The sequence below is a fragment of the Anarhichas minor genome, unplaced genomic scaffold, assembly GCF_050575085.1.
Source record: "Anarhichas minor isolate MPS153535 unplaced genomic scaffold, ASM5057508v1 ptg000090l, whole genome shotgun sequence".
Taxonomy (NCBI): Eukaryota; Metazoa; Chordata; class Actinopteri; order Perciformes; family Anarhichadidae; genus Anarhichas; species Anarhichas minor.
The window spans coordinates 2,884,533-3,154,093 of NW_027466536.1; the positions used below are offsets into that span (position 1 = coordinate 2,884,533).

At 42.8% G+C, this 269,561-nt stretch overlaps 18 protein-coding genes across 28 annotated transcripts; 8 read left to right on the top strand and 10 right to left on the bottom strand.

Moving 5' to 3' along the window:
* The first annotated feature begins 379 nt into the window (after positions 1-379).
* LOC142938744 (putative polypeptide N-acetylgalactosaminyltransferase 8) lies at positions 380-4,318 on the top strand. Its single transcript, XM_076082124.1, has 10 exons — positions 380-657; positions 1,258-1,424; positions 1,634-1,817; positions 1,997-2,194; positions 2,520-2,634; positions 2,756-2,941; positions 3,289-3,426; positions 3,615-3,710; positions 3,799-3,966; positions 4,184-4,318. Exons 1-10 carry the CDS (start codon positions 380-382, stop codon positions 4,316-4,318), a joined length of 1,665 nt encoding a protein of 554 aa, XP_075938239.1.
* A 1,595-nt stretch (positions 4,319-5,913) lies between these two features.
* Positions 5,914-21,502, top strand: LOC142938745 (putative polypeptide N-acetylgalactosaminyltransferase 8). Its single transcript, XM_076082125.1, has 11 exons — positions 5,914-6,628; positions 7,165-7,640; positions 7,832-7,998; positions 16,727-16,913; positions 17,267-17,464; positions 17,640-17,754; positions 18,310-18,495; positions 18,654-18,791; positions 18,976-19,068; positions 19,190-19,360; positions 21,482-21,502. Exons 1-11 carry the CDS (start codon positions 6,335-6,337, stop codon positions 21,500-21,502), a joined length of 2,046 nt encoding a protein of 681 aa, XP_075938240.1. The 5' UTR covers positions 5,914-6,334.
* Positions 21,503-21,844: 342 nt separating this feature from the next.
* ribc2 (RIB43A domain with coiled-coils 2) lies at positions 21,845-24,209 on the top strand. The gene is made up of 7 exons (XM_076082080.1): positions 21,845-21,961; positions 22,082-22,163; positions 22,674-22,979; positions 23,075-23,193; positions 23,551-23,769; positions 23,866-24,032; positions 24,140-24,209. The coding sequence occupies exons 1-7, from the start codon at positions 21,845-21,847 to the stop codon at positions 24,207-24,209; spliced, it is 1,080 nt and encodes a 359-aa protein (XP_075938195.1).
* Positions 24,210-24,280: 71 nt separating this feature from the next.
* On the bottom strand, positions 24,281-30,351 carry ada2a (adenosine deaminase 2a). Of its 3 annotated transcripts, none has more exons than XM_076082076.1 (10): positions 30,207-30,351; positions 29,278-29,604; positions 28,911-29,130; positions 27,759-27,972; positions 27,553-27,680; positions 27,342-27,432; positions 27,106-27,214; positions 25,778-25,935; positions 25,436-25,638; positions 24,281-25,341 (listed from the first exon to the last, which is right to left on the bottom strand). In XM_076082076.1, exons 2-10 carry the CDS (start codon positions 29,579-29,581, stop codon positions 25,251-25,253), a joined length of 1,518 nt encoding a protein of 505 aa, XP_075938191.1. In that variant the 5' UTR covers positions 29,582-29,604; positions 30,207-30,351; the 3' UTR covers positions 24,281-25,250. The 3 variants fall into 3 exon arrangements, with proteins under 3 accessions (XP_075938191.1, XP_075938192.1, XP_075938190.1); XM_076082077.1 differs by having other exon boundaries at positions 30,007-30,326; XM_076082075.1 differs by having other exon boundaries at positions 30,002-30,326.
* A 1,084-nt stretch (positions 30,352-31,435) lies between these two features.
* cecr2 (CECR2 histone acetyl-lysine reader) lies at positions 31,436-65,506 on the bottom strand. Its single transcript, XM_076082074.1, has 19 exons — positions 65,244-65,506; positions 50,219-50,313; positions 47,471-47,654; positions 46,634-46,761; positions 46,340-46,423; positions 45,636-45,703; positions 45,338-45,498; positions 42,125-42,214; positions 41,724-41,877; positions 40,647-40,776; positions 40,514-40,551; positions 40,331-40,422; positions 40,051-40,177; positions 38,962-39,341; positions 38,699-38,848; positions 37,734-38,538; positions 35,125-37,180; positions 34,310-34,377; positions 31,436-34,043 (listed from the first exon to the last, which is right to left on the bottom strand). The coding sequence occupies exons 1-18, from the start codon at positions 65,361-65,363 to the stop codon at positions 34,335-34,337; spliced, it is 4,905 nt and encodes a 1,634-aa protein (XP_075938189.1). The 5' UTR covers positions 65,364-65,506; the 3' UTR covers positions 31,436-34,043; positions 34,310-34,334.
* A 1,675-nt stretch (positions 65,507-67,181) lies between these two features.
* On the bottom strand, positions 67,182-79,028 carry atp6v1e1a (ATPase H+ transporting V1 subunit E1a). Of its 4 annotated transcripts, none has more exons than XR_012949691.1 (11): positions 78,869-79,028; positions 78,372-78,437; positions 77,969-78,078; positions 77,079-77,145; positions 76,807-76,896; positions 76,659-76,727; positions 76,425-76,519; positions 76,183-76,270; positions 75,438-75,554; positions 72,262-74,552; positions 67,182-68,518 (listed from the first exon to the last, which is right to left on the bottom strand). XR_012949691.1 is itself a non-coding variant. In XM_076082079.1 (9 exons), the coding sequence occupies exons 1-9, from the start codon at positions 78,899-78,901 to the stop codon at positions 75,492-75,494; spliced, it is 681 nt and encodes a 226-aa protein (XP_075938194.1). In that variant the 5' UTR covers positions 78,902-79,028; the 3' UTR covers positions 74,994-75,491. The 4 variants fall into 4 exon arrangements, 1 of the variants encoding a protein (XP_075938194.1); XR_012949692.1 differs by having other exon boundaries at positions 71,953-74,552; XR_012949690.1 differs by having other exon boundaries at positions 71,388-74,552.
* slc25a18 (solute carrier family 25 member 18) lies at positions 68,164-74,993 on the top strand. The gene is made up of 10 exons (XM_076082078.1): positions 68,164-68,281; positions 69,389-69,754; positions 70,001-70,126; positions 71,164-71,219; positions 71,436-71,526; positions 71,945-72,060; positions 72,289-72,475; positions 73,049-73,212; positions 73,372-73,447; positions 73,550-74,993. The coding sequence occupies exons 2-10, from the start codon at positions 69,735-69,737 to the stop codon at positions 73,689-73,691; spliced, it is 978 nt and encodes a 325-aa protein (XP_075938193.1). The 5' UTR covers positions 68,164-68,281; positions 69,389-69,734; the 3' UTR covers positions 73,692-74,993.
* A 620-nt stretch (positions 79,029-79,648) lies between the features above and the next one.
* On the top strand, positions 79,649-93,371 carry bcl2l13 (BCL2 like 13). Its single transcript, XM_076082159.1, has 7 exons — positions 79,649-79,794; positions 80,751-80,955; positions 82,624-82,710; positions 83,371-83,527; positions 84,696-84,768; positions 84,900-85,028; positions 91,128-93,371. The coding sequence occupies exons 2-7, from the start codon at positions 80,811-80,813 to the stop codon at positions 92,145-92,147; spliced, it is 1,611 nt and encodes a 536-aa protein (XP_075938274.1). The 5' UTR covers positions 79,649-79,794; positions 80,751-80,810; the 3' UTR covers positions 92,148-93,371.
* A 118-nt stretch (positions 93,372-93,489) lies between these two features.
* bida (BH3 interacting domain death agonist) lies at positions 93,490-96,309 on the bottom strand. Its single transcript, XM_076082160.1, has 4 exons — positions 96,152-96,309; positions 95,523-95,793; positions 94,858-94,991; positions 93,490-94,010 (listed from the first exon to the last, which is right to left on the bottom strand). Exons 2-4 carry the CDS (start codon positions 95,773-95,775, stop codon positions 93,813-93,815), a joined length of 585 nt encoding a protein of 194 aa, XP_075938275.1. The 5' UTR covers positions 95,776-95,793; positions 96,152-96,309; the 3' UTR covers positions 93,490-93,812.
* Positions 96,310-96,492: 183 nt separating this feature from the next.
* wee2 (WEE2 oocyte meiosis inhibiting kinase) lies at positions 96,493-100,618 on the bottom strand. The gene is made up of 11 exons (XM_076082157.1): positions 100,334-100,618; positions 100,020-100,228; positions 99,600-99,657; positions 99,092-99,261; positions 98,860-98,981; positions 98,594-98,740; positions 98,392-98,496; positions 98,229-98,314; positions 97,695-97,865; positions 97,450-97,598; positions 96,493-97,319 (listed from the first exon to the last, which is right to left on the bottom strand). The coding sequence occupies exons 1-11, from the start codon at positions 100,616-100,618 to the stop codon at positions 97,157-97,159; spliced, it is 1,665 nt and encodes a 554-aa protein (XP_075938272.1). The 3' UTR covers positions 96,493-97,156.
* Positions 100,619-101,562: 944 nt separating this feature from the next.
* On the top strand, positions 101,563-107,837 carry dennd11 (DENN domain containing 11). Its single transcript, XM_076082252.1, has 9 exons — positions 101,563-102,120; positions 102,627-102,726; positions 102,871-103,029; positions 103,853-104,006; positions 104,095-104,233; positions 104,361-104,492; positions 104,606-104,756; positions 104,951-105,019; positions 105,178-107,837. Exons 1-9 carry the CDS (start codon positions 101,742-101,744, stop codon positions 105,371-105,373), a joined length of 1,479 nt encoding a protein of 492 aa, XP_075938367.1. The 5' UTR covers positions 101,563-101,741; the 3' UTR covers positions 105,374-107,837.
* A 1,491-nt stretch (positions 107,838-109,328) lies between these two features.
* agk (acylglycerol kinase) lies at positions 109,329-113,203 on the bottom strand. The gene is made up of 14 exons (XM_076082246.1): positions 112,941-113,203; positions 112,804-112,843; positions 112,627-112,706; positions 112,458-112,533; positions 112,234-112,359; positions 112,044-112,138; positions 111,811-111,880; positions 111,435-111,514; positions 111,293-111,350; positions 110,574-110,721; positions 110,379-110,476; positions 110,177-110,247; positions 109,983-110,067; positions 109,329-109,822 (listed from the first exon to the last, which is right to left on the bottom strand). The coding sequence occupies exons 1-14, from the start codon at positions 113,048-113,050 to the stop codon at positions 109,688-109,690; spliced, it is 1,272 nt and encodes a 423-aa protein (XP_075938361.1). The 5' UTR covers positions 113,051-113,203; the 3' UTR covers positions 109,329-109,687.
* A 345-nt stretch (positions 113,204-113,548) lies between these two features.
* On the top strand, positions 113,549-128,524 carry nup205 (nucleoporin 205). The gene is made up of 42 exons (XM_076082107.1): positions 113,549-113,661; positions 114,514-114,656; positions 114,800-114,971; positions 115,179-115,323; positions 115,455-115,614; positions 115,795-116,023; positions 116,186-116,350; positions 116,476-116,651; positions 116,778-116,894; positions 117,064-117,201; positions 117,345-117,495; positions 117,855-118,060; positions 118,148-118,330; positions 118,615-118,665; positions 119,076-119,285; positions 119,395-119,632; positions 119,732-119,921; positions 120,144-120,264; positions 120,523-120,604; positions 120,728-120,892; positions 121,003-121,127; positions 121,251-121,365; positions 121,631-121,780; positions 121,994-122,068; positions 122,252-122,409; positions 122,508-122,588; positions 122,830-123,021; positions 123,251-123,452; positions 123,549-123,647; positions 123,761-123,909; positions 124,395-124,586; positions 124,702-124,823; positions 125,238-125,370; positions 125,507-125,633; positions 125,768-125,841; positions 125,958-126,086; positions 126,405-126,531; positions 126,817-126,989; positions 127,178-127,307; positions 127,487-127,615; positions 127,773-127,849; positions 128,001-128,524. Exons 1-42 carry the CDS (start codon positions 113,634-113,636, stop codon positions 128,151-128,153), a joined length of 5,982 nt encoding a protein of 1,993 aa, XP_075938222.1. The 5' UTR covers positions 113,549-113,633; the 3' UTR covers positions 128,154-128,524.
* Positions 128,525-128,927: 403 nt separating this feature from the next.
* fgd4a (FYVE, RhoGEF and PH domain containing 4a) lies at positions 128,928-140,547 on the bottom strand. The gene is made up of 16 exons (XM_076082108.1): positions 140,416-140,547; positions 139,603-139,810; positions 136,957-137,368; positions 134,429-134,518; positions 134,134-134,279; positions 133,776-133,932; positions 133,451-133,589; positions 133,303-133,361; positions 133,052-133,198; positions 132,517-132,689; positions 132,140-132,170; positions 131,945-132,025; positions 131,733-131,858; positions 131,386-131,523; positions 131,155-131,295; positions 128,928-131,043 (listed from the first exon to the last, which is right to left on the bottom strand). Exons 2-16 carry the CDS (start codon positions 139,719-139,721, stop codon positions 130,774-130,776), a joined length of 2,229 nt encoding a protein of 742 aa, XP_075938223.1. The 5' UTR covers positions 139,722-139,810; positions 140,416-140,547; the 3' UTR covers positions 128,928-130,773.
* Positions 140,548-189,702: 49,155 nt separating this feature from the next.
* bicd1a (bicaudal D homolog 1a) lies at positions 189,703-218,085 on the bottom strand. 6 transcript variants are annotated; one of them, XM_076082181.1, is made up of 9 exons: positions 217,753-218,085; positions 199,804-200,016; positions 196,703-196,855; positions 195,376-195,864; positions 193,295-193,687; positions 192,416-193,168; positions 192,127-192,278; positions 191,765-191,975; positions 189,703-189,750 (listed from the first exon to the last, which is right to left on the bottom strand). In XM_076082181.1, the coding sequence occupies exons 1-9, from the start codon at positions 217,966-217,968 to the stop codon at positions 189,703-189,705; spliced, it is 2,628 nt and encodes an 875-aa protein (XP_075938296.1). In that variant the 5' UTR covers positions 217,969-218,085. The 6 variants fall into 6 exon arrangements, with proteins under 6 accessions (XP_075938296.1, XP_075938295.1, XP_075938297.1 ...); XM_076082180.1 differs by having other exon boundaries at positions 192,416-193,171; XM_076082179.1 differs by lacking the exon at positions 189,703-189,750 and adding an exon at positions 191,393-191,540 and having other exon boundaries at positions 191,616-191,975.
* Positions 218,086-220,373: 2,288 nt separating this feature from the next.
* LOC142938790 (homeobox protein aristaless-like 4) lies at positions 220,374-222,154 on the bottom strand. The gene is made up of 5 exons (XM_076082191.1): positions 221,935-222,154; positions 221,771-221,827; positions 221,547-221,695; positions 220,805-220,918; positions 220,374-220,544 (listed from the first exon to the last, which is right to left on the bottom strand). Exons 1-5 carry the CDS (start codon positions 222,152-222,154, stop codon positions 220,374-220,376), a joined length of 711 nt encoding a protein of 236 aa, XP_075938306.1.
* A 4,462-nt stretch (positions 222,155-226,616) lies between these two features.
* slc23a4 (solute carrier family 23 member 4) lies at positions 226,617-233,543 on the top strand. The gene is made up of 12 exons (XM_076082238.1): positions 226,617-226,664; positions 227,413-227,553; positions 228,047-228,204; positions 229,436-229,595; positions 231,198-231,379; positions 231,582-231,702; positions 231,795-231,951; positions 232,079-232,332; positions 232,469-232,633; positions 232,738-232,846; positions 232,945-233,040; positions 233,275-233,543. Exons 1-12 carry the CDS (start codon positions 226,617-226,619, stop codon positions 233,541-233,543), a joined length of 1,860 nt encoding a protein of 619 aa, XP_075938353.1.
* A 697-nt stretch (positions 233,544-234,240) lies between these two features.
* LOC142938731 (protein FAM180A-like) lies at positions 234,241-239,027 on the bottom strand. The gene is made up of 3 exons (XM_076082109.1): positions 238,940-239,027; positions 234,664-234,761; positions 234,241-234,570 (listed from the first exon to the last, which is right to left on the bottom strand). The coding sequence occupies exons 1-3, from the start codon at positions 239,016-239,018 to the stop codon at positions 234,241-234,243; spliced, it is 507 nt and encodes a 168-aa protein (XP_075938224.1). The 5' UTR covers positions 239,019-239,027.
* Between the last annotated feature and the right edge of the window lie 30,534 nt (positions 239,028-269,561).

Genomic DNA, 269,561 nt, shown 5'->3' on the forward strand with positions numbered 1-269,561 from the left:
GTTTCTAGAGTACTGAAAAAATCTCCTTGGAAAGTTAAAGTCCTGCATTCAAAATATTTAACATCAATGGAAGGTGTCCATTGGACACCTTCCAGCCAATCAGAATGGTGGGAATTGTCATTGTTATAAACTACTATGGCGGGTTTGGACTGAATGCAAGAAATGTATTGTGCACAAATATAACCAAGTGTACACAAATATCACTGAAATCACATGTTGTTCCTTCAGCCTGAGTTGTAAGATGTTTTGTACGGAAATATTAGAAGAGTTTGCAGCAGCATTGATACGCTTTCCATGTCTTCCGGCTAAGTTGTCAAACACATTTATACTTCTACTGTCGTGCCGTTTTACTGACCCTGTTCATCATTTTTGTCTTTTTATGAACACAATCCAAATTCAAAACAAAGCAAAGCTGATAGAAGTATCTGGTCTGAAGAACTCCACCAATGAAGTATTACTAAATGTGGATCAAGTAAAAGAGAAGATTGTGATGCCAAAGTTATATCCAAACTCCATCCTGTTCGCCCAGTGGGGCGACGACCTGTCAGAAGAGGAACAGAAGGAGGCTGAGGGGTTGTTTCAGATTTATGGATACAATGCCTTCCTGAGTAACCAGTTGCCAATAGACAGGAAGCTTTCAGATACAAGAGACAAAAGGTAACTTTTGTTCATACTGGTTCTGACTATTTTGAAAGGGGGTTTGATTATTTTGTGTCCTGACCGTTGCAATAACTTGCTATGCACAGTAATCTGATGTTTTCTCCGTCTTATGGGTGTTACTATGAACCGACTACCAGTGTTTTATATGCAGCTAATCTCATAAATCATATATTAGAATTTAGTTGGAGTAAATAACTGTGCCAAAGCAATATGTAGCCGGAAATACATGCACTCAACATGAGAAGTTAACTGTGACATAATGGCACCCTTTATCCAGCATATGACAGATCCGCCAACCCTACTGCACAGAGTAGGACAAATTAGGATCTAACCTCTAGTTCTTTATGAGCTTACTAGTGATTTCAGTCTCTTCATCCTCTCTTTTCTCTTCTGATGTCAAGCCAGATCAAACAATTACTCCTGATATCCTACATTCTATCATGCAGCATGGAGAACATCGACGCAACACAAGCTACATGACATATTGTCACACACTTGTCAATCTGTTTCTCCACAGTACACTACTGCTTGAGAACCGATTGACGGAGACATTAACCACAGTTTTCTACACGTGTCTCTACATCGCACTCCATTTAGGTGTCTGATGAAGAATTATCCCAGGGACCTGCCATCCATCGGCGTGGTACTGATCTACATAAACGAGGCTCTTTCGGTCATTAAAAGGGCCGTACGAAGCATCATCACCCACACTCCCAAGCACCTGCTGAGGGAAATCGTTCTAGTGGATGACTATAGTACTTACAGTAAGTGTAACTGCGCACTTGGAATAAAGCATGTCGATGTTTATCTCAAATGTCTCAGCACTCTGAACAGCAGTCATGTCAGTCTCATAACCCCTGCTAAGGAAATTAGGGTAAATTGCATGATAGCGTTTTCTGTATGTAATTTGTAAAGCTGTTGTAGTAATCTGTGCTTGTGTCTTTATAGATTTGACTGTTGACTATATTTTCAGATGACCTTGGAAAACCACTACAAGACTACATTGATCAGATTCACAAAGAGAGGCCAGGACTCATAAAGAAAGTGTGGCATCAGCAACAAATGGGGTTGTCCCAGTCCCGGATCTCAGGCTGGGAGCATGCCACAGCAGATGTTGTGGCCGTTTTGGATGCCCATATTGAAACCACAGAGGGATGGTATGTACACGTTTCAAATAAAGGGGAACTGTCGAGGGAAATAACAGTAAATGTACTGCTGTGAAGTTAAATTCCTTCACTAACTTCCTGTCAAAATCCTACATAAATACTGTTGAGATTTAGTTATTTCACCTCCTCCCCTTGAAGTTATAACTGTTTAATTTTGGTGTCCTTACCAGGGCAGAGCCTCTGCTGGACAGGATCAAAGCGGACAGGACAGTGGTGGTGTCCCCTGTGTTTGATAAGGTGTATTTTGATGATCTACACGTAGAAAGATATTACCCGTCCTCTCATGGCTTTGACTGGGCTTTGTGGTGTATGTACGAGTCCTTTAGGCCAGAGTGGCTGAAGACGGGGGATGAATCTCAGCCTGGGAAGTACGTGGAACACACAAACTTAGTCAGATAACTGTGAGTGGGGTGATTAGATAAGACCCTAACCTGTTTTTTAGAGTTTTGGAGAGTTCTTCCTTGCCATTGGCTGGTTACTTTGACTGCTAAATGCTAAAATGTGATTTTGAATACTTGTACAAAAAAGTATCCAGCTTTTTTTGATCTCATGAAGTACTTGTATTCATAAATTCAGGGTAGGTCTAGTGGAGAATCAAATTATGTTCTTCATTAGCTTATATGAATTACCAGCGTTCACATTCATTTCACAGTAAAATGAACCTATATGGCCCTGTTTGTCTATCCTGGACAGGAGTCCCTCTGTTATGGGAATCTTTGCAGCAGACAGACTCTTCCTTGGAGAAATCGGTGGGCTTGATGGCGGAATGACAGTTTACGGAGGAGAAAATGTTGAACTTGGGATTCGTGTGAGTAGCCCAAATTGTTTTTAGTAATAAGAATTAAACATGGCAACGAATTTAAATCATTTAAGGTTGAAGATTTGGTAAATTCACTAATGACTGTCTGATCTGTGTCTGCACTGCTCAGGTGTGGCTGTGTGGAGGCAGCGTAGAGGTTGTGCCTTGCTCGAGGATAGCTCACATTGAGAGGACACATAAACCGTATGCACGTGATCTCAACCCTTCCATGAGGAGAAATGCACTGAGGGTCGCAGATATCTGGTTGGATGAGTACAAGCGGAACGTGCTCATTGCCTGGAACCTTCCTTTTAAGGTCGGCACAGTGATTATGTTTGTAGAGATTATTATCTGTAAGGTATAGTATCACTCATTATGTTTAAAACTCCTTATATTTTGACTACATTTCACCGAGAGATGACAAAATACACAAAAGAAGGTAGCTCACTGCTGCAGAGGTAAAACGTGTTTTTTCACAGAAGACATTTCCATTTAGTACTTCAGTTTCAGGGTCCTGGTATTCTGCATGCTGCCTCACTCTCGTGGATGACTGGGACACTTAAATTGAACAGATTCGTGAGATTTAATTGTTTTGAAGAATATAGATTTTTACTGAAATTTAGCGTTGTTCATGTGCCTTTTGATATTGCTTATGATACACAGAATCATGGAATCGATACCGGCGACGTGTCCGAGAGGAGGAAGCTCAGAGAAAAGCTGAAATGTAAACCTTTCAAGTGGTACCTGGACAATGTCTATCCAAGTCTGGAGACATGGGATAACCTCTTGGGGTATGGCGTGGTAAGACACATTTTCAGTCACTCGTTTGCCGATGTATCATGTCTTAGTTTAGTGCGAGTACTATATCACTAAGCCTGAAATACTTAGACTAATATGTAGCCATGCTGAATGTTGTGATTGGGCATTACATTTTACACAGAGGTCAAAGCAAATAAATAACTCCCTTAACATGACACTGATCTGTACAGCTGCAGAACGCCCTTCTTAGGAGCCACTGTGTGGACCAGGGAGTCGTTCCAGGAAACATCCCCATCTTGTATGGATGCCACTCCCAGCAGACACAGGTTATCTAAGAAGACAGACAGGAAAAACTGGTACTGAGATGTTAATAACAAATCCTAATATTAAATCACTACCCATTCTTTCCGCCAGCATTGCTTCTATAACGCAGATGGTGAAATCATCATTGGGGGGATTAAATCTCACAAATATAACAGTAACCGCTGCCTGGTTGATCCAGGCTCTGGCAGCACTCCCACCCTGCAGGACTGTCAGCTGGCTAGACTAAAGCAACTACACATGCACTGGGACTTCAAACAAGTAAGAACTCAGCTGATACCAGTATGGTGGCATTCTGTTCTGACTTCTGGACTGTGACTTTTTGAACAATCCAGCACAGTCTTATCAGATAATACCAGTAGGAGGTGTCAAAGCCTTAAATGTCCAAACCTAAACTAAGGTGCTTGAAAATATCATTGTGTTAGATGCATTTATGCTACCATCTCATAAATGATCTCTCTTGATCAAACTTTTGCAGGGCCAATCGATCCGAAACAACGCAACAAAGAGATGTCTTGAGATCGCCCAGGGAGAAAGCTCTTATTATGAGGTCATCATTCAACAGTGCAGTGGACAGAGCTGGACGATTGAGCATCTCATCACAAGTTTTTAGTTTTTTTAACTGAATTTGCTATTAACAAAGGATAATGACAAACGGGATCTTATTTACATTTTTAAATGACTATTAGACATTTTAAAACAAATCTCCCTCATTTTTCTAACATGACTTAAAAAGGGCCACTTTTGCTAGCATTTGAAAATGAGCAAGCGAACTTAATATTATGTGCAATTATCCAAAAACCTTCTTTAAGAACCTTAATGCCACATCCACCATTTGGGGTGTCAATGAATTATTCAGCAACTTAACTCAGTTATATGATGCACACATTTCTGTTTGACAGACTATTAAAGCAAGAAAAACTGTGTTTCGTTGCACTACCTATCTACCATCTCTGTGCTTTTTGGGCTATCCAAGCCCCCGTACCGTAACACCTTGAATAGACAAGCACTACATTTCACGCGTCGGCTGGCTTGACCGAAGTTTCGCAGATGACGGCTCACTTGACTGAGTTTGTTTACCCTGTGTCTCTGTGTTTCTGCGTGTCAAACAACACTGATTATCTCATCTCAATCACCTCTGTATGTTAGCACTAATAACAAGTTTCTGTGGTGATGGTAAATTCTGTGACTCCTCTGTTAGACAGCTGCATTGCACGGAATCTAAGCTGACGCTCACCTGTATACACCTGCTTCTCAGACAATAAACGTAACCCCTATCACTGAGGGAGTTAGGACCCCCTTATGAACACGTGTGTAATTTGTATGTAGTATCAAACATGTGAGCAGGTTCGAAAACAGGTACTGACTGCTGTCACCCAGAAGTGTGTGGTCACATTTAATCTGAGTGCCTATGGGATGGTGTCTTCGAGTTCCTGTCACTTTACGACCGTTGTGGCCAAATGTGATGGTTTGTTTGATTCCATAGTTAGGCTATATATGTTTGCAACCAGAACAACATTAAACGCAAACTGTAATAATGCAAAAACTGTTAAAGATATCAAAAAGCTGACTAATATTGTAATAGTTCTGTCACGATCAGGCTTTGCCCTGTGTGTTCTGTGTCTTTGTTTCTTTCTGTAGCTCCTCACTCACCTAATCAGTTTATTCAGTGCACCTGCCAGTCACACTCACCTCATCAGCTTATTAGTCTCACCTGTCCACTCTGTCTAGTTCACTATTTAAACCCTTGTCTTTCACTTACTCACTGCCAGATCATTGTGTTTGTTTCCTACCTACCCGCCCGTTTTGCTCATCCTGTTCCCGGTTTCCCAGTCTGTCTGCCCTGCCTTGTCCTGCCGGATTTTTCCCCTCGTCTTTTGTCTTGTCCTTGGATTACCTGTTTTTGTTTGTGAGCTATTAAAGACCTTTTTTTCCCCCTACTCTGACTGTCTGCGCTTGAGTCCTCATCATGCCCCGTGACAAGTTCAAAGTCTTGTAACCCGATTAAAGTTCAAATGTAGTCTAGCTGAAAGTATTCAGAAGTATTTTAAAGTGGAGTAGGTTTCAGATGAGAGAAGATTATCTTCATCGAGTTACATTGTTTTTAAAAAAAATGGAAAAAGCTTAATATTTTATATAAATGGTAGAAAACAAAGGGGAAAAAGACATTGCGCTAACGTCCTTAAAAAGGGGGGGGGGGGCAAAAGGTAAACCTTTATGTCCATTTATAAACAGCTTGCTGGGAACCTTGTCTTCGTGTTTTGTGGTCTTCCACTCCCTAATTTAAAGTCGCATCTCTAATAGAAGTTTGTTGAACGAAATGTGGACTCCCTGTAATTGTGTTAATGCTGATCCAGCAGAAGTTTTTTTGGAATCTGCATACAGCTACAGAAACCATTCAGATATCAAATTATTCAGCTCTTAAATACATGACCGCATGTTACATTATGGAGGTTTCGATTTGAGGAAGCAGGTGACTTCACGACGTCAGCCCTAGGAACACCTGCCCCTCCTGCAAACAGACAGCGGAGGGAGGACGGTTCTCACCCCGCGCCTTAAAAAGAAAGAAGGTATCTCTGTCGGACGTTTTTTATTCTCTTGCAGGGAGATCAGTCGGTGTGTGTTCAGCATGAGGGCATCAGGGTTAAAGCGGGTAGTCCTCACTTTGGGGGGGATCGGGCTCGTCTTCTTCGTGGGCATGTTTCTAAACGGGGGATATGAGCCTACTGTCAAAGAGCTGGACTCACCGCATATTGTCAGATTTTTTTCAAACATGGAGAGAAACATGAGCAATATCTGTGAGTTGAAGCAATGCTTTATCTTTCTTCCAGTATACATGTTACTTTTATTTCGTCTTTATCGGGATGAATGTCAACTTTTCACTTCAAATGAAGATGGTGAAATGGAAAGGAAATTTGGTTCAGTGTGATTTGATCAGAGATATTGTTAGAAAGGTAAGTGGAAGGATTCAAATGTCAGTTTACTTTATACAACGAAAGGTATTTTATGCTTAGCCTTTTGCATATAGTTAGCATGTTAGTTAGCATGTTAGCAGACAGAAGTATGACACATTTAATTTTTTTCCGCCAGCAAAAATAAATTAAATCTTTTTTTTTTTTTCGGGGATGGATTTTATTTTTTTTATTTTTTTAGTTACCTTTTTCTTTTCTTTTTGGCTTGCGGAAATGGGCTTCCATATAGGTTAAATTGCCTCTATGTGACTTTTCTTTTCTTGCAGTTTGCTGTCTATTAATGAGGTCAAATTTAAGTGCACAATTTATGAGTTAATAAATGGAACACTCCATTCTCTCCATTCTCTTGTCTATGTTATATTGATTGTGTTTTATGTATTTTTCCTGAAGTCTTTATTTAGTTTCTTTTGTGTGCTGATGTATGCTAATCCCAATATAAGCAGATATAATACACAGACAGAACTAATGGCTCCTACACTAATTCTTAACTCCCGTCTGGATGTCAATAAAATGTTATTTTTGTGTAGAATCAATCAAGAGAACACGAAAAACTATAGTCTACTATTTTCTACAAAAGGTGGTCATGCCTCTAGCTGATTTTGCTGTGTCCCTGTCATCCTTTTGTCAAGTCAATGCACTCCAAGCTTTTGAGGAAAAGCAGAAAAGCATGCAGAAAATGCTTGAAGAGAACAGAGGCAGAAAAGCTGCAGAGGTCGAACAGCTATCAGTCAAAAAGCAGCCACAGCAACCCGAAGCAAAGATTCAAGACCAACAGAAGGACCCCAAAGAGAAAAAGTCCAATAAACTGTTCCCAGACTCTGTCCTGTTCCAGACGTGGGGGGGAAATCTGTCTGAGGACGACCAAAGAGAGGCGCAGCTTTTGTATGAGAAGTACGGATACAACGTTTTCCTCAGTGATCGCCTTCCTCTAGATCGAGCTCTCCCAGACACCAGGGATAAAAGGTAGGCTACAACTTATCATTGTCATTTCCTATGATGCCAAACCTGCCATTCCACTTCGTACACAAACGTTCTAGATGAATTGTATTTTGCTGGCCATCCTTCACCTTCCAGTTGACATGGTTTGTCTTTAGACACCGCTCACTGATGGGCAGATGGTGGTATTTGTGAGAAATCCTTCTGTTTGTGAATAGGTGTCTTACAAAGAGTTACCCAAAGGACCTGCCAAGCCTTGGAGTGGTGTTGATCTACCTGAATGAGGCCCTGTCAGTCATCAAAAGAGCTCTGCGCAGTATCATCGACCGCACCTCTAAAAACCTGCTGAAGGAAATAATATTGGTGGATGACAACAGCTCCAATGGTTGGTTGGCTACAAATGATTCAGATTGTGCAAACACGTTTGTTAAAGAAAAGATCATCTAAAGTACAGGCTACAATAATCACTACAAAGGAAGGTTGCGAAAAACATGTTTCATTGTGCAGAGGCAACTGCTGCTCATATTGCCATATAGCCATGAAGTTTTTAATCAAATATTTCTGGACGCTGTTCTAATCTGTGGTGTGTATGCAAGGTGTTACTTTGTGGTTGTAATTTACATTTTTTCAGCAGTCTTGTAAATCCCACAGAATGCGGTTTGTCAAATTAATTTTCAGCTTTAAAGCAGTATAGTTTTTTTTTCACTTTGGGATATTCGCTTATTTGCTCTCTTGCCAAGATTTTGATGAGAAGATTGATAGCACTGTTGCATCTGTATGGTAGAATATGAAACTACATTCAGCATGAAGACAAAGCTTAAAAAATATCTGCCCTCTAGCACGTCTAAAGTTCATCAATTAAAGCTGGAGTGCAGAACTTTTGTGTCCCCTCTCCGGCATTAACAGTAATTACCATAGTAAAGACCATAGCAACGGAACAAAAGCTATCTGCATTGGATGCTTAAAATGAATGGCATTTACAGGAAGGATTAAAGTAAAAATAGAATTAGAGAGAGAGAGAGCGCTCCTGTTGGCTTAATCATCATTGTGTGAATTAGTTTGACAAGGGCCTGAATGTAATGGACGTTCAGTTACATGAAAATGTCCAGCACTTCAGCTTCAACATGTTATACCTTTTTTGTTCAAGCAGTACAAAAACAAATTGTTGTTCATGTGCTGGATACGGTAACAACAATAATTCGGGATGTTAATTGTTAAAGCTCCAGCACATAAGCCCCGGTAAAACCACAAATTAATAAATGCGCGCGATAACCACACTGTAATGAATTGCTGTAAATTTACGGTGGATTTAAAACGGTATCTTACAGTATTTCATAATAACTGTAACATACAGTTAAATGTTCATCCCTCGCAAGTAAATTAACAGTCAATCCCGTCAATTAACAATAACAGCAGACTACTGTAATTTATCAGCATAATACAGTATTTTCTGTGAAGTGGTGGATATATGCTGCTCTATACAAGTTCAGTGAATCACGATCCATCTACATCGTACTATCTATTGTAGGTTAATGTGTCTGTAATGACGATAGAATATTTTTTATTATTTAAACTGTTCATTGCCTAAAAGTCATTTTTGAGTGACAAGATGACCGACTGCTCCTGAACGTGACTTTGGACACAACAGCTTCAGTTCATCATTCTGAGCAACAGCCATGTGGAAATCAACCGAGGAACCGAGGTAACATTAAGCTTATCATCCGATCAAAGTCTCCAGTATTGTTTTGTCTTCATGAATATTGAACTGCTAACATCTCAGATAATGTTTCACTTGGTCTGTTTCGTTACATCAGGTTGCTTATATTAGTGGAGCTAGCTCTGTAACTTTAGCTAGCTCGAGCTCAACTAGCCTAAAGTTATTCACCAATTACAGTGTTAAGATGTAACCTAACGTGTTTACTTGTGCTATTATTGAACCGACTGAAGGACCGCAAACAGGACTATTATCAAAATGGAGAGATTGCTGACGTGTGTTCAAGACGATAAACAATTGAGTTAACACTAACAGTAACGTTACATGTGTGTTATTCCAGGACCAACATTAGAACCAGATCAAATTCATTTTAGTGTTTAACTTTAGTCCATTGTGGTCCATTGTCTTAGCTTAATTTCTTCACCTAACGCAATCAGCTCATCACATAGACATGTCTGTTGATTTGACCTGTATGGTATTGTTGTATTAGCTTCGCACTGATATGTTCACATATGTGAGGCACATGCAAACCCACAGTTGCACACCCAAAGCTTATTTTAAGTGAGTTTATCTTGGATGTCATAGAACTTTCCAGAAGTTCAGAACATTGAGTTTCTAAAGTTTTTATTTTGTTTGTTTTACAGTCACTCGTCATCAGAGATTGAGGATACCAGCCAGACACTGCAGTCAAGTCCTCTTTCAAGGTGTTCTCTCTCTTTATTGTTTTCATTCATGTGTGAGTTCATGCAGTTCAAATTAACTATAAATGTGTATAAGACTTGTTAACAAGCTAGACTGTGATGCAGTTCTATTACACTGTTCTTGCTACTATTTTAATTTAGCGTTTCACTCTCAATGCCATTTTAACTCAGTCTGAGGGAGTGACACCAAGATCGAAAAGTGGCATGTACCTATCCCTGGAGTCGTATGCTACTGTTGTTCAGCATTATGTACCTATCCCATGAGTGTTATGCTACTGTTGTTCAGTGGTAGGTACCTATCCATTACATTAGTCATTTAGCAGATGCTTTTATCCAAAGTAACTTACAATAAGTGTATTCAACATAGGTATTCAAGAGAACTACTAGTCACCAGAAGTCATAAGTGCATCTCCTTTTTTTAAACAAGCATCTCAGAGCATAAACCAGAGCAAAAGTACAGTGTAGAAACAAACCAATAAGAATACAATAAGTGCTAAGTGGAAGGCTCAGGGTAGTACCTCTTGAAGAGGTGAGTTTTCAGCCTGCGCCGAAAGATGGGCAGCGACTCTGCTGTGGATCCCTGGAGTGGTATGCTGTTGTTCAGCAGTAGGTACCTATCCCTGGAGTGGTATGCCGTTGTTCAGCAGTAGGTCCCTATCCCTGGAGTGGTATGCCGTTGTTCAGCAGTAGGTACCTATCCCTGGAGTCGTATGCCATTGTTCAGCAGTAGGTACCTATCCCTGGAGTGGTATGCCGTTGTTCAGCAGTAGGTACCTATCCCTGGAGTGGTATGCCGTTGTTCAGCAGTAGGTACCTATCCCTGGAGTGGTATGCCGTTGTTCAGCAGTAGGTACCTATCCCTGGAGTGGTATGCCACTGTTCAGCAGTAAGGCAAATGTATTTGTATAGCACATTTCAACAACAAGGTAATTCAAAGTGCTTCACATAAAACCATTAAAAGCATCAAAACATAAGGCAAAAGAAAAGGAGATTTAAAAACAATTAAGAACATACATTGAAACAATAAAAACAGTCATTAAAACTGTAACAGGAATGCACGGAGGACAGAAATTAGTGGCAGCGCAGCAATCACAGGCAGAGTCAGTATTGCAGGTTTTTAAGGGTTTTTAATCCACCAAACCTCAACCAACACAAAACAGAAAACGTAGCTCCTTCCAGAGCTCGATCAGTTAACTCTATAACTAAACTAAACCAGCCGGGCCGCTAGCCGACTTACCGGCTCAATCTTGTTCTCCTCTCGTCGTCGCCCTCTGCTCCGTTTCTCCTGGCCTTTTGTTCACCACCCTGATGAGGAGATCCGGAGCGTCTCTTCCCACACCTGATCTCAATGCTCTCATCAAGGAGAGGGTGGAGCCTTCTGGCAGGAATGTAGCAGCCAGCCACTACCCTGCCCCTCAGGCCCTTACACATCCCCCCCCCCCCCCCTTCATTTCTGGCCTTGAAGGGGCGACCATTGTCCATAGGGCTTCTCTTCGGGACAGAGCATCTGCATTCCCATGCTTGGCTCCCGATCTGTGAACGATAGAGAAGTTAAACTCTTGCAAAGAGATGAACCATCTCCCTACCTTTGCATTGGTGTCTTTTTTATTGGCCATCCAGACCAGGGGAGCATGGTCGGTCACCAGAGTGAAGTGGCGTCCCCAGAGGTAATAACGAAGTCGCTCTAGTGCCCATTTGATGGCGAGAGCTTCCTTTTCAACAGTGGCATATCCTTGTTCCCTTGTGTTGAGCTTCCGACTGATGTAGATTATGGGATGCTCCTCACCTTGAACTTCCTGGGAGAGTACTGCCCCTATGCCCACCATTGATGCATCCGTCTGAACGATCATCTCACGGCTGAAATCTGGGGTCACCAATACTGGCTGTGCACTGAGGGCCCCCTTCAGGCCCTGAAAGGCCTGTTCCGCTTCTTCTGTCCACTTAACCCTGAGTGGCTGTGAGGCTCTGGTCAAGTCTGTGAGGGGAGTCGCTACAGCAGAGAAGTTTGGGATGAAGCGAGCATAGTATGAGGTCAATCCTAAAAATGTCTTTACCTGGGCCTTGGTGGATGGGCGTGGCCAGCCCTGGATCGCCTGGACCTTGCAGTCTTGTGGCCTCACATTGCCCCTCCCGATAGTGTAGCCCAGATATTCGGCTTCTTCCAGCCCAAGCTTGCACTTTTTAGGGTTTGCTGTCAAGCCGGCCTTGCGGAGAGCTTCCAGGACTGCGGCCAGCCTTACCAGATGGCTGTCCCAGGAGTCACTGTGAATCACCACATCATCTATGTATGCAGCTGCATACTCCCGATGCGGCTTCAGGACCCTGTCCATCAGTCTCTGGAACGTGGCTGTGGCTCCATGCAGACCGAAGGGCAGCACAGTGTAATGATACAGGCCTGATGGAGTGGCGAAGGCCGTCTTTTCTCTTGAGGTTTCCGCCAGGGGTACCTGCCAATATCCCTTTGTCAGGTCCAGGGTGCTGATAAAACGGGCTTCCCCGAGGCAGTCGATCAGCTCATCTACCCTGGGCATAGGATAAGCATCAAACTTTGAAATTTCATTTAATTTCCTAAAGTCATTACAGAACCGGTTGGTGGTGCCTGGTTTAGGGACCAGGACAACCGGGCTGGTCCACTCACTGTAGGATTCTTCTATCACCCCTAGAGCCAACATTTTCTGGACCTCTTGCTCAATGACTGCCCTTTTTGCTTCGGGTATCCTGTAGGGGCGCAATTTGACCTTCTGACCTGGTTCTGTGTTAATGTGATGTTCCACCAAGGAGGTCCGCCCAGGTTGTGCCGAGAACACATCCAAATTCTGCTGAACCAGCTCCCTGGTTTGTTGTAGCTGTGCTTGTGATAAGCCAGGACCATATGCTACTTCAGTAACTTCACTGTCTGGAGAAGAAGGGAACACATCAGGGGACACACCACACAGGAGCGTATCTCGGCTGTACCACCTTTTTAGCAGGTTAACATGGTAGATTTGGGAGGTTTTGCATCACCCAGGCTGACATACCTTGTAGTTGACTGGGCCTACCTTCTGTCACCTCGTAGGGTCCTTGCCAGGAGGCCAAGAACTTATGATTAGTGGTGGGGATTAGGACCAGCACTTTATCCCCTGGTTGGAACTCCCGAGGTTGGGCCCCCCTGTTATACACTCTCCTTTGTGCTTCTTGGGCTTGAGCCATGTGGTCCCTTACCATTGGCCACACGTCCTTCATGTGAGCCTGCATCTTCTCCACATGTTCCACAAGGCTCCGATGGGGACTTGGTTGTTCCTCCCAGGCTTCTTTTGCTATGTCGAGGAGACCTCTGGGCTGTCTCCCATACAGCAGCTCAAAGGGGGAGAAGCCAGTGGACGCTTGAGGAACCTCCCTGATTGAGAACAAGACAGGGCAGAAGCTGGTCCCAGTTACGACCATCTTTATCAACCACCTTCTTTAACATTGACTTCAACGTCTTGTTAAAACGTTCAACTAACCCATCAGTTTGTGGATGGTAGACAGAGGTGCGAAGCTGTTTTACCTTGAAGAGCCGGCAGAGGTCTTTCATTACCTTGGACATGAAGGGGGTGCCCTGGTCCGTCAGCATCTCCTTGGGGATTCCAACTCTGCTGAACAAGTGGATTAGCTCCCGCGCAATTGTTTTTGTTGTCATGTTCCTCAGGGGAATGGCCTCAGGGTATAATATATATATTATTATATTATACAGAATATTATTATATGATATATATATATATATATTATTATATTATACTGAATTGCTTGTGAGGGTGACAAAAATAAGATGTCCTGACGTGTTTGTCAAAGTGTTATTTGCTGCTTTTTTTGCATGTTGGAATAAATGTTAAATATTTAACTAACAAATTTCCCCCTGGGGATGAATAAAGTATACATCTATCTATCTAACTATCAAAGTAGTAATGCGTGTTTGATACCTTAATTCTTTTGCATTAAATCATACTGGGATGTTTGCTGAAATTGATTGGATGTGACACAGCCCTACCTAGAACATTTTCCACCAGCCGCCACTGGTGGTATGTATATACAGTTGCACTCAAAGTTATTCAACCCCAATTGCAAATTAGGTTTATTGGCAAAATTTACAAGTTACAGTTTTCAACAACTCAAACGACAATTTAAATAGCTCAGCATAGTTTGCAAGTTCAAAGTTAAAGTTACACTGGCTACACTACCTGGACGTGGCAGAAAGAGGAAGCTTTCAACGGCTGCCACCAGCTTTCTGAGGTGGCAGGTGGCCAAAAACCCTTGCGTGACTGCAAAAGACCTGCAGCAAGACTTGGTGGCAGCAGGCACTGAGGTTTCAGTTTCTACAGTAATGCCCAAACCAAATGCTGAAGGTCTCCATGCCCGAACTCCAAGAAGTAAACCACTACTGACCCAAAAGCACAAGAAAAGTCGGCACCAATATGCTTAAAACCATATCAATAAGCTACAGAATTTTTGGGATTCTGTTCTGTGGAGCGATGAAACAAAACTGGAACTTTTCGGGCCTATGTTTGGAGGAGGAAGAATGAAGCCTACGCTGAGAAGAACACCCTGCCTACAGTGAAGCATGGCGGTGGCTCTTCTGGCACTGGAAACCTGCAGCGTCTGGAGGGCAAGATGGATTCAATCAAGTATCAGGAAATCCTAAGAGAAAACGTCATGCCGACTGTGTGGAAGTTGAAGCTTGGGCGTCATTGGACCTTCCATCAAGAAATGATCCCAAGCATACCTCAAAGTCCACCAAGGCTTGGTTTCAGAAAAAGTCCTGGAAGATTCTAGAGTGGCTGTCACAGTTGCCTGATTTGAACCCCATAGAAAATCTCTGGTGGGATTTGAAGAAGGCAGTTGCAGCACGCAAACCCAAGAATATTAGAGAGCTGGAGGCCATTGCCTGTAAGGAATGTGCTAAGATTCCTCAGGAACGCTGTCAGAAGCTGGTGTCTGGGTATGCATCACATTTGGTCATAACAGCAAAAGGGTGCTCTACTAAGTACTAAAGATGCTTGTCATTCGTTGTGTTGAGCTATTATTATAAATTGTCCTTGTTTGAGTTGTTTATTGAAAACAGCTGAAAGTTTGTAAATTTAGCAAATAAACCTAATTTGCAATGGGGGTTGAATAATTTTGAGTGCAACTGTATTACATACATACATTGGCCATAATATCAGTTTCAGAGCACATCAGCAGATACTAAATCACTTTATTGTCATTTAAAAAGCCTTTCATACTGTATATCCGAACAAGAAAATGGACGAGATAAAATAGATACATTCCTTTATTTAAGATGCTGTGTTGCGCTACTTTGTCAATAAAGTCAAAAAAATACATTTACAGCATCACTGTTTGTGAATCAAATCAATTTACATTAAATATGAATGTGCATCAAGAGACGGCACTGGTGTGCCTGTCTGACAGTAGACTACTACTTTCAAGCGGAACCTGCCGTCAGCAAACAGTGTGCCGTTGGAAAAGTACTGGCATACCACTCTAGAGATAGGTACCTACCGCTGAACAACAGTAGCATACCATCGGCCACTTTGTGATCTCGGCGCTACTGGTCTGAGGTTACCCTCATGAGTTCAGTTAAGCCGGTCATTAAAGATTTTATTATTTTATTTGTTTTCTTCTAAACATGCAGTACATTGTGAGTTTTGTGATGTAATACAAATGTCCCTTTATTATTTGTCTTGAGAACATGTATTAAACTGCAACAATTATGTATTGAATGTCTGTTGTTATTCCTCTATTTGTTGGGATTTAAATGCAAAAGTATTGGGTTGTATTACCCTTTGAAAATAAATGGTAACATTCTGGCATATACCGTAAAATCACCGTAAAACCCAGTTATCCTAGCATCACATAAGGTAATCCAGTATACGGTAAGATACCGTAAAAGTAAATTAAGGTAGCTTCACCATAAAAAATCTGTAAATTACTGGCGTCCCTGCTGCCAGTAATTTACTGTTATTCTACAGTGAAATTGTTTATAGTGCAAAGAGTAAAAGCGGCGAACTAGATATAATGTGTTTATTAGTAAGCTTTAGAGTTTCTGCTACAGGTGGACTTTGTAACCTTTGGACAGAGCAAAGCTAGCTCTTTCTCCTTGTTTCCAGTCTTTATGCTAAGCTAAGCTAATTAGGTGCTGGCGGTAGCCCTATATTAAACAGACGGACATAATTGTGGTACAGATTTTCTTATCTAGCTCTTGGCAGGAAAGCAAATAAAAACATATTTCCAAAAGTGTTGAACTATTCCTTTATGAGCACATAAACCCCAATATGATGTAACGCATTTAGTCAATTCAAGGCTGTGGATGTGTGGCACTGGATTGCAATATATTGAATGTTGTTTCTCTTTTTTTGTGTCCATCCTAACTTGCTTACAGACAATGAGTGAAATCAAATATCAGAAACAACTCTCAGTATAATGAAACCATTACAACATCACTAACTACAGCTTAAAATCAGACAGTCACAACATAAACTCAACGTTAAAAATGTTATTTAAATAGCCTACTGTAGTTTGTGAGCATGTGAGGCAGGTCTATGATCAGAACTGTGGCTCCCTCTCAAAATCTTCTCAAATCGGCTTTGCATTCTGGGTAATCAGTGTGCACACTGTTATCTCTGCCATGTCTGAACTTGCTAGGAACTACATAACATATAGCCCACATTTTCCTCTCAATTCAGACGACTTGAAGGGGGACCTTGACGTGTACGTGAAGATGATCGAGCAGCAGAACCCGAGTCTCCGTATTACAAGAGTGAAGCACAGTGAGCAGCGAGGCCTTGCATATGCCAGGGTTTCTGGATGGAAGGTTGCTACTGCTGACGTGGTGGCCATCCTGGACGCGCACATTGAAGTCCATGAGCTGTGGTAAGAATGTGGCAAAAAAAGAAATCCTATTATACTATGATTTATGTGTAGAATTTCTAGTAAAAGACTTGAAACATGATACATTAGTTGCATCTGCGCTAAACAACCTTCATTTTTGCAATTCACTTAAAAAGTGAAATTCTCAAGCTTTTCCCCAGTACTGACATCACAATGTTAATTATAGCTAGACATTCATTTGAAAAGGTTACACAGGGAAGTGTCCATACCGCCAGAGGGTACAAACTGACTCTGGTGAGAGGAAGTATTGAACCAGCAGTCTAACTGGTTGCTGAGTAAATGTCAGAAGGGTACAGTGATGTGAGAACCGCTTCTCTTCCATTCCCCTCATGCAGGGCTGAACCCCTGCTGACACAGATCAAAGGTGACCGAACGGTGGTGACGTCCCCAGTGTTCGACAAAGTCCACTTTGATGACCTCAGGGTTGCTGAATACTTTCCAGCAGCACACGCCTTCGACTGGGCTTTATGGTGCATGTACGAGGGGTTTTCGGACGACTATTACAAACTCGGAGACGGCTCGTTGCCTGGAAAGTAAGTTAAAGTGAAATCAGTCAGTCTTGTTCCAATTTGTGTCAAACAAATATAACACCATGGTCTCATTAATCGTTTCTTGGATGAGACGATCTTGATTATCTAAAAGCTTGACTTTTAATGGTAATACTGATGTAAATTATACAGTTGCGACCGTTGTCTTCTTTCACCTCAGAAGTCCATCTGTCATGGGGATCCTGGTAGCTGACAGGAAGTATTTAGGAGAAATTGGAGTCCTCGATGAAGGCATGAAAGTGTACGGTGGAGAAAATGTTGAGCTGGGAATTCGTGTGAGTAAGCATCACCTATCTAACACGCACATCTAACAAATCTTACACCTTATGACGCAGTCCCAGGCCAACTTGCAGCAAGAAAGAGTGCAGATCCTGGCTTCAGTACAATTACCCCTCTCACTCTGTGAAATGACTAGGGGTGTCATTTACAACCGTCTTGTTCGCACAAAACGGGCCTGAAAAACCACGGGAAACCACTGTTCTCCCACCACTCGATGGGAGAACACCTGTAGAGCACACATGCATACACACGTTATGGAAACGGGGGCAATTGGCGACGCAGTTGGTGAGGTGGTGAATTGAAGCCAGATTGTAAAAATGAAAAGTGAGAGGAATCCTTAAATGTGCAATGATTTAATTTCGCTTCTTGCTGACAGCCTGGATGAGAAGATACCACTTTCATGTGTGTGTGGTAAGAATGCCGCTACAGCTAGCATCCACTTTGCTTTGCTTGCTTGCCCACATTTTGTAAACATTTAAGTAGTTCCTTATTTGCATTGACACAATTGATGATTCAGTTTTATTGTATGAGCTCTTTCTTTGCTCATGCAGGTGTGGACATGTGGAGGCAGTATTGAAGTAGTTCCATGCTCCAAGATCGCTCACATCGAGAGGGCCCACAAGCCCTACATGCCTGACCTGAGCCGAGCCATGAGGAGAAACGCCCTGAGGGTAGCAGAAATCTGGATGGATGAATACAAACACAACGTCAACTTGGCGTGGAACGTGCCATTCGAGGTAGAACAAAAACAATGATGCCGTTTCTTGGCATGCTGCATGCTTCTCCACACAGGGTGCAGGATGAACATCCAAGAGTCCATACATGATTAGTTATGAGCGCATTTGAATTTCTTCAGTTACAATATCACAAACATGTCACTCCATATTCTCTGCAGAATCACGGAATTGACATCGGGGACATCTCGGAGAGGAAAAAACTCAGGGAAACGTTAAAATGCAAACCTTTCAAATGGTACCTGGAAAATGTGTATCCAAAATTGGATCCCTTGGACAACCTAGTTGCTTATGGAGGAGTAAGTTAAGTTTTATCTCATGCTTTGTTTGTGTAGTAGAGGCAGTACAGCGGTGTGCAGTGGGTGTGTCACAGCCACATGCAGTGCCACATTAATGTATTTTCTAATGATTCACTACCATGTGCAATAGTGGTCGATACATTTTCTCTGTGTTTGACAAAATGATGAACTTCCCCTTTTATAGCTGAAGAATCTTGATGCTGATATGTGCTTAGACCAAGGCCCAGTACCAGGTCAGACACCCATCGCCTTCGGCTGCCACTACTATGCACCTCAAGTAAGTGAAGCAGCTTAAAAGGGTTGTCTCTCAAAAAATACAAGTGGCAGTATTGTCTGTTTGTTGTCTTATTTAAACGCCCAATCTGCTTGCTGCTTAACTTTTTAAAAATATTTTTCAGGTCACCTATTATCGCTCAAACGGTGAGCTTTATATCGGTGGCATCAAGTCCCATAGGTACAATGACAACCGGTGTTTAACTGAGATTGGGAAAAAAGATGCAGAGCCTGGCCTTTACAACTGCAAAGAGGCCGTGCAGAAAGGAATGGGGATTTACTGGGACTTCACTCAGGTACAAGTTCAACTATTATCAAAACACAAAGCAAAGTATATGAAAGTCAAGGAAGAGGAAGTTTTATCTCAGTAAAATAGTTGGTGAAAGTCAGTGTGTTTGAAATTAGAGAGTGGATGAGTTCAGGCTGACTCATAGCTCAAAGTATTGACTGTGGTTGTCTGAATGTTTTAAGATGACATACTGTGCTTCCCCATTCTTAAATCTTGACACCTGTCTTTTCTAGGGCAAAGAAATGAGGAGCAGAGAGACAAAAAGATGTCTGGAGATTAAAAGCGGCAAACTTCTAATACAGGAATGCTCTGGCCAAAGATGGGAAATCCAACACATAATCAAGCCCTTTTAAAAGTGTGAGTGTGTGTGTGTGTGTGTGTGTGGGTGTGTGTGCGGCCAACAAGAATTGCACTTCGCTGCTCATAGGTCAGTGGATAATATCACCTGTATGTGTTAAATGTAAAAGAAAGTCAGTGATATTAGACGGTGAAGGCTTCTCTATTTGAGATATTTTGTAAATCTTATATGAAATTATATTTCCCTAAAAACTGAACTTTGATAATTTGCTCAACTTCTTATGAATGGATGTTAAGTCTGCAAGTCATTTTTTGGTTGACCATACTAAACTGAATTGGTGGAAAAATTCTTATTGGATCAGTAGACTGTTACAATGCCATTAGTTTTGAAAGTACAAGAGAAAAATAGATTTAGTTCTATTCCTTTCATGTTTCCATATCAACATTTATGACCGGTTAAATGAATGAGTCTGTCTGTTGTTCCTACTGTGCTGATCGGATGAAATGCAATGTCTCCCATCGGTCTATATTACAGGTATTGTGTGGAAAACAGCAGTACTGGGATCACATTGACTAATATCATCTTACCTCAGGCTGCTTATAAAGGACATACACGCCTTTACGCAACTGAGAAATGCAAGTTAATCCTTTTTTCCTCCCTTTAATCTTTCCACTCAAGGACACCATATTATGTTCTATTCAAGCATAAAGGCTAGTGGTAATGTTTTGTACGTATTAAAACATAGGGCAACGCAAAAGAGAAGAGTTTAAGCTTTGTTTGTTTTGCTGTTTAAATAAAGTTGTGTCTGCCTGCTTCCCTCCATGGCAGAAGTGAATAAATGCTATTAGTTAGATGCATCATTGCTATGATAAAATGTAACTTTACGGTTTTAGTTCTATTGCCCAGTTATTACAAATGCTACATCTGGAAGCATTTTTATGCAATATGTTTGGTGCTATTGGGCGAATCTCAGGTTTGAAAATGTATTTATCCTCTCTGCAGAGAAAGTCAAACACAAATCATAGGTCAAGGAAATGTAAATGGCATAAAGGTCAATGAAGGTATAACAGTGGATTAAGAAAATAATGAAAGTGCTGAGTAAACAGCAGTACAGAGGTGTAACAAGTGCAGAGTTCAAAAGCTTAACCAAGCCTCCTTCTACAAAGACGGCTTTGTGGATGACTGAGTCCCCAACAGGTTTAAATCTACTGTACACTGTTTTTTTTTCATTATTAAAGGTTTGTCTTGTTACTTATGTAATCCTGAAAAGATATGCATAAAGTAACTATCTGTGTAAACTATGTATTATTTCATTTAATTGAGTGTAAAAAATGATATTGATGTGTTCTAAGACTATAATTACCCACAGCCTTCATTTCTTCTGGGGAGCCTTGTCCCCTCTAGTGTCTAGAAGAAGGATAGCTATATTTGGGACTTAGTTTGTGGATTTACATGGGGGTTGGTAGTGTTTTTATTTACAGCACACCTCAGTGGAGGCCAACAAAGGGAACAAGTATTGATCATTGTCCTTTTTTTATTATTTGGAAATAAACATGATTCATAAAACTGGTTGTTTGAATTATTTTTCAAAAAAGAGAAGCTCTAGCCTGTCGTGTCTAAAAGCTGCATAAGTGGCCAACATGATGATAAAGCTCAGTTGTGTGTTTGTGTTCATTGGAAGTTTGGAGAAGAGGTACTTGCAATGATCATCCTAGAAAGGTTTACCATCAACAACAACAATTTCATCACTTTTTGCTGTATTTTGCTGTATAGAATATTTTGGTTATCATAATTATGAATAAACATGGTTGTGTTTTGTTCTACTTCCAGATGAGGTATCTGAAAAACTAAACATACATTGATGCACAACAGAAATGCCAATGTTTGAGGTAACAATGCTTTGGTAACCAAATTTAAGAGATGTCAAAAATGTAACAATCAAAAATGTTTCGGAATTCATGTGATGGCCAGTGTATATAATCATTTGATCTGATTATGCCTCTGTTCAAGCTGAAGGTGGAACCAAAGTATATGCACGTGTTTTTCAGTTACACCGGAAAAAGACGAAGTCCCACGAACGCTCACGAAAATCTGGTTTCTTAGCAACCCGTGTGTATAAACAAAGTATCTAAGTGTGTCTTGCAGTGGGTCCATTTAAAGTTTAACACCGTAACATACTCTATTGCAGCCGACATGTTTCACGATGATTTACTCTCAGACCGCGTCGCTCAGATGAATCTGCAGCGGTGTCGCAACAGAGAGACTGAAAGACGGGAACGGATTTTTAATGACAAAGTGAGGACGCTCGGGGTAAGCTACCGCTAGGTGTGTGTGTCTGTGCCGATAGGATGCTCACCACATGAATAATGCTATTGTATGATATGCTTTGTTCTTATCAGGCATTTGTAATTGTGCTGTCACGATCAATAGGTTGACAAGGAAGCCTTAAACATGCAGATGAAAGAAAGAGAGAAACAAGAAGAGGCAGCAAGAGAGGAACAAAACGCTCATGGTGAGTTTGTTAAACGTTAGTTCCTAATTAATGTTGACTGACTTCAATGGTTTAGTCAGTATCATTTGTTCTGGTAGGGCGATGGACTACAGGTAAATAACTTTTGTCAGTATCACTGATAAAACACAGTGTCTGTTCATGAGCATCCACACACACACATGATTGCCACTGTGTTGTGTATTATGATACTTTTGGACATCAATTAGTCACCATTTCTAATAAAGTGCATTGTGATGTGTGTTGGGACGTTTGGACAAAGTTTCCCTGATGTCGAATTGTTAATGTTAAGATGTCGGACATATAATCTGGACAGATAATTGTTTGGTTCCTTCTAATGCAAATTCAAAATGCACTACAGGAATGCACTACCTTCTTTTTCCCATTTTGTTTTGCTTGTCACATTTTCTTCCTTGAGGAGCAAACAGGCTACAGCTGCATTTCCTTGTGCAACCCGTTGTTTTATAATGACAATAAATGATCCTGGAATCCTTGAATGTGTACTCCATACAGATGCTGATATCCTCCATAATAGCAAAGTAGCCTGCCTCCTCCATAACAGAGAAGTAAAGGAGAGGCGTGCGATGGAAAAGGCCATTGTCGACTACCAACGTCGGGACCAGCGGGAGTTTGACCCGAAAGCCCCAGACCGCTGTGGGAAAACAGACCCAGGTGACGCACAGATGACGCTCCCCGGCCTGGTGGGCGAGGATCCCGACAGTGAGAGCCGGCGGCGGAGGCAGAAGGAGCAGCTCAGAGAGTGGCTCATTCAGCAGCAAAGTGAGCGAGCAGCAGAGAGGCATCAACGAGAGCTGGAGGGTAGGTTTGCCTGATCCCATCCAGGATGCAGACGCTCGGTTCACAGACACGCACGCAAAACATAACCTCACCTCGTCACCTCCACTGTTCTACAGAGCAGCGCTATGACCAAAGCAGAGAAGACATGGACAACACAGCTCTGCAGCTTCAGAGCCTTGAGGTGGAGAGGAGAAAAGCAGCAGCTCTGGCCACTAAAGAGTACAATCTGGCCAAGGTAAGTCCCCTGGTAATCGCTCAGACTGTCGGATGGAGGTGGTTAAACTTGCTATCTAACACTGACATTGATATTACTTCTGATAACAAATGCCTAAAGCAACATGGGAGGCTTAGAAACACACTCTGAAATGCATATATTTTAATTGCATTGACCTTGAATGGCATACAAGATCATTCAAAGGATAAGAAAACTATTTGGTATTCTTTGGTTGTATCAGTTTTGAAAGTGATGACACCATGCATGTTTTGTGGGTATATGGCGTGTGCTTTGGTCTTTTTAAAGTGTTGGAATTGGAGGTGCAGTAACAACACTTTCTATCACTCTCTCCTTTTTGTTGGCTCTGGATGGGCAAAGATCGAAGAGAAGCGTTTCCAGCGAGGGGATCGTAATGACGAGGGCAATCAAACAGGTACCGGGAACCATCTGCGAGGACAGCTGACGGGTGTAGGTGCCGAACCCACCCCGGGCATGGTGGGAGTGCCTGGTAGTTGTCCCAGCAGTGATAGGAGAGCACCTCAAGAGAGCCTGCAGCAGATCATCCAGTTCCAGAAATATCAGATAGAGGAGAAAAAGGTAAAAGGGGAAACAAATGACACTCAAAACACATGCTCTTTTTGATCATTCAAACTGTCCACTGGTCGTCTGTCTGGGTAATCTGTGCATCTGCAGAGGGCAGAGCTGGAGAAAAAGCAAGACGAGGAGCAACACGATCGTGTCCGTTTGGACTCGGCTCGGACAGCTCTGTTCATGGAGAGGCAGCAGGCAAAACTGAACAAGCAGCTGAGACGACAAGTGGACAGCACCAATGTCAAGCTGGCAGAGACACACAAACAACAGTCAGTGGCATTATTCACTCAGTTATACACACACACACACGGTGTATATTCCAGCACATAAAATAAATGGTGTCTCACTTCCGTTTCTGACCTGCTGTCATTTGAAGGAAACCGGACATTAAAAGAAGAAGCATTGACGACAGCTTCTTCTCCAAATTCAACACCTGCAGCAGATGATGGATGACTGGCTCATCACAGTACCGATAATGGTGGAACGTGAGAAGAACACGGAATAAACTACGCAAACCGTAAATCAACAGTTGTTTTTAATTATGTCAAAGTTCATTTCAGTGGTTGACAACATTTGAATATGTCTGGATGATGACAGTTGTTCATATATAAAATATAGCCTAAAACACACATGATACACTTTTTTTTTAGTTTCTTAGGGAGTTTTTTTTCATAGATTATATAAAATGTGCCTACATGAGCAAATGGTCATCTATGACCTTTTATATATCTACAACAACTAAAAATCTAATTACATTCATGGAAACAACTTTAAAACTAAGTAAAGATTATACTGTGTCTTTCAAAGCCCACAGGATACAACCACCATTGTAACAAGCTAAGTATTACACTCTTACAAAGCACAGGCAAACCACAAACACACTACCAAGAGAAACCAACCAATATTTAGCACCTCAACCACTGAGCAGTGCTGCCTGGCACTGTTACAAACATATGCAAACCTGAATCTTAAAGTGCAATTACATTTAAAAAAAAAAAAATGTAATAATACTAGACATAACAAGATGCCTTTGGGTTGAAGCTATTTCATATGTGTAGTTCAAGTAATCCCCCTAAATGTAGCTCAGGGCTGTTTCACACTGGCCAGTTGATTTACTGGATACAGCCGACCTCCACGTTGTGGCAGCGTGGAATAGTCCTTTTTCAAATGTAGAAGGAAAAGCACAGGTGTTACTAATAACATTAAGAATTGCTCTGTTCTATGACATTCGGTCATTATTTATTTCCTTATTTATCCCGGTGCTTTACCGACTGTGTTATGCCAAATTTTCTTTTGCAAGAAAGGACAATATCTGACCCCAAACGAGCTTTGTTGTCCCATATTTGTTGCTTCCTAAAATCTGCTTCCCTGTGGAGCACTGCTTTCCACATTACCATTCATAATTGACCTGTGCTACAAGCTTTCTCAAAGGCAGCATGAAGGCATTTGAAGATTGCTCGACAGACAAAAAAACAAACAGTTTCTTTCTAAAAAGCATTTTCGTAGACAAACTTATCCCATCTTCTTTGCCACAGAGCCAGGGCTTTCTCCTGTTGCTTCGAAGTCAAAGAACTATACCTGAAGGACAGACGATGGAGATGTCAGTGAGCGGTCTGCTGAGGCATGCGAGGCCCTCACGCACAATTCAATTGTAATTTGTAAATCACCTCACCTGATAGAGTTCATAGCCAGCTCTTTGAGGGAGCCCAAATGGGATCTAATCCCACCAAAGCCCACAAACGCTTCGTAGAAGTCATAAGAGAGTCCGGAGGCGCCGAACATGGCAGGGTCGTCGGAACTGATGACCACCGGGTGGTTTTCTGACATCAGTGCAGCTGCCGGGTGGTTTCGCATATCATTTACTAGCTTCAACACCTGAACGAGGAAAGGAAAGGAAATATTTGTTTAAAAGATGCACGATAAATTAAATGACAGCCTTGTTGGGTTGATATTATTTGATGTATTACACTAGTAAGTATTTTTGGTGTACAGTATGGTGTACAAGATGACAGACCTGGTTGGAGATGGGGCACACTTCCACAGCCACCCCTCTCTTTCTGGATAGGTCCTTGGCCACTGGGTGGCGAAGCAGAGCAAACCCATGGCCAATACGGGACGTGTTCAACAAAAGAGCATCCAACAAGTTCTGGTCCGCATCTGTGCCCTCCAGATCTATATTTAGTAGAGACAAATCAGAATGGATGCTAGTATTTTGGGATGTTTTATTAACACAAAATGTAATGGTTCTTTAAAGACTTGGTAATGATTTCATTTCTTTTGTTTGGTAACAATTTGGAATAGGTAATTGTACTTGCACTTTTGCTAAAGGTAGTGTTTATACATGTCTACCAATACATTTCTAAGATTTTGCGGTAAATTCTCATGACCATACATTCTCGGAAACATCGATATGACGTGTTTCAAAATTCACAGTAAATCTTAACTCAAATGAATGACAAGCTATGGCTGTCGTGCAATATAACCTGAAAAACCTGCTTTGTGTCCTCACATGACTTGCACACGGGGCTTGACATTTCATTTTTAGCTCCAAAGCAACTGTGGCTTGTGGTTTTCTTGAGTTACTCGCCACTCAGCACTTTCACCAGACAAAATGTAGTTGTTGGGAAATGATGTTTTATTTAAGTCAAGTTGAGCGCTGTGCTACAACTGACTCGAAGAACTAAATTTACAACCCTTTTAAATGTAAATGACCACCACATCCAAGACAACATCAAATGTATCACTACAGTCATCACATATTCAGCTCTGATTATATTGTGTGTGTGTGTGTGTGTGAAGCTCCTTTTGTTTGAAAACATGCAACTAATAAAGACAAAGACATAAAAAAGAGTAGCTTCTTCTTGCATAAGTGGTGTTGAGGATTAATTGAAAAGATAAAAAACTAAACTGAAAAAAAGTAGAACAAAAAAAAAGTTAAAAACTGTCGAACTGTCGAGCCTATTTACAGGTGTGTATACACATATATATATATATATATATATATATAGTAACATTAAGTGACGTAACTGCACTGCCCGAACATGAAGGTACTGTTTAACCCATATAGTTTTTTTTGCAGTCTATCCACTTTATTAAACCGGTAATTGTGAATAATTTATTTATGACTTTTCCAAGACTTTCTAGGTTTATGTATTTTTCAAAAACTGTCCCAGGCCTGGAAATTGCTACTTTCAAAATTGCTACTCCTACATGTTCACTCACATTGATCCGGATGAAGTTGATAATCCCTAGACCTCATGTACGGATTAACCTCCGAGCCACATGGTGCAGTATGCGATGTGTAATACCGTAGTTGTACAAACTGAATGTTTATGAGCTCACCGGTCTCTCCAGCATGGAAAAAGAAAGGAAGCGTCACCCCTCTCTCTACTGGCAGTGACAAGGCCTCTCTGAAGTACCACAGGGGTCTGCCTCTGTCCTCACGGCCCACCTGTACACGAAGACAAAAACAATAAAAATACGGAAGTCAGCGCTTTTACATTAGACATGCTTAAGTAATGCTTGCTTTCACAGATTCAAAACAGTTAAATGAAACTAGAAATCAAACTCATGCTCACCATGTCAAAACCAGCCATGATATCTGGGAAGTCTCTCCGCAGCTTCATGGCCTCCTCCACCACTCTGGCCATCACTGACGCATTCACTCCCCTGATGACAGCACAGCGTGTGATCAATGATTACATCAACATCCTCTTAGGTCTGCTGGGGAGCCAATGAGCAGTAAGCCATTTCAGACTAATAAGTAGCATCTATTGTGAGGGTAGTCACCTGTTGATTGTGAAGATGATCCTTGCTCCGAAGAAGTCTGGGTGGTCCGCTGTGAACTGTCTGGTGACCTCCTGGTAGGTCTTCAGAGTCCAGGCTGTGTCGTGGGTGCTGCCGTCCAACTCGTATATCTGAGTCACAAACAAGACACTCACTCACCACGATGCATGAGCAGACAGGGGAATGCACTGGGCATGACTTTGGTGTACCTCTGGGAGTAAAGCTCGCAGCTCCAGGTACATGATGTTGTCCATGTAGAACTCGGTGAGACCTTGGTAGTAATAGTCTCTGAACACAGGAGCGTATGTGACCAGGCCCCACACTGCAAGGAAGGCCTGTTCAAACCTATCCCATACCACGTCCTGACTGGGGTACACCATTTCTGGATCCTGATCCGTGAAGAGCGTCATGTTGCCCGTGATGCTGTAAATATATAAGACATTGGTTGTGATCAGATTATTTTGGTTTCACTTACCACAGTCGACGAGACTTATTTCTTTGTAGAAGGACCTTGAACTACCTGGAAAACACTTCTTTGTTGGAAAACAGTCGCATCTGCAGTGGTGACCTCTAGCTGCTTTCTTGGGTTTAACCAAAACACACAACCGATAAAGTAATTAAATTAAATTTCCCTTCATAATTAATAGCCACTCTGATTACTTCATATTTGGAGACTCCTGTTTTTGATATCCCATCCTAGCATCTTGATCTAAATAGAAAATATTTCTCATTAAGAGAGTAATTTAGTAATTAGTTTGGGACCTTTAAATACAAACTGTATCATGTTAAACTTAGCTGTAATTTAAAACTGCCATCCATACTAACAAGGACTGTCTGAACAGAGATTAATATAACAATAAAGTCTGCTTGGAGTCATGTGTTTATGGGCTTATTTCCTGTTAGACACTCTCTGTTTTCCATGAGGGTTTCAGGTAACTGGCAGTCACAGCAGAGTGTAATGATGATACATTCTGCTACAACAGAGGCGACAAAAAGTGAGAAAAGATACGCAGGCTTCAGTAGCCGTAAATGACTCCCTCAGAATGGAGTGAACAAACCCTGATATCTCTAACTACATACTTTTGTGTTGACACAATGGTGAATTAGAGGTATATCTGAAGTCATTGTCACACTCAGTGGAAAAGGGCACACTGGTACATTTCATGGGACAATAAGTTCAGAAGTTTACATGACAAACAGAAAAGAAAAGGAAAAAAAAATGTAGACTCGTAGAAGAAAAAGAGCCCAATCATCGGGGTGTCGTATAGAATAAAATATACTGTTTTCTGTGGCTCGTTTATAAATCTGTGGTATTTATTTGAACTAAATATATTCGAAGCTCGTCCAGAAAACCCCCCCACCTGTTGTCAAGATCCGTGGTGTTGCTCATCTTGGCCCTGAGGTTCTCCAGGAGGGTCCAGGGAGAGCAACGTGGTAGAGCTTTGGGCCATCGGGACGAGAAGATGAATCTGATGGACTGGTTGTCAGTGAAGCACATGTAGCAGTGGGGACGATAGGTCACGTTCTTCACGAGCCACTCCACGTCCACCATGGACAAGTCGTGGACATGGAGAGCTCCTCCTGAAACAGGGAATTACAAAACTATAAAGAACCCAGACTCTGATTCTGGGTTTACTGACAACTCCTAAATATTCCCTGTATGGAAAAATCCAACATTTGTGATGATGAATGCTATTATCATGCTTTGAGGCGTGCGACTGAACATACCTTTAGGCATCTTCTGCAGCAGGTTGAAGATGGGACTGGTCCTGATGAGGTCCCTGGCTTTGAAGAAGTGCATGGCGGGAGGAAAGTCTGCTCTCGCCATCTCCTCCTGCTTCATCTTAAACAGGAGAGCGTCCAGCCGCTGCTCGGCGTCAGTCAGCACCATCTGCCCGCCCGTCTGCATGGAGGCCTCCAGCTGTATGAGGGCCTCTCTCTGCCGGGGGTCCGGGACGGCCAGGACACCGGTCAAGTAGTACAAGAGCAGACAGGCCACGGCCGCGTGGGGGCGCTGTAGCAGCACTGCCATGGCTCGGAGAGTTTGTGGGGCTTCTGGGAGAAAACATAACAACTGGGTTAGTCAGGAAAAGCTTGTTTCGACAACCCCAAACAGTTGTTCTGTAGTAGCTGAGGTAAACATAAATAAATAAACCTTTAACCTCCAACATCAGCAGTAGAGTAAATACAAATGACCAGGTGTTTGTCCCTCAGCGGTCATTTCCACCATGTTTACACGCTAATAGTGAGATTACCGAGTGAAACATGAACGTCACATCTTCTAGTGTGATACTCGTGTACGCAACCAGAGGATAACATAAACAACAATAGTAGACTCGGTTAACTCACGCAGGTTACTGCGTTCATTTGAGACAGAGACATTTTGGCTTGTGTTGTTATTAATAGGTTGGACAGAGACAAGACACAAGACGACCGGCAACTGTTACATTACCTTACTTTAATCACTTAGTCGTGTACAGTCTCACTACTGTAAAACATTGCCATTTAACGGACAGCAAGTGCTTCAGTAGCTTAGCTGGTGCCTCGACAGCTGGCGACGATGTAAGTAAACAGTCCGGTAGAGAGTCACTTTAAAAACAGAGAACCACTGACGGTGTCAGCTGGAAACACGTGTATGCTTTGGTCGAACAGCTTACTTTATTATTTCAGTGTCACAAAAGTAGCAAATAAGCAGCGCTAAAGCTAAGTTGGGGTCTTTGTCCGTCTATTCAGTGATCCCCCTAGATGTGTTTTCCTGTGCGGGGTGCAAACCTGAAGTCCCGCCTCCACCCCGATATGATTGGCTGAAATTCAACCCGGATAATCATTTGATTGGTGGAATGTAGAGGCGTAGTGATAGTTGGACATACTAGTTTATGGCTTGTTTTTTGTTTTTCCGGGATACACTTTGCGTCACAAACGAGTTCATTAAATAATATAAACCGTAGAAATACTGAACTTTGGCAGTCATTTTGGACAAAAATGCAAACAAAATGCAAATGGTAAAAAACAATTTCTGTTGCATGACATACATTTATCAACAAACTAAAGACATTTCTCTTGTTTCTATTTGAGACATGCATACATAGTGAACAAAAAAAAGCTAGATAAAGCATGATCTGTAAGCTATTAAACAGACCAAATAGGCATAATTTCTCCATCCAGTCACAGTAAAGATACACACCTGTTACCCATTACTTATTGAAGTGACACTTAAGTATTTAACTCATAAAAGGAGCAGCTATTAAAATTGAGATCTTAATGGAATAAGAAGGATAAAGTCCTCCACTTTGTTCTGTATTTTTCAACAGATTGTCAGCCTTTTTACTCCATAATGTCTATTAACTTTCCGAATGTAGTTCTACAACCTGCTTACTAAGTATCTTAATTGCATGCCTCATTTTATTTTTTTTCCTGTGCTTGAACAAAATCATGTACTTGTTTGCTTTACAAGGAGCCTTTGAAGGAAGCGTGAGGAGCCATGCTGCTTCCTCTTGACGTCACAGCACATCTCCTGCAGATATGAGAAGAGTCAAACAAAGCGGCACACAATCTGTGTTCGTCAAGAGGATGAGCACTAATTGAAGGCGATGGCGTGAGGCGCTCCAATAGATTAATGCATTGTCTTGCATTGGCCCTCTTGTTTTGTCTGTTTGCATTTCATTACTTTTGGCCTTTCAGTTTCTTTAACGGATTATAGATACATGCCTCATTACTACGGCAATGCATTATTTTATGTATATTTTTTTCACAGCACTGTTAATTTAAGTACAGCTGCACAAGTCTAAAATTCCCTGATATACCGTGAGGGACGTGACTAGTAGTGAACAGTATATTTTTTCACTAATATGATTTTTTTTTTTATTGACAATGATTAAACTGACTCTTGTTCGAGAAAAGTGATTTATTTCTAAGAAATGTACAGTATAGAAAATACTCTGTTCCATTTCCAAAATAATCTACGTCAGTCAGATAAGAACTTGTAAACGCCACTGAAAATTAAAAAGGTACAGTTCTCTTTTTTCAATGCCACCATGCTACTGAGGTAAAAGAAAACTGCTGAAAACAAAAAAAGAAATATCAAGAAAAAATAGAAACATACACCACATTTATATTAAAACAAGTCCGAAAATGTACAAAAATGCGTAAAAGAGAAAATAAATATGATTCACATTTAATCACGTCTAAATGGTTTTCACTAGTGCAGAGAGATGACAGCAGAGTAAAATGAGAGATGAATGCACACTTCCGATCATCTGGTGCCGATTCTACAAACCAGAGAACCACACGCACGCACACACACAAACATATGTACAGCATAAGACAGCATCACAACCTCAGACCTTTAAAATCAACACTGTCCTTCATGCATTAGACAGCGCAAGTGAACGCACTACCTCCAAAGTGACCCTATTAGGCCCACTAAATATTGAGACAATTCCCTATTTGAACTACATAGTCTTTTGTGACACATTTAGAAAATTGTCTCACAGCTTGTAGCACTTTCCTATTCCATCTTCCTCCCTCAAATATTTACTTACAATGCCGTAGGTACCTACTACTAAGGAACATAGTAAACCCATAATGACGCCACACTCTATGCAGTCCATTACAGACCCTAGACTGGAATAACGCCTACTTTGTCTAGTTCCAACAACCTTTAGTCAGAAAGGCATGCACTCTGTACAACTTGAGACCAATTTACAGACACGAGATGCTGTATTGTCCATCACACTCCATTTAAAAACTGATAAAGAAAATGGCGTCCCATTTAAAAGATTCACAGATTGCTTCAATTACAGAACGCCTGTGAATGTCAGTCAGTCGACACAGCAACCTGTGACCTAGATGGTCCTGCATTGTCAGGCCATTTCATTCATTTCAGTTCAGTAGGACTACAAACTAATAGTGGTGCTAAAAATCATCAGCTGGTCACAGACCCACGGGAGTCTGGCAGAGCACAAAAAGAAGTTCAGGGACTCAGTAGATGCCAATGAGGTAGATTAATTTACTGTCATCGCTGAACTGCACAAGTGGGGTTCACAGATGCAACATGGACATAACGGTGACGGTGCAGGACCACACCTGCACGGACCACATCAGTTATGAGGAAAAAAAACAGGAATGTGGAATAACTCAAATTTGATCCATCTCACTTCAAATCCACTTTGATTAAAATGGGGAAGAAAAAATGACAGGTGGTGGTGAGGTGGATCTATTTGCCACAGTTTCAGTCCCATTTTCCTTCTGCTGCTCCTCCTTCAAATAATGCAGAAAAATACCCGTATAGAGAAACTGTACACCCTGAGGATCTGTTTAGTGTTGACATGGGGAAGAGGAAGCACTCAAAAGAAGACGCCATGCAAAGGGAAGAGCCGTGAATGAACAAAGAAAGTACACACGTTTAGGTGGAATGAAACAAAAGTCACAATTAAAAAAACAAAAAAAACAAGAGCGGGATTTCATGCGTTTGTTCTGTGTATGTGCATTTACCAGCTAGCAGAACATGTCATTTAAGAGATAAGGATATATTTTCATACATAGATGTGTTTGACTAAAAATAAGACTATCCAAGGCCACTCAATTCCAAGATGTCTTGACTAAAATCAACAGTGCAGAACAGAGAGTTATGTAATTTTGCGCTATCTTTGCCTGTCACTCTGTGCTAGTCAAAGACATTCTGGACAATGAAGGCAGCTTTGAAAGATGCATATACGGCGTGTTTAGAGAAACACCGTTAGAGTAGGGGTGGACATGGACAGCGGTTTCTGCTTAAGACAAATGATCAGTGTTTGTGTACTTTCACATGCAGCTAACCTGCTGTACACACTTTATTGTCTACACATTCACTCATACATTCACAAAGGTAATCAAGGCAATTGCAAGGGGCCTGTGAGTTGACTGGGTTAGGGTGACAGTCTCATAGTACCTTCCTTTTCTACACCTGAGTTTAAAGATAGGGTTGGAACAGAAAATATCAGTAAAAAAAAAAAACCAACAGTCCCTCTCGTCTCCATCACATCCCCTCCTCAGCTCCATCAACCACTACAGTCAAAGGACGAGATAGGCAGCAGGCTGTGTTCAGTGTCCTTTACTCCATTCATATCCCCCATTGCTCAAAGAGGAGAGGGCTGTCCAGTGTTCTGTGTTGGGCAGGTTTGGCCTGGTGATTCTTCTGCTGGGAGGACCCTGGCTCAAACAGTCACGACGGGAGGAAACCCCCTGTGGTGAAGTGACCTTGAGCAAGTCAGTGAATCCCTGCCAGTTCATGTGGAGGAAAGAATTGTTCTCCAGGGCTCAAAAACATTTCACATTATCATCATGTCGGTTATACCAGCTGCCTGGTTGGATCTTAAAGCTCAGCGGTGGGCGAAACGGAGCCAAAAGGTTCTTGTCCAGTGTAAGAAAATCATTAAGAAATGTATGTGGAGCAAACCATACCCACATACTCTTCCTTCTGGATCACTGCTTTCTCCATAGTGATATGAACATGCCTGAAAGGAGAAGAACAATTAGTAAAACGTGTAACATTTGAACACAACACGAACATAGCTCGACAGCATCATGACATCATCTCTGTGCTTTGGTCCCTTTGGAATCTTACGAACGCCTTTTGGCAGCATGTTTATGTTCTTAGGGATACACACCGTAGGCACTGTAAAGGACATTTAATGAAAAATAATAAAATAGGAAATTGCCAGAAGCTGCGAGACAAAGTTTTAACATACAGTGGAATGTGCCAAACGTCATTTTTACTCACTCTGATATGATTCTTGTCACACTCCTTATTTACTGCTAGGGCCTCCTGGAGCAGCCATCATCTGCTGCCTGTGACCACAACAAAAAAAACAATGTCAACATTGTTGCCGTTACTAAAAGGTTGCCACTCTTGGTTGTTTTAAAAGGTTGTTGCAGTAAAAGTTGTTTTACTGTAAATTACCAATTAACTAATAGACAAATCACATCAACAGTACATGGGGTTGAAGAGGAAACATGTGGAAAAAAGAAATAAAAATAAAACCAATCACATGATAACTGCAGGTCACAGCGTATTAAGCGGTGGCGATGAACGAGGCAGTGCAAAACTTTTAAACTTAAAGCCACCGTAAAAAGAGAATTTGCTCTCTACCTTGCCGAGTTAGTTATAAAACAGACAGAAACCTTCGGTGCTGAGAAATGAAGCCAAGCGGCCGCTTCAGGCAAAATATGAGTGCAGTGGATGTTTTGGACGAAGATTTGTGTAGGTAAGAATATTTTCTTTATTGATGTATTGGGAGTTGATTATGTTTATTAATCAGACACAGCGGAACTGCCGCCTGCGCGTCATGCATCCTGGTACATGGAGGCACAGGGTACAGTTACACCTTGAGGTGGATGGCCAGTCCACGCTTTTACTGAAACAGTGTCTCAGCTCTTTGTCGATCAGTTTTATTTGTCTTTTTAATATACACGGTCACATGTCCTGAGTTCAATAGCTCAATCGAAAAATATGCTTTCAGACATAGACCACAGATACAGAGAAATTAGCAATATAAAACTCCAAATGATAAACTAAGACTGAATGAATCATTTTACCCTGGGTGTAGGAAGTGTTCTGGTGGCAGGCCTCTCTGCTGAATCATCATGCCCTGGAAATTCCCCGCAGGCCGGGGGTGTCTGTACATGACCATGCGTGTCTGACCCGGCGAGTAAGGCAGCTGCTGGGGCCGCTGCAGAGCCTCCATCAGATGTGGGTGAGGTCTTTGGGCGGCATAGCGTCCTGGATCTGGGTATGGCTGGCCAGGGTAAGGAGCTCTGTTGCCATTTCCGCGAGTCTGAAACATCATGTGGGGTGGAGGAACGCCACCGTGCTGCATCCCAGGGTGCACGGCACAAGGGTCGAACATGAAGCCAGACACCATGTGTGCAGCGGAGGCAGGGTGGTGCTGTTGAGTTGGCTGGGTGCTACGGTGGCGGGCAGCAGCATTATGGCTGTCGAGGTCCAGGATTTCTTTGGGGCTCTCGGGTCGCTCTGAGCTCTCCTCGTGAGCCCGCTTCGCAGGGCTGCCGCCACTGCATCCGCTGGCCTGCTCCCTGCTTTCACCCTTCCTCTCTTCTGGGCCTCCAGGGTGTGGCGCTACTTCAGGCACAGGGCCAGGGGACATCAAACTGGAGCCCTCAGAGCCCAGGGGTGACACACTGCTCTCCTTCAGCTGACCGTTGCCTCTGGCACTAGCTACAGGTAGGTAGCCATTGGGTGGCAGCGGTTGGCGAGCCTGATAATGAGGCCGATGCCACTCCTCTGGAGGATAACTTCCTCTACTGTTGGCCTGGTTATGGATCTGAGGTTGTGTGAAGTAGTGCTGTTGCTGGTACTGATGAGTTGGGTACACGTTGGGGTGCGCCTGAGGGTGCTGTTGGCCTGGTGTGTGGTAGGAGTAGGCAGTCCCTCCCTGCTGGTGGTAGGTGGGGTGCTGAGCAGGGTTGTGGAGGGGGTTAATGGCCTGGTTGTGATAAGGGTGGTGAGCAGAGGGAGGCATGGGCCTGGTCATGTTAGTCTGGCTGTAGTGTGGATGTAGGTGGTTCCCCATGGCATATGGACCCATGGCTCCATTTACCTGGCCTTGGGAGTGAGGAGGCATGGCTGGATTGTGAGCAGGTGCCGGCCCACTGTGAGCCTGCATACTTGGGTTACTACCGACCACCTGGGTTTGATGGTGATTGGGGCTAAAGTCCTGGTGTTTATAAATACCATTTGGAGGGCCAGACTTCATCATGTGCTGTGGAGGAGCGGCATTGCCGTCTGTGTCCGGTCTACTTGTGGGCTCACTAGGTCTTTGATCTCCATGGTCTGCTGGGCTAGGCTGGGAAGGTAGTAGTGGGGTGGGATGACTGGGTGGCAACGAGGTAAGAGGAACTGGCTGAGGGGGTCCGGGCTGGGCTCCTTGTGTGGCACTCTGTGGCATCCCATGCATGGGGCTGCTCTGTGTAGGACGTGGAGAGTTGTTCTGGGGCACGTGGTGAGGGGATAGAAGAGCAATATGTTGCCGTGTGCTCTGGGTCATCGGCTGGGGAGAGCTCCGTGGGTGGCATTGGGGCGGTATACTCTGGGTTGCCTGAGGTTGCGGCTCTTTTTGGATGTTCTGCTGCTCACTTTGTTGATGTGCATCCTGCATGTGTGACAAGTTGCTCCCGGACATTTGCTGAGTGGAATCCTGAGATGCTGTAACATGCAGCGGCGTTATGTTCTGGTGAAGAAGTGCGGGGCTTTGAGCTTTTTGCTGTGGACTGTTATGCGTGTGCTGAGGGTGGTTGGGGTGGGTGCTGTCAGTGGAGCTGTTGTTACTTGGGTTGAGATGGGATGAAACAGTAGTGGCACTTATGTGTTGAATGGGACAGTGGCTGGCAGATTGTCTCTGGCCATCTACCTCCTGCTTGTGGCTCTTTGTTGAACTCTGCGACCCTGGTCCGGACGGATTCTCCTCTAATCTGGCCGAGTTAGAGGCGGGGGGGCTCTGCATTCTCTCTGCTGGCCCCGCGAGGTGTTCTGTGGGGCTACGAATGGACGGGTGCTCTCGGTTTGTTGAAACCGGGATTTGGGGTGATGAAGCTTCATCCGAAATGGCTGCCATCTTGTTCTCTGATGTTGAGTCTGTTAACAAACAGCAAAATTAAAGGAAAGTTAGCATTGAAAGAAGAATTGTGGGGAGGTTAGCATTGAACATTGATCAACTATTATTACAAGACCAGATTGTAAAGTCAATACCATTGCTGTGTATCGTGTCAAAGGATGTGAAAAAAAATTATCAAATATGTTATAATCATCTATCCAAACCAATCAAATGAAAAAAACAAAAGCAGATCATTAGGAATGCACCCATACTCTTTAAAGTGAGAATGTAAACACATTTTAAGCTTGTGAAGCCTAACTGACGACATGCCATCTCTTTTGTACCCTCACAGCAACCAGGAAGAGATTTCACTAAAATAATGAATATTCAATGTGCCACTTACAGTGAAAAATAATTAAAAAGAAATTGCAAAAATCACACCGAGCAAGGACGAGGATGGGGATGTGCTGATTAATAAATTGAGCCACTACAGTCCAGTAAGAACACTTGTGTAGAAAGGTCAGACTGTGCTCGGGCTCCTTCATGCAGAATATAGACGGCTGGTGAAATACTGAGAGAGAAGGTCAGGTCTACCTTTGGGCAGCGTGTCTGTCTGTTGAGAAGGCTGGCTGTCTGGCCCATTGTCTCTAGCAGGACGCAGCAGCTGAACCTCAGGGGCAGGGGGAGGCTGCTGAGAGGGGTGAGCTGGGATGCTGCCAATTCCTGATGGGGGCCCAGGCTGCTGAAAGTTGCCCATGTGCTGATGAGGGGTACCAGCAGGGGGTCCAGAAGAGGCTGACAGCTGCTGCAGGGCCAGCATCTCTGGGCTTTGCAGCATGGAAGCCAAGCGTGTCCTGCCAGAGGAGTCTGGGTGGGCAACAGGGGGGCGTGAGGACACGGGGCCCGGGGAACTGACCGCTGCAGACATTTGATACTGGGCATTGGGAGAAGGGTGGGGGTATCCAGCGGCTTCTGGCCAAGGTTTATGCCCCACTGGAGGGGGGACTCCGCCGTAACTAAAGTTGCGCTGGTTTACCATGTTGGGATCTTGCATTCCCATCCCATTGGGTCTCTCCTGGGGATTCATACCAGTCCACATGTTCGATAGGCCCATACCGGGAGGCCTCAAGCCTGGGTAGTTGTGCTGAGGTGGTCTTTCTGGCCCTAGGAATCTGTTGCCCAAGGGGTGCATGGTGTGTCCTTCTGGACGGTGGTGGGATGGATACATGCTGGCTTCAGGAGGAGGGCCAGGCTGGAGGCCCAACGGACGTGGGCCCAGAGACGGGCCATGAGTCGGACCCATGTAGGGGTGCTGCGGCTGGTGTGGAGGCTGCTGTTGGTTAGGATCTGGGCCCATTGGATACCTAGGACCCATGTGACATCCCTCAACCATGCGATGCTAGGAGAAAAAAGAAATAAAGATTTTGGTTGGTATAAGGGCGCATCAGTCGGTTTTACCAGCATCAAGTTGACCACTCACGCAGAATAAGGTGGTCCCTCAGTAAAAACTAACTTTTCGTTATAATTAAGTTTAGAAATGATTTATTGCGTCTGTATACCTGCATGTTAAAGTTGTGGGGCAAGTGGTTCAAACTGGGGTCTCCATGCCTGCTAATGTGAGCTGGGTAAGAGAAGCGGGGATCCATGGCCATTCTTTGGCCGTACATGTGTGGGCCGTGAGGGCCATGAGGGCCAGGTGGACGAAGAAGCTGGTAAGACAATAGAGAGATTCACTATTTCAGTTTTTCTGCTAAATTTCAGACAGAATTGGGGGGCATAGCTTTTTAGAAATGTAGAGGAAGCAAAGTTTCCCTGTGGATACCTGTTGCCCTGGGTGGTACATGCCCCTGATGTCTCCTCGATGAATGTGCTGCTGGCTTGGAGGCAGGCTGTGGGGGTGAGGGGGGCCATTGGCCCAGTGAAGGGGCAGAGGTGGACGTGTTTGTCTGTTGTCCTCCTCTGAGAGTGAGCTGCCCTTGCCCCCTTGGGAGTTTCTCTTACGCTGGACTTGCTCAGTGGCTTTGATCAGACTTTCAGGTCCCAAATGTTTACTGCTGCCCCGGCTGCGCTTTTTGTCCTTGCGGTCCTTGTCTTCGCTGTTGATGTGGAACTCCTCATCTGTGTCGCCGTCCTCCGATGGAAAGTGTTTTAATAAGGCCCGGCTAAAACACCGTTCCAGAGACTCCGCCATGATAGTGTACTCTGTGGAAAAGGCATAAACATTAGCTATGCTCATAGGATAAAACACATACAAGTTAATATAAACGCGGCCACACATATGGAAGCACATACCTGTAGCACATCCACTCATGCACACTCAAATAATAGCTTTGCATCTGTCACTCTCTCCCCATCACATGACCACACACACACTCCTATAAACACCTCATTCCTTCACACTCAAACACTACGGACCAATACGCATGCCATGTATCCATGGACACACACTTGCTCCTCTGTTCTCATCCCAGCGCTGGCCGACTGACCAGGTCAGAGGGCATAGGTTGACCCCTCCTCCTTCTGCTCCACCCTGGGCCCCCTTACCACGCTCCTCCCCCTGTCCCTGGGGAGAGTATTCAGTTGGATGGATGGCTCCAGACAGGGGGCTTACGGGCTGGAATGTTTCTCTGGCACTGCAGGGCTCAGATCCCCCTGAGCACTGGAGCACAGCTCAATCACTCCTCATTAATCACTGTCAAGGCTGCCCTGGCCCCGGCCCCAACACAGCACTAAGTCCGGCCCCCTTTCTTTTGCTCTCTCTCTCCCCCACCGTCACCCCAAAAATTCATATATGCACTTCTTTCTCACAACACACACCAACTGAATTTGATTTTGAAGCTGAGACCAATGTCTTAATGGAGGAAGCTGGACTGTAAAGCTGGTTTGCGTTTGTGCAAATGTGTTCATTTACCGCTGTCTTCTCCGTTGTACTCAATGCAGTTCTCAAACATGAGCTTCACGTCGGCAACAAACTCCTCCTTAGCAACGTACTCCCCATCATTGAGCTTCTTTTCAATGGTGGACAGGTCCATCGGTGTCTGAGGGGATTGGAAGAACAATTAAGTTCAAACGTTTAAAGCTCTTAAGTGATACGATATTCGTGGTTTGTTGGGATGTGAACCAAACACAAACAAACAATATCTCACTAACTTGCTGCTACATGCCAGCTATCAGTGCCTTGTGTTCAGTACCTGGATGAGCTCATTGTAATTGGGGGCGTAAGAATCATCCACAGGCTCCAAGAAAGGCCAAGCATCTTTATGGGCCTTCAAGACCTCAAGCACTACAGAGGAGAGATCAGATCAGACATTAGAACACATATCAATGCAGACTGAGATAAAGCAACAGCCTTGAGTGACTGCTCAGAAGCATACCTTTGTATAGAGTAGTGTAGTCGTCATCAATCTCATAGCTGAAATGTGGAACATACGACATGTTACAAATAGTCAACCGTGAGTCATTTGTGCAGAAAGTGAAATCTGGAGTCAAATGTAGAAAGCCTCTCACAATGCTTTATTCCTGCGTGTTCTGTGGACGGGAGAAGAAGGCTCCAAATTGAGGAGTTCGGGTGGCAGGTCTTTTCCTTGAGACAGTAACCAGGCCCTTTCCTCTCGCATCTTCCTCCTCTTTGCTCGCTCTGAGAGAGAAGGACGAACACAGGGGGGCAATTAGAGGCACAAACAATATAAAACACACCAGTCTCAGGAGGCGGCAGGCACATGTTAATTGCTTTTTTTTCCCCCTCTCTCTCAGGCTCTTGAGTTACAGTTTAAATTGCACTTGCTGTCCATTGAGGCTGTCAGGAGAGTCAATGAGAACCAGGCCTTGGCCATCAGAGACAGCCGCCGCTCAGATAAGTAGAAAGAAAGCCATTCGTTAGCAATCTTTTCTTCGGCCTCGGTTGATCAAAAGAGCGGAGCAGAGAGAGTGCAAATGTATCGCTGCTTTATCTTTTAACACGAGAGGCCTGCCGCCCCTGCCGTGTGAATAAAAGAGATTTGAGGGAGGATTCCACATAGGCGATCCACACAGAGAGCTGGCCGGTTCCTGCGGTTCATCTATAATACATTAATGAGGCTCCTCCACTGAAGCACAATCAGCAGTTCATTAACCCTTGACAGATGACATCAGAGGGGGGAGTGATCCTGTGATTAAAGGCCCTGAACATTCCCTCTCACAGTCTCTGTGTATGATACATAAATCACAAGGCTCAGAGTGCTGCTATACTGCAGATTTTTAAACCGTTATGAGCCAAATCACAGCAACGGAGATGTGACAGTCTGTGGGTGGGGCGCCCTTCACAATCCATTCTGCCCTTGATCCACGTAAGAGTGCGAAAGCCCCCTACCTGCTGCTTACAGGTGGCTGATGAAAGAATGTGAAACTATTGATGCTCCTTTGATATTTGACTTTTGGCAGAGATTCATTTTTTGTTTTTAACCCTTCTGCATATACGAGCAGCAGACTTATACGTGTGTGGGCTTGCTGCAGATCATCAGGGATATTATTTAGATCTGAAAATCAAGGTACTTTTTGCACAAACAGAAGTTTTACAGCTTTCCATTTGTGTTACATCCATCTTACCCTCCACAGCTTTGATCTTCTCCATCTTTTCTCTCTGTTGCTCCTCCTGCTGAAGCCTTTCCTCTTCCCGTCGTTGCTCGGCCAGCAGGACCTGCCTGTCCAGCTCTTCGTCTTTCCTCTTCTCCTCCTCCTCTGCTATGGCCTTCAGATTGTCCTGAACACATATAAGCCCATTAGTCAACTCTGAACTCATGGAAAGACGGCTTGTAGTGTTGAACATGTGGCAGCTGAAAGTTGGTTATCTGTAACTATATCAGTGTTAATCATGCAACACCAGGAATGATGTCCGAAGGACAAACTAGACAAGTGGCACACTCCAAACCAAAGATAGGGCTGAACAAAAGCCTCATTGAACTTGTCCATCAAAAAACATGTACACAGATACACAGACACACACACACCTCCTCCTCTTGGTTTAAGTGTTTTTCAGAGAACCGTTGTGATATGCGAACTGGGGCTGGGTCCAGTAGCTTCTGTTTCTGCTCCCGCTCCTGAAGGAAAAAAAAGAGAAGAAGATCAACTCTGCTCTTATAGCTGTTAGAGGCACAATCCATAATGCAAATGTAAACAAAAGGCTAATCCTGCACTGGAACGTCCTATCGCTCCAAAACTGATTCATTGTTTTTTAGTAGGCCAAGTAGCAACAGATGAAAACTAAAGTTATTGTTTTTTCTAATAGTAAGAATTACATTTTGAAAGTATGCTCGATTTTAATCATTCCAACTTTTAATTTTATTTCTGACTTACAGACGTGGATATGCCCGTATCATTTACAGTATATGGTTCATAAATTACTGATTGAGTCTTCAAGACAGATAGCCACACACAAGCCAGGCTCTGGGGAGTTGTGGAGGAGCAGTGAGTATAGAGAGGCCAGAGGTCACTGGCTCTGCTCTCCCCCAAGTCTCCCTCTCTCTTCTGCTGCCTGCAGTCCCCCTGACAGCCTATAGCTTAGTCTGCTTGACAAATACACTACGTAGTGATAGAACACCAGATGGCAAAATCCAGCTCATTTTGAGCACGGTATTTTCGATCCTTCACTATGCATCTTAAAAATACCGTCTATGATCCACATTTCAACCTGTGATCCAGATAGAGCACACAGGAGGGGAGGAACACCAGCCAGAGAGCTGTGAACAGATCTCCCGTCTTTATCAGGGACCGGTCTCTGCAGCTCATGCCAGAGTTCATCAGGGAAGATGGACTGTGAATACCCGTCTTGCCAGGGGCGGCCAACAGCACTGAGAGGTGTCACACTCAGGCTCCTGGTCGTCCATAAAACAATCATGAGAGGCCTCAAGAATGCATTAGCAGCTGTGTGAAACCTGTGTATGTGTGCGAGGTGAGGAGGCAAAAGAAAGGAGACATGGGTGGCAGAGAGGAGAAAGACCGATGTTCATGATGTGATCTATAGTGCCCTCTGAAACTCTTCTGTCCCCCACTCTATCTCTGCCTCGTCTCAGTGTGAAGCACCGACATATCCCAGGGCTCCACAATTCCTCCCTACATTACCGCCAGCACTAAGTCCCTCCTCCACCCAACACACAAGATCGAGTGCCTCTGGTGTCGACACTTAAGAGAGGTCGAGAGAATCCTGCGGCGCAGCAGAGCTGTCATTCAAGAGGCTCCATCCTGCCTCAAGGTGAGCTCCCGCCTGCTGTCAGTGCCCCATGAAATGGCTGGTGACAGCAGCCTGAGACATGTGGAGGAAAGGATTCAAGAGGGGACGGGGACACACACACACACACACACACACACACACACACACACACACACACACACACACACACACACACACACACACACACACACACACGTTTGGGATTTTGGACTATTGTTGAAACAAAACCGGCTATTTGAAGACATTACTTTGGGCTCTGGGAAATCACATCTTCATGTAAACTAGAGGATTAAGGAGGTTTGAAGGAATTATAAATATGTATTTGTAGTAACCACTCAATAACATCCACGAAAAAAAGATAACTATGGTTTATAGACCATTTCACAGTTGTAAACATTCCAAAAGTGTCCCAGTTTATTACCCGTTGTAGTTCATGTGAATGACAGAAGCTGACAGGAAGTAAACACGGACCCCAGCTGTTGCCTAGCAATGCCACTCCGTAGAAGATAAGTTAAAGATAAAGTAAGAATCAAGGGCAGCCTCTATACAGTACCGTGGTAGACTGTGGTGATGTGCATTTAATGAATATGCAGGATCTTTTGATGTGATCTCCTGCTGTGTTACATCAGTGGAATCTATTTTCACACAAGAAGAACATCGGGGGAATGCACTCCCCTTGAATTGAGACGGTTCTTTGAGCAAAGTCAAATTAAATCTGAGCATTTTTTCCACATTGTGATCAAGTCTGATAGAACCCATGTTCTCTGTTCTTTTTGACATGAAACCATCTCTTTAAGTCGAACGCGCTGTAGTGGAATTGCATGCTTTCAAAACATGTACAAGAGCAAATTAACACAAGACGTCTCCAAGATGCTCCTCCACTGACCAGCCCACACCAAGTACACCATGTAGTTGTACTAGCAGTGAAACCGCTTTCATTACAAAACCACCACAATGCTTCAATAATACTCCGCATTCAGAAAAGCTTTGGACAGAAAGGCCTTTTAAACGCCATATATTTCATGTGAGCATGAGTAGTAGAGCTGAGTGTTCAGTCGATGAAGGATAACACGACATTCATCTACTGACCGCTGGCCAAACCACCTTCTTTACACAAGCAGGTGGGATAAACACAGGGACCAACCTCAGCTTTGACTAGCTGTAGCATCCAATTACTGAAACTAATTCCATCGCAAACTATAGAAACAAGTTGGAAGGAAAACCTGAGTGTCTAGTGTTTGCTATGAACAGCGGGAAACAATATCTCTATGATCTCCCCCTGAGGTACTTAACACACCATTTGATGACAAATGAGCATGAACATAGCCCACAGGTATGGCCAAGCCCATTGAAGATTACTACAGAACTCCCCACAGTCAGGCCGAGGGCAAACTTCATTACAAAGCTCGTGTGCAGAATTAAGGGCAAGCACAGACCGGCTTTCCTTCATTACAGCTCTCCTGCAGCTGGCCCCGCTAAAGTGTCCCGGATCATGAAAGAAACTCCTTGAGGGGGACAGTGATCCTTCAGAACATGACAGGAACTGAACGGAGATCGGTAGAGATTGCTCAATCTTTCGAGCTCCATTAGTCCAGCTCCATCGGAACGGCCAATGTCAAAAAGTCATACGGATAGGGACTAAAGTTAACATTGATTTAAGTTGATAAATGACAAACGTATTTGTTTTTTCCACCTACCATGGCCCTTATACGCTGCATACTTCCAAGTATAAGATTAAGTTGAAATGAGAGTTGTTAAGATTAAGTACTGTAATACAGACAAAAAACAAAAACATCCCTCCAGTGATTGGTTAAATTAGCATTTTTAGATGTAAACACTGGCATATCTACCATGGTTGGAATTGCTGTTCATGAGCTGGTATTCATTAATATTGCTCGAGGCAGAGGCTGACAAACTGGACCCTAATGAAGACATTATGTAAGCACTGTAATTGGAGCTGATAACGAGTAACGAGGTCTCTTTGGTGTCTGACCTTGTGCTCAATCATGCTGCGGATCTCCGGCAGGAAGTTCTGGCTGATGACCCGGTGGAGGTGGCGGTCCTGTGGGGACGGTTTGTCCTGGATGCTCTCTACCAGACTGACCCACTGCTCCTCCGAATCACACACAAGCGACCAAGCGCCTCGCTTAAGGCCTGGTAGGAGCAGAGAAGAGAGACATTGACTTATTGATTCAAGGGGAAATGTATAGAGACATTAATATCAGTGAAACTGGTCGTGGAAAGTATAAAAAAAGAAAAGAAATGTGTTTATATTCATGAAATCCTTTTACCTGTGCTAGGGCGGAGATCTTCCAGCTCGTTTTCTGACTTCACTTCTGTCCCTTCACTTTCCAGCTCACTGAAGGTAAAAGAAAACATTCGAGAATAATACAAACAAAATATTCCAGAGGGATTAGAAGTATTACATCTTCAGCTAGTTGTAATCTAAAGCGACCGCCCGACACTTTGTGACTATTACGCTTTTTGGACTTTAGATTAGATTACTCTTATGCACAACTGGAGACAAAGTGTATATAGCAGGGAGTTCAGGAGTTAGATTCTCCTCGTACTTCCTTAGCCTTACAGCCAAATTCAAACTGCACAGTAGCTACGATGACGGTAAATATACTGCAACATATATGACCTCCATGATATTTTCCACGATGAGCATGTTTTCCCCACAGAGACAATTAAAATACAAGGGGTCTACACTTCTGGTGAGAATATGGTTGGTGTATAAGATTATGTGGCCAAGAAATACTCTTTATTATTATTTAATTACATTTCAGATACAGCAGTGGGCTGAGTCAACGACTCACTGAGGGCAAAGGGGATCATAACACAAGTCTTCAAAACTCTGATCATGTATCATTTTCCTGAGTCATGATTGTTCAAACCCTCTCTATCATCTGTGGGCACAGCTATGGCATCTGTTGTGACAGCTAAATGCAGATTTTCCTTTGACATAACTGCACATGTCAACGTTTATTCTCACCATAGCTGAGGTTCTTCCAGTTTTATCTTCTTTGGTGGTCTTCCCCTTTTCTTTTTCTCTGGTAATGTCAGCTCAGTGGTTTCACTGAAAAACAACATCAAGTAGAAAGGAAGTCTTTCAAGCAATAAGCAATATGAGACCTCTATAATTAACCCTTAACAGGCCTGTAAATGAGGGTCAACACTTACCACATGCACTAGTTAACCAGAGAGAAAACATGACCAGTGACATAACATCTGTCCTTGTTGTACTGGACGGAGGAAGACGATACAAAATGCCCGGTGCTATATTTACCTGATCTTCTCTGCTCTTCTCTCGACTGGCTCTTCTTTGTACATGCGAGTGCCGTAGAAGTACCAGTAGAGGGCTCCATTTCCATCCTGCCCCAGCGGCTCCACTCTCAGGCTGTCTGCATCCAGTCCCTGGTGGTGGTGGGGGGGGGGGGCACATCACATTTCTTAAATCATGTGTAGGACTGGGATTTTAAATCATCCGTCATTAGCAGGTGATGTCATTCAAGTCCTTTGAGCCTACATGGCTGTGAATCATATACAGACACGGAGCACTTTCAGTGTCTTTCCGAGTACATTCGGAAATTGAATCTGCTGATTTATTTGGAAAGAACTTCTGTCGTGAGAAAGCTGTAGAATATATTAGAGGGAAATTATAAACTGATGGAAGGAAAACGCTCAGGTTATTATTAGATGTACTAAAGTTAATTCCAGGATATATGTCGAGGTGCTATTTCCTTTGTTAGGTGTAATATAAAGCTTCATTACTTATAAATTCAGTTAGACCGCAAGCATTCTGTTGCAAGTTGAGGTGTAAATATAAATGAGAATCTTGCAGCTCTTCTTTCGCCCTGATGCATTATACTCACACACGGTATCCATTTAAACTCATTTTACTGCTAAAAGGTCAAAACTAATTAAAGTAGTCGCAGGTCTTTTTTAACGTACCGACCATAAAGTGTTAATGGGAGGCAATGCTTACAGGCTATGTAGGTCATATTTCAGTGGTTTACACATTAAGTGATGTAGCTTCACCCGTGTTTTCAATCCAGTACCCGAGTATAACGCATAAAACCCAATACGTCTAGATAGTTTGAGCGGATCCTCGTGGAAAGTTTACCTTGAGCAGGTCAAAGACGTCAGCAGCATCCAGGCGGTAGTCGCACAGCCGGTGCAGCAGTTCCACCTGAGTGCGAGGAGGGAGATTCTCAAAGGGACCCTCTCGCAGTGGGTTGGGCTTCCCCTCCTCCAGCTCCCACCGGTAGCTGATGATGTCGTCCAGGTAACTGCTAAATGCCTGGGGGCTAAAGGGCAGGGCGAAGGAACAGATGAGAGACCGAGAGTGACAGAGGCAGGCGCGATAGGTTTCTCAACTTTAAAACAGTATGAAAACCTTTTCAACACCAGGTCAAATCTCTTCAGATACAAACACTGACATGCCAGCAGAGCAAATTCATCACAACAAAAAACACTTTACACACACTGATTTACTATTACATTGTCACAAGAACGTTTTATTTTTCTTGGTGTGGTTGTCTCATTGTGTGTCAGCATCTACTCCGCTGTTTTGTCTTTACATAATCGGCACAATTCACCATTCTGGTTCAGTTCCCCCCACCTAAGATCTTCCATTGTATTGTTAGTGTGGAGAGGTGTGATGGAGTGGTGCCTTTGCTTTCTGTGAGGGTCTCAGGTTGGTGGTGCTGAGCAGGTAAAGCCAGACGAGGAGGGTTCGGTATGTCCCTTTTGTCCTACTTGTGTCTTGTGGTTAACTGTTGTTTCCCAAGTTTGTTTTGTAACTGATGATTAGTTCTATTAAGGTATGCTCATCCACTGTAAATACATTTGAAACATACATGTAAGGATGTAGAAAATAAAGCGGACTTTTTGATTATAATAATACTTAGGATTCTATTAGTTGTAACCCCTAAATGATGGATTCATTTATGTTAGATTCGTGACTTGTTACAAATGTTTATTGGATCATGAGGTGATAAGGAACTTTGGTTTGTATCAATTACAAAATTAAGATGCATATGACATTTATTATAACAAATAAGGTTTTTTTTGGTCCATTGAGATCTGTCAGTATGGATAAATGCAACCAATTCAATTGCAAATGCTGTGTGCACATTGTTCGGCCAACACGCCATGTCTCAAAATCAACTAGTGTCCTTTTAGAATGCACAGTTTAGGAAACAAACAAAGTTCAAACTGCCCTATTGGACAGGGGCTGCACTCATTTCCTTGAATGGGTGAGTGCGGTTGTATCTCTGCTATGAGTGGAAGCTGGTAAATAAATGTTGGTTCCGGTTCAGGTCCGATTAATCTGTACCTTTCAGTTCCAACCCAGCCGAACAGAACAGGGGCTCGGGGCAGGGGTGAGCATCTATGCAACGGCACAGAGGGCCAGAAAAATGGCTTATCTTGAAAGAGCAGTGTGCACTTTTCACACAGCTGCAGCCCCCCCACCCCCTCACTACCCCATCTCTCTCTCTCTCCCACTCTCTGTCCCTCGTTCTCCCCTACATGCCTCCCCTCCCTCCTCTCCCCCGCTCCGGCAGAGCGTTTAACACGTGCGGATGAAAAGGGCAGCTCTGTGAAAGGCTAGCGCTGAGCAGCCACCCCCGGGATGCCAGCGCCTGTCCACTCCAATAAAGCAGGTTGTCCTCCTGTTAGCGGTTGCCTGGGTGGAAGAACTGGATCATTCCTGCCTCTCTGCTTATATCGGTTCACTGAGACCACTATGAGTCTTTCTGATGATGGGCGAGGGTAGGAGGTGTGTTCGAAGGGGGGGAGCCCCATGAGAGATTAAAGCCATTTGTGGATTTGAATAAGAACTCACTTTCTCCCATCATTTGGTTACAGAGGAGAAAAAAAAGTTTCAGTGGCTGAGCTGTACACGTGTATTGCCGCAGTAGTAGAGCACTCTTTCACCACAGACCATAAGTCATCGCATGGTGAGTAAATTCTGACGCCTCAGCGAGTCATTGTGCCGGTGACTCAGACTTCCTGTGAAGGCTCTTGGGTGCTATGACTAATTTAAAGTGGATGGAAATACTGCTTTTATCCTGGCAGCTACATGTCAGAAAAAAAACCCTGTATTGATTATTATTTCCACTGTGCCTCTGATGTTTTATTTAAAAAAGAGATGCTTCCACTATTCTAGATCTGCTATGATTAAGACCTAGAGTGCAGGTGTACAACTGCTTTAAGCACATTACACATTAGGACGCAGGTGGTCTTGTACTATTCCCTCGCCCTTTATCCTACAGAAGTACTCAAAGCTAGCATAGCGTTCCTGGTACGATTAATCACTTTGCATTTTACATTGAAATTAAAATGTTCCTAATTTAGACTATTTTTCTTAAGCAAAGCTCTTATATGTGCTGCTTGTGCTTGGACATCATTTCAGACTTCAGCTTAATTTGTTTAATCAGAAAGATTTTGTAGAGAATTTCTTTATGTATTTCTTAAAGCAAGGTATATCAATAATATACTTTTCTGGTATGGCAACCCAAACAAGGTGTCATATTAATTTCATATTGGTATCTTATCACAACACTTTGAATGATTCACAGCCCTAATGGAGAGAACACTGGACACTCGGGCTGTGAACCAAAACGATGGTCAGATTGAATTGTGAACCATGCGTACCTCTTTACCGCCAGACTTCAGTGTCATTTGCTACGACTGTCAACCGTCAACGTTTTGTTATTATCTACACCAGTGATTCCAGTTCACTTCAACTTCTCCTTCGGCCCCGACTCAAATCCTCATCCAACTATTGTGTTAAGCTGCACTGACATTAGTTTCAACCGCTTTTGCCGATATACAAGATTCTTTGTTTTTTTCACTCTATACTTACGTGATGTCATTGCGCTGGTAGCAGCCCTGCAAAAGACAAGCAATGAGGTCCCCGAGGAAGTCCAAGTCCTGCTCTGACAGGGCCTTCTCCAACTCCTGGAGAAACACAACAAAAGAGACAGTACGGTCAATACACACGTGAAGAATACATACTACATATATAACATATTACTAATTGTTGCCACAGCTCAGCTGCAACATTATGAAACCAGAGGAGCTTCAAGCTTTCAATAAGGCAAAGGCATTATGAGCAAAACACAGGGGATTAATTACGTATCAAACGATCGGTGGTCATCACATGAGAAAAGGAAAGGCAATATCTGTACGTTGAGATAATGAATGAAGAATAAGACATGATATTCGTGAGCCCTCGGCATATGTTTTCGACAGAGTTGGTACCAGTGTAAGGTAAGCTGGCAGAGGCAGACAGCAGGAGGGGCGGTAGGAATTTGGTCGTTGTCTGATTCGGGCTTCTTGGTTTGCCAGTGGTTGTTTGGCTGAAGCAGAGGTTCAAGTTCAGCCATGACCCCTCTCTCCTGGCATTGTGTTTCCGCCATTGAGGTTTTATGAAGCGGCAGTAACCGGCAGAGCAAACTCTAAAAGGCCTGAAAGCGCCGAGGAGAGATGGGAGGCAGCAGGGGCCTAGAGCTGCAACACAGCCGTGCCCCCCCCCCCCTCCTCCTCCTCTCCTCTCCTTTGCTGACCAACCAAAACACAGCACCCCACACAGCTTCCCAGCATGCACTGCTCTCCCAAATGATACCCCAAAAAGCTCTGGAGTAGAACAGGAGGGGATAGAGAGAGAGAGACGGAGGGAACAGGAGGCTGAGAGGGCAGAAATGCAAATGCAGAGTGCTCCGTCAGCCAAGTGTCCATTTCACTTAAAGCCGCCTTATGCATGCTGCAAACAAGCCCCTTCAGGCTGGAGCCAAACAGAACATGCCTGCCTACAGCTGACCACTCCTTACAGCCCCTAGTCCTTGCTCTCACACTCGCAACAGATCCAAACTCTCTCTCTGTGTCACTCTTCCTCGATCCTCAGGTTCAAGGGATTAAAAAAAGAAAAAAGGGTCCAAAATCATCTCAAGAACAAGGAGGCACGTTGGACTCTTGTGCACTCACTCGTCTCTTCTCAGTCCGCCTCTCTCTAGAGGAACATGGCGGTCACCAAAGGTCAGCGTACACACCTCCCCGCCACGGAGAACGACGGACGCCAGGAGCCGACAAGTCAGGACGATGGCAAACAGAGGAGGAGGAGGAAGAGGAGGAGGGGCAGAAAGAAGTTGAAAAAGAGGATAAGATTAATGTTGCACTTGAGGTTAGAAGAGAGGGAGACTCAACAGCCCACTTTTGCATCTGACTGACGCTAAAGAAAGATACCAGGAGAGCAACTCTGATGACTGGAAATAAAAATCAGCTACGTTTCACTACTCAAAGGAAGAACGGTTCATTAGGTTTTATGAACGCATTCTAATGACCAAGTTAAAAGTCTACAAATCAACACGCTCACAGTGGCAAATGAGACAGATTCTGAAGAATATTAATAAAAAATAATTCAACAAGAAGCCATAAGCAGGAAGACTTGGCGAGTCAGAGCACGTGAGAGTAAGGCAAGAGCACACAAGATGGTATTAGAGGTCTAAAGGTAGCAGGACATCTCAAAAACAGTCCATGGTGACTGAGGTCCTGTCACATGATGTCACAGCAACTGGCTGAAAGATGTGTGCCTTCACACATTTACAGTAAAAGACTAGAAATGTAAAGAATATAGTAATGTAGTTTCATCTAGCCTACATCAAGGGAGGAGCTTTGACAACAGAGACGGATTAAAAGTTTAACGGTTGCTCAAGCAAGTGCGTGTGTCATGGCTTGTTCGTGCGTACGTACGCTACTCAGCAGCAGAACTATGCCATAGCCATGAACTATGATCTTTAAAAGGATAGAAAGCATAGAGTACGTATCCCTGTGTGTACAAGCACATGTGCATAGGATGCAGAGAGATCCTGTGTCACGCTCCCTTCCACTTCCTGGTCCCCCTGTCAGGCAGCCTCTGGGCCAGAGTGAGCCCATCCATCAGAGACAGACTGCACTTTGATCACACTTCGCAAAAGGCCGTGGGGGCCACGGCCAGGGGACGAGCCTGAGAGTTGAGTGCAGCGCGGCAGAGTGGAGGGCTTGCTACGGCCCCTGGATTAACAACACCCTGCTCCACCTTTGAAGTGCCACACTGCATCTCCGATGGCAGAGGGAAGGGGAATTAATATAGTGTGCGTGCCTTTCGTTCGGCCATCCGTCCAGCCGGCCAATCCCTGTGAGGCTCGGTGCTAACTGACACTCATCTCGATGACGGGCTGCGAGGGATGCGGTCCTGTGGGAACCCCCCCGTCCCCATCAGCACGTACACACGAATAGTAGCGATCAAACCAACACACTAGAAGGACACAACCTGCAACCTTTGGCAAACATGAGGTCAACAACAGACAGAAAATGCACTTTTACCGACATTCATTGTACACACACGTGTCGCAACAGAATAAACAGTACTTTGGCTGCTTTGTATTAATGATCAAAGGGACTCAAAGATAAGAGCGCTGGATACGTGATAAGCTTTAAAATAGTATAAATCCTAGAGCCAAACTGCCATATTTCTCACTAAACAAATCGGGCTTATTCGTATTCACACACAGGACGGAGAGTGGAGGGAGAGTCGAGGCTTGTCAAAAGGTGTGTCATCACCACAGCCCTTCTGTAGGCCTGGCTGGCAATCAGCAATCTGCCCTGAAGGTATTTGCTGCTCCTCTCACCCGACTCCCCTGCTGTTTCTCTCTCTCTCACTGGCTTAACCTCTTATTCCTCTCTTCCACACCATTTTCCTCCCCCTGTCTTGCTGCACTGTGCCTACAAGGGCCTCTGAGACATTCTATTATTCCCCTGACAACACCCTTTCTCCTCTCTCCACCCCACTCTTCTCCTCTCTCTCTGTACTCCTTATCTCTGGGCTCCCTCCACACATTGTCCCCCCCACTCAAGCCGGAGCCGGTGGCTGGCTGCACAGTAGCGGAAAACGGAGCAGATCTCCTGTTGTGATCTGCAATGATTCTAACAAAAAATATTTTTTGGCACAGTGGGGGGGGGGGGGGAAGCAGCCTCTGGACAGAAAATCTGTGTTTGAAAAAGTGTTCAAGGTGCAGTCTCACCTATCAATGCATTAAATAGAATCAGGCAAACAGTGTGAGAAGTAACACCTGTCACCCGCGATCTGTTCTCGTGGCTCTCACATAATGCCGACATGGGCAAGCCTCGATAGAAATGTCTATTTCACTCACCGCACTTGTGATGTGTAGCTGGCGGTCCTTAAGAGTTCTTCCCATTATGTAGGTTTGCATTATCTTTTTAATATTACAAGTGTGTATGCTGTGGGCTAATGTTTCAGTCATGGATAGATTTGGGCCCATGTAGACGACGACAAAGTGGAGTTGTGCCGAGTCCCCTCGCATCCAGTCCACAAAGAACATGCTGTTGATGCTGGTCAAAGTCAGGAAGGCTCAAGGTTAAGAATGGGTTGACGCATGTCAGTCAATTGTCACTTAGGACCTTCCTCCTAACCTAACACTTGGTTGGATGCCTGGCTTTGATGAGCATGCATCTCTTTTAGGGATGGTCAATGGTTTACCAGTGGAATGTGTAGCACATTACTGCAGACTGGAGTCTCTGCTTAAGGTCACAACCAGAGATTCCCCTGTGACTATCTCATAAGAATGGGTCCAATGCGCATTCAGAAATACTGCGTCACTCGCACATCTGCTGTATAAAAGGGGTTTAATGATGCCAAGCTAAAGATGAGCCTCCACGGGGAGGAGGAGGACACAGCTCCAGGTCTCTGCTTGATACGAGAACCGGGACGGTAAATGTTACGAGACATGTGACGTAAATCATCTGAGAAAGGAGAGGAGCAGACTTTTCAAAAGAAAGGAGACGTCAAGGCTACACCGAGTTCAAGGGACAACGCACCATCTGTATTTGCAGATAAAAGTGAAATGTGCTTTCCTCAGTGGACACCGATGGCTCCGTGATGTGTCCCATTCATATCGGTAGAAGGAGAGAAACTGAGATAAAAAGATGTACGAGTGTCTGGCCAATGCATGCAGCGAGAGACAGAGACAGAGAGACGGAGACAGAGAGAGAGAGAGTCATGGGGTTGTGATATGCAGTGGAGCGGCTATGTATCAGCAGCCCCAAGGTTGTGGCAGATCCACAGAGACCGTAATATCGGGGGTTGGCCTCTCTGGCTCTAGCCTCACAACAGATACTTTCCATGCCACTGCCGTTAACAGCTCCTCCGGGGTCTATATCACCAACAGTTGGAGGATGTGTGCACAGCCAGCGGGAGGGGGGAAGGGAGGCCTGTTTGTTGTGTAAAGGGCTCTCTCTCTTCCTCTCCTTCTTTCTTTATTTCTTCCTCCCCCACTCCCCTCCCACTTTCATCTCCCACATGGTTCCTCCAGGAGCCATCATCTGACAACACCCTCCAACCCCCCCCACACGAAACCACCTCCTGCCACATGACAAACATGCGCACACATCAGCCATAACACCGCAGGAAGACGCCCCCTCGCATCCTCAGGATGTACCGTTCATCTGATCATCAGAGGGGAGCGTCGAACATCTTTCAGCTGCTGCCAGACGCATCAAAACAAGAACTTGTTGGCTGCTTTTGCCTGGACAGTTATTCTTGATCTACAACATGTCTGTTCGAGCCACAGTGGAAGGTTGTGTACTCCACACCTGTCCTGACTAGCCTTATGACACATTCAAAACAACTAGAGCCTCCAGGCGAGGACACCATTTGTTTATGAAAATATGTGGAACAGGAAGAACCGTTGAAGAACAGTTGATCTCACTGAGCTGCACTACCAGGTGGGAACGGCCACCAACACTAAATATAGCTTATACACTACACTAAAGAAAAAATGAAACCCTTTTTTTCCCTGTAAGGTCAGTTTCAACTTCCAACTGAGTTTTATTGTAGTGTCTCAGGGCTAAAAGGGACAGGTGGCAGGGCTGTATGAAGGGGTAGTGGAGGAGAGGCTCTGTGTGTGTGTGTGTGTGTGTGTGTGTGTGTGTGTGTGTGTGTTGAGGCATGGACAGATCCCTCCTAAGACAAACCAAGACCCTTTGCCTACCCTGCTTGCTATGTGGGTGAAAATCATTAAGCCCAGGAGATGGGAGGCCTCCCATGCTTCCACTGTCAGCTCTGAGGAAACCACATCATCGACTTCCTTATATGAAAATGGAGCTTCCTGCTTCAGCTGACATCCCAGAGGTCCCATTCGCTGACTGCATAAACATGCACCCGCATACACGTGCACACGCCCACACAAACAGTTCGGTAAAATGTTTGCCTGCTGGCCCTGAAGAGAAAAAAAAAAAAAGAAGGTCCCTGACCAGAATGGTTATAGACGTCAGAGGGAGGAGTCTAGAAATGGAGAAAACAACATGGAGCAGATGGCTTGCAGCCACGGAGTCAAAGCAAAACGACACAAGGAGACAGCTTCTTGACAGGAGAGGAAGAGTAACCTTTACAGAAGGTGTTTGATTCAGACATGTATAGTAAGAACGGTGTATATCTTGTATCTCTTTTTCAAAAGTGTAAGAGAAACGGTTGAACACTTCTATTCAGTGTGCTGAATTTGTGTATCACAGGAAGTTAGGATAAGATTTACTTTATTGTCCCGCAGTGAATACATACATACACTTAGGCATGGACGTGCTTAAATTCAGTGTGAAACTATACTTCTTTAAAATAATTAAAAACAATAGTTTCAATAAAGAAAAAAACGGGAATAATCAACCAGATAATAAATAAGAAAATTGCAATATACCCTAAATAAAATCATGAAATATTACTTGTCACTATTTAATGATTTGTTGGAGGATAGAATGAACCTGTATGGCATTTTGAACCGTCCGCCTGAAGGCAACACGTGTGTTGTGTTCAGGGTCTTCTGCGCCTCCCTGAGCACAGGTAGTAGACCGCATAAAGGCAGTAGAGATCTTCATGGCTGGTTGAGTAAGACGCGGATGCTTGTATATCAAAAATCTAAATCATTAGTGTACTATGTACACCAGGAAGTCTACGCCTTTTCAAAAAGTGTAAGCTGTTTGAAAAGCCTACTGAATACTGTATTTGAGAACTAGTTGTCATCTTTGCATTGTGTTGAATACAACATTTAACATTTAACATGAGGGGACGGTGTTTGCTCTTTTAGGCTCTAGTTATTTGAGTTCAGCCTGCTGGTGTGTCAAGGTCCTGACATTCCCAAACAATGGTGCAATCGCTCCAGAAGCACTGAGGCCACGTTTAGACGCCATGAACCCTGTGTGGAAAAAAAACAGCCCACTAATTCATTAAAAGAAGACCCCTCCATTGACTGCATGGCTGATAAAATAAGTGTTGGCGCACATCAAGATTGTTTTTTTTAGTTTCCTGCTCATTCATTCCTTTGAATGACGCCCCTCAATGAAGGTGCCAATGCAGAGGGCTTCGTAAAACAGTTGAAACTTGCTCAACTTTTGCTGCAACGCAACATCATCCACAGTGAGACAGATGCCACGTTCCTGGATTGCATTTTATTGTGTCGCCACTAGTAACTGAACAACACGCCCGCAACAATGCAATCTGTTGTATTGTCAACGCCCATTCAGACCGAACATTTGTTATGCGTCACCGGTTAGTATTTTGACAACATGTGTAAAGATGTGGGGTTGAGAACATTCAACGTGTGCCAACGAGAGAGCCTTACTTAAGCCTGTGGCCTCCAGCAATCCTTGTAGTCAGCCAAGTGTGTGCCAGTCTGCCCCCCAATAAGGCCCCACAGACCCCCCCGCATCCCCTTGTGCCAGCTCTCAGACAACGCTCTGGTCAGTGTCGCTATAAAAAAAAATGTCAACTCAACCTTTTAGAATAATATTCACAATGCTCCCTCCCTCTTTATACATCCTACTGTTGAAGAGTGCGTTTCCTACAAGAACAAATAGCAACATGTTAAACCGCTCTCTTTATTACTTCCTCTAACTGTACTGTTGAAACAGACACACATCAACACAAAACGCTGTTTCTAAGCACGCCAAACACGTGAACCAGTGACTCCACCAAGTTTTCAGGGGCTCCCACTGGATGAGACCTGGTTTGGTGAAGTTCTCGTCACTTGGTTTCTCTCAGGCTTCTCGTCTCGGCTGCACAAGCAGCCGCTGAGGCACAAAGTGAGACAGCATCACTGGAGGGGCTGGAGACAGACAGAGGGAACCATGGGGAGCTTCAACAATGGAGCTGGCTGAAACAAACCCCGGTGTATGTGCCCCTCTGCCTCCCCCTCTGTGCACACACTCCCCATGTGAAACCATCTGATGCATGTACTGCTGCTCTCACTTGTCAATCACAATTGGGGGGGGGAGGGGCAGCAGCCCCTTTACAAAGCCACCCTCACAGCGCATGCAAGGGAGGGCATTACAAAAAAAAAAAAAAAAAAAAAAAAAAAAAAAAAAAGACATGCAAAGCGGTTCTTGATCTTTGAGGGGTACTCCCAGAGTGTGAAAAAAGTCTCGAGGCCTTTATGTGGAGCCTGATCTCGCAAGAGAGTGTCAGAGGTTGGAGTCTGCGAGGCTGTAACACGGGCTGAGCCAGCGGGTGGGACAGAAAGGGGAAGCGACGAGGGATGAGTTAACGCCGCTGATCCGAGATGAGAATGGATCCTTGTTGTTGCGTTAAAGTAGGTGAAGCAGCCTCAGGTTGAAGGTAAACATGTTATCGGTGATTTTACTGAACCCCGATGGTGGTGCAGATACCGCAACAAACTCCAGACAAATCTCAGAAGTCCATCCTCTGCCTGCTTTTGCTAATGATATCCTGCCGCACATCTTCAGCCCTTCTGCTGCCACCGTATTTAGGGTTTTGTAGTGAAATAACGGGGTATCGATAACTCTTTCGCCGTTCCTCGTCCATCGTGCTTTACCCCTTTCAAAGTGAACAAATATTTGAACGTCATTTGTGGCCAATTTTGACAGCCCTAGGCCAGACTGGCAAGTAACGTTAAGTTAACTGCTTTCTACAGTTATAATCCACAAAACAGGGAATCAGCAGAAGCGGGGCCATGACGGAGCAACACTTAAGCCTTGATCCTATTCCCTGTTAATCCATTTGCTTTCGAGACAACAGAAACAAGTATGTTGCTCACAGGCTGCCCGCTCTTGCTTATTTACCAGATCTAATAGGACTAAATCTTCTTTTACAATCACACCGGAGGCTTTGCAAAAATAGGACCCCCCTCCCCAGAAGGGCTGCAGCAGCAGCAGCAGCTAGCACCCAGTCAGAGTGGAGAGCCTCCACCCTCCAGGGGGATGGGAAAGAAAGACTCACCATCTGGGGTTTAGTCATGGTGATGCCAGGGGCCGGGGCCGGGGAGCGAGAGGGACGGGGTAGAGCGACAGCAAGCGGGTACGAGGCACTGAAACAAGTGATGGCAAAGAGAATGGGACGTGGTGAGAGGTAGACAGAGAGGCTAGTCCTTGAACGCTTACTGGGATCTTCAAGGCTCAGCACATCCAAGCAGGTGTCCAGTTAACCTGGCAGGTTGGACAGCTAATCGGGCCGAAGTTGGGCATAGCGCTGTGATGTCACCATCTCTATGAGCTAATAACGACTTTATAATTGCACAAACCCCAACAGATGCAACATAACTGGAGAGTGAGGGAGGCGCCAATCTGTACCTGAACACACTAATCAGGCAACGTAAGTGAAAACAGCTGTGTGGGACGACTACTGGTGTCTGAGGCCTTCAGGAGATAATGAGGAACTGAGGCGGTCCACACTGTTAACAGGCTGAACAATAAAATCCAGGTGTGGTTGGGATTAAAACAATCAAAACAAAAGAGAATAATAAACGGGTAGTTAAAAAAACAAACTCGAGCTGGCTATTAAAAACGGGTGCCATAGAGACCAATAGTTCGACAACGTTATTCTGTACGCTGCGTGAAAGACAGAAGCAAATGTTCTTCATGCGAGTTATAATCTGATCTCAAGGTCTTTGTAGCAGGTGTAGAAATGAGAGAATAGGAAAAGCACACACTGCACCACACTGACCTTTAATAGCTGAGCTCTTTGCCAACAAGTGCACAAAATAAATAGTGTTTCAAACTGATCAACCATAAAGATATAAATAATCCAAAATAACCACTCAGAAAGCAATCCTCTGAAACATTCACAAAATCACAGTTAGAATAAGTTCTTCATTAGTGGCCCCGCAGTAAAGTGTTTTTGAGCGTTAACGTTTTCACATTTGAAACCCTTGAATTCAGGAAAATATCAACCACAAGAAGAGCATCATAGGCAGGAGCACAGCAACATGGCGGCGCTCTTGCCACTAAAGATTTAACGTATTTTCTTCTTGTAGATGCTTACGTTAGTAAATCAGCTTATTACCTGATTGGCTTAGTTTCCACTTGAAGACCAAAGCCATGTTAGCAGCACTGTGAGGCTGTTCCTTGAGCTGAACGCTAACACCATGTTGATGTTTAGCACGTAAAATGTTTACCATAACTTCCGTCTTAGTTAGGCATGCTAACATTTGCTAATTAGCGGCAAACACAAAGTACAGCTGTGACATCACCACAGTCATTAGGATACATCCTCTGGGAACCATGAGTGTGTCTGTACAAATGTTTGTGCCTTGTCCATCACGTAGATGTATGTTACAGGATAAGTGGATGCCATCCATTAGTTGCTGAGATATTTCAGAGTGGATCAAAGTGGTGGGAGGACTGACATACAGTTCAACCAACAACGCCATCCATAGAGCCACGCCACAAATAGATCTAAAAAGATCTATGCGTTTTATGCCCATACTCAAAGGTTCTTCTCGAGACAGACATTTAAAAAAATGTCCCTTTAGTATTCAGGGAAAGTTTAAGTTAAAAAAAGTTTGTTTCGTTAAGTGTCTCTTCGTTTCTTGACCCACACAAGGATGGTAATGACTCTCGTTCGCTGAAAACATCTCGTTATGGAACAAGGAATGTTCTACCTCCAAAGATATCAAAACTGCTGCCTGGCTTTGTGTGCTGCGCTGCGGTGTCATTTCTCTTTTTCCTATTATATCATTCTTGTCAAATTTAAAGTATAAACCTAAAAATGCCACAGTCAGAAGCTTCTAAGAAATGCGCTTTTACACAAACAACTGCATTATGGCGAACTGCACAGAGCTTGGTAATTTGTACATGAAAAAAAAAAAAAAAGTCCACTTTGACGGCTCATAAATTGCCCATGTCTCTTAGCTAATCACCAATAATGGGTATCTCCTAAGAGGAGGTTTAAGTCAGAGTTCACCACATAGATTATGACGGGCGGCTGATGAAGATATACGGAAAACAAATGCACGACGATGTGCCAAACGGGCCACCAGCGAAGCGGGAAGATGACGGGGACAGAGGTCGTCGGCAAATGAAGGCCGTGTCTGGTGATGAAGGGCACATCATTCACAATCCAGCAACAGAGGCCGACCAGCGTCTGTGGGATTCTAGGCTTCATTTCAAAAGACACACAGCCAAGAAATCAAGCATTCGCCACAGAGACAAAAAGCCAGGGGGACAGGCATGTCGACCCTGGGTCTCCTTCCTGCAGATCACCCTCCCACTCCTCCACACTAATGTCCATTCACTTCGAAGCGCGCTTGCTCGATCTCGAGTACACTTTTTCCTCCACTGCCCCTCTTTCCTTCTTTTCCTCTCCATCTCACCCACTTGACTGTCTCGTCCACACACACACACACATCCACACACTGACACACTGCTTTCCCAGCTCGCTGCCTGCAGCCGGTGGAAAGTGGAAACCAGTGTCAGTGAAGTGTATCAGCCCAAGGAACAATGAGCAAGGGGCTGTTTTGTAAGGCTAGCAAAGGAGATTTGGGGGGGGGGGGGGGGGGGGGGCTCCATTATCACTGACCAGCACCTTAGAAAGAAAAGAGCTGCCCCAACAGTACCACAGACTCACTCACTGAGTTTGCCCCTGGTATAGGTTTCACAGAGCACAAAACATAGTGATCTCAAATGTGCCATCCATCACAGGATCTCTATTAAGAGAAAAAGAAACAGGTGGTTCAGTGACACTACAGCAGGTATTTAGTCAGCTGCCTCGGCCAGTTCTCAATACTTTTACTCAGGGTGCATTTATCCAACTTTTAAAGTCCCGAAATCTGGGCTTTGGGTTCCAGTCGATACCAAGTACCGATCTAATAGCAGTGTTTAATTATAAGGCTGTATGCCTCACTGTGTGGAAGTGACAGCTCATTTATTAAATCCTGATGTAAGGCAACATCAGGCTCGACTAAAACATTGCTTTCTTAATTTATAGATAGCAATACTGGATAGTTAGTTATTAAAATAACGGCATCCGACACCAGATCGGCCGATTGTCACAGATACCCAATCCAGCTGTGAAGAGTCAGTATTGGACCCATCTTTCTACTCATTACTCTTCAGCTCGCATCGAACAAAAAAAACTCAAACGCTTTTCGTGTTTAAATAGGCAACCGGACCTCAGACTAGTGAAAGTATGCACCCCCACTACCCTTAAAACTCATCTCCCCACAGGTGACACATCCAGAATAGGTCTCTAACCAGCCCTGCAGAGTTGGTTGAGGCCCTCAGCGGTCACAACATTGACCCCTGCCGTCTATAAACTATGGACATGGTGGCAATGACGGACAAAGGACAACAGCAGCCAATACGACGCTATGTCCACAAGAAAAGGACTGACGCTATGTCACAGTGTGTGGACACTAAAGCACAGGACAGAGTGAAATCACTCAACACCCGCCCACTCTGTCATGACCAATGACAGCCACTTCCTGCCCCTGTTTCCCAGCCCTGATTCTTGGGTAATTCAACCTGCATATACAGAGATTGTAACTGGAGCTGACTGACATTACCGTACCGTTTATAACACATGTGCAGCCGAAAGCACATGAAAGAGGAAGACTAAAGAGAAGAGACATCAAGTTGAAAGGCTTTGTCGGGTGTCAAATTAATATTGATCGAGTAATATGTATGCGTGGCTCATCAACTTTCTCAACCGTATAAATGTATGTGGAGACAAAGGCAACAACGGTTACAGTGCCCGAGCCAGCTTGTCTTGTTGCTGGTATGTGGCATTAAGCAAAACAAACATGTCTCACTCACAGTTTCCTCTTATTTCTATGATGTCCTCACTTTGGAACAAACCATTCCAGACTACTGTCCTACATTAACCGAGAGCCAGAAGATAATGTGGATAGTTTACGGGCTGGACTAGTGGGCCACGACTCCTTGAGCTTTTATCGTCATGTCGTCATATCTTTAGTGCAGTCCTCCTGGTATCTGCGGTGTGAAACACAGAAGGTCGGACTAAGGTGTTCTGCGTTGCCTAATTTTTATAACTTCCTGACATGAAAGCTGACCAAAAGCCCACTTTACGCACCAAATGGTATGGAGCCCATTAGGCATCAAAGCTGAGCTCCAAAGCACAGTCTGGCCTGAAAGACCATATAAAGGTCATGTTCTGATGCACAACAGCTCTAGGAACTGCATTGGGCACACTGTTTAAGAAACAAACAACACTTAACACTTAGGGGGTAAACATGTGCAGGTGTAGATGTTTCAAAAGCAAGAAACGACATCCCTAGAAATAAAAACTGAGGAAAGAAAGCAAGAAAAACATGATTTCTTGAGCCATTAGGCACACGTATCAAGACAGAGTTTCCTTAAAATATGCTTGAGTTTGTGACAATATGTTACCTGTACATACATCAATTCAAATATATTGATGTAGTGCTGGATCGGATGACGCACAACTTTTGCAATTGAATAACTTCATCAAAAGCTGCAAATAAATAGGCCTAGCTAGCAACCAAACCAACAGGATAATGAATGCTTTGAGTAAGCGTCACCACGTGACGGCTTCAAAGATGGTTTTATAGTTCTTTCCCACAGAACTGTGGGGCTTCTGCCCGGACTAACATCAATCAGAATGGATCCCACCGGTTACAAGTAGTATTACATCCAAATGTCGACTATGTTTCACACACATGTTCATTCAAACACAGCGACTTTTAAAGAAGTGAGACTCTGCCATTGACAGAAAGTGATGTGACGATATGATCCCATGTCACAGCAGAAGAACGCCAACATCCCCATGGTGACGTGGACTGGGTTCTGATACCTCAAATATGTGACAAGATGAGAACTCGCAATATGTTTTCCCACCAGAATGGTTTAAAGTGGAGGTTTCAGCACCGACACTACACTCCACTGACACAGTATTGCTTAAGTTTCATTGGAATACATGTATTTCCACTGGCTTTCAAATCAAAGCACCAAAAGCAGTAAGCTTGTATCACCATTGACCATCTATTATAATCATAAATGTAGATAATATTAGGCCTACTGAGCACCAAAGGAGTAATGACCTTGACCACTGATGGGATGTATCAGACGACTACATTAATCTCAATCTATCCTCTATATATAAACAGTTGATGGGGGTGTATCTGTATGCGACGTGCTCAGTGATGCAGTTAAAGACGACTCTGTGGGCAGCAGCACAACGACCCTGGGCCGGTTCAAACCATGTTTTGGTCTACACCTGCATTAAAGTTAAAATCAAGAAGCTTTCCTTGTAACTGGAAGAAAAAAAACACAAATACAATGCGGGGTTTTTCGCGTTAGTCCAGTTCCATCTCTAGAGGAGAAACGCAACAGCACAAGACCCTCAACTTTCACGTAAACTTGGCGCAATGCGATCCCCCATCTGGCTCGCACCTCGTTTAATAACAAAGCGATGCCTACGTGTGCTCCTCCGCCTGAAGGGGGGTGGGGATGAATGAGTGATGGGAGACTGTTGATGCGTGATGTTGACCGCACCAGTTCCTCTAAAGTGCAATCATTCCTCGATTAATTAAACGATCTACATTAACTGTGATGTGAAAAGGCACCTCGAATAAATGCATGCTGGAATTAGCTGTTCTGTGAAGTCCGAATACATTTTCAAAAGGAACACGGGGGTCGAGTCGAGTGGTAAAGTTGTATTATGTCGCCTAATCGTTGTAAGATACATGTAGTTTATTATCTAATGGTCAGAGATCTTACATCTGTCGCTTTTCTAACTCGATTGCTATCGGGAATACACGTTTGAACCTTCGCTTCTTGAAACAAAAACAGTACGTGACGAGCAAACAATGCCCGAGCAGCATCTGCGTCCCTGTGGCTCCTCGAGCCAGATGGCTCGCAAACTGCAAGACAATAAACTCGAACCTCGCGCTATGAACTTAACTTTTATGCCAATTGACAGATAAAAGAAGCGAAACAGACAGAGTCCTTTTAGTAAGACCACGAGCAGAGTTATCACGCGACTTTTCTGCTCTACGCGTCGCATATAATCTAAACACATGATGCCTAAATGTTCACGTGTTTTCCACTCGTTTTGTCACACAAGCATAATCTCATCGTCTTCTCTGGTTTGCTTTTTGTGTGAATGACTTGGAATAGGGTCGCTCTTCAACATAAACAACACGCGACTCTGGCCAAATGAAAACAAACGAGCGGGGCACATGGTTGCTACAAGAGCACCTTTATCTAAAGTTACTCTGGAGCAGCAGAGCACCCGCTCCTATATAATAAAAGCCACACATAACTTTATTTATTTAAACTGTATCATGCCTGCTAAATTCAGCGGACGTCTTTAGTGTCATTTTACAACTTTAAAGAGCAGAAATGAGCAATTAAAGCTAGCTTTTATCTGTGCTAACGCGCTAGCTCGTTACCCAACAGGATTGCCTTAGTGAACGAGAAGTTCAGAGGACACTAAGCTGGTTACCCGGGTAGCTAGTTACACTAAATTTGGTCCAAGAGACCAAGCAGACAAAAAAGCTGACACAAACAACTTTTCATTTCCGCAATGAAAGACACTCGTGTTACCGAAAGCTACCACAGTTGTATTTTACCTCTATTTCAAAGTCTGGCAGGTTGAACGCGGTCCTGAACAGCGAGCAGAAGTGCGCTATGGCGGGGACTTCCCACCAGGACTGGATCTCTTCCACAGAAACTCTACATCCATGGGACATCTTCGGACTTGAGATATTGTGTCACGTCTGTTGTTCACATTAGAGGGTAGTTTCCTCGGCGACTTACAATGTCTCCGTAACATTACAAACACGACAAAAGTTGCTGGTGTCGTCCTTGTCGGACATTTGCCATCGCGACCCGAGGAGCGCTACAATCTGTTTCAATCAGAGTCTCACTGGAGCCGAACAGATGGGGAGGGCGATACCACCGCACGGCGAGGAGGGGGGGGGGGCTTCTACTTTACCTATATGTTAAACTATATTTGGACACAAGTACTCTTTATAGTGTCGACCATGTTGATATTTTTCAACAATAACATGTCACTTTTAAACATGTTTGCACTTATATATCTCTGCTCGTCACAGTAGCAAAAGGCTAACGTCAACAGTAACCCATTGGTTTGGTATTGCGGCCGCCGTTTAAAGGGAATGCCTGTGAATGGTGAATGAATTAAAAAAAAATAAAAACATGAACCAGGTATGAGCCAGGTAACTTGTTTTAAGTTACATCAGTGTTGTTTCCGTGCGCGGAGATGAGGGTTTAGTTCAAATCGTTTGGCACATTCGTTATATTTTCGTTAATTTCCTATTGTCAACGTTTTGTTTTTTTACCTACCACCCCTTTGATTTGATTTATAACAGCAACAACTGTCTTCAATCAATCACAAAATGTGACTCGTTCAGCTGATCATTGTCGTGTACAGTAAACTGCCAGCTCTCCGTGTAGGCTAGATTTTGTAAACAACATCGCGGTGGAAGTTGTCCTCTACACTGCACGGGGGCTCCCTCCATCGCAATGTGTGAAAAGTGCACGCTATGAGACAGCAGTTGCACTCGGTGACAGTTAGAGCCAAAGTAATACATTAATTAAATAAATTAGGGCCAAAGTAAACACTCTGCCCTGCACGGCTGTGTTCAGAGTTAGATGCCCATGCACATATCTCTTATTATATCCCATTTTATTGATTTAAAAAAAAAGAAAGGGCATGTCACACATTCCCCAAGTTTTCTAGCTCAGGTGTTTGCCAAAGGAAAAAGAACGATGGTAAATATATGGTAAAATGGTTTGATTAAATAACTTTTCTTTAAAAAACACTTTACTCAAATAGCTTGTACTGATTCAAAGTATGTGTAAAATTGGAAGTATAATTAACGCATAATCATGCATTTAAATAAACCAAATTAAATCCAAAAAGTTATCAAACATTCTCATGCAAATATTGCATGTCCAAAACTTAAACCCCATTCAAGGCATTTAATTTAATGGCATTAAATTAAATGATCAGATTCATGAGATATCCAGTGTGCAACGTTTTGGCCTAAAGGTGGTGCAAGAGGAAAGCTCATGATTTCTCCAGCAGGGTGTATTGTCCTGGGAGCCTGTTCCATATTATTATATAGAATACATAGAATGACAAATCAAAACGACCTCGACATATATTGTACAGTTCTCTGAACTCCATTCTTCTGAAATATATTAATTTGGTGTTTTGATGATGATGGTGAAAGGGGCTGTGGAACAGGTTGTTCCGGGTTGAGACGAGGTGACAGGTGCTTCAGATGGATTTTGGTGCAATCTAACTCAGTACATCTGCTCATGTGTAGTACAATTTTGACATACCATACATGCTATTTTATACTTATACATACAAAATATAAGATCAGTATGATGCACTTTTATTGATTACGCTATCCAACAGTATAATAAGTCATTCAAATTTGCTCCACCTCGACCAGCTTCATTAAAATGCTGCTTATACTTGTGAATAGTAACAAATAAATAGCCTCATAAACAAAAATATAACAGACAGGTTCCACTCTGTATGATGAGTACTTTTATTATTTACATTTTCCTAAAAATACTTCTGTACTTTTATTACCGTAAAATTTGAAATGCAGAACGTTTCTTTTTACACTTTGGTATTGTTACTGTAACTTGAGTAAAGCATCTGAATTCTTCCTCCACCATTTCAGGACACCACAACTATCAGGTTTTATTTCCCCGGAGAGCTTTTCATTTCAAAAGTGCGCTTTGTGGTTTTGTAACACATATGATCAGCAACGAAATAGTATATGTGTATGCACATGGGACTGAGAAAGTTGGTCTGTCTATACATCTTATGCTTTTTACCATATATTAAATAAGGGGCCACATTTTGCCACATACGCTGAAATGAAATATTTAAAAAAAATCCCCTTTGATTCCTTCCACTATGGATACTTACAAGTCATCCCAGCTGATGAGGGAAATGATCACTGATAGTAATTGTTTTTCCATCAACAGGAATCAATACATCAATCAATGCTCATTATTAGGGTCAATGAGTGGTTGCTGTGGCAGTCACATGCTCTTCTTGTTGATGTCCTTACATAACTTTCTGTTCTTTAATAATTACCTAACTTTACATATTCCCCAATATAAATAATGAACTTGTCCCAGACAGTGATAATCATATTGGTATGTCCCTGTTACATTGGTCGTAATTATAAGTCTGTTAACATTCTTGGAATTCAATGTGCCTCGAGGTGTTATGTAATACCAGGACCGTTGAATAGAGAGCTCATTACTGATGGGCAGCCCTTTCTTGTTGCTGTTCATGTTGTATATAAACATAATGTTCTTAGAGAAAATACACATTGAGTTATAACTGTGGGTGTTTGCCCCGGCTGTTGCGTGCCTTGTGGCAGCAGCATGAGTTTATGTCGAGTTGTGTTAGTGCAGAGCTGTGTTGCTGGGGCTGTGTCACCACGAGAGGGAGGGACTTAGGCAGCAGGACAAAGCTGGTGTTTGTGCAACGGCCCCTGAGTGGCGGCTGGCTCTCTCAGAACGCTCTCGCTTGACTACCATTGCTGCACGCATTGTTGAAGTGAAAGGAAAGTGGACAGCTTGATCCTGTCTGTGGGATGCACCGACAGAGGTAAGACCCGACTATTCCCCGCTGCTATATCTCTGTGATGGTAGAAAATGAAGTTTTTCTGAAAGCTGTCACATTGGGACTAGTGCTGTGTGAACTGGGTGAACTGTGCGAGCGGGGTGTTCCAGTGCAGTTTTTTTGGAGGAAAAAAGGGGGTCCGGGAGCTGGAGGTTGGCTTGGGGTGAGGCACCGATTGTCTGTGTTTTGGCAGGGTCACTGCTGTGCGTGAATGGAGCTGAGCTGAAAGAAAGTTTCACAGAAAGAGACTCAGCAAAAAGGGCATGTGTAGAATGTGACCAGGATACAGCGATGGAAAAGACAGAGTATGAAGGGGACATATATAGAAGAAAAAGTTGAGGTGATGGGAAATTATACAAATCAAGATGAGAAGATGAACAAAGCAAAATGACTGATGATGAAATGTTTCCGTTACTCTCAGAGGAGGACAGGCGAGGATAGAGTGAATGTGGTAAAAATAGAGGCGGGATGGAGGTGGAGACATTAAGAGAGAGATTAATTAAGGAGTTGACGGAGAGTGGGAAGTCAGGAGGAGAAAAGGCAGAAAAGGAATGGAAGAAACAGAGAACATAGTAAAGGAAAGAAATGGCTGTGGAACCAAGGTAAGGTTTCAACTGCATCTGTATTATCTCCCCAGGGCAGCAAAATATTGTACTTCCAGAACAAACACATAAAATATGTCAAACTAGTTTTTCCACTTCTATTCAAATCTCCTTTTCAGTCCTTTGTTAAATGCTGCATTCCAAATGTGGTAAAAGAATACCGGCAAGCTCCACTCATTTTCAGTTCGGCCCACCTCGCTAGATCAAATACTCTGATCCCTTTTAGCTGGCAGATTAGAGAGACTCAAGACGTTCTGTCTCCGTGTGGTAGTCCTGGGGTATGCCGCTATTCACATTTATGAATGACTAAATCTGGACTTGATAGGCTCTATAGTTAATGTGAGGTGTGTCCATCCTCCATCACAGAGACACACTCCTACACAGGGCTTTGAGAAAGACAAGCGTCATAAAGACTAGAGAAACAGTGGTCTCACTTGTACTCTTTCGAATGACTTAATCCTTATTAATTGCATGTGTTTTGTGTTTCCAGGCAGTGGGAGATTTAAGATTGGGTTTTGGTGTGAGGTTCAACAAAGCAGAAAGGCTGGGCCAGAAGACACAGATCCAACAGATTCTGTTGTGGTTTTGTCCACAACAGAAAAAAGGGCGTCCAAGGGGGGACGAAGGCGGTCCGTTGCTGCCCCATTAAAAGAAGCAGTGAGCTGCTTTTGTGGCGTGGGCGGGCAGGTGAGGGTTAAGCTGCATTGACAACATTGGGTGGCGTGCCGAAGTGTGGGAGGAAAGAGGAAGAGGAAACGGAAGACGAAGAGGAGGGGTAGGTGGAGGAGGAGGAGTCGGAGTCGTGGTCTTGGGCCTGGAGTCCAAACACAAGCAGGATGGCAGAGAAGAAAGTTAGGTGAGTATCTTTGCCACGTTTGTTTAGCGTAATGAAGACGGATCAGAATGCATTCTTATAATGTGGAAGCAGCAGCTGGGTTGACATTGGGCTTTTACACTCTCTCTCTCTCTGTGTCTTGGTGTGCCCCCTTTTATTTCTATGTTTGTCCTTGAATTGATGTGTCATTTGCATGGCTTGTGTTGGTGACTGTGTTTCAATGGGTCTGTGCATGCACGTGGGCCCGTGTCTGTGTTGATCCCTCAGCAGCCTCCCCGCTAAGCTGATTAATGGGGGCGTGGCAGGCCTGGTTGGTGTGACATGTGTATTTCCTATTGACCTGGCCAAGACCCGCCTACAGAACCAGCAGGGCGTCCAAGTCTACAAAGGAATGTGAGTAGGGCTCCCCTGGCCCCGAGTTAACCCGATACATGTATGCAGTTGTTCTTAGCATCCCTATACAATACGTTTTCATAGTTTTTGTTGAAAAAAAGCCTCTTAAGTCATCTTTATGAGTTAGGGAAGGAAGACAAATCTTTTTTTTCTACATGCAAATCCAAGCCAAGTCTCTGAACTGTAAAACCGTTGCAAAATATCTGCTGGTGATGAATGATAGCTAAATGTGCTCAAACAGCACTCTCTAAATTTGAGCTTCAAACAAGTCAGAATTATTTAGACGATGCCGACATACTTTTCCGCTGAATCGGAATTTGAGGGTGGAGCAGCACAGCTCAACACACTCTTCCCATATTTGGCCCAGTGTTTTGGTGAGTTTGTACAAAACTCCCTCACGGGGTCATATGAGTGAAAGGGAAAGACTGTATACAGTGTGTGTTTTGATGGCCTGCCATGGTAGCTTAACCAAAACCAGACAAAAGTTCAAACGAATGCACTCGGACTATTTCACATTCAATTACTTAAGTTTGTGATTGTGTGTTAATCGGACACAAAATGAAGAGCTGCAGAGCAAAAGAGAGATTCTGTGTCCTTAAAAGACACACCTACCACAGATGTTTAACTGCACACATCTGGTGGGCATCAATATTGCTGGTTGATTGGGTGTGGTCATCCTGTGTTTACCACATTTTAGACTGAGGCTTTCCACTCTGAGTCAGACATGGAAAAATAGCTTGGATAATTTCCCTTCAAGGCCCAGTCACAAGGCTGGCTTTTGTTTTGTTTTTTGCTCTTTGCAAAGAAAAAGCAGAGAACTTCAACATTAACAGCACTGGTCTCTGTCCCGTGTGTTGCTGTGGCTGAATAGAGGGTCCTGGTGTATTTGGGTGAAGGCCAGACCGGTGATGATGCTTGTAAATGAAGCATATAATTGACTTGACCTTAATGTCTGTCAGTAGAGTTAATGGTGAAACATATGAACATTGCTATGGTGTGACAAAATGTAAATTGCCTTCTTTTTTTTGTCTTTAAAGGTTGGACTGCCTGGCAAAGACGGTGCGCTCAGAGGGCTATTTCGGATGCTACAGAGGTATTTCTTGCATTTCTAATCCCTGTGACAAACAACACTTCGACCGTGCCTTACTATAAACTTAATCTGGCCACCTACGCTCCTCCATCTTATTGTCTTAACAACCAGCGTCTACTGCCATTAGACGTGAGCCATAAGCTGCCGTGTAGGTCCGCTCTATTTGTGTACCTCAGTGGAAACTGTTGTGTGTCATCAGCCTCTGTTTGTCTCCTCCAGGTGCAGCAGTGAACCTCACTCTTGTTACACCAGAAAAAGCCATCAAGCTGGCTGCCAATGACGTCTTCAGACAGAAGCTCACTAAGGATGGGTAAATAAGATTCTTTCCCTTCAATGATGCATCATATAAGGAAGCCACGTAAACAGCATCTCAAGCAACGCAATAGGTCCGGCTGAAACGTACTCGTTGCATTACAGTCGATACTGGTCTCTTAATTAACAACAACAACAAATTCTTCATGAAACTCAATCAGTGACAAGTGTGTTTGTTGATCTTGTTTTCAGTGTTAAAGCGCTTAATTCTAAGGTCTTAGATGGATTAGTGTAATTTGCTAAAAATAAAATAAAATAAAAAAAGAATATGCTGTTGCATGGTTTGCTGAGTGCTTGAAGCAAAATCTGGAGAGCGTGTGTGTTTGCTCTTCAATATACGGACTAATTGCCTTTTACTGCAAAAGCGTGCTCTTGATCATGCTGTATATGTGTTATTGACACCGCTGTGTTTCCAGGCATTTACCCCTGTGGGGGGAGGTACTGGCAGGCTGTGGGGCCGGGACCTGTCAGGTGGTCGTCACCACTCCTATGGAGATGCTTAAGATCCAGCTGCAGGATGCAGGAAGGCTCAGTGAGTTGGTTCCTGGATTTAATGCTTTTTTTCAGTTTTTTTTCTTGTACAAATACCAAGAAGCAGTTTGTCAAAATTCACATCAGCGTAAAAGGATGCAATTCACTGGTCTTGGTGTAACTTAAGTCATATACGCACCATGCCTCCCAATAATTAAAACCTAATGTGAGTATTGTTATTGAGCTATTGATTGTTGCTAACCTGGGGCAGTCTGTGTTTGACTATCAGCTGCCCAGAGGCCTGTTCCAACTCCAGCTCCGGCTGCTGCCCCCGGTCCAGCTCAATCATTGGCGGCCCCCCAACCGGCGCGACCGAGCCCGGCACCTCGGCCCTCGGCCACCAGCATCACTGTGGAGCTGCTGAAGACTCGTGGACTGGCGGGCCTCTACAGAGGAGCAGGAGCTACCTTAGTGAGGTCATACACACAAAAAGATAAACACACACACACACACTTTCAATACATGATATTTTATATTTTACAATGAAATTAAAAAGACAGAGGCAAACCATAGCTTCATACTGTTCACACTCTGGTCTTTTTCCAGAATCTTTATATGTTTTGATCTATTCCAGACAGTTCTGGTCTCCAGTATAATTCCGTGTCTTCTTGATTTCAGTGGTGTCACTCAGTCCATGACATTATGCTTTTTATACTTTGCTCTCGTGTTGGAAACCTTTGAAAAATATCACATCCATGACCATGCACAGTTGCTTGCGTTCTCTGTCTCCCCTTTCATTCAAGTCTATCATCACTGCTTTAATGAGTTGATTTCACATTGCGTTTGTTGTACGTCCTGCTCTGATCAATAGATTCCTGCAGCTATGTCTGGCTGCCATACTGCCGTTGAATGGGGCCATGTCTCTCTCTCTCTCTCCCTTTGTTTACAGTCCATCCCCTTTCTTTATCTATGCCATAACAGCATCCCTCTCAGATTATTTCCTTTCTGCCTTTCCTTCAATCAAACATTTCCGTAATCCTTATTTTCAGGGATGTCCCCTTCTCAATGATCTACTTCCCGCTGTTTGCCAACCTAAACGCGCTGGGCCGGGAAAAAGTGGGTGATGTGCAGGCTCGGGCGCCATTCTGGCAGTCCTTTATGGCCGGCTGCGGCGCAGGCTCAGTGGCAGCTGTGGCTGTCACACCATTGGATGGTAAGTGGGAGGAAGATACAGACAAAGTGAGGAAGATCGTAGGGCAGGAGGTGGGGTGTGAATGGGGATCTCACTAAGATAGCAGGTGTATATACATATACAGTATGTATATTGATGTAATGTAATGACATTACACCTGTGTTTTAAATGCCTGTACAGTCATAAAGACTCGTCTGCAGACCTTGCAAAAAGGTGACGGGGAGGACACCTACAAAGGAATTGTTGACTGCACACGGTAAGAATTTAGCCTGTAAGAAAACATGTGTTGCCTTAATGTCTTTAAGTGTGGAGGGCCATGTAACATGTTCCCTCTCCTGTCTCTGTGTACTTTTTGCAGGCGCATCATGACACGGGAGGGCCCGTCGGCGTTCCTGAAGGGCGCGGCGTGTCGCGCTCTGGTCATCGCTCCTCTTTTCGGTATTGCGCAGGGTGTCTACTTTCTTGGGGTCGGGGAGACGGTGCTGGGCTTGCTGGGATAGCGGCGCTTGGCATTGGTGGCGGTGAACGCGTTTGTCCCCACTGCTTTAATTAAGTGAATGAATGAACACAACTGAGCGAACGCTGAATACAGAGAGAGGGAAATACGGCCGCAGTCTGCCTAACCAAAGGAAGAGGGATGGTCTGACATATGAAGAGGGTCTATTTACTAATATGTGGGCCAACGGATTCTTATCACTAATCAAGTTTCTCTAGGGTTTTTTCATGCTGCCAACAGGGTCCTGTGTATGTGTGTGACTAATCAGAGTATGTGTGTCCTAAATTGTCGGGGTGACCCCATGTGCTTGCTGCAATATGTCTGGGTCCGTTACCTTTCACCCGAGAAGGATTATTCTGTCTGATTAAGAGAGAGCTGCTGCATGTGGTTTGAGGCTGCTGACTAAAAAGGCCAATCTAACCATTTGTGTGGTCATGACGGAGAACTGTGCACCATCCTATGTAAGCTTCAATCTTTATCAAAAGCTAAGCTTGCATCACATTGAATGTCAGAGTCTAAACTGGCGTCAAATGCCTAATCAGATTGAAATGTTTGACGCGTTTCTCTGGAAACTTCGCTCACTCTCCTTCTGCTTACCCTGTTTAATGCGTTCCTCCCACTCCACCCGTGAGGTCCGAGTTGTAATCTTGGGATTCCTCCAGTGGATTGGGAGTTGCTGGGCGCCAGAAACTCTAAAGTCAGTTGTTAATCTGATGGTAATGTTTTAATCCCCGGCATTAACGTACAATACACCCTAACACACAGCTCACTTCCTGCCTAAAGGCCACCGGTTAGACCGCTGGGCCCCTGTCTCGTAGCCTTCACTTCCTCTGGTCCACACAGCTCGGCAGGGCTTTAATAAAACCTGAGAAGCACATATTACCGCTTAGTTACACATAAAAAATACATCGCTTCAAATGACGTGCGCACAAAAACTGAAAAAAAATATATGCAATTAATGCCTTGTAATTGCAGGTAGATTTCTAAATCATCAGAACTGCATGTCTTAAATGAATTTAGTGGAATTGGGAGTTTTGAAACATTGATTCGAGTCCCACTTAGCGAGGACAGTGATATTTGTTAGACTCATGGGGGGAGTAGGGCACCTCGTCTTGCCAACTGTTTGCCATCACTGAACTCCACTGGGTGGCACTAAAAGAGTTTTTTTTTTTTTACATTTTTAATGCAAGACGTATTTTGATGTGGCTGTCGTACCCAGACTACTACATCTTCCTCATTGTAGAGTCATAGCCGGAGTAAAATGTTTGTTTACAAGCTGTAAATAAAGATTTCTCATACGTGCTCATTTCTCGGTGTCACACACATTTATTTATTTTTTATTTATTTGGCTTTCGTATGTTAAGTGCTTCAGAACAGAAGGTAAACATTATTTCGCTGTCCGCATGCACACGTAGTAAAACTATTTAAAAAGAAGAAACGTTTGGCAAACATACCATATAATCCACAGCATTATAGGCTGTACTCTACAAAAATGTAGACCATGTGAAGGGAATATGTGTATATTTGGTGACCTAAATATGTAGCTTTGATTACAACAGATTTCCCAAAACAACTGAAGGAAGACATTTTTGCAATTTAAAGCAGTTAAAGCAGAGGTACAACAGAGGGCACTTACAAATAAATAAAAGTGCACTTGTTGCATTATTACGTCAATTAGTGCAAACAATAAAAAAGCTATATCAACACATCAGTAGCATCCCATCAAGTGATTGTACAGACTCGTGCTCACGATGATGAAGGTCTTTGGTCAGCTGTGTCCACACCGCTCTCTTCCAATCCGCTGCTAATCCGTGAACCTGCGGTTTGGATTGGCTCCGAACAAGTCCACTCGGATTTCAGGCATCATCTGTCAGGCGTAAAGTCAGGACACAAATAATTACACGCAAGACACTAAAAGACCTGGATAAATCATTGAACCTCCATGAATAACGTTGAGGACGCAGACGTTGAGTGCCAAAACTTAAAGATAAGTGAAAGCTTCTTGCTTGCAAAAAGTGAAGATGTTTGGCCTTGCTTTGTGCAGACGTGGGGTTTATTAAATAATATTAAAATACATAGAGGATGCCTATGTAGTGATAAGGCATCAGCAGCTGTGTGTAGGAAGCAGAAACCATGTCAGGACGCTTGCTCAAAACAAATCCCTCTCAAGGTTCATCTGCAACACGAGCAGGTCGCCCAAACACAAAGCGTGACTGAATACAGTTTAGTGATTTACAAAAGTAATTGTCTGTAATTGGTAAACAACCAGCTTTCCTGCTGCACCTGAATCTACAATCCAAGCAAAAAGAAGAATCAGTGTTCCCCCATTCTTAAAAATATTGCTCAATTAAGTAACACCCAATTAAAATTCAGTTCATTTGTGTGTAGCTCTGTGGGCTCTGCTGCCCTCCACAGGCAAACAGCAGAAACTACATTAACAGTGTTATAAAGGTGTGCTTTGGGTTTTAGATACATTATATATTATATTACTCTACCTGTTGTGCCATCAGCTCAAGCCTGTTCTCCAAAGTGTTGGAAACCTTGATCTTCCTGTTGTCATTGTACACTTCTATCCCTCCACAGCTGTTCAAACAAAGAGTTTACACCATTATGAGATAACCAAACTCATTTTAAGTGTTGTTTTCTCTTCCCGCTTTTTCATAAAAAAAAGTAATCTGACAATACATAGAACATCATAGACTGAGAGTTGGTCTTAAAATCCATTAAACCGTCTTACATCTCTGACGGAAGAAAGCGTTCCTGGTCGATTTTGACGACTATGTTGATCTTCACGGCCTCTTTGTAGATTGGGATGATCTTATTAACCGCAGCCTGTCAAGCAATAAAACAAAGACTTACAAACACAACACTAGCTGCTATCATACATGTAACAAAGGATGAAGCAGCTGTTTTTCTAATTACCTTGTTACAACAACTACAACATAAAGCCCCATATTTAACTCAACCTCACCTGAACCATCTCTACATCCTGCTGTCGGCAGCGAATGGTAACTTTCGGTTCCAGCAGCTGATAGAAACCCTAAAAAAAGTGAAAAGCACACTCAGAAAACGCAGCGAAGCAACACACCGATCAGCTGCGTTTGTGTATTTGACTCTACCTGAAGCACCAGGCCCTCCAGTAAGGTGGAGTAACTCGCAGCGTCCTTTGCAATCTCTGCAAGTCTCTGACGAGCCTCGCTCAACAAATCCTGAGGACAGGAAGACACAGCACAGAGGTTTCCCTGAGTTATTTAGATAACTTTAAAGACATAAACGTGTTGCTCATGAACTGGTATTCAGATCCTTTGGAATAAATAACATTTATATAACAGTATACAAGCAGTACTGTGTTAATATATATATGTGTAAAATATGAGCCTTGATCTCTCACCGTGATCATCTCGTCGCGGGACTTCAGCACCTTCAGCCTTGCTTGGTTCATCAGGTTGGACATCTGACTGTGAGAGCGGAAGGAAAAGTCAAACGAGCAAGCAAATGATCCGCAGACATGAAAACGGTCCGCATGATACCCAGTCCTCACAACACACCGATTTAAAGACGCCTTTGGCATTACAACGGGATTTTACGAGGCGAATCGTGGGACGTCCATGTCCAGGAAGGCGATGTGGTTACACATATTTATTTCCGTTCAACTGTAATGAGAACTAAACAAAAGCTCAGAGCAACAAAAGTGACGGAAAGAAAAAAACAAAACTTATCTGGTAAGAATTGATTCAATATGTTGACGCAGCTAGAATATTAGTTCAACTTGGTCTCTCGATCCATCTGAGGACCACTCAAGACTGCCAAAGTCTCACAAAATGCAAGGCTGTCGATACTCAAATTGAAGAATTTGGATGAAGTGTGTGAAAAACAATGACGGCAAAGCCATACAATAGCTAAAAAAGAAGCTGTTGTGGTGTAGCATTATCTCCAGGTCAGTGAGTACCCTCACACTAATGTAGTCTGTGATCCTTGTCCAGGTCCCTGAACATAAGATATGGGAATGCTACTTTGTCTTTATTCAGTAAAGCTTAAAAACACCAAAGGTGCCTCTGTTAAATAAGTATTTAAAGGTTTTTTTTTCATTCGATCAGTGTCAGAAACCTGATTACATCAACTGTGATTCAATAAAAAAAAAAAATCATGAGAAGGTCCAATGGGCAGGCCCTGTATAAGCACTGCTCACACTTTTAGGGTGTGTAAAAAAGGTATAAACGTTATCCTTCTCTACCAATAGCATTTTTTCCCTAAACTGGCAATAAGTGACCAACAACACACATTTTCTTATGTTGTTCAATCTGCTTGTCCTTCTTCTCATAGTGCTGCATGAACTTCACCCTCTGAGTCTGCACCAGACGACCTTTCTCGATGTTGAACTCTTCCTCCGCCTGAAAACAGACGGAACGACGAGGCCTGTTACTGGTGTAGCAGTGGACATCACAAGACTGACTGAGACAGACAAGACAGAGACAGACTGACAGACAGACAGACTGACAGAGACACACTGACTGAGAAAGACAGACAGACAGACTGACTGACAGACAGAGACAGAGACAGACTGAGACAGACAGAGACAGACAGACACACTGACTGAGAAAGACAGACAGACTGACAGAGACACACTGACTGAGACAGACAGAGACAGAGACAGACAGACAGAGACAGACTAAACTGCAATTACCTTCGCGTCAATTTCCTCCACTTTCTCACTGGCCTCTTGTTTGATGAAGCCCATCATGTGCTTGATCTGCCACAAGAGACAAAATATAGTTTGTTCAAATTCAGAACTCATACAACTTTAGCTTAAGAAAGACGTATTTCGTTCAACATTAACGTCACGCTGCCAGACTATGACTGGGAGCGTTAGCTATTTAATTTGTGTGATACTGTAACAGTTAACGTTAGCTAACACAATTATGTAGAATGGACCAACACCCAAACTAAACAACGCGAGTGTAGCAACAACCTCAAAAGTTAAAACGACAGTTTAGTGCATAATAATTGATTAAGCAGCTAACTTTAACACGCAACGGTTACTTAGTTCAGGTTTTAGCCCATTGGCTAGCGTTAACGTGTGTTGTGTTAATGTTAGCTAACTCAACCTAAAGTTATAACTTAAGTTAGGGATACATGTGGTTGAACATTATAGCTTCGAGTCTAACATTACTTTAGCGTTACCTGTTTCTGTACGTCAGCATCTGTAAGCGCCATGTCTGTCCTTAAATAACTTTGTTTATTATGAGACTGTAAAAAAAACGTCTTCCCGACCACTTGGACAGTCCAGTTACACAGAAACAGTTAGGACAACATGCGTCTCCTCTTCTTTTGCATTAAAGTCGAGCTAGCGATACAAGACGAAGACAACATCCGGTTATAACTTTCAAAATAAGACATGTCACCCTTGGAATACGGTATATATATTTTCCAATATTTAAATTTATTTAACTGTGAGCAGAATACCATACACATATTTATTCACAATACATCTCAATAATGCTTCATTGTGTTTACTTGGGCAGGCAAGTTTCTTGTGCGCACTTTTTCTGCCCGCTTTTTAAGTAATTGTTATAGTCCCATACGTCATATTTGATCGTATGTTACATCTTTGAGTATCATGATGTTAGTTATGTATATAAGTTTCAAATATCTCTCTCTGGAGAGTTAATTATAATAATCAGGTACGATTATAATTGTCATCTACGAGAAGTCACGTTCTGCCTTTCTGTAGCTAACGGTTACAGAGGTGCTCAACTGACATCCTTTCACGTGGGTTTCCCATGGATACACTGAAAGACACTTTGAAAGGCACTGGGAAGATTAATATTCGATCCAGCACAAAGTAAGTGTTACTTTATCGTTTAAAAAAGTTGTAACGCCGTCTGTTTATGAACGAGAGTGTTATTTTGAAAGTTGTAACAGGACGTTTGGTGATGTATTGTCGCCAGCTTGTCAAGCTTCCAAAGCACACACTGTCCTAGCGCTGCTGCTTGCTGCCTGCCAGTGGTGGTCTGCTCTCTTCTGCTGCTGCTGCTGCAGGGGATTGCGTCGCATATTTCCATTCTACCTGTCGTTTGTCAGCACCTGTTTGCCTTTGGTCAAGGACGGTAAGAAGTCGACTCCACTTTGGCTTAATTTAAGTTAAATGAAAGTTTAGCGTCTCCGAAATATCACCTTGAACGTGAACGTCAACGTTGAGCTAGCTAACACGTTATAGCTCGCATGTGTGAGAAGGTGTTCCGGCGAAAACGACTAAAAACGTACTTTTTCAGCGTAGCAGACATTTATGAAATGTGTCGGTTAATTCTAGTTAATTAACGTTAACTTATCTAACAAGGCAAAAGTCCGCTATTTAGGTAATTGCGTATGAGCTTATAACGTTATGTCTTTGTCTTTTGGAGCCATGCCGTCACTTTGGAAGAATTAACATAATAGTAGTGGTTTGTATTCCAGTTATTATAGTCGTTATAAAGTTATTATCTGAACGTAGAAACTTTGGTCTCGGAATGTCCATAGGGCAGCTAGAGGTTTTATTTTGATAGCTCAAGCCGGAAAGTGTTTCTTCTTTTAATTTGTCGAACTTTACTATAATTTGACTTTTGGTCCGCATGGTGTTGCCTCATCTCTGGAGGACGATGTGAGCTGAACTTCCATTTAATACTAGTTTAGTAAAGCCACGTACTGCCCTTTTAACCCCCTCTGTACACCACGTGTACGGTGAAGTACCCATGTGTCTTGGGTCTATCTACCTCTGGGTTCTCAGTCAGCAGTCATGCAGTCACTGAGAATCAATGATCCATTTGAACCCCATCCCCCCCTTTTCTGGATGAGAAAGTAACCATGTCTACTTTGCATAATGCCCATAAGACATTTTGCTACCATTCTTGTCCTGTGATGACACTGAGGGGCACATTAATTTAATCTTACTGTTGTCAGATAGGACATTTAAGTGTGATGTGATGTGAATTGTATTAATGGGTGTTTTGGCCAGATTTGACGGAACTACAGCTATCATGTTAAATCAACATATTAATTTTCCTCCTGTGGCTCTGATTTTCCTCAGGTGAGACGTCCGGCTGTGACTGTAAAAACCGCATATGCCTGAGAGTCTGACGTCTGTTCAATGGCTACCTCAGGCCCCGCCACCTCTTCTGCCTCCATCACCGCCACTGTGCCTGAGGGTTTCCATTATGAAACCAAGTACATTGTGCTCAACTACCTGGCAATGCTGCCCGTCGGCAGATCACAGGCGCTAACCATTCCTCAAGGTGAGAGGAAAGACTTTAGATTAGCGGGTAAATGTTCTTCTCACTCCTAATGTAGTTTAGGTGTAACCTGACGTGAGGTAGTGCTTCAATCTGAAGTTAAAGTGCAGCAATGACATATCTCCCCAAGAGAAGTACTGTCAAGGACACCCTGTTTAACCGCTCTCTACGGTCCCTTCATGTCGCCGGTGTGTGACACACATCTCAGGGCAAACCTCACACATCCATTAACGCAGTACACAAATAGAGTCGTGCGCACATAGACACAGGGCAGTGACAACAGATATTCAGGGTGTGCAGGCAGGTTGCCACCTATTTTCTATTTAGCCTTCGCTGACAGTGGCACAGAAACGCACCCGGAGACTGTTGTGCCCATGCAATCATGACAGTAAATATAGTACCCGCTGCTTGTAAACAAATAGATGTCACATGAAAGCTACATACAAGCCCAGCTACGATCCTTTCAATATGGTGTCCAGCATGGCTGAAGACTGGTCTTTCTTTACAGAGACTTTCTTTATGACTTCAGGCTCGCAGCATGCAGTTGTTCCAGCTTGTTCCCTGTGCACCGAGCATACTAACGCACACACAGCAGAATGCCTTTTGAACAGAGTTTGACCTATTTGACACGTATAGATATGTCCCATTTGTAATTCTTTAGTCAATCAATGTGCGCATAGAGACCATAAAGAAGCCATGGCCACAGTCTGTTAGTGGCGAAAGAAATCTGACTGATTACAGGCTGAGAAACACTTTGAAGGGAAAGACAAAACAATGCGTATGCATTATGAGCAAGAAAAAGCAGCAGTGAGCGATAGTAAAGAGACAGAGGGGGAGGTCCTTATATTTCCTGTCCCTTTTTATTGTTGTGTGCATGCTTGGAATGGGCGGGGAGGGGCAGATGACTGGCTGATCCCAGCTTTCCGCTTGGCCCGGTCCAATTTGTGACAGCCTGTCATGTGTAATCACTGCAGGATAACTCACACGCCAATGAACCAACGCAAAATAGTTGTCCGGTTAGCCGTCTGGCTGAATGCTGAAACAGCACCGAGCCCAGGAAAAACCAACAGTGGCCCTTTAGGGGGTTCATGTATGAGCTGCAGGGACACACACAGAATGGGAAAAGGGGGGGGTTGGCTGAGTTTCCTCTTCCTTCCTGTTTAAAAACAATAAATTAAATAAACGCCAGATTTCCCTTGCAAAAACATTAGTCGGAAAAATCAATGAGGAACGACACCTAAAGGCCCTTTGTGTTTCTTTTCTATTACCTGATGGTCCACATTCCATGATAGTGGATACAACCAACGTCTTTGAGCGGAGTGAGTGAACCGGAAGGAGTCGGATCAATGCTGGGGCTCCACATATTCTATAGTCATTCACCAGCAGCCTTTGTCTCAGTCCTGAGAGAGCTCCATTTTCAACTATTTCCTGTTTGAGTTCAGCAGCATCGTGCTGAGGAGGAGCCGATGAATGAGTTGAAAGAGAAAGGCCGTTGGTATTAGTAGAACCCGAGCCCGCAAACATGTTTCTCCCCTCCAGGACAGTTGGTGTTTATATACGTGCACAACAGTTTTCATTAATTGGTGGTTGTATCGTCTTTGTGAGGACTGTGTTTGTGTGGTAGAGCGAGAGAGAGACCGTTCATATGTCATGTGTTTATCTCTCTTTCAGGACATGCCCAAAATGAGAGCGAGAGGCGCACAATGATAAAAGAGCACGAAGAAGAGCTGAGACAACTGGACGATGAAATCACTGCATGTAAAGTGGACACACACACGCACACACACACACAAAACGAGTACTATTCAGGTCTCAAGTCTCTGATTTGAAGTTAACCATTAAGGAGTCAAATCTCCATAATGTATTGTAGAAAATAGATATAACAAAAATATGGTTCTGTGTAGACATTTTTAGTGCAGATGTATACATGAACTGGAATTATCATAACTCAAAGCACAGTATAGGTAAATTAAAGGAAACGCACAAACACCTTTAATGTTGTAAAACTCTGTCTTTTCTTTGTGCCATTCGTTGTTCATGCAAAGCGTTGGTCTCCTTTATGTAAAGGAGTCCACAGGTCAATGTACAACATGAAATGTATGCAGCGAAAGAGAACTTTGGTTTCTTTACATAACCACAGTTCTCTGAGTAGCATGACACGAGTGAGTGTCTAGTAAGGAAGAGGTGAGCTTCTTGAGTGGGGGATGGTTTGGTGTAAACCCAATTCATGAGGAGAGAATCCCCTCTCTCACTGACAGCCAACATGCTTTATTTTTCAATTGAGGTGTGCGAGACACTTATTCATGCTACTCGGATAACCGTAGTTCCATAAATAACCCATTTGCCAATGGGAATAATTCCTAATGAACTGCACTTCCTGTCTGAGATAACTCTCTCCTGTGCTCTGTGTGTTCACAGCCTTTTCCACAACAGGCTTTGACCGGCACACGTCGCTGGTGTTCAGTCCGGTCCTCCCAGAGTCCTCTATTGAAGACTGCCTTGCTGCAGTGGGAGACCGCGTGGCCGCGGAGCTCGACGCACATCTGGCAGCAGCTGTACACACACTCCTCGCAGGGTCAGTTTACAACTCTCTGACTTTCTCGATCGGTTTTGTATTTTTTGTGTGTGTGTGTGTGTGTGTGTGTGTGTGTGTGTGTGTGTGTGTGTGTGTGTGTGTGTGTGTGTGTGTGTGTGTGTGTGTGTGTGTGTGTGTGTGTGTGTGTGTGTGTGTGTGTGTGTGTGTGTGTGTGTGTGTGTGTGTGTGTGTGACAATCTCAGGAATGACCAAGTCAATGTTGATGCACTGCTGTTTAGGTCATTTTCTTTCTTGGTGAACTCTTGAACTGTACGGCATGAAAGTGGCTGAAAGGTTTGCATTCAGCTCTGATCGTATTAAGATTGAACACAATAACATGCATGAGTTTTTCCTCGAATGTATTGACTTAACACACATTCTTTCCCACACGCGTATACACACACATTCATTTTTAATTTTCTAAACCAGACTGCTTTGAAAATCCATCCATCACTGGGAAAGGTGTTGTCACACAGCGTTCACACAGACGGAGACTGCTCACAGATGATGAATATGCAACCACACTATTGTAGATTTTAATCTAAGTCATTTGAACATAAGGGAGGTTCACCTGAGCACAGCATCAGCACCAGCTGTTCCTGGAGTTGCTCTCTGGGCAACAGATAAGACTGTGGTTGCACTGGCCAACGTCCAACTGTGTTACTGAGCAAAAGACCATTCATGCTCAGGGGAAGTACTCCAGAGAATATAAAGCAGCTTTTTGGACGTGCTCCATGGATATTGAATCATATGCAAAAAAAACTGACTATAAAAAAGGGTTTAATTTTAAGCATAGATGACATCCGTTTTACAAGACAAACACATTTATATTCTATAGCACAATGCATAACACAAATCCATTACAGCTGTGTGTGTGAATTTGACCAAGGAGGAGTGTGTGGCTTCACTGGCACACACACGAGATCTGTTAGTGAACTTTGTGAATACCAACCCAACATAGATCTGACTTCAAGATCGCAGATTATAAGAGAAATCACAGAAATACAATATGCAATGAATGCAAGACCTTGGCAGGTGATAAAAAAGTTAATGTTGGATGCCGAGTATGAATAACTCTTGTATTCTCGACACATTTATCTAATTCTTAAACAGCGATATGTAGACCGTTTATGTTTAATACCAGTGATTATGTCTGTGTGTGTTTCAGGCCTCTGGACTACCAGAGATTCAGAGACACAACACAGGATCTCTCAATACACACACAGGGAGGCTGGAGCAAGGTGGGTTTTTATGAAACATGCAAACGGTGCAACATTTAATCTTCCATTTCATATATGGATTACCTCTGCCGTCCTTTCTTCTTCTCCCCTCACTCACCTCTCACCTTTGAACGTCTACTCGTCTCTCCCAGGTGCTCGTCCCTTTGGTGCTGCTGCAGGCTTTACAAAGCGAAGGCCAGTCTCTGACCACTCTGTTGCACCTGGGGGTGCGCTTCCTAGAGGAGGATGAAGTGGGCTACATCATCCAGCAAGGGGGATGGGTGAGTTTTTAAACAAAAGCTTTATATGCCCGCCCTTTTATTTGATATTTGGTCACCTGGAAGTCTAAATAGTTCTTGTAGTGCATATTTAGATGGAAAATGCTTGCACCATGCTTAAATATGAAGTAAATGAGATGTGCAGAACTCAGAATAGCCAGATGAGGGCATCAGTGAGTTACCTGCACAGATGTTTTATACCAAAGAGACCCTTTCGCTGGCCCTGTTTGGTCTTTTTGTTTTTACAAAATAATACTTACACAACCAGTTACCGCTGTCCTCCTATCAGCCAGAACGAATTAAACACTTCATACAATCTTCTTTGTGGTCATTTACAACTTGAACGTCCATCTTTTGACAACACTTAATCATGGGTTTAACATGTGATAGTATTTGTGTTTCATAAGATGTTGCTTGTTCTTCGGGAGAAATTAATTATTGGCGTTTTTGATGAAGATAATATGCTTATTTAAAGGTACAGACTTCCACATTCAGAGCACGTCTACATTTGAGGGTTTGACTCCACAAGGCTCTCAACGCGGTGACGACTTACAGCTAGCGGTGCTAACAGCCCGAGCAGTGCAAACAATGGCAACACTGCTGACTGAGCTAGCTGTGTAACCCTGAGGGGGAAGCAGAGGGGGGGGTCGTTGAGTGGCGGCCATTAGCTAGCCAGTAGGGCACAACACACCGGGACTCATGCACGGTCCAGGTATGTAAACAAAGCACAGAAGCTTCGATTACAACACACACAGAGGGAGCGCGACCATTACTCCACCACATCTTTACATAGCAGATATATTAATGCTTTGGATTTTTACTTTAGCATATTTAACCATCCCACAACATGAACTCTCATGTGAGTGGACCAGTAATCTCGGCAGTTTGCATTTAAGCTATGCAAGGTGCCACTGATACGTCGTCTCATTGTGAGCGTTTAGTTTTCCGACGTTGTAATAAGTGGAACACTGTGCCACAGATGGCTCCACGAACGAGGTCATGCTGATTTAAGGGTCACGTGACTTGACGCGTTAACCGCCGCTCCGGTCGCCACTACCTCATTGTCACGACGCTCGGCCCGGTTTCGTGCAAAGTAACGTGAATATAAAGCGCTGGCTCCAAACAAAGCGACATTCTTGCTCTGTGTTATGTCACAGGGGATGACCGGATGATAGTCTGGGCCAGGATCAGCAATGGAGGGATGGAGAGAGAGAAAGGAGGGGAGAGAAAGGGGGGAGAGATTGCATGAAGAGACTGGCGATAGTAGGGGAGGGAATACGAAGGAGGGGAGGGGCGAGAGAAAGAGGGTGGGCGTGGTGAGCCAGTGAGAGCGAAGTGAAATCTCCGTTGGTTTGACAGCTGCCTGCATGCACACTTCTCTCTCTGCATCCACTCCACGAGCGGTCCAATAGACAGCAGACACTAGGACCGTCTACTGTTTATTCAGGCCATCCAGAGTTTTCAAGACTTCTCGTTGAGGTAGGACGATTTACTCGTGATGTTGGAAGCAACGGCAGAGTGAGCTCATTGGTCTGGATGCATTTGCGTGCGCGAATGTTTACTCTGAGAAACTCTTAGCCGTCGAATAGATCTCTCCGCTCGAGCAATAGTTCTAGTTCGGGTCATTGTTGAGTGGTTGGGAGTAAACGTACTGTACAGGTTTTAATTTATTGTAGCACGATAATCTCATTCCATGAAATGTGAACTTGCAGAGCAAAAAAAATACAAAAATGCTAAATGCATGTTTTGTTCATCATATTTATCTCATTTATTTATTAATCCGTTCCCGCATTTTTTGTTGAAGCGACACGAAAAAAACAAATCCTAAATGCACAGATTAGTACCGGTTTGGTCACTTTCCAGTGAAGTTGCTAGATTTGAGTGCCTCTCGTGATGCCATTGTCGGTTACATCAGAATACAATACGGATTATTCTGACCTTAATGTGCTGTACACTTCATTTGACAGGAACAAAACCAGCAGCCCGAAGACGGTGCACAGCCAGGGGCAGGTGGGGGGAGGAGGGGAGATATGATTGGGGGGGGGGGGGGTGTAACGAGGGGGGAGACGAGCAAAAGAAAATGGCCTACATGGAGGAAGAGATTCTGAAATGAAAGAGACGTACTGGAAGCTCTAAACTGGAGGGTAGAGTTAGTTGGTTGTAGTTCAGTGCCTCTCTGGGTTGTGTGTGTGTGTGCTTGCGTGCGATGGTTTGTCTTTCCGGGTGAGGAATCAAGACGATTGTCCTTCAGTGAAAACTGCTGGACGAGAACTGAGTGTGCACAACAGCCATTTCATATTACTGTCCTTGTGCGTGTGATGTAATGGGACTCCTGGGGTTTAAAAGTGGCGCGCTGATAACTGCACCTGACCCATTAGCAAAGAGAAAAGGGATAATGGAGTCATATCATTTTACTGCAGTATGTTTGATGGTAAATTGATAGTCAAAGCAGCATATCTTAAAAGGCGAATAAAGCAACTTCTCAGTTCTACATTTGAAATCGCTGCTTCTGCTGCTGCTCCAGTGGTGAAGGTGCAGTGATGACATTTCGTGATGATGCTTCAAGGGTTCCAGCCTGGGCCGTGTCGCTTCACGCTGCACCCTGCGTAGTTTAACAGTTCTCCCCCGTGTTATGTAAGCGCCCTCTCTCCAGCTCCAGGGATGAAACATGTGCATCGCTGTGCCACTGCATTGGCGTGAGACTGGACCAGAGTAGACTGCCTGTGTAGGCTGAGGAAGCCCCCCCCCCAATAAAAAATAACTCGTAATCCTCTAAAAACATCATCACCGGGGGCTGGACTGGCCCACTTGTAGCTCGCTTAATAACTTGTACGGCAGCAGCACGCTGGCTGCCTGCCAAGGTTTAAACAGGGCAGCCATCCCTCCTCTCCAGCCTCCCGTCTGTCCATCAGCCTCCCTGCTGCCACAACACTGGTTATGATGACGGGACAAAAACCTATATTTACCCATGCAAATTTTGATGCTGCACATCTGACTGTAGCGGCAGGAGGCAGAGCGGGTCGTCCACTATGAACCTATTCAGTCAAAATGATTTGGTTTTGCATGTATCGCAACGTGAAAGAGCACCGGCCACAGTTTGCATAGCCATTCTGTGTGATGACTGACCAGAGTCCCACTGAGAGTTAAAGGTACAAACCGTGATGAGCAGTCCAGCCGTCGCTCTCAGTCAGCTGCTGTGTGACCTCCTGCAGTGCTCGTCCGTCAGGAACAGTGATGACATAATCCTCACAAAATGTCAAGAGCACGTACGAGTCTCTGGTTTGAATAATCATTCGAAAAAACCTGTGAAACCCTGTTTGTTTTTGTATTCTCGTGGATTTGACATTTTGTAAATATGGAAAGTGAGCCTTTTGTTACACCCAAGATCTAATGTTTGGATTTCCAAAGCAGCGGTATGTGGCAATGTAAGCACTTCACCGTCACAAGAATGTGGCAGCTGGTTTCGTCTCCCGATATACCAGCATGTTTAGAGATATTTCTTAGTTTTTTTTAAAGGTTCTTTCGGGCAGTGGCTACGTTACTCGGCCCTCCGATGTCGGGGATGCCTGTCTGATTCAGTTTGATATGAGAGCAGTGTAACGTAGGGAGGTACACCCTCGCCTTACCAGCAGGAATGTGAACTTGTTTTATAAAGTTTGCGTTTGCCTCGGGGTGAGGGTGGAGAACTATGGGACACGCCTCTCGACAGAACAACACTTAAAACATCCGTGTGTTTCTCAGCTCCAGCAGTGCTGGAGGATGACACGGAGCATTAAGAGCAAATATAAGGATAAAGTCAGGTGTGTAGTTTTATTATTTATCCTTTGTGAAGATATGGACAAAGATGAATAATTTTTGTAATTATTCGTACATTTTGTTTTTCATGAATCCTTCTATGTGAAGTTGTATTTTCATGAATCACTATGAATCTAACTTCACCTGCTTTGATAGCAAATTTGTCCAGAATAAATCGCATAGTTTCTATGACGACTAAGACCAAATTGCCTGGAAAGTTATGAAACAAATAGTTTATCGTTGGTGCTTGTGTTCTACGGTTTGGCACGCCCAGTTGGCACTCAGTGTAACCTCGTTTTTCGGTTTATTGTCGCTTTAAATTGTAGATGACTGAGGAGCAGCATGAACTTGAGACTAAATGCAGGCGAAGGATCGACAGTTATCGTTCCTGTCTGCCCTCGGCACCGTTCTGCTGTGAGGGCAAGGGTTGTGTGACACGCTCGCGCTCTCCCACATGCAAATCAGCTTACGGAGAGAGCGAATGTTGGATAACGATGGAAGGCTGTGAGATTTAATCTCTCAGCTACCGTTGCATCCACGGACTGCCCTTGTAAGGAAAACAACCTTCACAGCGTGACCATGTCAGCTAACAGTTGTATTTACACGGGTCAATAATCATTTCCATACTGTATGCTTCCTCAGAAACTATACGGTGTGGATCAGATGCAAATTGGAGGTCAATGAGACTCTGAAGAACATCATGACATATTATCATGTTTTCAAAAGAGATGTTGTTGCTGAGGGAGCTGATCTTTGCTGTCAGAACATTTCTGTCTGCTGCACTCGCAGAACAAACACCTCTGTGCTCACTGCCTGTTTGAATTCCGTCTGTTCAGGTGACACCTCTGTGACATGCACAGAAACAAGATGGAGAAGCCTGCTCATGACCTAGCCAACATTTCACTTCAACCCAGTCTGGCATGGTTTATCTGTAGACCCAGATTAACTGTTTACTATACACCCAGCCTACTTTCAGCATCTTCTTTTGTCTATTTTGGCTTTGCTAACGATAATCCCACCACTTTGGTTCAGACGGAAATGTCTCTGCTAGTGTTGGATGGCTTGCAATGAAGCTTTATACGGACGTTCATGGTCCCCAGAGGATGAAGCCGACAGACTTTGATGATCCCCTGACCTTTACTCTACGGCCACCTTGAGCTACACTATTGTCGTTTTGAGTGAAATATCGCAAACAAATATTGGATAGATTGCTGTGAATTTTGTACAGTAAGATGTGTACGTTCCCCTCTGGTTGAATCGTACTTTTTGGTAATAACTGTTCATCGAGTACCATCATCAGATCAATGATTTAATGTGTCTAATTCTTAGGGGTTTTGACCAAATACCCAAGCTGAACCAATGACATCAGCCATAGCTGTAACTTGCATTATGTGCTAATTAGCAAATGTTAGCATGCTAAAATGCTAAATATTATACTTGCTAAACACCAGCATGTTGACAATATCATTGTGATTATGTCAGCATTTAACCCAAAGTGCTGCTGGATGTATGTATTTTGACAGAGCAGGTGTGGTTGATCAGATGCATTATGGCCACATTCTATGTGGTGTGTAACAGTAGTTTCAGTGAGCCAGCATGCACGATGCCACAGCTGGCGTAATAGGAACAGGGCCATAATTAATGTAATTAATTGCACCTGTGTTTGCCCTGCAATGAGATGTCAAAGTGGCTGCTGTGAGAAAGGGCTTATTAGCCTCTTTATTCACGCGGTGTGTTCAACACACATGCCCTCAAGACAGTGAGCATGATGTCAGTATGTATCATGTTCCTCTGGGCTCATTGTGAACAATGGCCTATTTCTGAGCCATATACTGTGAGTTCTGCACCTCATCACTGCACACTCAGCAAAATGGAAAGATGTGGTCGTTCTCTCGTTTTTTGTTTTACTTGCAGTTTCGTGAAACGCTGACATGAAAAACTAGCTTTGGCAAAAAAAAAAAAGTTTGACCCTTTTCAATATTGTTGAGGTAAAATGTGTGTTTAGTTCCGCAGACTCTACCGTTGTATTTACTTCAACATATTTCACTTCAGCAAGCCGACCTCTGTGTCAGTCACTCACACCCACGTGATCATACGATAAGCGTGTTGCATAAGAGGAGAGGCTTGCAGATGGCTGTTGATTGATAGCTGTGTACCACTAGGTGGCGATACAAGGCTAACATCAGGTGTAAAGCAGTACAGCGTTGTGCTGCACCCAAAGAGCAAACTCATTATACAAAATAACAAATTTACACACTTTGCATATCCAGAATGTTGATGCCATTTGTCTCCGTCTGTCTACCACAGGGTGAACTCTTCAGCCTCGAGCCAGAGGAGGAGCGAGGTGTGACCATTGCTGAAGACAGCAACGACATCTACATCCTCTCCGGGGACCAGCATCCCGACCAGCTCAGCCCCCCCTCCTCGCTGCTCTGCACTGGGGACAACAGCAGTGAGCAGAGCTCCTGGCAGACGGAAAGCTTTCCCGTGTCTCTGGCCGGCCACGAGTCTTGGGCACAGGTCGGCGCGATGGACCGCGAAGACGTCAAGAGCCTGGACAGCAACGAGGGAGCGGCTCTGGCCGAGGAGCGCAGCGAGAACAACTCCTCGAACTCGGACATTGTCCACGTCGAGCGCGAAGACGCCGAGCTGCTCGAGGAAGGCGGCGACGTCGGAGCGATAGACGAGAGCATGATGAGCGTTTTGGGCACGGAGAGCGAGCTGGCCGAGCTGAGGGAAGAATTTAGGGAGCAGACTCCACCCGTTCCAGTGTCGGCTGAGGCGGACTCGACAGACCCGGCGTCCCTGCTTTCATTAGAGGACCCGGTTGTAATAGAGATTCCCGCGAGCTTGTCGGCGGAGCCTTCCCTCATCTCCTTAGAACCAGAGCGGCCTCCCCCTCCCTCTGAGCCCCAGCCTGCAGCACCGTTATCTGTTCCTGCGGTAGAACCGGAGCCTGAGCCAGAACCAGCTGCTGCAACAACCGCCCCAGTGCCTGCTGAGGTGGCACCCCAATCTCTAGCCAAGGAAACCCCAGCAGCACCAGCAGAGCATGACGCCACCTCGGAACCCGCTCCTGAACCAGAACAGGAGCCCGTCGCAGTGCCTCCCCAGCCAGAGGAGCCAGAGGCAGAGACCGTGGCAGAGGTCCTGCAGGCTGCACTCGTCCCAGAGGCCGTAGTGGCCCCTGTAGAACCCCCAGCCGAGGAGCCCCCAATGCAGCCTGAACCAGAATCAGATCTCTCAGCGATGCTTTACGGAGGCACTACACTGGTGGTCCTCGCTGCCGTAATGGCGTATGGTGTCATGAGCTACAGGAGGAAGTAGAAAATCTTTCTCAGGGTTGGAGAATGTAAATTACGCAATGTTACGGTAGAAATAAATGTATTAGTACACACATGGTGGGACTCTTCTTACTAAATGAGGCTGCTTTATCTGCTATCCTTTTTTGGAAGGTTTTAAATCTGTGAAAATGCCCCCCCATGAAACCAAAATCTCACCTCATCCACAACCTTACTGCTGATCCACTGCACCAGGTGCACACGCAGAAAGAGGACAATGCACTCCATTGTTCTCCTTACTTTTGGTGTTTTTCTTCTGTCTTAGTTCTTAAGACTCCAGCCCTTTATGTCTTTGGTTGGAAAGTTTGTGTACTTCACCCCTCTTCCTGTTGTTTTGCTTTCTCTTGTGTCTGTGGCTCACTGTCAGCACTGTTATGAGTCAGTGTTTTTACACTGACACTCCCTTTGCTACGGTGAACCTCAAAGTCGACATTTACTGTTGCTGTGAGACTTCTAGCTTCCTCGCTTCCTCTGCAGCAGAGTGGCATTTATTTATATATCTTCCCCCCCCCCCCTCTAACTGTGATGACTTATTCTGATCAACAAACCAAATGTATGATATGGACAAGAAACTAATCAGATTTTATTTGTCCGTTTGAACCTACTTCTGACACATGCATATTAGCTTAGATTTATGTTCCATCAACGCACTTCATCGAGATTTGTTTTTAGAAGTAAGTTTCAACCTCTTGTGTTGCTATGAAATACATTTTTGCATGAATATCACCTCTGCAGTTACTAGTGAGCCAGTCTTCAGTACAGTGCAGGAGCTCTTAAACAGAAAGTGAAGTGTTCTAGTGGAATGTCCCACGTTCTCCTCGTTAAATGTAGACCTTTAGTTGTCCCGCCCCTTTGAGAGCTCACATGATAGTTCGTCATCATCAGAACCGTTTATTAAAAGGGGACAAACTGCATTTTGTTCACTGCTGCCCCGCCACTTCTATGTTTTCTCTTAAAGAATTTGGGGATATTGTGGTAAGTTTTATCACTATGAAAATTCAAGAATGGCTGTTAGGACATTGTGTTTGATGAACCATTTCCATGTATGTCTGTCAGTGTATACACATGTAATACACAGACTTCCTGCTTTCAAAGGGAAACCATTAAAGTACGAAGTAGGGTGGATGGCAAAAGGTCCCAAACACACTTTGTACCTCGAGTTTCCTACAACACTGTTTGAGATGAGAATAATTAAAACAATGAGAACCTGTTCTGTGGTGGTTTGTTCAAATGTGTGTAAATTTAAATTTTGCATTGCCAAAGATCAACACACTACATGTTCAATAAAATACAATCTCAAACTATTTCAGGTAGAAATTCGACTCAGATCACAGGAAAATAGATTTAATCACATGACACTATATAATAGACGTACACGCCAAATTAAATCGAATACAAAATTGTCTTTCAAGTATAAAATGAAAAAATACATTTTTTAAGCAATAGTAAACAAATGAAGGAATGACAATATTCAAGTCTCAAAATCAACCTATTTCCCATTTTCCAAATATGACTCTAAACTCATAATTCTACGTCTGAAAAGTGTTTTTACTTCCGTTTAATCAACACGGTCGACCGGTCGTGACGACCAGATGCCAGTTTCACATTCCGCTGTCTTCCACCGCGTGTTTCTCAGTTATTTCCTCACAAGTCACCAGGCCCTCGCAAGGCTGAAGCGCTGCAGTACGGTGTCGAATAGGTTCCTGAGGAGCCGGGGGGCCCGCTCGCACACTCCCTTCACCAGGGTGAGCGTGAGGGCCACGATGACGCGCTCCTGGGGAAGATGCTCCAGGCCCACGCCCCGCCTCATTACTCTGTCCACCTCCCACCGAAGGTGATCTTTCCACTGCTGCGAAGCACAAATGAACAAAGGGATCAATTGGTACATGAAGTTTTTAATTCATTAATGTAAAAATTCAAATTTAATAACCTTAATCCGGCTAATCTCAGTATATACACATTGCTTTATTACAGAACTCTAATGTGTAGTTCCTTTGGCAAAAATGATATTGTCAATAAGCACTTTTCTTTTGGGTGGCATAAATAAATGATTGCATATCTTGCCCACCTAAGTAATGAGTATATCTGAGGTAAATGTGTTCTTGTAATACTAAACATTATGGAATACCTAACAATAAAACTAATACAATATAATGTAGAGCATAAAGTTCATCATTTAGGGTTTCCCATAGTGTTTTACAGTGGACATGGGTCCTCAAACAGAAACCACCAAACTAAGTACTTTTAACTGGTTATGAAAAAGTCTCAATGTATTTCTGATGACTCTATATGACCGACATAACCAAACGAGACCATCAGAGACAAGATGTCTGTTTCTTTGTAGATATTCTTAAAGCTTGCCATCATTACCACCGAGATCAGATTAAAATCAATCAACAATGACCCCACACTGCTGGACACCCAGGCCATATTGTTGGCCCCGCTGGAGGGAAGGGAGGCCCCGGAGAACCAGAACCAGGACTGCGCAGAGCAAACTGTTAGTTTTCCCGAGCACCAGGATCTCTTTAGAAAACCTCTTATTTTACTGCAGCACGGTATGACACCACCAAAACCAACACATAATCAAAGTCCCGGTAGTTGTGTTTCTAAATTTGACTCAGATTATCTATAGTCCTATCTATTACAAACAATGACCGTCACAACATCAACACCTCCCGAGCTCAGAGTAGACTCACCTCAGAGGGGGAGGCCGATATGTTCCTGCTGAGGTTCTGGGTAGCCTCAGCTACAACATTGTGTTCAAGCTGGTCGGCGATTTCTCGCAGCCCTTCTGCAATCTGCCGAAGATCTGCTGCCTCTGCACGGTTCCCTGCAGGAAAACAAGACGGTCCAAACATCAGTGCACAAATTACAAATTACAAGCAATGCACCTTCATTTAATTCATTTCAATATTCTGGACAACAATATCACACATTTGACCTCTTCAGCCCACATAACTTGATGATTTGGGGTTAAAAAAAAGTTGCATTCAGTGATCAAGTGAGAGATGTATGAATGTGGATCAGAGTTTGCCTCAACAGAGACAGCCATTACATGAAATGGTCGGCAGCTGTCACTTCCTGCTTTCCCTTAAAGACACAAGTTGTTTCATAACTCTGACTGTGATAAAGTGGAAAACTTCTCCATTACACGAGCTCACTGGTGTGTTAAACCACATGTTTCTGACTCATCCAGCAAAAAAGCTTACATTTTGATTTCAGCAATAAGACCCTTGTTTGTACAAGCCTCAAAGATAAACAGTTGATATACTGTCTGTGGTGTGCTAGTATGACATTGACTCTATAATGTCACCTGTATATGAGCAGAGTACAGTTTAAAGTTAGTAATCCAGGTACTCACTGGGCCACTGCAGTTCCACCGAAGGCTCAATATCACATAGAGCAGCTGTGATGCTGCTGCTGCTCAAGTGACCATCGGTTTCGAGGCCTCCATCGTCTGGTCTGGGGCCGTTGATGTCCCGGGTCAGATTAAAGTCCTTTCCCAGGGAGAGGAGCTCCTTCCTGTACTCTGAAGTTCCACAGTCAGCTTGGAGGAAGGACAGAATGACCAGGGCAAAGTTGTGCCCACTGGCGAGATCCCCCAGGTCATCCATTGATTATACCCCTCGGGTCTAAAAACCAGAATAGGAGGTTAACGCTAGCAATGTTCACCGACGTGATGAAACAAACTCACGCAAAGTCAGCTAACCCACTCACAAAGTTAGGTTTTATAAAAGAGGAACGCGATTAACGTTAGAGGACTAACATTAGTATGAACAAACAATCAGCATCAACTATAAACCACAACTGCTAAGATAATAAATAATTTGAAAGTCTGACGTCGGGTAAACTGACCAGAAGTCAAAGCTAATGCTAACTTAAATTATCAATGCTACATTAGCTAGCATTAGTTAAATGTCGATAATACAGTTGACGTTAAGCATAAGTAAAACCGGAGATTTGTTTGTTAGTGTGGATAAGTTCACTCACATTCGTTTCTTATGCCGGGCTGCTTCAGCTTTTTAAATTCCTACTAACAATAGTTGACTAGCTAGTGATGCGCCATCGAGCACCGTACTGTTGTGTGAGCTGCACGAGAACAAACAGCACATCTTCCAATTGTGTTGTATAATCAGAGTTTGGGGGGGGGGGGTGGACCCTTAATGCGTCATGGTGCCTTCAAGTACAGTCGGAAATCCACTACACACAAAACAAAACAGAAACGCCACAAGATCAGGGAAAAGAAGTAATAAGCTGGAACAGAAACATAAAATGAAAAGTCTTCCTTGAATTACCAAGGCATATGAAATAACGATTCCAGTGTTTTTTAGGACTCTTTATATTACCCAATGTCACTTATATGTAACCTGTTGGAAAACACCTTCAATACTGCAGGTACAATGGAATACAAAGATTAAGCTAATGACTGTGTTGTCAAAAACAGCATAATCGCGTGACATGCTCTCAAAACAAATATGCAGTATGATGGCTCATAGCTCCTTCCAAAGTCCACCCCTAGCCACAGTCACACAGTTGTCTGCAGCTCTAGATAAAAAGAGCCAGTGGAAAGTCTCTGTGTGGCTCTGTCCAACAGCCTTTATTTAATGTGCTTTTTGGATTACATAGTACAAGAGTTAAGAGTAGCAAAGATAACTCAAATAACAAAAAAAGGAAAGCCATCTGATAAAATGCTTAAAACTTTTTATTTACAGTTAAAAAAAAAAAAAAGAACATTGGTCTGCAGCAGTTACACCTCACCTCTGCCAGAAAATCACTTGTTTGAGTGAGTCAGATAAGCCCTTTAAAAACACACAAACCACAGCTCTACATCACTCTGAAGATTTATAGGAAGATTCAATCCAGTTATCAGTTCCCTCGAAATCTTTGCTGTATATTCGGTCCTCTCCTTGAGACACTCTTTACCGCAGCCTGGTCGCAGAAGGACTCGCATATCATCCGAGCAAAGGACAGGCGTGTGGGCATCATGACGTCCCATCAGACTCCATACCCCGAGCAGCCAAAGCTCATGGATCGCACAGTCCTCCCACCGACAAGCCTCTTTCCAGCTCTGGGTAGGGACCCCATCTTAGCAGGTTTCAGCCCGGGACAGAGGTGCTGCTTGGGTGACAAAGCTGCCTGACGAGCCTCCTGGAGCTCTCTGTGGAGAAAATGGAAATAATTTAATGCTTTTAACCGGCATCAGCATGCAAGTCTTCAGACTGAATGAATGATGAAGAAGACAGAACTGGCGATGCATGTTAAATTATCCCTCATGCTTTCCCTCTTACTTTTCAAGCATGGCCGTCCTGAACTTCTCTACATTGAGCTCTCTGCGAAGCTGAGCAGCCACCCTCCCAGTCCTATCCTCCCGCAAGACCGCGTGCTTGCAAAGCTCCCTGGCAGACGGACGCTTCGTCAGGTCTGGATCCAGCAACAACTGACTCAAAGAAAAAAGGCATTTTTGACAAGCTATACTAGTGACAAAGTGTTTTTTTCAAGGGTATCAGCTCAAAAACAACAGAAACAAGAGCACCTGAAGTAGGCCTCTGAAGGGAGGCGATAGCTCCTTCGGCAGTTTGGGGAGCTTCCCCTCTCTAAGGCTGTGCCACTCATTTCCATTTTGAGGCAGAGGAGGAGCACCGGCCGCCAGCAGAATTGTCAGGCCCAGAGCAAAGATGTCTGCCTTTGGCAGGTGGCTGTACTCCTAGAGCAGAGAGACAATGCAAATACAGCTGGACCTCTGAATTTGAGATTGTTTTCTTGAAAAGTGCAGTGTGTAGGATTTGGCTGCATCTAGCGGTGAGGTTGTAGATTACAACCGACTGAAGCTTCTCCTGTGTGCCAAGCGTGTAGAAGAACAACGGTGGTCGACGCACAAACGTGAGTGACCCTACCTATAGCAGATTCTCATTTTCAGTTAGTTATACAGAAACATTTTATTCCATTTCTGCCAACAGATCCCCTTAAAATGCTACACACTGGCCCTTTAACCTACAGTGAGGTGCAATTAACTCAGAAGCCAGGCCTACTTTTTCCTTCAACACTAATTGCTTTGCAACATCTTTACCTCATGCAGGACCTCTCTGGCCAAAAAGCGGCTGTCCCCTTCCTCAACCTGAGGACTGCTGCTCGATGTCACATGACCCAGATCCCCTGCAGAAAACAAGGCTCAGACTTGAGAGCAAACAACAATGTAAGGTAGAAATGTATCTAACATTAAAACACAGTACCAATTTTGTAAATGACTCCTGCTGAAGCGCTTCTGTCATCTTCCTCCTCACTCTCCCCTTCACCCGCTGCACTTGTGCTGGGACGCTGGCAAATGAATATATTACCTGCAAAAGGGATGAAACGAGTTTTTAGGCACAAGAGACTTCAGGTTTAGACGGGACATTACAAGAATTACATGGGGAACCGCCCAATGACACTTACTTGGCTTGATGTCCAGGTGTACGAGGCCTGAGCTGTGGATGTATTTTAGCCCCATAGACACTTGTAAGAGCAGATCTCTCAACTCGGCCTCTGAAAATAGCTCACCCTGCACCTCCTTCGTCACAATGACATCACTGAGGCTTCCACCTGGCACCCAGACATCGACAGTATCAAAACCACATAGTTCAATCTAGTTCACCTAAAAATATTTAGAATTTCATTTCATTCGACCTAAACTGTGCTTTTGGTGGTAAGGGGAAACCTACCATCACAGTATTCATTCTGAATAATCATGTGATCGTCTTCGGCCCATGCCGAATAATAGCGAACAACATGTGGGTGGTGCCCAAGAACAGCATGCGCATACACTTCCTTTAGGGCCAGCTGCCTGAGAGGACATGAAAAATGGTCAGATAAATGTGGATCAATTCAGGAACAACATTTTTTTTTATATGAACTGTTCCGTCTCTGGCACAGAGCGACATGCTGCTGACTCACTCATCGGCAGAACCTGCCAGCGGTTGGCGAGAGCGCTTTATGGCGTACAAGCAGCCATCCAGCCTCTTCACACACTTGTACACTGTTCCAAACTCTCCCACACCAATGCACTCCAGCTCCAGGAACTCACTCTCATAGCGCGACAGCATGAAGGCTTGGACAGCTCGCCTCTGCCAGATAAACAGACGGAGGGCCTTGTGGTAAAAATCAAATACATTTCAAAAAGAAGGAACACGCGTCACAATGATCAGTCTTGAGTGGGGTTTTCTTTGTGTCACCAAATATGGTAGCACTTCCTTCAGAAAAAGATTCTGACGGAACTTCTTCTTTTTTTTTTTTTTTTTTGGAGATTCCTTCGAGAAATCCCGGAAGTAGGATTGGCAGCATGTAATTTTGGACAAAACAAGAAGTGAGGAGGCAGGCGAAGATGACGAAGGCTGATGATGAAATCATATCGGAAGCATCTGATAGGGAGGGTTACATCCAGCACTGATAAAAATAGTTGTACCTTTGGTGGGAGAAAGGCTTCATCATCCTCCTCAGATGAGATTAGGCTGTGTTTCAACCTGAAAGATAAAAATAGAGCATTCAGACCTTTATATACTCTGAACAAAACTGCACTAGTAAGGGATAAAAGTCAGGCCTGTATGCAAGAGTGCTAAAACGCTTGAAGAATTCAAATTATTTTTTAAATTTCACCCTCCATCTAATCTACCAACCAATGACGACATTCAAATGTTTGCTGTAAGAAAAGAGCTCTTATTTTGACACCTACTCATTTCTGTTAAGCGAGATATTCTAAAATACACATTTGGGCAATTTTCCACACAATTATCATCCCATCCCCATCTGTGAGTAAAAATGTTGGGCACATATTGGCTCCTACAATGCCCTTACAGATCTACAGTAAAGCGTGGAGCCTAGTTACCTGCGTCCATAATCACCATCATTATCACTCCTACAACGGTTCTTCCACTGCTGCTCGCTGTTCCTGCGGACAGTGTCAGGGGTGAAAGGATTCACATTGACGGAAGGTGCCTGGATGAGGTTAGCAGCAGCTGAGGCGAAACGCAGGGTCCGCTGAGGGCGGCTTATCTTGGTGCTGGAGCAAGGCTGGGACGACTTCGATAGCAGGCTCTACAGGGGGGGGGGGGAAAGACAAACGCAATTCCTCCCACTGAAGATAAACTGGTTTGGACCACAGGGGCACACCAAGGACTATCAATCTGAATTACTTCCTACCTTGGGTGTGCTGGGAGAGTCACAGAGCCTCAGTTTACTCCAGGAGGCGTAAGGTATAGGGCTGGTGCACTGTAAAGGGGAACACAGGGTGTTGCTTCTACTGCGGTGGCGTTGCACCCTGGGCGTCCTGCACGCAGAGCCGGGACTGTGGATCATGGGACTTTGGCTCCTGGGACTGCAGATCCTAAAGGCGCAGTCATCGGAGCTGTTGTCACTGCTACTCCCCTCCTCTCCACAGCTAGTGAAGTCCAGCTGCTGGCTGATCTCGTCAGACAATGTCGCCATGCTTGGGGCCTGAGTTTTAGCAAAGGTTTCCCATAAAATGATTGATCCAACATTTGCCTGATTTTATAGAGCAAAAATACCACCTTTTCTATTTTAAATTTGGGATTTATGTTAATTAAAGTATCTTCAGCAAGATGAGAGAAAACAAATTGTAGTCAATCTCTAAAACAGTAGGCTTACATATATCCAGTATGATAAAAGGTCATTTTTACTTCCACAACATAAGTCCCATAAATGTATCAATAAGTCAAAATTACTAGTATTTTTTAATTCTTCCAACCAAATCATGTAATTTAGGGCAATTGAAAACCAGAATACCAGTCAAGCCATGATGTAATTTTCAAGCTCAACAGGTGCTTCACATAGTGGTCATTAACGCACACATCAGTATGTAATTTAAGTTTGAGTAATAATGTGTGTTCATCATGAATACTCACCAACAAGTCACGTCCCCTCACGACCACCATCACCACGCTTGAATTTCGCGCCTTGTATGTAAATTACTTCCTGTTTAAGTAAACTACGCCGCCAGGTTGACACAACCTAGCTCTCTGATTGGCTGAATTGTTCATAAACCACACACCTGACTATAAAATGGCTGTTAATTGCGTAGACAATTTAACACGGCGTTATCATAAAACTATATGGAAATCTAACTACACGAAGCATATGGATGCCTATGCATATGGATAATGTAATAACAACTTAAAATTCATATTCTAGATCAAACTAAACTAGATCAAATTAAAGTATTGTGAAGGATTATGTCATAGACTTGAATAAAGCAGGCACACTACGGCAGAATGTCCATAAGAATGTGAATTTGCAATGTATTATGGGCAAAAATATACAGCCCATAACCCAAATTAGGTCACTGTATGAAATAGTAATAAAGACACGTGGGCGGAAGTCAGTGACGTCATCAAAACAGTGAGACAGGCGGAGGAAAAACAGCCCATCAGTGGATGTGACACGCTTACAAATACATAGCAAACAACCCAGCGAGCAGCAGCAAATGATGATCCGGCTCCAGCATCTTGCGTAGTCTACTCGATTCAACTGGACGGACAAGTTTTTGTGATATTTTTCTCTCCCTTCCCGAGTCCTCAGAGGCAGCAGCACCATGGTGAAGCAGTCGGACCGAGCCCCGCTGCTGGACTGGGAGGAGATCCCACCGCCCGATCCCAACCAGGCGGCCCAGCAGCAGCAGCCGCAGCCGCCCAGGGAGGGGGTCGCACCGAAAAGTTCGCAGCCAGCCGGGCGGCACGCACCGACGGGCACCGCGGCTCGCACTGGGTGGAGCACCACCGCGGCCACCACCATCACACGCAGCCCGACGAGCGGTGGAAAAGCTGCGGTTGTCAGCGGGAACGGAAGCCCGTGGACAGAGCCTCTCGTTACAGATCGTCATGTTCCCTTCCCCGGCCTCTCGGCGAGGGATCAGTGGGAGGAAAAAGACCAGATCGTGGCTGTGTTTGTGGTTACCTTTGATACAAGATCAGGTAAGCAAATCAGACTGTAGCAAGAGATCTCTCATCTCCCATGTGTATTAGTGTCATCTGTGGACTAGATAACTAAAATTAGTATTATCTTGGAATGTCTGATGTTCTTTAGTGCAATATACTGAGTCATGGGGGTGAATGTTGCAATCACTCCAGGTGGGGTTGTCAAACATTTAAAATGTCAAGACCCTAATAAATAGCTTCAATTGATGTAGTTGGTACCCAAGCTGGTATTAAAGGACAACCATCCCATTAGAACAAGACCAGGATTTCAGTGCTTCAGCGTCATACATGGAAATGTTAAGTGGACATGGAGTAAAAGTAGCTGAGTCAGAGCTTTCTTACTGCCCCTTGACCTTTTGCTGCTACATGACTGAAATACAGAATTAGAGGAAGTTGCCGGGATGAAAGAAGCCAGAATGGAAAGTAAGTTGATGGTTTGTGTGTGTGTGTGTGTTTGTGTGTTTGTGTGTTTGTGTGTTTGTGTGTGTGTGTGTAAATTACAGGGAATATGGTGGAGTGGTGCCTGCCTCACGACATCAACCTAGATGGAGTTGAATTCAAGTCAATTGCCAGCGGTTCCCATCGGATCACCAGTGACTTTATGTATGTACTCCCAGTCTCCCCACTGCTCGCACCCCCCCCAATCATGAAGCACGAAACCCACTCCATAGAGGAACACGTGTGTGTGTGTGTGTGTGTGTGTGTCACTGTGTGTTCACTCCTGCTCTTTGTTTGGCCTGCGGATAGATATTTCCGTAAAGGCTGTTACTTTGGGCTGGCCTGCTTCGCAAACGTGCCTGTGGAGAGTGAGCTGGAGCGAGGAGCGAGGATGAAGTCAGTGGGAATTCTGTCTCCCTCCTACACTCTGCTGTACCGCTACATGCACTTTCTGGAGAACCAAGTCAGGTGAGACGCGCTGTGTGTCATGCTTCAGTCTTCTTTGGTTATTTCATCTTATATCGGCACCTTTTTGTGTTCTGTTTACCTCCTTTATTTCTCTCCTAAATGAGTTTAAGGGCCTCTCTTTATGCACCTATCCCCTGCCCTTGCTTCTTTGTTAAAATGTTAGTCATCTATTAAACATGAACCCAGAGTCTGGGTTACAGCTATCGTCGCAAGAGCCCATTTACATGCTGTTTTTGTATGAAGTCTAAGCACGGAGGTGGGAGACGCCTTGACAGCCCCCGTTCTCTTCAGCAACTCTGGTCTTCTGCTTCAGTTCTCTCACGAAAGCTCATCTCCTCATTGACTATGTATAAATATATATATGACACAGCAAACAGTTTCGGCTTCCAAATACAAATGGCTCAGGTTGCAACCAAATACAAGTGGACCTGAATTAATCTGAACGGAGTCTGGTAATCAAATTATTTTATTTATGGACCGCGTGTTACCTTAAATGATCCCACAATGCAATTTAGGAACAAGGGATGGTTCACTGACCAAGCACCATCTGTAATCTTGAACTACCCTAAATGGTGTCTTGATCCACACAGACCTCCATTTACGTTGTGTAACAAATATCAAACTACATTGCTTTAGTAATTGTCTTTAAACCTGCGTGAGCTGTGAGTGTTCATGGTCGAGCGACATCGGCAGATAATGAATACGCACTCAAGCTAGCTTAATCTGCTCAGTTATACATTTTACAAAAGGCTTGGATGACTCATACATGACATTCTTCCTCTTTCTCTCTCCTCTCCATCTTCTTCCGGTCATTGCCTTGTAGACTCCAGCTGAAGTGTCCGGGCCAGTACTCTCCGCTGGAGGCCTTCTACGAGGATAAGAAGGCCGTCCTTCCCCCGACAGCAAATGGTCTGGTCACCGCTTGCCCGACCTGGAGTGTTACCACCATCAACCGCTGTATGCACCCAGAAATGAAGGTGCGAAAGCAGCAGAGCACATTGTTGGTGATGGCAGGTTTGCACAACAACAACAACACGTATTTGTCTTTCTTTTTTCTCCCTGCAGATCACCCACCCAGCTGGCTGCATGTCCCAGTTCATCCAGTTTTTCGGGGAGCAGATAATGGTGCTGTGGAAGTTTGCACTGCTGAGGAAACGGATCCTCATCTTCTCCCCTCCACCCATAGGTGTGGTCTGCTACAGGGGTGAGAAGCTCTAATGCACATGTCAACACACACTTTATGCAAACAGGTCAGGGTGTAATATATGTTCAGTGTCATTTTCTATTTCCCTGGAGATCCTTCACTCCCTATGTTCTCGTTCTTCCCGCAGTGTATTGCTGTTGCTGCCTGGCCAATGTCTCTTTACCTGGAATCGGTGTCTCCGTGCCTGAATTACGGCCGTTCTTCTACGTCAACATAGCCGACATCACTGCCCTGGAAACAGAGCTGTCATACGTGGCCTGTGAGTGAAGCTTTCACTGCATGTAAATGGCTGATTGACCGCTATCTGTAATATATGGAAATTACTCCTTATGTATGAGCGTGTTTTTTTAATGATGGCATTCATTTATTTAGGCACCACAGAGAAGATTTTCGAGGGCAAGAAGGAGCTGTACGACGTCTACATCGATAACCAGAATGTGAAAACGCACAGAAGCCATTTGCAGCCGCTGCTTCGACTGAATGCTGCAGATAAGGAGAAGTACAGGAAGCTGAGTGAACAGAGGTACATTACACACTGTCAAATACTGTATATCTTAACTGATTTTCAAATGTGATACATGCATCAATGTTTGACAGTTGTATGTTCAAATTAGGCTGCAAAATGACCGTGGACACTCATAATGGATAAATACTAGCCAGTGAGGGGCAAAATTACTTTTCACATATAATGATAGATGATGGCTTTTTTATTTCCAGGCAGATGTTGCTCTACTCTCACGAGGTGGATGGAGACTGCACGTCAAATGAAGAGGATCTTTTCATTCTGTGAGTCCTTGACAAGTGTATTCACAGCTGCTTGTGTCCTTGAGTCCTAATCACAGGCAGTATGTTTTAAGGAGAGTCGTTCAATTATATTGGTTTTGTCATTTTAATGTGATGCGGAGGACCACTGCGTGACGCACTTGTCTTTAATCCCGTCCCAGGTTCTTCATGGAGCTCAATAACCGCATCTTCCAGACCCTGTCGGACGTAGCAGGGAGCACCGATCCCACCCTCACCGCTGAGCACGTGAGGGCCATGGGGCTGGATCCCCAGGGCGATCGATCCTTCCTGGTGGACCTGCTGGAGGTGTACGGGATTGACGTCACGCTGGTCATAGACAGCCTCTGCTGTACCTGAGCCCCCGTCAGCTTTGGGGAAAAACTCGGAACGCCACTGGATATTTGTGCCTTCAAGGCCCACTCACACCAAGACAACGTAGACACTGCCTCCACCCTGGGACCTCCATCTGTCGCCTGCTGTCCCCCTCCTGGGTGTCTGTTTCCCCTCTTTTGTGTGTCTCATCTGACCTGTGGAGACTGTTTCTAAACAGTGTGGTTGATGAGGACAGTTGGTGCACTGCTCCACGGGGGCTGATAAACACTTGCCTCGTAGACGATGCCACTTGGCAGCTGCGTGGTCTTAGAGCCATTCACATCTTCCGTCGCTCAGTGCTGTGTTTTTTTTTGTCAGAGATACTAGTTTGTTTGTGTGCTCTTGTTTTACTATGATTCCAGCTGAAGTGGCCAGGGCTGGAGGTCTTGATTGGGTCTGGTCATTGCTGCAGGATGATTTGGTCGTTCTTCACTGCACCCGTCACAATGAAGAAGTCAGTGAAAACATTCACAATCCCCGCAGCTTTGGGGTCCACATACGGTTTGTCTGAAGAAAAAAGATGAATGTTGTGTGGGTGCGGTTGAACTGCTGCAAATGAATTTGTGTGCTGCAAATAGATTTTATTGAAGATTCTAGGCGTCATAATGTGCAACAAATTCATCCTGATGTAATAACATATTTCGATGATTATATTTAGTTGATCGAATGCTTTTTGACTACTTTATTTACCTTTCAAAAAGGAAGCAATAGAAGCCTGTTAGTTGAAACCAGCCCTCTTCATGTATATGCGTTTTTCTAGTTTTTACTATTTCTTTCACAACGGAAAGTGAGCGGGGAGGATGTTTTGCAAAAGAGTGTGATATCCTCTTTTTATAATGGATAATAGAATTATCATAATTAATATGAAGCTGAGAATGAGGAGAGAAAAGCTGTCAAATACTTTGTCCATATTCCATGCACCTTCAGCACGAGGTCGACCTGACGATGCGTCTCTGTGTTTGATCACAGTCTCATGGAGGCGTTCTGAAAAATTCCTGTTTGTGTTACATGTTTTACCCTAAACTCAATGAATGTGACTCTATACCACTAACTCATCATGAATGCTGCATCATGTCCACCACTGGAATAGTTCCTGATGCACACAGTGATCATGCTTAACTGTACCTTTTTACGCTATGTTTATGACTAACCGTCTGAGCCAGCAAGTGCTGTGAAGTGTGAAGCGCTTTGTGTGTTGCACTGGCTGTCATTGTTCTTTTTTTGTACTCTAACCAGAGGCTAGTTCATCAACGGCAGCCAATATATGTTGTGATCGTGTTGAGCGAAGAGTCCTCGTTGGAGACGCTTGTGGTTTACTCGTTGATCAGCTTCAGAGAGATCCTCTTTGCGTGTCTGTGTCCCTGACAAAGATCTCTTTGTGTTTTTGGAGATCTGGTGTTGTTCCCAGTGAAGGATGGGCGGGAGCTTTAAGAGCCCCCCCCCCAGTCTGTTTTAGCTGAGGTTTTTTTTCTGTCTTTTCATCACAGTCCTCCTGATGAACTGCGTCTTTTGGATTGTCCTGGCAGATTGGTTTATTTAATCCATCACGTTGCCAATCAGAGTCATAATTTGTTCCATGTTGGAACACGCGGAGCTGATGTCTCCTATAAATTTGGAGTAGTGGTTCTCAGCCTTCTCGTGAACCCCCTGAAACAAGCTAAAACACCAAGTCCTTTTTTTTTTTTTTTTTTTTAATATGTACATGAATCTACAAATATCCATTTTTAATTCGTTATCACATTCCAAAAACGATCTTTCTGTGGCGGATCCTCATGTTGACAACTGTTGTCCTTTTGACTTGAACCCCAAAGAGGTTTTCTGGGTCGGTTACTAAATGGAAAAAGTGCACCAAGTGTTGTATTTGAAAGAGCTTTGTTGTTTAAACGGGGCCTTAAGGAAATGTGATTCTCTCAAACTTGCACGAAAGTGACCGACTCATTACTGTACGCACGTCAACAGTATCTGCTGACGGCACTTCTGAATGACCCCACCGGGTGCAGTTAAACCTGTTGACTCTGGACTGGTCTATTTACTTGTCAGCAGACGTAATACTCTTGCCGCTGACCGTGTTTGCTTTCAGGTGTCTGTTAAATGTGAAACGGAATGTACACAACACATACCGCTGTATAAAAGGCCTTCTTTGGTCACAGATGTGTACCAGCATTGGCTAAATGAGTCGTTTGTACAGCGTGTCACTCTACCGAATGTCAAAGACAGCAAAAGTATTGCACACATGCAGCAGCAACACATCCAAGTAGTGTAACTGTTTCCTCTTTGATTGTGATTGTATTCACAGAATAACAAAATATGTCTTCACCTTTACTAATGTGAAACACTGTAAGAGATGTCAATAATGTACACATGAACTCAATAGCATGAGCAATTGTTCATTTCACTGTACTGCCATTGTAAAACAATTAAACATTGATACAGTTTAGGTGTTACCTAATCCCCTGCTTCTTACTATGTTCCTCTGTTTCCTTCATAATCCTGCTCTACCTACACCTCTCCTCAGGATCACTGCTGTCATCGCTTTCCAAGACACAAAACCACTGTCAGGATGACCTGATCGTCTTGCAGCTAATATTGAGATCCTTTAATAGTAAAAATATCAATACGACAGTGTAAAATATTACAAATAAGTCATTTGCATTCAAAATACTTTACTACTTTCGTAAAAGTATGAGCAAATGTACTTGCATTATTAAAAGTGGAAGTACTTACCATGCAAAAATAACTTGTTAGAATATACTTTAGTATGAAATAGTTATTATTGGGGCTTTAACATGTAAGCAGCATTTTACTGTTGTAGTAGATGTGTTGGAGCCAATTTTAACTACTTTATTTACTGCTTCATTAAAAGGGCAACAAAGGGTACAAGTTCCTTTAAAATTGTACTTATTCAGTCACTGCCATTCCCCTACCAGGATGTTCAAGTAACAAAAACAAAACCAAGAGCCTCCCTTTGTGTTTACCTGAACAATCAAATAAGAGAAGGAGGTCTGGGATGCAGCCACTTGCTTAATCCTGCAGATTTGCTGTCTACACCATCTGTCAGATCACACCCAGCCTCTCCAAGGAGTCTGCCACACTCCTGGTCTAACATCTTTTGCAACACATTCGGAATGCTGCAGCATCCCTACATTCGTTCATCTAGCTATACCTCAAGCCTATCCATAATCTTATTTGTTCTTTGCGCTTTCTGTCCATCGCCTCTACTTTGCCCCCCCTCATCTCTATATACCCACCAAAATCATCAATAAACTACAATACATCCAGAATTCAGCTGCCCGTCTGCTCTCCCACTCCCGCACCAGAGACCACATCACCCCAGTCCTTCAAAACCTCCACTGGCTCCCCATACAGCAAAGAATCCAGTTCAAGATCCTCCTCATCACTTACAAAGCCCTCCACAACCTTGCCCCTTCATACCTTTTGGACCTCCTGTACCATCACACTCCCAACCGCAACCTCAGATCTGCCGACGCCACCCTCCTTACCCTCCCTACTCTGTCCAAGCATCGGACCTGGGGGGACAGGGCCTTCTCCGTTGCTGCCCCCTCCCTCTGGAACTCCCTGCCCCAACACCTCAGACATTCTTCGTCACTCGCCACTTTCAAAACTGCACTAAAAACTCACCTATTCAAATCTGCTTTTAACCTCTAAAGTCTAATGTATGTTTTCTTTCTTTTCATGTTTATTTTATTTAAAAAAAATGTCTTACTGTTGTGTCGTAGATTTTGTTCTTATTATAAATGCTTCTATTGTTTCTGTTTTTAACATGTAAAGTGTCTTTGAGTGCCTTTTAAAGAGCTATATAAATAAAATGTATTATTATTATTATTATTATATCTCCAGCCGACGCCTGCACTCTTTATTTAAACCAGGCATTCGCTAAATGCTTACATACTAATGTCAAACTCATAGGAAAAAAAACAACTTTGTGTTGAATTGGACAGAAATATTTTTTATTGACCAAGTTTAAATAGTAAACTGTTCAGTAAACATAAAGTCATTTTGTAAGACAACCATTACACGGGTTACTGGCTTAAAGAAACAAAGCCTTGGTCCTTTAATATACAACAGCATGTAATCCTCCTTATAATAGTTCAACTGAATGTTTACAGGTCGTAAAACAATCCATCAGTACGTCATGAGCATTTAAAACTGCTGGCAAAGCAGACATCCGTTTGACTTCAGAGTCTCACGGCATCTGGTTCTTTGCTTTCGTGTTTCTCTTCAAATCTGCTTTTGTCTCCGCTGTTCTTGTCTTCTTTCTGGTTCAATGTTTTTTTTCCATCACTGCATCTGTGAGAGGAGCTGCTCTCTGCGCTCTGCACTGATGAAAAAGCGGAGCTTCCGCGGCAACAGCCTCACCTCTACGGGCATGGCCTCGTACTCCTCGTTGTCGATGCTGTAGAAGCCAGCGGCACCCTGCGGGGTCAGGACATCAAGTTAAATGTCACGACAAAAACTAACAGACAAAGCTTTAGAAAGTAAACTAAATGATACTAAGCACAATCCTTAAATAGTTACGATTTTCTTTGACGTGACACAAAGAAATAGGATCGAGTCACTTAAACGGGGTTCTGACCTCTGGCAGCTGCAGCTGGCAAGCACTGGCTTCCAGTTTTGTGGAGTCTTTGGTGAATACAGCGGGGTCCTCTTCTTTTTTACTCCTATAATGAAGAATTGACATTGACATTCTTTTACTTGAATGTACCAACTCATTTATAATGTACATCGCCTCCGTTTGAAGTCGACTAAACAAAAACTGAATCTACTGACCCGACAGTGATGTACTCGCCCACTGTGAAGTTGTCCGGTTCCGCACAGATCATCAGGGAGTCATTTATGCGCTGCAAGTTCAAATAAACAGACACAAATGATATTTTTTCTAAGAGCAAAACGAGGCACAATAGTGGGATCTTATCATGATTTTAATAAGAACAGGTACAAGATTTAGAAAAGGAATTGATTTTGGACTGACCCTCTCCACTGGGTTTTTGTTGTGCGTTTGAATAAACAGCTCCAACGTCGACAGATGCTCCTCCTTCCACTGCTCTGGCTCTTCCACTTTTGGAGGCTCTGAGCAAAGACACACACAAACCACCCAAAAAAATACAACTCACAGTCTTTGACATGCTGTGATCGAAGTATCAACACAATGACACGCACACACTACCTTCGACAGGAGGGTACCAGTGGTTTTTGAGCCTGCGCATGATGCGGTACAGCAGGTTAGGTCTGGGGGGCTTCTGAGGGGACAGGTCAGGGGGCCGTAGGCTGGGAGCCAGGTAGGACACTGAGACCTCGCGGACCAGGGGCCACTCCTGAGGGATTTTACAACAGCGTAAGATTAAAATACATCTGCAGCCACAGAACTATAACAGTTATGGGTGACAAGGAAAACAGGGGAAGACATGAAATACAGCAATAACCTCAAGACATCTACTGTCTTTGATGAGATAATGATGTTAGATATTCAATATTTAAACTGTATTGAGTGTCTTATTCAAAAGTATAAGTATACTTTTGTCAGGATGGAAAACTTCTAAAGCACCATTTGGTTTATTTCAGGATACAGAGATTCCACTGATACCAGATAACAGCTTTTTAAGGTAGACTGACTCAATACAACAATTAGGTATTCCATGGTTGTAGGAAATAAGCGATAAACGCCACAGACGCTTCCTTTGAAAGAAAACAGTTGGCAAAGTCATAACTAGAGAGTTGCACAAAGGAAAAAACATCCTTCAAATATTTTTTTCACAACAGGGAGGAACCTCTATGACATTGATGGGAGCTGACATGGCTTTCAAATATCAGCGATCTTATACAAGGCCAACACTGGTTCAATACACTGTTCTTACCCAAACATGTTCAGAAAATATATTGCCTTACCCGTAGAGTACTCAGCCAATGTGCTGCATTTGTCTTCAGTGGTCCAAGGTACCAATATCTATGAGGAAATATGGTTAATTATTATTTTGTATGGGGAACTATGTCATGGTTATAATAAGAGTGACCAATTGTATATTCTTACTTGCTGATTGTTGCAGCCACATCTCTAAAAGCACCCCAACGTAGTCCCGTCAGAGCGAAGACTGGCTGATCTTTCTCCCCCTAAAAACACACGCACACACACACACACACATTTGAATTCCTGTCCAACCGCTGACACATAATATCTCACACTGCATAGAAAAAACAAAACAAAACAGTTTGTGACAATTTAACTTCATTATCCTGTTTGATTTTTTAAAAAGCCACATTATAAAGTGTGAAATCATATATTTCTCAAAATATTTGTTAATTTGACCTGAAAACAAATACTGACATCAGCAAGTATCTGCATTCAAGAACAAATACTATGTCGATAACTTTGAGGCTTTGTAGACTAGACAGAGGCAGGTTCTCACTTTGATTTGCAGCACATCCAGAGGAACGGTTTCTCCCTTTAGGATGGACAGTGTTGCTGATGTAATGTCTCTGGAAAGGGTGGAAAAATGGGTTTAAATTACGTATGTGGAAAACGCGTAGCATGTCCATATCCACGTATATTTACTTGGCGAGACACATCCAGTACACAGGTCAAAAGATTATGTGATGATAGCATCTGGAACTTTCCTTATGATATTGAAGAGGTACTTACTTGACCTTGTTGTCACTGAGGAGGTGAAGACTTGGACTGAGGGAATTGCGAGAGCCCAGTGGAATGAATCCAATCGGTGTGTTACAGACTGTGTCCTGTCGTCAAAAAAACGTCCATCAGTGACATCAATAAAAGAAAAGTTTGAATTAAGTCGTCTTGCAGATCAACACAATAACTGTGCGACACCTACTTGATCCGGTCTTCGCAGTAAACCTGTGACGACTTCCTGCAAGGTGCCGTCCCCTCCGGCCACGATGAGCACATCCGTCTGTTCCATGAGCTCCATCAGTTTTTTCGCCTGGCCTTCATAATCCGTCTGGAGAGGAAAACAGGATGAATATGTGATCACGGTGCCACGCGATGGGATCCCTACTAGAGCCACTCATAGCACTGATGGGCTCCAAGGGAAATTACCTTTACTATTGTAATCTCCACACCAGCCAGGTGTAAAATCGGAGCAGCATTCTTTTCAAACAGTTTGTTGGCTTTCCTGGGGAAGATTGAGAGAGATAGTTGGAAATATTCTGAGAGAGACTGTTGTCTGAGGTTCCAGACAAACCTGTCAGTGAGAGAGTCTTCTTACCCACTGCAAGCTGCAGGGTTCAAGATCACTGTCGCTTTCCTCAGACGCTCCTGCGGTGCTATCTGTTGACGCCCGAATTCCTAAAAGAAATAATGATGGTGAGGACTATAGGCCCCTGAAGAGGGGTTTTGCTTTAAATGCTGACAACATGAAGTGCAAGAATAAGTGATGTCTTACCCTGGCGGCGAGACAAGCCTCTTTCCTCAGAACACTGTCACTGATCAGATACAAAATGTGAGACACACGAACAATCAGTGGCACAGACCTGTGTAATTATTCTAATCTGAGGAAATATCATAACCTGAAATACTCACCAGTGTATGCCATACAGCCAGTGGCCCCCGTAAGACAGGACGCACACAGCAAATGTGGACTTCTTCCAGTTGTTCCGCAGAGTCCGAAACACTTTCACAACCCGAGCCATCGTTTTGATTAAAATATACCAAAGCCCTCGATTTAAATGCGGTGCTACCTTTACGGCGGCAGCGAAGTATTGTATTCACGAATGACAAATTTCCATGTCAGCGGTCATGGATCCGCAACTGTCAGGCGGAGCGTGGACATGTTGGTGTAACGTCAAAATAGTACGTGGCCCAACACAGGGCGGAACCAATGTTGGTACATGTTATGTTTCATCAACGCGTTTCAAATTAAAAACGAGTACAGCTTTATCAAAATGTCATAGAAAACAATATTAGAAACAGAACGGAATTTATTAAACCCATTGGAATTTCAATTAAATTAGCAGTTGAGTTGATTTGCATTAGTAAACTACAATTCCCTTCCGGTTCCTACGGTCCGAGGACCTCGCCTGAAGGGAATATACAGAATTACGGCAATGTTTGAAATATTTGTACCCACATAATTACCTAATATTCACAGTTAAATGAAACTAGTACATTTTACTAGAATACATTTTGTCAAAATGTGTTTATAGAATTGATCATTTTAAATTTCACACCGGCACAAACCTAGAAGCTGCTCCTCTCCAATCTTCCGAGTGTATCATGGCGGCGCAGATGGCGGTAAATTCGGGTATGAACTATAGTTTTTTGATTAAGTAGCTTCATTGTGTTGATTCCTAGCTGTGGCTAGTGGTTGTTTTTTCACAGATACATTTGTGGATATTTGCCTTTTATCGCCTGTCTTGTCGCATGTCCTGTTTTGACCACATGGTGACGGATCACTCAATTTCAGACTGCTAAGCTAAATTAGCATAGCTTACGAGTAAACGTTAGTTTAGCTGATGTTGGTTTCACAATTATTCGGTGGGTAAAGACGTTTAACGTTACACTGTTACACGGTTAACGTTAACGTGTTTTCACATTATAACAAATTCATATGTATTTGTACAAACCTGTAATACAATAATCAATTAACTCAAAGCATAATTATGAGGCTTAATCTACAATAACAAGCGTAACAGGTGAAAAGCTCTTATAAGAAAACTGATATCGGTAATGTAACGTGACGGTCATTTCACTGGTTCTATAGGTTACTGTCAATCACATGTCAATCTTTCATCTTCTAAGTGTATGATGTTTACACATCAGCATCCGTATTAGTTAAAGTGCTCATTGTTGCAGTCTGTAAGAGGTCTGAAATGTCAACATGAAAAAGTTACAGGCTCAGCCCCATCCTGTCATTTACATCAGATATTAAAGATGCTTTTGTTGTATTAACAATAATTCACATTAACTTGCCAGGATAGAATTTGACTTGCAAAATGTGAGTCCAGTTAGGAGTGCTGAATCAGTCATGTGCCATATATGAGATACTCTAAATGTATATGTATGGTTATAAGAAACTAACACTATAGATCTGTGAGAATCAGTCCTGTTCATGTGTGCTGATACAAGACCTTTGGAAACCCATTTACCCCCCCAGGAGCCAGTCTGTGGGGGCCGCTGAAGGAGTTGTGGGAGACGGTGGACGGGGCGGTGTTGAGGAGACAGCCAGAGAGCGTCCACCTCCTCGACTTGCAGCTGAAGAAACACAAACCGCACTTTCTCTCACTCTATAAGAACCCGGTGAGATGCTGTGCAAACACATCATTTGTAACAATAGTATTCTTCCTGTGTATCCTGCAATGTCCTTGGTGCAGACAGACTCATTTTTGATGTCTCGAGGCTGTAATGTTGATAGGATCTGGTCTCCTCTTCATTTTTTTTAGCCAAAGAGTGCTGAGCAGAGAGAGAAGGTGCGTAAAGCCAGCACAGAGGGCATCGCCATCCAAGGTCAGCAGGGGTCCCGGCTCCTTCCGGAGCAGCTCCTCTCAGAGGCCTTCATCCTCAGCGATTTGTTTGATATTGGAGAGTTAGCGGCTTTGGAGCTTCTGTTAGCAGGTAAAGTGGACATAAGAAAAAGACTTTACTTGGAAGCAAAATTATAAAGGAAGTTATGTAGTACATTTGGTGAGTGTGTATAATGGCTATTTTGTTTTAGGTTTGTCTTGATCAAATCCATGATTTGGAGACAACGCCTTGCATGGCTGTCAGTTGAAGACATTGCTTCACACAATTTATTCTCTAAATATATTCATCTGTCTCCAGGTGAGCAACAGCAGCCCCATTTCCCAGGTCTGACACGAGGTCTCGTAGCTGTGCTGCTCTACTGGGATGGAAAGCTCTGTGTGGCCAACTCCTTGCGCACACTCATCCAGTCACGCCATGGCAAGACCTTCACCCTGGACCTGAGGTAATGAAGCTATCTACGATTAGCACATACAAGCAATGACGAGTGCATTTAATGCTCCACATGATGAGCATGTTATTGTCCTGATTCCCCCCCCTGATTGACGTGTACTGTTGTTTGGTTTTCTCATTCAGTGGAGAGCTGGTGGCTTTGACGACACGTTTTACAGATGAACTAATGATCCAGGGTCTCACCAAACGCATCCTAACCTTGGTGTCGGAGATAAATGTGACGCGCGAGTTTGAACGACTGCAGAAGGAGCGCGGCTTGGGCAATGAGAAGCACAGGAAAGAGGTGGGAGCAAATCCTTTGTGTTGACTTGAAACAGCGATAATTATCTTTTTGCAATATGTTCAATCTTACTCGACTAGTGTAAAGCCAGGAGCTTTCTGTTGTCACTGAAGAAGAAACATGGAGGAGAAGAATAAAGCGAGTGGAATATGGACAACATTTAACTCCCTCTCTTATCCCAAGGTCTCTGACCTCATCAAAGAGTGCCGACAGGCCCTGGCAGACAGCCTGTTTTCATGGACCTGCCAATCACCTTTGTCTAAAGATGACACCCTGGCTCTTATCGGCCACCTGGAGACAGTGACCGCTCAAGCTGACGGCTCATTGGACAGTGTGAACCTGGCTCTGGTCATGGCACTACTCTACTGCTTGGATGTCAGTTTCGTGGAACAGGGAACAGAAGATAGAGATGGTGAGAACATGCTAAATACATATTGTGTGTATAATTGAACTTTGATTGAAGTTGCTTGTCAAATCCACTTAAACGTACTACTCCTTGCTGTGCAGAAGATTGCTGTTGGTTTCTGTAAATGTCTTCTACAGCTGGTGAAAGATTGTCTCTGTGTTCCTCTAGACCTGATCCAGACACTGCCGTTGCTGACCGAGAGGCAATATGTGGCTGCAGTACACAGCCGTCTGATGGACGGCCAGCCGTGGAAGCTTCCAGGTCTGCAGGCTGTGTGTCGTCTGGCCTGGGCTCTGTCTTTGAGGGTCCTTTCTCAGCTACCACAGGGATGTGGTAAGGGTTTTTTCTTGGCTATGCATTAAATATACCTTCTAGCTGTTTTAAGAACACGTTTTGAATGAGATCTCAAAGATAGTAGCCATTTAAAGAGTATATTTTTAAATGTGTGTGATGCGCAGCCCTGGTGGAGTTCACCGAGGCAGACGAGGCTCTGGCTGACCAGGCTCTACTGGGAGATGTCTTCCTGTTCATGAAGGAGGGCATTCTGGGATGTGAGGGTTTTGCCCAGGAAGAGTTCTACATCCGCCGCCTCCATTCACTCATCACAGACTTCCTGGCACTCATGCCAATGAAGGTGAGAGATGCTACAGATGTCATGTTGTAGTGTTGGCTTCTCTCTGATGAGTTATCAGGTTGTAGTTTTGTTATTTTGCATATTGATTAAATCGTTTAATTAACATATTTTTACTGTGTTTTGTAGGTGAAACAGCTTCGTAACCGCGCTGATGAGGATGCCCGTCTGGTGCACATGTCCTTACAGATGGACAGCGAGCTTCCATCATCGATGCGCAAGGACTTAGAACACCTCATGATCCTCGTCAGTGTTTTCTGCAAACACACACACACACACACACACATTTAGCAACATCACCTTTCACATTTTAAGAGTTGAACTGATAACTGAAATGGAGGTACTGAGCAGGAGGAGAATAAGTCACTGTGGGTTTGAGTTTGTAACAGAGTTGGTTACTGCTTTGTCTTTCCAGATAGGAGAGTTTTACAGTAAGGACTCATTTGGGCTAGAGTTGGGTCTGGAGTTCTGGGGTCACACAGAGTCTCTTCAACACACCTCCCTGCAGGGATCTTACCTGGGAATGGCGCTGCAAAGGCCTCCACATAAACAGGTAGGAGCTGTGTTTTCTAGAACCTTGTAGCACAAGTATCTCCTCGCACCAAGAATTGTAGAAGGTCATAGGATGTTTTTAAAATGTTGAATTTGTATTAATCTGGTGTTCTGTTGAAAGTTTTTCTCTTTTCTTTATTGTAGGTGGTTCTGTCCAAGTTTGTGCGTCAGATGGGAGACCTCCTCCCCTCCACCCTCTACATCTCCTATCTCCGTATGCTGAAAGGCCTCGCCAATGGTCCCCAGTGTGCCCACTACTCCTTCAGTCTGCTTAAAACCAACGGAGCCTCGCACAGTAAGAGCAGATCGTTGTTATCACGATTAAGACTTTGTAAACTTGTCGTCTGGGATCGAATAAGACTGAACATATTTTCAGATCGATATCTGAAATCGGAGCTATTGAACATTTGATGTGCAGTTTGGCCTCCTTGCAAATTAGATTGTGTGGTCATCTGGTTTTGTAATTAGTGGTTTGACCATTTTTGAGGTATGTAACTGTTCAGTAGTAAATAAAGCAATATAGACCATTTCAAATCCTAAAAAGTAATTTAACTTCAAATGTAGGTTATCTGAACATCAGACTCTAAAAGCCTGCTGCTTTAGTTTAATACATATCCAAATGAGTGGAAATTCACCTCATGTTCATGTATGCAGGTGACAACATCCAGGGCGTTTCAGGCAGCGCGGTGTCCTGGGAACATTTCTTTCACTCCCTCATGCTCTACCATGAGAACCTGCGGCGAGACTTTCCAAATCCAGACGCATCGCAGTACCGCCACCCATCACTGAGGGGCATCACCCAAAGGGAGATGGAAGGACTCACCTCATTTTTGCAGTTGCTCACCACCATCATTACATGGGTACAGAACATTCAGGTTGCTGAGATCTCTTATCCAACTTTATTGGGGTGTGTTTTGTATGATGTTTTTTTTCTTTCTTTCTCCAAGAGTGAAAATGCTCGTCTGGCGTTGTGTGAGCATCCCCAGTGGACCCCGGTTGTGGTGATGTTGGGGTTGCTACAGTGCAGCGTTCCTCCCGTCCTGAAGGCGGAGCTCCTGCTCTGCCTGGCGGCCTTTGGGAAGTCACCGGAGATCGCTGCCTCACTCTGGCAGTCGCTGGAGTACACACAGGTTAGCCGTTACTTAATGAGTAGAACAGTTTATAAGAAGTAAAGTCTGCCAAGTATAAACATTATTACTGGAACTCTGTTATCTTTATCGAGCTCAGGATCGAGTCTGTGACGGGATCTTAAAACTTTAATTTATAGTCTTAGTCGTATATTATCTGAGTGGCTGTCAGATTTTCTCAAGTGGTTTTGAGTTTCTCATCTTTATCTAACAGACTGTGTTCTTGTAGTGTGAAGACAGTGTTTTGAGTTTTAAAGTTTTATAGCTTCATGTTCTTTTTACCACAGATCCTTCAGACAGTGCGAGCCCCAGGACAGAGGCAGGCAGCTGGAATTGAGGTGAGATGTTTGTGGTTAGTGAATTTGATGCTCACTACTCATTCAACCCAATGTGAAGGAAGGCTTAGAATTAGTTCTGTCTCTCTTAACTAGGCAAACAAGACGGTTCATTAGTTGCCAAAGAGAGCAAGTAGACCACCTGGAGCCGCCAGGATCACTTTTAATTTGTTCACTTTAAGATAACGTTTGACTGATGCCCAAAGGGAATATTTTTAAGACTCGAATGTATTGCAAAATAATGCTGACTGGAAGGGAATAGCTTTTTACTGAATCTAGCACAGTTACATTAATAGATAACATCTCAGAGACTTGACTTTCATCTCTCATAAAGTGAACACTTCCTGTTAAAAGTTGTATAACCTGTAAGTAGGGTGGTAAACTGACTTTTCTTTCTGTTTTTCATCTCTCAGGTGGAGCTGAATGAGATTGAGTCAAGCTCCGAGGAGTATCCCCTGACACGAGGCTTCTGTCATCTGATCAGCACATTGGTCGAGAGCAGCCTGCCCATTAACTTGGGGGCGGGGCATCGCGTGCCAGGCTTTCAGCCCTACCTGAACTTCTTGCGTGACTCTGTGTTCCTCCCCTTCCCCACCAGAGCATATCGCCATCCAGCCGAGAAGGTAAAGTGCTGTGTAGTGCTCCCTATAAGGTGGAGACATATCGCTGCAATGTGCATCTATGCTCCTGAAACATCTGTTAATTTGTTTTTCCGTTTGTGCCATCTCTCAGTGGGAGGTTGCTGATGCTGTGCTGGAGGTGTTCCACAAGCTGCTGCGGGACCACGAGCCCCAGCCGTCAGACTTTGTCCCGGAGATGGTGGAGCTGCAGGGCGAGCAGGTCGCGGCCCACAAGCCCCCCGGTCACAGCATCATGTTCCACCTGCTCAACGACTCGCCCGTGCTGGCGCTCTGCCTCAGCCTGCTGGAGGAGGGCGTACGCCAGCTGGACACCTACGCGCCCTTCCCTGGTGAGAGAACATCTGCAGCTGCTGTCAGGGAAAGAGAGATCGCTCGTGTGTGTATGTGTGTTTGTTCTGACCACGTGCTCCGTCACTCTTCCCCTACAGGTAAGAAGCACTTGGAGTCGGCGGTGCTGCGCTGCCTGTGCCTGCTGGACCTGGCTCTGCAGAAGGAGGTGGTGTTCATGGACCTCCTCAGGGAGAGCCAGGCCTCCATGCTGGTTTCCCCGTTGGAGCAGCTCCTCCAGGGGGTCAGTCCTCAAACTCGAAGGGCAGATCACATCGTCAATATTGCCAGGTAAGGGCATCCTGGTTTTAATACCAACTGTAGTATTGACGCCGTGCTTGTGATTTTTGTTGTCCGTTCTCGTATAACATGTTCCTGTTACTCTCCATGCTTTTCTAGTTAATAGAGATTAAATGTTATAAAACCTAATCATAAGTCATTGTAGGGTAAAAACTAAGGCTAATTTGTACAGAATGAGTGTAACTTCATGAAGGCCTATGTTTGTCCGTGCAGGTATCTGTACCACAGCAGCTCCAATCCAGAGGCTGCTTTCCACAGCGCAAAGATCCTGCGTCGTATCTCCAACTACCCCAACATTCAGACGAGGCTGGTGGGAGACTTCACACACGACCAGGTATATTTATATTCCCACAAAGATTTACTATACTTCACAAAATGATAAGCATTAAGCAAAAGAACAACAAAACCCAAATATCATACAGTAGCTTTATGTCTTCTTAATTACGTATTTAATATCAAAGTCAAAATGTAATTCTATCCGAGAGACTTCGGGAACTTGATCCCCTGAGGTGCGCCTGTGTTGGCGATCTTCACTGTGGTGATGTGTGACACTTGTGTTGTGTTTGAAGTTTTTTTTGTCTCTGTCTTTTAGTCTGTGAGTGACAAGCTTATGGCCGGCTTTGTGGAGTGTCTGGACAGTGAAGAGGCAGAGGAGGGAACAGAGAACGGAGATGGTGAGAGACGAGTCACGTTGTCTGTAATAAATGAAACGGCCTGAATCCTGTTGTTTTAACACTGAAAGCTAAACCTGTTATCATAACCGTCACACTCAAACCCACCTACTTTATTACTTCCAGACTCGGACCCACAAAAGAAGGTCGCAAGAATCCGACACGAAACTCAGATCCATATGCTGAACCTGCTCATCACCTCCTTGGAGCTGAAGACGCCAAATCTGGCCTTGTATCTTTTGGGCTATGAAGTCAAGAAGCCAGTGTCCTCCACCAACCTCCAGGACCCAGGTCAGACCATGACCGTAGCTGTTGGCATTGGATTATTTTGCAACATTGTTGTGGTTCTGGTTTGGATGGAGTGTAATCTGTCAGTTGACGGTGAATCTTTGCTGTTACAGGTGTGTTGGGATGTCCACGGAGCTGCTTACACGCCATCCTGAGTCTGCTGCAGAGAGGCACGGAGAAGAGATCCGGACCTGTCCTCACACAGCAGGCCCCACACCTGGCTGAGCTCTGCTACCAGGTACTCCTCATCCTCTACTCTCTACTACTTGCGTTTTATGCCTAGTAGGTGGAAAGTAAACATGGAATCTGTGTGTGGGCTGATTATTTTTCCTGTTTGCTTGTCATTGTCTCCCTCTCTCAGGTGATCTACCAGCTTTGCGCCTGCTCAGACACATCCGGACCTACTATGCGCTATTTGAGGACTAGCCAGGACTTCCTGTTCTCTCACCTGCAGCACCTACCCTTCATCCTGCCTAGTGAGTACAGTACTGATCCCCTTGTTCCCTAAAAATATATAATAACAAAAACATTAGGGAAGGAGGCAGGATGTTCTGCAGGAAATGCAGAACCTTAATGGAAATTAGTGGTTGTTTTGTATTCCGGCTGAAAGGCTACGTAAATATTGCAAAGCTTTGTATCGTATGACTGTTAGAATGTGATTGTAGGTGTGTGTTTATGACAATACAGTGAAACTAGAATGTCTTTTCTTTTCATTGATTCGACTCTGTCTGCTCTCCTCAGGTAATCAGATCGCTGCCCTCTCCCAGATGTCTTGGCTCATGAAAACAGCTGCCATTGAGCTGAGAGTGACCTCACTGAACCGCCAGCGTTCACACACGCAACGCCTCGTCAGCCTCCTGTTGGATGACCAGCCACACACTCAACATACAGGTATGTTGTCACACACATTTCAATTTATTCAAGCTTTTTGAAACAAATGAAGTAATTCTGGCCTTTCATTTTCAATGTTTATGGTCTAAAATATTTTAAAATTACAGACACTCTGATAAATATACGAAAGTAATGACCACACATACTCAAACTCCCAATCACATGACCGCTCATTACTGTATGAACCTAAAACCTCATAATTTCTCTTTATAGCTGATGGGGAATCAGGAATGGAAGAAGAAACCAGATCAGTCAGCGGGTTCCTGCATTTTGACACCGTTTCTAAAGGTTTGTGCCACCTCAGTACACATTTAAATCAAACATCGTTATGTAAATCCAGTCAACGTTTAAGGACTCTTCACACACTGGAGTCATTTATTCTAGCTGCCATTTAAGCCTCTTGTTCTTTTAGAGTGATACCAGATGGGTCTCTACTTTTACTCTCATCTTGTCCTTATTTGATGCCATCAGTGCGCAGGAAGTTGCTGAGTGTGCTGGACGCCATCGATTTCAGTCAGGATATGCCTGAGCTGCTGCAGCTGGACTTCTTTGAGCGCACTCAGATAGAGCAGGTGATCTCCAACTGTGAGCATATCAATGAGCAAGGACACACTGTGTGCAACGTGAAGGTGGGTTTCCAGGTTGAGCACATTTGTGTTGTTTCAACTATTCAGTTTGTGTTTGATCTTCCGCCGATGTGTCATATTTTGTTTTCATTTTCTTACAGCTGCTACATAGAGTGCTGGTTGCTGAGGTGAATGCACTGCAAGGAATGGCAGCCATTGGACAGAGGCCCCTGTTGATGGAGGTTAGTTAACTAAAACTAATGGGACTTAGCAGCATGTTGTGGGGCCACAATAACCAGAAAGAAGCCATCATCCAGTGGCATCTTTTGAAAATGTGGTTTCCAACTTCCAGTTCAAATTTTAAAAATGACTCCCTTTGACCAATGCTGTGATTAAAAGCCAACCAGCCTTTTCCCTTCACTAATGCAGTCACTCTCTCAGAGGTGAATTCACTCCCATGTGTCCCTGTGTGTATCCTTCTAGGAGGTGAACTCCATCCTGCAGCAGGTGGTGGAGCGTAATCGCGTCCGTAGGAGTTTGAGTGCGAAGCGTCATGCGCTGCAGTCCTGGAGGAGCCTGGTGGAGACGCTGCTGACCGCCTGCCCTGCTGATCTCATACCTGCCGATGACAGGCAGCTCATCATCAGAGACTTGCTGCTAGACCTGCATGATAAGGTCAGCTATTGTACTTTGGATGCAGTCATTTATGAAAAGGTTTGGCTAGGTACAATCTGAATCCCCCCCATACTCCTAGTAAGCAACCTCTTCAAGGGTGTCATTGCTTTTATTCAGTGGTCCTCATTACATGTGTATTAAATCAATCAAAGTAGAGAACAACCTGAGAAATTGTTAATTCCTGTAAGAGCTGACATGACAAATGTAAACGTTGCTGTTCGTTGCCCAGGTGTTGTCTGAGGAGGCTGCAGGAGAACTGATGCCCATTGTTGCTGGGGCAGTCTTCACTCTGACAGCCCACCTCAGCCAATCAGTCCTGTCTGAGCAGCAGCAGGGGGCGCGACTAGAAGCATCCTCTGGCTTTGCCTCCATCGCCAACTCCGCCCTGCACCTGATTCTCCGCAAGCTGCTGGACTTCATCCTTTGTACTGGTTAGTGATGACATAAGCACGCACTTCTCACACATTTGTTGCTCTGATAAACTTTGGTGAGGTTAGATTTCACAATGTCATCTTTTGCATTTAAAGGCGGTGGATACCAGCGTCTGCGTGCTCACTTGTATGGCTCCCTGCTGTACTACCTTCAAATCGCCCAGAAACCCGAAGAACCAGACACTCTGCAGACGGGTACAACACAGAAACATGAATACAGACAGTCTGGCAAATATGCAAATATGCAAAGGGACAATGTACAGATGTTGTTTGGTCATCTGAGAAAATCTCCCTCTCCGTCCCTCCAGCAGGGAAAGCGATGTGGGAGCGTCTCACAGCCCCTGAAGATGGTTTCTCCAAACTGCAGAGAGAGAACCTGGCTATCATTGAGAGCTATGGCAAGGCTCTCATGGAGGTGGTGTGTCGGGACGCCTGTGACGGCCATGAAATCAGCCGGGTAAAGAGCCACACTGTTAGGTTCATACAACAATACGAGTTATTACCCCTCATACTCGGGGTGGGCGGTATACCAGTTTCATCACCATCACCGGTGTCACGTTCTGCCGCAACATGGATTTTGCAATTCAACACAAAGCTGAGGAAAAATAGGTGACACACGCTGAATCTCTAGAACAGCCGCGCTGCTCGTGCTCTTTGGTCCAACAGCATCTGCACTGCTTATCTCCTTCATGTGGGATAAGATGTAAAAGGTTATGTCGGCTTTCCGTTTCTTCAAAGATGCTAATTCTCTTAAGTGTAATATTCCCATTATGGCTGTGATGAAAAGAGGTGAAAAAAACACGCGTTATATATTTACAATGTTATTTAATTTTAGGTCATATCGCCCACCCCTACCTCATACTGACATGGCGTTAATATGGTCTAGCCAGGCTCTTTGTTTGACTCTCAGTGCTTGCTTTGTCTCCTCTCCCCGTCTGTCAGATGTTGGCTCTGGCGGTGCTGGACCGGATCCTTTCCATAGACCGCCAGAACCAGTGGCTGCTTTATGTCTGCAACAGTGGCTACCTGCGGTCGCTAGTGGAGAGCCTGAGGCAGGACGATGTCGCCCTGCAGAGCCTGCTCACACCTCAGCCCCCACTCCTCAAACCACTTTACATCTACGAGAGCAAGATGGTGAGCACAATGTGCACTTCTACCCGTTTCTTTTGAAAAGTCGACCCATAGCCTCGGTCTCAATCCTCTGTAAGTACAGGACTATGACGGTACGAACTCTGCTGTGTGTTCTCAGGCTCTGCTGACTCGTGTGGCGAAGACAGGTCAGGGAGCTGTGGAGCTGCTGCGCTGTGGCCTGGTGGCACAGCTGATAGAGTGTCAGGTGTTTGACATGGTACCTGACAGCGATGCACACAGGTATGGAAGTGAAGAGGGAAGGAAAGAGGGGGCGGAGTAACTTCCAAGTGTTTTTTATTATTATTATGAAATTGTGATGTTATTGATAAAGGGTTTTCAAATTGGTAATTTTGGATAAAATGCCCCCAGAATAAGTCAGTTTCTTCCACTCAGACCTGATTTCTACCAAATGAATGTAAAGAATAATGCATATTATATGTTTGTTTTATAATTCCTGTCTAAAGAAACACAATGAAAAGCTTGCAAGTCATTATAATGAGTGAGCAACGTCTTCCTCTAGAATAATTTTAAATAGAAGTTGTTTTGCTTTATCCCGGTGCGTTTAACTGACTGTCTCGCTCAGATGACGTCTGTTCCTAAGCTCTCTATTAATAGCATTCCCTAAATTTGTGTGTGTCCGCCGATGGTCAACAGGGTGATGAGGGACCCGTCAGGCTTCATCCCCAGCCCCATGGACCGCTACAGGCAGATTCTCCTCCCAACCCTGAGGCTCTTCCAGGTGATCTTGACGTCTACAACAATGAATCACCAGCAGGGGGCAGCACAGGTAAGCACACAGCTATTGATATCACCAACACTGTTTGTATTGTTTGGTCATGGCAGTGTTTGTGAAAATTACAAACAGTTTATGGTCATTGCACAAGCATCCTAACTCTCATTTCTCTGTGTGTGTGTGTGTGTAGGTTCTCCAGTGGCTGATAGTGCACGCCGACACCATCCAGTCCCTGTTGCGCTGTCAGGAGCTCAGTATGGGAGCGTTGCAGGAGCTCTCTTTGCTTACTGGCATCATCAGTAAGACTGCTTTGCCAGGTACAACACTACCTTCCTTATCTTCTTATTTACTTTGCCGTCTATTATAGTTATGTGTTTCCATTGTGCAAGCCACATGTTGACATTCAGAGACTGCGTGAATGGTGGTGTTCATGCTCTGCTTGGTCTCTCAGGTGCCCTTGAGACCGGTGGGGAGATCAACAGTGCTGCTCTTATGGAGTTCCAGGGACACATCAACAGATTTCAGGTCAGACGACTGCCTTTCTTTTTTTCTTTTTCTTTTTTATAATGCGTCATATTGATGTCGTCTTCTTGCTAATGCACACCCGTTCCAGTTGATTAATGCGTCTCTTCACGTTCCAGCGTCTCTGTCTGTCGCTGCTTGGCCGTCTGGCGGGGAGCGAGCGGGAGAGGTTGCTGAAGCAGGCCGAGATCGCCGCACCTGGAGACTCGGCAGAAAGACGAGAGGAGATGGAGGTGGCCATGCAGCAGGTCGGACAAAAAGTCTTCTATGAATGAAGTAGTACGAGATGCATGATGTATGAGGGTGGTGGTGCCTGTGATCACTTAGTGTTTTGTTATTCCTTCAGCAGTTTAGTTTATGTGAGCTTGTCTCGGAATGTCAGTAGTATCTTCCTAGTGAGAAGTTACTGAGTACACCTTTCGCATATTCCAACAGTAAACTGGACAGAGAGGGGAAAGAGATTAAAAATGCCTCTGAAACAATGTGTGTTGAGTGTTGTATGCATAGTCATGATTATTCCTCAGTACTGCACAGTCTGACCTGAGAGGTGTGTCCTCTGTCCACAGGTGTGTGCTAACATCATGGAGTACTGCCAAACCCTGCTGCTGCAGAGCTCAGCACAGGCCCAGTTCAGCATCTGCCTGTTCAGCCCGTCAGGCAGCGAGCCAGCTGGCAGGGACGGAGGACGCTCAGGTCAGTGAGATTCTGCCAGTAGCAAGAAGAGGAAAAGGACTTTAAATCATGCGGCTGTATACCGTGTGAACAAGCATACTTTTAAACCCCTTTTAATGTATTAGTCGTCTTCCTTCTGTGAATCGTCCTTTTTTTTCTTTTTCTTTTTTCTAAGAGTGTTTGATATCTGATGAGATTAATGTCTGTTAGCTTTTACCACACATTAGCTTTTTGTGTCCAGCAGCACTTCTCGTCCACTTCCACAGTACGAGACTGAACCGCAGCTCTTATTTTTTTTTTTTAAAGATCTGTCGTCCACTCTGCCATCGATGGCTTACTCCCGGGCCCCCAGCCTGGGGCTGGTCCTGTACCTGCTGAAGAACAGCGCTGCAGATTTCTTCCGGTTCCACCAGAGTCACAGACAAAGTCTGGGCAAGCTGCAGACCCTGGATCAGCTGCCTCCTGAGGAGCTGAAGGAGGTAATGAAGGACCAATACACTGATTCACTCTGTCTCACACTCACCACACTGCTGTACATGTTGGGCAAACTGTTCTCCTCTGAATTTTAAAAGTGGAAATTAAACAAAGGTATAAATACAAAGTAACTATTCTTTATCTTCTGATCCAACATGCATTGTCCTCAGTTCTAATCACATCTTCTCTGCAGTTGTGCCAAGGCCTGGTGTCGGGCCCCGGAGGGGTGGAGAAAATCTCATCGGTCCAGAGGAGCTTGCTGGCCAAGAGACGACTGGTCCAGCTCATCAACAACAGAGCCAAGCTGCTGTCCCTGTGCTCCTGTATCCTTTGGCCTTTTGCAGGAACAGTTTGTAGTCCCAGCACTCGCATATTGTCATCAGAATGTCATTTTATACCTGTCTTTGAAAGTTCTCTTCAGTCAGTTGGGATAACGAGCTAGACATGTAGAAACGCCGCATCATGAATCTCCTTGAAATGCCTTGACCGGCCTCTTCCTCAGATGTTATCGAGACGTGTCTGTTTGTGTTGTGGCGCCACCTGGAGTACTACCTGTTGCATTGCACTCCCACCGACCCCAAAGACTCCCTGATGCCTGGAGCCAGTCTGTATAGATCTCGCCTCACAGACGGTGAGAAAACACGTTCCAGATATACGCACATGTTAAGCAGACCTGACATAATGAGCAGAAAACTCACCTGCAAAGCTATTGTTTCTAGTCTCTGGTTGTGGAATTGAGCGAATTTAGCTTAATGCATTTATTTCATTACATTTTTTTTGTTCTTCAGACTCGTTTGGCGGGTTGCAGGCAAGTGGAGGTCGTGGCCTCGGTCTGTCCAGAGTCAGCCAACAAGACCTCGACCTGGTAAGAAATGGCACACGTGGGCAAAATGTCTCATACACTTTGAATGCAGCTCTGACAAACATCATGTTGTGTGTGTGTATATGTTTACATGAGTTTCCACCGACATTACTCCTGATCCCTCTTGTCTTTTCTTCCGTTTGTGTGACTGCAGCTGAAGAGCGACATGGCCGCAGGTTTCGGGGAGGCTCTGCAGAGGAAGCTGCTGGAGGTGGAGGGTTTGTACAGCCAGGTTCGCTCCCGCTACACCTTCATCCAGGCCCTGGTTCGCAGGATCCGAGGCCTGCTCCGACAGCCCAAAAGCTGAGACAGACACATACAAAGACTCTCAAAAACCCAAACTCTGTTTCACATTGACTCAAAAATTCTGCCAAGCAACGGCGGAGAACTACTGAGGATCCCAACTTTCTGTCGGGTGGCTTTTTCTGGCAACATCGCTCCTTTTTACCGACCTGTTGCAGCTCCTCTCTTGAGTGTTGTGAGATGTAAACGCCATCATGGTGCATTCTTTGTGAGCTATCCTAATTTTGTTTGACTAGCGCTGTGCAAGTAGTGTTTCTCAAAGAAGTGGGGAAAAGTAACCGGCACAACACGCTGACAACATTTTTACTCATGATAATTTGATATTCTTATTGTTTGTTTTTCTTGTGAAAATAAAGTTTTTCTAAATCTGTTGAATACTTGTTATGTGTGTGTGTGTACTAGACAGCAGACCATACAGTGTGTACACTATGAATAGAAAGGTTCTTCCTGTTTGAGGATTCTTTGTTCCGCTGACATTCTCACTTTGCAATCGGAAGCTACAGATCGCACCATATCTTTAGGGCTTTACTGATCACATCTTCAAAGTGTTCACCACTTCTGACAAACAGAGACTACTGACTTCACCTGTTTCCATGTGTCTGGGGTGACTCATTGTGAAAAACATCTTACTGGGAGAAGCAAAACAAGGAACCAAAACAGGACATTTCTCTGTGAAAGTAGCATCACAGTGACTGAGGCGTCGCACTGGTTTATATCGCCATGATAACACATCGTAGGTCAAGCAGCAATGCAACATTACAAACGAGCAAGATCTCCATAGAGTATTTAATCGTTTTATTTTCTTTTAAGGTACACTTTATAAGACTGTAAAGTGCGTAGATTCTCAAACGTTTGAGGGGGGGGGGGGGGGGCATAAAAAACACTGGATATACATTCAGATCTTACAGATGGGGAGGTTTTGTGCTCTTGTTTTTTATTTGAGTATTTGAGGGAACGCATTGAGAGGGGTGAGACTCGGGCAAGGATTGAGCACAACCATGTGTGTCGCTGTCACACTGAAGAACCGATGATGGGTTAGTGGAACAACATCTGCTCTCAGAAAGAAAAGATCTACCTACTGCGCTTCTTAGTTGACAGTCGGGGAACAAATTTGTGCTACTCTTTAACAGATCATGCTCATCATACTCTATAAATTACTTTAAATAATAAAATTAATTACAGCATTAAAAACATTGACATTTCTCGCACCAGCTTCCTTAATCGGTGATTGTTCTGCGTTGGCATTAAATAGAAAACCTGCTGGCCCCTGTTCATCTTCCTTCTACATGGATTGAATGTCCTGTAGATCGTCAAGCATTTACCTTCATCCTCCTCAGCTTTGCATATGAACAACTATCATCCATCAGTTATTATGCCATATAGAATACACCTGATTTCAGCGCGCTATTTTAATACAAACGGCACTGTCCGGGCCATAGATTTGGGAAATGTATGACAATACACATTGTTAGAGCATAGCGATTTGTGGCATTATACCTTTACTTGTCATGGAGAGTGCTGCTCAAGCTGAGGAAACAGTTGGATGATGTCACTATGATGTCATCAGGGTTATCTTGAGTTAGGCTTTGTAGATCTGTCAAAACTTCGGCATTTAACTGGCTGGAAAGGCCTCATGTAAGTTGCTGGAGAGTTGCATTATGGGAATTGTAGGCTCCAGTGTGCTTAAGCTTTTTTTTTTTTTTTTTTTTTTTTACGAGGAGGACTAGGAGCCTCTGCAGCTTCGATGTTGACTGTTTTTCTGGATTAAATATAAAAAAAGAACTTAAACTGTATTTAAAACTTGTTTGATTAGCAAACTAGTTCCTTTGCTTCATAGAATACACACTACAACAGGTGCAACCAATTGCAAAGCAGACAGGTCAGCCAATGTGCATCCAGAGTTTGAAAAGCATTAGACAGATGATGACGTTTCACTGAGGGATGAGAGACGGAGACCGTCATTATTCAACCACATGATTACCTTTCACAGTTTTGGAAACATCTCCTCAAGCAATGAACGGGCAACATACTGTAAATACTTTATATCATACTTAGATGTTTTCTATGTTATCAAAACAAAGTTTGGGATTGATTTCTGTACATAAAAACACAAATGTTCCTTTTTGAAAAGGAAACACATTTATACTGTACAGGGGTACGCAGAGTTGCGTTACAGCACCAGCAGACTAAGTTCGGACCGTCCTTTCGCTTTGATTCACATCCTGTACAGGGCGCTGTGTACGGCTGTGGTATCCACTAGCTCAAGAGGAGCTGACACAGATTCAAAGTCTTTATAGACTTTGAGCTGTCCTTAATGGAGCCTGTTTGAGGGAAGTTGATCAGTCCTGAGGCCCCTCTGCTCTAGTGTTGATAGCACCGGACACGTCCTTTAGTAATCCAGCACAGCTCTAGCAGTGAATTAGAAGTTCTTTATGTGGGTTTATGAGAAAATCCAGGAGACCAAATGGGAAACAGGAGAGTGGCAAGGAAGGGCAGCTTATCCAGCACAGATTTTTTTTTCCCACTTGTCTTTAAGGTTCAAGGACAGCATGGAGAGTGTGCATCTGCACATCCCGTCTTTCTCGAGCAATCCAAGCAGCAGTTGGCTTGTAGAAAACACGCCCTTATGAGCTATCGGTACCCGCCTCTTGTGTGTTGTTGTTGTCCGTCATGTTGGCATTGCCCTCGTTGGTCTGAGGGCATTCGGGCACCTCTCCCGTCACCGCCACTCGAATCACTTTCAGCCAGCGCTGCTTGAGCTCCTCCGAATCGGCAGCAAAGTTGTGGGTGGACTTGGACTGGGAGAGGCGGAAGCTGGCAGGGGGGTCTGTGGGCCGAGCGCTGTCATCCACACTGTAGCCCAGGAGGGGGATAGTACACTGGGCCTTCACGTCCTAAAAGGAGAACAATCAGGGATGAAGAGAGTGTCATCTATCTGTATGCATAGATTTATAAATTCGTATGGGGAATCAAATGTTTCCCTTCATGTTCTCTTCATGTTTTACCTGCGGAGCGCCGTAGAGATAGAGCACCAGACTCTCCTTCTCGGGGATGACGCCCCACACCTTCTGCCAAGGTTTGTTCTTCTCGCAGTACTGCAGGAAGCCGCACATGATGCTGCTGCCTGTGAACTGAGCCGCCTCGATCTGCACAGCGAGGACGACCGCATATTAGCAAGAGAATCACAAAGCAACTCGAGCAACTCTAAAATGTATGCATCAGCATCTCCTCCTCACCTCCAGGATGCCCTTCTTCTTGACCTCGGATCTCGTTTTTCCGCTCAGGATAGAATGACAGTCTCTGCAGACTTTGTTCACCTTGTTGCCATCATATTCAAGCGCAACCTTATTGTCTGAACATTTCCAGCACACCACCTGCAAGAGAACAGTAGAGAAGATCTTTAAACATCATTCAATCAACTATGACCATGCTTATTATTACTTTAATATATTATCTTATTTAATCCCTTTAATTCAAAGGTGACTAGTCTCATCAACATTTGAGTTCTTTGGTTGCTCTCGACTGCCCGTATGGACGCTCTCTCATGCATTACGCCAGGCTTAACAGCATCAAGACTACTTACATAGCCGCAGGCTCTGCAGTGGTGCCTCCGCCGTGTCAGAGCATTGAAAGACTCCCTGCACTTCATACACATTGTCACTTCATTGTCGCGGATCCAGCGAGGGGCGCGCTTCCCCAGCTCTGCATTCTGTATCAAAATAAAAACGTACTCGGTGTTGACGGCAAAGAACAGTGACAGTTTAACTGTGCATGCAGCTGTGATGCAACACTGACCGACACTTCGTCCACTTCTCTCAGTGCATTCTTGAACGACTCGTTTTTCTGCTGGAAGATCTCAATGGTCTCCTGGAAAGCCTGAAGGACAACAACATCGGATAACATCGGACTCACGTGTCGCTCTTTCGACATGGCGTTCAAACATATATATATATATAATCAAATGAGAAAATTAAAGTATATTGATTGTACCTTAATCCAGTCTGCCTTGTCCTGCTCTGAGCTGAGGAAGACAAATAAAGCCATAAGCGTTCAAACGTATTCATGTAAGTAAAGCTATAACTTGATGTGATAGTCCTGTTATAACACCAAGTCATACCAACACAGCAATTAGCTGTGGTCAAAGAGCATTTAGAGATTTACAGGATTTAAATATGGCGTTTGAGTGTGCTTATAAGTGGTCTTCCATTTATATGTAAAATTATACTGTATAGGGTCCAGATTACCTACAATTACATACTTCAATGTGGGAGGAGCTGGGATGTTTTTGCACCTTACGGAGTTTGCAAAAAGGACATTTTTTTAAATGACCTCTTGTGTTATTTCTAATAATTCTGCATAAAATGTACCTGGCCTGCAGCTCCAGCATCCTCTCCTTCCCCGACACTTGGAAGGTATGAGGGTAGTCCTCGTTGCTCGTTTCCAGGACCTTCATGCCGTCGATGCCGATCCGCGTCCTCACCGTGTACTTAGTCCCCCCCAGACTGAATTTGGGCACGCAGTACAACAGCATGTTGTTGAACTGGCAAGAACAAGAAAGAAAAGTTTTTCACTGAGCACGGATCAGCGCTATTCCAGTTTAGCCTCCTGGCTTTGTTTTGTTCCGAAGGGGGCCGTGCTCAACACTGCAGGTAACCTGAATTACACAGATGGGAGACATTCAGCCTGAAGCTAATAAGAAACCGACCCGGACGTAATCGCATCATCTGGCAATCTCAGTAATTGAGAGACTTGCTCATGTGCCCCTGATGTGTCTTAACGCAGAGGTGTTCCTGGCTGGAAATTATTCATTTGTTTCAATTGACTTGTGCAGACAAAGTCTCGCCTCAGCACGTTTCCCTCATTAGATAAGAAGATGTTTTCATGCCTGACAGTTTCTCTCACCAGGAAGAGGTATCGCTCCATGGCTGAGGTGTTCCTGGCCGCCAGCTTCAGGATGTGGCCCTCCTTGATGAACTCGTTAGAGGGGTTGACAATGTCTTCCTCCTCACCCAGCATCTCGTGTATCTCCATCAGTTTCTTCAGATTCTCCTAAAATGAGGATGGGACATTTATGTTAGTTGGACGTTAATGTGTCTAAGATATTCTGTCTTATAAGTCTAAGAGAAAAAAAGGTTTAAGACGTCTGGACTTACAGATTTTCGAATGGCGCTGTTGGAGTGAGTAGCTGCTGTGGCGATAATTTCTAATGATTCTGTGGTGGGAAAAAAAAGATGGTTTACCTAAATATAGTGAGATAAAAAATGACTCCTTGGAGTGGGAATTTGAAGTTTCTCGACTTACTCTCTGAATCTCGTCGGTCAGGGTCGTCCTGAGGCAGCTTCTTCAGATAGTCTTTAAGCAGCATCTCATAGCGAGGGACTCTCTGCACGGGCTCCAACATGTGGTGCTGAAGCGTCAGGAAGCCACAGACCTCTTGACTCTGTCCAGGAATAACCCCAAAAAACTAGAATTAACGCCAATACCAACCAGTCATGTTGCAGTTGTTTGTCCCAAATTTCATAATTTTATCCTATGAAACATTTGTGTGAAATTGTCATAACATCACAGTGATTTTGCAATAATAAAATAGCATTTTTTTCCTGGACTGGAATTTGCTGTGCAGTACCTGTATCTCCTGAATGATGGCCTTGAATTGAGGCGAACGATCGGTCCACTGTTTCAGCAGCTCCATGGCATTTTCGAAATTCTTCACGTACTCGGCGTACATCTTGAGGAAGGGTGTGAGTTTCTGCAGGATGTCTCCGATGCGAGGTGTGGACTCCCTGCGGGGGGGAAGGGAGAGAAGTGAAGTGAAGGAGGTAAATAATGTAACCACATTGTTCTGGTTTGTATTTGTTATTTTTTTTAATCATTCTCATGCTTCTGTGTACATGAGTTTGCAGCTGTGTTTGAGAGACAATGTGCAGGCAGCTACAGTTTCATACAGAACCCCATCGCATTTATTGTCATTTAATGAAGCTCACCATTCTCCCATGCGTTTCTCCAGATCTGGAAGCAGAAACTGGCTGTGAAAGGCGTTGATGGAGCTGATGTTGGAGAAGATGTTCTTCACTACGTCCACAGGGAACGTCCCTTTATTTGCCTCCTCCATGAGCTTAGCACAGAAAACCTGAAAAGAGTTGTGTACAACGCAGAACTGGTAAGTGACAAATGATTGAGAAGTTAATAAGGTTTCCCTCCTTGTGTCGTGTAAACCGCGTTTCATCAGACTCGGTCAAAAAAACAGAAGTGAACTGTCGCTTTCACTGAGTTCCTCACCTGGTCCAGCAGGTTAAGTCGCGTTACGTAGGCCTTCTCTGTGTGCAAGAGCTCACTGGCGATCTTAAACAGCTTCTGCTCATTTGTCTCCTGAAAACAGAGGGTATTAATCGGAGTCTTTACACGTGTGGCAATCCTAAATAAAATCTGGTCGTAGATGAATGAGTGAAGTATGAAAGTAAGTGAGATTATTCTTGAGCCAGAGAGTCAGTAATAATGACCGTTTCAGACTAATCATTTTCTAATGAGTGATTGATCTTAAAGGAAAATTGGGCCTGATACGTTTTTCAACACAGCGACTGGAGTTAAACTGAGCTGAATGAGAATAATGCAGAAGTGTGGGACAACATGTCTGAAGCGCATTCATTTGTTTCAGCTCAGTGCTCATTCCCACATCATTGTCATTTGCAAGTTCCTGTTTGCTTTCAGGTTACTGATCTCATCTACGTGCTGCATTTTCTGCATTTCAGTTAAACAAAGTTGACTGTAAATCATGCATTCATTGTATGATTCAGGCTAAACGCCTCAGTGACTCGTCTGCTGTTGTCTGCGCAGCCTTTGTGTTAAACCTTGTCTCACTGTTGCTGCATACAGCAGCATGTAGCACTGGTGTGTTTGTGTGTGTGTGTCCTTGACACTGAGCTGATGTTGGGCCGGGCTGTGGTGCAGCAGGAGCCCTCAGAACAGGAAACGAAATTATGGAAGAAGGGAAATGACACCAAATCAAACAGACACGATTACGTCTAACAGAGCTTAGTGTGAGAGGCCGATCGATGTAACAAACTGTAGCCTCATAATTTACTCTACAAAACATCTCCCACACATACTGACACTATATATAACCACAAAGAATTAGTATCCTCCTCTCAAATGATCTGACAGCAATCAGTCTCATATTTCTACACAATTCACTTGTCAATACATCCACAGCGTTGCTAATTCTCTGAGACATTATTTTTCTCAAGGTGAAGGCTCAAAGTTGTTAAATATTTGAAAAAAACATATGCCAAGCATATGTTTAAGCGTTTACAATGCATTGTTACAGATGAAACCAGCTGTTCCGTATCTTTTAGACTTGTGACCCCTGACAGAGAAGCAGTGTGTAGTCGGGGCCCCTCCTCATGTTTCAGATGTCTATGAGTTGTTAGCAGTTCCAGAGTGAAACTTGTCCGATCGCTTCATTTCAGCAACTGCTCATGGCCAAAATTTGTTTTCAATATTCCACATAAAATGCAAATATTAGAAAAGAAAAATCAATTATTCTTTCCTGCCCCACTAACAATCAGCTCACGACCCCTCAGGTATATCTTGTCACCCATTGAAGGGTCCCACCACTGGACTTAACTAGCATTTGTCTGCAGAACACACTTTTAGTCTGATAAATATCCTCAAGTGATGTCACTTCAGTCGGTGTCAGTTGGGGCTGAAGACTATAAGTTTGAAAACAAAAGAATCTGGAGGTGTGGAGCAGGTGGCTCCTCATCTCTACGTGAGGCTAGTGGCTCGATGCTACATTAGCTGCTAGCATAACACACCTGAATCTCTGACCAAACTGCCAGCGGTCAATTTGATTTGTGGGTAATGTAGGCGCCAATTTTTGACAAGGAAGAAGAATGCTTGAAATAAAAATCATGACATCTGTGGTTCTGCTCCATCTACTTGATCCTTTTTTTTAAATTGTCTCTTTTTTTTTTTACAGTGTGCAGTTAATACTAGGCTTTTACTTAAATGCAGGACTTTTGCTTGAAGTGTGTGTTTTTAACATGGTTTTATTGGTACTTTTGCTTAAGTAAAGGATCGGAGTACTTGTTCCACCAACGCAAGAGGCACAAATAAAGGGCAATAACGTGGCAGAGGTATTGAAGAAGTTGTTTTAAACTAGCCAACACAAAGAGAAGCTTTACCGTATGTTAATTCAATATGTTTCCAAACAGCACAAAGAAATGATCAGAAATCCAATAATTGGAACCAAGCTACTCAAATTTTATATATATATATAATATCTTGACTAGCGATTAGATTTGACTGGAGAACATGCAATGGCTCCGAGTGTCAGCTTGTCAAAGGTCCCTTTCAAGTCAGACAGCAACAGCAACAACTGAACACTGGGGTGAATGAAAGCACTGTTCATGGCTCTTCCTCTCTCCTACCATAGAGACTGCTGTTTGACAGAGATTAATCTGAACCTGAGATATTTATAATCTGTACGGGGGGGGGGGGGGCATGAACTCAGCTGCTCAAGCGTTGGACATCTGTTCAGCTTTCGTAGAAAATAACCGCTCAGACACACACACACACACACACACACACACACTGTAACTCTACCCTTACGATGGTGGGGTGACCCAGAGTTGAATTAGTTCAGAAGATTTAATTGTGCTGAAAGCCCAGAGCATGAATAAATGCTGACAGTTTGTCTTTCAGAGACTGCAGAGTCACAGCAACGAGGCAGCTGTCTGTAAATATATAACACAAAGGATGTAAATACACAGACCACTCGGGTGCAAGGGCAACAAATTTAAACGTACCTTGTGGTCGGTGCTCCCTTCTTCGTTCTTATGCTCACTTTCTATTTCAGTCCCACTGTCCTCCTTCTCAGTGTGGCTTTCTGTAGCAGTCCTGTCTGTTTGTGGAGGTGAATGATCACCAGTCTGTTCTGTGCTCCTGCAATCACCGTTTACCAGCTCAGCAGTCTCTATCCTCACACTGTCACTGTTCGTCTCCGGGTTTTCCACCATGTCCTTGTCCTGCTCCATCTGAGCTAGCGTCCCGTTAGCCGTCGGTTCGTGGGCATCCTGCGGCGAGGTGGGTGCGGAGGTGTGGTTCTCCTGAGTCCCGGCGGTCTCCGTCTGCTTCTGGTAGGCGCGGTGAGCCGGGCTGCAGTTGGACGACTTGCTGGTCTGTTTGAGCGGAGAGCCGTCTCTCTTGTTCTCTGTGCCGCTGGAGGAACAGAGGGACAGGAGGAAGTTGGTCAAGAACACAAAAAAAAAGAGAGTTAACTAACAAGAACGTTTGAGAAAAAGGGAAAAGAAGTAGTAGAAAAATTACAGGAGTCGGTTCAGTAGCTGCTCAAGCCTGCATGTTTGGTCGGGGAGAATGGACGTGTCGGTAAGCAGAGAGGTTTTGCACTCGAGTGTGACAGAGTTAAAAATAAAACTGTGGAGATGCACAAACTTCCTTCTGTCTTATGAGGCTGCTGAGAGCTGGTGTACTGCAGAGGAAGTGTGTGTGTGTGTGTGTGTGCAGAGCAAAGACGGAATGGAGGTACAGTAATGAGGAGAACAGGAGGAGGGGGAGAGGTACAACACTACTCCCCAGAGGTAGATGCTGTCCTACTTCCAAGGAGAACCCACATTATATATACATACACTGTAACATCTCTACCATTCTTTGCTTTAACACGAATGAAATGAAACTGTTTGCACGAGACAATTTGAAATACAGCACATGAACGGAAGCAAGATTAACACAAAAAACACACACACATTATGCATGTACAATGTCACCATTCAGCTGCTCTACATCCTGGGCCGGTAGTCAGTCCAGCTGTTTCCCTGTAAATTACCCTCCGGACCTCCAGTCTTACAGCAAGCGGCGACCTACAGCAGCTACTGTATCTTAGCTCTGTTTTGCTGCTCTCACATCTCTTGTAGAACTGTCGGATCTAGGCAAAACTGATAGCACTTACTATTTCTAGCAGAAAAGAAGCAAGATATACACTATATATGTGATCTAACCTTTACAAAAAACACCAGCCAAGCGGGTGAATTTTTTAGCATCTGCGACGTTCAACTGTTGTGCTCATCAGTGTCCAGTAGAAACAGGAAGTATGTATAAATAGAGGAACAACAGCGGGCTGGTGAAACACTCCACAGATTAATCACTTCTGGGCTGTCGGGCCACCTGAGTGTGTTTGAACGTAAAACAATATTATCCACAGGAAGACTGAGTAATACCACGATTAGCTGCAGTTTAATACCGTTTTCAGAGAAACACACTTTGTGGCGTGTAGGTGCAGTTCCTCTCTTGCATATAAATAGCACAGTAAGCGCTCCAGTACATGGCAGAGTTTTAAAATAGGCTGAACTATAGGCGAGAATTAAGAGCAGCTTCACTTGCCATGTGGCAGTCCTGTGCCTTTAAGGGACATGTGAACCAGATTAGTATATTAGTAGGCTAATTCTGTTCTCGGAAGCTGGGGGCCTTTCTCTTCTTTCTGTTCCAAGGCCACTAGAGGGCTAATCCCCACAGAGTCTGAATGAAAAGGATACACCCAATTTCTCTGATTAACCTCACATCAACACTGTTAAATGTGATGAAAGGTAAGGTGAAAGCCTGGGATTGAGTTCGATTGTGTAACTCTGTTCCCAGGGATTCCAAGCCAGTGATGAGTTTGAATATGAGGCTACTAGAGACTGAAGATACTGAGTGAAATTTTAGTGGGCATGCTTCTGCTGCAGATCGAATATTTTTTGTCTTCAACTGTATGAGCAGCTGGGACAAGGGCACCATCGTTGTGCCTCTCGCTGCTTTCAATGGGCCTCTCTCGCATAGACAAGGCTTTGGCTACAACCAAAACTTATATGACTTGTAATAAATCAAGAAGTGATGCACCAAAAAAAAAGAAGGGGGAAACAGTGGTAAGCCAACAGCCAACAGCCAACAGAATACTTAAATCACCATGTAACTATGAGGCAACAAGATCAAAGTACAGGCATTCACGTTGAGACAGTGGGAGAGATCCTACCTCATTCTCCTGGGCTTCATCTCGCAACACTGAGTCCTGTCCCACAACTGACTGAGGATCTGTGTTTCCCCTCGCCTGTACAAATCTCCTTTCATCCCCTTTGCTAACGCTTGGCTTGCGAGGCAAGTGGCTAATCTCAGCTTGTTCTGTCTACGCCTCTCGTCTGCGCCACTATCAAGTGAGTCAGGCTGAAGACTTAAAACGAGGGACTTCTGTTTTTCATCCCTGAAATAACCGGCATAGAAAACATTAGGAAAGACAACGTTTTCCGTCACTGTGATTACGAGAGCCAGAGTGAGGTTGTGTCGTTACAAAAGCTATGAAGCGGCGTAGATAGAGTTATTCAACCAGAACCATTGTGTCATGGTAAAAAAAATAAAATAAATAAAAAAGGCACACACACCAACAGAGAGTAAAGAGCCCCTACCTGTTCTCCTCAAAGCGGTTGATGAGGTCTGAGACTTTGGAGTGTTTCTCCCTGACTTTCTCCCGGTTCACAGCTCCTCTCCCTCCTCCTCCTCCTCCTCCTCCTCCTCTCTCCTCCATGCCCGGTTTTAGTGGTGCTTTCTGGATGTGGCCCAGCGGGGACTTGACCTCCGTCACCGGGCTCTGGAGATGTGACGGCTTTGGAGGCACTGCAGAGAAGACGGAGAGAACACTTTGAGCATTAGAGACTGTCTTGGATGCTGGTAGATTCAGATGATTGCCTTGTATTTTTCTCATGAGGGAATATGTCTCTGCAATGTTTGGTTTGGACCTGAAGAGGGCGGTATAAGCTACTCCAAATGTTACCACACACACACACAGGGCACTGAGCTGTATTTAACACGCTGAAAGTGACAAACAAGTGACCCAGCTCAGCATAGAATAACTGAGCAGTTTTACTCGTCTCACATACATGTTTTAGGAATCAAATTCCCTGCGTGATTTACAGCAGCAGAAAGAATGGAGCTCTGTCTCTCGTCTTATCTGTGTAGAATGATTTACTGAACTCAAAGAAAAAAAGGAACAAGGCTCAAGGTTCACCGATCCCAGGCCAATTTACATAACTCAATTCCTGTTTTCACTGTTTCCCTGGAGTCATATACTGTAAGTCCTCCGGTCAGACAGTGGGAGAAAGGGTCACTGGAGAAAGAGCAATCAGCGTTCACATATGAATCACAGACCGATACAATTGTGTCCACTGACGCTCCCACTACGCAGTGTTTTTGCCGAACGGCTGTGAGCTGTCGTCGTGTACCTTTTGGTTTAGAAAGCAGCCGGGGCCTGCAGTAAGAGCTTCTTCCATTGACCCCCCCCCTGCTCTTGTCAGTCTTCCCACCGCCCGCTCGACTCAGACACGCCTGCACACTGGGTGGGTTGCTGCGCTCGCACGCCGGGCTGCTGCCGAGAGCTGAAGGACACAGAGAGAGAGAGAGAGAGAGAGAGAGAGATAGCACGTCCATTACAACAAGAACATCTCATCATCTCTTGGTCGCCGTCAACGAAATGAGATTGATGATACAGATTATGAGAGGCTCTTGATAAGACAAAAACAATATTGTGACGTTGACAACAGGTGACAGGAAATGAGAGATGGTGAATGACTAAGTCCAGGACCACCTGGACACCAAACTACACTCGTTTTAACCACAAAACACTTTGGCAGGTCCATCGACACAGACTCCTGTGTCACAAATGACACTACACAAATACTGTACGTAGCAACAGTGCATTGTTAGATACACAGGCACCAGTACTGTCTCTCAGATGATAGTGAGGCACGGCTGTATCCTTTCTTCTTTCCACACTTGTGAACTATGAAAATGTTCGTCTTTCTGGCAGTTTTTCATTTTGAAAATGACAGTAAGATATGAACTTTCCCGTTGATGCAATAGTGCAGATGTAGATGCAGATGAAAAAGCAATGTTTTGGTATATTTGACCTACAGTAAGTGGGATTGCAGTTGTAAAGGAAATGCTGTAAACACTCAAGAACTAAAACAAACTAAGTGTGTCTCACACACGGAGAAAGAATTCCTCTCATATCTCATCCCTTCATACTACAGGGCATACTGTACATATTCATTGCTGCAAATATGCTTATGATTAAACAGCTGCAGGCTAAATATTAAAAGACTGTCAGACAGTTCAGTTGATTATCCAGCTAATGATCCAATTGATGATCAGCTCCGGCGGGGCTTTTACCAGCTGGCCACAGATGGTACAGCATCGGTGTTTAGATAGAGCAGACAGACTGATTTAATGGCACTACAGACACAGACTGGCAGTGTTTACAGCAGCCTGAATATACTGTACCTCTCTCTCTCTCTAAACCTCACAGCGCACACACATGCACAACCACATGGAACTGAAACGTGTGTACTTAGGCAAATCTCCATATATGGTACTACAATGCCAGGAGCCAGTCGGCGCTCTCATTATTTTACACGGTATACGTCCATTAGTCTCCATTTAAGGTGGTCACTTCAATGCGTGTGTGTGTGTGTGTGATTTAACAAGTGGCACTGATGTATGAGTTGGATGCAGAAGTCGATGCAGTTTAGCTTAGCTTGGTTAACAGGTATGGATTAACAGTGTGTGTAGTGGAATAGCTGTAGAGTGGAGCTTAAAGGATACAGACTTGCACTTTCAAAAAAACAAAACTTGCGACTATTTGTATTTGTATCTGTTCTGTTTTCAAGGTCCACAGTATACGGCCTGGAAAGTTAGGTCCTCCTCCTCCTTTTGGCACTGCTGCTAACATGTAGAGAGACATTTCCATCCCTGTAATATAAATGATTGATAAGAGGTCTAAATTCCTTGAAAGACACGGTTTCAGGTCACAAAATAGATCAAACTAAAAGCATCTGTGCTTTGAGAAAAACACAGGAAAATAAGATGACTCTCTTTCAGAAAATGATCTGATATGAGCTAAAAACGATTTGTCGATTATTCCATTAACAGGAAATGTATCTGAAGCTATATTATTAGTTAAGCAACAGCTAATTGACATTACCAAGGCCCAGCCGCTCGTGCTGATGTTCTTGGTCTTATGTGATAGTAGATTGATAGTTTTTAAGTTTTGGTCTATTGAATGACTATTTGAAGATTGTATTTATTTATTTTAATTCAATTTATTTATTCATTTATAATTAAATAATTATTTTTTTACATTTTATAAGCCAAATGATTAGTCGGTTATTCGAGAAAATAAACGGTAAATTAATTGAAAATGTAAACGATTGTTAGTAGCAGCCATAAAGTATATGAACAACAGTGAAACACATATGTACTATGTAGTGTTCCCTAGTGTTTGTTTGCTACTACTTGCCAAAGCAGCGCTTGGGGCCCCTTATTTATTTTCCCTCCAGTTATCTTGATCTTACCAGTCTAGAAACAGAAAGAGAAAAACAACAACCACAGAATCACAGTTTCTATTTTTACAGCCTAACCGTAATTAAAGACAACAGCTCTCGCAACTGTCTGACTGGAAACGGTCCCACGCTGTGTTCGGGAGAGCAGACTCTCTAAGCGTGGCCCCAAAATGACCAATTATCAATTCTAAAGTCGGCCTCAGGAATTTCTCTTTGATAATGTGCTTGGCTTTCCCTCGTGGCCACATTAAGAGATCATAAGAAAATATCCAGCAGAAAGTTATGCACCCTATTATACATAAATGGCTAAAAATGAAGTCTCCGCCTGCAGATTGTGCTCCACATACGGCATTTATCCTGGGAGATTGCAGGGGGTCCACTCTCCACAGCCTGGCTCTGTCTGCCAGGGTTGTTATTAACTCAGTCAAACATCAGTCCCTCAGCTTTAAATGCTGAGTCCCTCAGTGCTGGAGGCTTTCACTTGAACCTCAGCAAACTGTGCAGGTATTTTAAGTGCTACTGTTCAAGAAAAGCACAGAGATGTGAATGGAGATACTAATTTGTTTGGAGATGCAAACATATTTGGCTTTCTTCTGTCAATTGCTTGGAAAATGATTTTGAGTTAAGATCAGATCAACCGTCTTTAAGCTCTTATCTGAACCATTAAGGCAAAGAAACACAGCCAGTTCTGTGACAATACAAACAGGAACTTTACTTTCTCGGAAGCGGCGTGCTTGCCAGGAACTGCTGGTAATGCGCTTTCTGGCATCTTGTCATTACTGAAGCTGGCTTGGCACAAGTGACAGACCACCATGTGAATTAGTAGCAGCCAGCCGCCACCCTGCAGCAACACTTTGATTCACCGCCTCCATCTGTGTGACGGCGAAGGAGCCCTGTTGTCTGAGACTTGCTTAAGCGGATGATAGAAACAACAGAGGAACTTCTACTGGACAAGGACTAGTTTTATAAACACCAAGGAAGTACTTTATGTGATGTCACTTAATATCTTTGTATCCTAACTGATGGCATCACGACGGCTCTTTCTACATAGGTAATCTGCTTTGCATAGAAACCGGAACACCGTTGCTGCAGTCAAGGAAGCGGGGAGTTGACAAGTCAAACTGAGAGTAGACCTTTGCTTCCTTGTCCTTGTTGGAGGATGGTTAGACTTGCTGCCATGGCAACCATCCCGTTACCTTCTGAAGATTGACTTCACTACTGAAGTGGACTGAGCCTGAAGGCATCCGCTTCAACCTCAATACATGCAAAACCGCACAGCGAGTGCTACAAACGAGAAATGCTCTCGCATTCAGCAGCAGTGTAGATGAGAAAAAGAGACTCGTGCAAAATGCTGCTTTGCAAAGAACCCAGCGTCTGTTGATTTCACAAATATCCTCCACACGTGAACAGCATCTTCCCTTAATGTGCGAGTCTATCAGGAAGACGAAGACATCCGAGCAGACCCATCTCCCTTTCAAAGAGAATCAACAAGGTTTACCCGAGAATGTGTGCGGCCAACCTTGTGGTGGCACTACAAGCATAGAAGACATCACACCCACCCACACACACCCATCGATAACCCTACAGGTCTGCCACATCAAAGCAGTGGAGGAATGAGGCTGAAGGAATGTATCACTCTCCGACACAAAACATCTTTCTCCGCAAAACAAAAAAGAGGGTCCGAAAATAGTGAATCATCCCAACTAGTGCCGGGGAAGCCAAGGTTGGTTTGTTGGTCAAACACTTTGGTCCTCAGCAAAAATAACTATTGGATGGATTGACTCAATCGTGTACAATCTTGTGCAAAGTTGTATGGCAATCACAAAGTTATTTCCTGATTTGTTTTGGTACTCACTTTTGTCTCTTATTTCAGATACTTCCTCCCCTCGTGTGTTCCTCGCTGGTGTGATTACTCACCCTGATCAGTTTCACCTGTACGTAATAACCTCCCTTTGGTATTTAGCCAGTGTGCTCCCTTTGTCTGTGCCAGTTTGTCTTCACTGTTTGAGTGAGCGGTCCAGCGATTAGTTTTGTATTTTCATGGTGTTTTTGACTCTGCCCAGTGTTTTTTGGTACTGCTGTCTGTCTTTATTGGACTCCTCTGAACTTCTGTGTTTTTGCCAAGTAAGGGCTTTTATTTGTACTTTTTGTATCTGACTTGTGCTTTTGAGTCTATTTCTCGCTGTTTGCCTGTGTAGCCTGATAATCTGGAGCTATTCATGTCTCAAAACCGACTCCATGAGCTTTAAAAAAAAAAAAAGCTTATTTTTTTCAAAGAAGAGCACCATGCGACCAACGTCAGACACACTTTCTTGTTCTTTTAAAGCAGGGGTCTTCAACATTTTTCAGGCCAAGGACCCCCAAACTGACAGAGAGATGGAGCAGGGACCCCCGACTATATATATTGTATAAAATTGTTTTATATTAAACTGGGCCTAGTGCCATGTATAAACATACCTCTTTATTGTGCATTCAATACTAAGCTATTCAAATAATACACAGGTTCATATATTCATGTTTTTATTTTAAACATGTGCAAGGTACAGTGAGTAGGGTGGCCATGCCACTGCCATTTAGAAACTACCTTGTCAGCTGATACCAATGCCAATATCAACATTGTCTGTCAATTGCATGATAATCCTTCATACAAGCTATTCAAATGGCCTATTAGTGCCACTGCCATGCATAAACATACCTGTTATCTTGCATACAATATTGAACTTTTAAAATAATGGAAAGATTCATGTTTGGGAAAAGAAAAGAAGAAAAATAATTGTCTAATCAACCAAAAATTTCGCGGACCCCCTAGGGGTCGCGGACCCCCTGTTGAAGACCTCTGTTTTAAAGGAAATAAACTCCTTTAAAGGAAACAAACTCCTCGTGGCTGTGGGTAGGTGTGCCACTCTGTTAATCTCCGTCTCAGTCAAACACTATTAAGTGAACCTTCGAGACATTTCTACCTCATGACGTCACCACCTCCCTGACAGTGTTTTCACCTGACAGTTGCTCGTCCAAAACCCCCTTTGGTAAAGTGTGTGCTAATACTTCAGTGTGAGAGCTCGAGGGTTGAATTAACAAAACAAAAAGGCACACCTGTGAGTGTTTTGCAGTGCGTCCCAACCCTGCTAGCAGCCAAGTGTGTGTCACAGTTTGAAACCAAGGCTTCGCCTTCTCGCCTCGTGGCCCCACGTTCATATCAAAAGGAATGTCTGAGAAGGCTTTTTACCAATTCTGCTTCTTCTTAATACATGGGTTGGCATATTAAATGATCGTCTGGGTGGCTTCCACACAGCTATAGCAACGCCTTAAAATATGAAAGGAGACGGATAGATGAAATGTGAGCGAGCTGAAGCAAAACAGTCATGTCCAGAATATCTTCACATATACAGTCTTCAGTTGGCCATAAATCAGCTCGCAACTGTTGTATCATGGTTGAAGTACAAATGGGTAAAAGTCTGAATATGTAGGCTATTTATCATATAAAATGCCCTGCTACTGTAGTAAAGATTGCCACATCAACGTACATTGGCAGATAAAAAGAGCAGGTCAACATGAGAGCATGCAAGCTGGTTCTAGACATCATGAAAGTGTGATTTCATCTAAAATCAAAGAGAGAATTAGAGGAGCCCAAATTTCAGAGGAGGCAATCCAAGAGGACTCGAACAGAGAAAGTAAAATATTCTGTTAAGTTAAAAATCCCAGTGAAAGAACTCACCCTGGACTTTGAGACAGACGGGAAAACAATTGCAGAGTGTATCCTCAGTGAGGGACCACGCTGTGTTTGTGAGAGTGCGTGAGTCCCAGAAGAGCACTAAATTTAGGTCCCATGCAATCTTCCCAGGCAGCGCCACTGAGTGACTCAGCCGAGAGAGAAGACTCGCAGAGCAGCTCAAGACTCCTCCTTCACTTTTGCTCACACACACACCCTATTTAAGTGGCTTTTTAAAAAAGTATAGAGACACACACACACACACACACACACACACACACACACACACACACACACACACACACACACACACACACACACACACACACAACCACGTACCCACAGGTTGACAACACACACCTCAGGAACGGACAGGATCTGCACGTTTACAGTTTAAAAGTTGCAAATCTACAAACGTCTTGCATAACAGCCTCTACACTTCTCGTTCTGTCTGGTTTAGTCTGATCAATGATTAACAAACACCAGTGAAGCAGCCTGCAGCGCCACGCACCAGTTCTCTCATCTGCCTGCTAAAATCTAAATCAAGCCCAAAGCCTCAAATCTATTGTTTTAAACCCGTCCCGTCAACTTCTTCTCCTCTGGCGCATTTTCTATGCAAATATTTGAGACATTAAAACAAGGCAACCGAAAAGAACCAGTCGACAAACTGAGCAAGTCGACACAAGTGAAAAGTTATGCGAAAGGTGCATCTGATAAAACCCAATAAAAACATACGAGTTAGAGAAGAGGAAACAAAGATCCAAAGAACAGGCTATTTAGCAGCATGAACTTGATGTACCTTTTGCAGAAGTCAGTACAGGGAACTGCGACTTTAGGTTCTCCATGTTCTGTTTCTATCCTGTGAGCAGAGCTGCTCCTGTCTGTGACGGTCAGGCTCAGAGGTGCCAGTTCGTTTGAGTAATTGCTGCAATGGACAGTGTTATACATCAACTTTGAGTCATCGCATGGGTTAAAAAAACAAAAAACAGAACTATCCCAGCACAGGAAGCCTTAATTTAAATCTAGCAGCTATGATATTGCATAAATAGCTCTTGCCATCTTGCTATTTGTGAATATGTGAAAGCTATGTGTGTGTGTGCTTGTTTCGCATGTATATATTCACACACATTGTTCCTGCATGCTCACTAGCGTGCGTCACCAGACCAGGATTAAAAGGAATGATAGGCATTCCAGTAAACCAGTTTGACCAGTAGAAATTCCATTCACTAAATAACCTGAACTTGCAGCAGCACAGCAGTTCAGTTAACATTCCAGGTGAATCTTGTAACCGAAGATTACAAAACATCCTGAATGACGTACAATGGTGACCAGAACTGCATTCTCCTGCTCACATATCGGTGGTGCAACAATAGGTCGGTGCCAATAAACACTTGATGCAGCCAACCTCCTGCAGCCTTGTTGTTGGCAGGGTCTCACGTACGTTCAGCATTCACTGGTGTCAGAGATGCTGCCAGTGGCATCCGACCTCTGACCTCAAACATTGGCTGCACAGACATGCACTCAAACACTTCCTTACACTGACTGTTATACAGGAAATCCAGGAAGAGCACATGGTTGAATGACACCATTAACCAGCTGTTTAGCTGCAGAATTGGCTTATTTATTTATTTTAGTAGATTCATCTATTTTAGGCACAAGAACACATCTCTTTCTTTTCACATTTCCCTCTCCTTCACATGCACAAACAGCAAAATGCATACACGGCAAAAGAAGCCAGGTTTCTCCCGCCGTGTTAACCTGGTTCTCACATCATGATTAAAGAGACCTGCTTTCTCATTAACGATCATGATAACCAGGTTACTTCAGTGCAAGTACACACAGGAGGTGCGAGAATAGTTTCAGAGGCACATACTAGATACAAGGACAAAGTGACACTAACTGCTGTTTCCCACCTTACAGAGTCACACACAAGCAACACAAACTGACACACACACACACACACACACACACACACACACACACACACACACAAGGCCCAGTTTCTATCCATTTCTGGTGCCATACATCACTCAATGAGATTAGAGTGTGTAGTTACAGTTCATGTCTGGTGTATCACTTGTACATGAAGCGTTCATTGTCTCCATCCTGTTGGCTCAGACAGTGTGTGTGCGTGTGTTTGTGAGAGCCTGTGTGACAGACAGGGTGGCAGATAACTATTACCACCAGGCATGGGGGATTAGCTGTCGCTGTTCAACTACCCAGACTTTCTTCAGATTAACCCTGCCTCATCCTCTAATCCAAGGGCCAGCGTGAGATTAGAACCCCAGTCTGTGCTGAACCAGGAGGCGCACAGGGGAACATAACTGTCGGGGGGGTTGTCGATGAAAAAGAAGATGGAGGGTGGTGGAGGTGAAAGAAATTGGAGAAAAGGGAAGTGGAGACTGGGGATTGTATAATGAACTGGACACAGTGGTATTATTTCACAGCAATGAGCTAAAGACAGACGGTGAGAAAAAAAAGAAACAGTGCTGAAGAAAAATAGGATAAGAGGAAGGAACAGTGAGGGCTTGATGGAAATAGACAAGCACAGAGAAGACGGACCGACGGAAGAAGGGTGAAAGGATACGGAGGGAGTGACAGGAGAGGATGAGACGGTACACATACAGAGGAGGGAAAATGATGAAAAATAGTGAAAAATAGGAAGACACTGGGGGCTGGAGGAATGCATCCATTCATCACACAGATGCAGGCTGTGAGCTACACACACACGCACACACGCACACACACACACACACACACACACACACACACACACACACACACACACACACACACACACACACACACACACACACACACAGGTTTGATATAAAAATAGAGCAGAGACCAGCAGCTTTCTTCACACCCCTGCTGACGGGAGGAGTGCTCTGCCCTTCACAGCACTCATCCTGCATCCCCTCTCTGCATATCAACCTGGTCAGCCGTAAAAGAAGTAGAAGATTTTGCCAGATTTGGTGAAGTTAAAAAAGATGACTGAAAGGCTTAAAATCCCCCGAGTGATACTGTATTGACTTCAAATGCCAAACATGTGCAGCCCTCCTGCCGTGAAATCAGAGAACTGACAAGTAACAAAGCTTCGCATCTCAATTCGGCTTGTGGCGGCGCCACTTCTCACACATCACAAGATGAGGACGGAGAAGAAGAGCTTAAAAACACCAGCTCAAACAAAGACAGACAGGAAGCCACAGAAAAGGAAGAACCCTCTCACACAAGTGAGAAGCTACACACCTTTCATTTGAACACCCAGAGCGGCTTTATGGGACAAAATCATCAAACAAACAGCTTTAACAGACAGCATTAAAAAAAAAAGCAGGGCGGCGGCTGTAAGGTGAGTGCAGGTGATGCTGCTTACCTCTGGAGTGTTCGATTTTCACCGCCACGCAGGCCTCATCAGCGTTCTTGGACTGGAAACAGTCAGCTTTGCCTTTCTTCTCTGCAACAACAAAACGCAACACAATTCACCATAAAAAGAAGAACGAGCAGACGTTTTGAATACTCATCTGAGGCAGGAGCTTCAAGCTGTTTCAGGCAAACCCCCCGTTTTATTTAAGAGGAGCACCGACTCGGTAATAAATAGAGCCACACCGTCTCTTATTTTCCAATAGCTGAGGCAGCATGCTGGACATGCTGATATTTGCGGCAAAAGCTGCCACAGTTTTGAAGCGCTCTTCTGACAGCAGCATTTATCAAGATCAGGGGTGGACTTGTGTTTGTTTTGAGTATGAAGAGGGAACACATCTCCCCTCGGAGATGGAAATCCTAATTAGTCTGTCTGTGATATGTAGGGCACAGTCTGCAGGGAGAGCGAACACTCTTTCAACACAGCCGTTTAATATGCACATAAAAGATTAAAGAGAAAATAGCAACGGTCGTAAATACAATGATGGGCTAAAACACACTCACACACTCCCACACACACTCTGTCTGATCTAATATGAAGCATCAACGCTGTAGGATGATGATCAATGTAGCTGTTGACATGCAGCAACATGTGCAAGTGACAAGCGGCACAGCTGTACAATTGCTCAACAAATTAAAGTTGACCTGACTTCATTCCACTTTTTTTTTTCTCACTCATCGTGTTGGCAATGACATAAATTGCTGATGACATTGTCACCAACCAATTACAACAGTGAAAAACCTGTTTCATTGTCTTATCAGCCTCATTCTTTCCGTGATTACCTAACGAATAGAGGACGGGTCATAGTCTGTGCTCATCAAACCATCAATGAACTGTAGAATCACGACAGGCTGCAAATCAATGTGTCTCTGTTGTGTTTAGACATGTAATTATTTATTTGTGACAATATCCTGTGGGTCTATTTACACACATTTTGTCATTAGATTCATCTTTTAGTAGACTGTCTATGCATCACTCATCATTGTTTCCCTTAATACCCTGAACTATTATTTGCACGGAGTATTCAGCACAGTGTCAGTTGGGATACATCAACACAGCAGTGCTGAACCGAGGCCGACATAATGGAGTGTGGATAATGCCACGTAAAAGAAAAGTGGACAAACTCAGTGTGGGGTCGTGCAACCAGTTGAGGGGAGGTGTGTGTGTGTGTGTGTGTGTGTGTGTGTGTGTGAAGGGGGGTACAATATCCTGGCTCAGGGATTAAAGAAGGGCTTTCTCCACTCACCATCTGGTCTCCTCATGACAGGCCTGCCTGCTGTTCACACACACACACACACACACACACACACACACGCACACCCGTAAACAATACATAAATTGTACCTCAATCTGTTATATAAGTTCTCTATTCAGAATTTACTGTAGCACACGTAAGCAGCTTATCAAAAGCATTACGTACATATCAGAGACTTCTCTATAAAGACAACCCACTTCGTCAACTGTGACCCCCCCCCTCCACTCTCCACTCTCGGCCATGTGACCAGAGTCATCACACGCCTATAGTTTCCTGAAGTGGGGGATGTGTTATATGTCAGCATTGAAAACACACACACACACACACACACACACACACACACACACACACACACACACACACTCAAATAGAAAAAGCCACACTCTCAGCCAGAACACAAGGGACAACATGGATGTAAAGGTCGAATGAATGTGTTGCTGAGATGTGGGTGTGGGGTAGTCCTACATAATAAAGATGGGGAGAATCTATTGGTCCAGCTACTGGCCTGACCCTTAACTTCCTCTTCCTGTCTGTCAACTTCCTGTTTTTCATATTCTATAATCTGAAGTCTCAACTCTAAGCAGACCAACACTGCAAGAAATCACGTGCACATATTAACACGCGCTTTACATCGGTCAGGCAGGATATCAATACCGATAGTGAAACTCAGAGCTGCATCCAGCCTTGAAGCAGTGATCATGACATTTTTATTAACAAGACTGTTGCGAAAGATACCTCTAGCTTTATGATCCGCAGTAACAGTGGGAAAACAAAGCAGTCCAAGTGAATTGACAGATCCTGTAGCACAAACTGCACAGGAGTAGGTGAATAGAAATGTATTGACACATTTCTGTCATGTCAGATTTAACAAAACCAACTAAATAAACATAAATCTTAAATTTGCCCCATGTATGTCTTTGGGCTGGTTAAAGGTTAAGTGTTACATAAGAGTGGCCACCATTCTGATACCACCATAAACTGGTGTTTTGAGTTTTATTTATATAAAGCTGTAAAGATAGGGGCTGATCAAAGTCACAGGAGCAGAGAAATACAAGTTAATGAGCTGTGACGTTTATCAAATCATCAGAACTGTGTGTGTACATGCAGTATTACTCTATCAAAAGTGTTGTAAGCGAAGCTATTATGTCACATAAGTCGATCTCTCAGCTGTTGATAACCGCCTTGTCTCTGTTTACATGCACTTTCTCTATAGCAACGAGGAGACTGGCAGACTGCGTTATGACCGAAGTCTGACCTTCAGAAAGTATCTTTAAACATATTTTAACAGACATTACTTCACTATATCTTTACGTCGATACTAGTTGTATGCTGCTATATTAATGCACCCTGTATATTGCATCTTTAAATCAAGTTTCTTCACTACCATCATAATGGGCATTGTACTGTGCTGTGCTTTAGTTTTTGACACACCTCCCTGCCACCGTAAATACATAACAGAGCAGCAAATGTGTATTAAACCGCAGCTGAAATTGCCCTACAATACAGACTCTGTGTCATTCACCTTTCTACATGTCATGAGTAATCAGCTTCCCCACAACACATAAGCTGCATGCTTGGAATGTTTTTCTATGGTGACCGCACCCACACTAATTGAGCCACTTGTCTGGCAGCACCTGTGAATGTGTCATTCAGTGTTAAAGCCGGCGCTACCTCCGGTTCCTCCGAAGAAAAACTGTACTACCTCGATTGTTTTTCAGCTGCTCGACTGTTTAAGAAAAGAAAACATCTCTACGGTACCTGCGAGCACTCTTGTCCAGTACAGCTGCTTTTCCGCCATCCTGGCAGTCACACGATGCTTATTCATCTCAGAATGTCGAGTGGTATTAGCATCTATGAGGAAATTGACGTCCCTTCTTCAGATACAAGCTTCTCTGTCGCCTGGTTACTTAATGTCTGTATTTACCCATCAAACCCTTGGAATACCTGTACCGTCACTGTACCAACCGGTTCCCCGGAAACCAGAGTCACCAGTTGTGGGAGAGACTAAGGGAGAAAAGGGGAGGAGGGAGAAGTCGTCCTTTAAGATGTTGGTTCGCAGTGACTTTTAATGATTTCCATAATAATGTTTTAAGGGTTAGCCAGCACTCAAGGGCAAAGTCATCCCAGGGTGGGAGGAGGAGGGAGTGGGAAGGGGAGAGAAACCAAAAGAGGAGGTGGAAACACTGTAAATCAGTGGTGAGGTAAGGTGGAGAAAGGAGGGGAGAGGAACGCGTGGATGGGGAAGTCAGAAAAATGTAAATAAACCAGCCGTTCATATTTAATCATCTGCAGCCCTGCCAAACAGTCTAACAGCCCATTATTAAACAAATGTTCTACTATGATGAACCACAGTATTTTGTTGCCTGTGTTCTGCTGCTAATGCATCCTAACTGTATTTTCTCACATGCAAACTGTATTACACTTTCTCTGCATCATCCCATCCAAAGCCCTGATATACTGCAGCAGAAATGAATAAGATTCTGGAAGGAAAATACCTAAATCCCAGAAGGGAGTCTGCACTTCTCATCCTATAATGATGAGAAACAGATACTATTACATTTAAAAGAAAAATACTTTTCCTGCCTATGAGGACCTAGTAACCTCAGCTTCATTTGCATGTCTGCCCTAGATCGAGATAAGTATTCAAATGTACTCATAAATAATGGAAAGGAAAGAACGTATTAATATGCCAAGTCACACCCCTTTAATCATACTGAGGTTCATGGTGATGATGTGTGTCTGTGTGTGTGTGTGTGTGTGAGAGCACATGTCTGAGGTTTTCATGCTTGACACAGAAGAGATTGGCTATTGAATAAGACCAGATGCGTCTGTCTCCCTTCTCTCTTGTCCCTCCATAATGGACAATTACCAAAAGAGTTATGGTTTTCTGCCACAAACATAATAGGGTGAAAATTAAAAGACCTTGTACAGCCTTTATGTGGTCAACCAGATGAGACCCCAGTCTCCAGCGCATGGAGCGAGCATGGACATACGATGTAGTTTACTCTCCACTATTGTACAAAGAATTAGCCAGTTAGCAAAGTCTACAGTATATGTATGGCTCTCCTTTTAGCCTTGTTTTTGACCTGGAAGCAGCTGCGAGCTGAGGCCAAAAACAAATTTGGTAAGTGTGAACAAAAACAGTGGCACACTTTAAACGCAAACAATGAGCTGCAGAGTCCGATGGTGATTCTCTGTGGCTTCATAAACAGGGACACCTTTTACATACTAATAGTCATTTGATCCATATGGTAAAATACAAATATTGATTTTAGTCCCTTTCAAGCAGTAGTGCAGCACAACAAGCTGCTAACACAACATTGACATACTATAATATAGTTCATATGGAAAATGTCACATCACGCAAACACGCAGCAACGTTAGCAATGCGAAGAAGTCCAATGTTCACACTTTATAGCTCTTTTTTGGTCTCCACCAACTATATAGCCGGATCTTTAGCTGTTAAAGGCTCCACTATGTTCACCAGCTGGTCACTAACTTTGTCTGTGTTAATGAGTTTGATGAGAGTGAATCAATAGTTAATGCGACCAAAACAAGCAGTTAGAAGACACTAAAATGCACGGTAGAGCTGAGGGGAACTGCACAGTATGTCATAACTAACTCTGTGTGGGTTTGTCACTACAAGTGACCCCTTTCCACATTACATTTGAACCATCGTTAACATGAAAATGGGGATTAGAGCAGCTTTAACTTTTGCTTTTTTCTTACTGGATACTTAAACCTTTTCAGGCCTGTAAGAAAATTGTTGAAAATAATTCTCCATCAACTTAAACATGTGCTACATAAAATGTCGAACATCGTGTGCAGACACTGTCCATCTACTGTCTGAGGCCCAGCGTGCTCCTTATACTGCCTCAGCATGTGAAGATAAGCTTTTAGCATGATCTGAACATGCTCTGTGGCCCATGTCTAATGAGGGCAGGCCAAGTGGGAGACTGGGCGTGATGTGATCCTGAACCTGAACAGCGGCCCCCCCCCTGTTAAACACTTCCTGTCCGTACTTCAGTGAGAACACATAAAGAAAGAGAGAAAGAGAGGGAGAGAAACATGGACGGTCCTTGGCTGTCACGGCAGTGATAATCATCATTCAGAGAAGGTTGACCACAACTGAATATCTAATCGTGCTGTGGATATCAGATCGCATTTACACATTTAGTTCCATAACTGATCTCAGCGGGTATGAAACCTTGGGTGAATTGTTAGAAAAAAAAATAGTCTAGACTCCCATAATTTAGATCCAAACAGCACTGTGGAAATAGTGGACTCTGGGATCACTGGGCACTGAGAAAAGGATCGATTGTTGGAAGTAGAGTACGCGATACCATCGACAGGCCAGTCATTCTCTCCTCCTCTATCTCTCTTACCTCCTCCCTTTCACCTCTTTTCTTTTCTCTCCCATCCTGTTGTCTCTTTCTCTATCACCTTCTTTCTCCTTCTAGTCCCTCCCAACCCCCCTCCCCCCCTGTGACCTGCCTGTCTACCTCGGACAACAGCTCACAGCTGTTGGGCAGGAGCTCCCAAATGTGTCAATCAATATCCTGTCCCACCCAATCACCACGTCTGAGTGGGCCCCAGCAGGCCAGTCTGTTCACAAATGAACAACAGTGCTTACCGCACAGCGTGCTCTTTCATGATAAGACTGAAGCGAATGCTTTTGAAATGTCTCTCAGATCAAGTGCAGATATGTGGAAGGGCCGTCCATCCAGCTGAAAAGAAAAGTATTCTGTTTGTGTGTAAAAAAAAGAAATCTGAATGTCACTATAAAAAGCAATAAACCACAGTCAGCTCAAGCACACCAGCTGCACTCTCGTGTTTGTATTAATTCAGTGAAGTGATGCCCCGAGGGTATTTCTTCCTATAATTGAGTTTCCGTTGAACGCAATCCATATTTTAGGAAACATGTTTACAAAAATAACCATTCAAATTTCCATCAGCTCAGCAAAAGTAAATGAACTTTCAAATATAGCTCCATTCTCCAAAAATAACCCCATGAGAAATTCTCACAATCCGATGCTGATGAGTGAGTTGTTGTTACTCATCTGATGCTGGCAACAACTCCTGCTGTCTGAAGATAAAGAAAACAAAGAAATGCACTTAGAATTAATATTCTAATGCACCGAGTAAGAGGCATCGAGATACAACAGAGGCCTTGTACACAAGAGGAGTGACAGCACGTGGCATTTGTGAAAGGTCATTTTTAACTGTTGTACAGTTTGTTTGCAGGGATGATTATGCTTAGAAGGTTTTGCTGTTTGTCCAGTAAATACAATAAAAACTGAAATTGTGATGTTACATGACTATATCCATATTGACCGGCTAAGCTCCTCTCCCAAAAAGCAGTTGTCCAATCTTAGCTTAGCAACGGTAACTTAGCATGACAGGGCTGTCAAGATTTTGCATTTTGCACATGTTGAAGTGATGCACACGGGGCTGTAGTCAGAACAATGTCTATAAATAAATGGTATGTTTATCTGCTCTAACCATAGACTGCATGAGGCTCTAAAGTAAGCTGTACACGATAGCTTGGCCTGCTAACTAGCGTACGACCAACAGAAGTTGGCCTCGGAGAATTTCTTACTTTGGGCAGTTTGAATTTTTGCTAAAAAAAAAAGCTCTGTGTAGTATTTTCACATATTAGCAATTAACTATGTCCGGCTCTTTATTCTATTTGGGCAACTCCAGCAAACTAGTTATCCGAGATAGTGTTGCGTTCAATAGTTCCTCACTAGCTCAACACTGCCAAACAACAACAAAGCTGTTTCTTTATTTCCGTGTCTTCTACGTCTTCTGCTTGTGCAACTGCTCCGGACAGTTGAACATAGTTGCCGGATAGAAATGAGAAGCTTGCTTTTTTTTTCTACCTCTGTCTGAAATCAAGGGCCCGTAGTTTCAAAAATCACAAATCATTTTTAAGTGGCACATCTGCAGAGAACGGAAAGCTCGACAGGTTTAGCAACAGCAACGACGAGGGCTGGTGCTCTCCGAACACTCAGTTAATTCAACACATCAAATTAAAGTGCTCCTGATTAATTCTTCATTTCGATCCGTCTTAAATGTCTTTTTGTTTATCTCCTTCATTTGATTCCAGTGCTTTGTGGAAACAGCAAGCAACAGAGATTCATTAATGCTAAACAGATTTGACTTAATGCATTATGGATGAAGTAAATAGATGCTGAATATAATGCCAATCAAACAGCGTGGGTAAAAACTTGTGGCTCAAACAGGATCATTGTACTCGGTATGAATGAACCCCTCTGACCGGAGGCACTGGTGCCCATATTCTCAGCGCGGAGCTGGAATGCACAGAAAACATTGCAATCCCGAAAGCAGGCCTGCAGGCGGGCCTGCAGCCAAGTTCGGGGCCCTAATGAGGCAGAGAGAGAAAGAGAGAAACTAACATTTCAAATGACTCAAACTTCCTCTTTAACAGTTCACGCTTGAACTCAAATTATATCCACGCTTCCTCATTTCTGTGACCATGATTGTCAAAAATATTCTCTTAAAACATAATCTGCGCTCTCCACATTTAAACTCACAGTGAGTCACCTTCTTTCCTCTTTCTCTGAATTCACACACACACACACACGCACACGCACACGCACACGCACACACACACACACACACACATGCACACGGAGCGTTTAATCTGACACGTCCTGGTGAGATTAAGTGTCAAACAGTATCAGCATTTCTGGTCTGTGTCATGGGAGGCTCAGCAGAAAGACAAACCCCTGTGCGCAGAGTGGACAAAATGAGAAGATGTTTGGCTGCCACAAACTGAACCAGTGATGCGTGTGCAAAAATGACAGCGTTTTTTTACTTTGGCTTTTGGAGAAAGAAGATGAACAGACTATTCCAAGAGGTAAAGGGAGAGAAAGGAAGCAGGGAAGATGAGGAGGATCAATCCCACGGTGATTAAGCTGCAGTTGCTGATTCAGATACTAGGCTGGAGGGGGGGGGGGGGGGATTTATATTTTGCTTACAGACACACTTATACACAAATACCTGGTAATAAATGCAAGTCATACTGTGAGGAAGTGAGCCTTCGTTCTTAGAACCAGACTGTACTGTTTATGTGTGGACATTAGTATTCATTGTGATGAGGCTGTTAGCACTCCTTCCTCATTTTAGCTTCTCTTTAGAATCAAGCGCTCTCCTTTTTAATCCCATTTTTGTTCACATCACGTACCTGGACCCTACCGCCTTTATGATAGGTTCCCTTCCCCCTGAGCAGTGATACTGCGAGCTAAGACGTCAACCTCTGTTACTCAGCTATTTATCCCATTTCCACTTCATCCGCCAACAGGGAGTGAAGAGCAAGGTGATGAAAAGGACATGTTGGAAGTCATCAAACCTAAAAATCTGCCTTTTGCCGACGTCCACCAGGGTCTGTTTATGAAAACATGTTAGAGTAGAGCTGCAATCCAGGCTCACTGGCTCACATACTGGCCCTTGATTCATTTTCTGTGATGAAAACTAGTAATGTGACAGATAGAGAAGTCTAGGGAGCAATCAATCTTGACAACACCAAACCCCAGCACTACATGACAACTTTTACAGATGAGTCTCCCTTTAAAATCCCCGTCACTGATTTCTATTTGAGCCACAGAGGCCTCTCGTCTTCTTAACCTCTCTTTGTTTCCACCTGAGCTCTCGGATTTGTTGCGGGGACCAGCTTGATCCTGGAGAAGCCCCCTCGGTTGATATCCCACACAGACCCAGCGAGGAGCCTCATAGTTTACGGGCCGCTGAACGGTTGGCTCCATCGCAGCACTAACAGCAGGATAACACCCCTGCCACCGCCCGCCTGTATGGGAACCTAAGCTCAGAGTGCGGAGGAAGCACGAGCACTACAGAAAATATATTGCTGCAGATAAAGTTAATGGTTTCAACTGCAGAGATAGCTCGCCAAATGACTTCCAGTGAGTGCACACGACGGGGAGATGGAGTCGGGATATCGAGCCTAAAGAGAAAAAAAAAGCACGAGGCAAATCTTCCCTTTTATTTGTCTGATAATAAGAATTATCATTGCAACAATTTATCATTTTGTAACTACAATTTACGAAGCAATTTTCCTTTCATGCTGTTAGGAAGCAGGATAGGGTGCAGCGACTACAAGCAGTCAGGGTTGCGTCTATCATCAAGCGATTGTATTGCAGCTGTAATGACAAGGTGACTTTAAATCATAGTTTGCAGACGGTTCAAGAACACCAAGACACAATATACACACACATACACACACACTTTTGCAAATTTCCCCACAGCTCACTGTAGACAGCTGAGGTCGATTACGCCAATCATGGTAAACAGAGTTAACTGAAATCAGCACCAGTAGCCTCTACATGCACGAACATGTGCGTGTGTGTGTGTGTGTGTGAGTTGCAGATGTGAATATCTTGAGACAGCCTGCAGCTGAGAGGCTTAGTAATCAACGCCTTAAAGAAAATGAATAGTGCCCTCCAGCTAATACAGCTCCCACTGCTTAGAGTACCCACAGCTCTCTATTACACACACACCGTATAGTTCACACACACACACACACACACACACAGAAACACTGCTGCCACACTTAGCTACAGCACCTGCCAGAGGAACATCCTGTGGTGAGATCCAGGGTTTGCCTTTTGTGATGTGTGCTCCCCTCTTTGTTAACCATCAGCCTCAGCAGGCGACGTGTGTCTGTGCAGCATAGCAAATGGCTTTTCGGCGTCTCTGTGGTCATGAACCACCCATATTTCCAGCTCTTTTAACCCAACGCCCCCACGGCTGCATTGTGCACTCGATGGCTCCGGTGCACCGGTGCTGACTGGTAAGCCGGTCTAAAAAAAAGGAGAGAGGCACTAACCTGAGTGGAGGTTGAGTCCGGTGAGAGCAGCAAGGTGGAGTCCAGTGAAAGAATTAAAATCCACTGCTACACTGAAGTGAAAAGACCTCTCCCTCCTCTCTCTGTCCTCTCTCTCTCTCTCTCTATCTCTCTCTCTCTCTCTCTCGCACTGTCAGGTTCAGGCTTGTGTTAAACTGCTGCCTCGCTGCATTGGTTGCGTCCTCCCTTCCTTCCCTCTCTCTCTCTCTCTCTCTCTCTCACACACACACACTTGCACGCTCAGTGACAGACTGACTCGCCCTTTCACTCAACCTCCCGTCTTGCCTCCTCAGATGCTATCCATCTTCTATTACCCTTTCCTCATTCCTTCTCTATGGCGAGTGAAGATAATCACATTCCAGCGGAGATGGGGCATATGGCGGGGGAGCGACACTCAGCCCCAGAGTAAAGCCCCCTCTGTGTGTGAGTGTGTGTCGCATGGACAATCGGTCCCATTGTGTTGGGCGAGGGGAGGGCCAGTGAGAGGGGGAAGAAGCCAATGGCCGTACTCATCTGCTGTCCCTGCTGCTGCTGCTGCTGCTGGCTATAGCAGATATAGGTGCTATGCGTGACACAAAAACAACCCCCTCCAGGAAGAGAGGGGAAAGGGGGTGTGACAAGGCATCTGGAGATGAGACATGATGAAGAATTGATGCGTGTGTGTGTTACAAAGTAGAGGCCTCAAGTAAAGGTTTATAGAAAGGTTCATCTCAGTCATCTTCACATCTCTCTGTGCCGTGTGTGATGATGGGCTTTGAACTCCCTTCTTCCAGGGTTCACACTGAGCAGCACATAGCAGGTTGGAGGTAGTCGGAGAAGTGGAAGTGAAGTCCACCCACTCTTTCCCCATGACAACCAAACAGTGGTTACACACTGCTGAGAGGAGTCACCTGCAGAAATATTTAAAATAGATCCAGATATTCAGATGTTGTTTCAATCCAGATCCATGTTGTGAACTGACTATTGAAATGATCATTTTTCTTTCAAAGCTGTTAATATTTGTATTTATATAAAGCTCAAACCATTACATTCAATCCATTGGTCAAACAATTAAATATTCAACACATGGGGCTATGCAAGGTCTGCCTGACGGCTTCTTATATATGTTTACCCTGCATGGCTCTATGGACGGCAATCTCGGTCTGTTTATCGGTCCAACACAAGGTTAAAATATCTCAACAAACATTGAATGGATTGCTATAATTGTTACAGATATTCATGGCTCCCAGAGGATGAACCCTTGGTGATCCAATGACTTTCTCTTTTGTGTCACCATGAGGTTGACATTTTCTTTATTATTTTGAGTAAAATGTCTTCACAACTGTTGAACGTGTTTCCATGAAATTTGATGCAGACTTTCATGTTCCCCTTCGGATGAACTGTTATAACGTTGGTGATCCCCTCACTTATCTTAAGAGTGCCATCATTGGGTCCAAAAAGATAATTGGTCCAATACTTTGGTTTATGACCAAATACCTTCTAAACCGAAAAATTCCAATAACTCTCAGCTCTACTTTTTCAAATCTTACCATGCTAACTGGCCTAAGATGGTGAACATATAATCCTTATACCTGTTAAAGATCATTGTCAAAGCCATTAAGTGAGCATGTTGCCGAGGAGATAGTAGCGTGTAGGCTCTTCCAGACTTGTGAATTGCCAAGGAATTTGTTTTGAATGCTTTAAAGTCAGTTCTGTAAGGCAAGTCTCACAGCAGTGAAGTCCAGTTAAAGCCTCAAGCCTGTCTGAGTCACGTTCAGGTCTCAAATGTACAGCTCTTGTGAAAGACTCTAAAGTGTCTCAATTAAGGAACTAACTGTCCCTTCATATTTGGAGTTGATTTCATAAAGTAGTCAGACAAACGTCACCAACACTCCAGCTGAGGTGCAAAAAATGATAAAATACATATTTTTGGGATTGCAAAAAGTCAATAGATGCAGTAAATGTATCAATATTTGCGTCTTCTCCCTCCATTGTCGCTGAATACAGCGGACTACAGAGCAGACAGATCTCTGTTGTGGTTGGCTGGAGTGGCTGAAGTGTTGACATAGTCAGAAAGAGCACTCAGTTGTTCTCAAATTGACAAACCTGTCTGTGAAAATGACCTGCAGGCCCACGATAAGTGTTACAGTGGCACGCAGAGAGAAGTGATGCTTTCACAAGATGTGTGAAGGAACAAGCTTTCGGTTGAATATGATGCAGACACAGTTACACCTCAGGCACTCGCTGAAAATAAATCGTTATATGAAGGAGCTTCACTCTGTCCATCTCGTTTATAATTCAGACTGGCAGTCATCACAGTCCTGACCTCTTTTCTAATCCCCTCTCTGTCATTACATCTATATTTTCACCCTCTTTTTCTTTTAACCTAAATCCTCCATTTATTAACCAGCTGTTCTTTACCGATCTTCTTCTCACTTCCCAAATTTCTAATGTGTTCAGCATGGTGCTGGTGATTCTCTGTATAATGATCAAACGCACCCTTTATTGTTAACCGGACATGGATGCCCATTCAAATGAAATCCATTCAGCAGTAACCTAGTCACAGCCGGCACACATACGCACATGTTCTCACACACACACACACACACACCTTGATACACACTGTGAGTCTGTGCAGGCCTCCTTACACAACACAGTAATTAGTGACCGGAAGGTCCAGAGAGTCGATAACTATATCCAGAGGTCACCATCAGCAGCGGCATGTGTGCTGCCTGCATGTCTCTGCGGACCGTGAGCGTGTGTCAACCACATGCAGGATATCATGGTGCTACAGAAATAACTGCATTCTCAGTTTCTTTCTGGTCATTTCCTGCGGAGCCATTACCACAGACAGGTCAGTACATGCTGCTCTAAGGTCAGACAGCCTGCAGCCTGCACACACACACACACACACACACACACACTCACGCTCACACAAAAACACTTGCTGTTTGAGCCTCGAGGGTCCATGCTCATAGCTCATTAGGACCCCAAAACTGTGCTGCAACAGTTAAAACATTTATAAAACATTAGTCAGCCTTTTGCAGAGGAGGAGCTGAGAGAGCAAATAGCTCAGCAATGTTCAGCCTCATTTGGGTCAATATGTTGCTATAATCTCAAAATAATATACACAGAAATAATACAAACACTCAGAATCACCTCTGGCTGTTTTTTTGTCAGTGGTTGCCAGAGGAAAGAGCTGAGCACTACTTTACCAGGAAATGGTAAAGTAGTGGTAAACATTTTAATATTATGTAAGCAAATCATATCTCTTATGAGGCATTGATTACTATCTGGAGGATGGCATATTGTCTCCATGGTGACACTCAACAGAAGTATTGGTTTTCAGACAGTGAGTAATGGACCTGCTTAAGTATTCTCTATACAGTGTGCAATTTGACGTGAGTGCCCAGGCATTTATATACCCAGGCATTACAGTCATGGAGGTACGCAGACAGTCCATGAGGACCCGCCCACAAATCCATGGATTCATGCACAGCTCACACGGGAGGAGGCAGACAAATGAATGCAGAAACAGACAACAACTCATAAATGCACACCGCTTGGTACGAGAAATGCAATCAAACAGTTAACGCGCGCTCTGCATGGTGCCGTCGATAAGGCCTTCATTGCTGCTTTGCAACCACAGATCAATCTGTTGTCACGCGCTGTGAACATCAGCTCATGCACATCAGCTCATGCACATGCACAAACTCTTCCTGATTCTCGGTATCCAGTTAGAATTCAAAAGTAATGAAACGCATCATGCGTGACCACCATGTCAAGTTTTGTGCAGCTTAATTATTTCTGCTTTCCCTTCCCTGAAGGTGTCACATGCTCCGACATGTAGACACCCCCATACCTCTGACGGTGTGGACGTGCTGATAGCAGAGAGGAGAGATTTATCTCTCACTTATCAGCGCTCTGCACTCATTCGCATATGCATTAGATGGACCCACTCAGGCTTGTTGAGAGTATAATCTAACTATACATTTTCACTATAATTTAAATTTGTGTTTATCAACTCAAGCTAAAATTTAAGAGGGATTAGATTATTATTTAATTATTTAAACAACTCCTCCAATCACTGAATAGTTGGGACACTTTAGTTTTATGGAGAGGGACCAAACAAAGCATCATCACTACGAGTGACTCTTTGGACATTTAATCTATGGCAAGTATACAAATATTGATTCGTGCAGCTTTTTAAGGCACTAGTCCAAATAATTACCTTTTCAGGTTAAAAGCAGCTCAGTTTGGTTTTGTGCAATTTTCGACAGTTTCCTCCTGGATACACTCTCTCTACCTGTATGGCTCTGCACAACCTGTCAAAACATTTTAACTTTCCAATATTTCTTAGCTATGTCAGTAGAAAGAAACAAATTCAGTTCATATTGAGTTTAAAGGATTCCAATTTGATTCAGTTGGCTTTTAAAACCTTATCTCGGTGCATTTCAAGTGGCTGTTATTCACTGTTTGTAACCCCACTTCCAAGCGTGAAAGAACATAATATATGTGCATATATATTCTTCTGTGCTTTTTCTTCATTATGCCTCACCACCTTCCACCCACTCATCACAGACACACAGACACACACTGCCCACCTTACACTTTTTTTCTACCTTCTTACCACTGCAGCTGGCATTTCCCTCTCCCCTCACACACTCCCCCACCTCTCCACCACATCCACCTACCACTCTGCTCCTCTCGTCCATCCCTCCCTCTCTCTCTCTCTTTGGCCTGATAAGAGAGGAGAGGGGAGGAGAGCAGCATGGCTCTAGGCCATTACCCACCCCATCTCTATAAGCATAGAACCACAGGCCTCCCACACACACACACACACACACACACACACACACACACACACACACACACACACACACACACACACACCATTAATTAAACCCACGTCGCTTAAAATGCATGCACATGTGCACATTCACCAGCACACACACACATACATTTGGCATGCACACACTGCGTTTGAGCCCTGGCCGTTTTCATTGACTACCCCCTCCTCCCGGTGCACCACGAACATTATGACGGTCAATGATGAAAGATATTGTCTGCAGACACACACGTGTTCATAGACACACACAACAGCTACAAAGACACAGCAAACACATTACAGAGGCTGGAACTCTACAGCAGCAGGGCGCATCTGTCATGAGGGCAGAGCAGGCAGCGGGTCGGCATCTGCCCCCCCCCCACATCAGAAGAACAGCCCACCTTGGATTGGTTCCCACAATCAGCCTGGCAGACACACACACAGACGCGCATCAAGCCATCCCTGCTGTCAAATCTGCCCCTGAAAAAAAACACACAACAACCTGCCAAAAACGAACGCTGACTGCAGAGTCGGTCCTGAAGCTGCACTGCGAGACGGGTAGTGATTTCTAGACACCAAATTGATTAAACAATTAGTTTACCATCTCAGCACAGAAGACGCTTGGTTGCTTTCATTATCCACCTTATCTTTCTCATCTTTCCTCGCAGCGAACACACAGAAGAAACCCCGCTATAATCCACCCTGAGCTCACAATAAGACTTGAGAGCGATCACTGAGAGCGATACGTACTTCATTATTTTCATGTTTGGGAGTGCATCAGTGACAGTGTGTAGGTGTGTGTGTGTGTTTGTATGTGTGCATGATTACACAGCACACACATGATGAAATTGTTACCTCCGCCAGCGCTGGCCTGATTTGCATGAAACTTGGTGGAAGGGTGCAGCATGGGCCAAGGAAGAACCCAATACATTTCGGAGTAGATCCCAAGCACAGGGCGGATACGCGCATTATTTTTCACTTATTCAAACGGCCTTAGTGGAGTTTTAATACTGTTTTTGCTGACCTTGTACGATGCCAGTTTATCAAGCCAATTATTGATTCGCCTTTCTTGGTCAAAAAAGTGCATTACTAAAATAGTGCTGTAAGAATTCACTGCTTGAACTTAGATTGCTACCTCATGCATGTACTGACCTTTCTACTCTGCCTGCTTGAATTAATCATATTCTGTGCAGACTTTATAAATCACATCCTGGCTAAAAGGATTGACTACGTTCCCCTCTACATCATTTAACGCTCTAACAGGGCAATCACATTCCAGCAGACGGGGCTGATCGGACGCTCTGTTCTGACTGACAACAGGAAACCTGGAAGAATTAGATGTAATTCAGCATTTGTAGTGTGCAACCTCCACATTATCATTCTGGTATAGGGGAGAAAAACCACTATGGCGCTCTTTGTCTTTCTTTAAACCAATCACAATCGTCCATGCCGTCGCTAAGCACAGGATGCAGCGATAATGTCCTTGCAAAATAGATGCAGTGTAGTGCACATAGTGGAAGGGGAGGCGAATGCCGCCACGTGGCCGCCTATGCCCCTAGTCTACTTCTGGTGATTCAGACTAGTAATGTGGTGAGATTGGCCTTCATAAGGGGTTAATACAGTCAGCTTGTAAAAAGCTGATTATTGTCGGTGGCGCTATTTGCACAATCACACTTAAGCACAGGTAGGATGGACAACAAGAAACACAGAGTTCTGGTGGTGCATGGCTGCCTTTGATCAGCTGACGAGCTTGTTGACAGCGAGCCCTCATGTGGCCACAGTCAAAATTACAGGTCACGTGAGTCCTTTTTTTCATTCAATGTGCTATACATCACCCATTAGTGAATTCTCAGAAAGAGAGAGAATATAATATGACTAAGCGTATTTTTTAAGTAAGTGTATCTTAGTGACAAACATTTCTCACGGTGTCTGTTGGTGAGTGTGAGCACACTCACACTTATCAAGGCACCTCCTGTAGAGGAGGCTGACAACCACACAACGAGACTTGCCAAGTGGAAACTAACAACATTACTAAATTTAGCTGATCATCATCATCTTCACCCCGACTACCTGACTTTCTTGTTTTGCCTCCAGACTCAGGAATCCCCACACCGGTACTATCTAGTGAGAACATACTGTGCTGCTGAAGCTCTGTGAATCTGTAGCTTGGGCTCTTTTAGTGCTTTGGATCGCACACAAGGAAGTCACAGAGGAAATGAATAAGTGCTAAGATCTAAGAGTGTGACAAGCATATATATGTCTGTGAGGGAGGGGTTGCAATGTATTCAAACTGAAATTGTGAAATTTGATTTATTGTGTTTGAATATATGCATTATACCCAGACCCTTACCCACTCAATAAAGAAATTATATATATATATATATATATATATATATATATATATATATATATATATATATATATATATATATATATATATATATATAACCCCCAATCCCCCCAATACTGGACCATAATCCATCTTAAAGGATAAGTTCACTTCAAAATGAAAATTCTGTCATTACGTGCAAGACCACCACACACTCTGAACCATTTCCCAGAACTGCTGGAACTACTCTTTGAAGGCTAAAATAAAAATAGAGAGAGGCTAATCCAAACATATGAGTGTATTCGCGCTCATATGGACAAGTTGTGCTCCTAGTATACTTGTGACACCCTCTCCCACGTTGAAACAATGAGCGTGGTGAAAGGACTCGGGCCTGCTGGTGTTCCCAGCCTTTTCCTTCCTGCCCATGAGAATGAAAGCAGAATGCCTCACAGTGTTTCCTCTCGTCCGCTATTAAATAAGGGGTGACTCACCACAGCTCACCAACAATACACACCACCCTAAGAAAGGTGCACAGTTGAGGGGTTGCAATGTTACAACACACACATACTCACACATCCATAGACACACACACACAGCACAAACGCAGTTGGGTAATGGGCCATCAGAGATGTTGCCAAAAGCGTGGTTAGAAGAGGGTCTTGGAGAGGGGAAACGGTTCCCAGGCCTCTGAGAACAAAACTTTCCTTTTTTTCCAGCCTGGTGGATTCAAATGCTCCCTCACACAGCAGCAGGCCCGGTCCACATGGAGACCAATGCTGCGACTCAGTGAATCAACACGCTCACTCCAAGTATGTTCACGCTATCTGACAAGTAATACTGAAACAAATGCATTTACCAAACACACGTTGGTGGACCACTGACTGCTAACCGAATTTAAAAAAAAATAATTACACACATATACTGCAGAGGGAGACATTTCAGATCATTTGCAATAATAATGATAATCTGGAACAGCAGCACATCAGCAGTGTGCAAAATAAACAGTGTATGAGGGAGAGCAGCCAGGTGATAACATTAGAAAATGAATCCTGCTCGATGGTATTCAAACAAGAACAACAGAGCAGCAGGGACTAAGCAAGTTGAGGAATGTTTTATGGTAATGATGAGAGATGACTCACAGGTGATGGGCAAAGGATGGGCAGAGAAAAATAACTTTTTGAAAGTAATTTTCAGAATTTAACATCAACTCCTCCTTGACTTTTCAATGTAAAACCAAACATGGAGACTCAAATTTCTTACCATAACAGCAGAGCAGACACATCTTTGCGTTTTTACCTCTCCGCCTCCAAAACCAGTACTTGCGCTGTCGTTTCATTGTCACGTCAGTGTCTTTTATTTTGAAAAAGAAAATATCAACCCACGGTCCTCTACTAACATATATATTCAACTAATGAACAGTGTTCATCCTCACTGTGTTGTCCAGCCTGTAAGCATCACCTACCCGAGGCAACGTGTTGGAGACACCACCGGTAACAAGCTGCCAGGCAGTCCATCCTGTGTCCGACAGTAGATGAGAGAGAAAGTGAACAGACGACGAAAAGTAATAAACAACTTGAATCAAAGTTTCAGTGGCCTAAAATACACCTCCGTTTAGTCTTTGTTCCACCCGAGAACAACGAGGCAGAGGAGACCTCCTGACAGGACGCTATGCTGAGACCTACTACACTCTACTGAAGAGTAGAAAGACAGCACTGTACAGGAAGACAAGTCATCCAACCACCAACACCTTCACATCTTTCCGTCCTCTTGCAGATGGGATGTCTGTAATTTCGCAAAGGTGAGAAATAAAAGGTTGGGCAACACATTGGCCCACATCTTCTTCTCTGTAAAGTTACTTCCTCAAAGTCCGTCTTGGTCCCCTCGGTGCCCAGCAGGTCTGAATTCTCAGAGCTCAGACTGAGCTTGTAAGGTACAGTAGCTTTCTCGGAAGAGCCTCACAGGCTAACAATGCCAGTCACGAGGGGGGAAAGGACACACGCTACAGTCAGGAAACAGTGTGTCCTGGCTGAAACACAGCGGATATTTAGGCTTCTACTGGCTTGATACAGGCTAGTGAACACTGACAGTGTTTCCCAGTGTATCAAACCAAGCCGATAAGGTTTGGTGGCAAAATAAAAAATAGATTTAGAGTAAATTACAGATTCCATTAGAGTACAACCTGGCCTTGCGTGGTGTGTGACACACAAACACATAGAGTCAACAGACTCATTTCTTTTCTGGAGAAATGTTACACATTTCTATACAAACAAACAGTCTAAAAGTAGCTCATTGTTAGTCTCCTCTCTTCACCTCATTGTTTTTCCAGCAGGCATAATTGGTTTGCTAATTGTCAGTGTTCCCATCATGTATTAGTGAAAATGAAATGATTAAAAAAGCATGATAACGTGCTTTCAAATGGAAGGACCTCTTGGTTTTTATAGAGACAATCTAACAAAACTGATGAATGTTGATTGTTTTCTTATTGATTTGGGAGCAACAGCAGCACAGTATCATGCCGAGATATAGTGTAATGTGGATGGTTGCTTTGTTGCAGAGGAGAACATGACTCTGCATGAGTCCACATCACACGCTGAGCACGACGGCCCACCTGCTGGTCGATGGGTGAAACATTTCTGAGCCTGTACCTCCACCTACTGGAACACTTGCAAACTGGAGCGCCCCAAACTTGATCCGAAGTACTGGTTGTTCGTGAGAGCATGTTTGTGCAACCGCTGAGGGATATCACACCAACAAACACATGTAGTAGTTGTTGAGTGCAGCCCGCGCCCACTGTGGTTATCAACTGAGCAATACAACCTCCTCACACAATCCTTTCCAATCACAGACGTCCCTTCCAGACTAGGGATGGGTATGGTTAGGATTTGATCGATACTAGTACTATTATTGATACTGCTTATCGGTTTGGTTCCTTATCGATACTCTTATCGGTTCTTTTTGATTATTTTGTGACAAAAAAAATTAATTAAAAAAGAACAAACATTGCTTTATTATTCTCATAAAGAAAAGTCTTTCTTGGACGGCAACAAGAGAAATGTTTAAATAACTCACTATTGTTGACTATAATATGTCAATGCCAACAACAAATGTACATTTGAGAACATTCCTACAGGGAGGAGTATATTTGGAGTTGAGAGCATTGGTCATTTCTTTACAGTAAAGAAACTGTTATTGTTAAGGTGTGTGGGCTGGAGTTGTAGTGGCACTAGCAGCTTCAAAATAACTTATAACACTAATTTATAGCAACACAGCTGCTAACCTTATTAATAACTATGTATTAAACAACTCAATTGACACACCATGACAGACTTATTGGTAGTTACCTAAATCCCTTTGACTCCTCTGTTGAGAAGTGGTGCAAAATAAAAAGATTTTTATATTTATTTTGAGTAAATTAATCAATATCAGGAATTTCAAAGATAAACGTTCAATTAATTGATATACCCACACTAATACAGATATTATTATTATTATCTAATAATAGATGCTTGTCTCCCGCCCTCAGGTCTCTGGATGTTATTCTGGGCCTTCCCGTCTCAGAAGCGGTAGACGTGTGGTCTCTGGGTGGTCAGCTGTGGAGCAGCTGATGAAATTATCATCATCTGTACGATAACGTCAACTAGCGTCAAAGAACTGCAGAAAAGAGCAATAATCTTCCAATACTGTGCATATATCACCAAGTACCATCTTAGTTTCATTAAGTGTTTGTGAGTAAAATCGCTGCAGTGAAAACGACTTTATTTATTCATTTATGGTTTATTCCATAGTGACAGATTCAGCATACTGTACACAGACAAACTGTAAACAGCTATCCGATGAGAGTATCAGAGCTCACTGGAGCAGAGGAGTAACCACGGGGACTTTCACACACTCCAGTCACCTCACTCGGCAAATCTTCACTACCTGCACATAGGGATTGTGTAAATGAGCAAAGTCTGGAAATAAAGCCAGTGACAGCTCTCGCACCATCACTCCATATCCTCATTATCAGTCCTAATCGTAACCAGACACAGTGTAAACACTGAAAATACTCAAATACTAAGGAGGACTCATTTTGCGTTCGTCAATATAATAAGAAGTTATGCATTAACAAAGATCGATATCCACTTGAGGAGTTCACTTTTTTTTGTTTGTTGACTTTTTGCTTTGAAGACCTCAAGAAAAAAATGCTGACAATAATCACAGTTGGCAAACGATACAATAATTTAGGTTAAGTCGGTCATGAAGTTCAAGTGATGAAGATACATTGACAGTTTCTCTTGATGCCGATTGATAGCCTCTTTCGGGACAATGCTTCCTCCACACAGCTTAATGTCCGGTTAATGTACAAAGAACAAAGAGGGAACAGGATATTGTAGGAAAACACAGCTAACTACAGCAGATCTATGGAAAGAAATTAATGCCGAAACAAATTAGTACAAAAATGCAATTCCTGAGGCACTCTATGCCTCTTTAAGACTGAATGAAATCACGGAAACTTGAATGCGATATTGAATTAAAGCTCGTAAATAAAAATATTGACTAGTACTGCTTTAATGAATTCATTCTTGATAACCAAATTTCACTTTGAACCAAAATATTCACATTTACTGATTAAAACAACAAAATTACGCAGGAATCAATGTTTACAACTTCGATGAGAGGACGAAGCAGAACTATGGCAGATGGTTTATACCGTTGCAGAAGAAAATTTATCAAAACTAACTATAGGCTAATGTTGTGAATTGTATGTACCCCCCCCCCCCCCCCCACACACTGAGTAAGTCTCTACATTTAGTAGGAGAGAGAGAGACAGAGAGAGAGAGAGCATGTGCATGCGTTGATGTGATTAAAGCAGATTGGCCCATTAACCTGACCTTTTCAGGGGCCAAGACATTCATCAGACATGAAGCAGTGCGTCTCATACCCCGGAGCTGTGATTGGTGGGTACTAGTGTGTATATTGATGTGGTACAGCAATGCACGGCATGTAAAAAGAAATAATCTTTAAGCCATCATGAACTGGGCGACACAGGGGAGCCACTATTAACTCAAGTGAGTTAAAGGCAGCAGAGGACAGTGAGAGGGTTCAGCTCAGGATGAATGGGCACCAGTGCAGCAAAGCAATAGCAGAAGCAGTAGGCTAGCAGGCCACACAGCATCTGATTCATTCAGTCCCACTGCCTTTGTCTTAGCGGACCGAAAACAAACAGGGTCATTGTTGTGGACTAATACAGCTGCCCTCACAGTAACACCAGCTCAAACCTACAGGCCCCCGAGCTATTTGTGCTGTAAACACAAATGAGATTTCACTCCACACGTGAGTCATAATAAGATGGATACTAAGGCAAACAAGAGAGAGAGACAGAAACAAATCGACCTCTTTGAAGTGTAAGATGATATCCAAAGAGTGTTGAGATTTATATTGCACTGACAGGGTAATGATGTACTGCAGCTCACATTCAGGGATGACTGGGCTGAAAGGACAATGGACTTATTGACTTGCTATTTCCTAACCATTTGTTCAGGAAGAATAAATCAAAATAGATATAAATGATAACAAATCATCGTCAGCGCAAATAGGACGGCCTCAGAAGATCCAATCTTGAATCTTGTGAAACAGACGCAGACGTATAAAGTCAAAATAACAGAGCAGGATCGATCCTTGGAAGTGTAATACAGCGTCTCTACTGAAAACCATAGCCGTGGCCCGAGACATGCGGGATCAGCTAGCCATGACAGATCATTAAAGTTTGCTTTGAACCAAGTGAAACGGAATAAATGACTATTTAACTGCGGCAGAGAAAATGTTCTTATGCTTATTTGTATTATTCTGTGCTTTCTATTTATACAATCAACGGAGGTTCATGTCAAGGTTCGTTTGATTTCTACAAAAACGTCACAACAGATATGTTTACAGGAGCTCAGTAATGAAACAGTGGGACTATGCCATTCAGACTGGGGAGCAAAAACAGTGGGAGGACCAGAGGAAGTAGTTTCTGGAGCTGTGAGGAAGGTAAACACTGTACATCAATGATCGAAAACATACTGTACAACATATTGAATCTCCAATGCTTTTATACACATTGGTCAATAAGAAGGTATGCAGAGCTGAACTGTGTAATTTAGTATTACCAAAAATTGTAACAGACTCCAGTGCACACAGTGATTCACTGACTGGAATATTCTAGTGTTTACCTCACTCCCTGACATACAGCTCATTACCTGAGAAGCGTGACTGCTGGCAGCATGTTGTGTCTTATGAGCAGAGAGCACCTTGCCCGATCTTAACGGTGACACTATCAACCACAGGGCAAAGTTCACATCAGGCTGCCAGTATAGTGCAGTGTCCTCAGCTGCATGTTAGCACAAGCACTCCGCAGAGTTGCAAGATAAGGCGATGCGCCCTCCTGCCTCAGTTGGCCGTGCCCAGACAGCACACACTGCAGGAGTGCTGACTTGTATTTGGATCCTAGTTTTTCGGAGTATTTTATACTGCTTAGTTGGACTAAATCCTGGGCAAGCTTTCAGTTACAGCTGCGCAGAGACCCATCTGGAAGCCTGTAGGGATACAGATCCCAGGACTTGTTTTTTGATCAGGCTTTTAAAGCAGAGACTCAGAACTGCACAGGGACCTGTCAGAGAATTCATCTTTGCATGTTCCTGAGAGTTGCATCCTGAGCAGAATAAGTTCTAGGACTTCCTAAGAAGCTCTGTTCTCTAGAGTGAAAAAGAAGTGCCCTCCAGCACAACAGGCTTGGGCTCGACTTTGAAACCTTCATACCTGCCGAGCAGCCAGATAGTCAGAGGTGGTGTGTAAACAAGGGCTACACTGCGGGTGTGTTACAGTCTGGCCATTCCATGCTTTCCCAACCAGACTGGCAAAAACATGACGGCTAACGCAAGACCTGTTCAAGCCATAACACTGAGTCACCAGCAACCCAGTTAAAGACTTCACAGCCTGTAATAATCCTTCAGGTTTTTACTCATGCTCTTACTGCACAGGATAGTAAACAAGAACATTTCCATAAAAAAATATGTATGTATGACAAATCAGTCCAGATATATGTATCTTAATGGTATTGTTTGTTTTTGCAATAGTTTGTCAAATCTTTTTTGATAGTTTTGTTTTGGAAGATGTGTCCCAGCATTCCTTAAAGCTCACCTGCTTCCTCTGGCTCCTCGGTGTCCAGACTGTGTTGCTTCCTGCGAAAAGCGACTCTCCTGAAGCCGTCCATTATTTTACAAGCAGCACTCCAGCTCCAGCATTGAGATGCTAAAGTGAAACGCATTCAAAGTGACCGGAAATAACTAGAAACGCGGTACCCTCCTTACGGCAATCTCTGTAGCGCAATCTCTGCGACCATCTCTGCGCAATCTCTGCGACCTGCTGCGCGGCGGCAGCCCATGTGCGCCTGCGCGGGTCAATGAGTAACATCAAATTAACAGCCGTACACATGTTTCGTTTGACTCGACATGTTTAACTTTTCTCTGAGCAAAGTCACCTTGATGAGGGTGTTCTCCAAAGCCCCGCCCCTAGCCCCCCTCAGTGCGTACTGGCGGTGCGTTCCTCCTTATTATTTCACCCAGACAATGTCCGTACTGCTGCCCCCCCACCACACACACACACAAGATATGACCATTATGGATTGATGAAAATATAAATTAGTTAGTTTCATCATGCTGATAATCTTGTGTCTGTAGCCTACAGTAGATGGGTTCTGGGTGGTTTTAATGACCCGCTGTATAGAGACACAATAACATAGCTATAAAACAAAATACTACAACATAACATATTCATATCATTGTATTGTGAGATGATTGAACAACTATTTATATTGCACCTTTTAAAACCAAGTTATCAAGTGGTTTACAAGAAACCAAAACATAAGATATGAAATAGTTTAAATATTTTAGATATGAAGCATATGAGGATTAAAAACCCCACCCCAACTATCCATTTCCCCAATTTACATATTGTACGGTATTTCTCTACTGTATGGTAATGTGCATCTACACTTTATCATTTTTAGTCTTAGACTTCCTTCTATTTATGTTATTTTTTCTCCTTATGATCCACTTAAATCATTCACTACATCATATAAAACAGAAAGATTCATTCTGAAAGATGAAACCACCTTTGGACATTTCAAGTTTCAGATCTTTGTATGTTGCACCCCCTGGTGGTCAATTTAACACATTGTCCAAAGTGAACTCTAATGGAAGTTGAGCCTGTAATATGTTGTAGGCTGCATCAGTGCAGGAAACATCCCGGATATGTTGACATATTTAGGGCAGGCCAAACCTTCTGAAATCTATATGCAGATGTATTCTCCGGACAAATGACTGAAGGTCTTTGAGGGAACTTTCTGATAAGGTTACAACAGAGAGCATTCTTCATTTATTACATGTGTGTGATATTTGCTAGGAGGGATAATAAGATGGACACGGATGCTGTTTTTCTAAAGGAGTTTTTTATGAGCCCTTTGACCCTCCCACAATAAATAATATGAGTGACTTCACACAGATTCCCTGGTACCCACTGAGCCTTTAGGTCACGTGCCCTCTATGACCAATCTGTAATCAACCATCAGAAATCAGAGCTGCTACGTGAAGAGCAACTCAAAGTAAAAAGTCTGAATGACACTATATTGCTCTTATTCTTCTAATTAAAAGTAAGGGATATGTGCTTGACGTGTTAAAACGTGGTCTCTGCTCACAAATATATATATATATATATATATATATATATATATATGTGTATACTATATGTGTATACTACTGAAATATATTAACAAATATGAGATTTTTAAATAAAAAGAACGTCTCTGTTGCTATCGGGTGTTCGACAACGAACGCACTACGGCAGTAAATGTCATGGAAACGACCCAACTGAAACTATAAACATTCGGCGGACCTCAGATTCTCACTTTGCATCTGAACTTGGAGACGAGCTGACCTCTTGCAAGAGCTTTCTGCGGAAGACAACTCTTGGAGTTATAATCTACTGGAAAAGGGATTTTGTTGGCAAACGAAACTACTGATTCATCGACTACTTGTGGAGAACCGAAGAACCTGAAGACGACCCTCAGTGGACCACAGGTTAACGAGAAACACCTGCTGTAGGGCGTCGCCCACCCGGTAAGATAATCACCGAGCAGGTAAGATCACTTTTACATTTATTTTATCGTTTTATTTACGGTAAGTGTGTTAATTCCTAGTCTTAAAAGCTTTATCAGTGTAGAAACCAGTGTCGAAGCAGCAGCAGCAGGTCTCCCAGCCTTCAGGAGGAGGGGTTGGCTCGCAATAAATACAAAGAGGTAAAAAAATAACAAGATTTCTGTGTCTCTGATTTACTCTAATTACCGTTTTAAGTTTTATGAGCATGCCACAGCTGGATGGGTAGACTAAACTACAAGGAGGAGCAGAGACTCGGCGGAGTGCGGAGCTGAGACTCGGCGGAGTGCGGAGCGGAGACTCGGCGGAGTGCGGAGCTGAGACTCGGCGGAGCGCGGAGCTGAGACTCGGCGGAGCGCGGAGCTGAGACTCGGCGGAGCGCGGAGCTGAGACTCGGTGCTGAGTCTCGGCGGAGCGCGGAGCTGAGTCTCGGCGGAGCGCGGAGCTGAGTCTCGGCGGAGCGCGGAGCGGAGTCTCGGCGGAGCTGAGTTTCGGCGGAGCGGAGTCCCGGCGGAGCACGGAGCGGAGTCTCGGCGGAGCGCGGAGCGGAGTCTCGGCGGAGCGCGGAGCGGAGTCTCGGCGGAGCTGAGTTTCGGCGGAGCGGAGTCCCGGCGGAGCACGGAGCGGAGTCTCGGCGGAGCGCGGAGCGGAGTCTCGGCGGAGCGGAGTCCCGGCGGAGCACGGAGCGGAGTCTCGGCGGATCAGAGTGTGAACACTGCTAACTGACATGTAAACTATTTAAAAACACATGTATAGTAAAGTGTATAATGCTCATCTATTTTGATGTTGAAATGTTTACATTATTGTATCTTTATGATGTGAAATGCTGAATGTACTTGTTAATTGTCTAACATATTGTTACATGTTGTGTTGAACTGTATTACATTGTGAATGAAATTCCTTTTAACTTTAAGTTGCTATTGTTTGTTTCATTATGGTCCATCCACCTGTAGTTTCATTTTGTTACAGCAGTTAGAATTAGAACAAAGGTTTAAAAATAACTTCATTACAACCTGCTAACATAAATAACTACACTATTACATTTGATTTCAGAGCTATCACTGCTAACTACATGTTTTAAAACAACTGACTCCAGATGTGATACATTATAAAAGGGAAGCAAGTGTTGTTTACTGGTGGTACATTGCAAATATTATTTAATCTTGATAATTTTAAATGAACCAAACAAAATCCTGAAGAGAACACAAACTGACCCCTTCACCACTTAATATACTTCAATAATTAGAAGATTATAATAACTTAACATATTTAGACATCTTCACCCCAATAACAATTGACCAATGTCTTCAGGCTAAAACAATTACAAACCTAAATTACTTTAATAATCTCTGAATATCACTTTAACATTTTAAAGGTGCACTTGACAGCAACTCATATTTGTGGGATGATCATTTTCAAAACATTTTAAATACAGGAATCAAACATGTATTATAATATTTCCATGGATTCAGTGATTCAACTCTGATCTGACCTGGAAAGTATCTTTGGGATGCTGTAAAATACATGTGATGTGCTTTATATTCATGTTTGTGGTGATGTAAACTAATATCTGGGGAAATTAATATTTTTATCTTTAGAAGAATGTGACCCACACATGAAGTAGTCACATTGTTGTTCATGTATTTATTTTATTTTGACATAAAATTAACTTTATGTTATTAATGTTAAGAGGATCAGTTTTGGATCCTGTCCAGGCCAGAAGGGGGCGGTAGCGGAGCGGCTGATGTCACCCACTCTAACCTCCAGCTGTTCTGCTTTAGGCAAACATTTCACACTTAAGTCCTTATAAGCCTCACAAATGTGCCTTCTGATACAAAAGTGATACTTTAAAACATAGATATTTTGTCCTTTTGCACGTTTAGGAAATACAACTTAGTAGTTTTTAATTGTCTGGCTCCAAACACTAAGAGCCCTAAAGCTCTCTCATTCACTGTAATGTTATTTAGTTATTCCACATCTGAACGTCTGTGACACATTCCCCTGCACCTCAGACAACAGTATGTTGGTTAATACATCTTCTCATGAAGACATCTAACCAACATCTTTCAGCACAACGGCGTACTGGCACTACAGGCTATTAGTTGGAGATAATAAGTCACACGTAAGATATTCCATTAAAAGTGTGACATTGTGTCACTTAACTTACTGAAGTCCAGGGGTGGAAGAAGAATCCAGATCTAATACAGCGCTACTATATTTATTATAATAATATATTCTAACCTACTATTTCCCTTATATTGTTATCAACAATCTAAATTTGCAAAGTAACTATAACTAAAGCTTTGAAATATATGTAATCAAAAAAAATACAATATTTGCCTCTGAGATGTAGTGGAAGAGAAGTAGAAAGTAACAAAAAAATGGAAATACTCAAGTAAAGTACAAGTATCTCAAAATTGTACGGATATACAGTACTTCAGTAAAAGCAATTAGTTAGATTCCACCACTGCAAAAGTAAACATCCGCTCTTATTTATTCAAGGGGTTTGTCAGCAGTTGATACATGATCTAGAATATATATCGCTGCATGTTAGATATTCAGTGAAGCAGATCATGATGGGAAAGCTCCTACTGTAAGCAAAAAATGTGGCTTTATTATAGTTATTTGGATAATAGTTGAGACCGAGAAGTATTTATTAAGACTGGACGTTACAGTAAAGCACATCAACTGTTGTGTGATTATTATTTTTGTTTTGATTGTGATTATGTCAATATAACTGATAATTACGCCTAATAGTTTGGGCATTCAAGATACAACCAAAGGGGGAAGTGAGCCATTTAATAATTAATAAGAAAAGAGCCAACTTGACGATGACTTATTAAGTGTAAAATACACTCAGTACCAAAACACACTGATGATCTTCTTACTATCAGATACAATAAGCTGATGTCTCCTGTTACCTCATCCTCTGCCTGCAACAGATTGCTTTATATCACTGTACTGACTCAAATCCCGGTCCCTTGTGCTTTAAAATAATAGTTTCTCTCGTACTGTAAAAAGTACTCTGGTTAGGGTGAGGCAGAAAACAAACTATGAGGATCAATGTCTAATCTCTGCTGCGTTTTTTAAAAAACATTTGAACCTATTGTGTGCTGTCCATGTATATGCTTGTATACAGAGAGTTATTTTCTGTGTAGTTTGTTGATGAGATAGAGAAAAGGACACAAACACAAAGTCACATACAAATCCAAGGACAGGTCTTTTATTTACTTGTGTAACCAATTTAACACCGTTTTAAATGGAGGAGAAACTGTTAAGCCCACTGTAGTACAGATATTGTTCTTTTTAAACCACTTTTTTCTTCTTTCACTGGATTAGTCTCTCTCCATCCACTGCTATATTGTGCAAGCAAACCAAGAGAGAGTTAGGTCACCAATGAGCCTGCGTGGGTTCATAAGCTACTTTTGAACCAAACATTTGCATTACTCTGTAGTTGCAAAAGTAACACTGTTAACAAAGACAAATCCAACAAGTGTACACACAGAGAACAGAAAGAAAGAGCCCACTCATTCATTGTCGATGTAACAGAAAGGCTTTTATCTGTCGTTCCAACACTATACTGGCTCTGTAGTTTCAGTTTATCCGTTTCATATCCATCTGGCAAAAATATGTATTCAGTGCAGTCAGGAGAACATGAACATTAAAGACATTAATATGAGGGTATAAAGACTGAGAAATGGGACTTCAATTATGCAACAAACTTCACGCGTGACACCCATCTCAGTCAGACTTAGCCCCATTCCTCTATGATCGAAACACTGTTTCAAAAAGAAACAATCTTGATTGTGTCCACATTTTGGGGAGACACTCTTGCTGTCTTATGTTTCTTGTGAGCCTGCTGGTTAGTTCATGGTCGCAGAAATGGTTGAAAGATTGAGTAAATCTTAATCAGATCAATCTACGACCGGAACTAATGTATTGCTATAATGCATAGTGCATAATTGTGCTTGGACTGACCTGCATACTGTTTGAAGGAAGCATGTAGGGACAGCTGAGCATGGAGAAGTTAAGATGACAGACAAGTGTAGCTTGGGATGTTGAAAACGTCATTTCTGTCACTCTCAACAGGAGGAGCCAGGGGTGATAATAGCAGTTTCCTGGGGTTGTGGCCAATGCAGTGAAAGAGCTTTACACTTTATGGGAAGAATACAGTGTTGACATGACAGTGACAGTAACTCTAGAAGAGGCACACCTTTGGGGAACCCTCTGCTCTTAACTAATGTTAAAAAGATGGAGGTCAGTTCACTCACCTGTGCAATTCAAAAGGCAAAAAACCCAGGCCAGCAGCCCTAGTCCTGATCTCAAACACTCAGTCTCTCGTCTATCTCGGTCTCGGAAGAGATCTGAGCTACGTAACAGACACAACCATGTCACTAGAGTCTGATGTAAAAGTAAATACAAATAATAGGAGGTATAAAATAGTCTTTTCTGTATGCTCATGATTTGCCCAAAAAAAATATCTCAGTATAAAAAGAAACAACCTAAGACAGACTGGTGACGTAAGAAAGGTAGTTGAAATCCACCAATCATCACAACAACAAACAGAATTCATGCAATAAAATGTTTACCTTCATTAGTCTGTTTGCAACATCAAACCGAACTCCTACTGTTTGTAAATGTTTTGATAATTATACTGACAATATCTAACATTTGAAGTGGCGTATAGTTTGGTTCGGCTTCCTGCGAAAAGCGACTCTCCTGAAGCCCTCCATTCTTTTACAAGCCGTTGGCCCCTCCAGCGTTGAGATGCTAAAGTGAAACGCATTCAAAGTAACTAGAAACGCGGTACCCTCCTTACGGCAATCTCTGTAGCGCGACCTGCTGCGCGGCGGCAGCCCATGTGCGCCTGCGCGGGTCAATGAGTAACATCAAATTAACAGCTGTACACATGTTTCGTTTGACTCGACATGTTTAACTTTTCTCTGAGCAAAGTCACCTTGATGAGGGTGTTCTCCAAAGCCCCGCCCCTAGCCCCCCTCAGTGCGTACTGGCGGTGCGTTCCTCCTTATTATTTCACCCAGACAATGTCCGTACTGCTGCCCCCCCACCACACACACACACAAGATATGACCATTATGGATTGATGAAAATATAAATTAGTTAGTTTCATCATGCTGATAATCTTGTGTCTGTAGCCTACAGTAGATGGGTTCTGGGTGGTTTTAATGACCCGCTGTATAGAGACACAATAACATAGCTATAAAACAAAATACTACAACATAACATATTCATATCATTGTATTGTGAGATGATTGAACAACTATTTATATTGCACCTTTTAAAACCAAGTTATCAAGTGGTTTACAAGAAACCAAAACATAAGATATGAAATAGTTTAAATATTTTAGATATGAAGCATATGAGGATTAAAAACCCCACCCCAACTATCCATTTCCCCAATTTACATATTGTACGGTATTTCTCTACTGTATGGTAATGTGCATCTACACTTTATCATTTTTAGTCTTAGACTTCCTTCTATTTATGTTATTTTTTCTCCTTATGATCCACTTAAATCATTCACTACATCATATAAAACAGAAAGATTCATTCTGAAAGATGAAACCACCTTTGGACATTTCAAGTTTCAGATCTTTGTATGTTGCACCCCCTGGTGGTCAATTTAACACATTGTCCAAAGTGAACTCTAATGGAAGTTGAGCCTGTAATATGTTGTAGGCTGCATCAGTGCAGGAAACATCCCGGATATGTTGACATATTTAGGGCAGGCCAAACCTTCTGAAATCTATATGCAGATGTATTCTCCGGACAAATGACTGAAGGTCTTTGAGGGAACTTTCTGATAAGGTTACAACAGAGAGCATTCTTCATTTCTTACATGTGTGTGATATTTGCTAGGAGGGATAATAAGATGGACACGGATGCTGTTTTTCTAAAGGAGTTTTTTATGAGCCCTTTGACCCTCCCACAATAAATAATATGAGTGACTTCACACAGATTCCCTGGTACCCACTGAGCCTTTAGGTCACGTGCCCTCTATGACCAATCTGTAATCAACCATCAGAAATCAGAGCTGCTACGTGAAGAGCAACTCAAAGTAAAAAGTCTGAATGACACTATATTGCTCTTATTCTTCTAATTAAAAGTAAGGGATATGTGCTTGACGTGTTAAAACGTGGTCTCTGCTCACAAATATATATATATATATATATATATATATATATATGTGTATACTATATGTGTATACTACTGAAATATATTAACAAATATGAGATTTTTAAATAAAAAGAACGTCTCTGTTGCTATCGGGTGTTCGACAACGAACGCACTACGGCAGTAAATGTCATGGAAACGACCCAACTGAAACTATAAACATTCGGCGGACCTCAGATTCTCACTTTGCATCTGAACTTGGAGACGAGCTGACCTCTTGCAAGAGCTTTCTGCGGAAGACAACTCTTGGAGTTATAATCTACTGGAAAAGGGATTTTGTTGGCAAACGAAACTACTGATTCATCGACTACTTGTGGAGAACCGAAGAACCTGAAGACGACCCTCAGTGGACCACAGGTTAACGAGAAACACCTGCTGTAGGGCGTCGCCCACCCGGTAAGATAATCACCGAGCAGGTAAGATCACTTTTACATTTATTTTATCGTTTTATTTACGGTAAGTGTGTTAATTCCTAGTCTTAAAAGCTTTATCAGTGTAGAAACCAGTGTCGAAGCAGCAGCAGCAGGTCTCCCAGCCTTCAGGAGGAGGGGTTGGCTCGCAATAAATACAAAGAGGTAAAAAAAAAACAAGATTTCTGTGTCTCTGATTTACTCTAATTACCGTTTTAAGTTTTATGAGCATGCCACAGCTGGATGGGTAGACTAAACTACAAGGAGGAGCAGAGACTCGGCGGAGTGCGGAGCTGAGACTCGGCGGAGTGCGGAGCGGAGACTCGGCGGAGCGCGGAGCTGAGACTCGGCGGAGCGCGGAGCTGAGACTCGGCGGAGCGCGGAGCTGAGACTCGGTGCTGAGTCTCGGCGGAGCGCGGAGCCGAGTCTCGGCGGAGCGCGGAGCCGAGTCTCGGCGGAGCGCGGAGCGGAGTCTCGGCGGAGCGCGGAGCGGAGTCTCGGCGGAGCGCGGAGCGGAGTCTCGGCGGAGCGGAGTTTCGGCGGAGCGGAGTCCCGGCGGAGCACGGAGCGGAGTCTCGGCGGAGCGCGGAGCGGAGTCTCGGCGGAGCGGAGTCCCGGCGGAGCACGGAGCGGAGTCTCGGCGGATCAGAGTGTGAACACTGCTAACTGACATGTAAACTATTTAAAAACACATGTATAGTAAAGTGTATAATGCTCATCTATTTTGATGTTGAAATGTTTACATTATTGTATCTTTATGATGTGAAATGCTGAATGTACTTGTTAATTGTCTAACATATTGTTACATGTTGTGTTGAACTGTATTACATTGTGAATGAAATTCCTTTTAACTTTAAGTTGCTATTGTTTGTTTCATTATGGTCCATCCACCTGTAGTTTCATTTTGTTACAGCAGTTAGAATTAGAACAAAGGTTTAAAAATAACTTCATTACAACCTGCTAACATAAATAACTACACTATTACATTTGATTTCAGAGCTATCACTGCTAACTACATGTTTTAAAACAACTGACTCCAGATGTGATACATTATAAAAGGGAAGCAAGTGTTGTTTACTGGTGGTACATTGCAAATATTATTTAATCTTGATAATTTTAAATGAACCAAACAAAATCCTGAAGAGAACACAAACTGACCCCTTCACCACTTAATATACTTCAATAATTAGAAGATTATAATAACTTAACATATTTAGACATCTTCACCCCAATAACAATTGACCAATGTCTTCAGGCTAAAACAATTACAAACCTAAATTACTTTAATAATCTCTGAATATCACTTTAACATTTTAAAGGTGCACTTGACAGCAACTCATATTTGTGGGATGATCATTTTCAAAACATTTTAAATACAGGAATCAAACATGTATTATAATATTTCCATGGATTCAGTGATTCAACTCTGATCTGACCTGGAAAGTATCTTTGGGATGCTGTAAAATACATGTGATGTGCTTTATATTCATGTTTGTGGTGATGTAAACTAATATCTGGGGAAATTAATATTTTTATCTTTAGAAGAATGTGACCCACACATGAAGTAGTCACATTGTTGTTCATGTATTTATTTTATTTTGACATAAAATTAACTTTATGTTATTAATGTTAAGAGGATCAGTTTTGGATCCTGTCCAGGCCAGAAGGGGGCGGTAGCGGAGCGGCTGATGTCACCCACTCTAACCTCCAGCTGTTCTGCTTTAGGCAAACATTTCACACTTAAGTCCTTATAAGCCTCACAAATGTGCCTTCTGATACAAAAGTGATACTTTAAAACATAGATATTTTGTCCTTTTGCACGTTTAGGAAATACAACTTAGTAGTTTTTAATTGTCTGGCTCCAAACACTAAGAGCCCTAAAGCTCTCTCATTCACTGTAATGTTATTTAGTTATTCCACATCTGAACGTCTGTGACACATTCCCCTGCACCTCAGACAACAGTATGTTGGTTAATACATCTTCTCATGAAGACATCTAACCAACATGTTTCAGCACAACGGCTTACTGGCACTACAGGCTATTAGTTGGAGATAATAAGTCACACGTAAGATATTCCATTAAAAGTGTGACATTGTGTCACTTAACTTACTGAAGTCCAGGGGTGGAAGAAGAATCCAGATCTAATACAGCGCTACTATATTTATTATAATAATATATTCTAACCTACTATTTCCCTTATATTGTTATCAACAATCTAAATTTGCAAAGTAACTATAACTAAAGCTTTGAAATATATGTAATCAAAAAAAATACAATATTTGCCTCTGAGATGTAGTGGAAGAGAAGTAGAAAGTAGCAAAAAAATGGAAAACTCAAGTAAAGTACAAGTATCTCAAAATTGTACTGATGTACAGTACGTCAGTAAAAGCAATTAGTTAGATTCCACCACTGCAAAAGTAAACATCCGTTCTTATTTATTCAAGGGGTTTGTCAGCAGTTGATACATGATCTAGAATATATATCGCTGCATGTTAGATATTCAGTGAAGCAGATCATGATGGGAAAGCTCCTACTGTAAGCAAAAAATGTGGCTTTATTATAGTTATTTGGATAATAGTTGAGACCGAGAAGTATTTATTAAGACTGGACGTTACAGTAAAGCACATCAACTGTTGTGTGATTATTATTTTTGTTTTGATTGTGATTATGTCAATATAACTGATAATTACGCCTAATAGTTTGGGCATTCAAGATACAACCAAAGGGGGAAGTGAGCCATTTAATAATTAATAAGAAAAGAGCCAACTTGACGATGACTTATTAAGTGTAAAATACACTCAGTACCAAAACACACTGATGATCTTCTTACTATCAGATACAATAAGCTGATGTCTCCTGTTACCTCATCCTCTGCCTGCAACAGATTGCTTTATATCACTGTACTGACTCAAATCCCGGTCCCTTGTGCTTTAAAATAATAGTTTCTCTCGTACTGTAAAAAGTACTCTGGTTAGGGTGAGGCAGAAAACAAACTATGAGGATCAATGTCTAATCTCTGCTGCGTTTTTTAAAAAACATTTGAACCTATTGTGTGCTGTCCATGTATATGCTTGTATACAGAGAGTTATTTTCTGTGTAGTTTGTTGATGAGATAGAGAAAAGGACACAAACACAAAGTCACATACAAATCCAAGGACAGGTCTTTTATTTACTTGTGTAACCAATTTAACACCGTTTTAAATGGAGGAGAAACTGTTAAGCCCACTGTAGTACAGATATTGTTCTTTTTAAACCACTTTTTTCTTCTTTCACTGGATTAGTCTCTCTCCATCCACTGCTATATTGTGCAAGCAAACCAAGAGAGAGTTAGGTCACCAATGAGCCTGCGTGGGTTCATAAGCTACTTTTGAACCAAACATTTGCATTACTCTGTAGTTGCAAAAGTAACACTGTTAACAAAGACAAATCCAACAAGTGTACACACAGAGAACAGAAAGAAAGAGCCCACTCATTCATTGTCGATGTAACAGAAAGGCTTTTATCTGTCGTTCCAACACTATACTGGCTCTGTAGTTTCAGTTTATCCGTTTCATATCCATCTGGCAAAAATATGTATTCAGTGCAGTCAGGAGAACATGAACATTAAAGACATTAATATGAGGGTATAAAGACTGAGAAATGGGACTTCAATTATGCAACAAACTTCACGCGTGACACCCATCTCAGTCAGACTTAGCCCCATTCCTCTATGATCGAAACACTGTTTCAAAAAGAAACAATCTTGATTGTGTCCACATTTTGGGGAGACACTCTTGCTGTCTTATGTTTCTTGTGAGCCTGCTGGTTAGTTCATGGTCGCAGAAATGGTTGAAAGATTGAGTAAATCTTAATCAGATCAATCTACGACCGGAACTAATGTATTGCTATAATGCATAGTGCATAATTGTGCTTGGACTGACCTGCATACTGTTTGAAGGAAGCATGTAGGGACAGCTGAGCATGGAGAAGTTAAGATGACAGACAAGTGTAGCTTGGGATGTTGAAAACGTCAATTTCTGTCACTCTCAACAGGAGGAGCCAGGGGTGATAATAGCAGTTTCCTGGGGTTGTGGCCAATGCAGTGAAAGAGCTTTACACTTTATGGGAAGAATACAGTGTTGACATGACAGTGACAGTAACTCTAGAAGAGGCACACCTTTGGGGAACCCTCTGCTCTTAACTAATGTTAAAAAGATGGAGGTCAGTTCACTCACCTGTGCAATTCAAAAGGCAAAAAACCCAGGCCAGCAGCCCTAGTCCTGATCTCAAACACTCAGTCTCTCGTCTATCTCGGTCTCGGAAGAGATCTGAGCTACGTAACAGACACAACCATGTCACTAGAGTCTGATGTAAAAGTAAATACAAATAATAGGAGGTATAAAATAGTCTTTTCTGTATGCTCATGATTTGCCCAAAAAAAATATCTCAGTATAAAAAGAAACAACCTAAGACAGACTGGTGACGTAAGAAAGGTAGTTGAAATCCACCAATCATCACAACAACAAACAGAATTCATGCAATAAAATGTTTACCTTCATTAGTCTGTTTGCAACATCAAACCGAACTCCTACTGTTTGTAAATGTTTTGATAATTATACTGACAATATCTAACATTTGAAGTGGCGTATAGTTTGGTTCGGCTTCCTGCGAAAAGCGACTCTCCTGAAGCCCTCCATTCTTTTACAAGCCGTTGGCCCCTCCAGCGTTGAGATGCTAAAGTGAAACGCATTCAAAGTAACTAGAAACGCGGTACCCTCCTTACGGCAATCTCTGTAGCGCGACCTGCTGCGCGGCGGCAGCCCATGTGCGCCTGCGCGGGTCAATGAGTAACATCAAATTAACAGCTGTACACATGTTTCGTTTGACTCGACATGTTTAACTTTTCTCTGAGCAAAGTCACCTTGATGAGGGTGTTCTCCAAAGCCCCGCCCCTAGCCCCCCTCAGTGCGTACTGGCGGTGCGTTCCTCCTTATTATTTCACCCAGACAATGTCCGTACTGCTGCCCCCCCACCACACACACACACAAGATATGACCATTATGGATTGATGAAAATATAAATTAGTTAGTTTCATCATGCTGATAATCTTGTGTCTGTAGCCTACAGTAGATGGGTTCTGGGTGGTTTTAATGACCCGCTGTATAGAGACACAATAACATAGCTATAAAACAAAATACTACAACATAACATATTCATATCATTGTATTGTGAGATGATTGAACAACTATTTATATTGCACCTTTTAAAACCAAGTTATCAAGTGGTTTACAAGAAACCAAAACATAAGATATGAAATAGTTTAAATATTTTAGATATGAAGCATATGAGGATTAAAAACCCCACCCCAACTATCCATTTCCCCAATTTACATATTGTACGGTATTTCTCTACTGTATGGTAATGTGCATCTACACTTTATCATTTTTAGTCTTAGACTTCCTTCTATTTATGTTATTTTTTCTCCTTATGATCCACTTAAATCATTCACTACATCATATAAAACAGAAAGATTCATTCTGAAAGATGAAACCACCTTTGGACATTTCAAGTTTCAGATCTTTGTATGTTGCACCCCCTGGTGGTCAATTTAACACATTGTCCAAAGTGAACTCTAATGGAAGTTGAGCCTGTAATATGTTGTAGGCTGCATCAGTGCAGGAAACATCCCGGACATTTGAAGTGGCGTATAGTTTGGTTCGGCAAGTTTTGAACCGGTTCACTAGACCAGAAAGAACTTTTACAGTTCTGGTTGTGGTTTGCGTTGGTTTTCCTTTGTCCAGGAGTACCGGCCACGTTCAGTGGGGAATGTGTTCAATTGTCTGTGATCACAGAAGTCCTCTCCACAGCAGTGAAACACGTATTGATTTCCATATTGAAGAACGACTAACAAACACAGAAGAAAAAAAACATTCCAGTAATAAATATCCCAGAAACTTGTCACAAATCAAAATGTAAATAAATAATCAATAGAGCGAATAAATTACAAATAAATACAAATACAAATAGGGGAAAATATTCCCGTGATGTGTCGCTTCAGTTCAGTCCTTTCCAGGACATGATGTCACATCCAGAGAAGAAGAGTGTCTTGCTCTTCTTCTGCGACCCATGTAACCAGGAGGCCTCCTGCTGATGGCGGGACCATGTCGTGCTAAGGAGGGGGGGTAACAGAGTCCAGTAAGCACCAGGTGGGACCGCTAGGTTGGGGGGAGTTTTAGTGAGGGAACCCCCATCCAGAGTGTCTCTGTCTCTGCATGACTCCTTCCAGACCGAGGCCAGAGTCTGGCCTGGAGCAGCGAGGTTAGGTGCCGGGGGGCTGCGGTTGCTGGGCCCGACAGTTACGAAGGTCGCAGGGGGAGAGAAGGCTACTGCTACTGGACAGGACTGTACCGTGTTCCTGGAGGTCTGCCAAAAATTTAGCACTGTAAGAATGCAGAGAGACAAGAGAGGAGAATTAATAAGATTGAGTGAAAAAGACTCCCGACCGACAGAGGAACAGTTGTTGGAAGAATGAGGTTACACAAAATCAACAAACAAAAATGCGACATGTGACGAGGGCAAAAAGGCTTTTTGACAAAAATAAAGACAGACAACTTGTTGCCCAGTCTGTAGGTTAACTCAAACACTGGTGCACATCCAAAGTTAACCTTGAACTTTGAAACAACATGCTTATTTGAATATCATTATTTTTATTTTTTAAATTGGGGAAGTATAATTGTCATTAAATATATCCAGTTCAAGCACGTATAGAATACTACCATGCAAAACGTAACATGCAAATAAGAAGCTAATGTAAAGTGTAAAAACTGAGAGCATTCAGGACCTCTTCTACAGATACAGGTGTGCAACCAACAGAAGATGTGTGCATTGAATAGAATGTGAACGGCGTGCTCATGATGGCGTGTAGTGGACGGATGGACAAATAGGTAGATGTCAATGAGCCTACTAGTAGCAGGTTGTACAGCTTGTTACCTGCGGGCTAGGGAGGCTCTTAGTTGTGGGGAGAGTGACGGTACTGAGGCAGCAGGCTGCTGACAATCTACAAGAAACTGATAAATTAGACAGATATACAGAGAGGTGACACTCCGGGTTAGACAATGGGACAGAGAAAACACAGAGGACAAGACAGGTGAAGATCTTGCCAGAGACTACTACTGGTTTGCTGCTATACGATAACACGTTTACATAATGTAGGAGATAATCATCCTCATTTCGTTTCTCTTGGATAAGAAATGTGATTCTCCTGCTGTGGAAATCAGTGTTTCACTATGTCAATGATAGACTGCCTGTCAACTACGGTATATGCCTGCATAGTGTGAAGGTAACTAAACCAGTCTCATCTGATCACATTGACAGGACCAGTCTCTCCACCACTAGACAATCAGCACTGGAGGTGGAAACAAAGAGACACAGACATGAACATATTTACACACACACACACACACACACACACACACACACACACACACACACTTAAAGAATCCAATATTATATTGATTTGTACAGCACAAAGAGAGAAGGACACACCCAGTGGATATACTGCTGAACAATCCAGTCCGGCTTAACACCTGCTGCTCAATTATATTCATGAACTCCACCAGTCATGCTCGTCTGTTCCACTTCAAAGTAGTTTGTTTATGTGGCGTCGTGTTCTCCTAAAATGTTGTTTATGCTGTTTCGCTTATGCTATATCCTGTATGATTATCTGAGGTAGGACAAATGAGAGAGAGAGAGAGAGAGAGAGAAAGAGAGAGAGAGAGAGAGAGAGAGAGAGAGAGAGAGAGAGAGAGAGACAGAGAGAGAGAGAGAGAGAGAAAGAGAGAGAGAGAGAGAGAGAGAGAGAGAGAGAGGTCGAACAGCATTTGACAGGAAAGAGAATGGAAATGTTTTAAAACACTGCTATCTGGTGGAGAAAACTGGGAATAGTGTGAGAGAGGTTTATGGAGAAATGGATCTAGTTTATCCCCCTCTGCTTTTCTTTTTGGATACTACCCATGGGCCAGGTGATTAGGTGAACTAAGGGACAGTCACATAGGAGGTTGAGGCACAGAGAGGAGGTCTGACTTGTTTCCATATTACTCTGGACAACATATCAATAACCAAGTAACACACTTTAAGCCTGTCAAATGCTTTTTGACCGAACGTTAGATGCGACAAAATAGGCATGCAAGAATGAACTGGAGGAAATATAATTTACAACATATAATAGTTTTATGGAATAGAGTAGTTAAATAACACTTAAATAAAAATAATCATTATAACGTGTATTAACGGAGTCTGCCACAGGGAGGCGCTGTATGCTGAAGCAGAGGCTGCAGACATTTTTTGCTTGGTTTTCACTTTGAAACACTTTCCAGTGCTCTAAGAGATGGATACTTAATGTCACATTTTATGGTAGCAGCTATTCAGGCGCAGAAAAAGACGCCTGATGTCACATTCATAAGGTGGTCATTAGAAAAGTATATGCAGTCCAACCTTAACAATAAGAACAAAGCTGCTGAGTGCTGTTTTGAGGATGGAGCAAGCTGTCAGGGCCTCCTTCTTCCTGAGTGTTGCTGCATGTTCAAACCACAGACATGGGAAACCAGTTTTCCTCCCCTCTGTGTCCCACATAATCCAATGGCTTCTGTGAACTGTGTACATAGTGGATATCGGTGCTGGGTGTGGGGGTGTTGATGCGGTCATCGCCTTCGTCGAAAGTGAGGAGACACTGAGCCAGGGCTACCGCCGCTGTGGGATGGGGACGGTCGACCTATGTCTTGTCTCGAATAAATGAGTCGTCTGAACTCTAAGGTTAGCCGCTCAGGGTCTGCCATGATGGGCTGGGGGCCGAGAGGCAAATGAGGGAAACTGACGTTCGGTGGAAGAGTTAAAGCTGAGGTCTGGATTGTTTCAGAAAGTGTGTCTGAAGTCCACGCGGACATGGACGGACAGATGGTTAGTTCTACAGAGGGAGGACTAGTGAGGGTCAGGGAGGGGTGGGTGGTGATAATGGAGGGGCTGTGGAGCCTGGTGGGACTGGAGGGAGCCGTGAAGGCGCCTCTGCCACTTACTTTGGGCGGGCTGCTTCTAATCCTGGGCACTTTAGCACCGCGGCCACGGTGAACCTGCTCGTCGTCAAACTCCAGATCCTCCAGCCGTTGGGTCAAGGCTAGTTTCTGCTGGATGGCCATACGGAGGAGGGAGTTCAACGTCTTTTTCTCGTCCTCTGCTGCCGCCAGCTGCCTCTGCATCTCATCCAGCTGAGTAACGTACTCATCACATCTACAGAGAGAGAGAGAGAGAGAGAGAGAGAGAGAGAGAGAGAAAGGTACAAAGGGAAGAAACACAGATTCAGCCTGTATCTATTTATATTTTAAGGAATGTTTACATTTTCACTTTTGCAGCTGAGAAGCATTAATACTTCCCCTCTCACCTTGTGGCAAACATGGCCCTGAGAGACGAGAAGGTGGCGGCATCTTCTTTCAGAGCCTTCAGCTCGTTCCTCAGCTTCATCATGGTCTCTGTCACCATCGTCTTTTCATTCTCGTACTTGCTCTTCAAATTTGCCAGTGCACCCTCTGCTGTCTGCAGTGAGGACAGTGTAACGTTATATTACAGTACGTTGGTCTCATTCAGATCTCTGACACAAAAAAAGACAATTGATAGGTTTCTTTCTGTTTGCATATGTGGTATAGTAAGTACTAAGTAGAATTCTCTTTCACCTGTTTATTGGCTTTCAGCACTAGCCTGAGCGTGGCTATCTGCTCTCTCTTGGTACTGAGCAGGGACTTCAGTTTGAGGATCTCCTCCAAGCACAACTCCTTGTCCTTGTCAAGCATAGGCGCCAGCTCCCGAGCTGCGGCCCTCTGCCTGGACAGCTGCAGCGAGCGGTCCACAGCCCTCTGGAGGTGTTTGATCTGGTCTCTGATGATGGCGTTCAGGTTGTAGATGTTCATGGGCTCCTTCCGCAGGTCCCCACCGGCCTCTGAGGGCCCTGGGGATGGGCAAGGAGAGACGGTGATGACTGGGGAGCCCGTGGGGTTGCGGGTGGGGCTGCTGTGACAGGAGTCCACTGTGTTGGTCGTTGTCTCGTTGTGATGGGCGACCCTGGACGGGGAGTCCATGGGACTGCGCGGGGGCTCGGAGGAGCAGGCTGCGGATGCCGCGGCGAGGCGTCGGGCCAGACGAGGCGAGAGCAAAGCCCGATGGTCGTCGGAGCCCTTCAGGCTGCCGTTGCGTGTGACCCGGCTCTGGCGGAAGTAGTCCAGCATGACGCGGTTGGGTGTCTCATTGTTGCACAGACAGACGTGGTGGTAGAGCTGTGCCAGTTCCTCGCTGAAGGTTACCAGCTCATCCTGTGCTGCATTCAGCATGCCCTGGCTCTCTGTGGCTGTGCACGCAGCCGCTCGCAGCTCTGTCTCCAGGCTCGCCACCCTCTCCCCGCTCTCACGATAACTACTCTCCAAATGGGTCACCTGCTTGGAAGAAACGAGTTGGATATTTGCAACATCACAGGGTGCAAAACAACTGAGTTGAGGTTAATATCGTCCAATAAAAACAATGCAGTAATAACAACATACATGTAAGTAATAACGACAAACCTGTTCACTTAGTGCCGGGAGCCTGTCGTCACCGTGGCTGTCCCCCTGCCCCTCCACGGCCTGGTTGTACTTCTCCTTCAGGGCCTTGAGCTCTGCTTTCAGGTCGATCACCTCTGTCACCGCCACCTTGTACTTGCACTCCAGGATCTCGAAGCCGTGGATATCGGGATCATGGTGACCATTGGCTGGTGGTGAGAAGGAGCCGCCGTCAGGTTTCTCACTCTCCTGTGGGTCATCGAGCTCTTTGCCTCCATTGAGACATTTCAAGCCGTTGACGTGCTCCGTGAGGCGATGGACCCGCTCATTCTGCTCGGTCAGGGCGCCCTGAGTGTGCTGCAGCTGGGTTTGCGACTCCTGCAGGTTCATGAGCAGCGTCGACTTCTCGCGCTCCACCTGCAGGACAGGAGACACATGAGAGGCAGTCAAGACAGTGAGGGAAGAATGCTGCATATATATGTTTGATGAGACACATGTTCATGAAACCTAAGTCCAAGGCCTTTATATATTCTTATATAATACCGCATTAATGTGTTAACAGATCAAAGTTATTTAACCTGCAGCATTATTTAGGGGCCACTGAAAAAACCTACAGAATAGCAGGACTCAGTTACGCAAATGTGCAATCAGTACGACCTGCATGACTCAGATAAAGATACTGTTCCATGCAGCCATCATTATTAGGCAGCAAGTGAACAAACACAAGCAAATCATGGACTAACAATGTATCGTATCAGTTGACCTGCATTTCCGACTGTACAAAGGTATGTAGTGCGGGTTGCTTGACTCAAAAACTGTTAGTGAAGACATCAGGAACTAAAATGAGTTAGCTGTTTAGTTGCTTCTTGTGGAGTGTGCTCCCCCAGCGCTGAAAGGGTAAAACTTTATTGATCCATCTCTTCGATCGGCGAAGTAAGTACAATAGAAGTGATTGTATGTTCTTTATATATTGAGAAAGAAAAATCAACTGGAAAATTAGAAGCCTGATGCTGCTGGCGTTTAACATCTTTACCAGAATAACCTACTTGAAAGAGAAAATTGATTAGTGAGTAATTGCGTTGACGGAGAAAGCCCCACTGCTAATATAGCAGCCATTAATCTAATTGTGTATTTCCCTGAGGAGCTCAGCGAGGGGCAAAAATGAACAGTAATGACTTGATTCGATTTTAGCATGAATCTGATCTACCTTTGATTTTTATGTATTCCTCTTGTGAGAGGTGCCTGTTCATGAGTGTGTGTTGCACTCGGGTGAGAAATACAGTATACTTTATTATATGAACCCTATATTTATACTCTGTTCATGGAAATAGCTTCTCACAATGCTAAGTTTGAGCTAATTGTGATATAAATGTATAAATGAACGGTGCCTGTGGACAAACAACTTTGTATGATATTTTCTCTCCTTCTTTGGGTGTCACTTCCCAGTTAGGCCTCTATGTCTGTCCCCTTGTCTCTAAAGTAAAAGCAGAATATAGTCAGTTTCTGTCTCTGTATCTGCTCCCTGTGCCTGTTGGATGCTAATCACCCTGACAGGGCTCCCTATGGCACACGCAACTGCGCTGCCTCTACTGCTCAACGTGTTTTGCTGTGCTGTGTTTCAGCTTCATCACTCCCACTACGACATTAGCGCATATGAGAGCATACATTATAAACACATGATATGCAGTTCATCTGGGCATGGACATAGGCTCTTGTCGCAATCACTAACTATGTGTGGTCTTTCACTTTCAAAACAACGAATGAATATGTGTTTCAGCTGATGCTAGACAAGTGATAAGACGACTCATTCTCTCCACTGAAAACTGTGGATCAATACAGCTAGTGTTGTAAAGTGCTGTGAGCTGCAGTGAATGGCCTTGGGGTTAGCGGTGGTTGCAGCTTTAAAGCGACTAAAATCTTCCAGACAGTAACTCGACACGCAACCAATATGACGTTCAAGTGGCGTCAGTGCTGACCTTGAAGATAACGTTCAATGATACGAAAGGGCTGAACAAAACACGCGTCAACACTGGTGGTTTTACTCGGGTTATTCTGGGTCATTTAATTTACTGTGTGATTTATTGCTATATTTTCTTTAGACCCACCTGCAGCAGCTGCTGTTTGAGCTTCTGCATCTCCGACAGGTTGAGCTCACTGAACAGGTCTGGCACGGGGTGCAGGCCTTCTCCTTTCCTGCCCGGTCGGTAGTCCCCGTTCATCTTAGCCGATCCGGTGCCTGCGTGAACGTGGCTGTTGCGGCGGTTGCTGTCCTCATTGTTGCCGTTCGCAGCAGGGATGGCGCTGCCGTTGGTGCCGTGGGTCTCCTCGGGGAACTTGAGGCCCTCAACGCCAGTGACAGTGAGCGCCAGATGGGCCCCTGCTCCATAGACACTGTCGCTCAGGCTGATGTGGTGGGCCAGTTCCTTCCTCAGATTGTTCTTCTGCTCGCGCTCACTCTTGAGGGCATCCAAGGCCTCCTCCAACTGACCCTCAGAAATGTCCTTCAGACGTAATGCGTCTCCCAGCTGACTGTTGAGCAGAACAGTCTCCTCCTCTAGTACCTTGATTTCATGTTTCAGTCCCTCGTACTCCACCTGAGGAACAGCAGGAACAGGATAGAAAGAACAGACAACATTTAATTGAAATACTTAATTACATTCTAAAGCATTCTGTCTGTAAGGATTTGATGGCCCAATCCTTGGTCACACCGGAGGGGACGCAAGGAAGGTGTGAGTAAAACAAATTAGCAGCAGACAAGTTAAGAAATGAAATTAATTAAGTGTTTTTTTCCCCTTTAAACTCTTTGTTTAAAAATTGAAAATATTTTTAGAGCCAGGCGACTTAAACCAAACACCAAACTTCTTTTGACTCAGTATTCTGTGACAACATAGTATTTTGGTTATGAATCGTGGTTTCATGCAATATTCAATCTAAAAACAAGCTTGATGATGTGGTAAAATAAAATAAATTGTACAAAGCAGGTAAAGGCTTTTGTTTTCACACCTGTCACTTATTTAGATGTCATCTTTACAGTAAGATCAACAATATCAAAGTCTTACATCACAACACATGATATATGACGTTAATCTACTCCAGCACAGGTATTAGAGAGAAAGTGAATAAAGCCCACACAGACACAGTATGACTGTGTAATTGGACAAGGGATACTGCAGCACCTTAAGGCAAATAAAGGATGATGAGCAACACACTGAGAGCGCTGTTTGACTCAGAGCATCCTGGAACTAAACCATAAAGGGGACCACATTCCAAGGTGGTTTTGGAAGTGATTTCGGAAACTGAGCGTGAGTCATTCATCTCCACTGAGAAGGGGCTTGGCGTCACATCATTGAAGGCGATGACACATCTGCATGAGGCAGATTTGCTGGTGTGTGGGGTGTTATTGAGAAGTTAGTCGAATGAGTTGATACTAACCTGGCTCTGCTTGAGCGTAGACACCAGTTTCTGCAGCGTGATGTTCTCCTCCTCCAGCTCTGTGTAATCCTGAAGCAGTCTGGTCTCTCTGAACTTGTACTCCTTGATCTCTTCCCTCATCCGGCTCCTCTGTAGCTCCAGCATCTCATTACTCTGAAACAAAGAAAAACGGGACATAAAAAAGAAAAGCAGGGGGAGAGAGATGGGTTCAATGAGGAGGAAACAAGACTGGAAGTCAGTTTATAACCTAAATCTATGCAATAACTGACACATAGTTTGTTCACAGAAAGTATTATAACTCATACATACTTATTGTCTACACTCTCAGACCCATACTGTACATACTTCTCTCTGATAGCACGAGGATAAAAAAGTTTATCAAACAATTTCATTATCTTAAATGCAATGAGTCAGCACGTTCAGACTCTCAGAAGTATCCTTATTGCTGAGCACGGATAGAAACATGAGCATCTGCTGGACCAGATAAAGTGTCGGTGAGAGGAATGCACCGGCCACAGAAGTCATAAATCCAAGTAGTAGTACTGGGAATATATTGAGACCTCAGCAAAACCATCTCTCCCACACAACTCCTACTTGTAAGTTTTATTCCAAGGAATAGGGAGACGGATGAATATCCTCTCCACTAGCTTCGAAAGAGCTGACCCTGTTAGGATACTTAGTTACTTGTTGATAGGGGTGGTGTAAGAGGGTTCATCTCTTTATTTTCTCAGACCAGTTCACTTTGAATGCATTACTTTATTTTTACAGTGGGAAGACAATTGATCTCCTGTATTTCCCAAAAATGAAGGATATTATTATTGTATTACATTGCTGCACCCTTATGACAAGCAGATTAGGAATGATGGCCTTATGTTTTAAACACAGACATGAGTAAATGTGTCCAGTACAACAGGACTGAAGCGATGTATTAAGTATGGAAAATAATGAACAATTTATAGTATGCATGCTCATGTGTGTCTCACTGCAGAGCTGCCTGCAGCTCCCCTGCAGCTCTCAGCGCATATGGCAGAAGTGCTGACCCAGAGATAGTGTCAGGAGTGGGAGGGTAAACACACAGGAGGAAGACATTCAGAGACCTGAGACACATGGCCTCTTCTGTGCTTTGAACCTCCAGAACTTCTTAATGCATGTGTGCTTTTAGATCTAGCAACTGGACTGAAACTAGAGACCATTATGATACACTGAATCTTTTGATTTGTACTGCAGCTGACAGCAGCTCCTATACTTTTAGAGCTAATGGAGCCTCAACTGCAAAGTGCATAGAAGTACAGTATGACTGCACAGAGAACACTTTTATAAGAACCCAGAAAAACAAAACAGAAACCAAATGACATTTTAAGAACAAACCTTATTAGCATAAATAACAAAACACATGTGGATGACGTATTATTGATTATAATGATCTTTCCTTGGGACTTCTTGTCCAGTTACATATTCATGACAGTGCAGGGAATTACACTGAGCCGGGTATGAAGTGGACTGGATTAGAGGCCAATTGTCAGTCATTGGGCCTCTATAGAAGCGTGGCTGATCAGATGCCGGGGGTCAGGGACAGTGCGGCACACAATACTGGCAATGAGCCCGCCACAGGGCAGAGCCGGGCAACTCACCCCTGATCGGGGGTTCACAGCACAGGCTGCGACTGTGACAGCTTTATTGGATTCATGATACAATGGCAAATATGGCAGAGGTCCAGCAATGTTGGAGTCATTCATCATTACCGCCATTGTTGCTGCGGTAATGGGGAATAAATGCAAAATGTTAACATGGAGAATAAGTATACAGTAATATGACTTTTTGAAAGTTTAGAGATTTTTTTATGAGAATAGGCAGAAGACAAGATCAACTGTAGGTGGTTACCGCATACACGTTTCTTAATCCTTTCATGTTCTGACTTAAAACTGCAGGCTAAACACAGCAAATGAAAACTTTCTCTGGCAGTAAGTAAAACCATTTTCCATTAATTATTTCTTGATGAATCTGTATATGTTGATAGTGTTTGTGAAAGATTGTTTGGAACCCTTTGATTAGACCCCCAGTGCGGCTGCAACACCTGCTTCTCGTGACGAAAAGGCAACTCCTCCTCATTAGGGCATCACGTATGCAAATGAGGATTTCAAAGAGAGCCAAAAGCCATTGATGAACACATCATCAAAGAGCCATGATCGTGAAGCAAACGGTTGACAGGTGTGTGTGTGTAAAGAAGAGCAAATAGTCGTGAATATCTCGACCACGCTCATCAGTTAGTCAGCTGCCCAATTGAAAATATTATGCTACATAATGCGGAATATCCATGACTACTTTACCTGTTGTGTATGACGTTACTCTGCTTATATTTAAACTAACATATGTGTCATGTTCAGAAATGACGTGCAGAGGGTAAGAACGCGACCTGACGACACTCCCTGATGAATATAGTGAATGAGAGTGTGTGTCCTGTGGGTGTAGTGCTGGTTGTTAGTTGAGAGCAGCGTGGCTCACTCTGGCCCGACACATGTGCCGAGCTCAGGGCATTTTACTTAGTCCCCAGCTTAGCACCGGATTTGCCCGCCACAATGGGGTCGTGGCCGCAGTGTCTGACCCCAGCTCGAACTCCTGTGCTGCCCGACACAGTGGCTGCAGACATGTATGAATGCATAAGCGCACGCTTCGCATGTACGCACATGCATATTGTTTTGTCTGTGTCAGGTTTGATCCCCTTTCTGCCATTGTGACCGTTTGGTCTTGTGTAAGTTAATTTACAGTAAATCATAAGAATGTGGAAAATATTAAAGAAACAGGAGACGGTTTGTTGTACTTTGCTGACAATCCTGATTTAACTTTTTCTTATTTCTGGGACACAAGATGCAGCCGGTGACAAATGATCTTTTACTCAAACACAACAACCACCAAACCTCTATGCAACTACAGCGCATATTGCACTTCTCACATTTACAGCTTTTTCCCAAATCTACTTTTAGCTGATATGATGCCGTTTTCTCGCATATAGAATATTCCTGACTTCTTGTGTTTTTCTTCGTCTACCATGAACTGATGAATGCTCTGCAGAAGCTGCACTCTGTGACTGTTGACCAGCTCACCTCTCGTAGGTCCTGCGTGAGTGCGTTGAGCCTCTCGTCCTCGGCCTGGGCGTTGGACGCCACAGAGCGGCTGCGTGTCACCTCCGTTTGCAGCACCAGAATACGCCCCATGTAGTAGGCCTCCTTGGAGGCCGACTCCTGCAGCAACGTCTCCTCATTGGTCTCCCCATCCTCCGCCACCTTACGCTGGTTGCTGTAAGCCTGGCCGAACGCCTGGAGAGGAAGAAAAGAAGGGGCAGAGTAAAAGCAATGCAATAATGATATATATAGTATATATATATATATATTTGTAAGGACCAACAAATATCTTTTGCGAAGTAAAAATTGAAGTGACACTGATCCAAATCCTATCATATAACATAAACATCCTAATCCATGTGAGGGATTTGCGTCCACTGGCATGTAGAGTAAAGCCAGCACATCTCTCACGTCTCCTGCTGTACTTTTGACCACCGGCAGCACTGGCAGAGTACGTGCGGAGGCTATCCCTCAAGGATACCTGCTCTCTGTCTATGTGGGATGATGTTTCGCTGTGATCAATAGACACACTGTTCCCATTTTCCTGACACAGGTTTTCACGGCACTGAGAGCTGACTTGTCATGATAAAGGAGCCAAGGCTTGATTGAGAAAATCAAAGCACGCATCAACAGCAGCACAGGCCTCTCATTCTAGGGCCGACCGTACCACACTAGTGGTGTAACAAATGCGCAAAAACAGCTGCATGGACCAACAAGTGAAATTTAGAGATATACTGCCTTTGGTGGTTCAATAAATACTATGAACCATCCTTCAGTTTCTCAGCAGATCAGCACGAAAAAGTGGTTCTGTTGCACACAGCAGAGAGATAATGGATCAATGCTGCTGTCTCAGAGAACTATTTTTATGGTTTACAATTGCCACATGAAACTGTAAACAATTCAGCATGTATAGTTATTATTTGTGGACAGTTAACCGCCCTAATTGTCAATGCAGCCTAAATCACAAGGGAGCCGTATATTTTGGACTAGAGTATTAATAATTCACAAAGAGCCTTCCCAAACCCAACTCAACATAATAACAACTGTTTCTCTGTTTCTCTCCGGGATGAATCATTTATAAGGTATACAAGCATCCGTTATTTGGAGAAGACATGAGCTCCAGTGTGCAGCTGTCTTTGCTTCCCGCTGCGCTATAGTCATTTTTCATTTTTCTATTAACGTTCATGATTCATGAGTGAACTTGACTGCTTTATTAAGTAAGCAGCGTGGAGTTGTAGGCTGGGGTCATTTATTACAGCCAGAAATCTACTTGGAGTAAATAGAGCACGGGCTTAGAGAGGAGCTGAATGTTCAGCCATTATGATGATAAGTTATGAGTCCATGTTGCTGCTAAATACATTGGCGTGTAGTTCTGTGTGAATGGATGAGATGAGCTGATTTACCAGCAGAGAGATTTTAATGTCCCCTAATTAGCTTAATTGACCACCTGCCCCTGTCACATCTGGCCTGCTGTTTGAATACTATTCACCAGCAGAGCAACACTAAATGCTGGTTACACAATAGATCTATCAACACTGTCCCGTCGTAATGATTACAGACATGGTCAAACAGCTCAAATAATTGAAAATGACACACACACACTTTTTCCATTCTCTCAATATAAACTCATCATTGAATGATTTTACATTTGATTACATTTACTTGCTGTAAATCTGGTAATTAATGCACTTTATTCAGAAAGGCACTGATATTTATTCTAATTCAAAAGACCCTTTTATTTTCAACAGTAATAATCAGTCCACTAACGGCTGAAATACACAACATATTTCGCCCTCGACCACAAAAACTATCCTCAAGGACTTGCTTTATAATGACTAGAAAGCCCTCATGCAAAAATACTGTATTTTAATCGTCTCCATTCCCTCTCTCACGGCATCTCTTTTATTTCTCGCTCTCTTTCACACTCTCTTGTTCACTTGCCCTCTCGAGCTCTCGGGGGAGGCACAGTGTGATTGTAGTGAGCGATTACGAGGGAGGGCCTCAAGAACAAAAAAGCTGATTAATTCCGAGCACAGTGTGACTGAATGAGCTCACATTCTCGCATCAGTTGGGAGGCTGTCAACGTCCGAGCAGCAACAGCTGAGCCCTGCAGGGGGACAAGCAAAAAAAATCTGTACCCACAGGGTCCAGCGGTTGGATTTCTAGTATCATGAAATTGAAAACGAAAGCAAAGATGCACACTTACTGTAGTGACTGGGGGCCAATTCAAAACAGAAAAGGCTGGCTATTGTTTAAACTCTTTTGGTTTAGTTTGAGGAATACAAACATATCTTTAGCAAAATATGCCAAACTTCTTATTGCAGAAGTGTATTCTTAGTCAATATATTGTTGAGAGAAAGATTGACACTAAGCCTGCAGCTAGTTAGCTTAGCATAACAACTGATAGCAGGGAGAAACAGATAGCCTTGCTCTGTCCAAAGATAACAAAATACACCAAATCTCACAAATGAATAAGTTATATCTCATCTCTTTAGTTACAAATTCGCAGGATTATTTCTTGACAGGGAGGAATGACCTCCTGAAGTCTTCCTGAAGGGAACTTGCCAGGCAACTAGCGGGTACTTCAAAAAGTTGCTGCTCTCGACCAACAAATAGTCTGGCACAGAACCCCCCGTAAAACCACAACTGGTTGTTTTTTTGTACTGATGAAACAAATTTGATACAAAGTGAAGCAAAATTAATTTCCTTTGGACAGAGCCAGGTTAGCTTCCTGTTTATGATAAGCTAATCTATCATAAACAGGATATTTCACAAAACGTCTAACAAAATAAAATGCATGACTTAGTTCAGGATATACACATTTCATTCAGTATTTCGGCCTGATAAACATGCCAGCTGACGAAAAGGCCGAACAGCAGACACACCGACACAAGAACCGTCACAGTTGCAGGTCGTGATTCAGCAGCAACTCATCCACGGAGAATGGCTGGGTCCTCGATGCATAAGGAGAAGCAGATGGCTTCATAACAACCCGCCTCCATGGGCTGAGCCGCGCTCCTCGAAACTCCGCTCACTCCATCTGCCCACTGCTCCTCTTAAAGGAAGTGAGCGACACTGATGGCTGAGGCTCAACATTCACACATAAAGGAGCACACAGTATGCTCCGGCCCTCCTGATGCTGGTGCGCCATAGTTTCAGGGTAGGCTAAAAATAACACTGTGACAGCTCTGCATTTTTCAGGCTAATTGCATGAATGTCACTATACAATACATCCATCATTATAATGATGGATCTGCATTGGACCTGTATCTGTGACCTAATTGACAAAATAACACAGTTCCTCAAGCCAGATAACATGTAAACAACAGTGCGGAAGATTATATTTTAATACCATTTCCTTGGGACGATTTTAAGATGGAGTCCCTGATTGGCAGCCTGCTCCTTTTTGTGTACTGAAAACCCCATAATGCATTCAACCTTGAGGCTCCTCGGCCTTCTGTGCCTCAGTGGATAAAGTCCGAACAATAGAGTCCCCCTCCATAGATATTCATCCCTGGGGCCAGGGAAAGAGGAGTAGACAGAGGGAACAAACCGCTGCACTAGTGTGAGTGGAGGAGCGTGTGCAACCCTGAAATCCTTCCCTGTATGTTGCAGCTCCTAATTAGGAGTCAAGGGAGGACACGTCAGTGTGCGTATATACACCAGAAGTCTATTTTTATACCCAATAGGGAGAAGAAGAGTGAACTATTTCTACATTAGCAATTAATCTCCAAACTATCAGGATTAAGTGGACGTACCAGGTCTTCCTCGTTGAAAATCACTGTTAAAACAAGTTTATTCATAGGGCTGTTAACATAGCAAGGGGTCTAGACTTGATTACATTTTCAAGGTCAGAGATCAAATATGAACACAGGCTATAATAACTTCTATTTATGTTCCCTTGTGTAATTTAGTTCTAATTTATGTGGATTTTAAGTAAAATTGAGGATTTAAATTGTACAATGATAGATGTGGTTTGAAACCGACTAGTTATATTTGTTGTGTACATTGATATTTTATGAAAGTACAAGATAGGAAATGTGACACTTTTATTGCTCAATTTGAGACAGAACAGCCTTTAATCTGGATCACAAGCTTGATTCAAATATCAACCAAAAGCTGTCTTGCCGAGCTCTAATCTGTCTGCTACAACATCATTTTGATAAGTTATGGGGAAGCAGAAATCAGGGTATTAGTCAACTCATGGGAGGGAAAATTATAATGAAAAACTCCAACATACACTATCAGACACACACACACACACACACACACACAGACACACACACACACACACACACACACACACACACACACACACACACACACACACACTGTTGTTTGCTGTCCAGATGGTCGGCCCAGCCAACCACATCAGGGATTTCAGTACCATGGAGAGAGACATGCAGCGTCACGAAGAGAACTCTGTGTGTGTGAGGCAGGGTGAGGGCAGACAGATTGTTTCTTGCCGCAGCATGTCATTCACATACTTGATGATCAGTTGTAAAGCATGCAACGCCACCGTCACAATTGTTTGAGATCAAGCCAAATAATCCATTAAAATAAAAAAAATAAAAATGGACCAGCAGGGACAAAACTACCAGAATGAAGCTCATAAATAATCGCAGAAGAACAGCATGAAGAGCATTACAAATGGAGGAGAAGCAACATGCGATCTGTCAACTTCCAGTCACAACAAGACAACACATACAAATGCACATCAGCCTGAGGAGAGTGGAGAAAACAGGAACACACAAGATTACGTTTGACTGCAGCGCACAAGTCTGGGGAAGTAAACAAAATGGCAGAACAGGAGGAAAAAGTAACTAACCCTAACCCTAACTCCTGATGCAGGTTTTTAATTAAAATGACTCGAGTCCAAGCTGAGATAACCCTGATGACATCACAATGACATCACCTGACAAGCTCCCTGACAGCACCACAGAAAATATTATTGAAGGAAGTTTTGTACACACAATTCCTTTTCCATTTAGTAAATGAAGTATCCTAAATAAATGTGCACTTGTGTGATGTACATAAAACCCATATCCATGATGAGCCACTGCTGAAGCAGGTTTATGGGATATATCGAGGACAAGGACACAGAAACGTCCCTTTGTGCTTCTCAGCCACCGGGGGAAAGTGCCAAGTCAAGAGATCTGTCATCTAATAAAACACACAAGCACATTTTCACAAGTGAGGGGAAGCTGGGTAATCACAGCCCAGCAGCAATGGAGGTCAGCCACGCTAACAAAATTAACAAACAAAACTGATGATTAGAAGTAATTACATTGTTGAAAATACATTTGAAACAAAACACATGTTTAAAATGTGAGCTGTGTATGCATACATAATGTCGTGTAGTGTCCTTTGTGAAGCTGAAATTGCATAATGATCATTAGATAATCCAATTAGTAAAGACACAGTTTAAAATTAGCTTTGCTTTGTGTGTGTGTGTGTGTGTGTGTGCTTTAAGCCCGCTACTGAATCAGCAGGGATGCTTATCGTTTATCATAGTAATGCTGAGTGCCCAGGCATGCTCTACTGCGCCCTTTGAATCCATAGTTTCATTTCCCCAGTGAGAAAGCTCTTCTATTCATAAATTACAGTCGACATAAACATTGAGCTGGAGTGATATGAACATTTTATAGATAGTACAATTGTCCTGCTTTCTCTTCCTCCTTACAAATGAGGAACAGAAAGCAATTTAGCCCAGAAAAGCCTATTATTCCTCTGATATAATATGCTATTATGCTGACACTCAAGGAAAGTATAATCTAATATGCAGCGTCCACAATAACGTCACATCTGTTGCTTTCTCACCATCACAATGTGTACAGTGCATGCTGTGGGAAGCTGAAAGCTCTGCCGGGGGGACAGGCTGTGTTTAGTTAAAAGACGTGGCTTGTTAAAGTGATTCCATTTGGCTAAAGTCTGCTCTTGATAAGAAAGATGCCTGGGTTATTTCCCAGAATGCCTATCACTTATGTGTGCTCAGTCTGTGCCTGGCTGAATGGACGTTGAATCGCTAGACAGAGAGGCAGCTGGGCGGAAGATTTATCGGATCCCAAATGTCTCTTTATTTCCTATATCCTTTCTCAAATCGATCCTCCTCTCCTCTCCTCCTGACTCCATCCATATCACGATCATAACTTCAGCACACTAAGCCTCGAAGACAAGCCATTATATCTTGTAGGATGTTCATTTTGTCAGGATATAAAATATCTTTTGAAGATATGAGTCACAATATAAAGAGGCAGACAGGATTTTTTTTTTGCTTTGCTTTTATGTAGGAAGCTGTGATCAGTGTGAGCAGACAGGGAAAACAGCAACACTACCAAACTGCTCAAACTGTTCCAGCTGTAACTGTGTCATGTGTAGCTGTCTCTCTGCTTGGTAATGTGCCCTGCAGGAGACCAGGAGCAAGTCAACCACAAAAACACATGGCCGACCCTTCAGGCCATTTCAGCACACAAATACATGTTAAGAGTTAAACATGGCTACAGGCAGACTGGTACATGCACAGGACTTCATCCACAACTCCTGTCATTCGTTTGTAGCGAGAACAAGAGCCATTGGGCTGGAGTGGAACATTTAAAGAAGCACTGAGTGAGAAGGAGGAGACGAGGCTTTAATGCAGAGTGGCCTCGACACAGACGGACAGAAGGAAGGAAAGAAAGAAGGAAGAGAGACTTGATAAATCAATGAAGCAATTTAAAATGAAAAATTACTGAGAAAACAACAAATCATCATCAATCATCAATCTTTCTTCAAACACAATGTTTGCCTAATATGCTCTTACTTTACATTATAAGGAATGATGACTACATTCATTATCGAGTAATCTACCAACTGCCAAAAATGTTTTCAAAAATTGTGAGAAAATCATACTCAAAAATATTCAGTTTACTATCACAGAAGACATGAGCAACATTGACATTTAAAGGGCTGTTTTTTTAAGTTAATTATTTAATTTAATAAAAAAAATAAAATAATTGTTGCCAATTAATTTTGGTAGACTATTTCCTCTATCAAATAATTGTTTTAGTTAGGAATATTAGCATATATAATATTTATGAGAACATCTGCGATTAATATATTTGTGTATCAGCCTCCACTTTACACTCTCAGTCCCAAATTCTTTCACATTTAACGTCACTGTGTCCTCACCGTTACGACCAGCCAAATAACAATCTGCTGCCCAGATTGGCTATATTTTGTGTCTGAAGGTGCATGTGATTGTGTGTGCAGATGTGTAACTATGCGGGTATAAGTAAATGTGCCAATGCATTAAGGTAAAGCTGTGTCCCGGACATATATCCTCTCCCTCAGGGTACAACCTGATGAACAGTGAGTCATGGACAGCAAAATAACAGAACAAACAAGGCTAATTGGAAGATTTCAGCGATCATGATCCCACAGGTCGAACAGTACATGACTTATTTTTACTATTTCACTAACTTCTTCTATTTTCTTGAATCCCTAATTATTTTTTTGTGCTCCTCATCTCTCAAAGGACAAATGTTTTCAGTCAAATACTTTTATCCATCCTTGTGCAGAATCCTTTAAGTGGTTTCTGCCTCCATCATAATCCTCCTAAATGACAACAGACCATTTCCATTATGGGCCTCAACAAAGTACTGAGTCTCCACAGTCAGTCAAGTGTTCAGGGATTTGCCTGGGGTAAAGAAGAATTAGGGCGTTAATGTAGGGAGCATGGAGATCGACCCACTCTGTTTCCTCTATGCTGCACACTTCTCTCCCTCCTTCTTACAGTCCTTCATCCCTTTGTCTGACTAAATGGTAGAAGTACTCCATGGGACGAGGAAGATTAAAGAGGGAAAGCGAGCTGGGACGAGTGTGCTGAGAGTAATGAGCATGGCATTGAGAAATAAAAAAGATGGAGGTGTTTGAAAGCTCACAGGCTGATTGGTATTCTGCATCAGCGCCAGCAGACGCAGCCAGAGAGGCAGCCAGAGCCCCACAAGAGAGAGAGAGAGAGGGACAGAACGACAGGAGACAGATTCAACTGATAATATTGTCTCCTCTCTCTGTAGTGGGTCTCTGCTGATAAAGAAGACTCAGCCAAGCAAGACAAACACCGACTACAATGGAAAGGCTATTCTGCACAGTGACCCTCTTGGTATTGACACATGGGGCCTCTGGGTGACTCAGTGCTTTGGTGCAGCCACAGGAGAGCCTCCATGCCAAACCCGCATACCTGTGGGAATCCTTGCACAGGCTACTAATAAAAGTGATGTCAGCGGCAACATTTCATCGGGCTCATGGAAGTCTTTGCGATGCTCTTTCCTCTCTGTTTTTGTCCCTCATCTATGTCCAACCATGTTTGTTCCTTCTCAGTCTGCTTCTTCTTTAGCGAGAAATCTCTTTCTTTTTAAAATATCTGGATTTTAGCAGTGTTTTGAGAAAGGGCTAATTACACTAATCTGCCAGATGGTTTGTTAGAACCATCTGAGAGTCCTTCATTTAAAACTGTTTGGAAAAGGGCAGACACTTAAAAAAAACACTACAGTGGTGCACTGTGCTTAATGGTAATGTAAGTATACACTCACATGCTCACAATGACAATACTAACATGCTGATGATTAAAAGGTGTTTACTGTACTGTTTACCATGTTCACCATCTTGGTTTGGCGTGCCCGCATGCTAACACTTGCTAGTTAGCATTAAAATAAAGTACAGCTGAAGGGAATGTCATTAGTTTTACAAGTATTGGGAAGATAAAGAGATAACATTTTTGACCTGGTGCCAGAAGTAAGTAAAGTAAAGGCTAAAGAGATCACTACAATTCTAACAATTTATCCTGAGGAGAACATGCACATTTTGTGACAATCCATCATGGTGGAGCTCGAGTCAGGGAATCATAAAAGGCTTCACCCTCTGGGAATCATGACGTTGGTGCTACTTTGGTGCTACTTCATCTAGTAGATAAAGATATATTTTACTCAATAAATGAGCAACTAACATGCCGGTGCAATTATTACAAAAGGGTGCTAGAGGAAAAGGCAAAGTCATTAGGATTCATCCTCTGAGGACCCTGAATGTACAGTATGTACATAAGTTCATGGCAATCCATACAATAGATCTAGATCTGGACCAAACTGATGGAGCCAACAACCAACTAACAAACCAACATTGCCTTCCCTAGAACCATGTCAAAATACAAAACGTTTCCTTTTCCAACTCTCTTATATTGTTGTAAATTGAATATATGTGGGTCACCCATGCACTCTGAGGACATTGTAATGTAGATTTTCTTACCTTTTATAGGCTAAATAATGAATTCACAAACTAACAATAAATAATTGACAGTTATCTGATAGTAAAAATAATTGCTCTGATGATCATGCAACAAAAATGGAGGCAGGCAGCTTGGTCACTTTAATTATCAGGCCTATTCCTTTGTTCAGCATGTCCAGAACCTTTTAAAAGCAGGCCCACAACAACAAATATTCTTCCGGCCACTCAGCTCTTTCAGTTTCATGACCTCACATGACATCAGGTCTCTTGTGATGGAGGATAGGGTTAATTAAATGGGTTAACTAGGGGATGATTTAATACCTGTCTAATCCTATACATCCCCTAACAGCGTAGAGGTGACAAAGACCGATCATCTGACCCTGATTCTGTGTCGCACACCCATTATAAGTGCATGTTTGGGTGTGTACGTGCTCATGCATGCCAGTGAGTGCACTGTAATTGTGATGGGGGGGGGGGGGGGGGGGGACAGGCAGGAACTTCAGAGGATCATGCTCGTCTTTGCTCTACATCGTTGCTGGATGATATAATGGCCTCTGGTCATAGATGGGAGGCTTCTCTTTCCCCGGAATGCAGAGATGATAAGCATGAAAAAAGACTGGAGCTGAAAGTAAATTGCATTGTGTAGATACAAAAAAAGGCTGAATGACTGAAGCCAGTGATGCTTTGAAATACCGATTTATGAAAAACAAATCACGTGGACAATAACAACAAATATAGGCAGCAGAAGGCACAACTATAGTTATAAATTCACACAGCGAAGACCTCTGGGTTGCAAAAACAAAAGTTTTCCTCGAGAGGACAAGCTGCCTTTTTCTGCTATCCTTTCAGAGTTCGCAGCGCACACAGCTAAAGTAGACGACTAATCAATACAGCAGCCTGCAGGCAGGGGAGTCCTGTTCCCTCTTACCCACTACTGTATTTCACTGCAGCAAAAAGGAGCTTTCTGAAAAACATAATCTATGTTGGGCTGGGCTCTGCAGAGAGAACAGCTTCACTAAATCCTGGTCTTTTTTCATGTGAGGATGATGAGATTTTGAGAAACAGGGACAAAAGAAAAGAACAAGGGTCAGAATTGAATTACTGGATATTCTTTTTGAGCTCTGATGTGTAAATCATCCTAAATGCAGCGATCGGACCCACCTTTCTCTCTCCCTCCCCGGTTCTCCATCAAGTCACCCATAACAACCTGAAACAACAAAGAGACCACACTGACGGCCTGGAGTCACTCACCACGAGTCACTCACCACCACCACCACCACTCTATCCTGCCGCCCCGCCCTCTCTGGTCTCAATCACAACATCCGCAGCCAACCCCCCTCCTGCTACACATACAGACACAGAAGAGAAAAAACAAAAGCAGGAGCCATCCACACATGCAGGACAAGTGGCCCTGATGTGTGACTCAACTACAAAGACAAATGACCTTCCCTTCAGGTCCTGACAAAACACACATATCAACCACCCCCATAAAAAAAGGCCAAACACAAGGGCAGACAGGTCCTTATCTATACGCTCAACTGCAACCCTGAGCCTGTTGCTGAGGTCACAGGTCAACACCACCAAACCTGCAGCTCATTTAATCAACCCTCCAAACAACAATGTAATTTAAACAGAAGGAACAGTACAATAATGTGTTAATGGCTGTGCTTAATGACTTTAAAAGACAACGTTCTTGAGTGCGCTGAATACAGTGTTGTTAAACCTGATTTGGCTTTATTTCCATGTCTGGCTGCCACCCAGCAGACACCCCACTGTCACCTCTAATAAAAGCTCTGTAAGTGACTGATTCAAAAGCTGTTCTGGATGATCCACTTTGAGGAACACAGAATCTGTCAGATACGTTTTCCCAACATGCACTGATTTCCACAATGCACACTACAGTACGCACAATAGTGCGCAGCTTAGCTCACAGAGATAGAAATCAATGCATAATTCCCACTTCACTCCAGGGAGGGATCATAGGGGAGGATGGGGAGGGAGGGAGCGCCACAGGAGTTGAGGAGGGGGATGGTGGGCTCATGGTGTCGAGCACAAAACTGAAAGAAAGGAGCAACAGCATCTCATGGGATATTGATTCTGCCCCCCCGTACACGTTTACTGCCGTCCCTCGAACCCCAGCTAATGTAAAAGAGGAGCAAGCAGGGGGAGAAGGAGAAGCTGAGGGGAGAGAAAACTGTAAAGTATCCTTTCTCCTCACTCAGGACAGATTGATTTACAACCACAGCTGCTCTCTTTTTTTCGCAATTGTTGACCCTGAATTGGAGAACCGGTCAAACACACTGGGGGTGTGCTGAGCTTTTTTTCAAAGTTAATAAATGCTAAGAGGTATTCAAGATTTGCAAATCCTTTTATTCAATGTTGATTCACCACCTCAAAGAAAGAAAACGCCAGATGTGTGACCAAACTTTAACTCTGCTGCTCCTCAAAAGGGGGGAAATATATTTAACACTTCTGGAAATGTAATTCCTTATCTCTAATACATTCTGGTTGTGCTGTACCTTGCTGTATGAGAGACAGAAGGGTTGACAACCAGTGTGACTTTGACAGGTTCCTTTACTGGGCTTCAATATTCACTCTGAAGGAGGTCACGTCAAACAACAGCTTCACACCCTCATCACTAGTGCCTGATGACGGAGCAGTCTCATGATATTTACTTCACTTATGCAGATATTTACCGTAGAAAGAATCCCAGAGGGACTGACAGCAAATCAATCATCTACAGGACAGTCAAAGTGTGTTGCTGCTATTTGTGAATTTGACAGCCGACCCGTGAGAATAATAATCTTTTATAACATACTTTGGAACGTGACAATTTGGTTCATCTGGTTCGAATTGTAAAAAAAATTATCTTTATAACACAAATGCATAAAAACACTAAACTGTATCTATCACGTCACTTCCTGAGAGCCTCCTTGCCGATTGGAGACATGTAGGGAACCCGGGCCAATCTCATGTGACCAAATGATGATCGGGGAGCTGAACTAATCTAAAAGATAGTGTGTTATTGATGTTACAGAGCTATCAGCAACTGTGTTATGAACGTATTGCATTGTGGGATATTTATGCCAGCGTTGCATCCAGTGATGCATACTGTAATATTTCACCGGAAATAGTATGCAAATCATGTAGTATTGATTTCATTGCAAGGTTTTGAACATTCAAAGAAATCTAGTTTGACATTGTGGGAATATGCTTTTCATGTAAGATCGACTTGCTGTTTGTCCCTGCTTATACTACTAGAATATAACAGATTTTATTACCCGAAATAAACAGTAAAATATACTGTAGAATTACCATAAATACTACAGTCATATACTGTAATCCAATATGCAGAAATATACTGTGAAAATAAATTACAATAGATGCACTGTACAATAAAATGACAACATTAAAATGCTGGTGCCTCTACTGCTAATATTTTACTATTATTTAAAAGGGAAATTATTTACTGTGAACTAAATCCACCAACTGGAACCTCTTAAACTCACTAAATAACACATTATATTAAGTTTGCTGTGTAAGTGACTCCATGAAGTCTGTACTCCCAGAGAATAATTGGCTGCTGGCTCTAGCTTCAAATTTAGTGTAAAGACATGAGCGGTATCACTCTTCTCAAAGTGAACGAGCGTATTTTCTAAAATGCCAGACTATTCCTTTAAAATAAAGACTTTGGCAATAATTAAACAATGTCCGTAAAAATACGCTCTTTGATAGAGTAATTCCTGTCAGAAGCATATATTTCTGCCTATGGGTGTGAACTGATTGACCATCAGCAGAGCGTAACTAAACGCACACATTGATACTAAAGTACTCAACTGGAGGACAATTAAATTAAAGACAATTTCAGAATAAAATGTAGTGCCTGCTTCTTGGTGCAGTGTATCCCAGTAATCAGTTTTCTGATTCTGTGTGTTTTTTTGCGATGTCCATGACAACAATTAATCATAGCAGACCATGCTTAACTGCAATGGCCAACAGTTATTTTTAAGTTCAATGGCAGCAAATACTGTGAGTCATGAATGTTGGATGTGCACAGACAAAAGTGTTAAGGAGAGGGAGGACTATACACAGCTGCAAGGAACACAGAAACACAGTCCTGAAGATGAGGATTTCATGCTGATCTGATGAATCATGACTGAATCTTTCTTTTCAGGTATGTGAAGAGTTTGATGTCGATGTCTTTTGGCATCTTTCTCAGCCTAAAGTCTTGAGAGCAGAACTGACCTGTGAACTGCCTGTTCTCAACTCACCACAAATGTCAATTATTCTACAGACTTGCGATTTGAAAGAACTGAAAAGATGAGTTATGACAGTAGCGGATATGAGTAACTTATTTTTCCCATAGGTCTTCAGACCTATGAGTTGCAGAGATGGTTTTCTCTGTATGGGAGAGTCAAGACTTATTCGGCTAAGAGAGATTAGAGACAAACACTAACTAGATTATTTTCAGACAAAAATCAAATGATTTAATGGAACAAAAGAAATAATCCTGGCATTAATAGACTTAATGACGACGAGGCTGCTCATCCATCTTTAGACGATTTCAAGCCTTGTTGACAGTGTGATGAAGGCATATGAACACACAGGTCTTCCCGCTCTGCATTGTCGGCGTCCTCCTCCTTCTGCCTCTACTGTGTCCTATAGCTGAGGTTGATCTGCCCAGAGACAGCACTAACAAGCCAGAACCACGGGGTAATGGTGCCTCCGTCACTGCTTAGGCAGCTATCCAGAGACATACATAGACACAGGGATACAAGGAATGAGAGCGAGTGATGGGGCCGGCAGGCAGAGAGAGAGAGAGAGAGAGAGAGAGAGAGAGAGAGAGAGAGAGAGAGAGGGGAAGCTGGGTGAAGGGAAAATATATAGGAGGGGAGAAGACACTACAACGCTTCAGCTTTCAGAACCAAAACGCTGTGTAAATAATAAGAGGAACATATTTGGAGAAACATTCCACTGATGAACAGCACAAGCTTCATATTTACTTGTTTAAATGTTTAAGATCAACAGAAAACCATCTCAAGGAAATATTAGTTTGCCTTTTTCATTCTCATTTTATTTGAATTCAGGAGACAAACAAAGAGGCCATGGGACATTTTTTTTAAAACACCTTTTTCTGTATTTTAGAATATTATTTGGCGACTATTCTATTCATTGATTAATAGTTAAAGACATTTTTGAAGTGAAAATGCCAAAAATTCAAGCGAGAAAATTTGCAGGAATAAACCTCTGTTGGTTTTGGACTGCATTATAAGCTACTTGAAAATGTCACTTTAGGTTCTGGGAAATTGTGAGACGGGAAAATAATCGGTAAATCATTTTCCACTGGAGGATGTTGGTCTCTTTGTTCCTATATGGCCTTGTGTTGTCCTTCCATTGTGGCTAATATTAAATATAGCCAGATACTAAACACAACCAGATACAAATGTACCAAGTTTGTTTGTGTGTGTGTGTGTGTGTGTGTGTGTGTGTGTGTGTGTGTGTGTGTGTGAGAGTGTGTGTGCGTGTGTGTGTGTGTGAGAGTGTGAGTGTAGTACAAGCAGTGCTCTAGTTGGTTGTTCTCCACCAGCTGGGACTCTTGTCTAAGGGCAGACAATTAGAACATAAGCAAACACAGTAGGAACACGCACGCAAATCTGGCCAACGACCACACCTGCGTGCAAAAACAAACGAGGTGATTATTTTTAAATCTATGAGGCAGCAGTTTAGTGCATATATATAACTGTGGTAAGACGTACTCACTGAAAGTTTTTGATCAATGAACACTGACTGGACGAAACAGATGATACGATCTACTCTCACATATAAGAAAAAAAAGGATGCTGAAACTGATTTTTGGTCTTTCATAGGAATAACCTATTAAGGGATCCTAAGGCCACTCAGTCCCAGAAGCAATTCCAATTTCCATTTGCAGTTTCCATCCCCTTTTATAATGCACCTCTGCTGAGCACGGCGGCAGTCGATGTGATGTTATTGCAGTGGCAGGTTTGCACTCTGCCATTCGGTCTCATATTCATAAACGTACGACAGACAGACAGGAAGCAGGACGTGTTTTTCTGTGGAAGTAATATAACCTCGGGAAAATGTTCCCTCTCTCAGGCGGGAGCAAGGACAGAGAGAGAGAGAGACAGACAGACGAAGAGAGACAGGCAGGTGGGGAAGCAGAGAATACAATGGGTGCAGATGTTAACGGATGACAGATCACAGCAAAGAGCACTGCTGCTGCTGGCAGAGTTACAGCTGACATTTGTAGAGCTATGACAGTTCAAGTTTTGCTACAGAGGATTTTAAAATGATGCAAAGGTAAGTGGACTGTTAGCGAAGAGACTCAAAGCACCCTATTGTATGTTAAGTGAGAAAGTCCAGCAGCTGGTACAGTATATCAAGCACGTCCCCCTTTCTGGTGATTGTGATTGGTCTGTGGTATCTTAAAGTTTTAATTAATTTAATTTATTTTCCTCTTGTCACTTCGTCGAATTATAAATACGAAATACTTACTTCTAAATAAATACGGAAAAACAATATTTCATCACACTTTCCTTCCGATCCCTTTCCTACACAGCCAAAATCATTGATCTCTCTGCTTCTGTCTCCTCTCTGTCTCATCATATTCTCTATATCATCCGCCACATCACCCATCATCCATAATAATCCATAAGTGTGAGATATCAGCAGGACAGTGCTCTGCTGCCGGCTTTACAAGGCTGTCTCTTTGTCTCAGCGTGCTGCTGTGAGCCGCGCAAAGATCATTCTGATCCTGCATGCGAGTCAAAACAAAATGCTCAACTAGTCAAGCGGCTGAATAAAAAGGGCACAAGGAAGAAAGTGGAAGATGCTTATATATAACCATGCATGCACAATGTAACATGCAACATAGGCTGAGCGTGTGATGGTATTCTTTTATTTGGCCATTACACACACACACACACACACACACACACACACACACACACACACACACACTCACATATATATATTCCCACATTTTGTCAAGATTTATATTTACATTTTTGATATTATTATTATTTTTAATTATAGAGTTAGAGGTAAATGTAGATTGCTATAGATTGCTCGTATTGTTAAGTCAATAAAAGTCTTAACTGATTAAGAAGAGGATTGAACTTTCATTCATTCATTTTTCTGGACTTTTCTTTAATCTCTGTGTTAATGATTTGGAATTGAAAGACAACTCATCGGCATCTGAAATGGGACAAGGGGCCCCAACTATGCACTGCTTTTATTCATTCAGTCAAGAGCCAAAAAAGTTATATGTACAAAAATGCATTGTATTTTATAAGAGTAACTTTTTTGTTGTTGTACACTATACTTTGTAAATGTAGCGGGGTAGAAATATACTGTATAGTGCCATAAAAGGGAAACAAATCAAATAAAGTATCCCAAAACTGTATTTAAGAACACTTATTTACACTAAAACACGTACTCAGTATAGCCATTGACACACTCCCTCTCTTAATGTTATGTTTCTAACATGTAATTCAGTTTAAACGCTTAAGAAGAAAAGAAAAGTATGCTTTCTCAAGCTCTCTTGACTGAGCTTTTATTGTATACCAAACTGCCTGGTGTACACATGATTACAGATGACAGTGTGTAAATAATGATGAGAATGAAAGTTGATGAAAGTTGGCAGTAAAGAGCAAATGTCCCTTCTCTCTCTCTCTCTCTCTCTCTCTCTCTCTCTCTCTCTCACACACACACACACACACACACACACACACACACACGCATTAAAAGGTAGCCTTCAGCTCCCTCTTCTCTTGGACTTTTGGCTCTAGCATCACTATAAGCGACCTTGAGCTCTGAGCCCTGTCAGCATCCTCTTGTTACTATATGCATGTATGCATTAATGACTGAATGTATTAACACGGCCAGTGAGAAGGCCTCTTATTCACATAGCACTTTTCTTGGAATGGGAACTTTTAAAGTTCAAACTTCAACAGCACAGCGTTTTGGTACAGCAGTACATGCGTGTGTGATCTAAAAACCTCCATCACAGGAAGTCTCACACTTCACACTTCCTGACATTTAAATCAGTGGACAACTGAGCCACCGCACAAACTGTAGTGGACTTGCTCTGAAGATCCAATTACTGAGGGGTGGGGGGGGGGGAGAAAAAAAACTATCTCGACAAAACACCAAAAGGCTCTGAGTCCCAGCAGAGTTGCCTGAAAGTAATGACTGTTGCTATGCACACACAGGGAAGGAATCTTGGAACAAGCGAACACAACGGTGTGGGAGGTCCTGAGCTGATACAGACATTTGCAACGTGCCGTTGTCTGTGGATTCACCGCATAGAAACAGCATACATAATTCAGTTTTTGATGATACCTTATTCATACAGGATGAAACCTATAGCATTGTGGGAACGGCCAATGTTTCGGACACTAATTGAAGGATTGTCAACTAAATCAAATGTATTAAATCATCAGATTTTTGCTGGTTCCCACTCCCCACTTTGACTCTAAAGACAGCCGATGCGTGCACATTAACGCATTCAATAAGACATCGCTCATGTTGAGGTGGACGCCCGCTGAGGCGATGCAGCGCATCTCACACCTGTCCGCAGTGCGCTTGCCCCCGCCACAGTGTCAAAAAAAACCTAAGAACAAAAAAAGCGACAGAATCCTTTCCTCTTACCTCCTGTAATTGCTCCAAGTCCTTCCTGAGAGTGTCTTGGTCGACCTCCAGGTCTGCGTACCGCTGCTTCAGCGCCTGGTTCTCCTCCAGGACCACGAGCCCGCACTCCGCAGCCCTGATCTTCTCCCGGTTCGCCTCGGCCAGTTCCTGGGAGAGCCGCTCCAACTCGGCCCGGTACTGATCCATCGATTCCCCGCAAACTCCATCGGCGGCCATCGCCCCTCTCTCCTTCTCTGTCTGTGTCTGTGTCTGTCCCCGCTGTCGGTCCGCGGGTTCCCCCCCAGTCTCTCCACCGCTTAGGACAGAGCCACAGAGGCGGGCGGAGGCTGAGAGATGCTGAATACCCCCCCCCCCCCCCCCCCCGAAAGAGTCAGAGCAGGCTGTGGAAACTCAAAATAAAATATAAATATGATTCTTTCCTATAACATTATCAATATCACCTAACCGCAGGTAAATGTCATTAAAACGTCCATAACAGCTGATGACAGAAGCCCTGCGATATAAAAGCAGGTCAGTGTAGTGTCTTCTGTGTGACACTCAGCAAAATAGAGAGAGAGCAGTATTTTTGCTTATTCATGAGTGAAAGTGCGCCACCTCTCCTCTGCTGTGAGACATAACATGCACATCTTTTTGTAGTCGGGCACCTGCATCTGTGCAAGGTGGATGGCTCTATGTGCTCTCAGTATTCACACTTACCCACGTGCACTGGTTATGGCTGAAACCATTGTATTGTATAAAAAAAGAATAATGGAAAAGGGAGTAGAGGGATTATTTTTCACTTTGCATGTATGGTTTTGGATAGCAGTTTTATGGCGGTATATGAATTATTTTTGATTGCATTATTCATTTTTTTAAACAGTGTTTCCATCAAATACAGTAAAATCTCTAAATGTATTACTGAGAAATACAGACATAACAATGACATCAAATGTTGAAATTAATAATACAAATAATAACAATACCTTTATTTATAAAGCACCTTTCAAAACAAGTTATGAAATGCTTTGTATATAATTTAAAAAAAGACAATAAGCAAACAGTTGATTAAATATGATAACAACATAGATAATAAAACAAGAGTAAAATTAATACAAAGCAAGTCTGAAATAGTGAGTTTTTAAAAGTGACCTAAAGAAGGCAATATGTTAGCTCCCCTGATCTCCTCCACCAGGTCATTCCACAACGGAGTTGCCCGAACAGAAAACGTTTCCTTTTAAGGTTTGATTGAAGAATAGCCAGCAATGTACTACCAGAGGATGTCAGGTTGCATTCAGGCTTGTAGTAGGAAAACATTCTTGAGTTTCAATTTATTCCATAGAAGTCAGTTTAACTGATTTCTTTTAATTATCCTCAATATTTAAATATCTTTATTTTAGTGGTATCTGACCGGTTATGTTTTGTTCTTGAATAAAGACAACGACAGTGAATGTATTGTCTACCATTTGTACTTGATGAAAATGATTGCTACTGCAAATGTCCAAGGACATTGTGATATCTTGGTTTTCTCCCCCGAACAAGTCACATCAGTTGAGCCTGCCTTGTTTCCTACTAAACTGTTCGTATAGACGCCGGTTTGTAATCGCAGTAGCATAACAATGTCCTCTTTTACCCTGCCCCCTGCAGCCAGGAGAACAGTCGATCTTGCAGCAAAAAAACATGCAATAAAAGAAGATATGACAAGGGAGAAATGTTTGACCGTTCTGAGAGGCTTGTTAAACCTAATCAGTTATGGTACTCTCAAGTGAGTTATGGCATTGATAGTGAAGGCGATGCTGCGTTATCTTTCCTATAATTGATGATTATTTGAGAGATAGCCTATGTAACACTTCTCAGAAAGAAGGGGGCATGAGTGGTTCATGTCATAGTTGGAGCATTTTCACAGAACAATATCAGCATCACAAGAAGGTTTAGTACATGTGGTGTTACATTATAACGGGAAAAGTTATGAATTACATTTACAGTCGTCTGTGTGTTTAACTAAATGAATAAAGATGAATAAAGAAATCCCTATACATATTTTTTTGTACTTTTTCTCATTTAAGTCACACTTATTTCCACATATTGACAGCCCCACCACATAGTAACTATCCATACCTTCAGCTGGTATTTCCCCTTTGATCCTTTTCAACAAGTTCTCTAATTACCCCGACCTGACCTGCCAGTAACTCGGATTTATGACCCTAAATTAAGATTAGGAGAGGTTGTCAGAAAGTCAAACAGATGAACAGTTCATGGTGGCGCTGTATCTTATCTCTGACAAGGAAGTGTTGTGTCATGACAAAATCAAATTGCTCTCCCGCACAATAACACAGCTCTCTACCAAGAAGCGTGCCGCCGTCCCCAGTAACCTCCAACCTTGACTTAAACCGGGACTACATCAGTACAGATCTATCACAAGCCGACTGCTTTCAGTAGGCACGCAGGATTCTCATTTAGAAAGTCAACTTTATTGGAAATTTGTTAAAATGCAAACTTTATTTCATGTTGTCAACACAGTATATACACAGTCGTTATAGTTTAGAGATTACAGCCCGGCCCGCAGTGCTTTTGTGTATCACCAGGAACTCAGCACGATGTGATTTAACACAGTGGTGTCATCATTTGTAAGAATACCAAAGTTGCTATCTGTCTGTCTCCAGCGGGTCAAAATACAGAGTCCTGTGACCTGAGGAATGTGTGTCGGTCAGCAAGCCGGGTGTTGAAGTCGCTCTGAGGAACAGCCTTGATTGAAGGGGTTTAGGTAAGCAGCATGGCAGCCAGCACACCGTCTGCTGCTGGGCCTTCTGTAAGAGCTGCAAGAGCACATACTGATGAGAACTTCTGAGATTGTATCACTTTTGATGAGGTTCATGCTTTAGTCAGCTTCCCTGTGAAAAGATTGATGTTGTGTCTCCTTGCACTTTTCTTGAGTTAGCATATGAGTATATACACTACTGGTTATGGTACTGATTAGTGCCTTGGTTTCTATATACACACATACTTCCTTCTAAAATGTATTTTGATATTGTTAAAATTCTCAGCTCTTTTCTTTTTTACAATAGTCTTGTGTTACCTCATAATAAAGCAGGTGATGACTGGCTGGCTGCATGTGCTGTCTGGCCATCAGTTCTATATCCTTCAGCGTTTCAGCCTTCCTCCATTTGGCTCTGCGGTTCTGGAACCAAATCTGAAGCACAAACAACACGTGTAGAACACATTTAAACGTAGCCATGTATGTGTAGCAGACTAAAGAAAGACCCACAGTCTTTTGTTATCACTTTCCTCTGAGAAGAAATCATCCTCAGTGACTAATCAATGTTTTGGTCAACACTTTTATCCTGTAATGTGTCATTTATCGTTAGTGAGGTGTCTTATGTAAGCAGCTGACCAAAGACCTTGTTCCATTGATGACTGTTTAGTATAATCAGCCTATTGTTTCAGAACATTCACAGAATTGTTAGTTTAACTTGTTGACTTGTTGACCCCAATATCTGTGGTCACTGGTTGTTGATTTGACCAAACTTAATCATAAGATGAATGAAATGTCAATACTGGTTTGACAAGCAAAGCTAAATTGTTGCTATTGTACAGATGTGAATGTCAGCAGCATGATCTCGCATTATTGACTATTGTCTCACGTGAATATCCTGAATAATGCAACATCATGAATGTAATATTTAATACTGCCATAATGATTCTTTGTAAAGTCATCATGGACAGTGTTTGCTCATTTCTAAAGACTGGGAAACACCATAAAAAGCCAAACAAACACACTCAGGTAAATTATGACCAACGATGAACTGCACGTGTCCTACCTGTATTCGGCCCTCGGTGAGGTGCAGGCGAGAGGCTAACTGGTCTCTGCTGTTGACGTCTGGGTAGTGAGTCTGCTGGAAGACTTTCTCGAGCTCCTGTACCTGAAAGGGTGTAAAAGTGACCCTCGTTTGCCTCCTTTTCCTCTGACCTGGAAACAAATTATTGTCATCAGCATCATTTAAACATTTAATCGTGTTTCTTTGTCAGAAATCATAATACTCACTCATGCAGTCTGTGGTCACTTTTGGAGGCTCTTCAAGTTGTCTGATTTGTGGAGTTTCTATTGGCAGAAAGAAAAATGTTCTTTTGTAATCCTATTTTAATGGTAACTAAAATGTAGCAACTCCTTTTTGGAGAATAAAAATAAAAGAGTAATGTGACACATACCTACACAAGAGAGCTGGTTAGATATTCTGGTGTTCTCCTTGATAACAGACCAGTTGCGATGAACACGTTTCTCTCTCCTGACACACGTGGGCCTCCTCAGAATTTCTTCAATCGAATGTGGTAATGTCTTGTGTGGCTGGGATTCCATTTCTAGATCCATGCGGGACTCTTTCTCCGTATCTCCTGTATTCCACATCTCCAGCAGTTTATCCCCTGCCATCAGCAACTTCGTCATCAAATGTAGAACAGTAGTGGTACAGACTCACCATTCACCGGTATTCAGGAGCTCAAAACATCCTCTTATTACCACGTCTCAGGCTAAAGACTACTTCTTCTTCTCCTCCTCTCTGAAAACTTTGTTGGACTCTCTTTCTGCAAGGTGAGGACAGTTAGGTTGCCCCCCCCCCCCCCCCCCCCCGTCAGCCTGAGTTTGACCTGCATCACATGGTCATTATCAGGGAGGAGCGACTGGCAGTATATGTAATTGCACACCTCTAGGATTTCAGTGTCTAAGAACTTTTAAGGCGTGCTCATTGTAAATATGTAAACTTGATAATATTATCTGCCCTTATCACACACACACACACACACACACACACACACACACACACACACATACACAGACACACACATACACAGACACACACATACACAGACACACACACACACACACACACACACACACACACACACACACACACACACACACACACACAATACACAGACACACACACACACACACACATACACAGACTATCTCATAAAACTGAGTTGTTACATTTACGGTGAAGCTTTTCTGCCTTCCGAGGAACCAGTATAAAAGCAAATTCGTGCTTTGTAGGGCCAAGCTCGGACAAAATCTGTGTGGGCCTGCAGTTTGATTAACACCTGCATAACATTCAACCATAAAACATATTTAAACTGCTGCTTCTCTTTCTTATCACCAGATTTACTGGAAGCCTAATCTTTATCACCTTGGCCTCAGCATGCCCTCTCACACTTTAGTTCACCTTTCAGACACACTGGGAACACGACCCCAGTGACTCCTTTGTGGCGTGTTTGGGTACAATGTCTCCATCTAGTGGTGTTGGCTCTTCAGTGCAATCACCTTTGATTCTCTGACCATAGCAATGTAACATTATGAGGTCTTCCTGTGTGTCACGTCAAAGATCAGGTGATGATGTTAATAGACCCTTTTCATGGCAGACATTTTGAAATTTCATCACAAGTAAAGCACATTGTCCTATATTAGAGGAGGTCCTAATGAATCACTTGAATAGCTTACTGAGACACTCACTGTATATAAGACCTGTGTGTTTCCTGCTATGACAAGTCAAAATGTCTGGTGTGAAAAAGGCCTATTGAGTGGATTTTGTGAGATCATTTTTGAACCTGGAAATAAAGGGTTAGTTTGAGGAAGACGACAAAAAGGGATCTTTTGTTTTTAGGTTTAACTTGACAACATAAAAGGGTGAGGACATTGACAAGCTTACAAGGTAACAGTGTAGTGATGAGATATTTACTGACAGAGCATGCTAGTCTTGCAATACTACTTACACCTCTAGAGGCGATAGTGACTCACTGTAGCATCTAGTCTGCCCTCATTGACAAAATTAATTGAACTTAACAATACTGACTACTGCTAAATGCACGTCAAATAAAAAAAAAGGAAAAACTGATTTTTTTTAAGCTCAGACAGCTACAGGAGCCTTCATGTGATATTTATTAAAGATAAAGACAACAGATATTCACTCTAACCACGTGATGGCGCTGTTCTCTACCTCTCTGGTTTCTCATGAGTCACACAATGTGACCCACATGTGTCCCTTGTGGTCTGTATGTAAACTAACGTGTGTGCTGCTCTAAACAGTATGGTGAAAAATACACATTTTATGTCACGGATGAGCCTGGAAACAAAGGTTAAGCTTATTGTATGTGATTATTTAAATATATCCAAAGCTGCATTCTTTGTAAAATTAGCAGGGTCACGGGATACAATGAGACACTGGATCAGAAGACACCACACTTTTGCATTTGGGCAATTTTCCTCCAGTTAGGATAAATAATTTAATTGTTTTGGTGCTGTTTCAGTGATACAATGTTATTTCTATCCCTGTATAGTGCCTAAACCTGATCTGTCTAGCAGAGGATAATCTGTAATGTTGAATACCCATTGACAGGATAATAGGATCACAAACTCTCAATATTCTTTATGCTGTCCAGAGTCATCATACAATCTTTGTTTACACACAAGACAATGCCGTCTAATCTTCTTAGTAATACTGTAGCAGAATCTTTTCATCCAAAGCAACCAGTGTATCCCCCTACAATGAGGGTCTGAAAGTATTCTGGTTATCATAATATAAAATGATTATATTGCTGTGGAAAACTACCAATTGGAGAAAAATAAAATACAAACCAAGATGGTATTTTGTAAAACTGTAAAAAAAAATATCTTGTTACAGTGAAAATAGAATGCTGGTTCTCCATAGTGATGATACCAGCAACTTCCATTTTTAATTACCAAATATATGCTCTAATATTAAATTATTATAACACTCAAATGTGACCGTCGTGATCAATACTATGAAGGGTTGAAAGATAGGAAGAAAGAAAAGAAAGTTCTTCCTTCTTTCTTCACTACATTGGCTTTGTTTGGTGACTGGACTCATGTTTACACAAACATTATTGACACGCTTTAATGAGCAGAAGACAACAATGGCTTTGCTGCTTATTACTCCCAGTTCAATCACTTCATGGCATGACATGCACATGCACAACAGGATTCTGGCTTAATTCAGCTTTCATAAAGTGATATGAAAGAATAATAGCACCAATTCCAGGCCCTCACTCCATGCCATGTGATGGATCCTTGTAGAGATATGCTGCATTCAGTCACATGCACACAGAGCAGATGTGCCCTCATGATGCCTCCGTGTTGCTTCCCTCTGTGCTTTCATGTGAACTCAATTTCCTTCATCTATTCCATTTGGTGCATTTTTTTTCAAGCTTCCATTCCTTCTTTTTGAACAGTCTATAACAGCGAAAACCAAGGTTTCCTATAGTATTATGTCAATTCTGCACAGTCTGTATGGGGAGAGCATCAATGTTACAGATAATTATCTGTAGTAGTTTCCTACTGTATGAAGGTCTTAAAGACAATTTGCTTGTTTTTTGTCAAATGAACAGATATAAACGGAAATATCTTGACAGCTATTTGATGGGTTGACATGAAATTCTGTACTGACATGCATGGTCCCCAGTCGACGAAGCCTGCAGATTTTGATGATGACCTGACTTTTTCCTCGAGTGCCACCATGAGGTTGACGTTTGTGGTTTTGATTGAAATGTCTCGAGAACAATTTAATAGATTTTCATGAAACTTCTTCTCTGTCTTCTCTGGTAGCGCCACCATCAGGTCTACATTTTAAATGTGTCCAGTATTTTGGTTTATGACTAAAACTTGTTTGCAGGCATGACTTTCTGCAAAAAACAAACAAACAAAAATATATATACAGTATATAGAATAGAAGAAGAAGCTAGAATTTTGCCTGTTTTGCTATTTATAATTCAAGTTCTTCTATTATGGAAAGTAATCGGCGTAAAAAGAAAAGAAAAAAATCATACAGCAGACATCCTGTTTTTCCTTAAATTCTAAAGTTTTATTTAGGTTGTAACATTTCAAAGACCAGCAGCTTATTTAGATGATACATGTCCACAGAACCCTACGGCTGGTATTCTGTGTACCGAGGACTGCATAAAATGCACTTTAAAAATGATTTAACAAATTGCAGAGGTAATCGTAACAGTACAAAAGTTATACAAATGTCAGAAACGCCAGCTGAAGGATGTGACAGTGTCTGGGATCAATTTGAGGTGAGGTGTTCCCTTGATGAACTTTGTTCTTAAATAGCCTACTGCATGTTTGTTCTTCCTCCTGGTGCCATGCAGCAGCCTGTCTGTGACCTGGATCTTCACTTTAAAACAAGAAGAGATGCAGTGAGTACAACGTGTGAGACTCTGAGCTTCCTCTGCTGCCATAATACGACTTCCTTAATGAACTAGATGTGGGTCGCTATCAAACTCTTAATTTAGACTAATAATATAATTGAATCTAATATCATTTAGGGGAAATCGAACTTTACGGTTAATGAATAAATGAAGTTAACGTTTTCTGATTAATTAACTCATCATCAGTAAGAGATTTGCACCATGTGACAACATGTGATAGTAAGGGAGGTCAGGAGGCCAAAAAGTGCAAGACATAAATAAGCTATGCCCTGAAGACTGGATTTCAACTATTCAGTACCTCTTCAGAAATGCTCTTCAGGCTTCCAGGTTCTTGTAATGAGAACAGGAGTTGTGTTTGAGGGCAACCGAGAAAGAGAAACTAATGCCTTCTTCTAGTGACCAGATGCTGGTTGGTCAGCTGCTATTAATGTTGTAATTGGGCTCACATGAGCTGCTGGTGGGACTCACTTCAGTCAACAAGCGTTAAGCAGTCTCAAGGCTAAACTCTGCTCCTTCCTACCAAAGTGCACACCCCACCTCCTGGCTCTCTGCCTTCTCTATCAGACGCTCCCGTCCTCTCTTGATGTGCTCCCTCCCCTCTCGCTGATGTTTCTTCACTTTCCTGTTTTGTATTCGGACCCAAAGATCCCCACCTGAGCCTTTAGGCTGACATGGCTTCAGGAAAGGACAGTAATGGTGTTGACAACTACACATTTGCAGTAAGTAACCTTTGCTTCATTTTTTTTACAAGAAAATGTTTTGAAAAGATTACAAACTTAAAATGTTCTTGTAAAGCCATTCAAGACAATTATAAAGCTTAAAGTGCATGGTCATGTGAAAATCCAATGATTTCCTTTTAAAGTGTGTGAATCTGGACACATTCTGGTTGCATTTATAACTATGATGATTTATCTCTTCTCTAAGTGCACTATGGGTCATAGTTGTTTTCATCAGTTAATAATTGACACCTGATAGAATAGCTGGCAAAGTAGCGTCATGGAAACATATGAATGTACATTCTTGCTCCTCCATGCTAAAAATTACAACACTGACTTGCTGTTTAGTCAGAGAAACAGGAGGTTTTAGGTCAAATCTTAACTTTATTCAAAAGTGATGATACTTTGTCTGGACTGAGCCCAGAATAAATAAATAAATACATAAGAAAGACAGTATAACATTTAGTCCTTCTGATGAAAATGTGTAACTCATCCGACTGTAATTTTTTGTTTCTTCTAGAAATGATTAGAAAGTCGTGAACAAATATCTAACCAATTTCCCTTACGAGGAATTGTCAGGTCTATGGGCGTCCCAAAGTTGTGCTGGTTGAACGAGTAATAAAGCATTCAATTGTTTTACTTTTGTTTTGAGATTGTACCCATATGACAACATTACAGATCTGCAGCATGTCATTAGTTCATGTGTCCTTAACTGACCTAGCTGTCTGTTTCTCCGTCTGACTAATTGAAGCTTGAGGGGCGCTTTTGTGATCTACCTGACACAGAACGTGGAGAAGAAATGGACACGTCCACAGAGGGAAACAGCAACAAGCTAGCATATTGCGTGACAGATGTACCGCCCTGGTACCTGTGCATCATCCTAGGCATCCAGGTACGTCAGCAAAAGGGGTTTTAACGCCACGTTTGACAATGAGGCTCTAGTCGTTTCCTGATAAAGAGACAATAGCATAGCTTCTGATTATTATGATGTCGCAATGTAAACATGACAACAGTGTCACATGAGAGCTTCTGTTTGACCTTTCCTTCATGCTTGGTTAGACTTGGTCATATTTTCACAAGCCTTATTGTAAAATTTGCTTCAGATACAGTTGAGATGATAAAGTCAGCGAGTCTTTTTATGTGTTTAGCAGCTGTGATCAGTCAGACTTTCCTCTGAAGACCTGACTTAGTTGTATTTACTCATATCAAATATTTCCTTTTCTACCATTACCATTTTTATAGCATATATCACTGGTCACTCCAGGTATACATGTAGTCCACTGACTTGCTACAAACATGTCAAGGTTAGCTTTGACATGTTAGCTTTTTAAATTCTCCTTATGTACATCAGACATGAACTAAATGTATCTCTTTTTCTCTCTCAGCACTGTTTGACAGCATTTGGGGGAATCATCGCCATCCCACTAATCCTGTCTCAGGGGTTGTGTCTGCAGTTTGACGGCCTCACACAGAGCCACCTCATCAGCACCATCTTCTTCGTTTCTGGTATTTGCACTCTGTTGCAAGTTACTTTCGGCATTAGGTAAGGGAGTAAAGGAGGGGTAGTTTAATGAGCAGGAAGATGTTTGGGTGATAGATGTCTAACCTCAGGATTTTATCACCTGCCATGTCAGAGTGAACCTTGAACAAGAGAATATTCTACTGTGTTAGTGGGCACAGCTTCTATTTAAGGGATTACGGGAGGAATAAAGGAGAGCTTTCACCTGAGTATGCTTTCAAATGTTACGGTACTTTTAGCTGTGACGAGGAAAAAAGGGGTAAAAGAAAGAATGACATATTGAGATACCTACTGTTTTATAAAACATCTTACCTAATTGTTTGTTGCCACTGCATTTTTATTTAAGTATCAAAAACATATAGCCTACCTTCAGTATAATACAAATACTAAGTGATACATTTTTAATACAATATGATGCAAAACAATATAAACAGATACAAAATAATACAATTTGATGCAGTAGATTACAACTTCTTCTCTGTTGCTGCAAATGGCAGAACAGAGTACCCAAAACAGAAAATGCAGACTAGCAGCACAAAGTGTTAAAGCTACTCAATGTGACGTATCTCTTGTGTGCAGAGACATACACACATGGAGAAATGATGCAACGGCTGTTCTTTGTTCAAGAGCCCTACAAACTTCAACCGCGTTGTGTTGCTCTGAACTTGTGTGCAGACTGGCTGAATATTGGTGTCACAGTAGGATTAGGGCAGGAATTTCAATCTTATTATGTTTGTAATCTAGCTATTGCTAAATCTGCATTCCCTGACTTAGCACCACTGCTGCTTTCTTATCTCTATCCAAATACCTGGAGTTCAGGACATTTTAAGTCTTCTGCGGTCTAATGTGAATTGTTGGCAGTAATTTCAGCAGCATAATGAGGATCATTACATAGCAGATGACTTTAACTCAGTTAACCCCTGATACAGCAGTCCACCCAATTAGAGCGCACATGATTTAAATCAAGCATATTATCACATGAGTGTAAGAAACAGGGACTGTGTATACAGATAGAGACTCTTGATGTGGACTTGAGAGGAGCTGCACTTTTGTCAAACAAATGTAACCTTTATATTGCTGCTTTAAAAATTGTTGTGGTTGTTGATTTACCCGCTACCCCCAAGCTATCTCGCACAACATCTGATGTGGTATAAGATAATAAGATGACATGCCTAATAGTACTCCTATCCTGACTTCGTATCTGTCTGGCTCTCTTCTCCTAATTGCCCTTGTGATATCTCTTTGACATTTCCAGACTTCCCATTCTCCAAGGTGGTACGTTCACGTTGCTGGCTCCTTCCATGGCAATGTTGTCCATGCCAGAGTGGACATGTCCTGCTTGGACACAAAATGCCAGCCTCGTCAACACGTCCTCCACAGAATTTATAGAGGTGTGGCAGAGTCGAATGAGAGCGGTAAGAAAACCCATCTAATCTTTCTATTAACGACTCACAGAGTAACTCATTGAACATTTTCTGTGAAAGGTATTTTGTTCACATGTAAATGGCCACTGGCCAGTTTTGAACCTGTGAACCTAACACTATTATCAGGCAAACACATCTTCTTTTATATAGCTTAAAGCTGCACTAATCAATATTTGTACCAAAAGTTCAAATGACAATGTGTAATGTGTAAAGTGTCGCTCATGGTTAAAAACTCCGGGAATAATTATCCAAATCAGCAGTTCCCCTCATACAGAGAGCTTTGACATCTTTCAGATCATTGTTTTGGTCTTACGGCAGCTTTGATGTTTCGGATCAGTGCGACTGCTCTTCTCAACCTTGTTTCCAGGCAACTGTTTTCAGGGAAAAAACAACTGAGTGCTACCTGCCCAGCACCGCGGCAGGTTTATAAAGTTAGCGACTAGCTTGTTGCGGACGACAACAGCAAGATGATGAAAACTGAAATGTGATGATGAAAAAGAATCTTTAATCTGATAAACTTTGGTTTTGTTGACCTCCAGGGCACTTATGGTGCTGACTGACAAACCCTCAGTTTACAACATCTCACAGAGGAGAAAAGCAACAATATCAATATACAATAATACAATATCAAGCACCATTCTGACCTCCTGAACCACTTTGTTGAATTGTTAGTCTCTTGCGGGTTAAGGACCCAGAAATATGGCTTCTTTTAAAAGACTCAGAGGAAGACACTGTGAACTTATGAGGACCCGAATTTACATTAAATTAATGTGCCATATTTTACTATCTGAAAAGTATGCATTTAAACTTTAAGTGTGGAAACTCACAATTATAATTAATTATTAATTAATAAATAATAATAATTATTGATTAATATCAAGCTACAGACCCTAGTTTATGACCCCTAGCTGGCACTCCACTGGTGTGTCTCTCAAAATCACACAACGATACAAACACACGGAGACACACATCCGACTGTGAATGAAAGACTTTAAGGAAACTGACTTTTGATGCAAAATAACATGAACCTTGAATAATTGATATGTTATGCTGAGCTAACGTGTTTATAGGAAAAGTGCTTTGACAAGTTGGTTTTGGACGTTCTGTTGACCTCTCTCCCAGAGAATGATTCCTTGAGATATAATCTGTGCTAATTTTCACTTTCTTTGTAACCATTCGCACATTGACAGTTAATACATTGTGTTTTGCATTTGTTCTAACCTTCGTTTGTAATTATACAAAATGAATCTTGGATTACTGACCTACTAAATATAGTGTTCCTTTATGCATTAATTGTGCAACCTTGAGATTTACAAAATCTCTACATTTGAAAACATCTGAGTTTATAAATATTATGTATTGTTAAGTTCATGAGAACCAACTCTGTTAACAATTATTTTGGTTTCCTGTCATATAAATTGGACGTTGAGCTGAACAGTACCATTGGTCTGAACAGCTATTGAAACCAAGGTGTAATTTGCATAATGGTAACAAAAACGTGACAATAATCATAGCTATTAAGCTCATCTCTGGTATACCTTTGTAATTAGAGCGACGCCACATTTTGACGTCATCTTACTTGTCGTTCTTCAGCTGCAGGGGTCCATTATGGTGGGCTCACTCTTCCAGGTGTTTGTTGGTTTCTCCGGCCTCATCGGCCTCTTCATGCGCTTCATTGGACCTCTCACCATCGCACCCACCATCTCTCTCATTGGACTGTCTCTGTTTGACTCAGCCGGTACCAGTGCTGGCAACCACTGGGGTATCGCCAGCATGTGGGTAAAATTACCAAACAGTGTCATTTTAGGGTTTGGGATTATCACTTTGTGATAAGTGCCTTTGTCAAAAAATCTGTTAGTTCCTCTACTTTGCTTTATGTTGGTTAGAACTAGCTTTAGCAACAAAGTAGTACAGTCCTATTTAACACTGTGACATTTACTGTATATGAATGAATGGCTTTGTCCCTGTCTCTCACAGGACCACAGCACTGATCATCCTGTTCTCACAGTACCTCCGTCACATACCTGTGCCCTTTCCTACGTTCAGCAAGGAGAAAAAGCTGCACACCTCCCGTGTCTACGTCTTTCAGATTCTCCCTGTATGTACCATCAAACAAGTTGATTGAAATATATTAAGTAGAGTATGGATTTAATCTTTAGACTTTATTCTTTTTTTTCTGCGTGTCCTCAGGTTCTGCTTGGAATAACTTTGCCTTGGCTCGTTTGCTACATTTTGACAATCTACAATGTATTTCCTACTGAACCAGACCAGTACGGCTATCTGGCCCGTACTGACCTAAAGGGAGATGTTGTGAGCCAAGCTCCCTGGTTAAGTTTTCCGTACCCAGGTAAAAGGCCGACAAACTATCACCTGAAGTTAGTTTTTGTTAATAAAAAAGTAAATAGAAAAAGAAAGGTTTGCTGGTTATAACACTGTGTCATTCTCTGTTTCCTTGTGTTTGAATCCAAACTTAGGTCAGTGGGGGATGCCGACTGTGAGCCTGGCAGGGGTGGTTGGCATCTTAGCTGGTGTGATTTCCTCCATGATAGAGTCTGTAGGAGACTACCACGCTTGTGCCAGGCTGTCTGGGGCTCCACCTCCCCCTAAACACGCTATCAACAGGGGTATTGGCATTGAGGGACTGGGCTGTCTGCTGGCTGGAGCCTGGGGTACAGGAAACGGTACCACTTCATACAGCGAGAATATTGGAGCCCTCGGTATTACAAAGGTAAGATGAGCCTGAGCACATCTGGAAGTGATTTTCTCCAACTGACAAATTTAAGCATAACCTTTTTGTTTCTTTTCAGGGTCATTGATGTTGTTTAAATAGAGACAGTTTCACAAGAAGCCTTTTCATTTTGCAGGTTGGCAGTCGCATGGTGATTGTGGCCAGCGGGGTCTTAATGGTCGCCATGGGTGTGTTTGGTAAAGTGAGCGCCATATTCACCACTATCCCATCACCTGTGGTTGGAGGGATGTTCATGGTTATGTTTGGCGTCATCTCTGCAGCAGGAATTTCTAATCTGCAGGTACACATTCAAAGGCTTTTTGGCAAAGATGTTTTTCTTTTACATTGACATTTTAAATGTCGGTTAAAACCTTTTTTTCAATTTTTTTTTTACCACATTCTCAGTATGCCGATATGAATTCTTCTCGAAACATCTTCATTTTTGGCTTCTCCATGTTCTCTGGTCTGGTCATTCCCAACTGGATATTGAAAAACCCCAAAGCTATTGCTTCAGGTACATGAATTAAATGTCACTATACAATCTGTCATTTTCAGATAAAGCATCCTACTTTTACTTGATTATTTTAAATATTTTTATTGTGTTGTGTTCAGGTGTCGTTGAACTCGACCAGGTGCTACTGGTACTTCTGACAACCAGTATGTTTGTAGGAGGTTTCTTTGGCTTCTTTCTGGACAACACAATTCCAGGTATTTTCTACATTGAAGTATTCGTTTTTTATGTTTAAATTGTTTCGGTAATCTAAATCCTCTTCTCTATTAAGTCACTATTTTGTCCTAATGTTAACAGCAAAATAGAATTGTAAAAATATGTGATATGCAATCTTGATGATTAAACCAGAGATCCAGCACAAATGTCAATGTCAAAGAGTCTTCAGTAGACCGTAGTAGTACGGTTTAACACGTTTAACACGTGTCTAACAGGATCAAAGCATGAACGAGGCATCCTGGCTTGGAACAAAGCACACGAGGATGACTCCAGCAACACACTGGAGAGCGGAGAAGTCTACAACCTCCCCTTTGGCATCAGCTCTTACTTGTCTTCTTCCTCCTGGCTCCGGTACATACCTTTCTGCCCTCCTGGTGAGCCCAGCTCCCTGGATGGATGCACAGCAGATACTAATGCCCTGGAGCCTAAGCAGCAACCTGGACATCCAGAGCCTTCACAGATTATTATTGGAGTTGCTCTGTGAGTTGTGTACTCACTTTCAGCATGCAATTTTGGGAATTTAGCATACAACACATCAGAGGCAGCTCAGTTTGGACTTCTTTTCATTTGTTAAAGACACTGTACTGTAACAGCATGGTGTGACCTTTTGGAGAGCTGTTTTGCATAAGATTGCTTATGGTTTTCTTTAGGGAGGTACATAAGTACCTGATTATTATTAATTGTTATAAATGATATATATAAATCTTACAGACAAATTTCTGTAGAGTAATTTGTTTTTAAAGAGCATACCATTTGAGTAAAACTAATGAATTATTTAGTTTGCTTATCAGTTTTAGAATGTGATCACAAGCAGGTGCTAGTGAATAAAGACCGGAAAGACACGTGAATGTAAGTAGGTCCATGATGTTTTATGTTTTTTTTATTGCATTTAGCATATAAATCTTATAAAGAGTTACATGTTTATGCTGTGCCTCATGTTTGAATTAACTTTGCTGTCACAGTACATATTTTAATAATTGTGTTATTATCAGTCAATGCACTTTACTTATATGTGGCAACAGTTTGTTATAGTTTCTGACAGTATTTCTCTCCCAGGCTCCTTACAGCCTGCCGTTGTTTCCTCAATGTATACAAACTAAGAGCACCCACTAATCTCTATGGATCTTTTTCATATGAGCATATCACACATGGAGCCATTGGGCAGCAACATCAGTGTCAACTCAGTTTTTCTCTGTCAGATCCTGCTTGATGGCTCTGTACAAACTAACAAAAGACTCAGCCCACATCCGTCGTTGGTGTTCGGTGGAGGAATCGACCATCACCTGGGCGGTGTATACCAAGGTCAACAGGGTGCGCTCAAAATCTTCCTGATGCAGGTGACCAATGTGGTGTGAAAGGCCAGAGATGAGCCTAAATACGTCTGATAGCTTCTTGGGAATGATCTCCTCACAGATGACTTCCAGGTTTCTTGTCTTGCGGAGGGAAGCCAGCTCAGCATCCTGCACTGACAACTCTCCACTTGCCTCAAAGTTAATGCCAGTAAGCAGGATCTAGTAGAGGAAAAGAAGAACGACTAGTGTTCATTGAGGTTTATTAGCTGGTTTTACACCTCAGACACTCATTTATGGATGTACGTGTCTCACCTCGAATAACAGATGAACGTCATCGAAGGAGTCGTGGAAGGTGGGGCTCACCACACTTGTCAACCCTCTTTTCATTTTGCTTACAGCTGGGAATAGAGCTAGTATGTCAAGAGAGATAGACAGGGAGAGTAAGGGATGGTAGAAAAGCAACAACAGTTTCCCGAGCAAAACCTTTCCTTTCACGTGTATGTCTCGTAATTTACTGCTGTGGACCCAAAAGGCTTCTTGAACCTGTTAAGCTGGAAATCCATGTGACAAGCAGTTAAAAACAAACTCTGAACTGTCCTGGCACATGTGATACCCACCGGGAGATACTGCAGTTAATCTATGATATGCATTTCAAACGCCGCGATCTCTGACCTTACAGATGACTTCTTTCTGCAGGCGATGAGACATGACCTCAGACTTCAAAGGCAGCAGAGGAATGAAGGGCGGTGTAACACACGGATCGTACAACAGGGTCCAGATGATTTCAGCATGCAGTGTATGTGGGCTTAGTGTCTTCATGCTCATTTTCACAGCATGGGGAGAGCAGGGTGTCAACCACAACAAATCCTATGCGGTCTAAGAGAGCTCACACGAAAACCTTTCCCCTTGTTTATGATTGGAGCATGAGGAAGTATAACCATTACGCATTTGCCCAGACATTCCTCAAATACTATGCAGTCACGTTACGCGAAATACTAATAACTGTGCAGAAACAGAGCTCAAAACCTATATACAGCGGTGCTTTGAGCTAAATGCTTAAATGCACAAAAATGACTATGCTAACATATACAAATGTTCGGCAAGTACAATTGCTGTGTCCCAAATCTATACTTCACACAGATTATAAGCAGGAAGCAAAGCCTGAAGCCACTTTGTTAGCCCATGCACAGGGCGAACACTTTTCATCCACATGACCGGGCGGCATTCTCGCATCCGGTATTCAAATTCTTATAATGCATCCATGGTATTTGCTCATGTCTTGGACAAATTGAAATTTTGCCCAAAGAAAATCGAGGGGATCAGCAAAGTTTTTAGAAATCATGGTGAGGGGCAACATGAAAGAGGAGCCACTGACAGAATGACATTGCTATTCATCAAGGTAAAGAACTGAAAGAAAGAAATCCAGACTAGAGAGAGAGATTTAGACCACTGTTTCCAATTACTGTCCAGTATCTCCAACCGTCTGGCTGGTTTTATTAATGCATGCTTTATCTGGAGCTCAGGCAGTTTACATGTCAGATGGTATATGATGATAATCACCCCACCCCCCTCCTCTCCTGAACATGGTGAGTCTTTTTTATTTGGACGCTCACTACGCAAGTTGCGTAGAGTTCCGCAAATTACGCAGGAATCAATGTTTACAACTTTGATGAGAGGATGAAGCAGAACAATCCTCACGAAAAGAGAAGAAAAACACACCATGAGTGAATTGCGGGAACAACAATCAGGCAAAATTGTGTTGCACGGTGTTTGTAAACTGCAGCTCAGAAAAGATAACCACGGCGCGCGTGAACATGCGTGAACATGCGTTCAAATGTGTGTGCGTGAAATGAAACTCGCTCTTTCCAGCTGCAACCTCTGTGGGGACCAGCTTATTTTTACTTTGTTTAGCCAAAGCTAATTGTATAATATTGAGAGGACTGGACTAATGACCTGGAAGGAGAGTCAAAGCTTCGTGTTATATTTTATTACTATCCACACTTTATATTTTCTTCAATTTCATATTAAAGGTTAATATTCTCTTATCTCAAGATTCTATTGAAAATATTCTATTTAATAAATGTTTGTTTACCCCACATTGTTCTGTATCTGTCTACTTATTCTTAGACCAGCTAATGTAGCAAACTGTTTGAAAGGAGGGAGGATTGTAGGAGCAGCACTGGGTGTCAGGTGTGACTGTGTGGCGATGGCAAATGGTCTCTCTCAGTTTACATGTGTTTAGTAGGAGAGAGAGAGAGCACACGCATGCATTGACGTGTTCAAAGCAGATTTGCAGAGGGCCCATTCACTGTCAATTTTCAGGGGCCCAGCCATTTGAACAGATGGCGGTAACTCTGTATGAGGAACTCATACAGACATAAATGCAGACAGACAGGAAGTTAACCTGTCGTGCAGAAATTCAGGCCAGTGGGCTGTGACTGTGCTGGACTGCGTTGTTTCGTGCCATCATTTGAACCTGCGGCAGTGAAATCAAAACCATACAGCTTTGTCTGGAGTCTAGTCTGGAGTAAAGATGTTGTGTCCAGCTCATACAGTGTCATTGTGGGATAAAGAAGAGATCTTTGGGAACACACTTGAAGGGACAGTTAACCCCCAAATTCAAAAATACAAATTGTTCCTCTTTCCTGTAGTGCTATACATCAGTCTAGATTGTTTTGGTGTGAGTGGCCTAGTTTTAGAGATATCGGTCGTAGAGATGTCGGCCTCTCCAATGTAATGGTATTATATGGCACTCAGCTTGTGGTGCTCAAGGTGCCAAAAAGGAGCCATTTGAAAAACTCAACAGCAATGTCTCTTTCCAGAAATCATGATGAAGATACTCAAGATAATCCACGGATCATGTTGTGAGCAGTTTCATGTAGGAACTAGTTCCTAGGAAAAAAAAAAACCAGGGCAACTCACACTCAAACTTTGATTGATAAATAGCATGACAGGTAAGAGGAAATCATTTTGATTTTGGGGTGAACTATCCCTTTAAGAAATCGATTAGCCTCCTCCCATCCATTTACAATTCAGGATCACAAGTACAACAAGTTGATGATATTTTAATAGACTTCTGCAGGATCTTTTTTTGTAGTTGTAATTTTACCATTTGTTGCTTTTTCACACTTCTGCAGGATCAATTGATGCACTGAAGTCAGTCATAATGTTTAGATAATGATGTCCAGTAACCCTGCACCCTTCATCAGGATTGTCTTTTCCTTTTGGTGAGTCTGATACATTAGTATGATCATATATATTATATTTCCTTCAAGCATTCTGATTGCATACTCATTTCATAAATATCTGACCAAAAACATCTTTCATCATATTTGCTTACCCTTCCATTGAAATGCATTACAGTGTGTTTATAATTGGAGGAGCCAGGCTGTAATCACCCAGTATTGACTGATCCTGAGGGCCCATATTCTGTTGATGTAAGTGGTAAAAAGAATAATGACGATCACGAGCTCGCCGGGCTTAGATCACATGGCGCATGAGCAACGTCACATGCTTGGCAGCTCCAGCTTGCAGTGAGAGGTCATTTTTTTGGAAAACTTAAGACAGACCCAAAAATCACACATCAGTAAAATGAACACAGACGTCACATGTTTACCAGCTGAAGTTAAAGGCCAAATGTGAACTATTGGTGATTCCAGTTCTTTTTTATGATGAAGTGCTTCTTATTGCTGCTTGGATTCACATAGCCAGAAACATAAAATGCAACCGCCAGAATTGTTTCACCATCGCCGTCAGTGCATCATAACTTCTGTTCATGTTTTTTCATTGAGAGATAAAACCAAGAGAACTTATCAAATCACAAAAGATCCAACCTTTCTGAGATGAAAGGAATTCCCTGTCCAGAGCTGGTCTGAATATCTCACAGTATGCTTTTCATTCACTTGAGGATATGAGTTTCCTCTCTCAGATCACTTTTGGTCCCTCCCATTGTTTTCCTATTAGAAACAGGTGCAGATGAGGTCTGAACCTGGTAGCTTTATGAGAGTAAAAGTGAAATTTGCTGTAACTAGAAAGACACATCTGTATGAGATGGCCATTATTTAGTTCAATTCAATTTAAATGTGTTACTCTTAGTATTGTTGCTGAGAAAGAGGATTTGTTCCTCAAAACAAAGCGAGTGTTATGGAGGATTGCTTTAACTCTGCTGAATAACAGTGACATGTCTGAGATGAACAGGTTCTCGTGTCCACATACATATAATGAGGTCATTCCTGTTACAAAACCATGCTTGCACCATATTAGTATTGATATATTTCTTTTCAGTAAAAACTTCAGTTAGAAGTTGGAGTTTGGCAAGAAAATAAGAAGATGAGGAATGCTATTACAACTAAACCAATACACACTACAGCCAAGACTAATTCAATCTCTGCTCTGTACAATAGTAAGGGTTTTAAAAATTAAAAGATCCAGCATCAAATTCCTACAATTGAATAGCGTTGCCACTAAATACTATTCATGCTCTGCTAAGGAACATGTAGATACAAGAACAATGTTGCAATGAAACCTGTTACAGGCTGAACAGTTTGCGCTTCTGCACTAAAATACTGAGCTTCAATTGAGGTCTTACCTTGAGTCTGATATTGGGTTACACCTGCTCTGATGCAGAAGTAGAAAAGACCAACGATGGCCATCCTCCAGGGCAGCATGGTGGCCTGATCACTCGCTCGATGCTAGTTGCATGTAACTGGGACTGGACAGGAGTCTCAACCTCTTCATCCACTGTGTTTCTGCCTGTTAGCACCCACTCCTCTTGCTTTTCTTCCCTTCTCTTATAGTACACCTTCCTCATCCCTGCTGTTCTCTCTCTCTCTCTCTCTCTCTCTCTCTCTCTCTCTCTCTCTCTCTGCCCCTCAAAAGCAGACTCTCTTCTAATGCTTACAGCTGGTTTTCATCAGGTTTACACACACTCTCATTTTTACATCATTCTCCTGTAACCATTTACAGGTATGTGTTAACGACACTTCATTGTCCTATCATCAGCATTTTCATCTTTGGAGGCAGCATTTCTCTTTGTGGTTTATATTTCTTCAACTCATTGTCTCTGAAATGTTTTTCTCTTTATCATCTGAGTACTTCATACAGGACTTACTTTATGTGCCCCTGTCTTTCAGCCAAAGCTTAAAATCTACTGCTTTCTTTTAATGCAACTCGTCAGTTCATCCCGTCATACGTCATGCAAACTGTGTAATACACTCGTCATTATTCTCTGCCTCAGTTGAGCAGTTGTTTACAGGCTGTTCAGCCTCGGAAGAAGCTGATATTTTGTGTCTGTCGAACGCAAAATCAATGTGGGAGAACAAAGAGTTGCTTTATCTTGGCTTCTATTCATGGACTGAAGAACTGATTGGGTGAGAGAGCATATTTATTGTCCCCTTGGAGCTGTGTTTGTGTACCTATAAGGTCAAAGTTAGTTCTGTTTTTACCAACAGATTGGTCCCTCAGGGGGTTGGAGAGTATATATGTGACGGTGCCAGGACGACCTACGGCAACCAGCTCAGTTTATGTTCTTCAGGAGGACAAATGTGGAAAACTTACACTCCTAAGTGATGATTTCTAATTATACAATGCACACACCCTGAGTACTGGACAGAAAACATATGCATAACCCACAAAGAAAGACTTTGTTCACTGCTTGGCACAGCTCGCCTTCTCCACAAGCCTGAGGAACAGCTACCAGAAGTGCAACTAACTTTTATTAGTTTTAACACTATTTTAACATCAATTTCTTTCATTGGGGAACGCAGGCTGATGCCAACATGTGAGCACACAGCACACGGTTACAATTTCTAGGGGTCATTTCCATACACCTGGCCCTCAGGAACTCACATGTTCGTCCGTGGAAGTCAGAATGGGACAATGCTGTGCCTCAGACGGAGAGGTAGCAGTCGCGCTGCTGCAGAGGAATGCAGACACAGACTGTGCTGAAACTGGCAAGAGACCTGTGTCCTCTGGGAAACCTCCAAGAATTACAGCTGAAGTACTTGAACAAACATATTATTCTTTCAATAGGTAAATTAAATAAAAATGTTATTCTAGGCTGTACCCCAAACAATTTCCTTTCCTACGTTGGTGTACTGAGTGACTTAATGGTGGATAGAGCCCTGTGTTATGTCACCATTTTATCTAATATCCCCATGCATAATGATGCAACTGCGTGTAGTCTCCCACTGTTTAAGTGGGACTTCCCGTTGGCCCAATCGAGAACCCCAAGTAACTAAAATCTGCTCTTTTTGGTGGAAATAACATATGCCTTGGGGATATGTTTTGGCACAAACATAGATTTATTTCAGTCAGTAAAATGTCAGGTTTGACTGCTTCGTTTCTCCGTTAATACCGGACGCTGAGTCAGGGTGCGTTGAAGTGATTTAGAAAGTTCGGAATTTCTATTTTCCAGCGATACCAAACATGTTAGTGTAAGGAGCGAGCAGCATAGAAAGCCACACTGTTATCATTTATTTACCTTCTGTTCATGTAGCTATTGTTTCCTTTTTTTATTAATTGAAAATCTATATATATTCTTATAACTAACAACACAAAAAGTGACCACATGATCAGTGTGACTTTTTTCTTCTTCTTCAAGCTGTTGTGGCCCTTAATGACACTATAGAGCGCATTTAAATACTTTTCCTCTATTATTTCCATATAAAGAGCATTCCACCAGTTTTACACATGGAGTTCAGTTTGCTCGTCATGAGAAGTCTACAGTGTAACGTTTTTTCAAGACAGTTCACTGTGGAGGCGACCCTTGACCCTTGGATGATGTCATCTCAGTTTTGGCTAGAGATTTTACATTTATATATATATATTTTTTTGGTAGGTACTAAAATGTAGACTCGGCCTTTGATTCTGTAACTTTATAGAAGTGCAACACTAAATCACTGATGTCCCAATGTATAGATAGCTACAGCACACATTAGTTGTGCAGCGGATCACACAACTCACGGTTCAGATCGTTTCACGGATCAGAGTCACAGGTCGGATCAGCACAAAAGATACAGCTGGTCTACAAGGCTCCAGACTATCATCACTTCAACTGCTCTGAAGTCATTACACCATCAAAAACTCTAAATGTTATCCTTTTACTTTGTTATAGTCATCTATAATGTTTATTTTCTTCATAAAAACACACCATTCAAATGATAAGGAAACAAATGATTGTATTTTTAATAATTACATATATTATATAATAAATGTAATATTGTTATTAGTAGTTTTAATGAGGTATTATAGGCTAATTAGAGGTATTGTAAACAGGTCATAGTTCATCTCTAATATTCATGTTGTTGTGAAATCTTCAAAAACTGGATTTATTCAAGTTTCTCACCAGCACTACATTTTACGAGATTACGTGTGAACACATCATGATAATGTTATAATTTAACGTCGCCTAATACTCATTTTCACTGAACAGAGGCTGAACGCATCAAGGTGCTGCCATCGTTACCATTGACTGTATATAAGAGACCGTTAATAGTTCTCCTACTGTCAGTTCAAACAGGTATTGGTTGTTTACAGTGTAACATTATCAGAGATCAGCCACTAGGAAAAGCATAAATGATGTCCTGATCGCATATTATACTGAATATTGAGGGATAACGATCGTCAGTATAACTTTATTTCACACTGTGATGGTTAACGATTAACTGTTAAACCGAGATGGGGGGGTTGCAGTGGTTACACCACTGTTATATCTCACACTATATTAAATCACTAATGAAGGCATAGAGCCTAAATGAAAATGCACATTCGTCAGATTTTGTGTGACACAATATATTTTCAAATGTTCTCATGGCAATAGTGGACTGAAAACACGAAAAAATAAATAAATCCTAAAAGCTGTAATAGCTATACCTATCCACTAGATGGCAGTATTTATCTTCTTTTACTTTCATCTACAGTGGCCCGTCTCACAGTGATGGACTACCCAAACACTAACAAGATAAGTATGGAAATGAATATGATGTGAACATGCATCAATTGGCACTGTTTGATTTCAGGTCGAAAGTCTCACTTAACTCAGGAAAGAGTTGAAATTTTAATATTTCTCTAAGACACAATCTTGGCAAGCTATTGTATAAGTTTCATATCAACACATCAGCATTTTCTCTGCTAGAGTTTGGAGATATTATATGCAGCATCCACACACCCTGGGCAGTTGCCATTTCACAGCCTGGTACTGCAGACATCCCAGATTTTTCACAGACCATCTGTCATCACTAGGACGTTGTATTGTGTTCTGCTGTCTTCAGGCCAACCCAGTGTATGATCCGTTCAGCCACCCTCCTGCTTTTGGAATGATACTAACTTTATCATTTCTGACTTCTGGGACACGGTCCCCCACCAGATCTTTTGCTGGCGTAGCAATGTGTCACAGAGTCAGGCTGTCAAACCCTTTGTCCATCTGTTCCTCATAGACACAGAGCATACGAGCATAGCCATGACTGTAATTAGCTGCATGGTGAAGTTCAAAATCCCCACAGCTGCAGTCGAAACGTGACTTTCTGGGACAGTCCGCATCAAAATCGCAACCGAAAATAGCATTGTGGGAACAGAACAGACGTTGTGTTCTGAACCGAACACAGTTACGGTACTTTGACAAATGACCTGCGTTTTTGCTTTTGGGGTTTAAGTTGCAACAAAAATATCCGGGCATCAAAACAACAACTGCATTGTTTCAGAACTCTGAGAATAAATTGAAGTGGTCTGATGGTATTCCTTCTCTCTTGGGTTTTAAGGAGACACAAAGGCAGTCTGAGCAAGAAAGAAAACATAAGTTTAGCAGCTCTTTGGGTGGAAATAAATTACAGATGGTTGATCGAGTATTTATATATATATATATATATAAGTATTCTCATCCTCAAGGAAGATGTTTTTTGTTTAATGCTATTCACATCTAGGACTGGCGTAGTAAATTAAAATAATTTAATACATTTTAAATTTCATTTTCACTGTGTTCATGATATTTGTCATAATTCCAGCCTTCATTTTTATGCTTAAAAATAAACCGCGAATGCCAAACCTAAAATGAAATTAAAACGACACTTAATTCCTTCATCAAAAAACAATGTACTAAATGTGAATATGCAAATGCAAACTGGGCCTCTGAATGTTGACTGTGAATTTCAATGAGCTCCTTTAAATTTAACATAATATCTTACATTTGTATTTCAATAACAACAACCTTATCCCCAAATGTTTGTGAGACCTTAAGTTTCAGTTCTGAAAGCACATTACTGTACACGTGAATTTAAGAATGCACTGTGTACTGGTATATGCACATACGGATACCAAAACTTATCATTTGAAAAATACAAACTGTTTTTTATTTTATTAAATTTTGTCACATACTGCACCATTCACACACGGGGTAAAATCAATTTTAATTAATCCAACTGAATGGCCTCTATTTACAGTAAATGTGTCCAGAAATTCCACACAATTAAATATACTTTTGCATTATTGCTTATTGTTTCATCCAAAGAAGTTAGTCCAAGATGTTCATCTTGAATGCTCAGCCTGCAGACAAAGACACAATCTGCCTCCCATTCTGGACCCATCGCGCCTGAATCCTCCTCTTATCTCTGAGGACGACAGATGAGCTGTCTGCAGTGGCAAGGCCTTGAACGTGGCCCTCATCACTCACATTCGGTTCTCAGAGTCTTTGTTTGAGTTTGTGTGTGTGGACTTTTATTAGATTATACTATGTGTGTCTACAAATCCTCCTAAATAGTAATTTATTTCCTTTTTACACACACACAGTATCCCTCTTCCTCCACATCCTCGTCTGCTCCTTGTGCTTTTGCCGTCTCTACTCATCTGCCTCGACCTTGCCATTTGCCATCTACCTTCAGCTGTCTTCCTTAGAGATCAGAGGAAAAACGTTGGGTTGTAGCGACAATCACGCAAAGTCACACACGAAAAACATAATTTTCCTTTCAGTACTGTATTGGGAATACTTTGGTTTACAACCCGCCCACTTCCATCCCTTTGAAGCGAGCCTCGTTCCACCTCCTTCTCCTTGTTAAGCTGTAGTAATGGCTCCATAATCTGGGCAAGTGACCATGGGGCTCTGTTTCAGGCTGCGAAGACTCTTGCAGTTCAAGGCCATTACCCCTGTTTTAACTGCGGCTCCCGCTGGGAGCTGGGAAGTGGGTCTGCGTCTCACCCGACGGGCCAAAAAGGAAATCATTTATTTAATCATAAAACAAAATATTACAAAAAAAAATAAAGGGAAATGGTGAGCTACGGTCTGTAAGACTGCTGTGTACACATTCAAATACTTTTAACACACTTGCAAACGTTTTCCTTTTGTAGGCATGGGCACACTCTCACACAAGCCCAATACAATGTCAATACGAACAAATTAGACTATAAGGCAGATGTTTAGGTTGCCTCAGTTTATTTGACATGGTGATCAATATCCTAATGGACCTAAGTATCATTGAAGTTGCAATTAAGGCTACTGACTTTCTATATGAGCTCTTTCACAGGCTAATGGAGATCATATTTGTCCCCTTTAGTTTAATGTCTCCTTCATTCAGACTTCTACCTCTAATCCACTTGATCTGAGCTCTCTCTCTCTCTCTCTCTCTCTCTCTCTCTCTCTCTCTCTCTCTCTCTCTCTCTCTCTCTCTCTTTTTTCCATTTCCCTCCTGCTTTCTATAGCCATGCTAGTGGCATGACATAGGGATGCCAATGACGGTCTCAGTCAGTCCACCACTTAAGTCCAGACTGAAATATCTCAGCAACTACTGGATGGACCTCAATTTGCACAGAAATTCACACAACAGGATCAATGCAACTTGAGATCCCCTGACTTTCCCCCCTAGTGCTACCAAGAGGTTGACATTTAGTTTTTCAGTGAAAGGTCTCAACACCTTTTGGCTACATTGCAATGGATTCTGAACAGACGTGCCTCCCTCAAACTGTAATAACTTTGGTGATATTTTAAAGGAACAGTGTGTAGCATTTAGGGGGATCTATTGTCAGAAATGGAATATAATATTAATAAGTATGTTTTCTTAAGTGTATAATCACCTGAAGATAAGAATTGTTGTGTTTTCGCTACCTTAGAATGAGCTGTTAATATCTACATACGGAGCTGCCGTGCTTCTACCGTAACCCAGAACAGACAAACCAAACACTGGCTCTATATAGGGACATCTACATTTTCACATTGGCCACCATATAGTTCACCTACACGCTTAGCACACAGGAGAAGTTTTAGTTGGTTGCAATCGGCAACCTCACCGCTAGATGCCGGCAAATCATACGCACTGACTTCATCCAGCACCGTCATCAGATCAAATGGACCAATACTTTAGTTTAAGGATTTAGCAGGATGAATACAAATGACTTTGGTGCTCCCCAGACTTTTCATCTGGTGCCGTCATCAGGTCAAATCTCTAATTTGTCCAATACTTTGCTTACAAATAGAGTTTAGCAACTTAAAAGATTTTGTTGTGGAAATTTCAATTTCAATTTATGACACTCGCTTTGTGTTTTGTTTTTATATTATAAAATATAAGCATGCTAGCGTACTAAACTAAGATGGTGATCATGTTGAACATTCTACCTGCTTCACATCAGTATGTCAGCATCGTCATTGTGACTTTAGCACACCGAATTTAGCCCTCAGCTCAAGTATAGCCCCGTGGAGACGCTGGCATGGCTGTAGCTAGTCTTTCCTTATATCTTCTTGCACTGTGTGCGAGTCTTACTGAACTGATCTCTGTTTCTGTGCAACAGGTACAGTGTGATCTTGGGCCTTATCTTGTCAATCTGATGGCTTTGTTTCTCGGAAACCCGGCACATATAAGAAGGCAACTCACTCAGACCTTCCTGTGAGAACATACAGGTACAAGCAAAGCCCAAGCACAAAATGATTTTAAGCTAGTAGAATTGGGATATAGATGTGAAATGATTGTTTTCACAGCTGTGCACTTGGCGCTGATGCTTTTGGCTGGAGTGAGTGGTATGTACAGTATCAGGCAAGCTGCGCTCATAAGGGGGGGGAAAGGTGCTCGGAGTGTGCTGTTACAGTGAACAGGCCAGGTTGTGCTGCAGCGTACAAGGGACATGAGATGAGGGTTAGTTGCAGGTGATTGATGGTGTTGCCTGCAGCGCTGTCATTGAGTAATTGACCTGAAGTCATCCGAGTTGTTAGTATTGAATCAAGCATCTGTAATGAAATCATAGACCCAGGCAGTGCTAAACGCAGGGTTCCAGCTCTAATGCAGCAAGAGTGATTCGGTTACTGCTGCACTCGTGTTTCATGTCCCTGTGTTGCGGGTATCCTGGTTGGTCTTCCGTGGGTGACACAGAGGTAGTAATAATCTGTAATATCTCTTCAATTGTTATAGATAACAAGCTGATTGACTGTGTTTTTCCCCCAAAATTATGTACAAAATAAAAGATGTAATGCCGTGCAGTCTCTGTATAAAGAAGCATGTAGACAGTTGGATGGATGGATGCAGTATTTGTAAAGTGGTAGAAGAAGTACTCTATTATTATTTTACTTAAGTAAAAGCAGCAATACCATAGTGTAGAAGTCCTCGATTCAAAATGTTTTATTAAGTTATAGTACAAATGTATTAGCATCAAAATATACCGAAGTAAAAGTACTCCTTATGCAGACTGGCCCATGTCAGAGTAATACTTGTTATTGGATAAGAATTATAGATGAAGTCATGTGTTTAATGTTGCAGCTGGTGAAGGTGGGGCTCATTTTGATGACTTAATGTTCTGCTGGGTAGCTTGTGAATTTCCCCCAACAATCAATAAAGGCATATCTTAACCTAATCATAATACATCATCATTTATTTGTTGATTATATTTTGTATTGTTAACTCAATCTGCAAAGTAACTAAAGTTATAAGTGAAATGTGGTGGACAATGCATAATGCTGTCCACCACTGTTCATGGGATATTGAGCAAATGCAATCATTAAAATGAATGTAAAAGTACCTGTTTTGTAGTCATAATGGCATGAATGTTGATGACTTGTCAGGTTACAATGTATCAAACATAATACATGGACACATTTACAAACAAAACATACAAGTGACAGCAGTGCATACAGTACATACAAGTCTGCAAATATATGTTCACTGTTGATTGTTGATGCTGTATACAATACTGTATCAGAAAACAAAATGTACAGAAGCATTCAAAGTAGATGATTAATAATAAAAATGCCGCACTTGGATGACTACACTGGCCTTGTGGCGAGACTCGTCGTTTTACTGGAATCAGATTTGTGCAGTCTCAGGGATAATTCCTCCGTCACATGCAATACAGTCTCAATCAAAACAATATTCCTGTCTAGGAGAATGTTGGGTGGGTGGCTCACTGCCTCTGTGGTCTGACCACTAACTGTGTCACGCACTAAAAAGGATGGTTTGGTTCAATTTGTAAGCAGGTATTTAGTTATTTGCGGTACTTACCGAAAATGACCGCCATAAGTAACCCGCTAAATTTAATGGCCTCGGGGAGCAAATTGCTCCACTTCACTTTTAGTCCTTTTCTCGCTCTGCAATTCTCATATGCAGTGCATTATGCATAATGTTTAGGAACCCATGCAGGTGACAGTAAAGCAATATAATATACAAAATAAAGAGTAGATATTGATTTAGTAGGGCGTCAAAACAGTATTATAAACAATAACCAATGGACACCATGGACAATATGTCTCCCAGTGGGCATAAAAGCCAAATGGTTAACAATGTGACTCATGGTTTGTCAAAGGTAGAAATAAGGATATGAGCAATAGACTGATCGTAAGAACAGGATCTCTGACCTCTGGATACACAATATCTACTGGCAGGAAACAGATCAATGCTGAGTCAATGGGAAAGACTGCCACATCAATTTATATTACAGAAAGACAATGTTTTCATCAGGCTTCAAATTGAAATGAGGATATTTGTAATGCAGATACTGATGGATACAAATATGTTGCCAGCTTCCAGATACAGCAGAGCTGCACTTAGCTAATAGATAATACCTCATTATTGACTTGGTATGTGTGTGTAATTTAATGGAGATGAGGCAACATTACCTCTTTGCGGTCTGTCATCCTTCAAACATTGCAAACTATATAACTGTAACTTCATTGTCTGGAAAAAACAAACAAACAAAGCAATTATTTCTTTGTGTTACGGCCTCATCTGATGCAGAATCCCATTAATCAGAACTCTTGGACAGGTTGTTAGTTACAAAGAGGGTGGAACACTCAAGATAATGATTTCAAAACATACTGCAATATAAAATGATGGCCAGATTAGGTCTAGGTTGTAGTAATTATGAAGATTATATGTCATTACGACATTATAAAATGAAGAAATGAAGCCAATGATTCAGCGTCTTCCAGAACAGATTGATGACTATACACAATGCAATAACTTTCACTTCATTATTTCATCTCCTTTTTGTTTTAGGAGGGAGGGAGTAGTGCCTCACTATAGTATCATTAAAGCATTCCTGTGCGTTGTTGTAGCTCTAAAGCTATTTGTTTTTGGTAGATCAACTAACCCATGGGGGAGCCGTGACATTTCCTCTCTGACTGTATCTACATTGACATTAGCGGGCCCAGAGAGCTACTCTATTGGTGTGGTAGTGAAAGGTGATATAGGGGGAGCAGCTGTTTGGTCTCCACCTCTTGCTTGGGCTGCCTCCCAGCAGCTGATGTGCGTGTGTGTATACACATGTGGATGTGTGTGTTACAGAGAGCAGTGTTCACATAAATCAACCACTATGCTACGGATCACCCCGCATCCTCTTGTTGTCAAACCCGAACCATGCTGTTGTTACTTTACATTTTCCATTTTTATTTGCACTGTAACTCTGTCCGTTAAGTGTTCAGATGAGGTAAAGAAAACACAGAAATGACTCACACATGTACGTTTGTGTGTAGAACATAATGGATTAAATGATAGAGCAGATTTGAACCATTTACATGATTTAAGGACAGTGTCTGTGTAATTATGTAGAATTTGTCTCTGAAGAAGTCTGGAGGAGGTAGTTACGCAAGTTTCACTGTCTGTTTAGACACAGACTGCAATAAAACCCAGACCTCACGCTGCTTAAATCAAATTCTGCCACAACCTGGCTTCCCACCAAGTGCATGCTGGGACTTAGTCCAGACCCCTGTGACCATGAATTTAGAGTAAGAAAGAGAATAAATAAAGGAAATACATTTTGCCACATTTGTAAACTAACTTTGGTTTTTCTTTTGTCTGTGTGCTAAAACCTCAGCATGTTAGAAGCAGCGCTGGCCAGAGGCACTACGGGAGGAATGAGAACTTGAAAACTATGTAAATAACTACTGAAAATATCTCTGCAGCTATAAAATCAACTACTTTAAGTCCCTTTTGCACATGCAAGATCCCTGAAAGGTTCAGGAACATTTCCTGCATGTGTTCTTGGGAGCAGGGATCGATACCAGTGAAATCTGTATCGACAATTTCTCATCTCAAGACCTCATAACATTTAAGGGAAAATCCTCTTACGGCTGTGTTATAAAAGAAAGCAGTAACACTGAAGGGACAAGCATGTAAAAGACGCTTATACGTGAGCAAGCGAACCAATCACAACACTCCGCCGGTGACGTATTTGAATCGGTGACTTGTTAGTTTAGCAGAAAAAAACATAACTTGTCTGGCTGACTTTTTGAATATTAAATACATCACAAGCACATTGGCACCAGACAAAAACAGCAACTTGCCCACCATGTTCCTACAATGAGGGACGTCTTCCACCACAAGAACATCCAGCCTGGCCCTATCTTCTGCTCCTTCTCCTGTTGTAAGGCGGTTGGCATCCACACGTTTTGCATAACCACTTTTGATACCACTTTTCCGTCAGGGTGAACCTTACAGATGTTAATAAACAACACAATAATATATTAAGGAAGAAATTTCATGTTGTTGACACACATTCCTTTGATTGATTGTCTTGTCTCAATTGTAGCATTCACCATTCCCAGTTTCAGTACTGTAATTGTGGTGTGTATTTCCATGGCAGTTGATCATTACGAGGATATTCCTGTTGGAGGGTCTCTTTGTAAATGATTTTCATCCGAATGTTTGGCTTCAACTAGAGCTAAATGTTCATCATCAGATGAAGTTATTATATAATTATAACAATTTCCCACACGTTTAATAACAACGCAGTCTCTGACCCGTTATACTAAATTAGGTAACTCTACAGCTGAAGACAAAGCTTGTGGTTGTTAGTATTGGGGGAAAAAGCACCACTCGTAATGTTTCTCTATCCTTAAAAACAGATCCAATGACTTGAAATTCTTATTAGGACAACAAAAAACAGAGAAATGCCTTATAATATCATATGCACTGCATTTTGTAGTAACAAAGTACATTTATTGAGGGAAATGACTTTTTGCTCTCTTAAGACAGATATAAACAATAAAGCTGCTGACCTTCCCTACCTGCTGCTTGTGCGAAACATGATCAACACTGCAGGTATAGAACACTTTATAAGATCAGGCCATGCTTCATCTGCTGTGAAACGCCACTGCACTTCTCTCTTGCTGTGCCGAGCTCTCCGCACCAGTCCTCCTTAAACATGATGACTCTCACCCAATGCACATTAGTCTTAATTACACTAAAGTGTTTTCTCGCTCCAGACTGTATCCTCCCTCCCTTCCGCTCCTCCAACCCTCCCCTTTCTGTCCATTCCTAGTTTTTCCCCTCTGTCCTTCCAGCAGAGCTTCATCACATTTAATGACTTGGTTGACGGGACTCATGGGAGGTGCAACCAGTTTACATTCATTTATTCACAACTGTAGGCAATAGAGAAACAGACTTTCAGTCCACAAACCAATGAGATGTTTCCAAGACATTTGCAATGACTCTCTACTGTAAATCACTGGCTCCATTTTCAGCGAGTGTAAAGCCCGGTACAGATCTGAATGAAGACTGTAATGCATTTTAAACTGAACTTTAAACAGCAGTGGTTCCAAGACTTTTATCTATAAAGCACCCCGTTGGAAGATGAAAATAAAAGTCTGGCAATATTGTTTATTTTGTCAAGATACATATATACATGAAGATATTATTGTATCGTATTCCTCTGTACCATAGAGCTCCTCTATTAAAAACAAATCAAGTACAAGTAAGCCACACCACTTCATTACCATGAAAATGGGAAATGTAGTTTATTTTGGTCAATCCCACATATAGTGTTTCTCCATAAATACTCACTATTACATCAAATGTGCAATAATGTGCATTATCCCCAATAAATACACGATTTGTTCCTGTTAAAGTATAGATAAGTTTAAGTAAACCTAGAGCTGTTTTAGGAAACTATTTAACCTTTTAAAAAGAAAAAAAAGTATTAAATGTATTAATGTAAGCTGTTTTTAGTGTGTAGGTACGCTTTGAGGGCTTCAGAGTTCAGGGTAGAGAAGTAGGAAGGTATTGAGAGATGGGTGGAGTAACACGTATTTGGTTTTGGTCTATTCATTGAGCTTAAAAAATAAAGAAAAACACCAGACTCATCCTTAATGCTTATTTTGAAGTCATGCTTATTCATTGTCCACAAATGTATCAGATTCATTCAATTACATGTCCCCTGTCGATGCTTCCCACATTATAAGCAGCAGTGGGAGGGTGACCTCTTTCATATATATCACATAATACATTTTGTGGAATTCTTGCATGGATTCTCAAACTAGATAACCTGAATATAAACACTGACTTGTAGTAATAAAGTATGAAGAGGTGCTCAGAGATCATTTTCTAATTCCTGTAGAAAACAACAAATCTCATTATCTGTGGCTGGTTTGAAAACAGAGAAATACCTCTTTTCCAGTTTGGCTCTGTGTCCGCCGGCTTCCTTCCTGTCCCTGACCTCAGGGGTCAGGGCAGCATAATGAGCGCGCTCTCCAGTTTCTCTCTCTCCCCTGCGCTGTCCTGTCAGTGCGCCTCTTGCAAAATATCACCGTTTCAAAGTTGTTCCGCTTATGCTGCTTCAATTCGACCCGCTGACTGTGAGTTTTTCCACCTGTGTATATTCAGGGGCAAACGCATGACAGTGACTTATGGCGAAGGGGACACAGGACTGGCTGCAGAAATATCACTGATTATGATCAACATTAACACACAACTCAGCATTTAGCTGAAGCTCTGCTGTGAAACAGTCATATATCAACGTCATGTACAGTACGCCGCATCCGAATAATGTTTGTTGTCTCGTGGCTGATGCCATCTACGCCCTATCCACTATGCTCCCCCATAAGATTTAAATAATCACATAAGCTTGAGTATTAAAAAGCACCTCAGCCATACTGGAGACCACATTACCTTTGGGTAGCAGAGTTTGGTAAACCCCATTAACGTTGCCCAGAGAGAAAAGCCCTTTTTAAAGCCTCCACGTGAACTGTAAAAGGGACTGGGTCAATAAAGTCTTTTTTTTTTGTCTATACACAGGCTGTCAGCAGGTTCTCTCTGTTGTTTTCCTGAGAGTCACTTTTGATTTAACATGTAATCCATTCTAATACAGAGCGGCGAATGCAGAGCAGTGAAGCTTAAGTTCTAACTTGAAAGAAAACCATTTGCCGAGGAATTGTATGGAGTGACTCCATTTAAAATGTCAGTGCACACAGTCTGAGAGTGAGATTAGGTTTGGCAGCGCTTGCTCTACTACTGTTACTATTTTTACATCACATCCAAACAATCGCCTTAAAGATTTTCATGAAAACAAACCCCGTTTTTGACATTTGACATTAAATTAAAACACCTCTTTTTGGACCATTATCTCCGTACATTGCATATTATTGTGATTATTAATACTGTAAACCCTTGTCGATCCCCTAGAAGATATATTTTGCACATTCCTGTATAGCTCTTCCCACTTTTAACATCGCACAAATGTAACTTTTTCTTATTCTATATGTATGTTTCTTGTCTTCTCACAAATAAACCAAAGCAAATTCCTTGCAATGACCCAGATTCTGATCCTGAAGTCGTTTTTCATTGGAAGTGGTAGAGTCTGCTATTCTCACGCTGGATTCAGATCGTCTACCTACTGTATGCACACAGGAAATTACACTTGCCTGTAATTCAGCGCAATTTTATCACATATAATATCAGTCTTACTGTTTACTGCTCACTCTTTTTTCACCGTATCAGCTCTACTGTGCATTAAGTCACTGCAAACTGAAAATCCTACTGCTGCTTTACATTAAAACCATTCAACTGGGGGGGAAGAAGCCACAATATTTTGTACTTTTTTTAGACAGTGGACCATTTTAAAATATTTAGGCAGTTAAGTTTCAGTTCAGTTCAGTCAATTCAGTTGTGCTTCTGACAAAGTAGCTGCTCAGTGAGTGTCTGCGGTTGTGTTAAACCCAACTTTCTGTTATCAGATGCCAAAACTGAAATCTTAAGGGTTACAACTTAAAATCACTTTTCAAATATTGTACAGTATAAAATGTCTTCAGTTGAGTTTGAGCCATCATGCTTTACGAGCAATCAAATCAGTCACTGCTCCTTTTGACAAAGATGAAACCTGACAGAAGAGAGCTCGGCGGTTCCCGTAGCGATGCATGTGCTCCTCTGGAATGTCTCTATGTGTGCTTGAAGCTCTCTCTGTCCCACTGTGCTGTGGATCCCTGTGGTGGAGGAACCACTCAGTCTCTCAGCTGCCCTGCAGACTTGCTTTTGCCTATAGCACAATTATATTCTCATTTTTTGGCAGTGCATAAAAGTGCTGGCTGCGGCTGCACAACTCATCACAGGCTGCCAACACAGGTTGAGCCTTGGCGAAGGAGGGCAGTAGCCTGCTGGTGGATGTAAAGCTGCAGTGTGCACTGTAAATTTCACATCCGATAAACCTCTATCTGCCTTCAAGGCTGTGGGAGTGTGGGAGTGGAGGTGCACAGGCTTTTATGGGTCTCTGTGAATAGCAAGGCAGCTGAAGTCAAGGAGGTACAACACACGCTGAGATGTGAAGAGGGATAAGCTGCTGATGAAGAATTGAGTGTTATTCTGGAGTTTTAGGAACGGGAGGGTGGGCAGATGAATAAATAACTTGTTTGTGTTTTTTCAAATAAAGAGGACTAGTGTTCTTTCTTTAACCCCTACTGGTGGAAGAACCAATGGAAAGCCTAATCGAAAGCAGACCTCACTACAAGAGCTGGCATTTTCCCCTCATCCTAAAATGATCAGCTGCTACTTTCAGTTTTTTATCTGCACTTTGTATCTCATCTCTCACCTCAGCTGGATCAAGCTGGAGGTCTGGCACCAGTCATCCTGATAATAAGGAGAAAATGAGAGAAGCGGAAGCCGTGAAAGGAAATATCCCTCAAATGTGCCCCTTTTTTCTCTCCTCAGCCTCCGCTCCCTCCTCTCTGTCCCCACTCCAACCTCTCAACCTCTATTCCCAGGCTGCACACCAAGCCGGGCCCTCCATGGAGAGCAGGAAGCTGGACTGGGAACTGGGAGCCCGCTGTCTCCAAGCCAAGGCAAGCCGGTATGTCTGCTAGGAGAAGGTGGCCACTTTCCCAACTATGAGCCAGAGTCAGACTGACAGCTATGTTCAAGAGACCCGGGGGGAAGTTACCGAGTCTGAAAAAGCTAAGTGCACGGGGGCACAACGTGAACACCAGCACCCGGCGGATGAGCATAATAACACACATTGTGCTCACCGGTCCCTTCATATGAGGAATAATTAAGCAAATCTCTATCTGGCACAAAGAGAGCCTGGGAAAGATTTGCTGGGCTCGTGTATCTTTTAGGAGGCTTGGTAAACCACAATCCGGAGAACTTCCAGAATCCCAGGTTTTTGTCACAAAGCGAAAACCACCTAACTTTATCCCTATGATTACATGTGTAACTAATCATTTGTTGTTGCCTCCCACATGTTTTATGCATGCTATATGTAATTCATACAATTTTTCCGAATGTAATTTGTTTTTTTGTTGTCAATATGAATGATGTAAAACATACAAGGCGTTGTCTTACACAATTTGCCAGCACAGTGTGCAATACTACTGAAGTGCAGATTTCATAATTGTTACTGTGGCATTTTATTTTGTCAGATCCCACAAAAATGTACATTTTGCCTCAGCAAGGGAGCATATTTCTTTAATGTGAATCCAGTAATCAACTGCTGAAAACCAGAAGCTTCTCCGGCGGTCGGATGAGCAGTGGACAAACAAAGACATGTTTTATTTTCTAAACTGCAATTCATTGAAAAGGAGTACTATGTAGACTCCAAGGCAGGCAGCTAAATGAAGCAACCTATGGTCAAGCTGGTTTCATATAATTGAAAACACACTGCTCACTTGCATTCTTGTGGCCGGGAAGAGGCTTGTTTCCTTTCTCTTTTTTGCCCTGTGTGTGTCATATGTGAATTATAGTGGAGAAAAAAAGATTTAACATCTTCCCCTCTGTTCTCACCCTGAGAGCTCATTTAGGATGTTTTCAACCACATCACCATTGTGGAATGTCTCAAACATTAGTTTGATGCTCAGAAATTGTTTTTTAAGTGCGGTGGAGAGCTGTGTTTTTGTGTTTGTTCCAACGGGTTTCCATAAAACATGTTTTGGATTTGAGTTAACTGTAAATAGCTCTGTGGGAATATTGGGTTGATTTATAAATAGCCATCAGATGTTTATTCCTGACATGTGCAGAAAAAATAAATAGAAAATAAATAAGAAAAATTGTTAAAATACGAAAAGAGCTTAAGACATTTACTATTTCTAACTATTTGAACCACGACGGCAACAACCTTCAACCTATGTTCCTCTCAAAGGGTCAGTTCACCCAAATGTTCTCACTTGCTGCACCTGTAGTACTTTGCCGTGCTTGTTTGTGAAACGTCTTGACACCTATTGGATGCATTGCCATACAATTAGCTACAGACATTCATTTTTCGCTGAGGTCAATTTTAATGTCTGAACTTTCCATCTAGCCTCGTCAGAGGAACATGGATTTGTGTGTGATTGAATGGCATCAAATATTAATGATGTACTGGTTACTTATTTGCGATTGCGCAGTGTTAAAAACTGAAGTTCCATGTCTTATTCCCACACGTATTCTTTCCCTCTACCCTCACAACGAATGATTGATCATCCCTTAATGCCCTGTGAGAACTGACAGCTGCTCCTTCATTCCCTCGGTGGCCTTGCTAACCAGAGAGCTGTAATCATTTTTGACTGGACAATATCTATGAGAAGTGCAGCCTGAGGACAAGGTGTCCCGGTTGTGTTGTGATAAAGATATGAAAGGAATCCGTCTTCACCTTTATCTTTCAGGAGTTTTCTTTTTAATCAACTCAAAGAAGGATGGCTGGCCCTGTGTGCTCTTCCTCTTATAGAACACTGAAGGATGGGAGCCTCACACTCATGAAGCAGAAAGAGGAGAATGTCTGTTCTTTTGTTTGGATTATGCAGTAACACATTTCAGGGTCATGCTGACATGCTGATATACAGTAAATAGCGGAAACTTTTAGCTCTCAATACTTGAGGGCGGTTTTTTTGTTTGTTTATCAAAAGAGATAAACTTTGGCCATTTCAACACAGAGTCTGAAAGTTTGGAACGTAAGAAAATAAGTTTGAGACGGCGTCGGAAAGTAACACAGAGGTTCCTCCATTTCATTTTGGAATATCTTAACTACTACAATGATTATCTTATCTTTGCTCAATACAAAAACTTCAGCAGTTCCATAATTCAAGAAAGGATTATCCATAATTTAGAGCGTTCTGCACTTGTCTGCCTGAGACAGCGGCAACACAACAATCATATATGTACTAACACATAATTCAGCAGTTAATGATTCGTGTATCTGTTAAACAGAGTTATACAAAGTTGTATCCGGCCTTTTTAAAGAGAGAGTGAGAGACATACAATTGAGAGAGAAGGGAAAGAGAAACCAGATTACAGCGTTAGGGATCATTACAGATTGATGGATCAATGCAAGTGGAAACTGGGATTAGGCCTTTCGACATTGGTCTGTCAGTCTTCAGCTTCTGTGACTGTGGGACTATCTGCCTGTTCCTAATATTTCAAAGCCTCTTACTCAGTGAGCATGACGTCCAGGGACAGGCACAGGCCATCGTGACAACTTCAGACGAGCTTACCGCATTAAACATCCAGTATTGGGGATTTGGCTTGATCTGCGGTGGGACTCGAACCAAAAGTAAGATTGCTGCTCCAGCACATGACTTTAGTTTGATTATCATAGCTCAAAATTAGCCAGCCCTTTTAATCATTAAGAGCAAAAGTTGAGGTCTGGAGAAGCAACGGGATTTGCTCTGAATATCGTCACTGTCCTTCGGTTTTACTGCCAAACAGATGGTTTGTTTTGCTCTCTGCGCGCTTTATGGTCATGTAACCTCCATGTGTATGCATATATGATGACAGTGCTCCACGGACTCACAGCAGTGTTTGAGTAAGAAGCGATAACGTTTTGTTAGAGGGCTGGTGTTATCACAGAGGGAGGCCTCAGCTAAAATAGGGTGCTTTTTTACATTTATTTGACTTTTACAAGGTCATGAAAGTGGGGCAAAATGTATAATTATGTTATGTGGGACAAGAAAAGTAATTTAGAAGAGACTCTATCTTGAATTTTATTGTATTATTACGTTTCCCAGGGGAATTCTCTGAGTGTATTTACTCACTGGTTTTCTTTTTTTCATGCATGCCTGTCTGCTGGTCAGTACGATATTTCCATTGATCCAAATGTGCAAAAATCTGTTTAAATTGTCATTTGATTACATTAAGGTGTATTATTTTGGTTTTATTGCATTGTTTCCATTATAACAGTAAAATGTTCTTAAGCTATTTCCAGTGATGCTACTGATAAATTCTGTCGTTATTATCCTTATATAGCTCCCACGCTGCAGAAAAGCGTAACACCAGACACATCATGGTAAACTACTTGACCTTTGTTGGATGTAACTTCAATATATGAGGCACCATACTTCACCACCACAAATACTGAGCAGCGTTATTGAAGGCAGAGCCAAAAAGTGCAGTTTTCTGTAAGGACTGCAGTTTGGCTCCTTTACCAAAACTGGAGAAAATGAGCTGACCAAAAGACAATGAGGATTTGATGAGGGTCATACAAATCCTCTACTCAAAGACCACTACTGGTACAGACTGGTATTTAACAACAACAATGATGCATTTCTTCTTCATGCCAGTAGAGGGCTACATATTGCTCGGTAACGGTTTTAATATGATAAAACCTCCGACAAAAAAGGCTAATCTGTCTCAAAAAATGTCACTATGGGAAAAGGAAAGTTTGGTTCTGCTTAAGATCAGAGGTGATGTGGGTTGCTTAGTAGAGTCTGGACTGTTCAACTGAGAGCATTTTGTGATCAGTACAACCAGATGAGATTAAAGTTGTGGTAGTTGTTTTTTTAGGGGAAATAATAATATTTTCTAAATTGACACAGAAATGTTCACAAGTAATTTTTTTAGTCAAGTCTCAAGTCTCTTATGGTTGTAACGGTTCTGCCATCTGCTGCACGCCATCCACTGAATACTGCATAGCTAGGAATTCAAAGCATACTTTATCATTACTCCTTCATCCATTAGCACATACAGTATCAGAATTGATTATATCTTTGCTATATGCTCACATGTTATTGCAATGCAATATGGAAAGAAAACTTTCCTCCACACATTATATCTGTATATCTGCCCCCTAAAAATGGATAAAGACTAACGATACTCAGGGTAACAGGAAAGTATTGCTTAGGCATGCAATTACGACAGTAACCCATTATAACAGTTTGAGTAAAACTTTATCGTATTAATTACACCGGGTCTCCAACTAATGACAGCTCATAATCTACTGTAGTTTAACACATCCCTCTAGCCTCTTACACACAGAGATGCTCACAAGTTACGTTTGTTTGAATGATTTAGTAAAAAGGCGACTGCATGGTCACGTAACAAAAACAAACAGTTATTCTAGGTTATATTTTCTTCCAAATCCAAATTCTTTCTTTTTTTAAAATTTAAATTACATGTATTGATCATGATAGTAATGTATTTGTATACAGAGGAAAAAGTTGAGGAAGGTAAATAACATTCTTTAGTGCATCTTTACTTTGATATCACACACCTGCCCTGAATTAACATTATTTTAAATTATAAGCTCAGATACGAGAAGAAGCTCTGCTATAAATCTTTGGCTCTGCTCCTATTCCAGTATTTCACGGACTTACTTAGTAATTTACTCGGAGAGCATGCAGCCTTGTCCTGTCGCTAGCATGCATATGCCATCTCAATTATGCCTGAGAGATAACGCAATTCAATATTTACGCAGTATGTGAATACGTGAATCACCCTTTAAGACATTATGTAAGAATAATGCGCCATGTGCTTTCTGCATTGACATGCTTCAGAGAATGCATTAAATCTTCTGGTGTGCCCTCGTCTTTCTGTCACTGTCTCCTCAACCACAGTCTGGCCTTCTTCTGTTCCTTTTTTTGTAAATGTGGCAATGAGGGGACCAAATACATGTGAACTTGCAGAGTTTGCAGCTGCAGGCAAGAGCTGCCACTGAGGTGCAATTACTCTGCTGGAGAGCTTCAGAGCTTTGACTTCAGTCAGGCCTCGAGATGTTTGATTAGACATCAAACAAGTTCCAGTAAAAACTTGTGAATGTGACGACTCTCCGACTTCTGGCTTCTCGTTTTTTTTGTCGTGAAACAGTTGAGGGATATAATGAGGCAGACATAAAGACACAGGTGGTTTGCTTCATTTGTTTCCGTCCAGTCGTTTTGTTCTGTATTTATTACATCAGCTTTCACTGAACCTTGAAATCCCAGCTCTCCTCCCTTCTTTCTAACTTTCAACATAAGCTGACTTTGCTTTTAGTGCCAGTCATCCAAGAATAGTAAGTCAGTAAAGCTTATTTAGCACCTTTCACAGAGCAGAGTGCTTCACAAGAATAACATTGTTATAATCAAAAAATCAATACAAACAGTAAAAAGAAACCAAGAATAAAACAACGGACCTTAAAAACACTCCAAATTACAAACACTTGACAGCACGAGGCGACACAAAGACCAGCTGATTTTTAAAGGCATCTGAGGCGCATTTGGGAACTTGAAAGATATGCATCTATTTCAACATATTATTGTATATTCAGCTTCCCCGGCTGAGCCCAGATGTCTTGAGGTTGGAATAGTGGGAACAATAAATTAATTAAAAGCAAATTCACAGATATTGAAACAAGCCCACACAGTCAGCCAGGGGCTTGTATAAAAACACTCCAGCAAGACACCCATGGCAGCAGTTTCTGCTCTATTTGAGAATCTAACATTTCACATTTAACCCTTTGCTTCATTGTGAATGACTTGACAGCTGATGGCGCAGTGTGACTTTGCACAAACATGGCATGGCTTACCAGCAGAGGCGTGCAGAGTGGCCACCTTGAGGCAGATGGCAGTGATTCTGGTAACATCTGCGTCAGGCTGCCCCTGCTGTAAAATATATTTCCCCTCTCGGCCTGAGACACGACTTTGTCTTCAGGAGCGTTAACATGCCATGTAATCACGCTGCGTCTGTGAACGCCATTAACCTCCTTTGAAACATGTCAGGGAATAAGAAGGAAGGAGGCTTCTCTTTTCAAAAACAGGTGTGTGCACGTTTGCTTCCTTCAACTCCTGTATGGTTTTTAAACTAGAGACTGCAGTGTGCCGGTCATTTTCGTAATTCACATGAAATCAATCAAAAGGCCGAGCCAGATCCTGGAATGGTGCACTGTTTCTCAAGGACGCTGTGCCGAAGTTTAAATCTGAGTATATTTACAGTAGCCACTTCAGCAGCCATATAACTTACAGTATATGAAACACATTGTGATTGTACAGTAATGAGCCTTGAAAGAGACCATATTCCACATGGGTTTGCCTTTAATTTGTCAAGTTGATGCTGCATTTAGCAGAACAGGCCCCGTAACGACTGGCCTGGCAACCTACAGCCCTTTCCTTTCCTTTCTCTGTCTGTATTTTATTTTCCTTTGCATTCTTTTTCTGTGCCTTTTACCTTATTTTCATGTGAAGTTCCTGCCCTTTTCCATCATCTTTCATGTTATTTCCTTTCCTTTGCCTCCAGGTTTAACTACTTATGTATTCCTCAAACGCAATAAACTTTCCTTCTTTCACTGGCTTCTCTTTTGGCTCGAAATTTACGATGCTGAGGTGCAGCAGGGGTGTTTGCACCGAGTAGTAAAGGGAGAACCACGGAAAAAGCATTTTTTGCAAGCTGTCCTCTGACACGCCACCCAGGCAGTCCTAAGCAGGGCGTTATCCTCTGCCATAAATCACTTGGGTCATTAAATCACACCCCAGACACTCTTCTGCCCTTTCTCATCACAGTGGTTTCTCTTCATCTTTATTCAATTAGGGAGATTAATGGCCCAGGATACAGCATCCAGGTTGGCATTCTGTTATGGGGGACATGACTGAAATGTCACAGTCTGAGGAGGACACGAAAGGATGTGACAGGATGGGCGGGGGACGCTCATTTACTTTGGACACATGGTGATAAGCCGCACTGAGGAAGCTCTTTAACCCTGTTTATGGATACACCTGTTGCTACTGGCTTGATTTGGCTTCAAGATAAACATTTCCAGAGGTAATCACAGAATTTTGTTTTACATTTCTGTGCATTGGAATGTAATACGCAATATCAGATTTTTTAAATACTTTTTTGCACCTTTAAACACTGGTTTACAGTAAGGATTTCAACTTTTTTTTCATCTGATCACAAGAAAGGTTCTTTCCTCATGAATGAAACAGTCCTGTCGATGGTTTGTGACTCTAAATATGACAAGTGCCCTGTGTAGCTATGACAGACCCGGAGACAGCTCGCTCATCAACTCAGCAGCTGCCAGAACCCGCATACTTCACTACAATAGAAAAGGGAAATGAACTAGGGATTGACCAGTGGTTGATCTTTCAAACAGTGGACAACATGTGAAGAGAAGCCCTGGGCAAAGGCTTTGAAGGCTTCTTGTTAGTCTTGCCACCAGAACTGCCACTATAATGTCAATTTGGCGGTAAAAAAAAAACCACCCTGTTATGGTAGAAATATGAAAAGGAGAAAAGGAGAGACACTAAGTGAAGAAAATAACTTGTTTCCAAATGTATTGTTCTGTTGCTATGGAAAGCAGAGCTCCTGGGGGATACTTCATCACAAAATGATCTAAATATAGATTTAAAATGCATATTTTATACATTGGTAGGCCTTGTATAAAGCTGGTGGGATTTAGATGATAAGCTACTGAGTTGAAGGGCTGTAGCCTTTCATCTGCTGTCAACTGAATTTTTGAAGCAGCCATGTCAGTGGTACAGTGTCTGGCATGGTGCCAACATGATAGAGTGATGGGCACATTAAAGTGAAGAAAATTGGGATTTTTGTGGACAAGTGAACGAGTTCTCTGTTGCATAAGAGCTGCTACATGTCAATGGCATGGCTCCAGAGATGGTGATGTTGGTCTGTAGTTGATTGGTCCGCCACTTTAGTCCAAATATCTCGAGAACTATTTGATGTTTTTCCATGTGCTTTTGTACAGACATTCATGGTCCCCAGAGGATGAATCCTAATGACTTTGGAGATCCCCCAACTTTGCCTCTACCATCATGAGTTTGACATTAGTGGCTTCAAGTGAAATGTCTCAACAACTATTGTATGCATTGTATTCACTTATTATGTAACGCCATCATCAGGTAGAACTTTTAAAATTGCCTTTGTATATAAAACTAACAACATTCCCACCAGCTTTATGCTGTAATTTCTGTTCAGTGCTCATTAGCAAATGCTAGCATGCCAAGGCTTACTGAACTACAAAGGTGACCACATGGTAAACATCCTGAACATCAGCATGTTATCATGCCGACATTAGCATTTAGCTTAAAGAACCGCTGTTCCTCAGTACAGCCTCACAGAGCCTCTAGCATGGCTTCAGACTCTTAGTCTTGTTGTTGGAATTAAACATGTTTGACTGATTTATTTGATGTATATTTATTGATTTATTTGATATGATATTGTACATAAAATAGCTAAACAAAATGCATCTGCATTGTGTGGAAATGACATTTGTGTCGTATATTTATTTTCTCACTGAAATTTGTTGCAGCAAAATAAATGTATAAATATTATATCAATGGTTTAACAGCCCGTAGCTGTGTGTAGTAAAATCTATGATTAGATTTAACCTCGGTCATTTTCACCATCTTCACTTGTGAAAAAAAAGGTGATGTTGTTGAATGTGTTTTCTGCTTGTGAAATGAGTTGCTCTGACAAAAAACTTCTTAATGGAAGAAGAATGATCCAGTCTAACATGAATTGCAGCAACTTGTTTCCCTGTGAACTCTTTCCGTCTGTGGAGGCTCACCCACATGTTGTACATTTCCCATACAACATTAATTGTCTGTGCAAGTGTTTTGCGTTTTTGCCTTCTACCTCCAATATATCACACATATGAAATGTCTCTCTGTCAGGAAACAGGGAGACTCTGTGAGGTCTGAATGTCAAGAACACTTTCTGCAATGTGCTCTGTGGTGTTGCAGTCCGCTTATCTAAATAGTTTGGCTATTATGATTTCAACAAGGTTGTTTTCATTTCATGAATTATGCTTTCAACATGAGAAAAACAAAGGTTAGCATGATTTATTATAGAAACTGCAACAAACCAAGACATTTGAAATGTGCATCTAATGATTATCGGTTTTCCTGCATCTGCGTGTTATTGCAAAAGCATCTCAGTCAAGTAGTTTTGCTTTTGTAAAACGTAACTTACTCTGACTTCACAGAGAGTTGGAAGCAGCTCAGTTCTCTCATCATAGTCTGGAGTTGACTCAAGATGTTGTTGGCTGCATCGTCTCTGGCGTCATCTGGCAGGTGAATGACAAGAGCAAACACTCGGGCCGCCACGGTATTGTTCATGGGAGGGAAATCTCCTGGGAACTCTCAGCAGACTCCCCCCACACACACACATTTACAAGCCCTTGCAGACACAGGCAGGATTGTCTACCATTAGTTAGTATTCATTTCTTCCACCGACTGATTGTCAGGCTCCGGGTTGCCATTGTTCAGGTTGTGTAGTGTGGTTTTAGATGTTGTGTAGTGTGACAGTTATTGTTAATGAAGCTGACTGCAGTCTGGCAATTTGCTTGCTAAGGAGGAAATAAAATAAGATTTTGTATCAAACTGTAATAAAATGATGCTAAATACAAATACTACAAGGAACTCAAATAGCCCTTTAATTCAACACTTTATCTGCAGCTGACACACAGGACTCCTTTGTGCACTGCTTATATAATTAACCTTTACTCATCCGTGCAAGCCAAAGCACATTGGAGCAAAATAATCACGCATTTGGCTTCATGCTCACAGATACAGTTTCTCTCTGATGAAATGAGGAGGAATGGAAAGATCCTGACGGGGGAAATAATGTGATTAAGCAGGGACTCGCAGGTGTAACGTTTCCAATTACTGCTGCTCTAAGTTTAATCAAATCACAACCACCCCAGAGCATCACCGTCTACATGTTTATCAATTGTAGTCGAGAGAGTTGGCTGCACTGTGTGTTGATCTTATTCTGGGTGGTACACAGCCAAAGATGCTTGAATAATCATTGCCTGTCAATGTTTAATTAATATTTAAATCAGTCATTCTATACCAAATCCAGTCCAGAAAAGTATGTTTTCATAGCAATAACAAAACAAGCATTTTAGTTTCGGTGTTTTTATCAATTTGTTGATTTGATTCGCCTGTTGATAAGGTGGGATTTCCAGCTTGGCATTAGTAGCACAATCCAAGCTGTGAGCATTTTGGCAATCAAAGATTTGAAATGATTCCAAAGCCAAGACAAACAATAGCAACTGACTGCAGCTTATGCTAATGACGCTGAGCACTTGCAAACAAAAGCAGACAAAACAATTGCTACCACATTCTCTCTTTCTGAACACGGTGTTATATTGTGATATTTTCAATAAACGCCAGTGAAAAACGATTGTAATAGTTACACACTTAGCGCAAAACATTGTAAAAGTAGGTACTGATAGAAAAGATGTTGAACATTGTATTGCTTTTTTATTTTTCCTGCAAAATGTTTGCAATATGATGATTACAGCACAGTTGCTCTTCATCTGGTTTAATAATATGGTGCTATTACATCCTCAAAAGGATAAACGAGTATTCCACCGATTTGGCACTGCGCTCGTATAACAGTCACTTACAATGAACAGTTAAAAAAAAAGGTTGATGTAGCAGAACCAGAGATATTATTTTTATTCCACGCATTCTTCTACCTTGTCAACCCTAGTGCCTACATTACCCATGATGCAACACAGCTGCAGACAGTTCGGTTGGGGATTCAGTGTGTTATGCTAGTTGTGGCTAATGTTGGTAGATTTTTCTCATTTCAAGTCTTCTGCTCCAACCGGCGCTGCATCAAGTTATAAGGCTTCACTCTAGAGCCACAACGGGCTCAATACAACTATTTCACATATGCAGCAGTACTCCCAAAGAACTGTAAACAGACTTTAATATGTCGGTGGAGTTCCCCTTTAAGACCAGGAAAAGGACAGTAAGAACTTGCATTCCCCAACAAACAGCTGGTGCACTGAGGAAAGGTACACGGAATAGAAGAAGAAACAATAAGGCAACAAAAGGGTTAGAAAGTCGTTTTGCTGAATGCATGAACTGTAAAGATGTTATGTGCCACTGTTTTGGCATTTTCAAGAACAGTTACATCACTCTTGTCATTAAATTGCCATTTTTCACTAAGGAGAAAAATTCCGGTTTTCGTGCTGGCAAATGTCTTTACGGGAACCTTTTCAACTGTCTGTGGCCAGGCAAATGACAAGGTGCGATCATATTGCCTGCTAAGAATTACACAGGCCTACAGTATGAGTGTTTCAATACAGTAATGACAGGAACATGGACTCAATCAGACCATCAGATTTGGCAAATACAACTTAAAGGTGGATTGAAAATGTTGGACCTCGTTTGACAGAAGGAAAATACACCTTCCTGCCAGAATAGCTCATACCATGCTCTGTGGCTGCAGCATACACGATGTCATACTGTCAATATTAAATTAATCACTATGTCGCCAACAACCTGATTGGATCTCCAGAAGATACTCTAGGCTTGCCTGCCAATCCTACTCTCCACATAAGCAAGAAAGGTTCAGTGACGATGAACAAGAGTTCGGTTATTTCTAAGCCAATTGTTGTCATCAACTTTGCACTGCCTGCCATTTCTCAGGAAACCTCAGATTCATGGGCAAATGTACGCTCTGAATCTGCGCAGTGATGCTTTCACTGTCGCATTCTTCAACAGGATTGATACTTAGTAGGAGGGGAGGCAAACCAGCAGCTTGGCAACTCCATTAGCATAATTGCATCATTAATTGTGAATCTCTTTCACTCTGAGAAATAGTTGCTGGTACTGGGTGCAGCTTCTGGTCAAGAGAAAGGCTCCACACACAGCGGGTAGTTACGAGCCAGAGAAATGCCTGCTGCCTCATTAGTGCTAGATCCCTACAGGCCCCCTTCTCTATATACAGGGGGGTCTGACGCCTGTGAATGACAAACCCATGGTGTTGGGTAGAGTGGAGGCATTCAGGTGAAAGTTATTACACTTTTCTTCCCACACTCAGCCGCATAACTCAGCTTTACTGTTTCCCCCCACAGGGACACTCCAAGGTTGATTGTATCTCTCCCAAGTAAAGCCGCTACCAAACTTGTGTTTGAAGAACTATTCCAAACTGGTGTCTCTCCTCCATAATGAGGACGCTCTCCCAGCATTCCTGCCTGCTGGTGCTGTGAAGCAGAATGGAAGAAAGACTGTGTGAAGAGGATGAATGAGTGAGTAATTAGGAGTGTAAGGCCGATCTTGAATTAGCAAAGGAATGACAAGTGTGAAAGCCGACTCTTTATTTCAGCACAGAGAGAAGCCTAGTGAGTGGGCAGAACATGATTCACAACAGGCGGCGTCAACTGCATTCAAGACACAAAGTAGAATGTGTGGAATACACGCTATTAAAGCTTTTCCACTTTACTACAGTATGATGCTTGTGAGATTGTTCTGATTGACACTAGGTGCAATTAAAGGAATAGTTTGGAATCCAGCCAAAAATGCATAATCGCTTTGTTGCCAAGAGTTAGATGAGAGGCTCAATGCCACTCTTACATCTCCACGAAGCTAAAGCCAGCAGCTTCATATAAAGACTGGAAATGAGATACAAATTTGTCTGGCACATGACAACCCATACAACGGGGAATTGTTGCTTTTACACTTTATATGGATGAAACAAAAGAGTGATAACATGTTAACTGTTAAGCTTTAGAGGTGCTAGTAGATGGGTTATGTTGGGGTTGGAGAGAGCCTGGCTATCTGTCTCCCCATTTTAAGTCTTGTCTCAGTTTTGCTGAAAGTTGAGACATAAGAAGACTGACACCACGCTCATGTTTGTACGGTAAATACACAGCTAAAGCCAGCAGGTGGTTAGCTTAGACCAAGGCAAGTTTATTTAAATAGAATTATGTACAATATTTAGTACAATTAAAAACACAAATTAGAGCAAAAGAATAGACAATTTAATATAGTTAAAATGCAAGCATAAGTAAAGTAACAGTGTAAGAAATGAAGAATTATTTGATTTAATAAAAGGAAGTGGCAAAGAAAAAAGTCTTGTTTTAAAAGAACTGAGAGTTGCAGCCGACCTACAGTTTTCTGGGAGTTTGTTCCAGATTTATAGTGCATAAACACTGAACGCCTGTTTGGGTTTGACTCTGTGGACAGAAAGCAGACACGTCCCAGATGACCTGAAAGGTCTGGATGGTTCATAATGTAGCAGGAGATCAGAAATGTACTTTGGCCCTAAACCATTAACTAAACCAACTAGTATTTTCTTTGACAGGAAGCCAGTGTAAAAACACCAAAACCGGAGTGATATGATCCACTTCCTTGGTCTCGAGCAGCAGCGTTCTAGATCAGCTTCAGCTGTCCGGTAAAGACACCGTTACAGTAGTCAAGTCTACTGAAGATAGCTAACCCTAACTGCATGGACAAGTCTTTCCAAATTTTTCAAACTAAGTGTACAACTTAGTTTTACAGGGTTTTACAGGGTTATTAGGGACAATGCTAAGCTAAGCCAACCGGCTGCTGGCTGTAGTTTTAAATTTACCAGACAAACATGACAGTGGTATCAACCTTCTCATCTAACTCTCTGCAGAAAAGTAAATATAAAACTTTTCCTTCAACAAGATGTTACTTTTTAGACAATGTTTTCAGACAATGTTGGGAAGAAAAATTATAAAAGAGCATTTCCAAAAGCACCGTTTGGATTTTCTCACTCTCCTATTTCCTTTCTTGGCTAAAATGATCACTCCAATTAAACGAGGGAAATGCAGTAGCTAATTATCGTGGACAAGCTGCTCAACAGTCCATACCCTAAAATGTCTCCCAGATTAAAACAAGCCAAAAGTATTAATGTGAAATGTAAAATGGTCTCTTTCAAAAGCAATTACTGGGTACATTTCCTCAGCCTGTATGGTTGAACAATTATTCAGCAGCTGTGTCAAAAATGGCCAAGTTACATGCAATAAGACTCACTTGAACAAGAATAGACGTGAAGATTTAAATCATTTTCAGCTTTCAATTACAGCATTCAAGTCTTTATTTTCCAGCAGTTTGTGTTTTTGAAAGCAGCAACACAAAGACAAATGAATAATCCTCTTGCTGCCCTAAAATGAACTGTTCACATTTTTATCTGATATCTCACAGGGATGTTCAGGGTTGTTGTGATGTTCGGTTCATTATTCATGAATGATAAATAATTCAACAAGTATCTCAATGGGTCAGATGCACCGCAGTGTGTTTTTTAGTGGAACATGAAGGATTTCACACACAATGCATTTTTAATATAATGTAGCTTTCAGTTTTTCGGTGAAAATGTTTCTGACCTTTCTTGTTGATGTGGAAATGAAATAGCCTTCTGCAACGTATGAAACGCGAGACAGAGGAGAGACTTCAAATGCACAAATCTACTCATAATGAACAATGCCCACGTGGCAATGTGGTCTCAAATTCGTGGAAAACCAAACACACTAAATGGTTTGGCTGTGCCTTTGTTGGATGGTGAAGTCTGTGTTGAATGACAAGAGAATTATGATTTTTGCCAGTTTGTTAC

What these genes read in the sequence shown, in the direction of transcription:
- atp6v1e1a (XM_076082079.1), bottom strand. Translation starts at nt 78,901, where the DNA reads ATGGCGCTTACAGATGCTGACGTACAGAAACAG. An exon ending in TGGAGGAAATTGACGCGAAG is followed by an intron (nt 78,079 to 78,371) that starts GTAATTGCAGTT and finishes GTCTGTTTTCAG; the next exon opens with GCGGAGGAAGAGTTCAACAT. An exon ending in AGGATGTAGAGATGGTTCAG is followed by an intron (nt 76,520 to 76,658) that starts GTGAGGTTGAGT and finishes ATTGCTTGACAG; the next exon opens with GCTGCGGTTAATAAGATCAT.
- cecr2 (XM_076082074.1), bottom strand. Translation starts at nt 65,363, where the DNA reads ATGTCCCATGGATGTAGAGTTTCTGTGGAAGAGATCCAGTCCTGGTGG. An exon ending in TACCAGCGCAATGACATCAC is followed by an intron (nt 47,655 to 50,218) that starts GTAAGTATAGAG and finishes CCTGCCCTTTAG; the next exon opens with CCCCCAGGCATTTAGCAGTT. An exon ending in AGATCTCCGCCCTAGCACAG is followed by an intron (nt 45,499 to 45,635) that starts GTAAAAGGATTT and finishes TGCTCCTACCAG; the next exon opens with GCCTTAAGCGAGGCGCTTGG.
- agk (XM_076082246.1), bottom strand. Translation starts at nt 113,050, where the DNA reads ATGGCTCGGGTTGTGAAAGTGTTTCGGACTCTGCGGAACAACTGGAAG. An exon ending in TGGCTGTATGGCATACACTG is followed by an intron (nt 112,844 to 112,940) that starts GTGAGTATTTCA and finishes GTATCTGATCAG; the next exon opens with TGACAGTGTTCTGAGGAAAG. An exon ending in GCCAGCTGCAGCTGCCAGAG is followed by an intron (nt 109,823 to 109,982) that starts GTCAGAACCCCG and finishes CTGACCCCGCAG; the next exon opens with GGTGCCGCTGGCTTCTACAG.
- bida (XM_076082160.1), bottom strand. Translation starts at nt 95,775, where the DNA reads ATGGATGACCTGGGGGATCTCGCCAGTGGGCACAACTTTGCCCTGGTC. An exon ending in GGTGGAACTGCAGTGGCCCA is followed by an intron (nt 94,992 to 95,522) that starts GTGAGTACCTGG and finishes GTTTTCCTGCAG; the next exon opens with GGAACCGTGCAGAGGCAGCA. An exon ending in TATCGGCCTCCCCCTCTGAG is followed by an intron (nt 94,011 to 94,857) that starts GTGAGTCTACTC and finishes TGTGCTTCGCAG; the next exon opens with CAGTGGAAAGATCACCTTCG.
- ada2a (XM_076082076.1), bottom strand. Translation starts at nt 29,581, where the DNA reads ATGGCAGTGCTGCTACAGCGCCCCCACGCGGCCGTGGCCTGTCTGCTC. An exon ending in GCTGCAGAAGATGCCTAAAG is followed by an intron (nt 29,131 to 29,277) that starts GTATGTTCAGTC and finishes TCCCTGTTTCAG; the next exon opens with GAGGAGCTCTCCATGTCCAC. An exon ending in TGCGAGCTTTACTCCCAGAG is followed by an intron (nt 27,681 to 27,758) that starts GTACACCAAAGT and finishes TTTGTGACTCAG; the next exon opens with ATATACGAGTTGGACGGCAG.
- bcl2l13 (XM_076082159.1), top strand. Translation starts at nt 80,811, where the DNA reads ATGGCTACCTCAGGCCCCGCCACCTCTTCTGCCTCCATCACCGCCACT. An exon ending in GTACACACACTCCTCGCAGG is followed by an intron (nt 83,528 to 84,695) that starts GTCAGTTTACAA and finishes TGTGTGTTTCAG; the next exon opens with GCCTCTGGACTACCAGAGAT. An exon ending in CACAGGGAGGCTGGAGCAAG is followed by an intron (nt 84,769 to 84,899) that starts GTGGGTTTTTAT and finishes CGTCTCTCCCAG; the next exon opens with GTGCTCGTCCCTTTGGTGCT.
- bicd1a (XM_076082178.1), bottom strand. Translation starts at nt 217,968, where the DNA reads ATGGCCGCCGATGGAGTTTGCGGGGAATCGATGGATCAGTACCGGGCC. An exon ending in TCACGCAGGACCTACGAGAG is followed by an intron (nt 196,856 to 199,803) that starts GTGAGCTGGTCA and finishes TCTTTGTTTCAG; the next exon opens with AGTAATGAGATGCTGGAGCT. An exon ending in AGGGCCATGTTTGCCACAAG is followed by an intron (nt 191,976 to 192,126) that starts GTGAGAGGGGAA and finishes CTCTCTCTGTAG; the next exon opens with ATGTGATGAGTACGTTACTC.
- ribc2 (XM_076082080.1), top strand. Translation starts at nt 21,845, where the DNA reads ATGTTTCACGATGATTTACTCTCAGACCGCGTCGCTCAGATGAATCTG. An exon ending in AGAGGAACAAAACGCTCATG is followed by an intron (nt 22,164 to 22,673) that starts GTGAGTTTGTTA and finishes TACTCCATACAG; the next exon opens with ATGCTGATATCCTCCATAAT. An exon ending in AAGAGTACAATCTGGCCAAG is followed by an intron (nt 23,194 to 23,550) that starts GTAAGTCCCCTG and finishes GGATGGGCAAAG; the next exon opens with ATCGAAGAGAAGCGTTTCCA.
- LOC142938731 (XM_076082109.1), bottom strand. Translation starts at nt 239,018, where the DNA reads ATGCTGCCCTGGAGGATGGCCATCGTTGGTCTTTTCTACTTCTGCATC. An exon ending in AACCCAATATCAGACTCAAG is followed by an intron (nt 234,762 to 238,939) that starts GTAAGACCTCAA and finishes TTGACATACTAG; the next exon opens with CTCTATTCCCAGCTGTAAGC. An exon ending in ACGTTCATCTGTTATTCGAG is followed by an intron (nt 234,571 to 234,663) that starts GTGAGACACGTA and finishes TTCCTCTACTAG; the next exon opens with ATCCTGCTTACTGGCATTAA.
- wee2 (XM_076082157.1), bottom strand. Translation starts at nt 100,618, where the DNA reads ATGGCGACATTGTCTGACGAGATCAGCCAGCAGCTGGACTTCACTAGC. An exon ending in AAGCCTTTCTCCCACCAAAG is followed by an intron (nt 99,262 to 99,599) that starts GTACAACTATTT and finishes TTTATCTGGCAG; the next exon opens with AGGCGAGCTGTCCAAGCCTT. An exon ending in CTGGCAGGTTCTGCCGATGA is followed by an intron (nt 98,982 to 99,091) that starts GTGAGTCAGCAG and finishes ATGTCCTCTCAG; the next exon opens with GCAGCTGGCCCTAAAGGAAG.
- LOC142938745 (XM_076082125.1), top strand. Translation starts at nt 6,335, where the DNA reads ATGAGGGCATCAGGGTTAAAGCGGGTAGTCCTCACTTTGGGGGGGATC. An exon ending in CCAGACACCAGGGATAAAAG is followed by an intron (nt 7,641 to 7,831) that starts GTAGGCTACAAC and finishes GTTTGTGAATAG; the next exon opens with GTGTCTTACAAAGAGTTACC. An exon ending in GCCACTACTATGCACCTCAA is followed by an intron (nt 19,069 to 19,189) that starts GTAAGTGAAGCA and finishes AATATTTTTCAG; the next exon opens with GTCACCTATTATCGCTCAAA.
- dennd11 (XM_076082252.1), top strand. Translation starts at nt 101,742, where the DNA reads ATGGTGAAGCAGTCGGACCGAGCCCCGCTGCTGGACTGGGAGGAGATC. An exon ending in TTTCTGGAGAACCAAGTCAG is followed by an intron (nt 103,030 to 103,852) that starts GTGAGACGCGCT and finishes ATTGCCTTGTAG; the next exon opens with ACTCCAGCTGAAGTGTCCGG. An exon ending in GTATGCACCCAGAAATGAAG is followed by an intron (nt 104,007 to 104,094) that starts GTGCGAAAGCAG and finishes TTCTCCCTGCAG; the next exon opens with ATCACCCACCCAGCTGGCTG.
- LOC142938744 (XM_076082124.1), top strand. Translation starts at nt 380, where the DNA reads ATGAACACAATCCAAATTCAAAACAAAGCAAAGCTGATAGAAGTATCT. An exon ending in GATGAATCTCAGCCTGGGAA is followed by an intron (nt 2,195 to 2,519) that starts GTACGTGGAACA and finishes TATCCTGGACAG; the next exon opens with GAGTCCCTCTGTTATGGGAA. An exon ending in GCCACTCCCAGCAGACACAG is followed by an intron (nt 3,711 to 3,798) that starts GTTATCTAAGAA and finishes TCTTTCCGCCAG; the next exon opens with CATTGCTTCTATAACGCAGA.
- fgd4a (XM_076082108.1), bottom strand. Translation starts at nt 139,721, where the DNA reads ATGGAGGAGAGAGGAGGAGGAGGAGGAGGAGGAGGAGGGAGAGGAGCT. An exon ending in CCATCATTCAGGAGATACAG is followed by an intron (nt 133,590 to 133,775) that starts GTACTGCACAGC and finishes ATTCCTGGACAG; the next exon opens with AGTCAAGAGGTCTGTGGCTT. An exon ending in ATGCTGGAGCTGCAGGCCAG is followed by an intron (nt 132,171 to 132,516) that starts GTACATTTTATG and finishes TGTCTTCCTCAG; the next exon opens with CTCAGAGCAGGACAAGGCAG.
- LOC142938790 (XM_076082191.1), bottom strand. Translation starts at nt 222,154, where the DNA reads ATGGCAGGGGATAAACTGCTGGAGATGTGGAATACAGGAGATACGGAG. An exon ending in TCACCGAGGGCCGAATACAG is followed by an intron (nt 220,919 to 221,546) that starts GTAGGACACGTG and finishes TTTGTGCTTCAG; the next exon opens with ATTTGGTTCCAGAACCGCAG. An exon ending in ATCACCTGCTTTATTATGAG is followed by an intron (nt 220,545 to 220,804) that starts GTAACACAAGAC and finishes GTGCTCTTGCAG; the next exon opens with CTCTTACAGAAGGCCCAGCA.
- slc25a18 (XM_076082078.1), top strand. Translation starts at nt 69,735, where the DNA reads ATGGCAGAGAAGAAAGTTAG. An exon ending in GCAGGAGCTACCTTAGTGAG is followed by an intron (nt 72,476 to 73,048) that starts GTCATACACACA and finishes CCTTATTTTCAG; the next exon opens with GGATGTCCCCTTCTCAATGA. An exon ending in GGAATTGTTGACTGCACACG is followed by an intron (nt 73,448 to 73,549) that starts GTAAGAATTTAG and finishes TACTTTTTGCAG; the next exon opens with GCGCATCATGACACGGGAGG.
- slc23a4 (XM_076082238.1), top strand. Translation starts at nt 226,617, where the DNA reads ATGGCTTCAGGAAAGGACAGTAATGGTGTTGACAACTACACATTTGCA. An exon ending in TTGACAACTACACATTTGCA is followed by an intron (nt 226,665 to 227,412) that starts GTAAGTAACCTT and finishes GACTAATTGAAG; the next exon opens with CTTGAGGGGCGCTTTTGTGA. An exon ending in TCTGGACAACACAATTCCAG is followed by an intron (nt 233,041 to 233,274) that starts GTATTTTCTACA and finishes CGTGTCTAACAG; the next exon opens with GATCAAAGCATGAACGAGGC.
- nup205 (XM_076082107.1), top strand. Translation starts at nt 113,634, where the DNA reads ATGGCGGCGCAGATGGCGGTAAATTCGG. An exon ending in ATCGCCATCCAGCCGAGAAG is followed by an intron (nt 119,286 to 119,394) that starts GTAAAGTGCTGT and finishes GCCATCTCTCAG; the next exon opens with TGGGAGGTTGCTGATGCTGT. An exon ending in TTTTGACACCGTTTCTAAAG is followed by an intron (nt 122,069 to 122,251) that starts GTTTGTGCCACC and finishes TGATGCCATCAG; the next exon opens with TGCGCAGGAAGTTGCTGAGT.